Source organism: Convolutriloba macropyga, chromosome 2 (assembly GCF_964194025.1).
Source record: "Convolutriloba macropyga chromosome 2, txConMacr16.3, whole genome shotgun sequence".
NCBI lineage: Eukaryota > Metazoa > Xenacoelomorpha > Acoela > Convolutidae > Convolutriloba > Convolutriloba macropyga.
This window is the reverse complement of record NC_134469.1, coordinates 85,519,497-85,807,854: the sequence shown is the minus strand read 5'-3', so window position 1 is coordinate 85,807,854 and position 288,358 is coordinate 85,519,497. Positions and strand designations below refer to the sequence as shown.

Genomic DNA, 288,358 nt, shown 5'->3' with positions numbered 1-288,358 from the left:
TTTGTTTGCACATTGAACTACAGGTCTTATTCTTTTCTTTTTATTAATTATTAAGCAAAACGAAGAAGATTTTTAAAAATGTGCAGCACAAATAACGAGAATTAAGTTTTTCAATATATCACTTCTTTTGAACAAGTTTTGAACAATCGTTTTCTGAATTTAAAAGACAACCATCTGTTGATTTAATTAACTTTAAAAATAAACTAAAAGTGGGATAAAAGTTCTTTAAATTTTGTTTTCAATAATGGGCCTTGCAGTTTGTTTCTCAGGCAGTTTCATTTCATTCACTTTTTCTTCAATAAAAATCCATTCTTTTAATCAAAATCGATGCACTATACAGTACTCATAATTCTTTTTTGTTTTCAAATTTAAACAAGGAGGCTAGTTAAGTGGCGCTCACACATGATGTTCCGAGCTCAGCTACATTTTTGCCTTCATTGTTAAATATGTGCAGAAATAATCAAATATATATACTTGGGATTAAAACAACTGCTACAAAACAACATTATCTGAATTTTTTAATCGTAATTTATACTAATTCAGCTATACTTATACTGAAAGATTTAGTAAGATCACGTGGGCCTCATCTGAAGGTCATTGAGATCTCTTATTACGCGCAATTGCTGAAAGAAGAGAAAAAAACACAGATGTTGACCACTCACAAAACTTTTATGAAAACGCACAACAAACAAAACATCAAATACGACCCTATATCAATAAAAATGTTATTCATTGAACTGCATGGAATTGAAAAGGATTTCCCAAACTGAGAATTAGTTATAAATTGACGCAAAGAACAAAAAAACTGAACAGTTTAAAAAAATTTTTTGAAAACGAATAACATAATCTTTGAGACTGTTCGCTGAATAACATCAATCATTCAATTCTCAATTAGAAGCCTATGAAACATCCCATGATTTCAAAAAATCAATAAAAAAGTTGAGCAAATGTGTTAAAACCACCAAATTTTTGATAAAACCCGTAGTATCAGCGCCATTAAATTCAATATCCTCCAATAGAAGTCAATGAAAACGCCTTATGAAAATCCTTAACAAAAAACCCAATAAAAATCGATATGCTATGCCTCATAATGTGCCTTAATAAAAAAACCCCAATAAAAATCGATATGTTATGCCTCATAATATGCCTCCTGAAAACAATCATAATCTTTGAGACTATTCGCTATAAACTGACTGCAATTCACAGCAACCTAAATAATAACGAAAACAGTCAAATTCAGCAAAATAAAAAAAAATGGAGAAAAGTGTAGAGACCATTAAAAGATGAAATATTCGGTAAAAATTTTTCTATTTTCAGTTACTATTTTAACAACAAGGGGATTTTTCTTTTTTTAAACGATATGACTTCAAAAAATTAACAACAAATTTGAATTTGAACCATTGTGTTAAAACAACTAAAGTTTTGAGAAAAACCCATAGTATCAGCGCCATTAAACTCAGTAGCCGTCAACGGAAGTCATTAAAACACCTCAATAAGCTATGCCTCGATGGGCAGAAAATAATGTTTGGCATTCACAAGTCAAAAACAAGAAAAAACAAACAGTCTCATGACTGACAAATACAGTCAAAAACAAAAAATCCATTGGAAAAGTGCGAGAAGATAGTGTCAAAGTCATATAAACCATAAACTTCTATCTAAAATTTTTATCTCTGATCCCATGAAATTCTTTTCCAAGCGAGCGGAAATTATCAGTATTGGGAAGTGGCGTTAACTTTTCAAAGCGAACCAAAAATTCAAAACAAAAAAATTTAAATTCCAAAATGTCTGTTTTGTTGCGCTTTATAGTACAGGTCTTGTTTTTTCATTTTTTTAATTTTTAAGCAAGAAAAAAAATTACAAAAATGTCCAGCACAAATAACGAGAAATCAAATTTTCAATACTTTACTTCCGTTCAGCAAGTTTTGAGCATTTTTTTTTAAATAATAAGAGAAACCGTCTGTTGAATTCAAATAAAACTGAGATAAAAAGTTTTGTTTTCAACAAATAGCCAGCAGTTTGTTACTCAGGCAGATTCATTTTATTCACTTTTCTCTATATTACTTCATTTTTTATCAAAATTGATGCACGATACATAACTTAAATTTCTCTTCATTTTTTAAACCCAAACAAGAAGGCTAATTAAGTTGCGCTCGCATATGATGTTCCGAGCCACACTCAGCTACATTTTTGTCTTAATCGCCAACCAAGGGAGCAAAATAGTCAAACTTAGGCGTTTGGATTAAAAAAATTTTTACAAAATGCCACTGGAAAAGGAATTACATGGTGCCTTGCCTCATTACAGCGCTCACAATATCTGTCATTAAAAAGATTGTGGGAAAAAAACTAACAACAAAGTAGGCAAAAGAAAAAGGTTAAAGGCAAAAAGTCAGTATCTAAATTTAAAAGCATCAATGAGCAACGTTTGCTACACTACACAACAGATAGGACTTTTCTTTAGTGAGACTCTCATTCAATCCTCAATCAGAGAGGCCTATGAAACATCTCAGCATTTTACAACAACAAAAAGAATAAAAAACAGTGAAATTAAGCAAAAAAAAACAGAGTGAAAAAGGTGTCGAAGCCTTTAGGAAATGAACATTTCAATAAACATTTTTCAATTTTCATTGAATTTTTTAACAGCAATGGGAATACTCTTTGTTAAAACGATATGATTTCAAAAAATCAACAACAAAATTGAACAAATGTGTTAAATTCAACAAAATTTTTTTAAAAAAAACCGTAGTATCAGCGCCATTAAATTCAATAGCCTTCAACGTATGTCAATGAAAAACGCCTCACTACTTTATGCCTCGATCGGAAGACAATGATGTTTGGCACACATAAGCGAAAACTACAAAAAATTAGAGGCAAAAACCAAACTTCATTAGAAAAGTGCGAGAAGATAGTGTCAAAGTCATATAAAACATAAACTCTTATCTGAAATCTTTATCGATGATCCAATGAAAGTCTCTCCTAAGAAAATCGGAGTTATCGATATTAGGATGAGGTGCTAAGATTTCAAAGGGAACCGAATTTTTGAAAAAAAAATCCAAACCTTAAAAAAGTAAGTAGAAGCTCGTGTTATCGAAGTCATAAAATGGCTAACCAGATTCATTTTGCTTGCATTAGAAATGAAGTCTGTGCCAGGACTTACATACTGTTGTCAAAAAAGTTTAGGATCGGTTAATGATAAGAGAAAAATTATCGAAAAATTATTTTTTAATTGTTATCAGCCATTAGCTGGCCACCCAAAAAAGGTTCACTCAATGATCTTTAGGAAGCTTTTTACACTGCTAGTCAGCAATTTTATGCCACAGTAGTACACAAATTTAGTACATTCTCAAACAGAAAACAAAAATTTCATTAAAAAATTACGAAAACTCAAAGCCCAAAAACATAAAGAGCGATTCCTTTAAAAGGAATTGTTTGTTGATTGAGCATCATTAGACTGTAAATGGGGTTTGCAATTAACGGAACCTTGATATGAAAGATGACTACTCTCTATGTGATCAAAAAATTTGAAAAGTTTTCCAAATGAAACAGCTCAATTGGATTTCGAATGTTTTTGAGAGTAATCATCCCCATTAGAAAAGAATTAGCCTTTTTATTGCCTCGCGTCTATTAGGAACACAGAATTGATTCAATTTGTAGCGTGAAAAGTAATTTTGACTTAATATTTTTATAGAAAAAAAACTTTAGATTAAACAAAAATTACACTAATAGTGTACAAAATCATGCGGAAAACCCCGTGTTCACACAAAAATTTAATCCTCGATAACAATAAAGAACCTTTTAAACGCGAATTCTACGCTGGACGAGCTTTTCAGTGCTACAACAAAAATTTCTCTACAATCTAAAATAAAAATATCGATCGGCCAAAATTTACTGAACAAAAAAAGAAGAAAAAACATTAATTACTGAGAAGATACATAAAATACGTAATGCAGGTAGTGTATGTAATAAAAAAAGTTAAACAAACAAAAACAATTTTAAAATTTGAAAGACCTAATAAACACCTAATAAAAAAATCAGTAAAAAGATTAATATATTGATTGATAGGAACAGCATACATCAATAACTGAGTTCAAATTCACGCTAAATTGGATTTAAGTTAATTAGCCGAATTGAAATTGGCCTGCATTCTTCTTGAATTTTTTGCAAACAAAAAAATTTTAAACCATTTTTTGGCGGCAAAGAAGATTTTGACAAGGTTTAATTTGCCATCAAAATTTCATTAAGAAACACCGCTATTGATTGCCCAATCTTCAAGGTGTTTATATCTAGCAATGATTTTATTATTTAATTTTCTCGGCAGATTATGAAAACAAAAGTAGGCCGCTTGTAATTTAATGCCAGAATTATTTTTAGACGCTTGCATTTTGTACTTGTACCTAAAAATTTGTCTAGTGTATAGTACGAAAAGATATTGTATTAAAAATCGTACTGGTAATATGTTATTGATCAGTTTGAAATCGTGAGATGAATCAAACATTCTACGATTATGGCAAGCTTGGACTGACCAATTTAATTGTTTTTCGAGAGCTTTTAGATGATTCTGGGGTAATGAGCAAAAAAAACGGCTGGTTATTCTAGGTGATCAATTACAAGATAATTAATAAACGCGTTTTGAAATTTTCCAGAACGCAGTTCTGTAATGTATAGATTGCTTTTATGCCTTCGGAAAAAAATTTTTTTTACCTCGGATTGAAAAATGAGTTTTTTACCAATATTAAACCCAAGATAATTTAGTTCAGTTTTTCTTTAGTTTTTTATCCATCAATTTTAATTGACAGATCTTTTGATTCCATCGAACCAAACATAAGGAATTCCATTTTGTCAGCATTGAGCTAAAAAAGATTTGAAATCAATGTAATTAAACAATTTTTTGACATCCTGTTTAAGATTTTTAAGACTATTATGAACCTCTTGTTCCGGAGGAGAAAATGATGTCATACGCGTAATGAACTATTATGAAGATTATATTGAATTGTAGGTCGTTGACGTAAATATTGAATAACAGTGGCCCAGTAACCGTACCTAGCGGAATCCTTCTGATTTAATCCCGCTAGTCGGATTCTACATTGTTTACTTTATTATAGTCACTAAGGAGGTTTTTGATTGCGTTCCTGACTGAACCGTTAAAACCCAAGCTTTCAAGTTTATCGAATAATTCTTCGTGGTCTATCGAGTAAAACGTTTTTGACCAATCGAGGAACAAAGCTGCATTAAGGTTTTTACCTAAAGGCTCGCAACGTATTAATTCTAATAAATTAACAGTGAGTCCATCGTTGAACAAACTTTATTGTAAACCAAATTGCGTTTTCTTGTAGATGTTAATTTTTTGGGGATAACCTTCGAATTGCTCTTTGAATATTCTTTGAAAACTTGGACAAGGCAGGTGTTTAAGAGATTGGTCTATAGCTTAAAGCATTGTCAATATCAACTTTTTTAAAAACCGGGGAGATGTGAGCAAATTTTACTTCCGAAGCAATCTGTTCGGATTACAAATATTGAACAGAAAACACAACAGTTCGGCTAGTTCTGGTGCTCCGATTTCAAGTGTCCATGAATTCAAGCTAGACAGACCCAGTGGTTTATTTTTTTTTCGGTCAAGTAGCTTTCTTAGACATTCATGGCTCGTTACAAATCTGAAAGAAAAATTTTGAGGAAGCATTTGTTGGTTTTCAACTTGATGTTTTATCTTTTTTAAAAGATCCTAATTGATCAAAAATGTAGTTGAAAGTATTAGCAATTTTTTGTTTAATTGTCATGATTTCACTAAAGCTAAATTTTAAACATTCGAGTTTAGTTGCTGTTCTTTTGACTTTATTAATATCATTCCAGTTCCTTCAACTGAATGTGTTAGTCTCAATCAAATGTTTCAGAAACATCTCAAGATCTTTTGAGCAGGGTAATTCAATTGATTTCTTGCATTGAGGAGTTTGTAGTGGTCTGATTGTTGAGATAACAAATAAATTTTTGGGCTCAAGAGAAAAGGGGTCTATCGTTGCCTATGTATATTTTTTTTTCATAGGAGCATAAAATATATTTGCACTGAGAACGATTTTTTCAAAAAATTGTATAGTGTTTTTATATCTTCTTTTGAGTAAAAAAAAGTTTCAATCTAAATTTTTATTCAGTTTCCGAAATAAGTTTCTAACGAAGTATCAAAATCGTAGGTATGCTTTGTTTATCATTAATGGTCTCTCCGTACTAATATTAACAATTCAAATTCCTTTGTTGTTTCATCCTCTAGTGGCATGTGACACGTTATTGATATTCAATTGGAAGGGGAAAACAATTGTATCAGCTGTTGAAAAATTTGTGGGGTCCCAATAGTTCACATAATTTTCTGCCAAAAAAATTACCCTCATGTTTTGATATACCGCCCGATCTATTCCTCTGTCTAAGTTCTCAAGAAATGCCTCAGCAAACTTTTTATCTGGACAGTAAGAAAGATTGAACACAATTTTTTTTCTGGTTTTGGGTTTAATGTACTCGCATGCATTCACAATTTTCAAACACGTCTTCAAAGTCTGCAAACAACTTTGCAGTCAGGGTTCTTGGTATTGGCAACATTAAAATCCCTCAATTCTTCGCCTCTCCTCTGTACATTTGCGAGTAGGTCAATTTTTTTTTCTGTATTCCAAAGATTGTCGGTTTTGGAAACGTCTTCAACCATGTTTCAGTGAAGCCATACATGCAATTAAGTCCAATGTCATTGACTAGACGCTTTATTTCAGTGGATATTGTATTTAACTTCCCACAGTTCAATTAGTGTTTTTAGATTTTTGAGATAGTCCCTCAAACCTTTTTGAAAAATACTGCTGTGTTTTTCTAATGGTGTTTTTCTTTTGCGTTTTTTAAAGGCTCCACTAGAGTAAAGAGGTAAAAAAAAGTAACAGAGGTAAATGAAAACTGACCAAATAGCTGGAAAAAAATAATAAAAAATCGAAAATTTAAATTTGAGCGCTTCGTGCCTAACAAACTGATTCTCTGTTTAAAATCCGGTGGCGCGGAGGAAGATAAGCCCCGATCTTTTAAACAGAATCAACAAGATTATTAATACTTCAAAAATGTAGAGCATTTAATTTAGTTCAATTTTCGACCGACAGAACATAAACAATAATCAGTATGGTTTAAAATATGAACATTTCTGCGAGGAACTCGAATTGCTCTTTGAATATCCTTTGAAAACTTGGACAAGGCAGGTGTTTAAGAGATTGGTCTATAGCTTAATGCATTGTCAATATCAACTGTTTCAAAAAGCGGGGAGATGTGAGCAAATTTATTTGCGAAGTAATCTGTTCGGCTTACAAATATTGAACAGAAATCACAACAGTTTGGCTAGTTCTGGTGCTCCGATTTCAAGTGTCCATGAATTCAAGCTAGACAGACCCAGTGGTTTATTTATGTTTCAGTCAAGTAGCAGTATTAGACATTCATGGCTCGTTACAAATCTAAAGAAAAATTTTGAGCAAGCATGTGGTGGTTGTCAACTTGATGTTTTATCTTTGTTAAAAGATCCTAAATGATCAAAAATAAAGTTGAAAGTATTTGCAATTTTTTGTTTTTTTATCATGATTTCACTAAAGCTAATTTTTAAACATTCGAGTTAAGTTGCTGTTCTTTTGACTTTATTAATATCATTCCAGATCTTTTGACTGCATGTGTTAGTTTTAATCAAATGTTTCAGAAACATCTCAAAATCTTTCGAGCAAAATAATTCAATTGATTTCTTGCATTGGGTAGTTTTCGAAGAACTTCATGTTTAATTACTTCTTCATTATTTTGTAGCTGTCTAGTTGTTGAGATAAGAAATAAATTTTTGGGCTCAAGAGAAAAGGGGTTTATCTTTGCCTATGTACATAATTTTTTCATAGGAGCATTAAATATTTCTGCTCTGGGAATGATATTTTCAAAAAATTGTATAGTGTTTTTATATCTTCTTTTGAGTGAAAAAAAGTTTCAATCTAAATTTTTATTCAGTTTCCGAAATAAGTTTCTAACGAAGTATCAAAAACGTAGGTATGCTTTGTTTATCGTTAATGGTCTCTCCGTACTATTATTAACAATTCATATTCCTTTGTTGTTTCATCCTCTAGTGGCATGTGACACGTTATTGATATTCAATTGGAAGGGGAAAACAATTGTATCAGCTGTTGAAAAATTTGTGGGGTCCCAATAGTTCACATAATTGTCTACCAAAAAAAATACCCTCACGTTTTGATATACCGCCCGATCTATTCCTCTGTCTAAGTTCTCAAGAAATGCCTCAGCAAACTTTTTATTTGGACAGTAAGAAAGATTGAACACAATTTTTTTCTGGTTTTGGGTTTAATGTACTCGCATGCATTCACAATTTTCAAACAGGTCTTCAAAGTCTGCAAACAACTTTGCAGTCAGGGTTCTTGGTATTGGCAACATTAAAACCCCTCAATTCTTCGCCTCTCCTCTGTGCATTTGCGAGTAGGTCAATTTATTTTTCTGTATTCCAAAGATTGTCGGTTTTGGAAACGTCTTCAACCATGTTTCAGTGAAGCCATACATGCAATTAAGTCCAATGTCATTGACTAGACGCTTTATTTCAGTGGATATTGTATTTAACTTCCCACAGTTCAATTAGTGTTTTTAGATTTTTGAGATAGTCCCTCAAACCTTTTTGAAAAATACTGCTGTGTTTTTCTAATGGTGTTTTTCTTTTGCGTTTTTTAAAGGCTCCACTAGAGTAAAGAGGTAAAAAAAGTAACAGAGGTAAATGAAAACTGACCAAATAGCTGGAAAAAAATAATAAAAAATCGAAAATATAGATTTGAGCGCTTCGTGCCTAATAAACTAATTCTTTGTTTAAAATTTCTAACGAAGTATCAAAACCGTATGTATGCTTTGTTTATCGTTAACGGTCTCTCCGTAATATTATTATCAATGCATGTTACTTTTTGTTTCATCCTCTAGTGGCATGTAACACGTTATTGAGATTCAATTGGTAGGGGAAAACAATTGTATCAGCTGTTGAAAAATTTGTGGGGTCCCAATAGTTCACATAATTGTCTACCAAAAAAATACCCTCACGTTTTGATATACCGCCCAATCTATTCCTCTGTCTAAGTTCTCAAGAAATGCCTCAGCAAACTTTTTATTTGGACAGTAAGAAATATTGAACACAATTTTTTTTCTGGTTTTGGGTTTAATGTACTCGCATGCATTCACCATTTTCAAACACGTCTTCAAAGTCTGCAAACAACTTTGCAGTCATGGTTCTTGGTATTGGCAACATTAAAACCCCTCAATTCTTCGCCTCTCCTCTGTGCATTTGCGAGTAGGTCAATTTATTTTTCTGTATTCCAAAGATTGTCGGTTTTGGAAACGTCTTCAACCATGTTTCAGTGAAGCCATACATGCAATTAAGTCCAATGTCATTGACTAGACGCTTTATTTCAGTGGATATTGTATTTAACTTCCCACAGTTCAATTAGTGTTCAATTAGATTTTTGAGATAGTCCCTCAAACCTTTTTGAAAAATACTGCTGTGTTTTTCTAATGGTGTTTTTCTTTTGCGTTTTTTAAAGGCTCCACTAGAGTAAAGAGGTAAAAAAAATAACAGAGGTAAATGAAAACTGACCAAATAGCTGGAAAAAAATAATAAAAAATCGAAAATATAGATTTGAGCGTTTCGTGCCTAAAAAACTAATTCTTTGTTTAAAATCCGGTGGCGCGGGAAGAAGATAAGCCCCGATCTTTCAAACAGAATCAACAAGATTATTATTACTTCAAAAACATAGAGCATTTAATTTAGTTCAATTTTCGACCGACAGACCATAAACAATAATCAGTATGGTTCAAAATATGAACATTTCTGCGAGGAACTCGATTTTATAGAAACTCCTATTTTTGAACGGGTTTCAAAAAATGCAAATGGCTGGGGCCTGACTGTTTTTGGTTGGTCCACTGTTATAAACAATATTATTGTGCTTTTTCAAGACAGCGTTTACTAAACCAGTTGAGGTTCTGAGAAGACAACTAAGGAGAAATATTCTAAGCATTGGATCACCAGGAGAGTAATTCAGATGCACATTATCGTGGAAATTTTCATTGAATTCCTGTTTATTTCCGTTAGAATTAGCAGTACTGCGAATTCTTTGGTTGAGTTTAAGCACTTGAAAACCACTAGCAAGCCGATTTTGTAAGAGTGGCACCTCTTTTACACAGAACAAACACATCACGTCCAAATCTTTCTCTACAATTTATAACGAGCTCGTTGAATTCTGAAAAGATGTCATTAGCAGATTTATAAGAGTTCCACATGTTGTCAGTTCGGTCATTTAAGATAAAACTTTCAACTTTTTGTTCGGTTTGTCAATTAGTATTTTGAGCTTTTCTTTTGTTGTGGTTCACTACAATCATTGGGAAGGCTTTTGTCTTCCTCAAGTTGCGCTGCAGTACTGCTAACAAAAACTATGTTGTTTTCCTTGTTTTTGGGAGGGGTGGCAGTGACCTAGTTTTGCGATAAACTCACAGATAAATGCCTCTTTCGCAGTAAGTTTGTTTGAATAATTGGACATATAAGGTGAAGACAACTTCCTTTTTGATGGATAACCAATCGCTAAGAGTTGGCATTTCATCTTCATTAGAATCAGAAAATATGTGATTATCGTAGTCTGCATCCATTTTTTATCAATGCAATGTTTTCTATCGGTCAAAAAGAAACGTATTTAGAAGGTCATATGAAACGTTTTTTTAACAAAAAACGAGCAACTATTTCGAAGCTGTTCATTTCTCTGCCTGTTGCTTCAATTTGTCTGTTGTAAACCATTTGATTTTAGTGGGGTTGGAACAAAAGTAATAGTATGACTGCTAAAAAAACTCATTCATTTTTCTCGGTATTTTTTTACTAGCTTTTGAGACAAATGATGCAGTTGCTGTGGTAGTGAGATATTGTAACAATATAGCGAGAGTGATCATAATACTGTCCAGTCTCGAAACTTTAAACCCCACTCAGTTTGTTCATTTATGCGTAGTACGTTTTGTGGAGTTGAGTTTTTTTATAAATAAACACAGAAATTTAATATGTCATTATTGTCTTGAAAACAACTATTTTGACACCAAACAAGACTATTTTTTTCAGGAAACAATGAAGGAATAGCCGTATTCATTTTGGAAATAATACTTTTATATGAAATAGTATTTTATCCCAACCTGACAGCTTTTTTAAAATCGAACTTTCTCTTAAAAAAGATCTAGTTTTGTTCGCAATAGCAAGTGAACCACGGATATTTTGTTTGATCTGCATTTAATGGCAACTGTTTTCTGTTTGTTTATCTGGCTTATCTGGCTGTTTCTTCCGATAGCTTTCAAACTTTCAAACGTTGTCTTACGTGTTTTTTTGTTTGCAATTGGCAAATTAAATTAGTGTCCGCTGAAAAATAGGCAAATCAATGTCGCCTTTTTCTGTCTTAAACATAGGGTGGCTGAAACCTATTAATTTGAAAACAAAAAATTATCTTGTCTTTTCAAAAGTTATCAGTCTCTTAACGATTTGCAAATATCGTAGTATTACAAGTATTGGATCATAGCTGGTTAAAAACATCCGTCTTTTTTCCGTAAACAATAGTCTTATGTTCCAACTTAATAACCGTCCAGAAAACAATAACTTCAATATTGCGAAGAAAAGTGTGCCGAAGGCTTATTTTTCGGCCTTTCTATATCGCGCGTTATTGTGTTCGGGAGGGCAGCTTCATTTTTATCCAATTAGTCAACAGTTTTGGAAATGTCTCTCAGTTTTATAATCGAAAACTGATATGGTCAAGTTGCTGTTTGCGTGTTTCAAAGCTTAAAGGAACAATTAGACTCTCGAACACAGTTATGCCTACTATAAAAATTAGAAAGTATTGCAAATTGATTGTTTGTTTTTATTATTTTGTTCCGACCCACCTTAGTGAGGGGAGGAACCATATACTAAAATGGGTTTTCCATTGTTCAGTCAAATTGGCCGACGGATATAATCAATGCAAAGAAATGTGAGTTGTGAATTGTGAGTGGTATCTTAAGAAAGCCCGTCCCGCGTAGACTATGGACGTAAAAAAAGATTTTTTGAAATTCGTTTTTTACAGGGAGTTATGGAAAATTTAAAATTTGTGAATAGTAAACGGAATTCCGTTGTTTTAATTCGCATTTTTCGTATTTTTTGACTAAATTCTCACCAATTTTGTTATTAATAATTAAAATTGCCAACAGTAGTGTTATTGGTGTCATCAACACAGGCAAAAGAGAGTTACTGAATTGTTCGAAACTGTATGAAAATGAATTTTAGCCCACTTTCTCTAAACCTGCTTAACGTAGACGCCCAAAAACTGCGTACATATCCTTCGTAAGCTCAAGATGAGCGCTGGTTTTAACTCGCTGGCTTTATGAGCTTCTGGAATTATAATTTGCTAGTTTTTTGCGAATATAAACATAATAATTATAAAAAACGCATTATTTATTTTTGATATACTGGAAAAAATCTGTTTAAAAAAGCGGTATCTCGCAACTTTTTGAACTATTACATGTTTTCTTGGATATTCTGCATTATCAGAGCTGATCTTCATCTCACCATTGATCCTTAAAGAAAAAAAAATTTTAGGTTTTATTAGGACGCGGCCTTTTTTCAAAAAATTTCTGCATATCTAGATTTTTATTTTAGTTACTGACAAGAGTTTCACTTGAGGGATCAATTATTCACAAATAATATTTAAAAGAAAAATTAGACCCAGTGAACATGTTTTGCTTTCATGGTTGAGCTCACGGTTTTTAAGACTTTCGGAAAATATTTTCAAGAGAGCTATAAGTGAGCCTAGACAATGCTTTCAGTTGTTATCTTATGACTCTTATGACCTTGAATATATTTGTTTTAAGAAAACGACTATGAATTTTTGAACTTTGCAACATTTTTAACTTATTTCTCTGAACTTGTGGCGTTGTATCAGAGAAGACAGGCCAAAACCAAATTCTTGTCACATTTATATAAATGTTTAAATCGGTTTATTTTCAATCTAACGTTTCGAAACCATTCGTTTTCAATAAAAAATGATTCTCATTCATAACGGCACATTTTTTACTTTCATTTTATTTCTTCGTCGAATTGTCACCTTTTTAAAAAATTCAATTAAAAGAATGGAGTGCTCGAAAAATGCTCAGTGCTGAAATAAACTGCAATTGAATACGTTCATATTTTTTATGGAATGTTATTATGTTTTATAGGCTGACACACAGTTCTCTCAAAAAATTTAGTGTTTTTTTTCCTTTTGGACTGTGTTTGTCATTATTTCGATGTCGTTCAACATATACCTGATAATGAAAGGTCTCAATTGTAATTGATTCTACTTAACGATTTCACATTTTGCTCATTGCTTTAATGTTTTTCAAAAGAAATTTAGGAAAAGAGAAAAATTCAACCGTCCTCTTTTGCAATCTTTTTTGTCATGGTGTAACTGAACCTCATCAATACCAACAAATCTTGGCAACTTTTATAAACAAAAATTTTAAAATCTCTTTCGGTTTTTCGACTGATGGCTTTAAACTACTGCAGATTATTATCTTCGTTTACATGCGGAATTGGATTTTTGAGGTGTTCCAAGCTAATCCCTTTCTATTAGTTTGAAATCTTATGTCTGTTGTGACTATTGAAAATAATTTTCTCAATAACATATTTGGCTTTTTCAGCTTCTTCATTTCTTTAATTTAATTTGGGTCAATGTTTAGTTCATTTTGTGTAAAGACAGGTCACAAACCGTTTCCAATGAGCTATAAATTTTTCTATTTAAAGGTTTAATTTTCAACCATTTGTTTCTCGCTTTGTTATTACGAGACTTTGTAAAAAAAAATTGTGATTTTTACATATTTGTATTCTCATAGTACTGCTTTTTTAATTTTGACATTAAAGGAGGATCCCATAGGTTTTGAGAAAAAGCGCGACAGACCAATTTGAGTATTTTTTAGTGACAAAATTACGGTTTTAACGGCTTTACTGCTTTTTTCAACCAAAAATTTAAACTTTTCAGTTTTGCGGTCTTTGTCTTTCTTTTTGTTGTCTTATGACGAAAGCTGGATAATGATCGGACTCAATTGCTTCCATATGGAGAGCTAAATGAAGATTTCAGTTAATTCGACTAATATGATTTCAAGGTGATTTTAATCACTTTGAAATGAATTGTTTTCAAAAATAGAAACAAATTTTCAACTTTGCTCCTTTTTGCTCTTCATTTGTCGACCTGTTACCCAGTCGAATTGAGGACAGTTCTTTTTTTTTCTATTTAAGCGCAGGATGAATTGTTTTGTTTAAGTTTTATCTGATGCTAGTTTGATTTTACATTTTAAAAAATAGACTTTGGTGATGAGTAATGTTTTTCATTGGATTTTTATGTTTTTCTTTTCTATTAGTTCCATCAGTAAGTTTCATCTGCCCTCTAGGTGGCATTTTTTAGCTACAATAAAGTTTTGTTTAACGATATGTATGTTTTTGAAAGCTTTCTATCTCTTCTTCATTTGGTAGCCAATTAAGGCAAGAATGTGGATGAGCTGGATCGGAACATTATATGCAAACGCACATTACTGAGCCTCCTTGTAAACCATCCCCTCAAAGTGTTTTCAACCTCTTTCACTTTTACTTTTTTATTTCCAGAATAGAGTTACAACTATGTGAAACTTCATCTGTTCTTCTGAAAAAAATCAGACATTTCACGTTCTTTTTCTTATATTCCTATTTATTAGAGTTCTTTTTTTAAAGTTCTCTTTTTTATTTATCAGTTTGTACTTTTTGAACAAACTAATAGTTTCGGAAAAAAAATAATTTTGTTGATACTCATGATTTCTGATGAATTTCGTTTAAATTGGAGCCAACTTGATATCAAACCGTGTGTGAGTTCCCGGTTTAAAAATAAAGAGTAATTAAGATTTTTCGACAGCATAAAGTAATCATGTAATCAATTCGGAACGGTTTTCTTTTATACAATTCTTGCCAATTTGACATGGACAAGTCTCTGTTGAGTTTTCAACTTTGAAACGCCTGTCGTCTGTCGTTATGAAATTTTCTGTTCGTTTTTTCCAATACTGACAGATTGCTTTGAAAAAAAAACTCATATTTTTTTAATGAAAAATTTGTGGTTTTGTAGTTTTTCCAAATGATGGGTTGGCTTTCTTTTATAAAACAATGATCAGTTAACGAGTTAGAGTACTTTTGAAACTGAAATCTGAAAATGTTCAGATACGATATTTACATCAGCTATTATCATCTCTATATGCAAAATTTGACGGTAACTCTTAGAATGGATCAACGTTGAAGATAAATAGTACAAGGAGGCTGGGTTATGTGCGTTTGCACATGATGTTCCGACCCGCGCTCTCTACATTTTTGACTTAACTGTCTTTTGACTTACATTTTTGACATAATCAAAAATAGATATTTGAGTTTCAAAAAATTGTTACACAACCAAGATAATAATTGAATTAAATAATGCCATGCCTCATTACAACAGAATCTGCCACTAAAAAGTCTACGAGAAAAAAAAACAACAACAAAAAGCAAAAAAAAAACAAAATTTCACTTTAAGAACTCAATATCTGACTTATAGGCATCTAGTAACAACGTCAAATTACACTCAGACAAAATCCTAGCTACACAATCTTATATTTTCTAACTGCAAATCTGACGGGATTAATGAAATTAGGTGACAAGTCGACAAAAAGAAGAAAAAATGAGGCAAAACTCAAAAATCAACACTTTTTATTCCAAATAATTTCAAAAGTCTTGATAATAATTAGCTTTTGACGAAACAATTTTAGATAAGTTTACGAAAAAGTCATAATAAAACCAATAGAGCCTGTCTTTGGTTAGACTAAGCCACAGGAACGGGCTAAAGATGCAAATAAACTTAAAACTTTTGAACAAAAATTTACAAACATTGCGGAAACACAATTTAGTGAAGCCATTAAAATCATTAGCTATTATCAGAATATTATGTACTTTTATATCAATTGCTATTTATACTAATTCAGCTAACATTAATCTGAATGAATCAATTAATTCAATTGGGCTACATTTGAATATCATTGGGATCTGTTATTACGCGATTGTGCAAAAGGAGAAAGAGAAAGAGAAACAAAAACACAACACACACATAACTTCTATAAAAACGCACATTGGCCAACAAACAAAACATCAGCAACATCATAGCATCAGAGAACAAGTTAATTTTTAAAATACAGGGAATTCTACGGGACGTCTCAATGATGAGAATAAGTTACAAGTTGAAGAAAAGAACAACAAAAACTGAAGAACTTAAAAATCCTAAAATTCTTTAAAAAATGTTATCATAAGCTTTCAGACAATTCGCAGTAAAATGACTGCTTCGGGTAACGTCATTCATTCAGTCCTCATACACAACCTAATGGGACCGGTCAGCTTTATATTGCTACCTAAAGAATGGGAAATAATCAAAAAACAGCAAATTCAAAAAAAATGAGCGAGACAAGTGTCGAAGCAATTAAAAAATGTTTTTTTCGGTAGGAACTTTTCTACTTTCAAACAATTTTTTAACATCAACGGAATTCTTGTTTTTAACAACTTGACTCCAAAAGATCAACAAACACGAACAAAAACATTTAAAACATGAATTGCTTCAGAAAACCTGTAGTATCAACGCCATGAAAACCAATGGCTTTCAATGGAAGCTAATAAATACACTAAGTTACACCTCCATGAGACAAAAAGGATGTTTGTCATTAAAAATCATCAATAAGACATCATACTGAGCCATAGATAATGAAAACAACGAGAAAAGCAGGCAAAATCCAAAAATTAGGTAAAAAAGTGCGAGAAGAAAGTGTCAAAACCATTTAAACCAAGAATTTTTTGCTATTAGATTAATATATGATATGTTGAACGTCATCTCTAAGCCAATGCAACTATCAAAATTAGGATAATGTGTTAAGAGTTCAAAACGAAACAAAATTACGAAAAAATTACCCAAATTAAAAAAAAAGAGTGAAAACTTGTGCATCGAAGTCATAACACCAAAAATTAGAAGATAAAACCGTTCAATAGATTAATTTTGGCTGAATTAAAAAAAAAATCCGATCATTACTGAGACTGACTTGCAGTTCACGAAAAAAGTTTAAGATCGGTTATCATTCAAAAAAATTTTTGAAATTTTTTTCAAAAGTCTTAACAGCCGTTAAAATCAATAGCTTTCAACAGAAGTCACTGAATACACTCAATTGGAGCGTATGCATCAATTTGAAGTAAAGAGTTTTGTCATGCATAGGTAATTAACAAGACGTCACAATAAGTCTTATGACTATGGAAACAACGACAAATGAAGGCAAAAACGGAAAAATTCAGTAGAAAAGTGCGAGAAGAAAGTGTTGAAGCCATTTAAACCAAGAATTTTTTGCTATTAGATTAATATATGATATGTTGAACTTCATCTCTAAGCCAATGCAACTATCAATATTAGGATAATGTGTTAAGAGTCCAAAACGAAACAAAATTACGAAAAAATTACCCAAATTAAAAAAAAGAGTGAAATTTTGTGCATCGAAGTCATAACACCAAAAATTAGAAGATAAAACCGCTCAATAGATTAATTTTGGCTGAATTAGAAAAAAAATCCGATAATTACTGAGACTGACTTGCAGTTCACGAAAAAAGTTTAAGATCGGTTATCATTCAAAGAATTTTTGAAATTTTTTTCAAAAGTCTTAACAGCCGTTAAAATCAATACCTTTCAACAGAAGTCACTGAATACACTCAATTGGAGCGTATGCATCAATTTGAAGTAAAGAGTTTTGTCATGCATAGGTAATTAACAAGACGTCACAATAAGTCTTATGACTATGGAAACAACGACAAATGAAGGCAAAAACGGAAAAATTCAGTAGAAAAGTGCGAGAAGAAAGTGTTGAAGCCATATAAAACAAAAGTTTTTCTCTGAAAACCTTATTCATCATCCAGTGAAGCTATTTTTTTCGCCAATGGGAGATATCAATATCAGGGTAAGGTGATAAGATTTCAAGAGGAACCAATAATAATAAAATATCCAATTTTTTTTTTAAAATTTTCGAAAACTTGTCGCCTTGATGTCATAAAACTAACAGTTAGAAAATAAAGCTGCTAATCTGATTAATTTTTGCTGAAGTTGAAAGGAAGGGGGCCCTGTCTACTGAGACTGACTTACATCTAACGAAAATAAGTTAATGATCGGTTAATGTTAAAAAAGCTTCTCGAAAAATTATTTTTAAAGGCTTAACAGCCATTAGCTGTCCACTGAAAGCTCTAGATAGGTTCACCTAACGCTTATTACGAAATCCTCTGCACTTTTAACTAACATTGCAATGGTATAGGATTCTAGTAAACTTTAAAAAAACCTCAAAAAGCAAATCAAAATTTCATTTAAAATTACGAAAACTCAGAGTGGAAGCTGAAACAGGAGCAATTACTTGAAAACGAATTTTTGTTTATTGGGCTTCATTTGACTGTAAATAAGGTTTGTCATTAATAGATATGAAAATTGACTAGTAGCTAGGTGACCCAAAAAAACAAAGAAAATAAAAGTTTTCTAAAAAAAAGAGCTCTGTAATAGAATTCAAATTTTTTTGATAGTAAACCTCCCTATGAAACTAGAACTGTTCTTTTTATCGCCTTTCGTCTATTAGAAACTCCAAGTTGTTTCATTTTGTGGACTGAAATGTAATTTTGATTTAATATTTCAATAAAAAAATTATCTTAATTTGAAGAAAAATTACACTAAAAGAGAACAATCATGCCAAATATCCCGTGTTCACACAAAAATTCAATCCTTTATAACTCCTCGAAAAAAAAACGAAATTAAGAACATCTTTTTAATTTTGAATTTTACGCTGGACTAGCTTTTTAATGGTACCACTCACATTTCTCTACGATGAATATATCGATCGGCCAAAAATGTCTGAACAAAAAAACCCCATTTGAGTATATAGTTCCTACCCCCCACAAGTGGGGTCGGAACAAAAAGTTAAGTATATTTAGAGAGATTGCGTCAAAAACGAGGGTGTCTAAATCGTTTGAAAAAGGAGGGCTGGGACCAACTTTGTTCTGCGTATACCAATTCTGTGATGTTTTTGCGTGTTTTTTTTTGCGTGCGGAACTTCTTTCAACTTAGTTGCAGCTTTGTTTTCATCTTTTTTACTGTGTCCGATATGCGGTAACAATGTGTCCATTTCTGCTCTTTGAGAAAAGTAACAAAGTTCTTGACATCTTTCAATTTTGGTGAGGATTATGAGTGAATAACTGTTTGATGAGAAATACTATGTTTGTAACGGCTGCTCTCCTTGTGTTTCACAAAGAAAGTTTTACACCGCCCAGTTCGTTCTGAGTGGTTACAAAATCTGTCCGGATACTTCGTTTATGCAGTTCGCTTTTGTAACTGTATATCCGCTCTGCTGTACTTACCGTTGCATTAACTATTTTAGTTCGTAACTATTCGCTGATCTTAGTTTTTTCAACTATCAATTTAAACTGGATTGCTACAGATCACACAATACGGGATCTCTTTATGTATACCAGTTCCATCCGATAGAAAAAACAAATCGAAGACAAAGATATATGTCTAAGACCTGTTTGTGCAAAAATATTTAAATTTAAACCTAGGTTGGCTTTTGCTGTTTGTACTCACAAGTTGAGAATACCAGAAGTTGGGGTTGTAACAGTTGAATTTCAGCTCCAATAATTCGTTGATGCAAGACACAGTAACAGAATTTACTGCTCAAGAATAATATTTTGAATACAAGACACAGTAACAATTTACTGCTCAGGAATATTTCTAGTTCAAGACACAGTAACACGTTATTTACTGCTCAAGACAATTTGTTTCGCAATATTTTGCTGAGTTATACTTTCAGCCGTTTTCTGCGGCTACTACGTTGCGTTCTGTGTGTTGCTTTTTGTTATTTCCCCTTTTTCTCTTTTTTCTCACGTGACAAACTGTAACTAGAACTAGAACTATAACTATAACTATTAAATGACTAAGACAACAGAAAGTGTTTTGTTTCTATTTTCCCCGCCTATGCAAGCTTGTTATTCCTTAAGCTCAGCTCCAACAATGTTGATTCATGTTCCTGATCACAAGTCTCTCATCCAAACGGCCATCATTTTGGGGATATAACTGTGCTTAAGAAATTTTTGATTGTTTGAATAGATCTTGCTCTTGTTTGCCAAGTGACCTGTCAACTACAAAGTTTTTTTGAAAAAAAATCAATTTTTCGTGTTGATACAATTGTTTATGTTTGGAGAAAGACCTTTCGCTTCAAAATATCCATTTCTAAATACATTTTTTAAGGTAATGTCAACCAAAAATTTAATGATTCAACGAGTAAAAATTAAAATATCTTATTATTCAGATATGCCTTTAGTTCAAGTTGAACTACCTTTAGTTCATGTTGAACCTTTTTGGTGTCGATTTTTAAAAAAATGAAAGAATAACGCTTGATGACTGTGGAAGAGTTCCTCGAAGATTCCGTAAGAATTCAAAAAAGAAAAGAATAAACAGAAAAAAGAAAATGGTTTTTCCAAGAATTTCATTTAGCTGACATTTAAAAGCTGACTTTTTGTTAAAAATCTTAATTACAAATTTTTATGATTTGAAATTTTGCTACAAGTGACTTGCACGTCAGTACATTTAATACAAAATTGTGGGCGAATTTCACATTTGGAAACCGTGGACATATTTTCAATTCGATTTTTTTACTAAGTCACATCTCTGGAAAATTTGAGCGTGCGTCGCGTGTTTATTATTTGACGGGATAGAAAAAAAACCTAAGTTTTCCGTCGGAGCAGATTTATTTTGTGCTAGGATTTGAATTGAGAAATGTTTACACCTGTAACTGTCTCTATTGATAAGTTTAGACCTGAAATTTATAACAGGAACTATTGACAACCAAACAAAAACAAAGCAACCTAGGCAAACTCATTCTCTACTGTTTCGTAAACAACGGACGAAATAATAGATCAGAATGTAAATAGATAAATGATGTGTTGTACGTTTAAAATTCTATTCATCGAGTATGTTTTCAACTGTTCTACATTCTATTCACGCACGACAACGTCAATTGTTCATATCTCTTCTTAAGATGACAATAGAGTGACGGAAAAACTATAGAATTACAACAACTTTTTCCTGTTTTGAATTTATAACAAATTCAGATTCGACCAAAATTTGAGCTCTTTTATTTTGATGACAGTTCTAAAAAACTTGTTGTCATTGTTGTTTTTAAGCCTTGTATGTAGAGCAACAGAAACGTTTTCTGATAATTTTTTCAGTTTAAAGGGTTATCGAACAGACAGAGAATCAAATTGCTCCATGCTCTGCAAAAACAATTAACTTTCGAAGAGAACTTTTTTGTTACCCCCAGGGGTCATTATTATACTGCATTTCACCCGTATTAACTCAACCCGTATAGCTCATTCCGAACCCCCCGTACCAGAATTTACGAATTTTTTATTTGAGAAGTTCATTAAGACGTGTAAAAAAATGAACATCGATAAATTAAATTTTATAAATTTTGCTTTTTATGTTTTTTTGATTGCATTATTCGTTGCTTTCTTCTCGATAACGCTTTTTTTTCAACGAAATATTTCAGCTGAAACCGTCTTTTTTCTTTCGTTTATCTGCGCAGCATCATATTGTCATAAAAAACCCTTAAAAATATTTTAATGACGTTCGAAATTACAGCGCAGACAAATTTTTTTAGCGAAGAAAAATAATACAAGCTTTATATCGATAAGCACAAATCATCCACATTTAGAAGTATTTTTGAAGTTAGTTGAAAGATGATTTTTGAAAAAAGTAGTTTTTCACATTGTAGTAATGGAAGTAGTACTCAATTAGTTGCGTAATAAGTGAATAAGTAGCGGGGAATAAATCAGAGCTGAGAGGGAGGAGTAGGGGGAAGGGAAAGTTGAGGTGGGTGGGGAAAGCGACCTGCTTAAATTTGCAAAATAAGCGGAAAATAACTTGAAATGCAGACAAAATCCACATTAATATGTGGGGCGTGTACTGCTTACGATAACAAGCATGTATTTTTCTTAGTTATTTTTGCCACTGCTGAAAAAAACAGACGTGAAAACTTTTTTATGCATCAGAATAAAAATTGAAGAATAAATGCTATACTTGTTTGAAGCCAACAACGATCGCTTAATGTATGATTTTTGCGTACTTCTTGACACTTGTCAAGTCCCACGCCCCCCCCCCTTTCACCCCCTTCGCCAAGCCTGTTTTTCTGCTTTTCCTCAGGGGTCTTGGATTGAAATTACGGGACAAAAAAGTGTGAATAAAGCCACCCCCCCCCCCCCCGCTTAGTATTTCACACGAGCTAACTAGCTGTATAAATGCATAAATGCAAAATGCAACGCCGTAAGTTGCAGTGTTCGTGCACCCCCCCCCCCCCCCCCCCCCCCCAACTCAATGACAAGCTAAGTTGCCCTGAATTGATGCTAATTTGGCAGCATTTTGCGAATGCTAATTGGAGGCACTTTATGAATTATTGAAACACAAGTGAGACACGATTAGGCAAATTGATCAGATGTCGTATGTTCTAAATTGCGCATATTAAGTGGATAAAAGCTACATTAAACCCTTCTAGTAACCTCCAATCTACCCTCTAAATTTACCCCCCCCCCCCCCCCCCCTCACTTCTATATCACTTCCAAAGTCCCACCCACCCTCTCAACCCTTTGCTTTTTGCACTTTACCCTCTCTCTGTACAAAACAACAAGAGCATATTTGAGGCAAATAATGTGCAATTTTACGTGTAGTAATCAATTGAAAAAAGATGTTCTTAAGCACCGATGAGTCACAGAAATTTATCAGGAAAGTGGGTTCAAGCAGAAAAACAAAAATCGCAACAAAAATCAAATTTTGTTCAACTATTTTATCTACCTCTCTAAGTCTATAAAATTTTCTGTTTAGTTCAAATGAACAAAAGCAGTCCTTCATTTAGAAGAAATTCAACTATAGTCCTGCCGACAATTTTTTTAATCGTCTTTGAAGGTGAATGAGAAGAACAATGAAGTATTTTCATCAATTGCTACGCAAAATGATGTCAAAATAGTCATGATCAAATTTTGAGGGAGTCTTTTAGGATAATGCGTTTCACTATATTAATACATTTCGTTTTCTTAGGTTTTGTGTATTATTAGCCTAGATTGCTAATTGTGACGGTTAAAACAAAAACTTTATCCACAAATGTCAAAAAAACGCTGGTTTCACTAGATAAATTTTTTAAACAAAAATTGTATGAAAACGTCGATAAACTCATCCATTGTTGGAAAATGTCATCAGTGCTCAAGTCTATTAGAAAATATGAAATTGGAGAGGTATATGAAAGTATAATGTAACAAATATAGTGAGAAAAGGCGCTATATAATTTTCAAAGGAAGACAGACTTTTTTATTTGATAGGTTCTTAGAGAACGCTTCTGGCTGTTGGTATATCTTATAGCCGTTTCTTTAGGAAAACGGCCACTCATATGCTTCCGCATTTTTGACTTCGGATTTTTTGCCGAAAAAATGTTCTTCTTCTTAAATTTGAATTATGATTTCTGTCAAAAAAATTCTTAGGGAAAATTGCTGGTAAAAAAGACCAAAAGAAGCAAATAAACCGATTAGAACAAAAAGTAAATGCTGAACAATAAACTAGACATAAAATTTGTGAAGTTTTAGGCAAAAATATGGAACACAAAAAATGGGCAAATAATTAGTTTTTTCCTTTTACCACAAAAAATGGCAGGAAAAAATACATCCAAATTGATACTTTTTGCAGCCAATCACAATTTTGAGCAAAAACAAGTTTTCCTTTTATATTAAGTTTATCCCTCAATCAGACTTGAACCATGGATAAAAAAACCTTTTAAGTTATTTCGTGTGAGCTACGCCTATTTATTATCAACAAAATAATCTGGGAATCAATTCCTCGCCTATAAACAAAACTGATATGAAAAGATGGCTGTTCTCATCCTGAATCGTAGGAAAAGTTTTAAGATTAGCAAAAACGACAATGCAATATTCAATATTTGTGCATCTTATAGTGGGTGAACAGGCTACTTGCAGTTTTGCCCCGGCAATGGTTTGTTTAGCTTAGCAAGAGATGAGACTGTCCCATTTCAAATGAAATTGGCAGTTGGAAGCTGCAAAAAAATCAACTGAGGATGGTGATGTTCTAGCGGCGAAAAGAATTTCCAAAAAAGAGAAATGATGCACTAAAAGTTAATTCTAAAAGTCTCTTAACTTCGTTCTCAAAAGTATGTTCTCTATCTTCACATTATCGGAGGTACTTTCGGTAACTTTTTAGGCCACAGTCGCAAAGCAGTTCAAAATCTTTGGCGAATTTCCTCTCAAAATCTAAATATTAAAATAATAATTATGATCGGAATGGTTGGAACCGTAACAAAAGCTAAGCTAAAACCCAATTTTAACCTAAACAAGCTGAAAATGATCCAAAATTTTCAGAAAAAAATCAAGAAATCTGTGAAATTTGAAATTTGTCCGGAAATAAAGGAAAGTAAAATGTGAATTCTTACCAGTAAAGAAGGATCAATTGATCAATTATACTGTAATTCAATGACCTGTTATAGGGTCGAAGAGCTCTGGGTCAACGGTCGGCTTGACATGATTTTGGTTATGGGAAGAAAAGCGATTTGTTGAAATTATTGAAAACCGCTATTGAAGCAAAAGTGATAAATTTTGAACGTGAGAGAAGTAATGACAAATTTGTAATAAAACGTCGGGACAAAATGTCTGGAAAGAGGCGAAGATTCAACATGAAACAATTTGATTGACGTGAAAGGGGGAAGGGGACTTTTACAGTGCCAGAATATTTGTGGTGCATTTGTTAAAATTACGCACAACCACTTTCACTCAAGTCATAACATTGAGATATTAGCTTGGGGAAACACAAAAGACGACAAACAGGAACATTACTTGTTTATAATCTCTTCTCCAGCACAGAATATAAATTTCTATTTAGACTCCATTAAAGTGTTTTTGAGGACTACAAAAGCTTTAGTTTGCTCAAAGCTGGATTATTATCGTAACAAGGATACAATTCGATTGTTTGTTTTTTGCTCAGGCTCAGCAATGCTCAGCATTAGGAAAACATCAGATAAGAGAGTTTTCATTTGTGATGGAAAAGGTGAAAGTATTGAAATTATGGACCTTTTCCGTTTGTGCCCCACCCCCCCCCCCCCCCCCCCCAGCTTAGTGGGCGCATATTATTTCCACCCCCCCCCCCCCAGACGCACGTGCCATATTTTTACATAAAAATTTACTATGTAATGGCACTTGCTCTGTAACTGGGGGGGGGGGGGGGCGCATAACGTACTGGGGGGGGGGGGGGGGGGGGCACAAACGGAAAAGATCCCTATTTTAAGTGCAAGTACAATTTGAAATTATTTTTTTATAATTTAATTGTTCATCAATTATTTCATTTTTGGTCAATCAATTTTAGGTTAAAACCGAGGACTGTTTTGAAATTTATTGGTCATAGCGTTTAAGCCTCCAGATGCACGTGCTATAATTTACTACGTAATAATGTGCCAAATAAGAACACAATTGGGTGGGGGGGGGGGTCATAAAAAACGCTGGACCTTTCAGTTTCTTCCCCCAGCTTAGTGTTATTTTCACCCCACCTACACCCCCCCCCTTCAGACGCACGCACCATATTTTATATTTTACACATTGATTTACTATGTAATGACACGTGCTCTATAACGGGGGGGGGGGGGGGGGACAAACGGAAAAGATCCAAAACGCTGAAGAGCGAAACAGAAAAGATCCAAAACTGAAACTGATTCTAAAATTTTAATCTCATTATCTATTTTGCTTTATAAAATCTGGGATCTATTCTGTTTCGGTCCCCCCAGTATTTTTTATGACACCCAGTTAAAAATATATGTTGTTATATAGCACGTTACTATGTACGAAAATAGCACGTGCGCCTGGGGTCATAAAAGATTTAAGCTTACTAAGTTGGGGGGGGGGGACAGAATAGATTCAAAATCTGTATACTGCCCCTGTTTATGTTGCACACGTTAGCATTTAGACTAAATATAGTGTCATTGTTCTAACAGTTTTTCGAAAGGGGGGAAAATATAAGGCTGGCCTTTTTTCTTCAGTCAAATTTGAAGGTGGCAGATCGCGTCAAAATTTAACTTAAAAACAAATGTAGAAATTTAGTTAGCTTAAATGGAGATCTGATTGTCACGAATAATTCTTTGAGCTTCCTGCCCAAAAATAGCAATTTTATGTCCTCTACTTATAATAAAGATGCTCCCCCCGAAGAGTGAAAAGGCCAAATTGTAAGATTTACTGGTAACCAATGTTCCTCAGTAATGCCTAATAAGGGCTTTTAAGGACAGCTTTTAACGTGACCTTACTTGTTACACAAAAGTAGAGGCAGAGTGCAAAAATTATTAGAAATGATAAAAATCTACAAAAAATGTTTACTAATTGCTACAAATGGTCTTCTTTAATATATTTAAAACAAAAATTTTCTTCATTAAACCTAGCTGGTATTACAAACGAGATTCCAATTATACTGATGAAACAGCAGAATTGACAAATGTTTATTGAAAAAATTGTTTAAAAGTGTAATTTAAACTTTTGTGTCAACTTTACAATTGCCTTAAAAAGTTCACACTTAGTTTTTGAGACAGAACAAGCAAGATTTGCATGAGTGGTGAACAACCATGAAAAACGATCAATTGCCTAACACAAAAATTTTACAAAAAGAAAATTTTTTTGATCGCGGTTTGTATTTGTGTTTGCGTATGTTTGTGTGTGTGTGTTCGTATGCGCAAGTGTGAGTCTATGTATCTATGTGTCTGAGTGCATGTATGGGTAACGTGTGTATGTGTTTGTATTGAAACATTAAAAATAACAAAAGTTTTCGAAAAATTTTCCAAAAGTTTATATCAGTTTAGTGACAAAATTACAATTATCAATCAAATCAGCTGAAAACAGACATAATTAACAAATAAGGCCTACATGCAAGGCGACGAGTCTTGAGTAAATATCAGTTGTCAAAATATTTATTTGGCGGCTGAGGTTTGTTTTTGTGTGTAAAAACTTGTGTGTTTTTGTTTGCGTGTGTGTTTGCAACTTTTGTCGGTCTCAGTGTCTTTCAAATTGTACTGCATTTTTGTTTTTTTTGCAATATGCTAAAGAGTTTCTGTTTTTGTCTGCAGAAAAATAAGGCACGTTTATTTGTTCAAAATGTACAATTAATTTTTTTCTGATGCATATAAGTTGTTTTCTGATAATCTCAACTGTTTTTGTGACACAAATTATTGGTTGTTCTTGAAACATTGAAAAGTTTGTTGGATCAAGCTGTGCTACACACAAATTCGAACGAGCCATCTTGTATTAATATATAGTTGTTTTTTTTACAGAAGTCGTTTTTTTAAATCTTTTCCATTTGTGCGACCCGCAGTTTAGACGGTTGCATTTTATTTGCACTCCCGACACCAGTGCTATATTTTTACATAATAAATTTACAAAATAATTTCGCGCGCTCTGTGACGGGGGGTGCATAAAAAACGGGGGGGGGGGGGCACAAAATGATGAAATAGTTCTTCAGTTTGTAGCCCCTTAAACTTGTTGCCATATTTGTGTCTGGATTTATGGCTTGACGTCTGTATTAACCACCAACAAACTTTTTTTTTTTCAAATTTGTTTATTTCTTAGTGGCGAAAAAGGGACTGTCTTATCTTTAAGATAAACTAGACAAACGAAAACTGATAATGCAACATCAGAAAACTTTTAAAAAGAATTTTTATTAGTCATAATTCAGGTTACAATATAAATTTTGAAAATTAAATTCAAATTTTGGGATGCTGTCTCGTTTGATATAGAAAAAATTGTAAAGTTATTGTTAAATGGAAAATTTAAGATTGCTTAACTGAATTTTGTGTTTTAAAGTTATCAAAAGCAGCAAAATGGGTTTAAGTATTGTGATTACTCTTAGGTTGTTTATAATGATAGTAAATACATTTATTAGAATAATATTTTTAAAAAATAAACCAAGGTAGAACAAACCAAAGATGAAAACATACTAAAAAAACACATTTCAAAATCCCAGAGAAAAATATTAATGAATTTATCGACGAACAACAATGAGTACACTGGACAAATTCTTTACCTCTCAAATTAGACTCGATTAGATTGACTATAAACAACTTATTCGAAACAAAAATTAAAAGTTTTGAAAGCATGGTAATTTTGGAGAATAGTAATTTCATCTGATGAGTTGTCCAAACTCATCAGATGAAATTACTATTCTCCAAAATTACCATTGAAAATTACTATTCTCCAAAATTACCATTGAAAATTACTATTCTCCAAAATTACCAAATTGAAAAAAAAAATATATTACTGAATTACGCTAAAAATTTTTCGCGAAGAATTTTGAATGGTTGCTTAAATTCGAAGACTATGTCTACAGGTTAAACTTATGGAGCGGGGTTGCTGAATTGGGGCACATTTGTGATTTATTTTGATATAGATTTTTATTCAAATAAATTGTGAAATATTGAATCATTGGTTGCAATTGGACCGCTTGAAACCACATGCCCGACGGCAACCCAATCAAAACCATGCATTCAAATTAGCAAAAACAATTATCTTTCTTTTGGCACCAACTCTGAAGAATAAAAAAGTGTAAACTCTACAAGAGGTACTGCTGTTTTTACTGGGAGTATTGTGCCATATAGTATCGAAAGCAGATAAAGTATGTGAAAATGTGATTAAAAATTTAAAGTGCCGGAGACACATGTTGGGCTGAAGATATTAGCTGAAAAACGCAAAAAGGAAAAAAATAGTCAGATGCTTGCGTCTTTTTAAAGAACTTGATTTTTGAACCTAAAAGTCTTCTTTTTGTAGTTTCCATTTTCATTTTTTTTTTCATTTTATCGTACTCTCTAAAACTCTATCGTGTGAAATCACAATTTCTTTCTCGTGTGATCAAAAATCTGTCAATTCCTTGCGTGATTTCACATGAAAAACTTTCCTTGTAATATGAAAAATTACATGATGTTTCGTGTGATTGAGCGTATAAGGGAAATTAGCACTTTTTAAACGAATATTGTTTGGCAAGCTATTTTTTAGTTGTTGTATTAAAAGTCATGAAGTGGACATGAAAATGAGAATTTTCATGAACGCTAATTATTCTGGTTTTTTAGAGTAAGAAATATGCGTGAATAATGAGATGTTGAATTGGAAATACGTACTTAGTTACGGTCATCACTATCTATTATAGCGCATAATTGTATGTACTACTAATGTGAGGAAATAAGCTAAGCATTAGCTCTTACTGCTCAAGCTATATCGCTAAGCATTTAACCACCGCGCTCAGTTGAGCTTGTTGTTGTTTGCGGTGCAATAGCACAGTAGAATTGCATCAGATAGCACTAAAAATGATTGAGTTGTTTTGTTTTGTATGTGGCACTGCTACATCTCACCACAGTTTAAAGAAAATTGAAAAGTTTTTTCAGTTTGTGAATATGACTTCTTCTCTGGTTGATCCGAATCTCTTTCTCTTCTTGTATTGCTTCGTTGCATCCAGTTGTTGTGTTTTGTTGACACATCTGCTACGGCAATATTTCAATAAACTTCATGTACCAATGTGTGGGCAAAATCTGCCTCACAAAAAAGCCATTTTCGGCAAACAAATAAAAGCAACGCTCTTTTTGGCGTTTTCAATAATAAACGAATGTAACTGACAAATAAATTGAACATCGCAGTCCCAAATCAGAATAAAAACAATTGATAACAACAAAAACAAAGCAAGAAATTCATCCTTCCGGGGACATAAAGAAAAGGAAAATAGTGATAACAGTTAACGAAAGGAAGAAAGTCTCACATTCTTAAGGTGTGAATTTTTTGCTGCTCGGTCGCACCAGAATTTAGAGTATGAAATATGCGTGAATAATGAGATTTTGAATTGGAAATACGTACTTAGTTACAGACATCACTATCTATTATAGCGCATAATTGTATGTACTACTAATGTGAGGGAATAAGCTAAGCATTAGCTGCTACTGCTCGAGATATATCGCTAAGCATTTAGCCGCCGCGCTCAGTTGAGCAAGTTGTTTTTTGCGGCTATTCCTCTGCTGCTAGGCTTGAATTGCCAGCCAGTGGATTGTATCCTCGCAGAGTTGGAAAAAAAGCTTCTACTACAAATTCACTGCTTTTTATAGTGGTGGTTTATACTTTTTGCCAGCTGGCATAGTCTGATTGGTTGATTCAGTATGTCGACATAGACTACAGCAATAGCACAGTAGGATTGCATCAGATAGCACTAAAAATGATTGAGTTGTTTTGTTTTGTATATGGCACTGCTACATCTCACCCCAGTTTAAAGAAAATTGAAAAGTTTTTTTCAGTTTGTGAATATGACTTCTTCTCTAGTTGATCTGAATCTCTTTCTCTTCTTGTTTTGCTTCGTTGCATCCAGTTATTGTGTTTTGTTGACACAACTGCTACAGCAATAATTCAATAAACTTCAGGTACCAATGTGTGGGCAAAATCTGCCTCACAAAAAAGCCATTTTAGGCAAACAAATAAAAGCAACGCTCTTTTTGGCGTTTTCAATAATAAACGAATGTAACTGACAAATAAATTGAACATCGCAGTCCCAAATCAGAATAAAAACAATTGATAACAACAAAAACAAAGCAAGAAATTCATCCTTCCGGGGACATAAAGAAAAGGAAAATAGTGATAACAGTTAACGAAAGGAAGAAAGTCTCACATTCTTAAGGTGTGAATTTTTTGCTGCTCGGTGGAACCAGAATTTAGGGTAAGAAATATGCGTGAATAATGAGATGTTGAATTGGAAATACGTACTTAGTTACAGTCATCACTATCTATTATAGCGCATAATTGTATGTACTACTAATGTGAGGAAATAAGCTAAGCATTAGCTCTTACTGCTCGAGCTATATCGCTAAGCATTTAGCCGCAGCGCTCAGTTGAGCTTGTTGTTGTTTGCGGCTATTCCTCTGCTGCTAGGCTTGAATCGCCAGCCAGTGGATTGTATCCTCGCAGAGTTGGAAAAAGTGCTTCGACTACAAATTCACTGCATTTTATAGTGGTGGTTTATACTTTTCGCCAGCTGGTATAGTCTGATTGGTTGATTCAGTATGTCGACATAGACTACAGCAATGGCACAGTAGGATTGCATCAGATAGCACTAAAAATGATTGAGTTGTTTTGTTTTGTATGCGGCACTGCTACAGTTTAAGTGTTGAAACCCAGAAAAAATTAGATGATTAGACTTGACCTTTTTTCTGACCTTTGACTATTGTGTGTTAGGCATTGAAATTTTCCTGTCACTTTTTACCCGAAAAATTCTTAGTGGACACACGATTTTTCATGCGATCTCGCAGGAGTGAGTTTAAGAGTGTACTATTGATATTTTTTTATGTTTAATTAAAAAGTTATATTGAAAGTTTAATTTTTTTTCCAGCTCTATGCTCTGGAAAGATGGACAAGTTTTTCAGACAGGAGTAGATTAACCAGATGTTTATACTGCAAATTAATCAAAGACAAATGCTTATATTTGTTTTGAAAAATTCAAACGGATGTTTATCACGCAGGCTGGAATAAGATAGCCACTCTCAGTTGATGACTGTGCTAACTAAAGCATCATTGATCATTTCACCAAGTAATCCCTGCTTTATGGTGATAAAACCAGTATCCACTGAGCCGCAGTTTCCATCTCTTTTTTAAATTTTTATGTGACGCCCCGTTTCTACATCACGGCCGATAATTATGTTATTAAGGTAGGCATATCATATCTAGATACTTAGATAGTCGCAAGTTTGTTTCTGAACGACCGTCCAGTTATTGCTTGGGATTAAAAATACAAATTGCAATCCACGCATAGCTTATAAACTCAAAGAAGAGTACTTTCGTCAAAAGAGCAACCATTCGTTAACCAAAAAAAAAGAATAAACAAACAGTTTGTTTTGAATGCGTTTTGGTCTTGATTGAAAGTTTTGCTTACGTTTACTGCTTACTGTTGTATCGTTATAAAAACCGAATGGTACAGTTTGTACAGTTTTGTACAGTTTTTGTACATTTTTTGAACTTATTATCTTGGGTTAACTAGCTATTATGAGTGAGTTAAAATTAAACCCAGATAACAACGCAGATAATGAACAGGAACTATTAATCGAGGGTAAGTCATCATCTATGTTTTAAAATTCTCATCTATTTTCAGTTGTAGTTCCATCACTCACGTGGACAAAGTATGGTTTCTTTACGTTGCTGATTATCTCACGGGGGGGGGGGGGGGGGGGGAATTGTTGAACGTATTTTGATTAGTTTCTCTCGAGCTATGAAGGGCCATACCTTTTTGAGAAAAATAGCTTAAAAATACATCAATAAATTACAACAGAAGATAATGCAGTTTTAGCGAAAACTTTTTTCGCTAATTTATTGAGCAATCAAAAATTGCATTTTTCGATTCCTTCGAAAAATAGTTTTTGAAGTGTGTACTATTCAGAAGAAATGAGTGACGCTGGACGAAGCGAGGGTTAAGGGGAATGGGCGCATGAAAGAAAAGCAAAATGAACTAAAAAACACCTAAAAAATGAGCGAGGAAAATTATAGTTAGCAAGAAATTTCCTTAAAAATTCACTAACATCTTAATTCCCCACTTGGGTTCCAAGGTTCTGGCCTTGACTTATGAAAAGACTGTGCTCGAACAAAAATGGGCATGAAAAGAATATGATCGAGTCAAATTGAACACAAAAATAATCTAGCTCAACTTTATCGTAATCTCGACTTTAGTTCGAACCAAAGTTTTGCCACTGAACTTTGCCTCGACCCAAGCATTTGTAGCAGGACTTCCGTGACAGGACCATGATTTGCAACGGTTGGAAGGAACCGTTTTTAAAAAAAATAGTAATTATAAGCTTTGGAAGTCTTATAAACCACTATCATTACAGGCCGGTGTTATGTAGATCTTGACATTTTGAAAGATAATAGGATATCAGCTGTCCCTTAGCAAAACCACATATTTGCGCACAGAAATTTTTCATCACTTGATATTTTAATTTTTTTAAACACATTTAAACCCAGAAAAGGACCCTTCTTGCTTCAACATAAAAATGAATAATTTAATTACATAGAGGCTACGCAAAGCCTTCAATGAAAAATATATGCAATCTTTCCCGTCTGGAAAACTATAAAAACTACAAATTCAGCTTTTGTTCCATCGAGGGATTTCACTATCAAGTCAGACGAACAAGGAGAACCGGTAAGGTGCGTTCGCACATGATGTTCCGACCCAGCCCATCTACGTTTCAATTTAATAGTCTACCAAATGAGGATGAGAAAGAGAAGGTTCCAAAAACCACAAATCTTTCAACAAATAATTAAGTGAAAAAATGCTCGATTAGAGAGCCGACGAGACTTGTTTGCCATCAACGAGAGCACTGAACAAGAAACACACAAAAACAAATAATAGCAAATCATAATTTCGACCAAAACCAGATGACTATATTTAAAAAACAGAAACTATGAAAATGAAGAAAGAATCCGATAAAATCCGATCTGACAAAACAATCTATACTTCATTAGACGTTTATTGGTAAGATATAAGACCTCTCAAAAATGCGACTCGTTGTCAGGCTGACAAAGAAAAGGAAGAAGGACAAAGTTGAAAAAAAAACGTTCCTCCATTTGAAAACAACAAATTCCAAATTGATTGAAACAGCTTTGTATTAATTTAGCTGGCTCATTAGGAAGGCTGAATTATACGTCATAGGAAGCAACTGAGACTTGTCGTTATACGTCGTTATAAAAAACGAAACAAAAAACATTTGAGATTAACAAAAACGAGAAAAAAAAACGAATTTAAAACCACAGGCTATTCATGAAAAATATTCAACACCGTTAATTTTGCACTTCATTAACGTCAATTGGGCAACCCTATTAGTGTGATAATGTGGAAAGAAACAAAAAACTCAGAATGAGCAAATATCAAAAAGTCACATTTTTTCTTTGAAAATGCGTAGTATCAAAGCCAAGAAACCACTATCTTACAATAAACTTTAAAAAAAGATTGGATCACAGTTGACAGTAAAAAAGATGCCACCTGTCGTTACAAGAACCAAGCTCAAAAATTGAAAGATATGACATAAAGAAGGTGACAAAGCTCAAAAACCCAATTACTTTTTTAAAAGAAATACTTTCAAATTTCAAACAAACCTTAAGTTTTCAAATTAAATCAAAAATAGATCAATTTGCAACTGCACAGGAATCCAGATGTGCGTGTTATTATTGAGACCAAACACTAGAACGACAATTAACAGTAAACACGGTCAAAACTCAAACTTTCACCAACAATTTATCGAAGCCACAATGTTGAAAACATTATATCTACAATACATTAAAAACCATTGAAAATTATAAACTGACAAAAACGATTAAAATATTTTCCTTGGTTTCGTTTCATTTTAACATGGTCTTCTAGGTAAAGGCTATTTTGAAAAGACGACAAAAAGACCACAATATTTACATATATCGAAAACTCACGAAATCCACTGGAAAACACATTTCTAAGTTTTATAGACATCTATCAAAACATAACCAACAGCAATGTTATCGATTAGAGCAACGGAGATTTGATAATTCTGTCAATAATAAGACTTAGATACTTGTTGACGATAAAGAGAACAAAAAATCGGAATAACAAAGAAGTTTTCTTTGAAAAAAATATATTGAAAGTCCTTAAAACCGTGAAAAGGGATTCAGTTAGACAATTGCGGAAGCAATCAAGTCTTTTGATTGTCATAAATATGCCGACTAACAACAACAAGAAGGACAAATAGAGGTAAAATAAAAAAAACCATTTGGGAAAGCACGGATGCGCAGCCGTTAAATCTATAGGCTATTCACTGCAGTCTTTAAACAGGTTCTTTTTAGCATTCCTTCAATGCTTGTTGGAATTCACTTTAATGTGATAATGTGAGAAGAGAACAAATAACAAACCCAAATTCTGTGAAATATGCAAAAATTGGGAAGTACAAAATTATTATCTAAAAAAGTAATTGAAAGTCAATAAAAATTTTAGCTCTAATTCAAAATGTGCAAATAGAGCCTTTTAAGCCTTTTAAACAACTATAGAAGCCTTTGGAGCTTTAGATTGACAGAAAGATGCCGCACAAAAACCAAAATTAACCAAAATAAAAAACAAAGACAAAAACCGAATAATTTTTTTAAGAGAACAGCTTCTCAGTTGTTTAATCAATTAACTGTTCTTGGAAGTAATTAAAAATGTTCATTTGGCGAATTCTTTTAATGCCAGTTGGAGCTATAACTAAATTGAATAGTTGAAAAGGTAATGAATAACTACATAAAATATAGGAAAATTCGCAAATATGCACAAAACTTTTATGAAACTTCGTATTAAAAAAACCAAAAAATACTTGATTATAAAACCACTCAAAGGAGAATTTTTTGCCTTCATTTGGAAAAGTTTGTGCCCTGTATAAATAGAGACTATGCTATATGTGCACAGAAATTACATTGTAATAACCATAAAAATTCAGAATTTTTCTCTGAAGACAAACTATATTTTCATATGGCCCAATTTTGTTGTAAATGGGATCTGTCTTTAATTGGGCCAATTGGCCCGTGATTCAAAAAAATTTTTTGACAGAAACCAACATAAAAAAACCAAAATTGGGAAAAGTTTTGAAAAAAGACAGCGCCCTAATATAAAAGGAATAATTATTGATTGTAAGGATCGATGATGAGTTCTAGCGGCCAACAAAAGCAATTAGTTAGTCCAAATGTTTGCAAAATAGATCAGTTATCAAGTGAAATATATCAATAATTACAAAAAAATTATGTATTTAGTATAACTATTGGGTTTATTTTACGAAAAACCGGCAAAAGTTTAATTTCAGAAAACTTCTATAGGAAGCGAATGAACAGCTATCTTTTGTGGAGTTTCAAAGATTGTGGCAGCAGGCATAAGATCTGTAATTTCAGCAAATGTAAACTAAGTAGGAAACAAAAACTTTTTTAGAGCTCTCTTTCTTTTAAAAAAGCCCAAAATTCGAAAAACTTAGAAATTTGAAAATTGAAATATTAAACAAAAAAAACTGGGATAGAACAAATTGCCGAGACTTCTCTATCTTCAACCGTAAAACCAATAGCATTGTTTTTAAAAATATTATTAAACTTGAGCAAAAATGTCACAAATTGGTCAAAATTACGGAAAACGTGAAAAAACAACGGAATTCACTCTACTTTTCTCAAAAGTTTAAACCTAAACCTCGATAACTCCCTGTAAAAAAGAAAATCCAAAAAAATCTTTTTATTTCTACACTCTACGCTGGATGGGTTTTCTAATGATACCAGTCTCGACTCTGTACGATGAATATATTGATCTGTCAAAATTGTCTGAACAAAAAAAAACCCAATTGAGTGGGTCGAAACAAAAAAAGATTGAAAATGTGCAGAACGCTGTGTTCATCCGAACCAAGGGCACCCTTGATCGGAATATCAGTTGATATGGCGACAGATTTGACATCAATTGAAAAATAATTACTTCATTGTTTAGTTGAATTGTAGTTATTATTTCAAATCACAAGTATCCCTCAAGAATGAGGAAGTTCGTAAATTACATATTGATCCAATTGGAGTTTTTTGCTGAAAAATTCTCAAATCATTATTAGTATATTTTAATTTTCAATATGCTCTATAAGAGTATTAGTGCATAATCAAAAATTCAAAATCAGTTTTGAAAAATTAAACTTAGAATTACACGATCAAGAAGTTTATTAAATTTTGGTTTTCTGACAACACATAAGTATACATAAGTGGCAACACATAAGTATACTAAATGAAAAACACAGCGGGAGTTCGATCCCAACGCGCCGCAGCTGTCTCGAGCAAACAAACAAAGCTGATTAATTCTCAGCCCTTCTTCTAGTTTTAGTTTAATTCAATCTCTTTTTTTTTCTTTCCTCTTTTACCTACTTTTTCTTTCTCTCTTCCCTATCCCTGACAAAACTTACCTTTTTGCCCAACAATGTTCAATAACAACTGCAAACACGGCTAGCCAGAAGTAATCAACGACAAGTAATTGCAATCAGGAAAAGCCAGTAAAAACCCTCCACGGTGTTCATAATGGCTTCGTACCCCAGTAACAGTGTACAGTTTAGAACCAATGTCCCAAATTCAAACTCAAACTCAAAAACACTTCAAGCTGCTGCTGTAATAAACTTGATTGTTGATGGCTGTACATGAATTTCCTTTGTATATGTGAATTGGTTTTCTGATAACTTGATTCAATGTTGGCTATTCTAATTATTCTTTTTTGTTGAAAAATTAAATTATTCAGATTATAACCCTAAGGTTTTAGATATCTATATGCTTTAAAATAATATATAAATTAATCAGTATTGTTATTAATATAATAATCTTAAAATTGTGGTAAAATTCTCATAGGTAAAAATAGGATCTGAAGGCTCCTATTTGTCTATTAACGGGTACCTTTTTGTGCTGATCGAGCAAAAACTAGGTTAAGACGTTTTTCAAGCAAGTTTTAATGTTAAAAGTTCTGATTAAGAGCTTCCTGTGATTTTGAAACTACCCTTAAAAATAAGCGTGAGGGACATTAACGAAACGCTCTCGCCCTTGAAAAAAAAACATTTTTAGACGGGATTCGTATATAGCAAAATGAAAGTAAAATGACTCGACTCGGATTTAAGCCAATATCAACATAGCAACGGACAGTTTTGATTCTAAAAGCAAGTATAATCCTTTTGCGAAAACTGACTGACATCTATCGACATGAACAGAAGAATTTCAGGTGCTCCATCTCAATCATATGGTCTGACGAACAAGGGCGAATTGGACAATCGTGGTAATTATTTCACACCTGACGAAATAATCAATTACCTGGGATTTGGGAGGGCGCAAGTGATAGCATGTTTAATTATCGGATTCAGTTATTTGGGCACATTCACATTTTTTGAATCGCAGCCATTTTTAAACTCTCGTCTGTACGTTGACATGCAATTGAGCCCGAAACAAGAAGCGATGCTGGCTGCAGCAGTGATGGCCGGATCAGTTTTCGCCCATTTGCCCGTGGGGATAATTGCAGACCAGTTAGGACGGAAGAGTGCCCTCATTTTGTTTGGATGTTTCATGATAGGGTGGAATCTACTGACGTGTTTGTTAGATAATTATGTCTGGATCCTGTTCTGCCGGTTTATGCTATTTCTGGGAAGAGGTACGTATTTTTGCTCCCACTTCGTTTTCCGATAATGAAGCTTATTAAGGGATTAGGAAACAGTTTCAACTCTGTTTGACAGACTGTGATTCTGGAACATTTATCATTTTAGATCTAAAAACAACCGAGAAAGTTGTCTTGACAGCTTCCTAAGATGCCTTCTTAAGATAGCATGCTCGGACTAAGATATGGCAGGCCCTTGAGCGCTAAACTTTTTTTCGTCAGGTCTTTCACGTTTGAAATTTTTCTCAATAATCAAAATAATCTCCGCAGAATTAGGGTTGCTACAGGCACTAAAAGATGAGTTGAAAAAACGCTAAACGTCATATTTTTAGATAAATTTTCCAAATTTTGAAGTCCACTATTGTTGATATGTAAATAAAAAGTTAAACTATTTTTGAGAAACCGAAAAGAAGTATCCCTCTGCCTTTCCAAATAGCAATATATTAAAAACTTATCGTTGTTGAACTATCTTGTAAGGCAATGTACGTTTATCCGATCTTAAAGGGATATCAAGTTCTGGAAAGTTTTGTATCGTAGCCTATACGATAATAATAATAACTGAGACTTGAATTTTTAGCCTTTGAAAACTGATAAGAACTTGCAATAAAAGATTTTGAAAATTGGCTTAAGGACTAATTGTAAGATCCTAATATGAAATTTCAGGAAGCAGTGGCTTGGATCTTTGATGTTTTAAAATTACTAGATAGTAATATTGAACTAGTAAAAGCCACGCTGAAAATTTTTTTTTGGATGTAGCATTATTTACTTAACACTACGACTGTGATTTGGAAAAATAATTATCTAAACTCGGATTAAATCTTTTTCAATTATTTATTATGACCGTTAAACACAAACGCTAACAGACACCAAAAAATGAATGAACTTGAAAATGTTGCATGTTTCTAATCAATGATAATATGGATAAACCAGCTTCAGATAATACGAAATTGTAAGTCATATAGATAGACTTATTCTTCCAGTTAGCACCTTTAATTGCGATAAAACTTGGATTTCAAGGCCTTTTGGTGGGTTACAATGTGATACCGGGGAATCATCTAAGTGATGACTTATCAATAAAATTGAAAGCGGAAATGGAAAAGGAGAAAGAAGAATGATTCTTGGTACTCGTGCCAGGATCATATATGATTTGTTCGTAGTCATACAATGATCACATATGATTTTTTTGGTGTGATAGGATCGTACTCAGAAAAATAATTATGCACAGTAGGATATGAATTATCCTTGTGTCAAATCAAAGAAGCGTCAAACCGGAGATACATTTCTGATAATTTAACAGCCAAATTAATCTTACAATAGACAATGTTGTAAAAAAATTGAAATAATATTTGGATAGTTTCCATAACGACTGTGTTTAACACAGTGTCAACAAGTTTAACACTTTGTTACTGAGCGCAACCTATCCTGCATAATCTATCAGACATTTTAATTATGCTCTCGCAAAATAAACCTGTCAAGCTCAATATGCTGTTAAAATCTGTCATTTCTTGAGCGATATGCTTTGAATGTCGCATTTAGCATTTTAGCATTTTTTAAGTATTTTCGTATTTAGCATTTTTGTATTGGCAGTTTTTAGCTTAGAAAATTTGACAAGAAGATTTTAGAATCTATAAAGCTAAAACCAAAATCGCTTTATAAAACCAAACGTGTTCAAGTTTCAGTTTATTTTCGCTATATCAGATTGAAAAACGAGCCTTTAGGGTGTCGATTCTGAACACGAGATTTTATGGTTGAGATCAAAATTTTTTAAATTATCTCATAGATATCTCACTGGAAGTTTTTAGTCACCCCCCCCCCCCATAGAATTTGACTACTTATTGAACTGTGATAGCTATTATAAAAAGGCGTCCGCCACAGCCTTATAATTGCTGAAATTAGTTAACGAGAAAATTTTTCCAAAAAAATTCTGCGAGAAAGTTTGAAATTTCAAGTCAAAATTTAAAAAATTGAATCGGTGGAACAATTTGAAAAATTAAACCTAAAATATAAGACTAAAACTTTTAATTAATAAAGTTAAATCAAAATATGTAACTTTCGACAATTCTGGTGTTTGGTGTTTCCAGGAGCCAGCGCTATTTCAAACGTCTATATTCGAGAATTCCTCCCGTCTGAGAATGTGTGGATTGGCTCATTAATTGGGGAACAAATTGCTGCAATTTTTTTGGGCAACTCTTTTCCCATCTTTGCGGGTTATTTTGTACTAACGGACAAAAATACATCGTGGAAATACTATCTACTATTTGTTTCAATTCCGATGTTTGTTTCAATTTTGTTGACGACTTTTTTTCTGCACGAAACTCCAGAATTTTTACAATCACGCGGGAAAGAAGACGCTGCTCTCAATGTGATCAAAAATATCGCTGAACAGAACCAAAAAAATCTCCCGAACAACTTGAAACTTTCGCTTAAACAACATCGTTACAAAGAAATATCTCAAAAGTCATCAACAGTTCAAAATGAAGAACCGTATTTGGAAATGTTACTGTCTGTCTTGACAAACTGGAGCTTTTTGAGACACTCTATACTTCTGACACTTATTGGAGTGGCTGGAAAGATAGTAAACGACGTTTTTAACTACATTCTAAATGACATTTTATTTGTTCAAGGTCAAGCTTACGATTATTGCCACGGTACACAATTGAAATCATATTACCTCTCAAAACCCGACTATTTTAAACTTCTAATGGCCCAACTTTTAAGCCTGGTCCCAGTTATAGTCATGATACCCATTCAGAAATTTGAAATAAGTTTGAAAGTTCAATCTTTAGTTTGCTTATCAGTTTCGATTGTTCTAGTCTGTTTACTTTATTTATGTCCTCAAGTCGACTTAGCTCTAGCGATTTTATCAATCGTGAGGGTTTTGATGCAACTTGTGCGCATTTCCAGTCTTATAGCTCTGATACAGCTCGACGTTCCAGTGAGAGTTCGTGGGGTCTTTCTCGCTATTTGCATTTCGGTCCGAAATTTATTCGTACCTGTCTACGCGTTTTTGGAGCAGTTATTGTCGAAAGAATCGCAGCATTATGTTACATCCATTACGCTTGGCTTCATTGTTATGAGTTGGGTCGCGGCTGTGCTTCTTTCCAGAAATCACAATCCAATCAGGACGAATGAGCAATCAAATAAAAATTGAAAACAATTTTAATCTTTGCAGAGCTGTATTTAAAAAAATTGACGGACTTATTTTAAACTGATATCAGCAAATTTTTTTAAAAGGATCAGAAAATTGATTGTTTCAAAATTTCCAGCTTCGGAAACCAAGCCGAAATGATTGAATTCGGTAAGGTCTCTTAATTTAGATTGGTGCTTCGTTTTGCAAATGATGCAGAGTCCGTTATCAAGATAAACCCGCAGAGCAGTTGAATCGAACTAATGAATTTTCTGTTAATGATGCAACCCTGTTCAGCTGAGAAGACTGATAGTAAATTCAAAGAATTTGATTTGGGTAATTTCGATTAGCTGAAAATGATCTCATTGGACCTGATCTTGCGCAGGAGGCGATGAACTCATTTTTATTTGTTGTTCATTTTTGTCCACTTTCGGATGTTTTAAACCACTTTTCACAAATCGTACCTAATCTCAAAGATGAAACTTAGATACCCAAAAACGTTGAAATAAGTTAGTTATCTTGTGGAAAGGGCTTACATTTTGTGACGAGGGTTCACGGATAAATATCAACGATTTTGAGCATGTAATTATCCTAAAAGTTTATTTCTGAGTTTTATTATTAATTAATTGAGATCAAATTCAAAGGCTCCATTCTTCTTGTGAACAGTGCTAAAATCAAAAGTGACTATTGCTTTGAATGCTTTGATTTTTTAAGCAAATTGAAAACTTAACAAGGTTGTTGTACATAATCATTTATTCGGTGCAGTAAAATTATTATATGATGTACTAATTTATTGATCGTACTTAATCCTGAGGGGCATGTTTTAAAGTAAAGTTTAGTTCACTTATTATTTCATGTGTTTGTCTGTTACCCTAATTCCCGCACCGGGAAATTATTGTTCATGCTTGTTGCGATTTCTGAGGACCCACTTTATACTCAGTTTCATTCTCTTAGTTTTGCACCTTGAGTACAGTTGCTCAATTTACTTTATTTCTTGTCAATCGTGTTCACTAGCTGAGTAAAATAGACAATTAATTGACAAGCGATTCGCTAAGCGAAATCAATTATAAAACTGTGTTAAGTGCACTCGCCGCACAAGAAAGTGAAACAAAATTACTGACGTGATTCGCAGTCCAAGATCGAGTACACATTATTGATTGTATACGGCGTGGCGCAGTCAGCAACGCAAAAGCGAACCCCACTTGGCATTGAGCCCTTCTGGGAAAAACCAAGTGCAGATCCTCCATTGAAGTGGGAGAAATGGCAGATGCAGGCAAAATTGGCTCTTCTTGCGAAGGAAAACATTACATTAGACATTTTGCTTGAACAAAAACCCTAAAACGTTCAACTACCGTTAGAACCATATTACGAGAACAGAATAACAGGTTCCTCAGCTCAATAGGAACGAGAAAGGTTAGCAAGAAACGCGCAACTGAAAATGAATTGGGAAAATCGATGCCAGAAACAAATGGATATCGGAATAATGTGTGGAGACAATCCATGGACACAGGCAGACCGAAAAACTGCATCAATGCTATACATTAGTTTGGGCACCGAAGGAAGACAGATCATATGTAGCAGAAACCCGCATCTCAAAATGGACATAATGACAACAGTAGAGCTTTGGAATATCATGGAATATACATTGATCCGTCAGCGTAACATTAGCTTTGATAAGTACATGCTTCTGACGACCAAACAGTCGAAAGGAGAATCTATCGAACATTTTTTGGCAAATTGAAGGAATTGTCGGAGAATTGTGACCTTGGAGATCAACAGATACACTGATCAGAGATCTTTTTTTGCGAACATGCAAGATCCGGAAATACAGAGAGAAATACTTAGAGAAACTCTTGAACCGCCCCAAGCCTTACGCTTGGCCATAAACATGGAAATCGGACAACGAAATCAACTACAGATTTCTAATACACAACCCGCATCGCATTTCAATGCAATCATTCCACAACGACCTTTTCGCCAACCAAATCAACGGCCAACTACTTTAACCCCTAATCGACAGCCGAACCAATTATGCCTTAATTGTGGTCTGACTTGGTCAACAAATCACAAGGATAAGTGTATTGCGAAAGGCAAGACGTGCAATAAGTGTGGTTTACAAAATCATTTCTCACGAGTATGCCGAAAGCCGAAGTCTTCCTCTAATAAACCCGCTCTTGCTAATGTTAACTCAATTGAGGAAACTACAACTGACCAGTCCGTGAATGCGATTCAACTTACTGATTACAACCCTCAATGCGCATCTGACGATGATAGTTCAGATGATAATATGGTGGCTAGCATTGCTAGTAACACAATCCAAATCAAACACAAGAATACCACTTTACCGATCGGAAATACTCAAGTCGGACTCCTCATTGACTCCGGTAGTGTGTGTAGTATTTTGAACGAATCTCTCGCTACGGAAGTGGTCAACAACTGTACTCTTGCACGATGGCTGAAGACAGTACCCGCTCAAGAACTTAAGACATTTGCTAATGAACCAATACCTGTTATTGGAATGATGCAAGCACCGATAGAAAGTAATGGGTGGCGGATCGAAGATTCCGAATTTGTGGTGGTTAAAAACGGACTGAAACCACTGATTGGCAGAGACCTATTTGAAGCTCTTGGAATTTTAATCACCCAAACTCTCAGTTCAAATGAAGACGAAGAGACGGTCACACCTTATGAGTTATTACCGGAAGAACATTGGGGAAACTATCGTAGCGACGATGAGATTGAAAAGAATATGTGCAACGCTGTAAGAGATGCTTCCACTCGCGAGAGACTTCCAGATGATAGTGGATCACGTTTCCTGAGCACAAGAAAAGCACACCGTCCGATACCCCTCAAGGAGCACGCAGTTCAAAACAATATTGCTCGGAAGAAAAACCCCCATAGACGATCGAAAAAGAACCTCGACGGGCTTTATGAGGAATTAGCTCCAAGGTTAGTAGTGCAGAAAACTGATCAACACACATCTGTAATTCGTGAGCCTAGGAAGCTGGAAGTGATCATCAGGAACAGTGACATCGCAAAATTTGGCACACGCAATGAGCGAAAAACCAAATTAATGGACTATATCAATCGTAGAGGGCCACGTGTGTACGAGATAACAGAGGCTAAGATTATGTGCCATATAAAAGAGTATGGGTATTCAAACGGGCGATCGAAAAATGAAGCATCGCAAACGTGAGAAGCGTAGTCTCTTCCAATAGATCAAACATTGCTCGAGCAATGCGTGTTCCTATGCCCAAAGTACCGGAAAACCTTGCACTGCTAGTGACATCCTCTCAACCAGAAGTTAATCCTGAGCCACAAATTATTACTTCCGAGGTAATAATTGCACCACCCCCAACAGGTCAACGACCAGAGTTAACCATACCTTCTACTACAGCACCAGTCAAAGCTTTGCAGCAAGTTCCGTTACGGGCAACTAAAAGAACGCGCAAGAGTCCAAAATATTATGGGTATGACAAGAAAGATTCCTCTTGCGAGTCGACTAATTCCTGCCCACCAAATTTTCTCCAATCCCGCAGAAAGCAACGTGCAGGTCATGTAGCCTCTGTACAACAGTCAGTCGTTCAGACGATTGTGGTTACCGCGACTCGAGTTGAACCCATTCCCAATCCATTCCCCTCGTCAACCATAGGAGAGGTATCTCCAACTGATCCCCGCATTCGGCCAGCAGACCAGAGTCCTTCTCATGAGCGCATAATTGATGAGGAAGATATGTAGTCAAAACTCAGAATGTTTTAAAACTCGATATTTTATTATTTATGACTAGCTATGATAACCAGTAAATATATTGTTGATAACTATGTAACCGGTGAATAAGTATTAATTTCTTATCAATATTGTTATTAAAATTTCATGTTATCCAATTTTAATTTTCATCAAAAAGGGAAAATGTTGTACACAATCATTTATTTGGTGCAGTAAAATTATTATATGATGTCAAGTTTAGTTCACTTATTATTTCATGTGTTTGTCTGTTACCCTAATTCCCGCATCGGGAAATTATTGTTCATGCTTGTTGCGATTTCTGAGGACCCACTTTGTACTCAGTTTCATTCTCTTAGTTTTGCACCTTGAGTACAGTTGCTCAATTTACTTTATTTCTTGTCAATCGTATTCACTAGCTGAGTAAAATAGACAATTAATTGACAAGTGATTCGCTAAGCGAAATGAGTTATAAAACTGTGTTAAGTGCACTCGCCGCACAAGTAAGTGAAACAAAATTACTGACGTGATTCGCAGTCCAACATCAAGTACACAATATTGATTGTGTACGACAAAAGTGGAACGTCTGTTTTGATTCGGAAAGACAAATGCAAAAGTTGGACAGCTTCACTTTCAAAATTACCGTGTCTTCTTTTTCGAAGTCTTGCGCCCAGTTTCATGCTATGTTGTATGATGTATTTAACAGTGTTAATGTTTTTATGTCAACAATTTGTTATTGCAGAATATACGAAGATCAATAAAAAGCTTTTATTTTTAAAAAGGGACAACTATAAAGCAGCTATTACCCAAAAAACTCAACAAAATGTTAGTGAAGACTTAGCGAATGCCAATAAATGAAACTAAAAAGCACAGCTATACCCGCTTGATTTGAAAAATGTAGCCAAATGACCATAATAAATCTTAGTCATAACTTAACAAAACAATCAAAAGGGTTCGAATTTTGAGCAGTTTAATGATTTCACGTCACTTAAGTACCTATTATTGTTCCGACCCCTATTGAGGAGGAACTGAATACTCAACTGGGTTTTTTTTGTTCAGTCACTTTTCACCAATCGATATATTCATCGTAGAGAGTTGTGAGTGGTATCATTGAAAAGCCCGTCCAGCGTAGAGTATGGAATCAAAAAGATTTTTCTAAATTTCGTTTTCTACAGAGAGTTATCGAGACTTTAAATTTTGTGAATAGTAGACGGAAATCCGTTGTTTTTATTCACATTTTCCAGATTTTTTACCAAATTTTCATCAATTTTGCTAAAGTTTGTTAATTTTTATAACGACAATGTTGTTGGGTTTACTTTTCAGTATAGCGTAGGCTTGCCGATTTGTTTTATCCGAGTCTTTTTGTTATCGTGGTTTCAATTTTTGTCATTATTGGACCAATTGCGTTATTTTTACTCAATATTTCCGGAGTTTTTGCCTAAAATTTCGTCAATTCTGCTAAAATATGTAAAAATTGTTAACAATATCACTTTTGAATTTGTTTTTAGAGACAAAAAGTCTGGTTGATTATTTTGACTTTTGATTTTTTTGATTGATTTATTGGCTAATATTTTGGGTTAATATTTCAAAATTCAGCCTCTTTGATCAAAAATTGCCCGAAATAAGCTTCTTTAGTCCACTTAGACAAAATTTGCCGGAAGTTCACACCCAAAACAACTAACACAACCTTTTTACCTAAAAGGAAACTATTCCTTCTTTCACATCTGTTCAGAGTAGTCTGGAAATAGTTTTGCCCTTTTGCTAACTTTTTACTCTAGGATTATCAAAAAACAGCATCTATTTATGATCTTTTAACTAATAAATTATCTAGATCTAACACATTCGAAACAATTGAGTGTTCTCAATGAAAGAACAGAAAGAACAGCAAACAGCAAGGCAGTTTTTGGTCCAAACTTGGACTGTTACAGTCCAAATGAAAATCACATTGTAAAAGGTAGGGTTTTCTTTTAAATTCGATCTTTTTTATGTTAATTAAAGAACAGAATAATTCAAATCGAAGCTTACCTTTGATAGCTAAAGTTGATTCCTAATAAATTCTCAATTAATGTATTTAGTGTTTTTAATGGAAAGATTATGATCTTTTTGACTTTTAAAGATGTTTGATTTTTAAATAAACAATGGATTAATGAACAGTCCCACTCTTTTTCTTCGCATTTGGTCATTTTGTAGCTTACTGTAAGCAAAGAAAGAATGCTTTTTCAGCCTCTTCATTCTACTGAATTAAAAATTATGTTTTTCGGTTTTACGCGTTAAGTTATGTTTTTCTGGCGCCGATACTACGAGATTTCACAGTTTGTTTTCGATTTTAAGGCATTTGCCCTTTTTTCAAGTTTTTATTTCGTTTTGTCACATTATCAAATGATGACAGTTCTCTAATTACAATATCGGCGTCAAAAAAAGCACACAATTGAACATAGAAAAGTCATAAATTATGGTTTTAATGGCTTCAACACCCCCTTCTCAAAGAGTTTAATTGAAATTTTCAAATTTTTCTTGAACTGTAGACTTTACTTTGCCTTTTTAGTCGTATGAAAATTACCGGTAATTCCTGGATAATTACCGTATGAAAATTCCTGGATAATTACCGGTCTCCTTGACTGTGAACGTTGGTAAAGTTGAGCCGATACTCATAGTTTTAATGACTTTGAAAAGAATTGTTCTCAAAAAATGAAAAAAAATTTTTGACTTCGCATTTTGGCTCTCTTTTGTCAATTTATCACCTAGTCACGTTAAATACATGTCACATATGACATCAATATCCTCGGGGGAGGGTGCAATTGCACAAAATGTAATGTTTCTGAAGTAATTGTGATGAATTTACTCGCCTCAGCACGGGTTTTCGGAACAAAAGTAAACTAATATTTGATTTTTGTCTATAATTGACGTTTTTTGTAGTTGTAAGACATATGCTGAATAAATGCAGGTCTCAAGCGCTTTTTTGGACAAACAAAAAGACCTAGTTAAATCTTTCTTTTTCCTGATGGCTTTCATGACTTTCAAAATAATTCTTTTCGAAAAACACAAAAGTATTACATATTTTGTTGTTTCTGTTTTTTTTTTGTTTACTTGATTCAAATTTTCAAAAATGAGTTAATAAGAGGTTGCATACCACGTTATTGGCGTTCGAGGAAGGCTCAACCGAACAAATCTTGTGGCAAAAATCTGATTTTAAGGCTTCGACAGCATTTTCTCGCAAAGTTTTGTTTGAATTTTTGTTTGTTGTCTCCATTAGTTGTTCTTTTTGTAACCGAATAAAAAATTGGTTGATTATAATGGTTTTTATTACTCAGAAATTGACGTTTTTAAAAATATAAGCCAACTTTTTACTGCTGTTTTTTTTGGTTAATTGGTACCGAGTCTTATTATGGAGTGGTCCCATATCTTTTCTAGTGAGTACAAGTAATTTTGGTTAAGTTTCAGTTTTATCTGAAGGTATTTTTACTTCATTATTAAGTTTTTCTTTGAAAAAAACCGGACACAAAATTTTGAATGTAATTAATGTTATTATTGTTGTTTGATTTTGTGTTCGTCGTCACTAGCTTTCTTAATAATGGTTGATCTCATCAATCCTATGTGACATTTTTTACTACACTCAGTTATTTGCGCTGCAAGCGACTTTTTTTGTTGACAGATTTCTTCAAAAAAAATGTTCCTCATTTGGTAGACTTTTATGCCAAAAATGTGGATGAGCGGGGTCGGAATTTTATGTGCGAACGCAAATTACCGAGCCTCATTGATGATGTTATAAATCTTTTTTGAATAAATATAAAAAATTGAAGAGTGTCTAAAACTAAAATATATATCTAACTTTTGAATAAACGCGTTTTAAGATAATTCTAAATCCTCAAAAAGTTTTGCAATCCAAATTGTGGAACAGACGTAAAAAAAATTCACTCTGATATCATATCCAGAATATAAGATCTATTGAAACTACGGATCTTTTATGTTTCGCCCCACCAGTGTTTTTTATGACCGCCAATTACAAATTATATGTTGTTATATAGCACGTTACTATGTAAGAAAATAGCACGTGCGCCTGGAGGGTCATAAACGATTTGTGATCACTAAGCTGGGGGGCCAAAACAGAATAGATGTGAAATTCCTAAAGTATATAGCGATGCAGGTGCTTTTATCAAAAATTGGGATCTACTCTGATTCGCCCCCCCCCCCCCAGCTTAGTGAGCATAAATTTTTTAAGACCCCCAGATGCACGTGCTATATTCTTACATAGTAACGGGCTATATAACAACATAGAATTTGTAACTGGGGGTCATAAAAAAGACTGGGTGGCCGAAACAGACTATATCCTCCAATTTTTTGATAAGTGTTTAACAACCCAACTGTGGTATTAGCTAACTCCGTGAACAGCTAAAGAATTATGGGTCTTTCCCATTATGGTCACCCCCCCTAGTCACCTAGTCACGTTAATTACATGTCAAATTTAACATCAATATCCTCGGGGGAGGGTGCAATTGTACAAAATGTAGTGTTTCTGAAGGAATTGTTTAGAATTTACTCTCTTCGGCACGGGTTTTCGGAAAAAAAGTAAACTAATAATTGATTTTTGTCTATAATTAACGTATTTGTAGTTGTAAGACATATGCTGAACAAATTGAGGTCTCAAGCGCTTTTTGGACGAACAAAAAGACCTATTTAAATCTTTCTTTTCGTTCCTGATGGCTTTCATGACTTTAAAAATATATTTTTTTCGAAAAACACAAAAATATTACCTATTTTGGTGTTTCTGTATTTTTGTTTACTTGATTCAGATTTTTAAAAATGAGTTAATAAGAGGTTGAATACCGCGTTATTGGCGTTCGAGGAAGGCTCAACTGAACAAATCTTGTGGCAAAAATCTGACTTAACGGCTTCGACAGCATTTTCTCGCAAGGTTTATTTGAATTTTTGTTTGTTGTCTCCATTAGTTGTTCCTTTTGTAACCGCATAAAAAATTGGTTGGTTATAATGGTTTTTATTACTCAGAAATTGACGTTTTAAAGAAAAATATAAGCCAACTTTTTATTGCTGTTTTTTTTCTTTTTTGGTTAATTGGTACCGATTCTTATTATGGAGTGGTCCCATATCTTTTCTAGAGAGTTCAAGTAATTTTGGTTAATTTTCAGTTTTATCTGAAGGTATTTTTACTTTGTTATTAAGTTTTTCTTTGTAAAAAAAAGGACACAAAATTTTGGATATACTTAATGTTGTTATTTTTGTTTGATTTTGTGATCGTCGTCACTTGTTTTCTTTTACTACACTCAGTTAATTGCGTTGCAAGCGATATTTTTTGTTCAGACAGATTTCTTCAAAAAAAATGTTCCTCATTTGGTAGACATTTATGCCAAAAATGTGGATGAGCGGGGTCGGAATTTTATGTGCGAACGCAAATTACCGAGCCTCATTGATGATGTTATAAATCTTTTTTGAATAAATATAAAAAATTGAAGAGTGTCTAAAACTAAAATATATATCTAACTTTTGAATAAACGCGTTTTAAGATATTTCTAAATCCTCAAAAAATTTTGCAAACCAAATTGTGGAACAGACGTAAAAAAAAATTCACTCTGATATCATATCCAGAATATATGATCTATTGAAATTACGGATCTTTTATGTTTCGCTCCCCCCAGTGGATTTTATGACCGCCAATTACAAAATATATGTTGTTATATAGCACGTTAGTATGTAAGAAAATAGCACGTGCGCCTGGAGGGTCATAAAAGATTTGTGATCACTAAGCTGGGGTCCAAAACAGAATAGATGCGAAAATCTTAAAGTATATAACGAGGCAGGTGCTTTTATCAAAAAATGGAATCTACTCTGTTTCGCTCCCCCCCCCCCAGCTTAGTGAGCATAAATTTTTTATGACCCCCAGATTCACGTGCTATTTTCTTACATAGTAACGTGCTCTATAACAACATAGAATTTGTAACTGGGGGTCATAAAAAAGACTGGGTGGCCGAAACAGACTATATCCTCCAATTTTTTGATAAGTGTTTAACAACCCAACTGTGGTATAAGCTAACTCCGTGAACAGCTGAAGAATTATGGGTCTTTCCCATTTTGGCCACCCCCCCTATTCACCTAGTCACCTTAATTACATGTCACATATGACATCAATATCCTCGAGGGAGGGTGCAATTGTACAAAATGTAATGTTTCTGAAGGAATTGTTTAGAACTTACTCGCTTCGGCACAGGTTTTCGGAAAAAAGTAAACTAATAACTAATATTTGATTTGTGTCCATAATTGACGTATTTGTAGTTGTAAGACATATGCTGAACAAATGCAGGTCTCAAGCGCTTTTTTGGACGAACAAAAAGACCTATTTAAATCTTTCTTTTTGTTCCTGATGGCTTTAATGACTTTAAAAATAATTTCTTTCGAAAAACACAAAAGTATTACTTAATTTTGTTGTTTCTTGTTTCTTTGTTTACTTGATTCAGATTTTTAAAAATGAGTTAATAAGAGGTTGAATACCGCGTTATTGGCGTTCGAGGAAGGCTCAACTGAACAAATCTTGTGGCAAAAATCTGTTTTTACGGCGTCGACAGCATTTTCTCAAAAAATTTATTTGAATTTTTGTTTGTTGTCTCCATTAGTTGTTCTTTTTGTAACCGCATAAAAAATTGGTTGATTATAATGGTTTTCATTACTCAGAAATTGATGTTTTTAAAAATATAATCCAACTTTTTATTGCTGTTTTTTCTTTTTTGTTTAATTGGTACCGAATTTTATTATGGAGTGGTCCCATATATTTTCTAGTGAGTACAAGTTATTTTGGTTAGGTTTCAGTTTTATCTGAAGGTATTTTTTACTTTTATTAAGTTTTTCTTTGTAAAAAAATGGACACAAAATTTTGGATGTAATTAATGTTGTTAGTGTTGTTTGATTTTCTGTTCGTCGTCACTTGTCTTCTTAATAATGGTTGATCTCATCAATCCTATGTGACATCTTTTACTACACTCAGTTATTTGCGTGGTAAGCGATATTTTTTGTTCAGACAGACTTCTTCAAAAAAAAATGTTCCTCATTTGGTAGACATTTATGCCAAAAATGTGGATGAATGGGTTCTGAATTTTATGTGCAAACGCAAATTACCGAGCCTCATTGATGATGTTATAAATATTTTTTGAATAAATATAAAAAAATTGAAGAGTGTCTAAAACTAAAATATAAAACCTAACTTTTGAATAAACGCGTTTTAGGATTTTTCTAAATCCTCAAAAATTTTGCAAACAAAATTGTGGAACAGACGTAAAAAAAATTCACTCTGATATCATATCGAGAAGATATGATCTATTGAAATTACCGATCTTTTATGTTTCGCCCCCCCAGTGGTTTTTATGACCGCCAATTACAAATTATATGTTGTTATATAGCACGTTACTATGTAAGAAAATAGCACGTGCGCCTGGAGGGTCATAAAAGATTTGTGATCACTAAGCTGGGGGCCAAAACAGAATAAATGCGAAATTCTTATAGTATATAGCGAGGCAGGTGCTTTTATCAAAAATTGGGATCTACTCTGTTTCACCCCCCCCCCCCGCCCAGCTTAGTGAGCTTAAATTTTTTATGACCCCCAAATGCACGTGCTATTTTCTTACATAGTAACGTGCTATATAACAATATAGAATTTGTAACTGGGGGTCATAAAAAACACTGCGTGGCCAAAACAGACCAGATCCTCCAATTTTTTTGATAAGTGTTTAACAACCCAAATGTGGTATTAGCTAACTCCGTGAACAGCTAAAGAATAATGGGTCTTTCCCATTATGGTCACCCCCCCTCCTAGTCACCTAGTCACCTTAATTACATGTCAAATATAACGTTAATATCCTCGGGGGAGGGTGCAATTGTACAAAATGTAATGTTTCTGAATGAATTGTTTAGAACTTACTCGCTTCGGTACGGGTTTAGGGAAAAAAGTAAACTAATATTTGATTTTTGTCTATAATTGACCTATTTGTAGTTGTAAGACATATGCTGAACAAATGCAGGTCTCAAGCGCTTTTTTGGACGAACAAAAAGACCTGTTTAAATTTTCTTTTTGTTCCTGATGACTTTAATGACTTTAAAAATAATTCTTTTCGAAAAACACGAAAATATTAGTTAATTTTGTTGTTTCATTTTCTTTGTTTACTTGATTCAAATTTTCATTAATGAGTTAATACGAGGTTGCATACCACGTTATTGGCGTTCGAGGAAGGCTCAACTGAACAAATCTTGTGGCAAAAATCTGACTTAACGGCTTCGACAGCATTTTCTCGCAAGGTTTATTTGAATTTTTGTTTGTTGTCTCCATTAGTTGTTCCTTTTGTAACCGCATAAAAAATTGGTTGGTTATAATGGTTTTTATTACTCAGAAATTGACGTTTTAAAGAAAAATATAAGCCAACTTTTTATTGCTGTTTTTTTTTCTTTTTTGGTTAATTGGTACCGATTCTTATTATGGAGTGGTCCCATATCTTTTCTAGAGAGTTCAAGTAATTTTGGTTAATTTTCAGTTTTATCTGAAGGTATTTTTACTTTCTTATTAAGTTTTTCTTTGTAAAAAAATGGACACAAGATTTTGGATATAATTAATGTTGTTATTTTTGTTTGATTTTGTGTTCGTCGTCACTTGTTTTCTTTTACTACACTCAGTTATTTGCGTTGCAAGCGATATTTTTTGTTCAGACAGATTTCTTCAAAAAAATTGTTCCTCATTTGGTAGACATTTATGCCAAAAATGTGGATGAGCGGGGTGGGAATTTTATGTGCGAACACAAATTACCGAGCCTCATTGATGATGTTATAAATCTTTTTTGAAAAAATAGAAAAAAATGAAGAGTGTCTAAAACTAAAATATAAAACCTAATTTTTGAATAAACGCGTTTTAGGATATTTCTAAATCCTCAAAAAGTTTTGCGGAACAGACGTAAAATAAAATTCACTCTGATATCATATCCAGAATATATGATCTATTGAAATTACGGATCTTTTCTGTTTCGCCCCCCCCCCCCCAATGTTTTTTATGACAGCCAATTACAAATTATAAGTTGTTATATAGCACGTTACTATGTAAGAAAATAGCACGTGCGCCTGGAGGGTCATAAAAGATTTGTGATCACTAAGCTGGGGGGCCAAAACAGAATAGATGTGAAATTCCTAAAGTATATAGCGAGGCAGGTGCTTTTATCAAAAATTGGGATCTACTCTGTTTCGCCCCCCCCCCCCCGCTTAGTGAGCATAAATTTTTTATAACCCCCAGATGCAGGTGCTGTTTTCTTACATAGTAACGTGCTATATAACAACGTAAAATTTGTAACTGGGGGTCTTAAAAAACACTGGGGGGCCGAAACAGACTAGACCCTCCAAATTTTTTGATAAGTTTTTAACAACCCAACTGTGGTATTAGCTAACTCCGTGAACAGCTAAGTAATTATGGGTCTTTCCCATTATGGCCACTACCCTCCCCCCCCCCCCCCCCAGCTTTAGAGGTCAGATAACGTATGCCCCCCTCACCTATCAAGGTTATCATAATGGGGGAGCTATAATTCCGTAGGGGGCTATAATCGGAAAGACACAGATTTATAGCTTCTAAGACTCCAGCCTACATCTCCAGAACCAGGGCAGGCAAGCTACTATTCTACAAAAAGATCTGCTGAAGAAGCTGCTATTTGCTAAATTTGTTTGTCTGGTTTAACACAAGCTGGGTCATTAAAGTACTTTGCTCAAATTTTGAAAGTTTTTGGTTTGTGATTCAACGATTGCTTCATCAATTTTTTTTTCAAACAAAGATGTAAATAATATAACAGAAAGGTTAAAGTTTACGCCTTCAGAATAATCAGGAATACTTATTGAAATAATCAAAATTATACATTAATCTTCTGGTTACTAATTGATGTTACCCATTAAGCTGTTCGTTCCACTATATATAAAAATAAGACACGAATGATCCTAACTGGATGTCTTATTGACCTCATCCACAATCAAAGCAAAAGAGATTGAGTGGGAAGTAGTTATGCATATGGTGCTCAATCCTAGTCACCGGGTCCTTTATTAATGCCGCGCCTAACCCACACCCTCCGGACCCTGACATTGTGAGGAGTCTGGACGTTTGGTCCACCGAGTGTGAATGACCACCCCAACCCGTAAAGTCAAAGTAAAGTCCGGCCGGGAACATGAAGGGAGAGTTGACCAAATCTATTCTGGCTTCCCCCGGTTGACCCCATTCCTCGTCCAGAGAAGAGCGACAGTCACCCCCAGTGCCGAAGTCTACAAACAAAACAAATGTAAGAAATAAACAAAAACAATCTGTTTCGTAGTAAATGGATTAATTATTAGCCAATCACAATTGAGTATTTATATTCGAATTTAAATGCGTACAGAAATCGTTCTAAATTAATAAAACGTTCTAATATGCGTAAAAAGTTCCGAAAAAGTTCATTTAACCTAATTTTAAGTAAATATAACCACTATATGTATCGATTAAGCTGGTTTTCGGCTTAATATTTTTAGGTTTTCTAGACAATTGTCGATTGAATACGAACTGCATTTGACGTCAATGACATCAGACGAAAAAACCTGTTAAATGAACAACAAAAAATCTTGCCGTCTAAGTTTCACTTGTTGCTATGATCATCCTTAATGCTTGTACGTTGTCGTCTTGATCGCTGATAATACTAATACGTTGTTTTATTTATGAAAAAAGATTGAATTGAAGCTTTATCGGTAGACTGTTGTCTTATTGTATTACTTTACAGCTACATTTTGATGCCGCTCTCGGCCTGCGAAAATTACAGTGGACATGCATGTGGAAATGGTGGAGAAACAACGAGCAATGGTGTCATTACAATGGCCATGGGGGAAGGAGGAAACCAGTCTACTCCTCTTAATGCATTGAGCTTTAATGGAGGATTGGGAGGGAATCACTTGTACTGCTGTGGAATGTACCAGGAAACGGATGGATTCTACCACGACTACTCTTGTGTACAGTCCACTCTCAATTTGGAAACCAGAAACGCGTCATGTGGTAAGATTAGATGTTACCTCGATAACTACACGATGTCAAACAACCAACTGCAAAAGCTACACAAAGATGAAATCATTACAGTGCAAGAAAGAGAATTGAAGTGTGGCTTGGATGAAGAGTTCCAATTTTTCAATGGAAAAACTGTAGGACAGAAACTCTAAATTTTTTGTGTAATTTAATTAGATATATCTGTTTGAATTTTCGACGGCAAGAAAGTACATGATTCCTTCCCGATATCAAATGGGGTGGTAAAAATTACTAACCTTTGTAGAAAATTTAATAAGCGGTCTCCCTTAATTCCCAACCAAAGAACTTTTTTACTTGGCATGAGTAGTGAATGTCAAACAATTGTTTGAATAATATTTTTGGTAATCGGTCACCATTAGCTCCACGAACATAATTTTTGAGACAAAAAAATCGATTTTAAAAATTTTTGGTCGAAAGTTGGGAAAATCAGACAAATTGGTCCATTATGGTTATATAGCAAAAAGTTAACCTCAGATATGAGAAAAATGTGAGAACATAATGCTAAATTGTTCAATTTTGAAAATTTTTGGTCAATTTTGAGGCAAATCAAAAAATTTAGAAAATCAATACCGAATATCGATAAACTGTTTATCCTGGCTTAAAACCGTCCATTTACTGGAGTACCGCTCCGTATTCAAGAATTTGCAATAAAATTGACCAAAACTTGAAAAAAATTGGACAAATGCATAAATTTTTGACAAATTTGTCCAAAAATAATTTTCTCAACAAGAAGGTTCGTTAATTGAGTAAAACTCAATAAACACAAAAAGTTGTGAAAATTTTCACAACCTCCGAAAAAATGATCGGATCACTATAATTTTTCCTCTTCGCACGTTTATGTACCTATTCGCCCAGGTTCTTTTTTTGCCCTTCCTTCCTTCATTTTTCCGAGTTCCGTTTTTCCAATAACGTCGCTCTCCCAACACTCCACTTTTCGTTTTCTTCCGCTACTTTTCCGGATTTCGATGTAGTATGTCACATGTGATGAAGTATGTTGTTGTTTTGCTGTAGTATGTTGAGTATGCTAGTATGCTGGTTTGTTGTTTAGGTCTTATAGCTTCCCAGGGGTGTGACTTAAGTTTATTCTCGAGTTACGGCTGGATTGTCCTTTGACTTTTCCACTTTACTAATTTACTAGCCCTTCTGTTGTAGTATATTGATTTTGCTGCTGTATGTTTGTGTGTACCTGTACGATTGCTAGTTGGTTTGATCCTGTTGCCTTCTAGGGTGTGACTTAAGTTTATTCTCGAGTTACGGCTGGATTGTTTCTCGACTTTTCCAACTATCTTAGTCTACAAAACAATATTGCAGTTTATTCAATTTTGCTGAAGTTTGTTTAATAACGTTAGTATGCTGATTGTTTGCTACGGTTTGGGTTTTGCTAGGATGTGACTTAAGTTTATTCTGGAGTTGCGGCTAGTAAATTTCTTGACCTTTGCATCCTTTTAGTGTACTACTGCATTGCCGTAAATTAGTGTGTCGTTAACTTTATCGTTATAGACCCATTATCAACTATATTAGATTGTCTTGCAGTGGCTTCTCTCCTTCTTCCTAGGGTGTGACTTAAGTTTGTTCTGCAGTTACGGCTAGGTTGTTTGGTTGAGTTTTTGCTGCGGTCTGCTAACATAGTTCTTTCCGACCTCATTTCCCGCCTGTTCTTTCGCACCGTCCCGTTTCGTTGTTGCGCGTTTTTCGCTTGCTTTCCCGCAGTCCCATTTCCACTCCGTCGCGAACTGCTCGCTCGACTTCTTGTCTGTCCCGTGTCCGTTGCGTCGCGCGTTGCTCGCTTGACTTCCCGTCCGTAACGTCTCCGTTTCGTCGCGCGTTGCGCGCTCGACTTCCCGTGTGTCTTTTGTCTCCCTCCGCGTTGAGCGCATAGCGTTCAGCGCTCCACTTCTGTTTTTGTCGGGCACTGTGTTCTCGACGACCTTTTCTTCTCTTTGGGTGGTTTGTTTTACAGAATGTCGACAGTGTGCTGTGTTGGTGCCTTTTTTGCGTTGGGATTGTTTTTGTGGGTTTGGTTTGTTTGGAGTGTGCATATAATAGATAACCTTTTGCAGTGGTAGTTTTGCTGGTCTTCGGAAATAATAACATTGTGATGTCTAATAGTCTTGATCAAAAAGTCAAAAAGTTGTACGCTGACAGGTCAAAGCGTGAAGCTGAATTGCATGCTATACATGAAGACATCCTTCATTTTATAAATAGTCAAAGTAGGCGAGTGAAAGTTGAACGCCTAGTAACAAAGTGCAACGAAGAATTTATAACTATTGTAGACAAAAATGAGGACCTGATTGCATTTGCTGGAAAAACGATGGATCCAAGAGCACTTGTTCCTTCGTTAGAGTCTTACTTGGAGGCAATGACAACTAAGAACGACAAGATACTCTTTTCAGCACGAAACTACATCAATTCTGCTGATGATAAAGTGAGTGAGTTCCAGGAACCAAGAGCTTCCAATCGTTCTAGACCTCCCTCACTGATGACCTCGTCAAAAACATCTAGTCAGCGTAAACATGATTACGTAATTGCTAAAATGAAGCGCGAAGAAATTGAAAAACAGAATGAGGCAGCCATTCGCATTGCTAAACAGAAAAAGCAAATGGCATTAGATGAACTGGAGGAAAACAACAGGAAACGGTTGGCAGAGGCAACTCTGCAAGAATTTGAATTGCTGGACGCTGTTTCTAAAGGTAGCCAATCTGAAACAACTGCAAGTGCTAGGAGCTCAATGAGAAGTGAAAAAGTTGTCCAGGACTTGATCAACACCTCACTTGCTTTAAGTTTTAATAACAACGAGAAAACTGGTGAACCAGAGGTTACTAAAGACCCTCCAGAATGCCCTTGCCACAATAACGGCGATGCAGTGGAAGATCACAACACTGACATTTCAAGGCATTCGATTCCCAAAAATTGTCGAGGCAATTACTTTTTAAGCAATAAGACCTTGCTGCAACTCGAACCTTATTATACCCCCACCTGAAATTTTTTTGACTGCTGCTAACACACAGGCGTTGTACCAGGCGCTCCTACGGACGCAAATGAATCAAACAGGCCAACAAGGCACGGCGCTTCCAAACATGACTAACCAAGGAACCGCAGATAGTCACCCGCCTTCTGTACACGCCCCAGGGGCTTCGTCACCACCAATTCAAGAGACCGTTCGACCACAAATAAATCAAAATAATTCATCCAATTTTTTTCCACACGCACAACTTCAAATTTCAGAATCCAGGGGACCTAAAACATCAAGTCTACCCAAGAATAATTCGGCCAAGCGTATATGCTCCCGACAACAAATTAATTTTGTTCCCCGAGCACCAAACGCCACTCTTCCTCCTTTTCCGACAACAAATCATCCAGCCCCCGCAATAAACGTTCCCTTGCACCCAAGCGCCCCACCAAGCCCAAACACTCAACAGCACATCTCTAAACCCATCAAATTTCGCTTCCCATCCCGAACCCAGTATTTGCACCTAACCTCACTGCTCCCATTCCACACGCCCCTTTGATCAATCAGCCTCCCGTTCACAACAATTTTCAAATTAATACAAACCAAGTACACAAAGTCGTACGTTGCGTTGCTCCTCCTGTCCCAAATATTCCCAATATCCCTCTTGGCCAACACTTGGCGCCAAATATGAGTCATTGGCGTTTTCCGCAGCACAAACCGTCATTAGTCAACCAAGACATTACTACCGTAAATAATGTTGCTCCAAATGTACAAGCACACATCGCACCATCAGTTACGAATTTTCCAAAACAAATATATTCAAACTCACCCCTTTTGATTGATATGCAATCACCATCAGGCACACAACAGGTAAACCCGACCGCATTTACTAGTAATATTGTACTTGGTCTAGCCACTCCTGTTTTTCAGCCAACATACCCTTATGTTGGGCCCACACCGTTGAGTTGGAGTGGTCCGCAGGTGTCTGCACCTGCCCCTCCGATACCGGACAATGCGTCATTGATTAGGGAGTTGGCTGATGCAATAAACAGCAAGAAAAATGACCCCTTGCCAGAATGGAAACTTGCTCAGTATACTGGCGATCCATTACAATGGCACGAGTGGTATGGTCAATTCAAAAGCGCGATTGACTCGCAATCGCTCACTGATGACGTTAAATTGACATACCTGAAGACACTCGTAACCGGTAAAGCAAAGATTGCAATCGAAAAGTTAGCTTACTGTTGTTTAATGTACAAGGATGCACTAAGGACTTTAGAACGTAAATTTGGCCAGCCACAGGTAGTCGTAAGTGCACACTTGGATAAACTAAGCAATTTTCCGCCTCTCAAAATGCACAATAGTGATAACATCATTAACTATTCTGCAGCCATATCCAGCCTCGTGGTGGTTTTCAAGTCACTATCATTACGGTTAAGAAGCACTGGGTTAAGCCTACCCTCCTTGACTTTAACGATTGGCTCAAAAAAAAGGCTGAGGCCCATGATCTTATGAAACAAAGCGCAACCAAGGCAAGGCCTGAAGATAACAGCACTTCAGTAACCAAGACCAAAAGCCTCAAATGTGTTTGCATCAAATTCACAACAAAGGGAAACAAAGAAGCAAATGCCATCTTCTTCCACAAACACTTACTCTCGCTGTATTGTATGCAAAGGTAACCACCGGCTATGGGAGTGTCTAGTTTTCAAGGAAAAGACTCTAACCCAGAGAGCTAAGTTGGTGGGGGATAAAAAACTTTGCTTTTCGTGCTTACGCGAGAAGCACACGTTCCGCCAGTGCCCTCAACCAAGAAAGTGCCAAGCAGAGGGGTGCAATAGTTCGCATAACACACTATTGCATGGAGCAGATAGGGTTTTTCCAGCAAAACAGTCAACAAATACCAATACTTTCCAGTCTTCTGGCAACACGGGTCAAAGTAAAGAAACTACTAGTTAAGAGCCGTCTAATACGACCACAACGATGTCATCAGTTACTGACGTTAAGGGGCTTCTTCAGGTGACTGAATTGCAGTTGTTCAATTCGTCCGGGTTAGATACCAAGGCTTTAGTTTTGTGTGATACCGCCTGCAGTAACTCATGTGTGGCCGGTAGTCTCGCAGATAGACTCGGTTTGCACGGTAAAGCACTAAAGCTAACTGTCAAGGGTATTAATACCGAAGAAGTAGTTGATACTAGAGTTGTTGAAGTTACTGTGAAACCAAGAGAACATCAAGATTTCGAACCATTTACCGTCAACCCTTTCGTTAAAGAGAGTCTGAACGTCGGCTCTGATATAATTAATGTACAAGCCCTGCACGAGACATACCCACACTTAGCAGTGCTTGACCCGGTGACATATTCCTATAAAGACATTGAGATGATACTCGGACAAGATGTCTATCATGCCATCCGCCCGTTAGAATACTTCTCCGCCGATGAGAAGCGTTCACCCGTTGCCGTACGCTTACCCATAGGTTGGGTCTTAAGCGGTCCGTTACCATCAAGTTCGTGTTTAACTTCAACGTGCTTTAAAGTGAATATCGAACATGACAAGGAGTTAACAAGTCAAGTAAAGTCATGGTACGACATTGAATCTTTTGGGGCAAGCAAGCAGGTCGACCCACGATCAGCAGCAGACGCAAGGGCTCACAAAATCCTTGAGAATACCACCGTACACAATGGCCTGAGATACGATGTCGGAATGCTGTGGGCAGCAGACAATACCAAGCTCCCAAATAATTACTTCTCCTCCCTTGTGCAACTAAAGTCTCCCAAAAAACGATTTGCCAAGGATGAAGACCTTAGAGAGAAGTATACCATTACCATCTAGGAAGACATAAGTAAGGGGTAAGTAATTGAGGTTCCGGACGCTCACGAGGTTGAGAACCGGTCCGATAAAGAGTGCTACCTACTCCATCATCCGGTTGTAAAACCGAACAAACCGGGTAAGGTGCGTAGGGTGCTCAATGGGGCAGCAAAATTTTATGGTGCCTCGCTGAATAAATCTTTGCTCACTGGCCCCGATCTGCTCCAAAACCTTATTTACGTACTTCCTCGCTTCCGACAACATCCATATGCTGTCTCTGCCGACATCGAGGGAATGTTTCTACAGGTTGGTGTATTACCATCAGATCAACCATCACTTCGCTTTCTGTGACGGGAGGACCCCACAACTAACGTTGTCATGTATCAATGTACGCGTCATATATTCGGGGCTAAAGACTCGCCCACATGCGCCAATTATGCATTAAAACGCACTGCGAGAGACAATGCTAAGTTTTCCCCGAGCTGCAAAAGCCGTCCTTTTACATGGACGATTACCTTGACTCAGTGGAGTCTCCTGAGAAAGCCATCAATAGATCGAAGGAATTGGTACATCTTCTCCATCTCGGTAGGTTCAAGCTTACAAAGTTCGTGAGCAAAGTGCTAAATCTGGCTGATCGAATTGATGGTTCTCCTCAATCTACTGAGCCCAAGGTTATTGTTTCATGTCAAGAGGATTCATCGCACGTGCTTGGGCTAAAATGGGACCACACTAATGACACTTTAGTTGTGAGTCGGGGTACAAGCTGCGCTATTACCAAGTCCCTCACGCAACGCTTGGTCCTAAGTCTTGTCTCGAAAGTCTTTGACCCCATTGGTCTTGTCACACCGTTTACCGTCGGTGCGCGACTGCTCTTAAAAGACATCTGGCGTGTCACAGGACAACAATGGGACGACGAGCTCCCACAAGACATGGTTCAAAGATTTTTAGCTTGGAATGCGGACTTACCAAAGCTTGAAAACTTCAAAATTGCTCGAAGTTATTTTACTGGACCCTTTGATAATGTAAAATTGCACATGTTCGGTGACAGTTCCCAGGATATTTTTGGTGCCGTCGCATTACTTCAAGCCCGAGTAACAACTCCTATGGGCAAGGTAAAAACAGAGCTTGCGTTTGTTTTGGGGAAAGCGCGCGTGGAGCCAATGAAAGTAATGACTGTCCCAAAACTGGAGTTGCAAGCAGCTCTACTTGCCGCTCGATTGAAAAGAGAGATTATGCAAGCACTTACTGTATCTGTTAACCAAGTATTCATGTGGACAGACAGCACGACCGTTCTCCAATGGATTAACTCAAATGAAAAGCAACCAATCTTTGTTGCAAACCGTGTTTGCGAAATTTTGGAGTATACCAGCGTTGACCAATGGAACCACGTCGCAACTAAGGATAATCCAGCTGACGCTGGCACGCGTGGAATGTCCGCTGAGGTTTTGCAACTAAGCAGTTGGGTCAATTGTCCACATTTCTTAACTAACTCAAGTTTCCCTTTCGTACCGAACAAAGACGTCATTAATAACATCAAACTTGGCGTCAACCAAGCAGTCATCATAGAATACACTGTTTCTCTCGCTACATCTATTAAAAAACAGACAACTCCCGTTCCGTCGTTATTCCCATTTGATAAGTTTAGTTCTTATCAAAAGTACTTGCGCATTGGCGCATAAAATCTCCGGCTTTTGCCGAAACATGCCGGCTACCGTAACCCCGATGGTAGCATTACCGACCCTACTGAGCTTGACGAAGCCGAGCGTCACCTACAGTATTTGGTGCAAGGAGAGTCTTTTGAAGCCGAAATAAAAGATCTTCTTGACAACAAATTCGTTAAACAGAGTAGCCGAATTGCTCCACATTTACCGTTTATTAGTCCCAATGGGCTAATCCGTTCCTCGGGCCGCATCAAGCGGTTAATGGAAGTTGGGTTTAACGTTAAGTACCCAATCATATTAGATGCACGCCATCCGTTTGTAAAACTATTCCTTGAACACACGCACGTAAAGCATTATCATCAAGGCGTTGAATACCTAAGATCAATTGTGCTGGAACATTATACAGTACTGAAACTAAGATCATCTTTGCGTTCCATCAAAGCACAATGCCTGAGATGCCGAGAATTCCGAGCTGTAACTATGCACACAATCATGTCTGATTTACCTAAGGAGAGACTTGCTTACCAGTCTCCTCCCTTCACGAACACTGGCGTTGACTACTTTGGGCCATTCTATGTTACTTTCCGCCGTACTACTGAGAAAAGGTGGGGCTTCCTCTTCACCTGTCTCACTACTCGCGCTGTCCATGTCGAGATAGTTACATCCATGGACACCAGTTCTTGTGTTATGGGAGTTGATCGGTTTGTGTCACGCAGGGGTACACCTGCCATGATTTGGTCGGACAATGGCAATAACTTTATTGTAGCGGAGAAAGAACTCCGAGAAAGTATTGAAAAGTGGAACGTTGTCAACATTGCAGCTGAGCTCGCTCACAAAGGCATAAAGTGGAGATTCAATCCACCCAGCGCACCACATCAAGGTGGTATCTGGGAGAGGTTGGTACGCAGCTTCAAGCGCGTGTTGTATACTATTCTTGGCACGCGTCGCCTCACGGATGAGGTGCTGCATACTACCTTTTGTCTCGTGGAGAAGGCTCTCAATTCGCGTCCTTTAACACCCGTAAGCGCCGATCTGTGCAATTTGAACGCTTTAACGCCCAACCACATTCTTTTAGGAGAATACTCTACCGGTATTCCGTCTGTTGTCGGCAATAATGAGCTTGACCATCGTAAACATTACACCCGTGCGCAGTCGTACGCTAATGCGATCTGGTCCCGTTGGATCAAAGAGTTTGTACCGACGCTGAATCGACACTCTAAGTGGCAGACGCCTGCCGAGCAACACCTTAAGATCGGTGACTTGGTTTCGATAGTTGAAGAAACCAACCCTAGGGGTACTACCCAACCGCTCGGATTGTGGAACTCCGTTACGGCTCCGATAGCGACGCGCGCTCCGCCGTTTTACGTACGTTGACCGGTTCACTTGTCCGACCGCTTGTAAAACTTGTACCAGTTTTCCCAATATCTTCTTCCATGCCGGAGGATGTTACGTAGTAAATGGATTAATTATTAGCCAATCAGAATTGAGTATTTATATTTGAATATAAATGCGTACAGAAATGGTTCTAAATTAATAAAACGTTCTAATATACGTAGAAAGTTCCGAAGAAGTTCATTTAACCTAATTTTAAATAAATATAACCACTATATGTACCGATTAAACTGGTTTTCGGCTTGATATTTTTAGGTTTTCTAGACAATTGTCGATTGAATACGAACTGATTTTGACGTCAATGACATCAGACGAAAAAACCTGTTAAATGAACAACAAAAAATCTTGCCGTCTAAGTTTCACTTGTTGCTATGATCATCCTTAATGCTTGTACGTTGTCGTCTTGATCGCTGATAATACTAATAAGATGCTTTAAATACGAAAAAAGATTGAATTGAAGCTTTATCGGTAGACTGTTGTCTTATTGTATTACTTTACAGCTACACAATCACTTACTTCAAGTTTAGTTCCTATGTTCCTTTGTCATTTCCTAAGAATCGCCGGCCAAAAACGGTCAATGTGTTTTAAAAACTAAGCAAAACAATTATTTCTTAGGCTGAAAAAGGGCATAGAACGATCATCTTCTAACTATATAAAGTGTTTAAAAACAAACGATCATTTCCTTTGGCTCAAAAAGCGCCTACAAACAATCTCAGAAAAGTCCAAAACCGGTCAGGTCATACTGGTTGAAAAATATAAGGGCTTTCATTTTTTTTCCTTAAAATGCCTCTCAAAACCATTTCTTTCGTCTTTTTAAACAAAAAGCTGAGTCATAAAGCCTGCGACCCAATATTTATGAATTTCGACGTTTTTTAGTTCACATTTATTCCGCTCGAATACCCCGCTTGTTTCCACCGACAAAAGTCGGAGATAAAAGTGGACGAGTTGAAATTATGAAATTCCACTTGAAATCCACTTTTATTTATTCCGTAATTATTCCGTTTTCACTCCACTTCGACATCATCAGTAGTATATAATACCTACGTAAAGAAAGGCGGGGTTATCATTCGACTCATAACCATAGGATAATAGGAAGTGGCGGTTAAGTGGGAGTAGGCTAGGCGGGATAAAGTCTTTTCGCCTGCTGTTTATTGCCGTTTGGATTGTTCTATTCCGCCGTTCTCGCTAGTTCTTTCTGGTCGTTTGAATTTAACGCTACATGTAAAAAGTAGTCTTATTACCCTAATAGAGGGGAGGGGCTTTTTATGTGATATTTAGACGTGTGATTAAGTGGTTTTGGTCAGTTGTTAGCAAAAATTGATCATTATTGGGAGAATGTGTGCATAGATCAAATGGCAACTATAGCAACGCTTGATTTGAAAAGTATTCACGAAACTTACAAGGAAATCGAAAAAGAATATTCACAATACGGTAAACGATTTTTATACTTTTTAGCCACTTGTCTGCATTTGGATCCAGATCTTGATTTGGATATTGCGTTGAAGTTGCGGCCGTACGGAGGTTTGATTGGTATTGATGATTCTTCGTTAGACAAATATTTCAAAAAATTAAAAATTTTGAGATTACATGCCATACTCCACGACGCTTCCGGTTTTGTTTATGAATATAGTGAAAAGGGTCCAGGCTATTCTTACGTATTACCCTGTTCAGTGACAAATGAGTACCTTGGTCATGTGACTGGAATTGCTTTTTGTTTATACGTAAAATCTTTCAAAAATAGTTTGTTCAGTTTGCTGGAATGTTGAAATCCGGAGCGGTTGTTCTTGATTTTGAAGGCTTTCGAAGTAAAAAATCTGGATTTATAATAAAGGAACTTGCGGTATCTACCGAAAATTACAACGATATAATTTCGTTTTTACCTCCAAAATCATTTAACATACTTTGTTCGAGTGAGCAAAGATCTTTCCTGTGGGTTTCTAAATTCCTTCATGGTCTCTCGTGGGAGACAGGAGAGTACCCTTATCATTATTTGCAACAGATTTTCCAAAGTATAGCTCTTCGATTTCCCTTTTCTGATTTTTACGCAAAAGGATTAGAAAAAGCGGAAACTTTACGACAGCTGTTACAGAGGAACGTTATCAACTTGGAAACTTTGTTCTGCCCAAAAATTGAACACTTGAAGTTATATCGGGAGACACCTGTTTGTAAATTATATGCATTGAGTTGCCCAAAACGACAGAGAAGCAAGCATTGTGCCAATAAGAAGGCAAAACTCTTTTACCAGTGGCTGACGAATCGTCGGTTGGAGAAACCAGCTCCGTCTCTACTACAAGTGAATTTGTCTCCGAACTTGACAGTTTACAGTTGCATAACGACTGAAAATCAGTTAACGGTTACTCTTATCAAGGAAGAAAAAATTGACACAAGAGGCCAAACAGTTTTGAGAAAACAGCAGATTGTGTGTGCTGGTGATGAAATAGAAGCTTTCAAAAAGTATCTTTCTCTACTGGAGTACTTTCAATTGTACCATGTATTTGCAAGAGAAAATGAAAAGGTTGAAACTAACCCCTTTACCTACGCCAAAGCGTGCAGTACCAGTTCTGATGTCTCTGGACGATGAGACTCTTCCCGATGACATCAAGCAGCTGATTAAAAAGAACAATGTAGAGTCAATTGTTTTTAGAGATAAACAAGATTCGATGAATGCAAACTATACAATCACTTACAAACAAGGAGACGGAGACTCTGGATATGTTTCTTATGAATTTTTTATAGTTAAATAGTTATGTAAAAAATCTTGGAAAGCAATTCATTTTTTTGAACAATTTTATTTCACAATGAGTCAAGCCGAAGATCAATTAGATTCGGGTGGAGGCATAACTGACTTGGTTTTTGACGCCGAGCACCAAGAAAGACGATCTTGGAGGTTTTGCAATTCGAGATTGCCTCGATCAGAGGTTGTATACTTTACACAAATCATTATAATAATTTTTCTTATAACTGTATCTCTCACCAAGTTGGTTTTTTTCAGTCTTGACTGTGAAGAATTCACATTATAGTTTTCACTTCTCTCTTGTACAGTTGGATACGCTCTTCCAAATCCAAAGATATGAATAAAATTATTTCTACCACTGACCGGTTGTTCATGGCTGTTTGCGGGCCGTCTTGCTGCGGGAAAACTGAGCTCATTTTCAAAATGTTATTAGTTGGCACATTTTTCCCAGAGTTTCAAACAACTTATTATTTTTATCAGCATGATTAGCCAAAGTTCCAATCGTTAGAGAAGAAACTGAACATACATTTTAAAAAATTCTCCAGTTTTGAGCTCATTTCAGAGTTAGAGAACTGCCTTCTTGTGCGATGATTCATGTGAAGAAATTTTTAATGACAAAGAATTTTCCAAATTAACAACCGCAGGGCGACATAGAAACATCAGTGTAATTTATGTTAAACACAATTTGTTCCAGCAAAGCAGATGGCCCAGAACAATTGATCTAAACACAACGCATATCATGTTGTTCAAATCACCCCGTGACACACAACAGATTAGTTTTATTGGTCGACAGTTGAATAATGCACAATTTCTAAAAGAAAGCTATGAGCTCGCAAACAAAGAACCGTTTGGTCATTTATTGATTTGGATCCAAAAACATCAGACGTCTTGCGCTACTGTTCAAATATTGTTCCTCCAGGACCATCAATTTTTTATCTGCCATCAGCTAAAGCCGTTATCACAAATTTGAGCGATGAGAGAGAAAGAAGTTTGTATGCTGGGGGGGCTGCTAGACATATCGGATACAAAACTAAAAGAGAAGATCGAGAGAGTGCCAAATAATTTCATTAAATTCCTTTGCGAATGTTTGCTCAACATTGTCAATGGTAATGTTCCAATAAGAAAAAGTGTTGTAGAAGGTTATAAAAAATCATTCAAAAAGCTATTGTCTAGACAAACAAGTTTGAAAGAAAAGAGGCAACTTTTTGCTAGAGAAACAGATTTGGTCAAAATTGTTGGTTTCGCTTGTTATCGATATTTGATAAAATCATAATGCGCACCGAAGAACTCATTTTAATTCCAAAACGAATGTTTGCTTCACATCAACCGGTAAAAAAAGAAGTTTTTGACAATCCCCTCTATAAACAGAAAGCTGCACAGCTGTCTCTTTTGCAAAGAAACCAGTCCAACTCAATGGAAAAACCAGAGAAAGCACTTGAACCAGTTGAGACTCCAAACAAACTGATGATTGAAACAGCAGAAGAGGAGCAAACAGAACCCATGAGCGAAGACAGCGAGATTGAACCGGTAGTGAAAAAACAAAGAAAAAGCGACGATTTCACCTCCATAATGAAAGAGCTAGAAGTTATGAATAAAAACCAAATCAAAAGATCAAAAATCATACTTGACTTGATTAACCAATCTGAAACAGTCACCATAGAGTCGAACGGCGTTCTTGACGTTTATAAAGAAACACTGGGCATCAAAGCTTCAACATTTCTGTACAATCTACAGCAACCAACTAAAAAAATTGACATTAAAAAATACTCAAAAATTTTATTTGCTCTTAATATCTCACCTCATCTTGTTGCAAATACACATGCCAAGCAAATCTTGGAAGCCTCGTCTGAAAGTGAACAAGAATTTTTCCCAAGTAGAGAACAACCCAGTCAACAAGAGTTCTCCTCTACTGGAGAACAACTCAGTGGCTCAAAACCAACCCGAAAAAAACAAAAAGAAGAAACGGGCCAAACGCCAGACAAAGAAGAGATCAGTCAGAAGATGTGGTCTTTCTTTTCCTGAAGTAAAAAAAAATGGATCAGTTGTATTTAAAAGGACCAGCTTTGTATGGAAGCATAAAACGACTACTGACTCAAAGCAAGCTCCCCATAGGCAAAGTCCTGTCCTATTTGGAGACAAAGCCGTCTTTCACAAAGTACCGTTCAATTCGATTAAAATTTCCTAGGCTTAAAGTTTTTGTCAAAGACATTAACGAAATTTGGTCTCTAGATTTGGCACACGTTGATAAATTAGCAAAGTATAACCGCAATATAAAGTATCTCCTAGTAGCGGTTGATTGTTTGTCAAGATATTTACGAGTGGAACCATTAAAAACAAAGTACGCAACAGAAGCAGCTGAAGCATTCAAAAAGATGATCCAAAACAAACAGCCCGAAAAAGTATGGGTTGACGATGGCAGGGAATTTCTGGGAGAATTCAAACAATTGTGCAACAAACGAGGAATTCAGTTATATAGTACTTTCAGTGAAAAAAGTCAGCTTTTGCAGAGAGGAAAATTAGATCTCTCAAAAATATAATTTATCGGTATCTCGAAGAAAAGTGGACCTATAGCTACATTGACCAATTAGACCAATTTGTGAAAACAATCAATTCAAGAGTCAATCGAGTAACTAAAATTGCTCCCAACAAAGTTACAAAAAAGATGTGCCACGACTAGTTTCATTGACAGCCCAAACAAGCTCAAATCAGAAGCCAAGTTTTACATTGGAGACTTTGTGAGAATAGTTAAAAAAGATAAAGCATTCAGGAAAAGTTACAAGCAATCGTTCACAGACGAAGTCTTTGAAATAACGGGAATACCGACATTAAGCCCACCAACATACTCCTTAGTCGACACAGACAAAAAACCAATTCAAGGAAAATTTTATCAACCAGAATTACAACTTGTCAGGCTCCCTCTCGTTGAAAATATCCAACAACCGGTTTGAAGACGAGTTTACAGTTCACGTTGTTTCATCCGCTTCAATGGAAATATTTGATTCAAACACATTTGCATCATTTCGAAATTTTTTTTAATGACAAAATTCAACTTGCAGGTGATTGGAGAGTGGCGTTAAGTGAAATCATATTCCCAACAAAAATAGAAAACATAGTAAACGGAAATCTAATTGTGTACAACTTAAAAGACTATGAAGATTCCCAAAAGATGTCTTCGGGAGCTAATGTTATTTCTAGACCTTATAGTGGACAACAATTTAGTTTTATGCCAGGAACCTTTGATACAGTGGCACAACTTCTCGCTACAATTAAGCGAACAATTGGACTGCCCCATTTTTCTCTCAGAGAGGTGAAGAGCTCTGGAAAATATGAAAATTATTTTGGCAAGTATGAGGGAATTACATTTCCCAGCGAGGAAATTCCGAGCATTATTGGATTTAAGGGTATTTCTGACGGTAATGGAATACATATTGGGTACAAAATGATGCCCAATGCGAACAAGTTTATGAAAAGTGATGATACGAAAGCTTATTATGGTGATTTCCCAGCTGATTTTTGTGCTGGAAAGCATCTAATTTTCATCTACACTAACATAATTGAGTATCAATACTTTGGTGACACTAAGGCTCCTCTTTTGCGAGTCATTGATTCAAAACAACGTCTGAAAAACGGTAGTGTTTGTGAGCTTGAACCAACTCATCGGATAGTTTTTACAAATTTAGACTATAAGAAGCTCCTAACCAACACAATTCAATCAATTTCAATTGAACTGAGAACGGAAACAGGACAATTAGTTCACTTTTCGGGAACTGGAAAAGTTATTCTAACACTACAATTCAAAAAATTTTCCTCCTAAAATGGATTCTTAGTATGCGAATCAAGCAACGTCTTTGCCTCACTTCTCTGGACATTATCGTCAAAGAGGAAGTGGTTTTGGAGCCCTAGCTGCAGGCATTGGACGTGTTGCGCTGCCTTTAGCACGTCGTTTCATTTTGCCTACAGCTAAGCGTATCGGGAAAGAGCTTTTGAAACAAAGTGTTCCAGAGATTTTGGATGTAGTCGGAAGCAAAAAATCTCCTAAACAGGCGTTTAAAAATACAATCGCAAAAACTGTTAAAAAACAAACAGGGGGATCTCGACGAAATACTTCACGTCGGAGGAAGTCAAGTCGAGTTAAGCCACAGAAAGCGATCAACAAACGCAAAAAAACCATTTCAACGCACAGAGCTCCAAAAAGAAGTCGGTCAGATTTTTTTGCCAGAGTGAACGATGATCGCTAATTTGTTACCATCAGAAGAAACTCACAGTTCTTTGGATTTATTTGAAAAACCTTCTCTTTTAGTAACTTTCTATGGTAGTTTTTGTCAAAAGTTGGGCCCAGTCTACAGTCCAAATGGACGCATGTTAGAATTTGAAGTCGCCGGTGACCGAAATAATTTTATTGACATACAGAAAATTTTCTTGGAAGTAAAATGTAAAATTGTCCAGTCATCAGAAGCTGATTTGAGATATGACGCAGGAGCAGCAACAGATGTTACGAAGACAGATGCTCCCTATTTTTGCAATAATGTGTTCCATTCACTCTTCTCTGACTGTACAGTGTCTGCTAATGGACTAAAAATTTCAAACGCTAACGGAAACTATGCTCATAAAAGTTTTATTGAAACAGAATTTTCACATAACAAAGATGCAAAAAACACCTGGCTGGCATGTCAGGCCTTAGTGAGGCAATCAGCTGAGTTCACATTCTACGGTAAAGTTGCAGTCGACTTTTTCACCTGTGACAGACATTTGCTAAGTGGTGTGACACTTCGCATTGCATTTAGACGGTCAATAGATGATTTTTTTATAATGTCTGACGATGCTGCCAAGCACTACAAAGTAACAATTTTCGAAGCCAATTTGTATGTGCGCAAGATGATATTGAACGATGATGTTGTATCGGCTATTGAAAAAACTTTATTAACAAGTCCAGCTTCGTATCCCTACCTGGAGACTCTAACAAAAACGTTTCTGGCGTCAACGGGTCTCCACAGTTGGAAACAAGAAGATATTTTTGCCAGAGAACCGATTCGCAGACTAGCAATTTGTCTGAAAACTAACGAAGCGTTTCTTGGTAACAACAGACAAAATCCATTTAATTTCCGCAAATTCGACCTTGAGCAGATTTATATTTGTCGAAACGGTTTACTTGTGGCAGACAGTCCGACATCAACAAGTGATGACAAACGTCTTTACTTTAACACAATATCGGATTTAGCTTACATCGACAAGGGTCATGGAATAGATTACCCAAATCATTTCATAATGGTTTTTGATTTGACCAGCACCCAACAAGCATCCCACAATTTTATTCATCCTGAGCTTACAAATTCGTCAATTTCTATTGAGTCGAAATTTTCTGCGGCCTTACCGAACAACATAAAAATATTCATTATTGGCGAAAAAGCTAGCACAATATTTGTTGATAGTGCAAGAAGAGTATCAAAGAATCACATTCTGAAAAATTAATCATGGACGAAGATGATATTAATGGTTTAGTCCAAGGTTGCAAAACTCTTAAATATAAGTTCCATGGTGTGTTTGCGGTCAACAAATTTTCGGAAAAAATGAACAGAAACAGCATCCTTATTGTTAATGCAGCAACTGCTGAAAATATTGGCAGCCACTGGTTACTGTTATGCAGAAAAAACAATCAACTTTTGTTTGCCGATCCCCTTGGTCAGCCCATTTCATCGTACAAACACCTATATCAAAGAATCGTTTCCGTTGGCAGCAATCACAACATCTATCAAGTCTTGGAGAATCAACCAATTCAAAGAGCAAATTCTAAACTTTGTGGACTGTTTTGTATTTATATTGCTCATTTTGTTTTCAATGCTCAAAAACTTGTGAATATTAGCGATAATGAATTGATTCGTTTCGCTTTTCATATGATGTTCTAACCTTACTAACTTGAGAAATTTATTTTTTTTTCAAAACTTTACTTTTTCTTCATACACAAAGCGAACACTCAAGAAATCAGAATCAAAATTCAATTTCCCATATCCACTCATAAAAATATCCATAATTTGACAAAAAGCGCCAAAATGAGGACCATACAAAATTGCTTCAACTCTTCGTAAGGTTACAAAATCAGTTTGAACTTGTTTCGATGGAGGCCGGGCATTGTAGATAGTTTTTTGAGCAATTACTGGCATCTTGGCACTCGGTTTGAGATTGACATTTATTTGTTTTGCAGAGCTGCCTTTCGATAAATTGTTGTGGTTAGCAAAAGCTGGCAGTCGTTTGCGCACTGACTGTGAATCGGTTTTTTCTCCCGAACCGTTGAATTCGATTGCCAATTTGAGCTCTGTAAAAACGTCTCCATTAGTCTCCAAGTTTGGTGCAGTCCAAAACAAGAATTTGAAAGCTGTATAAACACAAGGCACAGGTAAGCTCTGATATCGTTTCACTGTTTCGTTTTCAAAAGTAGTTGTATCAATCAGAACGTGATAATGGTTGTTTACTAAATTGCAAAATTCGGAATCAAAATGTGCACACACTGCATAAAAATTTCCAATAGAAAAGCTAGGTTTTTCTTCAAGAATGAGAAATTTGAACTGTTTCTGAAATTGTTTAAAAAAATTTGGAGAACGCTCAAACATCGTCTCAACCATCGTTGTTGACAACTTCTTTTTGAATTTTTGGTTTCTTCGCTAGTGGTGGTTTTGTTGTTGGCAGCTGATCAGTCACTGAGTTCTGTATTTTGCTAGCTGAGCTGACCAAACTTTCGAACTCTCCAAGAGTTAGAGAAATTCTCTGTTCAAACTCGTAATCGTCTGTTGCTTTTTTGAACAATTTCAGAAATACATATGTCCCTGTCCTTTCATAGGTTTTCAGCGTTGCTCTGATTAAGCGCTTATCAGTTTGGAAATATCGTAATAACAATCTCCAAACTCTGTGTCTTTAGTGGACGTGAAAGGCATAGTGTGCAACTTGTTTTATTACTTTCAAGTGTTATAATGTGTAAAACTCCAACTCAATGGGGCGGCAAGTTGGGTTTAAACTAGTGTCGTCAAACTGCCTAATTAAATCCAAATGATTTGTGAATAAAGGCTCAAGTACGCCTATTGCGTACTTGAGTCTGTCTGTTGTTCAAATATTGCATAATTAATTTCAGCTGTGACCTTAGATAAGACAAAAAACCTAGGTGAGTACTTGGATCCAGCAGTGCACTGTACACCTTTTATTGGAATTATATGCGTACCATATGTTTTGAGAAGACAAATGTGACCCACCCTGCGTGGGTATTTGGACAAGCAGTGCAGTGTACACTGTTTAGTGGAATTATATGCGGACCACATGTTTATAACTTGGAACAGATGTGACCCTAGGTGTGTATTTGGACCAGCAGTGCAGTGTACACTGTTTATTGGAATTATATGCGGACCACATGTTTTGGTTCTATAGAGAAAACAGATGTGACCCTAGGTGTGTATTTGGACCAGCAGTGCAGTGTACACTGTTTATTGGAATTATATGCGGACCATATGTTTATAACTTGGAACAGATGTGACCCTGGGTGTGTGATATAATTAGAAGCACAAGTGAACCTACAGCAGTAAGGAAATTCTGATAAGAATAAACATGCACCAGCGTACAATGAAATGCTAATAATAAAATACGCTCTAGATAAGAACTGAGTTAGTACACACTATAAAGTGTATCGACCCATGTATAATAACAAAATTCAGAGCATATAACAGAGCACATACACTACCAAAATTAAAACCATATTTGACCCCAGATATAATTTGTTGAATTACACGTTGTGCAATATAACTTTAAAAATAGTTATTCATTTTCTTTAAACCTTGCGTTCAGTGCACTTTGCTTTCTTTCAACAGTTCGTCACCAGACGAAAACCTACCAACAGTCTTCTATCAAATTGGTTTTAATTTCTTTGTCAAAATTTGTACAAAAATTATGTCCGTTCAAATACTTTCTCAATCTGTAATTTCCTTGGAGCGAACATTGGTTTATCAGACAGCGTTCGAAAACTTTGTTGTGCTTATTCAACAGAAGAGACAAGGCGATGTTTGGCAAACTTACCAGCACTGTTTGATACCTAAGCTTTTTATTAACGCAATTGCTTCTTTACCAGAGAAGACAGAACCAGCAGAAAGCAGTCTTATTACATCAGGGGGACATTTACCTCCAAAAACTTTGCCAACATTTCAACATCTTGGCATGGAGTCATTACCTGACGAGGTTAAACGAATTTTGTTTCGTTACGATTGCGACTGTGTGCCTCTGTTTGAAAACCAGCTAGGGGCTTATCAGGCTTGCGAAAACTTAGCTGACATGTGGGGCATAAAGTCATCACCTTGCTCCCCAGAAAATCAATCGCATTTGGATTCAGCCAGCTTGCCAGTAACACCAGCAGTTGATCCGAGTCCCAGTTTGACACTGACATCTAGTCCAGCTCTCTTTGCGGGAATTCATAAGAACAATTCTACGGCTCTGTTCAATGACGACCAGTTTGATACAACGTTACTGTCAGCTACACAATTTCAAACACCAGAAACAGCACGTGTTTTTGGTGTTACAGACACGCCAAAGATTTGCAATGCACCAAAGAAACGGCTACCTGAGAATACTTAAATGAACTTATTTGATTAACTTGAAAATTAAACTTAATGGATCACCACAAAACTCTTTTATATAGTGAGATGCTAACTTGATTTTGTTTCAAGAATGTGTGATTTCAACTTTTTAACTGAATTTAACTTTTTATATCTGTTTTATAGCTTTAAATCTACTGAGTCAAAGAAATTAAAACTTTGCTACTGATCAAGTTCGAACATGTTCAGAAAAGATTTTTATTATGACGTAAACATTCGTTTCCTAACAAAACACTCAATTATTACAACTACAATGACGTGGTGAGATTTTTCAATATATCCAGAAATACTTTTCCCAATCTGAAAATTTTTGTTAATATTATATATATTAAACAAAGTTTAGAGATATAGCCATATGTGATAGTATGCTGTATTAACGCTAATGACATGCTAACTTCATGCAACAGCTGTAGAATGGATTGAATTCCAAATTCAATTCATAAGTCGAAGAAATGATCAAAAAATAAAAAAATAATCGAAGAAAATTTTTCGAAAAATGCATTTCAAACGTCAAATTTTGACACTTAAATCAGTAGATGCCCTCTTCAGTTTACACTAGAATCCACTCTCATTTGTTACTTGGGGATCAATTGAAAAAAAAGAGCATGTTAGTTAAAAAAACGAAAAAAACTCAAAAAAAAGAGTTTTTTTAACACATGACCTCTGACCTTTGACCCCAAAAAAGAGGGTTCCAAAAAATACTTGGGATGACACTGATTGTTCAGTCAGACTCAGCATACTCTAAAGTACAAAACATCTCATCACACTCGTCAAATTTTACCCATCCATTATGGAGATAATTAGCCCCTAATTAGCGACTAATTAATGGTTAATTAACCTAATTACTAATTACTGAAAACAAATCAATTTTTTGCAACGGTTTCGTACTCACTGCTTGATGCCCGACATTTTTGCTCAAAAGCATCATCATCAAAAAACGACTCCTTCACCGATTTTCGAAACATCTGGCAATTATTGTCACATTAACATCTGGCATTAATTAGCATATGAAGTACCCTAAGGAAAGATGTTAGATTTGTTTTCTTTACATTTTTGGACTTATTGGGCCCTCAGTGTAAATTTATCTCATAACAGCTGTCATCAAAAAAGGCCTCAGAAAAAAGACACATGTTTATGTCATGTAATTGTCATGTAATTGTTAATTAATGACTTGATTGACAGAAAAACAAACTTTTTTTCTGTTTATTTTTGAGCAATTTTTTTATTTGGGTCCTATGTTTTTCGGCACGGGGAGCAATTTTGCTCATCACACTTAAGAACGTAGGACAACTCGAACCATCCGTAATTGAAAATGCATAAAATAGCGCATTTTATTACAATTTTGAAAATTAGCATGTTTTTCCAGGTTCTCAAAAAAAGTTTTTTGAAGCAAACGATGATCAGCAATACTCGGTAGGGTTCCTTGTGGTGGTACATTTTGGCATACGATTGCAATGGAGAGTTGAGAACACATCTTTTTTCTCTCAAAAGTAACAAAATTTCGAAATAAAGGTATGCGCCAAAACCGACCAATCAGAAAACAGCATTTCAAAACTTCGAATTTGGCGCCTATGCAGTACTGTAGTCTCTAATACTGTAAACCCGAGAAACAATTTCTTGTTCATTCGTTTCTACTGTTCGTACTCGAGTTTAACAATTCGTTCTTACTAAAGTTAGACAATTCAAAAATGGGTTTCCAGTGTCGTTATTGTGATTCTATTCTGAGTACAAAAGGAAATCGCTCCAGGCATGAGCATAAATTCCATCCTGATGAGATTGGTTTACCCGTATATCAATGCTCATTATGTGAGTTTACTTGTCGGAAGATTTCTTTACTCGAAGAACACATGAAAACTGCACACCAACGATTCACCAATTGCTGTCAAAGCTGCCTACTCGGATTCAACGATTGCCATCTTTACGTACAGCATATGACTTCCGTTCGTCACTTACCAGTCCTAGGTGAACAATTTCAGCCTCAAGACACTCCGTTGGAAAGTGCATTCAATGGAGTGCTGAGATCATTCGAGTCAACAGAGACCGAAAAATCCAATGATCTCGAAAACTTCATGCGGATACAAAAATTCAAAATAGACACTCTAATAAGTGAGCAGTTAACCCAGGGTCCTCAAAAAGTTCAACTATGTGCAAAATTGCGGCTTATCAAAGTTCTGTATGATGAGCTAGATATACCAGAAGATGATCGTATTGAAATATACTCAAACTCTCTGATGACTCCTGTCTACGCAAACGGACTGTCGGATGAAGCGTATTGGCAAATGGTGGAGAAGATGATGAGTGTATTGGCAACATTCAACTCATTGAGGAGTGGTTGGACACTTGAAAAAGTTCTCAAAGTAGACGTCAAATTCGCACGTTACAGACCGATTCATGGTTCATCATACATCGCGTTGCCATCAAAAATTGCCAATTGTAGAAGATTGCTCAAAGTTAGGAACCACGAAGATCGAGATTGCTTCAGGTATTGCTTTGTGGCGGCTTATCACATGTATCATCAAATAAATCTAGATAGAATTGATCGAAACTATCAAACCGACAAAACTTCACCAACTACATACAATCAACCAGGACTTCTTCAACCTCTGGGCGGTTTTACTATGCCCATGGGCTTTGCAGACATTCCTCAAATTGAAACACTTAACAACGTTCAGGTAAACGTGTTTGGATACGATAACGGCCAGTTTTTCCCTCTGAAAATTTCGTCATATAGTTCACATTTTGTAGTGGATTTACTTTTGCTGTACGACTGTGACCGTCATCACTACGTCCTCATTACAAACCTTGTGAAGGTTGTTTGCTACGTGCGAGAACTTGATTATAGATTCTCTTACAACAATTGTCAAAACTGCTTTTGGATTTGTCGAGAAGGACTTGAAAGTTACAACCTACATCTCATTAACTGTTGCAAAAATGCACCTGCTGTCATTCACATGCCTTAAAGTGAGAACAACTCATACAAGTTCACGAACTTGGCTGCTACGTGGTTTTTCCCTCTTGTTATCTATTTTGACTTCGAGTCTTTCCTACGACCCGTGTTTACTTGCAGGGCACCAAGTGATAAAGCCTTTACACAAGACAAGGAGATACATGAACCGTGTGGCTTTGCGCTAACAGTGATAGATCACCACTCATCAAAGCCAATCTTTCATCATGTAGACAGTTCTCCTGCTTGCATGACAAATTTTGTCAAAATGCTTCACAAACTAGCCAGAGATATTTATCAGCAGAAAAGGAAGCACTCTTTCTTCAAAGGCGATAGACGAAACTTGGGAAAATCTAACGCTACGCACTGCTGGATTTGTGAAAAATCGTTTTCAGAAACGGAAGATCCAGAGAACACAATTGACTTGGACCATTGCCACTACAGTGGTAAATTCTTGGGATGGGCACATGAGAAATGCAATCGTTTGAGACGAATTATCAATTTCACCCCTGTTGTGGGTCATAATATTCAGAATTTTGACTTACATCACATTTGCTTGGCACTGAACAACTGCGAGCCAACCACAACCATCAGCGTCATACCAACCACCGACGAAACATACATATCAATGACATTTGGTGTGCTTATTGACACTTTCGTAACGGAAAAGGGAAAAACAGTGAAAGTTTACGAGTATCTTCGGTTCATAGATTCCTTCATGATGATGAACAGTTCTTTAGAGAAACTTGTTGAAATTTTACCCGATGACCGCTTCGAAATAATGAGGGCAATGTTTTCTACATTATCTGATGCTAACCTTCAGCTACTTAAACAGAAAGGCTACTACCCTTACTCTTATGTGACTGGTCGGTCCAAGTTCAGTGACACCAGTCTCCCACCACTGAGCAAGTGGGGTAAAGTAGGGTACTCTTATGTGCGTCATACCAACCACCGACGAAAAATACATATCAATGACATTTGGTGTGCTTATTGACACTTTCGTAACGGAAAAGGGAAAAACAGTGAAAGTTTACGAATATCTTCGGTTCATAGACTCCTTCATGATGATGAACAGTTCTTTAGAGAAACTTGTTGAAATTTTACCCGATGACCGCTTCGAAATAATAAGGGCAATGTTTTCTACATTATCTGATGCTAACCTTCAGCTACTTGAACAGAAAGGCTACTACCATTACTCTTATGTGACTGGTCGGCCCAAGTTCAATGACACCAGTCTCCCACCACTGAGCAAGTGGGGTAACACTCTGGACGGAGGGGCAGTGAAGTTAACGGAGACTAATTTACAACATGCACGCAGGATGTGGGAAATTCTGGAATGTGGAACACTGCAGGATTATCATGACTCATACTTGAAGCTCGACTGTGCACTACTCGCATGTGTTTGCGAATTCCATCGACAGTTGAGGTTCGATACGTAGAAACTGGACTGTATGCACTTCTTCACCCTACCCAATATGGCTAAGGAAGCATCACTTAGAATCTGCAAAGCCAATGTCGAGTTACTGACTGAGCGTGAACACTTGGACATGATTGAACCCGCAATTCGCGGTGGAGTCACATCTGTCTTTGAAAGTCGGCGCTTCACTGCAAATAACTCCTATATTCCCAACCACGACAGCACAGAGGAATCCTGTTTTGGTTTCTGTGTCGACGCTAATAACCTTTATGGCGGCGTAATGCAATTAGAGAAACTACCGCTTGCCCACTTTACTTTCAACACAGAGATTCAAATTTAAGAGATTTTGGACACCGCCGATGACGCTAGCACTGGATACTTTGTAGAGGTCGATCTCTCTTACCCGCCGAGTCTTCATTATGAGCACCGCGATTTTCCGTTGGCGCCCACAAAAAACGTGGTTGAAGACGAGTGGTTGAGCGATTACCAGATCGAATTGAAAGAACAGTACAATCTCCCATCTTCCAAAGTAAAGAAACTCCTGCAAACGTTCTTTGATAAAGAGAGATATGTGGTCCACTACAAACTGCTGAAACTCTATGTCCAACTCGGCTTTGTAATCAGAAAGGTTCACAGAGTGCTTCAATTTCGACAAGAAAACTGGCTATCGCCATACATTACACTAAATAGTGAAAAGCGGCAAGTTGCGTCAAACAAGTTTGAAGAGAACTTTTATAAACTGATGAATAATGCAGTTTTGGTAAAAACTGTGAATCCAAAAGACGCAGAAATAAAATAACAATTGCACGAGATGCAGAGCATGCGCTAAGGATAATATACAGATTTGAGTTTGATCGCTTTATGATATTTGGGGAGAATTTAGCAGCCTTGACCACACGACCGAAGTCCATTTATTGGAACACTCCCACTATTGTGGGAGCGACTATCTTAGATCTCGCAAAATTCCACATGTACTCATTCCATTACAATGTCATGCGCCCCAACTTTAACTGTCGCCTTCTTTACAGCGATACAGATAGTCTCCTTTATGCGATAAAAAGTGACGATTTTTATACAGAGTTATCGCAGAAGCCTCAGTCAGTATTAAGACATTTTGATTTCTCAAATTACCCACCCAATCACTTTCTTTACGATACCACTAACAAAAGAGTCGTCGGCGACTATATTACTGACTTTATCTGTTTGAAGCCGAAGCTGTACTCCATCCTGTCAAAAAGTAAAAAGTAAGTTTATTCTCTCATAAAACAAAATTGTTAGTTGTTGTATAAAAATTCGCATTGGTTAATAGACATCTGGAAGGTGTTAAATCGTTTTATATTGACATAGGGTGTTAGTAATCATAATAGCACCTAATATTTCTCATTTCTTTCTTTCTTTCTTTTAGGTTGTCGAAAACTTTCAGCAAAAGGGGTTACGAGGGCCGCACAACAACATCTTCGCCACGTCGACTTCTTAAACACTCTCAGCACTGGAAACCACCTGCGCTCAGAGAACACCAGGATTGTCTCCGACCACCACAGGCTGCAGACAGTCACTACAAACAATATTTGTCTGTCAGCTTTTGACAACAAGCGCTATATACTACCCGATGGCATAAAAACCCTCCCGTTTGGCCATTATGAAATTGGCGATTATGCTATCGATGAAATTGATTGGAATAACGACGATGTGGAATGGGATTATGACGATTTTAGCGACTTACTTTTGAGCTCGAGCCCAGAGTGAGATAACAGTTTTGTTGTACCACACCCCTCTCCAGATACCACCACCACCCAAAGCTCCAACACATGGCAACCACCAAACCCCGGTTTTGTCGCCGCTCAGAATATAAATGATTCCGATATTGAAAGTAGCGATATCGTTGATTTCGATGCCAGTTTCGAAGAAAACTTTACGCCCGATAATCCGTTCATTAATTTTGAGGCAGAAGAAGCAAGTGAAAGCGAGTCAGAGGGCCCTGTGTGTAAAACTGCAAGGCGATATTAGACTGCATAATTAAATTTAATGGCCCAGAGAGAGACACGCAAAACTGAACCAGTATTGATTTTGCATGCAGTGTGAAATTTGGTTTTAATTTAATTTGTTTGAGTGTTTTGAAATCAAAAGCAAGCGGCGAGACAGAAAGCAAAGTTAAAGGGAAACTAGGGCGGCAGAATAAGGAAGGGAGGGGAAATAAAAGAGTCGAAATGGAAAGATTCAGTAGGAAAGGGAAATATAGAGCGGCGGAAAGATTTTATCCCACCTATCCTATTCCCACTTAACCGCCACTACCTATTATCCTATGGTTAAGAGTCGAATGATAACCCCCCTTTCTTTACGTAGGTATTATATACTACTATCACCATCAGTTTCAAATAATGTTAAGGATACAAGTGGAATAAATGGTACACCGATTGATGCTACTTTTATTACAAAGTAATTTTACTCTTAAACTGAATTAAATACCATTTCATTGACAGTAATCGTAAAGAACCGACTATTAACTAAAAATTAGGGTCGTAGACAAAACTACAAAACTGGGTTGTGGCCGTCATGACTCAGTTTTTTTTCAAAAAGACAAAATAAATCATCGTTGACGTGAAATTTTAGTCGAGAAATTTGAAGGCTCGTAAATTTTTGAGAACTTTCAAGTTTGAGAACTGAGGACTATAAAACATTTCAGGTCAAAACCTTCCTCGAGAAAATTTTCGAAATCGAATATTAAACTTTGGCTCAACTATTGGTTCAACCGTTAAATCAAAATTTCCACTCATAATCTGTTTTTAGATTTATTCGACGTAATTCAGCTGTTTCAACATTTAAACATCGGTGAGCTGACAGTGAAAACTTTTTTCCCACTTTTCACATTTTTTGTTCACTTTTGGCGAAGGAAGACTGGACCAGAGATAGGCATATGATCTGAACTCTTAGTTTGATCAAAATGAAAAGCAACAACGTAACAAATAACAAGTTAAATGGCCGTACAATTTACAGCTTGTTCATTGCCCAGCTTTAGATCCCAAACAGAAAGTGTCTGTGTCCAGACTGTCCAAAACGGAAAGTGACTATGTCCAGACATTCGTGCGTTCATCAGTCTTTCATGCGTTTATGTCCAGACGTTCGTACGTTCATCAGACATTTCGTTCGTTCAAAAGCAGTCTTTAATGTTTTCTTCCGTGTTTTCAGACTATGTAAGTTTGGACGCACTTTACCCCCGTCGTGTGTTCTTTTGGCCCGGACAAACTGACTTACCGCCTGGAACCTCAACCTGTGTGACCAATTGCATCTAGCAACATTTGGGCTGAACTTGTTCAAACGATGGTGAATTGTTTCTTTATCTTAAGAACTGCTTGTGAATATACTAATAACTCTGTCTGCGCCGTAACTTTGATTATTGTGTCAAAAATTTTAAGACAATTAGGCAGCATTTCACCAATATGCTGTGGCTGGTTAATTTTTATTTAATTTCGTCCTCTCATAATTTTCAAATATTATTTAATTTGTTGAAAATGAAGAAGTAAACGGAGTTTTTAATTGTTATGATTTCTTCATGAAAGAGTTCAGAATGAAAAAAAAACAAGTCCTTACGTGTAATAAAGAATTGAATTGGGTCATTTGTGGGTCAAATTTAATTTGTGTTTGAATTGTTGTTGTCATTATGTTGTTTCTCTTGCGCAAAATAAGAGTTAATAAGGCTAGGGCTACTCCACTCGCTAAATACGATCAGGATTTCTGAAAAAAATCAAAATGAAAATCTTCCAAAATCAAATATATTAGACAGCTTGCATTAAAAAACCAAAATTTGCTGAGCATATCAGTGGTATAAAAAACTTACAATACCAGCAATAAAAAATCCACAAAATTTGGTTCGTGGGCATTATGACTCTTTTTATCCATAAAAACAGAAGAATTCGTTTTGGCGGCAATTTTCAGGAAAAAAAAGCTGAATGCTTTTAATTTTGTTGAGAACCTTCAGTGGAAATTTGAGAACAAATAGCACTATGAAACCTTTCGGTTTAAAACATTCCTCGAGAAAATTTTTGAAACCGAAGAGAAAACTATGTTGTTTCTACTATTGCTTCAACTATAGCAAACGTTAAATCAAAGCTGTATTTGTTTTCAGAAATATTCAACGATATTCATCTGTTTCAACGATTAAACATCAGTGAGCTGACGATAAAAACTCTTTCTTTCACGCTTTTAACTCTTCCCGCCATTTTCTGGTGGTGTAATCCTCGACCCGGGATAGACAACTGACCTGATCTCAAAGCTAAAGCAAAATGAACAAAAAAAAACATAACAAATGAAAAGTGATATGGCCGCACATTTTGCAGCTTGTTCATTGCCTAGCTTGAGATCCCAAACGGAAAGTGTCTGTGACCAGACCGTTCAAGACGGCGAGTGCCTATGTCCAGACTTTCGAGCGTTCACCAGATTTTCGTGCGTTCATGTCCGGACTTTCATGCAATGATGAGCCCTTTCGGCGCTCATAACCAGTCTTGTATGCTCTTTTCCGTGTTTCCAGATCATATAAGTTTGCACGCACTTTACCCCGTCGTGTGTTCTTTTGGCCTGGACATACCTTATTACCGCCTGGAACCTCAACCTGTGTGACCAATTGCATCTAGCAACAATGGGGCTGAATTTGCTCAAGCGATGGTTATTTGTTTCTTTATCTTGAAAACTGCTTGTTAATATACTAAACACTCCTGTCTGCGCCGAAATTTTGATCATTGAGTCAAAAATATAAAGACAATTAGGCGGCAAGCCACCCCTATGCTGTGGCCGGTTAATTTTTATTTAATTTTGTCCTCTCACAATTTTCCTAATCATTTTTTCATTTGTTAAGAATGGAGAAGAACAGTTTTTAACTGTTATGAGTATTTCAAGAAAAAGTATTAATAATTTAAGTATTACTAAAGCTAGGGTTTTTCCCCTTGCTAAATAAGATAAAAAAATTTTCTAAAGGCCAAAATAGAAATCTTCATAATTCAAATATATTAGACAGCTTGCCTTAAAACATTTTCTGAGCATATCACCAGAGCTTAAAACCTTTTCTGAGCATGTCATCGTCAATTTTTAGCAAGTAAAACCCACGTACTGTTCTTCGTTAGATAAATGGAGCCTTCTGACTGCAAGCATTCTGTCATGCAATAACAAATAAAAGCTCTGAAAAGTCAGAGAAAAAACTCTGACTACTGTCCAATTTCGAACACAAAGCTGTTGCTTGCTTCCCGCATATAATTATTGAAAAATGGCTTGGAACATACATTTTCCTATCGTCACTTAGGCATGGAAGGTTGAACAGCTCTTTTCGCAAAAGATCATCACTTTAAAATCGCCAACGTGACAAAGTGTTTGATCTGGTTAGGCTGGTTTGAATTGCATGGCATTAAACGTAAACATCAATTTTTGGCTCAGCGAGGACAGTTTTGATTTACAAAAACTACAAATTCTTTTATAGGTTCAAAAAACGTAGCGCTTTTAAAAACTGAAAGGCAATGAAAACCCCTGAAATGTTTCATTTTCTAGTGAAACCTTTGTCGAACAAAGAACCATGACGTTTGATCGATGTGTTCTAACCCGCAAGAAAGCGAAGGGCGATCCAGTTTAATAATTCTATGACAGACTCTGGCATTCATCATTAACTCAATTGCTCTCATGAAAAGAGGAAGACACAAATTATAAAAGTTTTCCTTGCAATTGTTCATGTTGGAGATGAGCTCGCTAAGCTTGCGTAGGACGAAAACTATTACTGTATCCTATTTTTATCCGGATTATCCATCCCCCTAGCGAGGAAATTGTGTATAGCAAGTCAAAAACAGCCGCGTATGCCCCGTCAGCAGAAAAATTGTTAACAAATTGAACAAAAATAAGAACTCATAACAACTCCAATTGTCTTGTCAGCCTAGCAACTCGAGCTAGCAAATAAACTCAGCAATAAAACTGCTGAAATAATATAGTATTGAGCAGTATATTTGTTACTGCGTCTTGCTAAAACCAAACCCTTGAGCAGTATATTTGTTAAAATTAAACTGTCTTGATAACGAAAATTTGTCTTGAGCAATACTATATCAAATATTGTGTCTTGTATCGAAAACGTCTCGAGCAGTGAATTCAATTTTCTGTGTCCTGATTTCCAGTCTTCAATTCGTGAGTACTCTGCGAAAATCGCAACACACACACACACACATACCTAGGATTAAGTTAGAAACCAATTTTCATAACACTTCTTAGGCATATATTTTTGCCTTAGATTTGTTTCATCAAAACGATTGGACTGGTAAACATAAAGAGATCCTGTATTGTGATCTGTGGACTCAGTTCAATTGAGTGAAAATCCTAAACTAAGTTAGTCAAATTAGTTAATGCAACGGTAAGTACAGCAGAGCGGATATACAGTTACAAAAGCAAACTGCATCAACGAAGTATCCGGACAGATTTTGTAACCACTCAGAACGAACTGGGCGGTGTAAAACTTTCTTTGTGAAACACAAGGAGAGCAGCCGTTACAGTTCACGACGGAGAAATCTAACGCAATCTGCTGAATGAGATATTTATACCCAACAAGCTTTGGAAATTGCAATCAATAAAGGGAGGTAGATAACCGAATTAAATGACAAGTTCGACGAACTCGCTGTTTCACCTTTCAGGCCCCACTCAATTCTTAACCAACTTCAACCCAATCGCCCTGCGAATGCACCGTTTTGTCAACAATCTCCAAAAACAAAACAAACTAACAATGGCCTACAGATTGCTCTAATTCTAATTGTGGATTGAAAAAGATCTCTAAACATTTTAGTACGTTCCAAGTTTTAGGAAAACCAAGCAGTAAATAAGGCGTTAAGAATCCTTTCGCCAATGTCGACCGTAAAGCAAACAAAATCATCTAGTAAGTCCACTAAAACCTAAAATAAATAAAGTCGAAAATAATTATAATTTCGAAATCAGGAATAGAACTAAAGTAAATCAGTTTGAAATTCATATGATGCACATACGCCAAATACCTACAATCACAGCTTAAAAAAACTACGCACAACAATTGTGTTAAGTTGTAGCTGAAAATCAAAATTCTCAGTTTGCAAAGCTTTTGAATTTGAAACGTCGTTTTGAAAAGTCATCAGTTTTAGCGGACATGACCAGCCTTTGCACCATTTTTAACAAAACTCTACCATGCAAAATAACCGAAAACTCTACCATGCAAAATAACCAAATAACCAAAATAACCAAAAATGACTTACCAACGGACGTATTCGAGTGGTTCGAAAAGTCAAAACGAAGATCGAATGTAGAGATTGGAAAGTTGAAAGTATAGAAATTTTGATTGTCGACAACTATTAGGAACTGATGTTTTCAGTTCTACTACTACAATTTTTCTTTCGAACTCGCACTTCAAAATGTATGTATGCTCAATCTGTCAATTAACTGTTGCAAAAATTTTACTGTGTGGGAACTAAAAATGCGAGGCTAAAATTTTTCTTTAGTCAACACTTTTTGTTGAAATTTTTTTAAACTCATCGTGCAGAAAAAGGGCAATCAGAACTTTGTATCTCTTAGATAAAATTGATTTACTCTTAATTAACAACAAATTTTATTATAGGTTCGAAAAAACCTAGTTTTTTTTTAAAAAAATGAAAAAAAAGAGAAAAAAAGAAGAAAAATTTGGGTTGTTGATGTGCATATTAAAACATGTTGAAGTATTTGCACAAACATCTGATTAAAGTGTATAGTTATAACACTATTGGTTCAAGCTTATTTGTTTAAAATCCTTTTTTTACGCAAAAGAGAAGTTTTCAAACATCAAAAATACTGAGCAAAAAACGAAAAGCGTCGTTGCACGGGTTTTTCCCAAGATGGCGGCTAATTTACACTTCTACCTTTTTTAGTTGAATAGATTTAACAGAAAAAAATTATGAGAATTTAATCGAAAAATTGAACAGACGCCGAGGTTATAACGAGAAAAGAGAACAGAAATATTTTACTAGATACTTTTTCTTCAAAATCTTAAAAACCTCAAGTGCTTTGTAGCATCGTATTACCATTTTTAAAATCTGCAAATAAACGCATCTAGATTAACGGTTGTGATACACAATGTACAATAAAGAACTAGAAAACAGGGACAAGAAACTTTATTCATTTTTTCTAGAGAAAGATGAAACAATCATACAGTTTAAAATGTGTTTGTCAAGTTTCGTGGTGTTTCTCCGGCTTCTTGAAAAAAAATTGAAAGTTTTTTGTAGACATCTGTATAACAGGCAAGATTATACTTTAAAAAATAATGAATGAAAAGTTTTTTGAATTAAGGGAAAAATCAAAAACATTGTGACTAAAAAAATAATCTGTGAAATACTGTGCCAATCATGCATGCCGGGCACCAAAAAATTAAGAAAAAGCAAAAACATATTTTCTTTAAGCAAAAGATCTAAAAAATAAAATTCTTGATAGTTCTTGATGGTTCCAATAATTTTTCGAATTTAGCTTTCTACCAGCCTCATGTCCACGTAATTAATTTGAGTCAAAACAAAACTTCAGAAAACTTAGGAAGTGGAGATGTTGCTTAAGTTTTCAGAAAAGATTTTTAGAAAAGTTTTTAATTTTTTGTTCATATTTACAAAATACATTGTTAAATTTCCACGACATTTTGGATGTTTAATATGACACCAAAAACAAAGGAAATATTTATTTTAGGGATGCTCAATCCCATAACCAGAGAATGGGTAACAGCTTGAGGAAAGAACAAAAATAACTGTTTTTCTTTTTCAAGTCAAGGTAAATGTATTCAGTAACTAGTGAAAAAACAACTATTCAGGTTAGTTGAGTTTTCTATAGATCTAATACTAGCCCAATTGATTACATATTCAAAATTTAACCAAAAGAAGACAGTTATCAGCAAAAGAAAACTAAAAAAAAAGAGTGGTCATTTTCGACATAGTAACGATCCTCTAAATTTCATATTGCTTGACGTAAAGCATACTTTGTCCAGTTGATTGCATAATCAATTTAGAGAATCCAGCAGCTGGGGTTAAATTTTATACGAAAAAGTTCAGTATTACGGCCAGAAAAACGTCAAAAACCTCAACTTCGTACTTTTTTGTGTTTTTTTTTCTTTCACGTAAACTTAAGAGTGTGGGCAATAACATAAAGAGTGTGGACAATAAAAATAATTGGAAAGATACCCCATCCCGAAACAAAAAAATGCGTTTTGTGAGATAAATTTTCTACTGGAGTAAGCTTGATTGGTACACATATAATCAGTCGGCCATAATTTAACTGAATAAATATTTTTATGAGAAAAAAAAGCGTTTTTTTAATCTCTTTGCTATTTCTTGAGTAGAAACTGGTGGCTGCACTTTGTTAATGTAAATTAATGTGTTTGCTTCAGATAAGCAATTTTCGTGACTAATTTCTCCTGCTAACTGTCTAAAAATCTGCTTAGTAATGGAAATTGATTGACAATGAATGTGGTTTTATACCTGTTAAAACTAATTCAAAAGCAAAATCGCGGGTTCTGAGTTTTTCAGTTTTCATATCAAGGCAAAAAAAAGTTGTAATCAAGGTTGCTCCTGAATAATTGCTTCAACTTTAGCTTCGCAATACTGATATTCCAAAGAAATTTTCCTCTCGAAAACAAGAGAACTTGTTGAAACTTGGGACGTGCGTTGGAACATTGCGCTATTCAAACTCTCCCACGAGCCGTCTTGTTGGTTTTCTTGTACCAAAAAGCATCTCAATAATTAAGTTCTCTTCAGCGCCGTTTTTGCATATTGCTTTTGCCCTTGAAGAGCTTAGAACCTTATTCTCTTGTGTCTGAAACAACACTAATTCTTCCACCATGCCACCAGTTCAAAAACTAAACATCTAATTTAATTATGAACAGCTGGAACTTTTTGTCAAAAAAGCGCAAAGAGCTGCTGAAAAATGGTTAGGCTTGCACTGAAAAAGGCTCAAAATTACGCAAGAAATAAGCTGAAAAGCGCTCATGCATAATTATATCAACTCATTCAGTGCTTTTGTTGCAAACTTTCAGCACTTTTAGCTCATTTCTTACACAATTATGCGCAGATATGCGCTAATCCCCTGACACGGTCCTCCATATACTCAGACGAGGCCTGATTATTTGAAACCTGGAGCAAATTTGGTTTAAGGTATATTAAGAATCTTTTCTGCTACGGCCACTTAATTGTGGTTATTAGAGTTAACCAGTTAACTAGAAAAAAGGCAAACCCTTCAATTGCTCATTTTTAGCACATTTTTCCGAGTTGTAAATTAAAGATTTTACCCCCCCCCCCCACCTTGGCGAAGGCTTGCAAGTCTGAAAACGTCCAAAATAGGTCCGGAAAGCACGTTACTTTATCAAAATAGCACATGTGTGCATCTCGAGGGGGGGGGGGGGGAGGAGGGGGTGGGGGTAAAAGTTATATCGTCAGCTCGGAATGGGGGCGAGGGAGGGTCCGAATAAATCCAAATTCAAGAGGAGACATAGTCCAACGTACACATGTACTCAAAGTTATCAGGATATGAGGAGCCAGAGGTGATTGTGGAGTGAGAGATGTCTTTGATGTCCAGAGCCACAAAACACCTGTTCACTTCAATCCTCGCCTGCTGCCATTCCCTACGAGAGGTAGAGTACTTCGGCTCAGTGCTATAGATGCTCCCTCCCCACAACACGTAGCTAGGGTCACCCCCCTGCTGTTCAAAGTAGGTTAGAGTGGGTGCCCCGTTTTGTCCCCACTCACAGTACACTGTAATTTCGTAGCCCCTGATTTTGATCGGATATCGCTTACTTGCCGCTGAAATATGGTTCAAATTCTGGATCTCTTCCGTCAACACTCTAAATTTATGTGGTGTAATTTTGCTATGTAATGGCAACTGTCGGGAAACGCTTGGTGGGTGGGAAGGTGGGGGGGGGGGGGAGGGTTGGTTGTTTGTCTTCAGTTTCATTACCTTAGTGGAGAAAACAGAAAAAAGATAGAAAATTCATGGATTCAAATAAATTCAAAAGAATGCTTTGGTATCGTCGGGTTCAAAAACGTAAGAGAGATTTGGAATGTTAGTTTTCTTTTGCTCCGTTATTGTCGTTTCGCAAAACAAGAAAAAATCAGCTTTTTATCTCTGCAGTTGTTTCTTCAAGTTTGGTCTAAAATTTTCAACTCGGCGGCATTTATATTGACTTGATGAAAATGCACTCAACTGACGTGTGAATGATAATCTGTCGTGTTCAATTTGACAGTCAGTGGTCTCTCCGTTGAGAGTCTCTTTAACCCAGTACCACCGGAGACTAGAGCTGTCTGGCTCAGAGGGGTAGTTGTCACAGTCTAACTCCTTGATAGCCTCCGGGTAATAACCTACTCCATATTTGTTGTAACCCTTGCAGTCACGTGCATTCTCCTGCAACCCAATCAACAAACAACATTGGGATCTTTTCCGTTTGTGCACGATATTAAAGTTAACGATATTAACAGTTAACAGTTGGTGAAAATTGGCTTATTCACTTTGAAAAGAAATTAAAATTCTGATCAATTAAGATTACTATATTGGCAATTATTCACTGAAGAACTAACGCAGAAGCTGAAAGCGACACAGTCCGTGAATCCCATGCAAATAGCGAAACAGGAATCTAAATCAATTGCAAAATAGCTGAACAGGGGAGCAATCCCAAACGCCTTCAGACAAGGACACTCTTCCGTAAACCCAGATAAGTCCACTGCACTTGCAATACCCACAAAATAAAATAAACTCAACAAAAGCCAGCCTTTCAATGATAAACTTTGCTTTGTGGTTTGACTGTGCATCATAGCGTGAATCGCAAAACTTTTTTTACATGAACTATTCGATTTAAGTTAAACTTAACTCAAATAATTTTTGAAAATCAAATCCGCATACTTTTCTTTTTTTTATTTAGATAGTTTAATTAAGATACTGAGATACTAGTTAGTTAGAAACTTGTTCAATTAAGAAACTAAGTTACGAATAACAGCCAAATGTCATTCTATACAAAATACGCAGCAAAGGTTTAAAAAATCATAAAACGATGTATCACTAGAAGAATGCTACCAAAATTAGGTGCAATTTTGGTCCGTTACATGATAACATTTCTAGTACCAAAATGAACATTGTGACAAAAAAAAACATATGTATTTGCATTTAAATATGAATTTCCTTCCGGAAAAAGTCATATCCGCAAGCACGATTTTCCATTCCACGTGTACCAGGTGTTTCATCCAATCAAAACATTCATGGCCTCCTCTGCCTTTCCCGGATCGAGCTGAGAGGAACTAACTTGACAGTTTTGTAAGAAATGCTCTGAAAGTGAGCAAATTATGTACGAAATGTGCTGAAATGTTCTGAAAGTTTAGTCGAAAGTGCTGTGCTTAAAGTCTTAGTAGTTTGAAGTTTCGTAAGGAAAAAAAAGGTAAACGGTTTTCTAAAAATGCATAAAAAAAGCAAAACCAAACGAAATAGAGGCCAACCCAAAACACACAAACGAGAACTTGAACGAAAAAATATGGATCAGCTTTTGCCTGAAACTTCTTTTTTGGAACTAATAAATAGTCAATTTTGTTTTAGTTCTTATCTATTTAATGCTTGGTGGGTAATCAATTACAAATTTCGGGTAGCTAACGATTTTAAAAAATCTTTATAGGTGCTTGAAAGAAATAGTACTGATCCTGGAAGCCCATAGGATTCACATACTTAACTTAATTCTTTTCATAAATCACGGTCAATTGTTAAGATTACAATGAGTGAACTCGGGTCGGAAAAAAGCACGGCAAAAACATCCACTCCGGGAAGCTTTATAGCAAAATCGCTAATTTTTGAATTTCGAGTGACGGCAGCAGAGGATTAGATAATGACATTTAAAACATCTCGAGCAACTAAATCAAAAACGAGGTAAGTTGTTAACGAGCAGGTTTTCAAGGAAAACTACCAAATCGTTGAGAATGAAACAATTACTCATCTCTTAATTATTAAGGTGGTTGAAAGAACCCAGTCTTAAGTTAAAATTTCAGGAGAAGGTTCTGTTTTTAGCTTTAATTTTTTAATCAAAGAGAAGTAATTCAATTTCCATATATTGTTCTTCAAAACAACAGTTTCAACAGAACTGTTATGAGAAATTGAAATCGATTACTTGCTGGGAAAAACGAAGAACAGTCGAACTGTTGTTTTGAAATTACTGCAGAACAAACAGAAGTTTGGATATCCAAACTGATAATTTGCTCAAACTTACTCAGCACGTAACAGAAGGATTTCAATGGTCCGAAATGGTTTGATTTGTCTGCCTAGATATTGAAAAAGCGTTTGATGCAGTGTGGAGACTAGGACTTTAAAACAAACTGCTACAAATTGGTGTGCATAAACCTCTGGTAAAATGGGTAAACTCTTTTCTCTCTGAGAAGCATCCTCAAGAAAATTAATAACTCAAAAAGTAGCACATTTTCAACACTAGCTGGAGTACCTCAGGGCAGCGTCATTGCACTAATACTCTTCCTGGTTTATGTCAGCGGCATTCCTGAAATACATGCACAAATTTCTCAATTTGCTGATGATTTTGCCCTTTACTACAGGTCGCGCTCCTGTAGAATAGTTCAGGAGAAGATTCAGTATTCACAAGACAAATTGATCAAATGGTGCGAAAAACTTAAAATAAGAATAAATCCAGGCAAAACAAATTTCATGCCTTCTAAGAATTGGTCAAAGAAAGTTTCCAGTTTAGACCTTTTTTATCAATGGTACACGAATTGAAGGCGCTAATTCAATCAAATTTCTTGGCGTAAACCTTACCTAACATCTAAAAAGGAACGAACAGTGCAAAAAATTTGGTGGCAAGAGCAAACAAAAGAATCCACCAACTATGGCGGCTCAGTCAGATCAACATTGATGAAGAGTGCTTGCTGACCTTGTATAAATCATGGGTTCGACCTCTATTTCTCTATGCGAAAGCCTGCTGGATTGACCAATCTAATTCAATTATCAACAACATACAATTGACCCAAAAGAGAGCATTAAGAATTTGTATGAGGAAACCCCGCTGTTACAGTGTCAAAAACTCCATGAAGAGGCCAATATATCTGCAGTAAGAGATTTTCAGATTAGATTAGCAAGTGAGTACCTGAAACGGGCAAAAGAAAACAAGGTCGAATCAAAAAGAGACAACGTCCGAAAAACAGTTATCAAAGGACACTGGACCATCTGTCCTGCTAATGTTCTTTACCAGTTACTATATCGTAGAAAAACCAGAGCAGCCATCATCCAATGACTTATTGCCAGCCGCTTGCTTAGTTAATTCGGGGCAAAAGTCGAAGAAACAACGTCCTAACCGAACAGCTGAGCCAGCCGCTCACCTAGTAAATTCGGGGCTTAGCTGTGAGAAACACAAGGAAACCAACAGCAATTTACACAGCTTTTATCTACTGAGCAATCTTAATCGACTAACATCCTTTTAAACCAGGAAAACGTTCCTATTTTTCACATTCACTCCACTGATATCGCCAAAAAAATTATTGATATCTTACCACGCATAGAAAAACGACGAACTAATCAACATCTACGAGGCTAGCCAAGAACACCAAGAGTAAAAGCAGGCAGAGCCAGCAGAAGCCCTTCCCGGCGCTTGAAATGGCTCCCAGCAACAAGAGCAATCAATTGGCTTTAAAGGAAAAAACTCTGTAAAAACAGGAGCCTAAACTCATCTTTCCAAAATTTCGAACTTTTTATTTTACTTATTGATGCCTTTTAAATTGATTAACTTGATTGTACATACATTAATAATAATAGGTTGAAGTTTGGATATCCAAATTTCAAGTGGACTTTAAAGAAAAATGATCTTAGCCGGAAATTTTTAGAGGGCACATATTGTTTTTATGTCTAGAACTTTGGATCGATTGCTGAAAGACAGGGTTATCTTTTGCCATTAACTTCAAAGTTTCCGCAGTTTCAAACTTTTTGTACTGTTGTAATCGAAAGTTCTGATTTAAAGTTTACCCGAGAGATTGTCACGTTCATGTGCTCTGAGCTTCCACACGGTATAATTTAGTCCTCTGTTCTTCACCGTTTACAAAGAACATGATCACTGAACACACTGGACAGCTTCCAGGCCCGGACCGTAATTAAGATAGAACAAGGATTAACTGCCGAGTCGACTCGCGGTCGGATTAGGTTCCGATTTGCAGAAAAGATGCCGAGAACGATGAATATCTAGCAACATTCGGATCTTTTCCGTTTGTGCCCCCCCCCCCCCCAGTACGTTATGCACCCCCAGTTAGAGCACGCGTCATTACATAGTAAATCACCGTGTAAAAATATGGCAAGTGCCTCCGAGGGTGCAAATAATGTATCCACTAAGCTGGAGGGGGGCGGGGTTGGCACAAACGGAAAAGATCCGAATTTTGCTAGATAGTCATCGATTCTGGGCATCTTTTCCGTTTGCGCTACAACAGGTAAGTGGGTTAATATTATTTGCAACACCTAAGTTCACGTGTCATAGTTTATTATAATGAATCATAATGTAATGGCACGTGCTTTGTTACTGCGGTTGCATAACGTATTTTGTGTGTGGGTGTGTATGAGGGGTGGGGGGTGGGGGTGATCATTACAAGGCAAGTTCCGAACTACTTCATTTCATGTGTAATAGGCAAAAGTTTTCTCCTCAGCAATGAAGATTTTTCAGGATGTGAAAGATGTCCATTCGATTCTAATCTGAACAGTGAATCATGAAGATTTCAATTAACGAAGCAAACATGACTTATTTGAAGCTTGCTCTCTTTCTCTCTTGAGATACAAATCACGACTAAATAACGTCATCAATTAAATCGGATGCCGGGTAAACAAAGTTTGCGAAGCAAAAACAACAATGATACCTGGTCATGACATTTCTAAACCTGTTTTGCAAACTTATCACAATACTAAACAGTGGTTATATAGTTATTTATTTCGTTTAGATTCCATTCATTAATTTGAGGCCAATTTAGCAAAGCGAATACAATTTGCAACAAGGTCTCGTAAAAGCAAACTTCAACATTGTAACTTGAAACTTGCAAATTTGTTCGTACGGAAATATTTCACCCACAATATACTTACAATATTTGAATTTTTTAACAAAGAATTCTGATAATGATTGAACGAGTTCTACTTAAACTTTGGGCTTGCATTATTTTTGTCGCTTTTGGAATTTGTTTCCACGCTACAATCCACTGTGACTGGCTAGAAGGCATAGCCGCAGATCCAACTTCGGACCAGCAAAATGGGGGTTCAACTAACGATGACGCGACCACCGAACCCTCTACCTTAAGCCAGGGTGCTCTAAGACAGTGCAAGTTTGTAGGAGGCGAAGAGCAAGAAGATATTAGCACCCTTGACATCATGCTCGAAACTCCACCCTCCGCATTTTGGAAAGCATCAGCTATTACTCTGGGAATAGCCAACGCCATTGGATTTCTAAGCTGTTTCTTCGCGCTCGTAATTCTCATTTCATGCGCAAAGTGTACGGACGAAATCGTATCCCGTCTTCAGCAGTTTATTTGTATAGCAAATGTCATTCTACAAATAGTGGCTTTGGTCACGTTTTTAGCCGGCCTGAATAATGACACGACTGAGGGACGGTGTGGGGAGGGTCTGGGAATGTTTGACCCTGGCGATTGCTCAATCGGCAATTCTCTTTATCTCCTGATTGCTTCAATCGTTCTTCAGATAGCCGGGATCGCTGTATCGTTTGTAGTGTGTGTCATCATGCGGGTACGTGCAGGTGTTTCCACCGTTGGAAAAGGACTCAAAATTGCCAAAAAGTTGGGCCACGATTCCTCTGATGGGAAAAGTGGGAAAAAGGACAAGAAGAAAAAGAAAAGTGAGGACGAGCACTCCGAGGACAGGCGGACTATGAATCAGTGGTCGGAGGAGGAGAAAGAGGAACTTTGGCAGCAAATGACAGAGAACCCTGAAGTCGCCCTAATTTTTCAACAGTTGCTTAGCGGGTCTGGACCCAGCTCTAGTGAACACCAAAGCCACTCAAATTCAAAAGTGTGAAATATTTACCACTTTTGAAAACTGACACTTTAATGGAATCTAAATAAACATTAAAACTTGAAAAATATCATTTAGCAAAATTTTAGATAAATTACATATAGACTTGGTATTTTACATTAAAAAATTTGATCAATATTCAATTAGTTTTAATAAAACAATGGCAAAATTCGTTATTCAAAGTTCATTACCTATAACATATGATTGTGTACAAACAAAATTCAACAAGCAACAAATATCAGGAGTCAATGTGTGCAAGAGCACAACTGTCAGATATCATAGCAATCAATAAATTTCAACTCTCAATCCATAAAACATTTGATTGTACATAAAACAAAACAAATCAAGTTCAATAGTTACTATAATCAATACAACTCCACAATTGTTACTGTTTAGCATCTAAGATAGCCAAGCATTTAGCAGTCAATGTTTTGATCTGAATCAGATGCGATCTCAGATCTTTGACCGTTTCGTGATCCAATTCAATGCTCCCACTTGACGCACATGCGCTTTCGAGATGTCCAGTTGCAATTTGAGAAGTGTCGGCTGCCTTATTTTCTATTTGAGAAGCTGAGGCAAAACTTGTTGAATTCTGTTTCAACAATAGAGCATTGTACTTGACCCTTAGCATATCCTCTTCATTAGCAAGTTCTCTGTCTCTCTCTAGCATTTCATTCAGCTACAGCAAAAAAAAACAGACTAAGTCAACAAAAAATGCATTAAGGAATGCTCTTTACTTTTTTATCTCATTGCTTTCTTTTGTTATCGAATGCCAAATTAATAACTTAATACATGTTTTTCTTCCCACCTAACAGCCACCCATACAATCTCAAAAATTCTACTATAGATGATTATAATCTACAATTGCACACTTCTAAAATCCCGTAAGATAACTCATATAAAACTGTGAAAGAACCCAGGGTAAAATCAGGCGCTAAAAGCAAAAGGCAAGACCAACTTAGCAATTAATCCTGTAATATTTGGTAAAAAGACACATGAAGCAGAACGTGCTATATAAAACAAGTTAAGTTTACGGGGACAAATATGCTAAGAATTCTGCCTAAATTAGCGGTCCTATCTAGAATTGTAGTTTTCTAAATTGGAAATTGGTGGTAATAAGCATATGACCTCAAAAATTGAGATATAGAAAAAGTACACATACGTAAGTAGATCGGGACTGCATTAGAGAAGAGGCCATTTCTGTAAGACCAGAAGGCCACAAAAAGGGGGCATGAAATTATCATCCAATTTTCAAACCCTATAGTGGAACGATACATTAATATCCTTTGGTTCTCTAAATAGGTTAGGACAAATTTTAGCACCCTCGGGACTTACACCCAGTACTAGAACGAACGCATCCTCGTGTCAGGGCACTAAGCCCCCCGGGGTGCTAAGATTCATACTGTAGCCTACTGTGAAACTAAATCGTGCCTCTCTGGCGAGGGCCTTGTTGGCAGCAAGTTCCTGGGCGAGTAGCGCACTGTTCGTTGAGGCGGCATTGCATTGAACATCATTTCGCCTCGAATGTTTCAGCCAATTAATCGTTCGCCATCCCATAGCTCTTCGGCCTCTCTTCACACGTTGCTTAGAGACAACCATTCATCAAAAACCTGAAGAATTTACTTCAACTAGTCGAGAAGTACCAATTAATTAATGCAGCAAAAATGAGTAACTGATCAAAAAAAGTGTGAAAGAAATGGCGCATCACAAAACACATTTTAAACCGGTATAGAATTCTGAATTAAGTTTTTTTATTAACGAAAAAATTCAAAAACGAGCAAAACCACGATACCATAAAATAGCTGTACTGTGCTATTTTTTGACAGCTATTAAATTGATTTAATTCTGAACATCGGCAAAACCGTTTTGATTATGACCCAAAAGGCTTATTATAAAAAACATAACCTGCAGATTGCCGGAAATTAACCGCAAATTGGCCCACGTATATCCCTGGTTTAAAAAAAATGGTTACCAAAAGACGCGAGCAGATGAAATTCTGCTCACCAATTCCATACAAAATTTTAAACCCAAATTTCAAACACTATTGTAATTCAAGTAACTTTGTTTGAGAGCAATTAAATGTTTAACAACTAAGGCCGCCAAATGTTGAACGGCGGCCAGCATACACTACCTTTAAATAAACAAATTAGGGAACCGAGACAAAGGAATGAGAAAATTCAAAACTTATTGACGTTTTGAAAAGTGGCGTCAAGGCCATTGGAATGAGTGAATACGGATTCAACTCGTAACACCATCAATTTTTTTACACTTTGAAAATATACACGATCAACAATAATAGCCTCCAATAAAGGGAAAAAGTAACAAGGAGAAAAAAAGCAGATGAAACTCGAAAATTGACTTTAAAAAAAACGGCATCAGAGTCATTAACAAAAAAGGCTATGTACTCCGAACTATCGATATATTAGAGAATATTATTATAAATATCTCAATACTTTGTTCCTTTAGCCGAGTAAAAAAAAGGCCGATCAAAAATTAACAAAAATCGTTTGCAAACAAATAGACTCCAATTTATGAAAATTGTCGACTAAAAAATAGACTCCAATTTATGAAAATCGTCGATTAACTTAACCTTTGAAAAAATTGAACTATTCCACATTGAGAAACACACCTGGCCTTTCATTAATTAGATTCAGCGAAAGGTAACAAAAAGAAAACCCAAATTTTAACCGCGCAAAATTCTCAAAGCATTCTTAATTCTGAAAGGAAATGGTAAAACGTCATAAAAACCATCGACTACATACTAATACCTTCAACAAAAATAAACTAATCTAACAGAATAGGCAAATAATCTAACAGAATAACAGAGTGGCGAAACAAAAGCTAATTCTCGTTTTCTGAAAAAAAGATGCGTCAAAATAAACCATTCGCTACATACTGAAAAAACTAGAAAGGTGAAACTAGTATTAACGAAAACCCCATGAGACCAGTCATCAAAAAGACTTAAAAACAAGGCAACTAAAAGAATGACAAGCAAAATTTTTGAAATTTTTGGCTACATACTGATATAAAAAAGTTAGCCTAGCCCTCTTCGGAAACTCCTTAGAAATCTGCCATCAGTGTGCTTGGATATCAATGCGACAATATGAATAAATTAGGGCAAAGTTAAGAAATGCACTAACAATTTTGAAAACAAATATCAAATTTATCACATCCATTGGGAACATATTTAAAAAATCACCTATAGCAATTAGGAAGACGAAGAGACCTGTTATCAATGAGATTCGGTGACAAGACCACAAAATGAACAAACATAACCGACTAACGTCGGGCGAATTGCTCTCAAACGACCGGCGAGCGGTTGGCTTGGTCAGTAGCTAGCCACGGGGGGGGGGGTGCACCGGGGGCTGATGGGGGCAGCACTGGGTGGGTGGGGGGGGGGCAAAAGCGCGGTGGGGGGGGGGTGGAGCCAATAGTGGGGGTGGGGTGTCAACAAAGGGGGGGGGGGTGTCAACCTCTAAGAACCGCCCCTCACACCATAAGTATAAGTATAAGTCTCCAAGACAGTTTGAGCTGAAACAGACCTGAAAGGCTCTAAGAGCACATAATGCCCGCTGGGCGCTACCTGTTTATCCCGTTTTTGAGGACGAAAAGTCAAAAGCGTCAGACGAAAAATTGGTCAAGCGAAAAATCGCATAAAAAAAAGACCGACAGGACTAATATAATTGCTACAAACTTCGTTTGAGAGCAATTAACAACGCATTCAAATTCCGAAAACAATATTGATCTTTTTATAACAAATAGTGTAAAAGCCGTAATAACTGTTAGCTGCCTACCAACGGACTCACACAACTGCATTCATGAACGACTAGAAAACATGTTTCGCCACTGAATAGCCTATGCTGAATCAAGAGAAAATAGTAAAAACAAATCAATGGTGCTATACGTACAAAAAGATTCTCTCAATAACGATACCTTATTCAACCAATTTTCTCACTCCACTTCAAAAGCAGTTTGAAAAAAGTTTGACTTCCCATTGAAATCAAGAAGCCGAAAAAAGTGTGCGCGGATCATTAACATAGCTGGTAGATTGCCAGAAAATAGCTGCGATAGCTTTGTAGATCTGCAGTCTCAAAAAACAGACCGAAGAACTTCTGTTCATATTCTTTACTGCTGAGATGTTATACTTTGATTATATATCTGTATAATTTATTGCTGCTTCTATTAGCTCCTCTGACATAACTTTTAATTAAAGCGACAGACATGTTGCCCTTATCCTTGATTCCATGTGAAAGTAGTGGTTGATTATTGACCATAAGGTATTTCAACTGAGATGATAACTAAATTTAAGACTAATTAGAACTCCATTCGTTTGAAAAAAACTGCCGCTAATTAACGCGCTCAGTTTCATAAATTCTGAAGAGAACTTCTCGAAGCTTGTGAAGGGCCCAAAACTCAAAGAAATGCCCTTTTCACTGCGAACTTGTCTCCCCAGCAGAGAATAGTAAGGCTATTAACAAACTCTTCCGCAACTAAAAGCCCTCGGACTTGACAGATTATTCCATTTCTAATGACAAGAAGTCGCGAAAACTTGTCGGTTACATAAAAACGGTCATACAGAAATTCGCATAAACAGACTAATCGTACTAAAATAATTGCAAAAAACTCAGTTTTGAGAGAAATTAACAACCAACTAAAATCGGATGAATTTTTCTCGAAGTACTATCGATGTTTCTCGTTGATTCTCGTACCCTTTCCAGCCAAAGGAGGGTCAATTGCAATGTCCGATAACAAGTGAGGGGGTTAATAACTTCACCAAGGCGCTTGATTCGATGTTGAGGAAGAAACCACCTTTGGAACATTTCTCATTATACTTTTATTTGAAAACTGCGGCCGATCGAGTTAAACTGTTTAAAAATTATGAACAAGAGAGTAATTTCGATCACAGAAAATAACTCGAAAAGTCAAATTTCGCAGCAATAACCGCTTCAAATTTCACTCCAAGGCAATTAATAAAGAGCAAATACCCGAAACCCGCTTTTTAAAACAATTAAACAATTAGCATATCAACGAATAAAAAAGGCGAGATTTTCAAAATACTGAAATACAAATTAGTAAATTCTACTCACAAGCATATTTTATATATATAATTTAGGAAATTTAAATAACCAGTTAATCGGAAAATTAGCGGTTAAATTAGCAAAACTTCTAAACAATTTTGGCGATTGCGAACCAACCAGATCCCGACCAAAGCCAGCCCCTTTCAGCACGACAGACAATGATGAATAAGATATGCAGAATAAATGAATTTCACCAAAGCGATGATATCTTAGTTTCATTGGTTTATGTCCACTTCTCTGTCTTCAACTGATCACTTTAATTCTTCTAGACTAAGTGATAGTTTCTTGAGTAGACTCGGTCGTCACTTTTCTCGTCTCCATTGCCACTACTATGAGATCCTCCTCCGCTTTCATATTCATTTGAATTACCAACATACACCTGTCCACCATCAGAAGTAGACTTAGGCGACTCATTGGAACCGTAGGAATGCCAGTATCTAAAATAAAGCCATTATCAATAGTATTCACAAAAACGTCGATCAGATTGTGAGATACAAGTCGCTAGACTTCTAAGACCTCTAGCTAAATCAGACATCTGGCAAAATAGAAAATCCGTATAAGGCAGACTCCGTAAATGAAGTTCGAAATCTCAATTCTGTTCTTCCAATTGAGAATTTAGTCCGCGAGCACTAGAAGCCCAAAATGAGCGAAACTTTGGAGCTTAAGTCAGGTGACCGCTATCCACATTCTGAGAGCTTGAGTTGAAAATTAAACTTCAGCCAGTGACAGGATGTGATTTGTTGAGTGATGCAAGCTAGACAATTAAGAAAAAAAAATCAAAACATACCCGGCAGATTGCCGGAAAATAGCCGCCGTTGATTCCAATAAGCATGATTGGGATTGAAATAACAGAAGATATTGAAAAAGAAAGATTTTTGTACAAAAACATTTTTTTAAGTCCGATTTATTTTGAAGGCATTTCGTAGTTGAACATACTTCTGTTTCTTAGAGAGAGGCTACAGGGGCTCCTATCAATAACAATAAGCATTAGAGATGGTAAATAAGACTTATAGGAACGACGTTCAAATAGCGGGCATCTAAAATTGGGCTTTATGGGTTTATCCCGTTTCTACTTCTGACTTCAATTTTTTATACTGACCCTGTTCATTTTGAATTGCTTTGCTGCGCAACTGATGTTCAAAATCACTTTTAGCAGAATGAGAGAAGAGAGAAACTAGCCTAGAGAAGTCAAAAAGATTTCACGCAAAATGTTGAAAAGGCGGCAAAATGAGGTAAAGCGAAACATTTTTTTAATCGACGAAGTAAAAAAAAAATAGGAGCGCTATAATAGCCGGCTGAATAGATGAGGGCGCCTATTAACCATTTCAAATATTTCAAAGCTTAATCAGTACTATAGTAAAAAAAAAAACGGGACACTGTTATCTTGCCGCCGTACAAAAAAGATAGAAACTTCAAACTTGGTTCCTCAGCTCAAGTATACTACGATATTGGATCTAATTGCACTTTCGGGATAATGCAGGGCTTCAAAGTCAAATTGGTCACACGAAAAAACCAAGAGTAATTGCAAGAAATAATTGGCCCAAATACTTGAAAGAATTTTCAACCAATTGCTGAGGTTCAGCTACGTTTTCAATTTATGGCGCTCTTAAATTGATGACGGAGAATCGGTAATGTGCGTTTGCACATAGCATTCCAATGATGAAACATTGAAGTTAAAATACACAGGAAAAAAATTTCATCAAAGAAAAAAATTTTTCATCAAAGAAGCATATCCTAATATATTCTTTCAACATAGTTATTCAAGCACCTAATGAAAACGCTTATCATCATAGGCAAAATAATTTCAATATTTTTCGAATCAAACAGATTTTTTTTTGCTTATAATTTATACAATACATCGTTCAGGCCTTCAAATTTGAAAACTGATACCTCTAAGGAAGACTGCAAAAAACAATCAGTTTATCCACAAAAAGTTGGTGAAAGTCGGAATTTATACCTCGAAACATTTCTCTATCTCTAACTCCGTTAAATTGTGTGATAATTTCCATCGACCTGCCACATGCATTCGAGCTCCAACAGAAGCAGAAGACGGATATAATATTTAAAAACTAAAGATAGAAAACGAAAGTATGACACCTAGAAAAACTCAAGCTTCAATCGGATAAAAACTATTGACATTCTTGCAATAAATCCAGTTTTTAACCTTTCGTTAAAAACGTAACTGATGGTAACAATAGAAATCGTTTCTACTTTAATGTATAAATCAGTGATTGATAAATGAAACATAAACCGACTAATGTCGGAAGAATTGATCTCGAACGACAGGCGGGTGGAAAATATTTGAACCCACCGGGATTTGAACCATTGACCTCCAACTTCATTACCATATGCACTGCTAACTGCTCTAGTTAGCCCTTAATTTTCCTATGCTGCGACCGACTTTATATTACAACAAGCTTTACTTCGGAGTGAGAGCAATAGAGATCACCCAAAAATGAAGAGCGAAAGCGTGAAAAGGTCACTTGAGAAGTCAAAGAATGTTATAGAAGAAAAGCGCAACATGGTCAAGCAAAAAAAAATTGCATAAAAAAGACACATTTACAATTAGACACGTTTACTTCGTTCAAGAGCAATTAAACATCGTTCAAAAAATATTGCACGGCTAAGTTATGGGGGAAGGAACGAATTAAAAATTGATAGTCAAAGTTTCTATGAAACACCAGTTGCATAAACTTTTCGAGGGGTCAAATATCTAGAATTTTTTCTTCAGAACTATATCAAAGATTTTTGCATTTTTTATGTTGTATCTCTACATCCCTTGAAGCTCGGTAGTCGGAAGAAATTGAAAAAAAAAACACATTGCTCACAACATTTGGAGATTTTGTGAAGGTTAATCTTTTGAAAGAAAACAATTATTAGTCTAAATGAACTGCCGATAAAAAGATCTTTAGAATATTCTTAAAATTAAAAAATGGAAGAACAAAACTTTTTACGAAGCGGAAACTGTCACTTATTTCATGTCAAGAACTATGCTCAAATTAATAATCGCAACCATTTGCATTACAAGACAAATTCGCTCGCGGGATACTTCTTTTGGGGGGAAATTATTCGGATGGAAAGAATGATAAAGACAGGCCAATTGTCGCCAGCGTGAAAATATCACAAAATCATTTATATTTCATGGAGCTTTGAATCATTTATAATTTAAGATATGCAAATTCTTAGAATTACAGCCTAACAATTACAGCCTAAGGCAGCAGGATATCCACCATCTGTGTTGAGCAGAAGCAATAGTAAGCAAAAACATAGCCGGCAGATTGCCGGAAAATAGCCGCGATAGACGCTCGTGGCCTTCCATGAATTGAAACACCTAGAGAAATAAGATAGAGATCGACCACCAGTCCTTTAATAGACCACTAGACTTTTTGGGTTAGCTTCGGACTGTCAATTTTTTGACACATACGTTCTATAAGGAAAAAGCCCTTAAATAGCTATTTCAAAATTGATATTCGAAATCAAAAACTCAAGACTAATAATCACGAATTAGGGCATACAAGATTGGCACTACTTAGATGCACACTATTAACTAGTAAATCTTCATAAAAAATTAAAGTTCCATAAGTGAGTTCCGAAGTCATTTTTTTGAGTGAGGTAAGTCACGCAATTGACCTAAAAGCAGAAACGACATCACGTACATAAATTTTAACTGCAAAGCAATAGAAGTCACTGAAGTCAATTCCAAGAAGTCAATTCCAAGAAGTCAGGTCGTAAGAATCATCGATGGAGACGACGAATTAAAAAAAACCACGATGACCCCAATAATAGCCGCTATCGCTTCGCGGCTATTAAAAAAAAAAACAAATTTTTTTTCAATTAAAATCGGAAATTTTGTATTGTTTTCGCTCAATTTTTGCATTTTTTCATTGATATTTTAAAAAGCCAAAAATGATCCATTCAATCTCAGCCTCCTTTCTTCGATGATGGGTTAATCTAGATTACTTTATCTCATAGAAATCTTGTCAAATGAACCGATTAGTTGAAAACTTATATGATTTCCCAATAAGAAATTAATTTGTTGTCAAATTCCTGTTGAGCTTTGATACCTAAGTTTCAAGAAATCAATTTCCTTGAATAACGCAACATGGAACAGTTGCTACAGAATTTACTACTTTTGTTGTCTGCAATTATTTTGCCGAGAATAAAATCCGATCAACAGAACACCTTTTTTTCAAACAATTTCTTTATATCTGAGGTACCCATTTATGTTCTTATTTTGATTGAAAGGTGAAAAGGCGAGAAGTGAGAAGTTTGGGATTTTCAAACCGCATTATCTCCTCAATAGTTCGGAAAAATATAAATGTCTCTAAAGATCGAATCAATTTTTTGACTGCTTTCCAATGATGCCTAATTAAATCTTTCAGCAAGACATCGATCAGCCAAAATTAGCATAACAAAACATAACTGACTAGACGTCGGAAGAATTGCTCTCGAAAGACTTATCACGGAGCTCTAATCAATTGCAGCCTGCTTCAGTCGGGGGGGGGGGGAGGGAGGGAGGGAGGAGAGCCTAAATGGGACTAAGAAGACCACAGAGGTTAACATATAGCACTATTAAGATTTAAAGTTAAAAAATGGCACCAGTTTCGGCGCACTTTCCATTTGACGTTGAGCATTAAATTGCCGCCAATTGAGTTCAGCTGCTTGAAATTGTGATTGAGAGAGAATTTTAGATCACGCGAAACGCAAAAAGTCAAGGGCGTAAAAGTCACTCGAAAAGTCAAAATCCGTCAAGCGAAAATTTTGCTGTGCTCTTCGTTCAAGAGCAATTAAAAATAGGGATCGTATAAAGGTTCTAACCCCACCCCACCCCCCCCCCCCACCCCCCAAAAAAAATGGAGAGTCTGAAGAACCAGGTCGATGTACGGCAATCATCACAAATTTAACCTGTCAGTGAGGTGTGAGTGTTCGAGTTGAACTTTGACAGCTGAAAGGGAAGAACGAGAGTCACCCTCGACCATTAGAGACTGGCCATTCTTCAGGGCTGTCTTGATCACTGCGGCCAATTGCTCGGGACTCTTTAACAGTTTCTCGTACTCCTCATTTGACCCAACTGCCAGAAAGTGCACCTGCACAGCAAACATCATCGTCTTCAAATCATAAAAAAATGACACTCGAGTTCCACGCCAACAATTGATAAAAACAAGTGGAATGGTTGTGCATAATAAATAATAATAGTTAATAGTATTATATTCAAATAAGAAACATAGCAGCGCGATGGAGTGAGAGACATGAGCGCAATGGGAGGAGTAAAAGGTTCGATCGGGAGGAAGGGGAGCCAAAAAATTGTCCTTCATATCATTATTTGATGTCTTCTCGGCAGAATGGGGTGAGGCTGGAATGGGGGTGAGGCTGGAGTGGGGATGAGGCTGGAGTGGGGCTGAGGCTGGAGTGTGGATGAGGCTGGAAAGGGGATGAGGCTGGAGCGGGGGTGAGGCTGGAGCGGGGGTGAGGCTGGAGTGGGGATGAGGCTGGAGTGGGGGTGAGGCTGGAGTGGGGATGAGGCTGGAGTGGGGATGAGGCTGGAGCGGGGGGTGAGGCTGGAGTGGGGACGAGGCTGCACTGGGGATGAACCTGGAGCGGGGGTGAAGCTGGAGTGGGGATGAGGCTGGAGCGGGGATGAGGCTGGAGTACGGCTGAGACTGGATTGTGGATGAGGCTGGAGTGTGGATGAGGCTGGAGTGTGGATGAGGCTTGAGCGGGGGTGAAGCTGGAGTGGGGATGAGGCTGGAGTAGGGATGAGGCTGGAGTGGGGATGAGGCTGGAGTGGGGATGAGGCTGGAGCGGGGGTGAGGCTGGAGTGGGGATGAGGCTGGAGCGGGGGTGAGGCTGGAGCAGGGGTGAGGCTGGAGTGGGGTTGAGGCTGGAGTGGGGATGAGGCTGGAGTGGGGATGAGGCTGTAGTGGGGCTGAGGTTGGAGCGGGGGTGAGGTTGGAGTGGGGATGAGGCTGGAGCGGGGGTGAGGCTGGAGCTGGGGTGAGGCTGCAGCGGCGGTGAGGCTGCAGTGGGGATGAGGCTGGAGTGGGGGTGAGGCTGGAGTGGGGATGAGGCTGGAGTGGGGATGAGGCTGGAGCGGGGGTGAGGCTGGAGTGGGGGTGAGGCTGGAGTGGGGGTGAGGCTGGAGTGGGGATGAGGCTGGAGTGGGGCTGAGGTTGGAGCGGGGGTGAGGCTGGAGTGGGGATGAGGCTTGAGCAGGGGTGAGGCTGGAGTGGGGGTGAGGCTGGAGCGGGGATGAGGCTGGAGTAGGGATGAGGCTGGATTGTGGATGAGGCTGGAGTGTGGATGAGGCTTGAGCGGGGGTGAGGCTGGAGTGGGGATGAGGCTGGAGCGGGGGTGAGGCTGGAGTGAGGATGAGCCTGAAGCGAGGGTGAGGCTGGAGTGGGGATGAGGCTGGAGCGGGGGTGAGGCTGGAGTGGGGGTGAGGCTGGAGTGGGGATGAGGCTGGAGCGGGGGTGAGGCTGGAGCGGGGGTGAGGCTGGAGTGGGGATGAGGCTGGAGCGGGGGTGAGGCTGGAGTGGCGATGAGGCTGGAGCGGGGGTGAAGCTGGAGCGGGGGTGAAGCTGGAGCGGGGGTGAGGCTGGAGCGGGGGTGAGGCTGGAGTGGGGATGAGGCTGGAGCGGGGTGAGGCTGGAGTGGGGATGAGGCTGGAGTGGGGATGAGGCTGGAGCGGGGGTGAGGCTGGAGCGGGGGTGAGGCTGGAGTGGGGATGAGGCTGGAGTGGGGATGAGGCTGGAGTGGGGGGTGACGCTGGAGTGGGGATGAGGCTTGAGCAGGGGTGAGGCTGGAGTGGGGGTGAGGCTGGAGTGGGGATGAGGCTGGAGTGGGGATGAGGCTGGAGCGGGGGTGAGGCTGGAGTGGGGGTGAGGCTGGAGTGGGGGTGAGGCTGGAGTGGGGGTGAGGCTGGAGTGGGGATGAGGCTGGAGTGGGGCTGAAGTTGGAGCGGGGGTGAGGCTGGAGTGGGGATGAGGCTTGAGCAGGGGTGAGGCTGGAGTGGGGGTGAGGCTGGAGTGGGGATGAGGCTGGAGCGGGGGTGAGGCTGGAGTGGGGATGAGGCTGGAGCGGGGGTGAGGCTGGAGCGGGGGTGAGGCTGGAGCGGGGGTGAGGCTGCAGTGGGGATGAGGCTGGAGTGGGGGTGAGGCTGGAGTGGGGATGAGGCTGGAGTGGGGATGAGGCTGGAGTGGGGATGAGGCTGGAGCGGGGGTGAGGCTGGAGTGGGGGGTGACGCTTGAGAAGGGGTGAGGCTGGAGTGGGGATGAGGCTGTAGTGGGGCTGAGGTTGGAGCGGGGGTGAGGCTAGAGTGGGGATGAGGCTTGAGCAGGGGTGAGGCTGGAGTGGGGTGAGGCTGGAGCGGGGGTGAGGCTGGAGCTGGGGTGAGGCTGCAGTGGGGATGAGGCTGGAGTGGGGGTGAGGCTGGAGTGGGGGTGAGGCTGGAGTGGGGATGAGGCTGGAGTGGGGATGAGGCTGGAGTGGGGATGAGGCTGGAGCGGGGGTGAGGCTGGAGTGGGGGTGAGGCTGGAGTGGGGGTGAGGCTGGAGTGGGGATGAGGCTGGAGTTGGGCTGAGGTTGGAGCGGGGGTGAGGCTGGAGTGGGGATGAAGCTTGAGCAGGGGTGAGGCTGGAGCGGGGATGAGGCTGGAGTAGGGATGAGGCTGGAGTGCGGCTGAGGCTGGATTGTGGATGAGGCTGGAGTGTGGATGAGGCTTGAGCGGGGGTGAGGCTGGAGTGGGGATGAGGCTGGAGTGGGGATGAGGCTGGAGTGGTGATGAGGCTGGAGCGGGGGTGAGGCTGGAGTGGGGACGAGGCTGGACTGGGGATGAGCCTGGAGCGGTGGTGAGGCTGGAGTGGGGATGAGGCTGGAGTGGGGATGAGGCTGGAGCGGGGGTGAGGCTGGTGTGGGGATGAGGCTGGAAAGGGGATGAGGCTTGAGCGGGGGTGAGGCTGGAGCGGAATGAGGCTGGAGTGGGGACGAGGCTGGACTGGGGATGAGCCTGGAGCGGGGGTGAGGCTGGAGTGGGGATGAGGCTGGAGCGGGGGTGAGGCTGGAGTGGGGATGAGGCTGGAGCGGGGGTGAGGCTGGAGCGGGGTGAGGCTGGAGTGGGGATGAGGCTTGAGCAGGGGTGAGGCTGGAGTGGGGGTGAGGCTGGAATGGGGATGAGGCTGGAGTGGGGCTGAGGCTGGAGTGGGGCTGAGGCTGGAGTGGGGATGAGGCTGGAGCGGGGGTGAGGCTGGAGTGGGGACGAGGCTGGACTGGGGATGAGGCTGGAGTGGGGATGAGGCTGGAGCGGGGGTGAGGCTGGAGTGGGGGTGAGGCTGGAGTGGGGATGAGGCTGGAGTGGGGCTGAGGTTGGAGCGGGGGTGAGGCTGGAGTGGGGATGAGGCTTGAGCAGGGGTGAGGCTGGAGTGGGGGTGAGGCTGGAGCGGGGATGAGGCTTGAGCAGGGGTGAGGCTGGAGTGGGGGTGAGGCTGGAATGGGGATGAGGCTGGAGTGGGGCTGAGGCTGGAGTGGGGCTGAGGCTGGAGTGGGGATGAGGCTGGAGCGGGGGTGAGGCTGGAGTGGGGACGAGGCTGGACTGGGGATGAGGCTGGAGTGGGGATGAGGCTGGAGCGGGGGTGAGGCTGGAGTGGGGGTGAGGCTGGAGTGGGGGTGAGGCTGGAGCGGGGATGAGGCTGGAGTAGGGATGAGGCTGGAGTGCGGCTGAGGCTGGATTGTGGATGAGGCTGGAGCGGGGGTGAGGCTGGAGCGGGGTGAGGCTGGAGTGGGGATGAGGCTTGAGCAGGGGTGAGGCTGGAGTGGGGGTGAGGCTGGAATGGGGATGAGGCTGGAGTGGGGCTGAGGCTGGAGTGGGGCTGAGGCTGGAGTGGGGATGAGGCTGGAGCGGGGGTGAGGCTGGAGTGGGGATGAGGCTGGAGTGGGGATGAGGCTGGAGTGGGGATGAGGCTGGAGCGGGGGTGAGGCTGGAGTGGGGACGAGGCTGGACTGGGGATGAGCCTGGAGCGGGGGTGAGGCTGGAGTGGGGATGAGGCTGGAGCGGGGGTGAGGCTGGAGTGGGGATGAGGCTGGAGCGGGGGTGAGGCTGGAGCGGGGGTGAGGCTGGAGTGGGGATGAGGCTGGAGCGGGGGTGAGGCTGGAGCGGGGGTGAGGCTGGAGTGGGGATGAGGCTGGAGCAGGGGTGAGGCTGGAGTGGGGATGAGGCTGGAAAGGGGATGAGGCTTGAGCGGGGGTGAGGCTGGAGCGGGGGTGAGGCTGGAATGGGGACGAGGCTGGACTGGGGATGAGCCTGGAGCGGGGGTGAGGCTGGAGTGGGGATGAGGCTGGAGCGGGGGTGAGGCTGGAGTGGGGATGAGGCTGGAGCGGGGGTGAGGCTGGAGCGGGGGTGAGGCTGCAGTGGGGATGGGGCTGGAGTGGGGGTGAGGCTGGAGTGGGGATGAGGCTGGAGTGGGGATGAGGCTGGAGTGGGGATGAGGCTGGAGTGGGGATGAGGCTGGAGCGGGGGTGAGGCTGGAGTGGGGGTGAGGCTGGAGTGGGGATGAGGCTGGAGTGGGGCTGAGGTTGGAGCGGGGGTGAGGCTGGAGTGGGGATGAGTCTTGAGCAGGGGTGAGGCTGGAGTGGGGGTGAGGCTGGAGTGGTGATGAGGCTGGAGTGGGGCTGAGGCTGGAGTGGGGATGAGGCTGGAGCAGGGGTGAGGCTGGAGTGGGGATGAGGCTGGAGTGGGGCTGAGGTTGGAGCGGGGGTGAGGCTGGAGTGGGGATGAGGCTGAAGCGGGGGCAGTTTGACTTTCTGTTTTCAAAACAGGATAAACTGGTAACGCTCCAGGGCATAAATCTGATCAGCTCTCAAAGTAAAAACAGAGAAGCGAAAATCTTCAATAAATAAAAATGACCGTTGAAGGGTAGGTAAGTCAGGTCGGGGGCGTCAGTACTTTGAATAGGAAGGATGGAGTGCTATGCTTTTGTAAGGAAACCTCTCAACATCACTTTTGGACCTTGAACAATGCCAGAAGTTCGTAATTACTATACATTAGATACTATGTTACGTTAAAGTCACGTTAGAAAACAGAAGGTAGAGTTCGATAACAGGGAAGTCAAAATAAAAGTCACGAAGAATTTCACTTCAGGTTTTAAAAAAACCTGTCAATACACCTCCTCACGGCTTTTAAAAGTTTGTATACAATAATTGCTTCCAACTTCCTTCGAGAGCAAATAAACAACCGCCTAACGTCGGGCGAAGTGTTCTCAAACGACTGTCGATGAGTTGGCTTCGTCAGCAGCTAGCTGCAGTTTAGGGAAGCTAGATTAAGCATAATTGCAAGGGCATGGGGTGACCGCGGAGGGGTACAATACGAGAGCGCATGGAGGAGGTGGGGTGGGGACAGGACAAGAGCACGCGGGTGGGTAGAGGGACGGGGTTGAATGGGGAGCTTAAGTGAGGGGTTAGGGGGTTGAATGGGGGCTCATGTGAGAGGGGGAGGGGTGAAACTCACAGAGCCCTTTACATCATGAATTCATGTCACCCGATTTTCAGTGAATCGCATTTACCTGTTTATCCCGTTTTTCAGGACGAAAAGTCAAATGGGTCAGACAAAAAATCCGTCAACTGAAAAATCGCATAAAAAGACTACTGAACTAATATAATTGTTAAAAACTTGGTTTGAGAACAATTAAAAAGATGCCACCTGGGGTACATACTTCTAACTCTTGAACATTGTCAGCTAATGCATCCATTGGGAGATCCTTTTCGTCTACTTGAATTGTAATCTCATCTTTCAATGCATTCGAACTTCCCAAAATCCCACCGTCGATACCATCTTCCGCTCCCGGGAGCTGAGACAGCTTCACTTTCACCACCATCTTGGCTGGATTCTCCATTCCATCCGCCAATATGTTCAGCAACTTTGCCCATCTGTCACCATTAAGCATTACTGCTTTGTACTCTTCCAGCTCTGAGGGTTTTGGAGTAAAGCCCAGCGGGGGATCTTTACTGGCCTTCTGTGCTCGTCTACGCTTTAACTCCTCTATTACAGAACTCTTTGGTTTCTTTCTGGGAATGGTGTCTGGATCAACAATGCTAGTGGTCTTTGTCTCTTCCAACGGTTCTCTGGCATTTAGAAACTTGTGAGCTTCGACAGTGAAAAAGTATTGCCTCGTATGTTTCATACTGTCTCGCAAAGATTGCAAAACTTGTTCCAGTGTTAATTGCGCTTTATCTAAACAAAAAATTGAACTTTTTTAAATTCAGAGAATCCTAGTTTGGCGTAGTCGTGGTTGATTAGCAGTGCCAAACAGTGCAAAACCAATCAGATGTCAAGATTAACATTTCTTCTTTTGGTTCTTTAATAGAAAGTGAAATTTGATGTTTTTTATTTTTATCATCATACAAAACAGCAACTCTTTTCTAATTTAATTTGAATTCATTGGTTGATACGAGAAATGTTTAAAACAGAAACAGGTCTATTCACCGACGAAACCTATTTTTGTTAAAAAAACGGAAGCTCTGGTATCCAATTTAACACATTTTAGGTAACTTAACAAACATAGCCGGCAGATTGCCGGAAAATAGCCACGATAGACGCTTGTGGCCTTCCATGAACTGAAACAACTAAAGAAATAAGATAGACAGATCGACCACCAGTCCTTTAATAGACCACTAGACTTTTTGGGTTAGATTCGGACTGTCATTTTTATGAGACATATACGCTCTATAAGGAAAAACCCCAAAAGAGCCTATTCAAATTTGCTATTCGAAATCAAAAACTCAAGACTAATACTCAAGAACTAGGGCATATAAGTTTGGCACTACCTAGATGCACACTATTGATCTTCACAGTAACTGTTCCTGAAATTTAAAGTTCCATAAGTGAGTTCAGAAGTCATTTTTTAGTAAGTTAAGTCACGCAATTGACCTAAAAGCATAAACGACGTCACACGCACAAATTTTAACTGCAAAGCAGTAGAAGTCACTGAAGTCATTGAAAAAGTCAATTCAAGAAGTCAGGTCGTAAGAATCATCGATGGAGACAAATTAAAAAAAACCACGATGTCCCCAAACATAACCGACTAACGTCGGGCGAATTGCTCTCAAACGACCGTCGAGCGGTTGGCTTCGTCAATACCTAGCCACTGTTTAGTGAGGTTAGCTTTACCTTGATTGAAGGGGCGTGAGGTTAGGGTAATAGACGATGACCTCACGCCACATAACAGCCGCTGAAAAGCGGCATCAACAAAAGAGTTAAGGAGAGAGAGAGTGCGAGATAAAACGTGTAGGAAAAAAAGAAGCAAAAAAACGCCAAACAACAGAGAGAGAGAGAACTAGGAATTTTCTCCATAATGAGATTTGATCCTACAACTTCAAGTTTTCTAGCCTTGATAGTAACTAAATCAAATAAAAAACTGAAAAAGCAAAATGCAGAAAAAAAAGTTTCCACATATCGCAGTGAAATTTTCAAAAAAAGTTCGCGTCTAGATTTTTGTCATATAACCCATCTGCAAGAATTAAAAAGCTTCGTTAGCCAGTAATGATCGTTAAACTCAGAAAAGGACAAAAACAGCAAATTAAAACAAAATCTTGCTAAATTCGGTGAAATTATTATCATCAAAACACCATTCCATTGTCTCAAGAGACTATCCAGTATCCCTATTTCAAGCCTTAAACAGTTTTGCTGGCCAATAAAGATCCATACGCTTGGAACATAATAATTATTCAAAAAATTTTTCAAAATTTTATCAAAAAATTGCTGAAATTCGAGTCATTAACATAGTGATAACCATTCCATTAACTCTGGAAACTATACAGCAGCTTACTGTCAATTACTATCAAATATTGAAGGAGTTCCCTTGTGCACGATCAAATAAAAAAATCAAAACAATTAAAAAAAACTTGAAAAAATTGCATAAGAGTTTTAAAAAATTGCTTAATTCGTGATTTTAATATCTTGAAAAACAAAACATTGCATACGAAAACAACGCAGTAACCTATTACCAAAGCCTAGAGGTTTTTTGCCTCTTGCGGCTGGAAAAAGCTTGAAAAAAACAATTTCAATAAACATGAAGACTGCCAAAAAATTTTCTAAAAAATGCTAAAACTAGTGGTGTTACAATCTTTGAAAAAATCTTCATTGCATCTAGAAACCATACAGTTACCTATTATCAAACACTAGAGGAGGTTCCTTGGCTCTTGAGGCCAGTTAAACCTAATAAAATGACAAAAATGACAAAATTGCAAATTTTGTTTAAAAAAATCGATAAAATTTGTGATATTAAAAAGTTGAAAACTATTCTATGGCCAAAAAAACTTTTTTCAGTAACGTATCATCAAAGCCTATAGGAGGTTTGCTGCTTCCTGGGGCTGGAAAAACTACGATAATGACAATAAATTTTGTGAAAAATTTAATAAAAAATCAACTTTTATCAAACAACTGCCAAAACTCGTGATGTTAAAACGTTGAAAACCATTCTATTATCATTAGATACTATGCAGCAACCTATTATCAAACCCTTAAGGTTTTCTGAATCCTGAGGCTGAAAAACCTTGAATAAAGACAACAAATGTCCAAAAAACTCTAAAAATGCTATTTTTGTAAAAAAAAATGCTAAAAATCCTAATAAAATTTTGAAAAAAATTTCAGTACATCTAGAAACTATAAAGTAACCTATTAACAAACCCTAGATGAGGCTCCTCGGCTCTTGAGGCTGGATAAACCTAAGAAACGACAAACATTTTCAAAAACCTTTAAAAATTTTCAAGTTTTGTCAAAAAATGCAAAAATTCGCGATGTTGAAACCATTCTTTTAACACTAGAAACTATGCAGTAACCTATTATCAAACCCTATTATCAAACCAACGGGGTGCTGATGGGGGCGGCAACAGTCGGGGTGGGGGGGGGTCTTCAACCTCTAAGAAGATCGGTGGATCGTCAGTATCCACGTGGGGGTATGGGGTGCACCTGGGGCTGATGGGGAGGGAGGGGTGGTTGGGCAGCAGAGGGGTGGGGGGGGGGGGGGCAGCAGAGGGGTGGGGGGGGGGGTGGCAGTAGTGGGGGTGTCAACTGTGGGGGTGTCTTCAACCTCTAAGAACCGCCCTTCACACCATAAGTATAAGTCTCCAAAGCAGTTTGAGCTGAAACAGAGCTGAAAGACTCTAAGAGCACTTAATTCCCGCTGGGCGCTACCTGTTTATCTTGTTTTTGAGGACGAAAAGTCAAAAGCGTCAGACGAAAAATTGGTCAAGCGAAAAATCGCATAAAAAAAAGACCGACAGGACTAATATAATTGCCGCATGTGAAAAAAATCCACTAGCGAGAAAGCAAATTTTTGTTCAAACACCGTTCTCTCACTCTACTTTAAAATTAGAGTGAAAAAAATTCAAGCCGCAAAACCACTCGCTTTTTCGCTCCACTTCCTGTTTCGGCGTGACCAAAATCACTACTCCAATTTGACTTCAAAAATCATGAAAATGTGCGAACAGATCTTTAAAAACATAGCCGGGAGAATTCCGGAAGCGACTCGAAGCGTCAAAACTTCACAAAAAACCGTAATTGCAGCTGAAGCAATTGCAGCTGAAGCCTCACCATGTCTGATCTAAAAATTGATGAAACAAACCACTGTCACCAAGAGAAAAAAAGCAGCAAAATTTTATATTATTGAAACGTTTGGTAATAACGTTAAAAAGATCCGATAATTAAGATGGTCAAAATACTGATAGGATGAGAAAATTCACGAGGCTATCAATTGCCCTCAAATAATTCAGGATTCTAATCTTAAAAAGATCGCGAAAGCAAAGGGCAGAGAGTAACAATAAGTTGAAAACTAAGATAAATCATTTAAAGAATGCTCAAATTTAAGAATCAGAAAACCACTAAAACTACACTTCTAATCACTGCAAATAAGACAGAAAACAACAAACACTTCTTCTTTGTTGTACATATTCTAGACAACATGATTCCATACTAATTCAAAAATTAAATTGATCATAGAAAAGACATAAGCAGCAGAATATTCAAATTCAAAAAATCGTTTAAATTAATGCCAAGGCCGGCAGAAAGTTGCAGTAAAAAGCAATAAGTGGATATTTTGCAAAAGGCTTGCTATCAAACTCTCATAACCGCCTTAATGTTGAATAAAATCAATTGAAACCAAAGAAATGAGGAAAATCCAACAAAAAGCTGAAATTCAATTTTTTAACAACTGAATAAATCAATATACCGAAAAAAATATAGGTGCCAGGACAAAACTAGAATGATTAACTAGAACGTGAAGAAAATAGGCACAATGTAAGAACACCGTAAGAAAGACATTCTTGATCTTTGAAAGTTAAAAATCGAACTAAAAATTCGAAGAAAAACGAACGCATTTCATTGTTCAGCATTTAAGACATGGAAAAGATAACTAGTCATCCGATACAAAGATCTATCCTCCAGAAGAGAACACAAAAATAGGAAAAAGCAGAATTCAAACATACGAAAACTGAAACATTTTGCAAAAAATGGTCAAAAAACTTTTGAGACTGCATTTATGAAAAAGTTTTAACTGCTTTTCAAAAACTTAACGACAAAAAATGATTGAATTTTCATTGAAGCATGCTTAGAATTACGTTATGTGGTTTAATTGATAGAAATTATTGATTAATTGTCATTTCTACCTTTTTGGTCGTTTGTAGCGTGGTCATCTGACTGTTCTTTTTCTTCATCAAGCTTCTCGTTTAGATTCTCGTAATCACTTACGAGTCTCTCGATCACCTTTTTGAAGTAAGTGTCAATCTCGTATCTATCACTAAGCAGCGCAAACAGAGCTTTCAATTGTTCAAAATTCATCTTCTCAATTTCAGAGTCACTGGGTAGAACAGTAGTGTGGAAGTCAATGAGAGACAACAGTTGTTCCAAGTTATATGCCGACTCTGTAAGCCCCGCAATGTAGTCTTTCACTGTTTTCACCGCCTGCCTCCCCATATACCCAGCCGTATTTTTTCCACTCAGTTCTAAAACCCATTCAAACTCATTTCTATCAAATCTGCTGTTTCAATTTATTCCACCCCAAAATCACACCTGCATTCAGTGAACTAATCACTGACCTGATGATGATGATTCGAACACAAAATCAACTCGACAAGGCTGTGTCCGATTTTTCATTCGGAAATTTTAATTTTTGACAAGAAATCCTCATTTAAGGTTCACCGATATTAAAATGTTGGACAATTTCCTCCTATATACACGTAAACAAAGTGATGCATGTGTTTGCACTGATAATATTTTGTATAACCTAAAAGAAGATGGCACTTGTAATTATAATTTGTAAAATAGCAGGCAGATTGCCGGAATAGCTGCGAAAGAGACTTGCGTGCCGTAGAATACGTATAGAAACCGATACAGAAATGAGTTGAAACAGAGAGTTATTGCCGCCTTTAAAATTTTAAATTTAATTCAAGGGGGATGTATCGCTGCCGCTTAAAACATAGCCGGCAGATTGCCGGAAAATAGCCGCGATAGACGCTTGGGGCCTTCCATGAATTGAAACAACTAAAGAGATTAGACAGACAGATCGACCACCAGTCCTTTAATAGACCACTAGACTTTTTGGGTTAGCTTTGGACTGTCTTTTTTATGAGACACATCAGCTCTATAAGGAGAAAGCCCTAAAAGGGCTTTACAAAATTAGGATATTTTCCGTTTGTGCTCCCTCAGCTTAGTGGGCGCATATTATTTGCAACCCTCAGATGCACATGCAATATTTTTTACATAATGACTTACTATGTAATGGCACGTGCTCTGTAACTGGGGGGGGGGGGCATAACGTACTGGGGGCACAAACGGAGAAGATCCCAAAATTAATATTCGAAATCAAAAACTCAAGACTCTAATAATCAAGAATTAGGGCATATGTTTGGCACTACTTAGATGCAAACAATTGGCCTTGAATAAGTAAATGCTCATAAAATTTAAAGTTCCATAAGCGAGTTCAGAAGTAATTTTTTTGAGTGAGGTAAGTCATTGAAAAAGTCAATTCCAAGAAGTCAGGGCAAGACGAAAACAAATCTGTTAGACGAAGTAAAAAAAATTCAGGACCGCTATAATAGCCGCCTGGAATTGAGGACGCGGCTATTAAACATACAAATCTAACTTAGAGGGGGTGCATCACAGAAACCCCTTTTGGGTGAAACCGATTTGACAATGAAGAGTTTCCAACCCCCATCTCTGACGTAATTACCGCAAGCTATCAAGCCCTCGTTCTCGAGAATCGTACTATCGATTTTGCTCTAGCTACATACATAATTTCTGAATAAGCGCAATTTATATTGTGCAAAAAACAAGAAAAAAAGCGTGAAAATATCACTGAAAAAGTCTAGCGAAAGAAAATTCTAGAACAAAATTAAATCAAAAGAGCGTCAGACGACGAAACAACCGGAAGAACTCCAGAAGCGACTCGAAGCGTCGGAGCATTGAAAACCAAACTGTAATTACAGCCAAAACCATTAACTTTTGTCTTGAAAGAATTACTCATTACATCAATAGATTCAATTAGAAAATTAAACCCCTGTCATATTGAGAAAGAATTGACCATTGAATCAAGCTGGAACAAAAATAATCATGACATCAAAATTCATACAAACAAAAATGTACAAATTTAAAACTTAGTCATAATTGCGACAGAAAAACACACTGTTTTGATACAAAATTTTGTTTTTAAAACATCTGATAACGTTGAAAAATGGCCAAACTCTGAGGATGGACAAAAACTATAGGCAAAAAAGTGTCTTGGCTAAAAATGTCATTATAACTCACGATAACTGTCCTAAAACTTGGAACTTCGCAACTAACTCTACGAAACAAAAGAACAGTAGGTGAAAGCAGGAGTCAGCTAATTTTTGTAGAAACTGAACCGAATTTTTTTAAAAAAAACTATCTTAGGTCCCAAAAAAAATTTTTTGTTTCGCAGTTACAAATTGCAGACACAAAAAAAGCTACGCTCCTCTCTTGTTGAAAATATAGAACAAAATGTACTCAAACTATTTCAAAAAATAAATTATGAAAAAGGCCAAATAATCAAGACGTAATTACCACAAGCTATCAAGCCCTCGTTCTCGATAATCGTACTATCGATTTTGCTCTAGCTACAGACATAATTTCTGAATAAGCGCAATTTATATTACGCAAAAAACAAGAAATCAAGCGTGAAAATATCACTGAAAAACAAGCGAAAGAAAATTCTAGAAAAAATTCAAATCAAAAGAGCGTCAGACGACGAAACAACCGGAAAAACTCCAGAAGCGACTCGAAGTGTCGGAGCATTGAAAACCAAACTGTAATTACAGCCAAAACCATCAACTTTTGTCTTGAAAGAATTACTCATTACATCATCAGATTCAATTAGAAAATTAAACCCCTGTCATATTGAGAAAGAATTGAGCATTGAATCAAGCTGGAACAAAAATAATCATGACATCAAAATTCATACAAACAAATATGTACAAATTTAAAACTAAGTCATAATTGCGACAGAAAAACACACTGTTTTGATACAAAATTTTGTTTTTAAAACATCTGATAACGTTGAAAAATGGCCAAACTCTGAGGATGGACAAAAACTATAGGCAAAAAAGTGTCTTGGCTAAAAATGTCATTATAACTCACGATAACTGTCCTAAAAACTTGGAACTTCGCATCTAACTCTACGAAACAAAAAAACAGTAGTTGAAAGCAGGGGTCAGCTAATTTTTGTAGAAACTGAACCGAATTTTTAAAAAACTATCTTAGGTCCCAAAAAAAATTTTTGTTTCGCAGTTACACATTGCTACGCTCCTATCTTGTTGAAAATATAGAACAAAATGTACTCAAACTATTTCAAAAAATAAATTATGAAAAAGGCCAAATAATCATGACAAAAATGCTAAAAAGCGAAAAAAAACGTTTATTACCAAAACATAGCCCCGATAAAAATAGCAATCAATTATAGACAAAATTGTCAAAAATAGAAATTCAAAACATTCTTAGTGCTGAATTTTTTTAAATGAAATCCATTGCAAACCAAAAGATTGAGAAAAATCTAAGAAAAAGGCAAAAATCGCATCTTTTTCGTTTGTCCCCCCCCCCCCACCCACGTACGTTATGCTCCCCCAGTTACAGAGCACGGGTCATTATATAGTAAACCATTTTGTAAAAATATGGCACGTGCGTCTAGGGGTTGTAAAAAATGCACCCACAACTAATAACAGTAGAGCTATCTAACTATAGATATTTAGTAGAGTGACAAAATGCTGCATGCTTGAATGTGAAAAATACGAAAAAACGTAAAAAAAAAACTATTTGAACATTTTAAAAAAGGTGTTCAATGCACGATTTATCACCAGGAATTTGTCATGTAAATTGATTTTTTCAAACAAAAGTCCGCCTAAAGACCCAAAAACAACGAAATTAAAAAGCCATAAATTAGCTAAACAATTAAGAAATGTGCCCATTTTTGACTTCAAACTCATTATAATGCTCTCAAAACCACTCAAGTGTCAATTTCAGAGGGTTACAACACAGCATCGATTTAAAATTAATTCCCGAAAAAAAAACAAATTATACCAAAACAAACGGGGGCCAATGGGACAAAAAAACGGCTAAAAATGGTAATCTATACGCGCTATTCTCTCAAAAGCAATTTTCAAAGTCAAAGTCATTCATTGAAAGCAGCGGAAGATCAGAAAAAACTTCTTTCGCTCAGAAAAAATAGTTCACATGGCATTTTACTCACTGAAGCTTTAAGGTTAAAACGTGATTTGAACAAATAATACTTCCAGTTGAAGAAAAACCTCAAAAAACCAATACTCCGCTTCGAGTCGTAAAAAGTCAAGAGCACCACAACATAGCTCCACTACGCTTACAGCTTCGCAGCTATAATAAACACAATGAAGATGAAAAATGATCAACTATAAATGCCAATTCTACAGAGACGTTCTAAACATTTTTTAGAAATAGCAAATGAAGATTGCGGTGTCGCTCTTCACCCCTATTATTTAACCCCGATTATTTCACCCTATTTTAATCCTTCATATAATTGGCAGCATTAAAGATCGAGAATAAGAATAGCTTGGCTAAAGAACTCCCAAAATTAGGGATACATAGGGTTTTAGGACAAGACTTCGGGTGACAAGTTTGCGGGGTGAAATGATATGGTATTAAGATAGGCGGGGTTAAAGGAATTGGGATGAAAAGGAATAGAACTAAAGATTTCATTGATTAACACAGTAATGGTAGATCAAAAGTTACCTTCCCCATTGACTCTTTGATTCCCTGAAACCAACACTTAAAAAATAAACCATAAACCGACCACCGTCGGGCCAATTGCTCTCAAACTTGTGGCGAAACTAGAAACTTCTAAAAATTTATGCCCAGAGAAGGGTTCGTTCGAACTCGCCACCTCTGGGTTTACAGTCTGTGACATTAACAACTACGCTACACAGGCTATTTACTGCCTGCGCTCACCATCGATTTTATTTTAGCAACCGACTTGATTTCTGAATTCAAATCACTAAAAAAATCAAAAATTCGAGCGTAAAAAAGTCACTCGAGACTTGAAACCGAAAGTGTTTTTAGAAGAAGACGGTTAAGCAAGACACGTTTACAATAACTGCTTCAAACTTCGACCGAGAGCAATTCAAAATATTCAAGCTTGGCCATATTCAACCCCGAGCAATACATGCTTCGGGAACATTTATCTGCAGACTTCAATCAGCTACAAAACTGACTCACATTCAGCTGATAAAATCCCACCTCTCTTTTTCATAATCATAATTCAAATAACTCCCAATAAAAAGTAGCATCTTACATTTTAACAAAATGGGACAAAAGAATTTGATACGTTGTTGCGGGATAGATAGAACTAGGCAGTTATGATAAATCATATTTTGACATAGTTTAATAAATTCTAAAGTAACCAATAACCTAAAGCTCGAAATGAATAATAGAGAACTCACGTTCAAAGAGGAGCGCACTTTCGAACAGGACTTGGACGTTTCTCTTTGCAAATGTCTCTATCATATGATCAATTGTGGTCATGATGAGACGAATGGATGTGAGCAGGACAACAGGCACCTGATCAGCTTTCATCAATTCGTCCAACTGCTGCACAGCTTTCTTCACTCTAATCTCAGAATCAACTGCATCTTTCAACAACTTAGAGAACTCAGGATATATTTCTTCACCTTCACTTTTCTGCAGCTTCGCTAAAATCTCTTGTTCAGCATTTCGCTTCTGTTTCATTTGTTCTAGCAATTTTGATTTTTCTTCAGGCAGGGTTTTCTCTAAATCTTTGAGGTCAGTTCCATCCTCACTGCTAGCACGCAACTGATTTTCGGTTATTATGCTTTCGCCCTGTTCCTCTATTTGCAGATCGGAAATGTCTACTTTTTCTGGTATCTCGTTGAAAGGCTTTGGAGCCGATTGGGTGTCTTCGGAGAGTGTGGATCCCTCAACTTGACTGGCATCATTCTGGAGACCAGTCAGCTGATTTTGTTCTGCTGAAATAATGCAATGATTCTCAACAGCACTAATCTCTCGGCTATAACAGACTTACAATCGCTTTTATTTTAGCATTAATAACTCTTAATATTTGAATAAACGCAATTTAGGATACGGAAAATTCAAGAGGTCAAGCGTGAAAAAGTCACTCGAGAAGTAAAATCAAAAGAATGTTCTAGAACAAAAGCTCAATTGCAATTGATAATGTCAATACAGGCTAACCTGTGTCAGCCAGTCCCGCTTCCATTTGCACTCTATCCAATATCAGTTCTGATAATTCATCTATATCTCCTGCAATCTCTTCAACAATGTCTCTGGAATGTATCGGTTCCTCCGTAATCTGATGCTCAAAAATTTCATCAGATGTCTGCTCTTTGACATCTGTCGCAGCCTCTTCTGGTCTCGGAATGGGTACATTTGGCACACAAGCAATCCTCTCAAAGTGCTGCTCCTTGTCCTCCATCTTTTTAAACACGGGTAAGTCACACAGGACAGGAGTGTTGACTACTACTACGTAGTTACACGTACTTGGCTCATTTATGCTGATTTTCAGTTGTGGTGCACAGTAGAATTTCACTTGCGTCTCACGGGCAGCTCCTGAAAATAATTATTTTACAGATTTAGAAGCCCAAAACTCGCCCCAAGCTACTTACCTTGAAAACAAATGTTGACTTCTGCATATGAAGAGCTCATTATTTAATAGTTTAAAACAATTTTGTTACTTTTCCATTAATCAGATAACCAATCATCTGCGGTCTCGACAGTGCTTTCTATGTCCTAAATGAACAACAAACAAATTATACAATAGGGTGACAGCATAGCAGTTTTAAATATTTTCTATATACTGTTGGCGAGTGACCTCAATCGTCCAAAATCTTGACAGCGCAAAAATATATTCAGACAAAAACAGGTGAATCCACAACGGTGAAAACTGCAATTCAAAGAGATTTTGTTGAACGTTTAACTAGATTTTGGGCATGTCTTATTTTCGGTAAAAGAAGATTTAAAAAAATTACAAATTCGTTTTTTGGTCGATAATGCTACACTCAAAAATACTGTGATAATTGTAACAAGCATTTCTGTAACTCATTGGAGGAAATGGTTATTAATTTTTCTGAAAACTCAAATATTTTCTTAAAAAGTTTTAAAGACCTCAGTTCTTGCGATTTTTAACCTCAAAAAGCCATGATAGAGCAGAGAGCAGCGTTGGAAGTTAATTAATATCGTGTTTGTCAAGTGATCCTATGAAGGAGAAAAAATTGACAAAAATCGACTTTAGAATTTTGAAGTAATTTTTGACGACAGAAATTGAATCACGGTGCCTTCTACGAAGGCTTTGCACAAACCATCTTATAGAAACAAAACCTGGAGTTTCATGATGTGAAAAATCATCACAAAAAAAACACTTCGAAAGATCGCCGTTCACCTGTATATCAGTCCATCACGTTATGAGCAAACAGGAAACTTGCTTAAAGGTTGCAATTCAAACATAATCAGGTATGAGGAGTTGTATTTTCAACATAAACCATTTGGAAGCTCGATGACACAATTGAATTTCACTATGCATAATGGAAAATTCTTTGCATGATGGAATATGCTTTGCATTATGAAATATTCAGCAGCAAGAAAACCTGCCCGTCTAAATAAATGGCTGCTACTTTCGAACTTAAAAATAACATCAAGTTATTCCTCATAATGTATATAATTTACACTTCAGAAAAAAAATTTAGTAGCTTATAGATATGCAATTCAAACACTATTAGGATCTCAATATCTGTAAACAAATCTTCACTATCATTATTAGTTTTTCTAAAGTATATTAATTTGATCATATTCTTTTGAGAGTTCATAGATCGGATAAAGGGATGAGAAGCTACAACACCCGTAAAAAATAACACCCGCATTACACATTTCTGTACTCAGTCATTTGGTAATGCGGAACAGTGTCGTCATTTAGAAATTATATTGATTGTGCTTCAACACGTAAAGTAAAAAAACTTATATGAGAGCAGTAGGAGAGCTGTGAATCAAATTTCCAAACCAAATAATCAGGCGCATGTTCCATATTAACAAGATTAGATGAAATATTAACCTGCGATCAGAAGCAAATGCTTTTCTACTAATTTGAAACATTTTACCGTATAAATCTTTATCGTCAGCAAAAAATTACACCATAACAATCATTTCTGCTACTCAATGGAGAAAATGGTTAAAATTTTGAGTTTCTCAAAGATCAAAATAATCTCTTAAAAAGTTTTAAAGACCTCAGTTCTTGCTATTTTCAACCTCAAAAAGCCCTGCTAGAGCAGAGAGCAGCTTTGGCAGTAAACTAAAGTCCTGTTTGCCAACTGGTCCTATGAAGGAGGAAAAAATTGACAAAGATCAAATTTAGAAATGGGAAGCAATTTTTGCCAGCAGAAATCAAATCACAGCACAAGCTTTGCGCAGAGTTTTTCCAACTCTTTCAGAATAAAAACCTGGAGTTGGATGGATGTGCCAAATTATCAATAAAAAGACTTCGAAAGATTGTCATTCACCCGTATATGAGCCCTTCAATTATAGGCAAACTATAAAATTGCTAAAAGGTTGCATTTCCAACATAATCAGGTATGAAGAAATGTATTTTCAACAAACAATTTAGAAAATTGATGACACAATTGAATTTCACTTCAATTGAGCTTTGCATAATGGAATATTTAGGAGCACATAGCCTGTGCCTCTTATTAAGTTGCTGCTACTTTCGAATTGAAAAATAACAAGTCTTTTCCTCCTATTGCATATAATTTACAGACCTCAGAAAACATCAGCAGCTTATATATATGCAATGCAAACACTGGTAGGATCTCATTATCCGTAAACAAATCTTCAATATCATTATTAGTTTTTCTAAAGTAAATAAATTTGATTAAATTCCTTTGAGAGTTGACAAATCGGATAAAAGGATGACAAGCTACAACACCCGTACACAATAACACCCTCATCACAAATTTCTGCAATATCCAATCAATTGGTAATGCCGAAAATTGTCGTAATTTGGAAAATATATTGCAATGTCCTTCAACACGTTAAGTAACAGAACTTATATGAGCGCAGTAGGAAAGCTTTGAATCAAATTTCATTACTAACTATTTACGCGTATGTTCCATATTTACAAGATTAGATCAAATATTAACCTGCTTATACAAATGCTTTTCTACTAATTTGAAACTTTTTACCGTTTAAATCTTTATCGTCAGCAAAAAGATACACCCTAACAATCATTTCTGTAACTCACTGGAGGAAATGGTTAACATTTTTTTCTCAAAGATCAAAATATTATTTTAAAAAGTTTTAAAGACCTCAGTTCATGCAATTTTTAAACTCAAAAAGCCCTGTTAGAGCAGAGCGCAGCTTTGGCAGTAAATTAGAGTCCTGTTTGCCAACTGGTCCTATGAAAGAGGAAAAAAATTGACGAAAATGGACTTTAGAAATTGGAAGTAATTTTCGACTGCAGAAATCGAATCACGGTGGCTTCTACGAAGGCACTGCACACACTTTTGCGTACTTTTTCCATTTCTTTTAGAATTATCACAAAAACACTTCGAAATATCGTCATTCACCTTGACAAAAATCGACTTTAGAAATTGGAAGTAATTTTTGATAGCAGAAATCAAATCAAGGTGCCTTCTACGAAGAAAAAGGCACAGCACAAATTTTTTGCGTAGACTTTCCAATTCTTTTAGAATAAAAACCTGTTGGATGGATGTGACAAATTATCAAAAAAAACACTTCGAAAGATCGTCATTCACCTTTATGAGTCCTTCAATTATAAGCAAACTATAAACTTGCTAAAAGGTTGCATTTCCAACATAATCAGTTATGAGGAATTGTATTCGCAACAAAAACAGTTTCGACGTTCCATGACAAATCAATTTTTTTTTTCATTTTCAACTTTAAATGGCTGCTACCTCCGAACTGGAAAGTAACATCAAGTTATTCCTCATAATGCATATAATTTACACACCTCAGAAAAAAATTTGATATCTTAACGATATGCAATTCAAACACTCTGAGGATCTCAATATACGAAAACAAATCTTTGCCAACATTATTAGTTTTTCTAAAGTATATTAACTAGATTAAATTCCCTTGAGAGTTGACAAATCGTATAAAGGGATGAGAAGCTACAACACCCGTACACAAAAACACCCGAATCACACATTTCTGTAAAATTCAATCATTTGGTAATGCAGAACAGTGTCGCCATTTGGAAATTATATTGCATTGTCCTTCAACACGTAAAGTAACAGAACTAATAAGAGCGCAATAGGAGAGCTTTGAATCAAATTTCAATAATAAATACTTACGCGCACGTTCCATATTTGAAAGATTAGATGAATTATTAACCTGCGACCGGAAGCAAATGCTTTTCTACTAATTTGAAACATATTACGTCATTAACTTGTATGGTCTGCAAACATACATAGTAATACGATTAGATTCTTGAGGTAAATCAATGATATAGATCAGGAACAACACAGCTCCAAGAGTGGAAACCCGAGGAACAACACAACTAATAGTTAAACAATTGGATGATATTCCAGAGATGTACAGAATTGGCAGCTATTAAACAAGTTCCAGCAATTATGACGGATGACGTTCCGTAATAATTGAACATGTTGAGCAAAAATTTCTTGACTTAGTTTAACGAAACCCTTTTAAGAACATGAAAAATTGACTGTCTCAGATTTACTTGAGTTTATCATTTCTGTGAGTTCATTTCAGACCTCACTAGTTGAATGATTTTTAATGGAAAAGGAAACTGTTTTAAAAACATGAGATTAAAACCTTCCAGATATTCGTATATTCTTGTGAACATTGCCTATTTGTGAACATTGTCAATTATTTGGCTCAAGACGTTCATTACAAAATGGCCTAGATTTAGGCTTTTCTACTCTTGATCCAAATTTAAAAGCGAAAGGACTCAGCTTTTTTTGAGTTCAGAATAATGAAATCTTTCAAAAAACAATACATTTATCAATGTGAGGTATTTGGTAGTCACCGACCTTTCCGTCTTCGCCAATTTAGTAGTTATTTCATCGTCACAGGAGACAATCCATTGGGAAGAGAGTCAGTTGTAGCATTCACTTCTGTTTCTGACACTGACATAATGTTAATTTTTATTGATATGATGACGTCGTTAGGAAGCGCTATTGGCCCTGAAGGAATACTGCGCTTGGCGTTTTTCCTAATGTAAACGAAAACTGATTCAAGCTCTCAGCTTTTCCAAAATTTTAGGGATCAGGTTGGGTGTCTGATATTAAAAATCCCATTTATAAAGCTATTTATTGAGAGGCATTTTTTGTGCTAGTTGATTTTAAAAGAGTAAACCTCTATAGAAAAAAAACATTTTCATAGTAGTAAATCCGTCCATGAAGGTGCTTTGAAAATTTCTCAATCGGTTTCGAATATCTTTGAATTAATTAGAATTTCATAGATGGCGATGACGGAGAAATAGGACTAGTTGCGATCATTTTTAAAGTTCGATTAGGTTCCTGACCCATAACAAACATGCATTTTTCAACGATACTTGGACAAAAGAGAAAAGATGTTTCGCTTTCAACTTCCATATTTTTATAACCCATCGGAGCAAAACGGCATCATTTCGAGAAACTCTGATGATCTAGAATCTGACATTCTGCAGTTAAATTTTGATTAATCAAATGGCCCGTGCAAGTTGCCGAACTATTTGCGACACGGGTTGGTTCAATAGGGGTTATGCTTAAGACATCTGAACAAATGGAACTTGAGTATTTTCTGGTTAAGTAACAGAACTTATAAGAGCGCAATAGGAGAGCTTTGAATCACATTTCAATACTAAATCCTTACGCGCACGTTGAATATTTACAAGATTAGATGAATTATTAACCTGCGACCAGAAGCAAATGCTTTTCTACTAATTTGAAACATATTACGTCATTAACTTCTATGGTAAGAAAACATACATAGTAATACGATTAGATTCTTGAGGTAAATCAATGATATAGATCAGGAACAACACAGCTACAAGAGTGGAACCCCGAGGAACAACACAACTAATAGTTAAACAATTGGATGATATTCCAGAGATGTTAACTCTTTCTGATATACAGAATTGGTAGATATTAAACAAGCTCCAGCAATTATGACGGATGACGTTCCGTAATAATTTAACATGTTGAGCAAAAATTTCTTGACTTAGTGTAACGAAACCCTTTTAAGAACATGAAAAATTAACTGTCTCAGATTTACTTGAGTTTATCATTTCTGTGAGTTCATTTCAGACCTCACTAGTTGAATGATTTTTAATGGAAAATGAAACTGTTTTAAAAACATGAGATTAAAACCTTCCAGATATTCGTATATTCTTGTGAACATTGCCTATTTGTGAACATTGTCAATTATTTGGCTCAAGACGTTTATTAGAAAATGGCCTAGATTTAGGCTTTTCTACTCTTGATCCGACTTTAAAAGCGAAAGGACTCAGCTTTTTTTGAGTTCAGAAGAATGAAATCTTTCAAAAAACAATACAATTATCAATGTGAGGTATTTGGTAGTCACCGACCTTTCCGTCTTTGCCAATTTAGTAATTATTTCACCGTCACAGGAGACAATCCATTGGAAAGAGAGTCAGTTGTAGCATTCATTTCTGTTTCTGACACTAACATAATGTTAATTTTTATTGATATGTTGACCTCGTTAGGAAGCGCTATTGGCCCTGAAGGAATACTGCGCTTGGCGTTTTTCCTAATGTTAACGAAAACTGATTCAAGCTCTCAGCTTTTTCAAAATTTTAGGGATCAGGTTGGGTGTCTGATAATAAAAATCCCATTTATAAAGCTATTTATTGAGAGGCTTTTTTTGTGCTAGTTGATTTTAAAAGAGTAAACCTCTATAGAAAAAAAAACATTTTCATAGTAGTAAATCCGTCCATGAAGGTGCTTTGAAAATTTCTCCATCGGTTTCGAATATCTTTGAACTTAATTAGAATTTCATAGAAGGCGATGACGGAGAAATACGACTAGTTGCGATCATTTTTAAAGTTCGATTAGGTTCCTGACCCATAACAAACAAGCATTTTTCAACGATACTTGGACAAAAGAGAAAAGATGTTTCGCTTTCAACTTCCATATTTTTATAACCCATCGGAGCAAAACGGCATCATTTCAAAACTCTGATGATCTAGAATCTGACATTCTGTAGTTAAATTTTGATTAATCAAATGGCCAATGCAAGTTGCCGAACTATTTGCGACACGGGTTGGTTCAATAGGGGTTATGCTTAAGACATCTGAACAAATGGAACTTGAGTATTTTCTGGTTAAGTAACAGAACTTATAAGAGCGCAATAGGAGAGCTTTGAATCAAATTTCAATACTAAATACTTACCCGCACGTTGAATACTTACAAGATTAGATGAATTATTAACCTGCGACCGGAAGCAAATGCTTTTCTACTAATTTGAAACATATTACGTCAATAACTTCTATGGTCAGAAAACATACATAGTAATACGATTAGATTCTTGAGGTAAACCAATGATATAGGTCACGAACAACACAGCTCCAGGAGTGGAACCCCGAGGAACAACACAACTAATATTTAAACAATTGGATGATATTTCAGAGATGTTAACTCTTTCTGATATACAGAATTGGTAGCTATTAAACAAGTTCCAGCAATTATGACGGATGACGTTCCGTAATAATTTAACATGTTGAGCAAAAATTTCTTGACTTAGTGTAACGAAACCCTTTTAAGATCATGAAAAATTAACTGTCTCAGATTTACTTGAGTTTATCATTTATGTGAGTTCATTTCAGACCTCACTAGTTGATTGATTTTTAATGGAAAATGAAACTGTTTTAAAAACATGAGATTAAAACCTTCCAGATATTCGTATATTCTTGTGAACATTGCCTATTTGTGAACATTGTCAATTATTTGGCTCAAGACGTTCATTACAAAATGGCCTAGATTTAGGCTTTTCTACTCTTGATCCGAATTTAAAAGCGAAACGACTCAGCTTTTTTTTGAGTTCAGAAGAATGAAATCTTTCAAAAAACAATACAATTATCAATGTGAGGTATTTGGTAGTCACCGACCTTTCCGTCTTTGCCAATTTAGTAATTATTTCATCGTCACAGGAGACAATATATTGGAAAGAGAGCCAGTTGTAGCATTCATTTCTGTTTCTGACAGTGACATAATGTTAATTTTTATTGATATGTTGACCTCGTTAGGAAGCGCTATTGGCCCTGAAGGAATACTGCGCTTGGCGTTTTTCCTAATGTTAACGAAAACTGATTCAAGCTCTCAGCTTTTTCAAAATTTTAGGGATCAGGTTGGGTGTCTGATATTAAAAATCCCATTTATAAAGCTATTTATTGAGAGGCTTTTTTTGTGCTAGTTGATTTTAAAAGAGTAAACCTCTATAGAAAAAAAAACATTTTCATAGTAGTAAATCCGTCCATGAAGGTGCTTTGAAAATTTCTCCATCGGTTCGAATATCTTTGAACTTAATTAGAATTTCATAGAAGGCGATGACGGAGAAATACGACTAGTTGCGATTATTTTTAAAGTTCGATTAGGTTCCTGACCCATAACAAACAAGCATTTTTCAACGATACTTGGACAAAAGAGAAAAGATGTTTCGCTTTCAACTTCCATATTTTTATAACCCATCGGAGCAAAACGGCATCATTTCAAAACTCTGATGATCTAGAATCTGACATTCTGAAGTTAAATTTTGATTAATCAAATGGCCAATGCAAGTTGCCGAACTCTTTGCGACACGGGTTGGTTCAATAGGGGTTATGGTTAAGACATCTGAACAAATGGAACTTGAGTATTTTCTGGTTAAGTAACAGAACTTATAAGAGCGCAACAGGAGAGCTTTGAATCAAATTTCAATACTAAATACTTACCCGCACGTTGAATACTTACAAGATTAGATGAATTATTAACCTGCGACCGGAAGCAAATGCTTTTCTACTAATTTGAAACATATTACGTCAATAACTTCTATGGTCAGAAAACATACATAGTAATACGATTAGATTCTTGAGGTAAACCAATGATATAGATCACGAACAACACAGCTCCAGGAGTGGAACCCCGAGGAACAACACAACTAATATTTAAACAATTGGATGATATTCCAGAGATGTTAACTCTTTCTGATATACAGAATTGGTAGCTATTAAACAAGTTCCAGCAATTATGACGGATGACGTTCCGTAATAATTTAACATGTTGAGCAAAAATTTCTTGACTTAGTGTAACGAAACCCTTTTAAGATCATGAAAAATTAACTGTCTCAGATTTACTTGAGATTATCATTTATGTGAGTTCATTTCAGACCTCACTAGTTGATTGATTTTTAATGGAAAATGAAACTGTTTTTAAAACATGAGATTAAAACCTTCCAGATATTCGTATATTCTTGTGAACATTGCCTATTTGTGAACATTGTCAATTATTTGGCTCAAGACGTTCATTAGAAAATGGCCTAGATTTAGGCTTTTCTACTCTTGATCCGAATTTAAAAGCGAAACGACTCAGCTTTTTTTTGAGTTCAGAAGAACGAAATCTTTCAAAAAACAATACAATTATCAGTGTGAGGTATTTGGTAGTCACCGACCTTTCCGTCTTTGCCAATTTAGTAATTATTTCATCGTCACAGGAGACAATATATTGGATAGAGAGCCAGTTGTAGCATTCATTTCTGTTTCTGACAGTGACAATGTTAATTTTTATTGATATGTTGACCTCGTTAGGAAGCGCTATTGGCCCTGAAGGAATACTGCGCTTGGCGTTTTTCCTAATGTTAACGAAAACTGATTCAAGCTCTCAGCTTTTTCAAAATTTTAGGGATCAGGTTGGGTGTCTGATATTAAAAATCCCATTTATAAAGCTACTTATTGAGAGGCTTTTTTTTGTGCTAGTTGATTTTAAAAGAGTAAACCTCTATAGAAAAAAAAACATTTTCATAGTAGTAAATCCGCCCATGAAGGTGCTTTGAAAATTTCTCAATCGGTTTCGAATATCTTTGAGCTTCATTAGAATTTCATAGAAGGCGATGACGGAGAGATACGACTAGTTGCGATCATTTTTAAAGTTCGATTAGGTTCCTGACCCATAACAAACAAGCATTTTTCAACGATACTTGGACAAAAGAGAAAAGATGTTTCGCTTTCAACTTCCATATTTTTATAACCCATCGGAGCAAAACGGCATCATTTCGAGAAACTCTGATGATCTAGAATCTGACAATCTGCAGTTAAATTTTGATTAATCAAATGGCCCGTGCAAGTTGCCGAACTATTTGCGACACGGGTTGGTTCAATAGGGGTTATGCTTAAGAAATCTGAACAAATGGAACTTGAGTATTTTCTGGTTAAGTAACAGAACTTATAAGAGCGCAATAGGAGAGCTTTGAATCAAATTTCAATACTAAATACTTACGCGCACGTTGAATACTTACAAGATTAGATGAAATATTAACCTGCGACCGGAAGCAAGTGCTTTTCTACTAATTTGAAACATATTACGTCAATAACTTCTATGGTCAGAAAACATACATAGTAATACGATTAGATTCTTGAGGTAAACCAATGATATAGATCACGAACAACACAGCTCCAGGAGTGGAACCCCGAGGAACAACACAACTAATATTTAAACAATTGGATGACATTCCAGAGATGTTAACTCTTTCTGATATACAGAATTGGTAGCTATTAAACAAGTTCCAGCCATTATGACGGATGACGTTCCGTAATAATTTAACATGTTGAGCAAAAATTTCTTGACTTAGTGTAACGAAACCCTTTTAAGATCATGAAAAATTAACTGTCTCAGATTTACTTGATGTTATCATTTATGTGAGTTCATTTCAGACCTCACTAGTTGATTGATTTTTAATGGAAAATGAAACTGTTTTAAAAACATGAGATTAAAACCTTCCAGATATTCGTAAATTCTTGTGAACATTGCCTATTTGTGAACATTGTCAATTATTTGGCTCAAGACGTTCATTAGAAAATGGCCTAAATTTAGGCTTTTCTACTCTTGATCCGACTTTAAAAGCGAAAAGACTCAGCTTTTTTGAGTTCAGAAGAATGAAATCTTTCAAAAAACAATACATTTATCAATGTGAGGTATTTGGTAGTCACCGACCTTTCCGTCTTTGCCAATTTAGTAATTATTTCACCGTCACAGGAGACAATCCATTGGAAAGAGAGTCAGTTGTAGCATTCATTTCTGTTTCTGACACTGACATAATGTTAATTTTTATTGATATGTTGACCTCGTTAGGAAGCGCTATTGGCACTGAAGGAATACTGCGCTTGGCGTTTTTCCTAATGTTAACGAAAACTGATTCAAGCTCTCAGCTTTTTCAAAATTTTAGGGATCAGGTTGGGTGTCTGATATTAAAAATCCCATTTATAAAGCTATTTATTGAGAGGCTTTTTTTGTGCTAGTTGATTTTAAAAGAGTAAACCTCTATAGAAAAAAAAACATTTTCATAGTAGTAAATCCGTCCATGAAGGTGCTTTGAAAATTTCTCCATCGGTTTCGAATATCTTTGAACTTAATTAGAATTTCATAGAAGGCGATGACGGAGAAATACGACTAGTTGCGATCATTTTTAAAGTTCGATTAGGTTCCTGACCCATAACAAACAAGCATTTTTCAACGATACTTGGACAAAAGAGAAAAGATGTTTCGCTTTCAACTTCCATATTTTTATAACCCATCGGAGCAAAACGGCATCATTTCGAGAAACTCTGATGATCTAGAATCTGACAATCTGCAGTTAAATTTTGATTAATCAAATGGCCCGTGCAAGTTGCCGAACTATTTGCGACACGGGTTGGTTCAATAGGGGTTATGCTTAAGAAATCTGAACAAATGGAACTTGAGTATTTTCTGGTTAAGTAACAGAACTTATAAGAGCGCAATAGGAGAGCTTTGAATCAAATTTCAATACTAAATACTTACGCGCACGTTGAATACTTACAAGATTAGATGAAATATTAACCTGCGACCGGAAGCAAGTGCTTTTCTACTAATTTGAAACATATTACGTCAATAACTTCTATGGTCAGAAAACATACATAGTAATACGATTAGATTCTTGAGGTAAACCAATGATATAGATCACGAACAACACAGCTCCAGGAGTGGAACCCCGAGGAACAACACAACTAATATTTAAACAATTGGATGACATTCCAGAGATGTTAACTCTTTCTGATATACAGAATTGGTAGCTATTAAACAAGTTCCAGCCATTATGACGGATGACGTTCCGTAATAATTTAACATGTTGAGCAAAAATTTCTTGACTTAGTGTAACGAAACCCTTTTAAGATCATGAAAAATTAACTGTCTCAGATTTACTTGAGTTTATCATTTATGTGAGTTCATTTCAGACCTCACTAGTTGATTGATTTTTAATGGAAAATGAAACTGTTTTAAAAACATGAGATTAAAACCTTCCAGATATTCGTAAATTCTTGTGAACATTGCCTATTTGTGAACATTGTCAATTATTTGGCTCAAGACGTTCATTAGAAAATGGCCTAAATTTAGGCTTTTCTACTCTTGATCCGACTTTAAAAGCGAAAGGACTCAGCTTTTTTGAGTTCAGAAGAATGAAATCTTTCAAAAAACAATACATTTATCAATGTGAGGTATTTGGTAGTCACCGACCTTTCCGTCTTTGCCAATTTAGTAATTATTTCACCGTCACAGGAGACAATCCATTGGAAAGAGAGTCAGTTGTAGCATTCATTTCTGTTTCTGACACTGACATAATGTTAATTTTTATTGATATGTTGACCTCGTTAGGAAGCGCTATTGGCACTGAAGGAATACTGCGCTTGGCGTTTTTCCTAATGTTAACGAAAACTGATTCAAGCTCTCAGCTTTTTCAAAATTTTAGGGATCAGGTTGGGTGTCTGATATTAAAAATCCCATTTATAAAGCTATTTATTGAGAGGCTTTTTTTGTGCTAGTTGATTTTAAAAGAGTAAACCTCTATAGAAAAAAAAAACATTTTCATAGTAGTAAATCCGTCCATGAAGGTGCTTTGAAAATTTCTCCATCGGTTTCGAATATCTTTGAACTTAATTAGAATTTCATAGAAGGCGATGACGGAGAAATACGACTAGTTGCGATCATTTTTAAAGTTCGATTAGGTTCCTGACCCATAACAAACAAGCATTTTTCAACGATACTTGGACAAAAGAGAAAAGATGTTTCGCTTTCAACTTCCATATTTTTATAACCCATCGGAGCAAAACGGCATCATTTCAAAACTCTGATGATCTAGAATCTGACATTCTGCAGTTAAATTTTGATTAATCAAATGGCCAATGCAAGTTGCCGAACTATTTGCGACACGAGTTGGTTCAATAGGGGTTATGCTTAAGACATCTGAACAAATGGAACTTGAGTATTTTCTGGTTAAGTAACAGAACTTATAAGAGCGCAACAGGAGAGCTTTGAATCAAATTTCAATACTAAATACTTACGCGCACGTTGAATACTTACAAGATTAGATGAATTATTAACCTGCGACCGGAAGCAAATGCTTTTCTACTAATTTGAAACATATTACGTAAATAACTTCTATGGTCAGAAAACATACATAGTGATACGATTAGATTCTTGAGGTAAACCAGTGATATAGATCACGAACAACACAGCTCCAGGAGTGGAACCCCGAGGAACAACACAACTAATATTTAAAAAATTGGATGATATTCCAGAGATGTTAACTCTTTCTGATATACAGAATTGGTAGCTATTAAACAAGTTCCAGCAATTATGACGGATGACGTTCCGTAATAATTTACCATGTTGAGCAAAAATTTCTTGACTTAGTGTAACGAAACCCTTTTAAGATCATGAAAAATTAACTGTCTCAGATTTACTTGAGTTTATCATTTATGTGAGTTCATTTCAGACCTCACTAGTTGATTGATTTTTAATGGAAAATGAAACTGTTTTAAAAACATGAGATTAAAACCTTCCAGATATTCGTATATTCTTGTGAACATTGCCTATTTGTGAACATTGTCAATTATTTGGCTCAAGACGTTCATTAGAAAATGGCCTAGATTTAGGCTTTTCTACTCTTGATCCGAATTTAAAAGCGAAACGACTCAGCTTTTTTTTGAGTTCAGAAGAATGAAATCTTTCAAAAAACAATACAATTAACAATGTGAGGTATTTGGTAGTCACCGACCTTTCCGTCTTTGCCAATTTAGTAATTATTTCATCGTCACAGGAGACAATATATTGGAAAGAGAGCCAGTTGTAGCATTCATTTCTGTTTCTGACAGTGACATAATGTTAATTTTTATTGATATGTTGACCTCGTTAGGAAGCGCTATTGGCCCTGAAGGAATACTGCACTTGGCGTTTTTCCTAATGTTAACGAAAACTGATTCAAGCTCTCAGCTTTTTCAAAATTTTAGGGATCAGGTTGGGTGTCTGATATTAAAAATCCCATTTATAAAGCTATTTATTGAGAGGCTTTTTTTGTGCTAGTTGATTTTAAAAGAGTAAACCTCTATAGAAAAAAAAACATTTTCATAGTAGTAAATCCGCCCATGAAGGTGCTTTGAAAATTTCTCAATCGGTTTCGAATATCTTTGAGCTTAATTAGAATTTCATAGAAGGCGATGACGGAGAAATACGACTAGTTGCGATCATTTTTAAAGTTCGATTAGGTTCCTGACCCATAACAAACAAGCATTTTTCAACGATACTTGGACAAAAGAGAAAAGATGTTTCGCTTTCAACTTCCATATTTTTATAACCCATCGGAGCAAAACGGCATCATTTCAAAACTCTGATGATCTAGAATCTGACATTCTGCAGTTAAATTTTGATTAATCAAATGGCCAATGCAAGTTGCCGAACTATTTGCGACACGGGTTGGTTCAATAGGGGTTATGCTTAAGACATCTGAACAAATGGAACTTGAGTATTTTCTGGTTAAGTAACAGAACTTATAAGAGCGCAATAGGAGAGCTTTGAATCAAATTTCAATACTAAATACTACGCGCACGTTGAATATTTACAAGATTAGATGAATTATTAACCTGCGACCGGAAGCAAATGCGTTTCTACTAATTTGAAACATATTACGTCATTTACTTCTATGGTCAGAAAACATACATGTAATACGATTAGATTCTTGAGGTAAATCAATGATATAGATCAGGAACAACAAAGCTCCAAGAGTGGAACCCCGAGGAACAACACAACTAATAGTTAAACAATTGGATGATATTCCAGAGATGTTAACTCTTTCTGATATACAGAATTGGTCGCTATTAAACAAATTCCAGCAATTATGACGGATGACGTTCCGTAATAATTTAACATGTTGAGCAAAAATTTCTTGACTTAGTGTAACGAAACCCTTTTAAGAACATGAAAAATTAACTGTCTCAGATTTACTTGAGTTTATCATTTCTGTCAGTTCAATTCAGACCTCACTAGTTGAATGATTTTTAATGGAAAATGAAACTGTTTTAAAAACATGAGATTAAAACCTTCCAGATATTCGTATATTCTTGTGAACATTGCCTATTTGTGAACATTGTCAATTATTTGGCTCAAGACGTTCATTAGAAAATGGCCTAAATTTAGGCTTTTCTACTCTTGATCCGACTTTAAAAGCGAAAGGACTCAGCTTTTTTGAGTTCAGAAGAATGAAATCTTTCAAAAAACAATACATTTATCAATGTGGGGTATTTGGTAGTCACCAACCTTTCCGTCTTCGCCAATTTAGTAGTTATTTCATCGTCACAGGAGACAATCCATTGGGAAGAGAGTCAGTTGTAGCATTCATTTCTGTTTCTGACACTGACATAATGTTAATTTTTATTGATATGTTGACGTCTTTAGGAAGAGCTATTGGCCCTGAAGGAATACTGCGCTTGGCGTTTTTCCTAATGTTAACGAAGACTGATTCAAGCTCTCAGCTTTTTCAAAATTTTAGGGATCAGGTTGGGTGTCTGATATTAAAAATCCAATTTATAAAACTATTTATTGAGAGTCTTTTTGTGTGCTAGTTCATTTTAAAAGAGTAAAACTCTATAGAAAAAAAAACATTTTCTTAGTAGTAAATCCGTCCATGAAGGCGCTTTGAAAATTTCTCAATCGGTTTCGAATATCTTTGAACTTAATTAGAATTTCATAGAAGGCAATGACGGAGAAATACGACTAGTTGCGATTATTTTTAAAGTTCGATTAGGTTCCTGACTCATAACAAACAAGCATTTTTCAACGATACTTGGACAAAAGAGAAAAGATGTTTCGCTTTCATATTTTTATAACCCATCGGAGCAAAACGGCATCATGTCGAGAAACTCTGATGATCCAGAATCTGACAGTCTGCAATCAAATGGCCAATGCAAGTTGCCGAACTATTTGCGACACGGGTTGGTTCAATAGGGGTTATGCTTAAGACATCTGAACAAATGGAACTTGAGTATTTTCTGGTTAAGTAACAGAACTTATAAGAGCGCAATAGGAGAGCTTTGAATCAAATTTCAATACTAAATACTACGCGCACGTTGAATATTTACAAGATTAGATGAATTATTAACCTGCGACCGGAAGCAAATGCGTTTCTACTAATTTGAAACATATTACGTCATTTACTTCTATGGTCAGAAAACATACATGTAATACGATTAGATTCTTGAGGTAAATCAATGATATAGATCAGGAACAACAAAGCTCCAAGAGTGGAACCCCGAGGAACAACACAACTAATAGTTAAACAATTGGATGATATTCCAGAGATGTTAACTCTTTCTGATATACAGAATTGGTCGCTATTAAACAAATTCCAGCAATTATGACGGATGACGTTCCGTAATAATTTAACATGTTGAGCAAAAATTTCTTGACTTAGTGTAACGAAACCCTTTTAAGAACATGAAAAATTAACTGTCTCAGATTTACTTGAGTTTATCATTTCTGTCAGTTCAATTCAGACCTCACTAGTTGAATGATTTTTAATGGAAAATGAAACTGTTTTAAAAACATGAGATTAAAACCTTCCAGATATTCGTATATTCTTGTGAACATTGCCTATTTGTGAACATTGTCAATTATTTGGCTCAAGACGTTTATTAGAAAATGGCCTAGATTTAGGCTTTTCTACTCTTGATCCGACTTTAAAAGCGAAAGGACTCAGCTTTTTTTGAGTTCAGAATAATGAAATCTTTCAAAAAACAAAACATTTATCAATGTGAGGTATTTGGTAGTCACCGACCTTTCCGTCTTCGCCAATTTAGTAGTTATTTCATCGTCACAGGAGACAATCCATTGGGAAGAGAGTCAGTTGTAGCATTCACTTCTGTTTCTGACACTGACATAATGTTAATTTTTATTGATATGATGACGTCGTTAGGAAGCGCTATTGGCCCTGAAGGAATACTGCGCTTGGCGTTTTTCATAATGTTAACGAAAACTGATTCAAGCTCTCAGCTTTTTCAAAATTTTAGGGATCAGGTTGGGTGTCTGATATTAAAAATCCAATTTATAAAGCTATTTATTGAGAGACTTTTTGTGTGCTAGTTCATTTTAAAAGAGTAGAACTCTAAGGAAAAAAAACAATTTCTTAGTAGTAAATCCGTCCATGAAGGTGCTTTGAAAATTTCTCAATCGGTTTCGAATATCTTTGAACTTAATTAGAATTTCATAGAAGGCAATGACGGAGAAATACGACTAGTTGCGATTATTTTTAAAGTTCGATTAGGTTCCTGACTCATAACAAACAAGCATTTTTCAACGATACTTGGACAAAAGAGAAAAGATGTTTCGCTTTCATATTTTTATAACCAATCGGAGCAAAACGGCATCATGTCGAGAAACTCTGATGATCTAGAATCTGACAGTCTGCAGTTAAATTTTGATGAATCAAATGGCCAATGCAAGTTGCCGAACTATTTGCGACACGGGTTGGTTCAATAGGGGTTATGCTTAAGACATCTGAACAAATGGAACTTAAGTATTTTCTGGTTAGAGGACGTATTTTTCGTCAAGACACTTATATTAAAACCTCCGCATATTACTGTCAACGTTCTCTTTAATTAATGTTTCCCATAACTTTGTCTAAGTGTTCAGCAAACTCAAATTCAATTCCCCTGGTTTTATTGTATTTTATCATTAAACAGAATACGATGTCTTGTTTATCTAAGTTAAAAAACAAAAGACTCTTCAATTTAAAAATCAAGCACTTTTTGGAAGGAACAATTATTTCCAGCTTGAACTACAATGCCACCTCCTTTAGACTCAGGTACTTTGAAGAAAAACAATTTGAATAGTCAACCACTAAAACAACTTTGGATGGCCTATTTCAGAAAGCCATCCTTCTGTTAAACAAGGCCTGTCAGAAGACTCAAAAAAACAAAAGAAATTCCTTCCCCTCATAATGATTTTTCAATGAGCGCACATTTGGATTTCAAGACATGAAGTGAACAACAGATTACGAAGCGTTTGCTTTAGAAGTAGTCAATGGGCGATGAGGCGGGAAAAAATGATGCGGAATGCCGCAAATATGTATACGTTCTTGCTCTCCTTTCTCATACAGAACGGCTCACTCTCATGTCCATATTGACTCCACACGTCATGGCAAGAAACTTCGCAGGTAAAATATCTTGCAATATTTTCACGATGTTACTATTCGCTGATATCTTTCTCTTCTTTCCTGAAATAGCAGACATTACAACTCGACGGGTGACCGGCCTTGCCTCCTGGCAGTCAAAATACCCTTATCGTTATTTGCCACTCCCAACGATGACCCGACTTTAATTTTCTCGATCGCAACAGTCTTTCCAGGTACAAAATTCCCCTTGCCATTCTGTTCGGAATCTTCGTTCAAAACTAAGATTTGTATATTTTCTACCATATTGTAGTTTTCTAAAATTTCAGCTTGAGCCATCGCTGCAACATTGCAACCTTTTTCTTGGTGTGTGAGTCGCCATAATTATTGAAGAATTTCAATTTTTAGTTCATCTTTGATTTGCTGAGCACCTTGATTGACAGCGCCTGGGATAGCCCGCTGAATTTCATTTTATTATTAAGAGATCAGTCAATGTCGCATTTGGCTGATACATGTTGAAATGCGGATGTTGATCAGACTTTCAGACATTTTCTCTAATTTTTAGCAAAATTTTCTGCATAAAAGCCTTCTGCTATTGGACAGCAGTCTGGATGGGATCGCTTAGCGTCTGGCCTGATGGATATGGTGTTCGCTGTCATCTCTCAGTCTCGCCTGCCATCTCTATTTAATAAGTTTGCAACAATTACAACAGTTTTCAACAATTACGCTAGAGAGAGATGAAAAATTCTAATTTGGTTTGAGAAAGGAAACAAAGAGGCCACTTTTACAGTTTCCACCTCGTAAACGGTGATAATCCACTTCTGAAAAATGTGTACAGCAGATCACATATTAATGCAGAATCACCAAAATACTGATTTTTACTAGTTGTCAGAAAATAGCTTTTCTTAAAAAACTTTAAAAATGAACAACAACGACCACAGTCTTCGTGTACTATTTGAGAAAGATATCAGTCATTTGGCAGATAAACCTTCAAAATTTTTCAGTTTTTTAACTACAACTCCGATGCCAAAACAAAAAATGAAATAAATTGCACATTGAATTAATTAGAATTTCATAGAAGGCGATGACGGAGAAATACGACTAGTTGCGATCATTTTTAAAGTTCGATTAGGTTCCTGACTCATAACAAACAAGCATTTTTCAACGATACTTGGACAAAAGAGAAAAGATGTTTCGCTTTCATATTTTTATAACCAATCGGAGCAAAACGGCATCATGTCGAGAAACTCTGATGATCTAGAATCTGACAGTCTGCAGTTAAATTTTGATGAAACAAATGGCCAATGCAAGTTGCTGAACTATTTGCGACACGGGTTGGTTCAATAGGGGTTATGCTTAAGACATCTGAACAAATGGAACTTAAGTATTTTCTGGTTAGAGGACGTATTTTTCGTCAAGACACTTATATTAAAACCTCCGCATATTACTGTCAACGTTCTCTTTAATTAATGTTTCCCATAACTTTGTCTAAGTGTTCAGCGAACTCAAATTCAATTCCCCTGGTTTTATTGTATTTTATCATTGAACAGAATACGATGTCTTGTTTATCTAAGTTAAAAAACAAAAGACTCTTCAATTTAGTAATCAAGCACTTTTTGGAAGGAACAATTATTTCCAGCTTGAACTACAATGCCACCTCCTTTTGAGTCAGGTACTTTGAATAAAATTAATTTGAATAGTCAACCACTAAAACAACTTCGGATGGCCTATTTCAGAAAGCCATCCTTCTGTTAAACAAGGCCTGTCAGAAGACTCAAAAAAACAAGAAATTCCTTCCCCTCATAATGATTTTTCAATGAGCGCACATTTGGATTTCAAGACATGAAGTGAACAACAGATTACGAAGCGTTTGCTTTAGAAGTAGTCAATGGGCGATGAGGCGGGAAAAAATGATGCGGAATGCCGCAAATATGTATACGTTCTTGCTCTCCTTTCTCAGATACAGAACGGCTCACTCTCATGTCCATATTGACTCCACAAGTCATGGCAAGAAACTTCGCAGGTAAAATATCTTGCAATATTTTCACGATGTTACTATTCGCTGATATCTTTCTCTTCTTTCCTAAAATAGCAGACGTTACAACTCGACGGGTGACCGGCCTTGCCTCCTGGCAGTCAAAATACCCTTATCGTTATTTGCCACTCCCAACGATGACCCGACTTTAATTTTCTTGATCGCAACAGTCTTTCCAGGTACAAAATTCCCCTTGCCATTCTGTTCGAAATCTTTGTTCAAAACTAAGATTTGTATAATTTCTACCATATTGTAGTTTTCCAAAATTTCAGCTTGAGCCATCGCTGCAACATTGCAACCTTTTTCTTGGTGTGTGAGTCGCCATAATTATTGAAGAATTTCAATTTTTAGTTCATCTTTGATTTGCTGAGCACCTTGATTGACAGCGCCTGGGATAGCCCGCTGAATTTCATTTTAAATTTAAGAGATCAGTCAATGTCGCATTTGGCTGATACATGTTGAAATGCGGATGTTAAGACTTTCAGACATTTTCTCTAATTTTTAGCAAAAATTTTCTGCATAAAAGCCTTCTGCTATTGGACAGCAGTCTGGTTGGGGTCGCTTAGCGTCTGGCCTGATTGATATGGTGTTTGATCCAAAAATCTTAACTTAGGCAATTCGCTGTCATCTCTCAGTCTCGCCTGCCATCTCTATTTAATAAGTTTGCAACAATTACAACAGTTTTCAACAATTACGCTAGAGAGATGAAAAATTCTAATTTGGTTTGAGAAAGGAAACAAAGAGGCCACTTTTACAGTTTCCACCTCGTAAACGGTGATAATCCATTTCTGAAAAATGTGTACAGCAGATCACATATTAATGCAGAATCACCAAAATACTGATTTTTACTAGTTGTCTGAAAATAGCTTTTCTTAAAAAACTTTAAAAATGAACAACAACGACCACAGTCTTCGTGTACTATTTGAGAAAGATATCAGTCATTTGGCAGATAAACCTTCAAAATTTTTCAGTTTTTTAACTACAACTCCGACGCCAAAACAATAAATGAAACAAATTGCACATTGACCTTTATCTTTTGAGATACTTGAAGAAAGTTGACATGTACAAATTTGTCCAGACATTGAAAATGAGGGGAAAATTGAGTAACCGTTACTACCACTGTTTTGTATCTAATGCGCTCGTCTATGGAAAGACCAGAGAAAATATACCGCAACTTTCCAGGATTCTGTTAATTACAAATTCTCGTTTAATTTTTGTTATCATAAATTAAAAACAAATTCAAAAATGATTAGCACCAATTTGTTCAGAACTGGTTTTCATCCCACTTTTACACCAGACCTTGTAAATTGCCCAATATACACAAGAGATCCTATAGAGATTAGAAGAGAAAAAGAATATACGAATTGACCACCTTTCTTTTCAACGGGTTCTAATTTGGTGTGCAGTTTGTTTAGATCACATAGACAGAATTCAAAGCTTCACCATATTGCCTAAATTTGTTTTACAGTAATCGGAAGTACATTCATCGAAAACAATACGTGTTGTAAGTCAAAGGTCAAGCGAGAAAATCCTGGCTTGAGTAATACGAAAAATGTGCAAGAATGGTAAGCGTATCAAAATAGCACTAGGGCATCTATAAAACCATTTGAGTAGCTTTTAAAACCGTTCTAACTTTGAAAATTTAATGCTAGGGTTAAAAACTTCAATTAAAACACGAGTACGTTGGCCTCAAAATTTACTGCTCCAAAAAGGAGTGGTCCGCCAAGCTTTGAAAATGAGGAAAATTGGAAGTATAATTTCAACAGTCAAAAGAACGTCATCGCCAATAAGGGTTTCGCTCCTCTTGCTTACGCCTAAGGGACTGAAGATTACAATTTCTTTGAAAAAAAAACAAAAAACAAACCCGGCAGATTGCCGGAAAATAGCCGCCGTTGATTCCAATAAGCATGATTGGGATTGAAAGAATAAAAGATATTGAAAAAAAAATTTTTGTACAAAAACATTTTTTAAGTCCGATATATTTTGAAGGCATTTTGTAGTTGAACATAACGTACTTCTGTTTCATAGAGAGAGGCTACAGGGGCTACTATCAACACCAATAAACATTAGAGATGGTAACTAAGACTTATAGGAACGACGTTCAAATAGCAGGCATCTAAAATTGGGCTTTATGGGTTTATCCCGTTTCTATTTCTGACTTCAATTTTTTATACTGACTCTGTTCATTTTGAATTGCTTTGCTGAGCAACTGATGTTCAAAATCACTTTTAGCAGAATGAGAGAAGAGAGAAACTAGCCTAGAGAATTGAAAAAGATATCACGCAAAATGTTGAAAAAGCGGCAAAATGAGGTACAGCGAAACATTTTTTTATTCGACGAAGCATTTTGTAGTTGAACATAACGTACTTCTGTTTCATAGAGAGAGGCTACAGGGGCTACTATCAACACCAATAAACATTAGAGATGGTAACTAAGACTTATAGGAACGACGTTCAAATAGCAGGCATCTAAAATTGGGCTTTATGGGTTTATCCCGTTTCTATTTCTGACTTCAATTTTTTATACTGACTCTGTTCATTTTGAATTGCTTTGCTGAGCAACTGATGTTCAAAATCACTTTTAGCAGAATGAGAGAAGAGAGAAACTAGCCTAGAGAATTGAAAAAGATATCACGCAAAATGTTGAAAAAGCGGCAAAATGAGGTACAGCGAAACATTTTTTTATTCGACGAAGCATTTTGTAGTTGAACATAACGTACTTTTGTTTCACAGAGAGAGGCTACAGGGGCTACTATCAACACCAATAAGCATTAGAGATGGTAACTAAGACTTATAGGAACGACGTTCAAATAGCGGGCATCTAAAATTGGGCTTTATGGGTTTATCCCGTTTCTATTTGACTTCAATTTTTTATACTGACTCTGTTCATTTTGAATTGCTTTGCTGAGCAACTGATGTTCAAAATCACTTTTAGCAGAATGAGAGAAGAGAGAAACTAGCCTAGAGAAGTCAAAAAGATATCACGCAAAATGTTGAAAAAGCGGCAAAATGAGTTAAAGCGAAACATTTTTTTATTCGACGAAGTAAAAAAACATAGCAGAACAAGTCCTGACGTACAATTCAAAGACTTTTCATTGACTAAACAGAAAAACTAGACCTAAAATGGACTATGAGTGAATTGAAAAAACCATTTTAAAAAAAAATCAGATAAAAAAAAGAAAAAAAAAACAAAAAATCAATGTTAAAATACCGCATGTGAACAAAAAAACCACTAGCGAGAAATGAAAATTTAATTCAAACAAAAAACTAGGCTTAGAATGAGCTGTGAGTTGATTGGGAAAACCATTTAGAATAAAATCCGATCCAAAAAATCGAACAAACAGTAAAAATCAGAGTGAAATTGCCGCATGTGAACAAAAAACCACTATCGAGAAACCGAATTTTTGTTCAAATACCATTTTCGCACTCTACTTTAAAAATAGAGCGAAAAAATTTCACGACGCAAAAACACTCGCTTTTTCGCTCCATTTCCTGTTTCGGCGTGACCAAAATCACTACTCCAATTTGACTTCAAAAATCATGAAAATTTGTGAACAGATCTTAAAAAAAAAACATAGCAGGACAAGTCCTGACGTACAATTCAAAAAATTTTCATTGACTAAACAGAAAACTAGACTTAGAACGGACTATGAATGGATTGGTAAGACCATTTAGAAAAAAATCCAATCCAAAAAAACGAAAAAACAGTAAAAATCAAAGTCAAATTGCCGCATGTGAACAAAAAACCACTAGCGAGAAAGCCAAATTTTGTTCAAACACCGTTTTCTCACTCTACTTTAAGTTTGGAGCGAAAAAAATTCACGCAGCAAAACCACTCGCTTTTTCGCTCCACTTCCTGTTTCGGCGTGACCAAAATCACTAATCCAATTTGACTTCAAAAATCATGAAAATGTGTGAACAGATCTTAAAAACATAGCCGGAAGAATTCCGGAAGCGACTCGAAGCGTCAAAACTTCACTAACAAAACCGTAATTGCAACGGAAGCCACTACCTTTTGTATTAAACCATTAACTCACTACCTCCCCAGGTCTGCTCCAAAAATTGGTGAAACTTAAACCACTGTCAACAAGAGAAACAAAATGCAGCAAAATTTTATATTATTGAAAACGTTTTACAGTATTCGGAAGTACATTCATCGAAAAAAATACGTGTTGTAAGTCAAAGGTCAAGCGAGAAAATCCTGGCTTGAGTAATACGAAAAATGTGCAAGAATGGTAAGCGTATCAAAATAGCACTAGGGCATCTATAAAACCGTTTGAGTAGCTTTTAAAACCGTTCTAACTTTGAAAATTTAATGCTGGGGTTAAATACTTCAATTAAAACACGAGTACGTTGGCCTCAAAATTTACTGCTCCAAAAAGGAGTGGTCCGCCAAGCTTTGAAAATGAGGAAAATTGGAAGTATAATTTCAACAGTCAAAAGAACGTCATCGCCAATAAGGGTTTCGCTCCTCTTGCTTACGCCTAAGGGACTGAAGATTACAATTTCTTTGAAAAACAAAAAACATACCCGGCAGATTGCCGGAAAATAGCCGCCGTTGATTCCAATAAGCATGATTGGGATTGAAAGAATAGAAGATATTGAAAAAAAAATTTTTGTACAAAAACATTTTTTAAGTCCGATATATTTTGAAGGCATTTTGTAGTTGAACATAACGTACTTCTGTTTCAAAATTTAGCAGAATGAGAGAAGAGAGAAACTAGCCTAGAGAATTGAAAAAGATATCACGCAAAATGTTGAAAAAGCGGCAAAATGAGGTAAAGCGAAACATTTTTTTATTCGACGAAGCATTTTGTAGTTGAACATAACGTACTTCTGTTTCACAGAGAGAGGCTACAGGGGCTACTATCAACACCAATAAGCATTAGAGATGGTAACTAAGACTTATAGGAACGACGTTCAAATAGCGGGCATCTAAAATTGGGCTTTATGGGTTTATCCCGTTTCTATTTGACTTCAATTTTTTATACTGACTCTGTTCATTTTGAATTGCTTTGCTGAGCAACTGATGTTCAAAATCACTTTTAGCAGAATGAGAGAAGAGAGAAACTAGCCTAGAGAAGTCAAAAAAATATCACGCAAAATGTTGAAAAAGCGGCAAAATGAGTTAAAGCGAAACATTTTTTTATTCGACGAAGTAAAAAAACATAGCAGAACAAGTCCTGACGTACAATTCAAAGACTTTTCATTGACTAAACAGAAAAACTAGACCTAAAATGGACTATGAGTGAATTCAAAAAACCATTTTAAAAAAAAATCAGATAAAAAAAAGAAAAAAAAACAAAAAATCAATGTTAAAATACCGCATGTGAACAAAAAAACCACTAGCGAGAAATGAAAATTTAATTCAAACAAAAAACTAGGCTTAGAATGAGCTGTGAGTTGATTGGGAAAACCATTTAGAAAAAAATCCGATCCAAAAAATCGAAAAAACAGTAAAAATCAGAGTGAAATTGCCGCATGTGAACAAAAAACCACTATCGAGAAACCGAATTTTTGTTCAAATACCATTTTCGCACTCTACTTTAAAAATAGAGCGAAAAAATTTCACGACGCAAAAACACTCGCTTTTTCGCTCCATTTCCTGTTTCGGCGTGACCAAAATCACTACTCCAATTTGACTTCAAAAATCATGAAAATTTGTGAACAGATCTTAAAAAAAAAACATAGCAGGACAAGTCCTGACGTACAATTCAAAAAATTTTCGTTGACTAAACAGAAAACTAGACCTAGAACGGACTATGAATGGATTGATAAGACCATTTAGAAAAAAATCCAATCCAAAAAAAACGAAAAAACAGTAAAAATCAAAGTCAAATTGCCGCATGTGAACAAAAAACCACTAGCGAGAAAGCCAATTTTTGTTCAAACACCGTTTTCTCACTCTACTTTAAGTTTGGAGCGAAAACAATTCACGCAGCAAAACCACTCGCTTTTTCGCTCCACTTCCTGTTTCGGCGTGACCAAAATCACTACTCCAATTTGACTTCAAAAATCATGAAAATGTGTGAACAGATCTTAAAAACATAGCCGGAAGAATTCCGGAAGCGACTCGAAGCGTCAAAACTTCACTAACAAAACCGTAATTGCAACGGAAGCCACTACCTTTTGTATTAAACCATTAACTCACTAACTCCCCAGGTCTGCTCTAAAAATTGGTGAAACTTAAACCACTGTCAACAAGAGAAACAAAATGCAGCAAAATTTTATATTATTGAAAACGTTTGGTAACGTTAAAAAATCCAAAATAATTAAGGTGGTCGAAAACCTGATAGTCTGAAAAAGCTGACAATGTTATCAATAGCCCTCAAATAATTCAATATTTTAATCTGAGAAAGATCGTGAAAGCAAACGGCAGATAATAATCTTAGAAACTAATTTTAATATTTTCAAAAAAGAAAGCTCAAATTTAAGAATCAGAAAACACCTATAATTACACTTCTAATCACTGCAATTAAGACAAAAAACAACACACACCTGTTCCTTCTTGTACATAAGCTAGACAACATGATTTCATACTAAGTCAAAAATAAAATTGATCATAGAAAAGACATAAGCAGCAGAATATTCGAAGGCAAAAAAACGTTTTCATTAATACCAAGGCCGGAAGAAAGCTGTAGTAATTAGTCAGAAAAGGAAATTTTGGAAAAAGCGTGCTATCTAACTCTCAGTACTGCCTTATGTTGAATGAAATCAATTGCAAACCAAAGAAATGGCGAAAATCTAAGAAAAAGCTGAAATCATTGATTTTTTACAACTGAAAAAATCAATATACCGAAAATAAAAGTAGGTGCCAGGACAAAGCTAGAATGATACTAACTAGAATAATAATATGGGCACAATGTAATGAACACCGCAACGAAAAGTCATTCTTGATTTTTGAAAGTTGAAAGTCAATTTAAAAAACTCAAGAAAAACGAATACATTTCATTGTTCAGCATTCAAGACATAGAAAAGATAACTAGTCATCCGATACAAAGATCTATCCTCCTGAATAGAACAAAAAGCAGGAAAAAGCCGAATTCATGAATCCGAAACATTGAAACATTTTGCAAAAAAATGGTCAAAGAACTTTTAAGTTAAGACTGCATTTATGAAAAAGTTTTAACTGTTTTTTCAAAACTTAACGCCAAAAATGAATGAATTTTTATTGAAACGAAATTAAATTCCCTCATGTTGCACAAAAAACTATTTCTAGCAATTACAACCAAAATACAAACGAAAAACTGACGAAAATCGGAAAAAAACTACCAAAATCGGATTAGCATATGTACAATTTTATGAAACAAAATTACATCGAGGTAGAAAGAGGCGTTGAGTATAGGAATTATCAAAGAGAAGTTGCAATATTAACTGATTTTTGACAAAAAGACGGTTAAAAGATCCAAAAATGAAGAAATTAATATTAAAAAGCTAAAAATTAACTAAAAAATCAAGAATTATGTGTCAATTTTCAACTTGAAACGCATTTTCAGGCTCTGCAAAACACTGTGGTATCAATTTCCGAGGTTGACATTTTAATATAGTATCGAATAAAATTTATTTCTACAAGAAACCAAATTAAAAGCAAAAAAAATTGGGCCACTTAGACGAAAAAACGGCTAAAAACGGTTATCTATATGTGCAATTCAGTCAAAAACTACTTTTCAAAGTCAAAAAGTCATTCACTAAACGCAGCGCATGATCAAAAAACTTCTCTCGCATAGCGAAAATCTGTTCACCAAGACAGCTTTTCTCACTTTCGCTTTTAGGTCAAAATGCCGCGTGAACAAATCTACTTCCTGTAAAAAACCGAGAGAAAACCAATACTCCTCTTCGAGTCGTAAAAAAAAAGACAGCGCCCCAATACAATTCAAATTCTTTGAATTGTAAAAAAGACAGCGCCCCAATACAATTCAAATTCTTTGAATTGTAAAAAATAGGAGCGCTATAATAGCCGGCTGAGAAGATGAGGGCGGCTATTAAAAATAGGAGCGCTATAATAGCCGGCTGAGAAGATGAGGGCGGCTTTTAAAAATATTTAATTGACGTTTGATCTGTTAACTGTTTTAAGTTTTGAGATTATACAATGTGCATTGATTGAAAAATCTCTCCAAAAATCTGTCAACTGATATTTTAAGAAAGAGCAAAAATATTCTAGAAACCTCTTTAACAAAAATCCTTGCTTTGAAAAGATGGTTGGTAATTTGGGAGTAGCGATTGCTACATTTCTATCTTCGCTATAGTTCAAAGATGAAACAGCGCATCAAGTAATCTCTAATTTCTTCAAACAATAGGCGATGGGGGCTTCAGATGAGCATCCGGTGCTCTTTTCGACGAGATTTCTCACCTGTTAGTTCGCATTTGGATCCATTCCTGTAATACTGAGAGTGATAGCGGATAGTCTGTCTACTGCGCAGTTCCTCTACACTAAATGTCTCATTGTCCCACACAGTCTCGTGTGAGAAGTGTCCCAAAGACAGAGTCATCGAAGACCCGCTAGCTGTCGATCTCGACCCGGAAGCACTTTTGCCCTCGGCATGAAATTGGGTTATCTGGGTCCCAAAACAGAACTCGTAAGTCCACCACCCTTGGTTAACTTGCGGACATGTAGGTATGCTTCCGTCCCAGTTAGTTGATGTTAAAGATTTCAGTCTTTGAGTAATTTGTTCATTGGTAATTTTGACTGTACTTTCATTTTTGGTATTGTTTGAATCAGTTGGAAAATCTTCGATTGAAGGTAAATAGCACACGAATGACTGCCCTGAACGTGAACGAGTCGTGACTGTTTCGAGTCGTTTGGAAATAGCATCATCTACAAATTTAGCTGTTTGGAAATCGTTGATGTCTAATATCGATAGGCTGTATCTTTCAAGTGATAACGTTGACAAGGTGTCCGGTAAAATTTCATACGTTCTGTCTATTTGACACAAAAAGGAAACAAACAAAAAAATACTTCGACAAACGACAACACTGTCAGGTGGCATTTTTATCTGAAAAGAGACTCAAAACCTCATTTCCATTTTTCAGCTGTGATAGTGAAGACATTTCAGCACTTTCTATGCAAACAATTCAAAAGTAAAGTGAAATGATCTCCTGTGCCGAGACAAATTTTCACGAAAGAATGATAACCGAAAAGCACATTTTTAAACTTCATTTAGAATGAAGTAAATGACTTTCCACTTTTCTTGTACACTTGCTGACTACCCAAAATTTGATCTGAAAATGAAAAGGCGTTTATGTTCAATGCTGATCTTGAAACCAAATTAGAAGCCAACCAAAAAAAAACGAAAATAACTCAAAATGCTCTGAATAGGAGGTCATCTATTTTTAAAAAAGTATCTTTGACGAGAAAGTTTTATGACGGTTAGTTCCAAAAAAATAACTTCGGTTAATCAAATGAATTCTAATAAGTCAAGTGAAGAATAGGTTGATTGATCGAGAAAGGACTGCCAAAAAATCGGAAACCTTTAATGACAAATTTTATTGGCGACAAGTTTTCATTTTATATTATTGGTACGAACGACTAAAGTTCTGCTAGCCATATCAGTTGACAAAAAAACGACGAGAAAACAATCAAAAGATCGGGCACTAATTTGTATTACAATTAAAACAAAAAATATTTTGAAATCGTCGGAATGACAGAAAAAATATAAATCGTCATTTTAATATATTGAATAAAAATGCAACTGCAAGTGGAATTACCTTGCCAAAGGAATGTCTTTTCAAAATTACTTTGAAAAACAAATGCTTTGGTCCACCTGGGTTACAGCTTTCTAATGAAAATGTTTTTTTTACAATAGCTTCAAATATGGCAAAAAAAATAACGACCCACCGTTGGATAATTAAATAATTGTAGTTAAAAACTACGGGTAACCAATTCAGCCGGCACTCAAATCGATGCCAAGAAAACTTAGCCTTTGAAAAAATTCGTTTTTTTCTCCACTCTTCTAAAGCTTGAGAAACCAAACGTGGCTTTAGGAGCTTCTGGAAAGACAAAAATAAGAACCCAGAGAAAATCGTGACAATTGTACAATAAAATAATAAGAGCAACAATATTAATAAGCAGCAATTGTTTGTCATTTTCCAGATTCTTTAACGAAATTTTTAAAATTACCGACTAACAACGTGCGAAATGCTCTCAAAGAATCGGCGAGTGGTTGGCTTTGGGAGTAGGCAGCTGGGGGCTTAGGTATGTTAGCATTAGGTGGGTGAGAGGTGCGGGGTCAAGCGAAGGGGGGATACGTTTGGGAGGTCTGGCGAGAGACTAATACTTAGAGACTATTATGGCGTAAGGCTCAAAGAGAACTCCTTGGCCACTCAATTCCCCTCCTAGCTTTACTTGTTTATTCCGTTTTTGAGGACGAAAAGTTAAAACGATCCGGCAAAAAAATTGGTCAAGTGAAAAAACGCATGAAAAAGACAACATCACTAACAGATTGACTACAAACCTCGTTTGAGAGCAATAATTGAAAAAAAACTCATTGCCTCGAACAAATTCAAGAGTTCCGGCACCAAAAATTACAAATTTTTGGTTTGCCTAGAAGACATCACCAAAAAAAATTTGAACGATCTGAGAAACTCCGTAAAAAGAGTATAGAGAAAACTTTTAAACAAAAACCGGGAGGATACTATGTTCAGTAACATTCGATAATTGCCCAATATTTGATACACACAGGTTTGGTCGCAAAGAACCATAATTTCTCATATCACAAAAAAACTCGCTATTTAAGTTCATTTTTCAATGTTAGAACATCGTGTAGAGCTAGTTAGACCAAAAAATGACTAGAGTTATATACGATATCAAGTAAAAATCTTTTTTTTCAGCAACGCAACTAATCATATACGCGAATGCAAAAACCATGATCAGGAGCTGTGTTGCATTGCGCTTTGCAAATGATAAGAAACTTGAGATTTAAAGTTGTCAATTATTTTGTAAATTAGAAGTTCTCGAAGACATACTCGATCAATTTTGCTCAAAACGTAGCTTTTAAAGAAGGAAGCTCGAAGCAGTCTTTTGTGAAAATAACAAAGAATCCGTGATATTAATTTCCATACTTAGTTTTGAAGACATCGAGTCTGAGATGACAACACTTGGAATTATTATTAGGACAAAGCTAGCAACAGACCTTTCAGAGGTTCTACCTACCATATTGTTCGAACCATCTTTTTTGAAATTCGAAAATTTTGCTTCTTCGAAACCTCGTTTTTTACTGAAACCCAGTAATAACTTTGAGACTAGCAGCTGCATATTTATTGTAGCTCCTATATCTCTGTTTAAAAAATATCAATAAACAAGTCAGCAGGAAAAGCAATTGAGCATACGTTGATAGAGTAATTTTTCAAATACTTCACAGAGAAGATGGACACCACAAAATTGTCCGGTTTGTTTTGAGAAATTAAATGGAAAAAAAAATTGACTGCTGACATGACCCTGTTGTTTTTCCTTGTAATTCAATTTAAAGAACTCTATTTCCCCAAAACAAATGCTGATGATTTCCTGTTTAATTTTGATCAAAACCAACTCTGCATATAATAGGCATTTTTAAACTCAACATTAATTTCGAACTCAGTTATAAATATATGTAATCAGCAGATATTTTTTCCTAAAGATTAGCTTAGCAGATATCCACTGTTGATCAGTTGAACAGGTGACTGGCATAGATACTGGAAAAATTATCCTAAAAAATTATCACTAACGATCAAAAATCCCAAGTCAGAAAGGGCTGATCAATACTATTCTATTTTCGTTTGACGAAAAGCTGAATTTGCTCGTTTTTTTAGTAGAGATCCAAGAAAATGACAAATGAAACAAGTAAACATACCCGGCAGATTGCCGGAAAATAGCCGCCGTTGATTCCAATAAGCATGATTGGGATTGAAATAACAGAAGATATTGAAAAAAAAAGATTTTTGTACAAAAACATTTTTTTAAGTCCAATTTATTTTGATGGCATTTCGTGGTTGAACATACTTCTGTTTTAGAGAGAGGCTACAGGGGCTACCATCAATAACAATAAGCATTAGAGATGCTAAATAAGACTTATAGGAACGACGTTCAAATAGCGGGCATCTAAAATTGGGCTTTATGGGTTTATCCCGTTTCTATTTCTGACATCCATTTTTGTACTAACTCTGTTCATTTTGAATTGCTTTGCTGAGCAACTGATTTTCAAAATCACTTTTAGCAGAATGAGAGAAGAGAGAAACTAGCCTAGAGAAGTCAAAAAGATTTCACGCAAAATGTTGAAAAGGCGGCAAAATGAGGTAAAGCGAAACATTTTTTTATTCGACGAAGTAAAAAAAATAGGAGCGCTATAATAGCCGGCTGAGAAGATGAGGGCGGCTATTAATTACAACAAACAGATTAACGGCGGACGAATTGATCTCGCACGACTGGCGAGGCAAACAATTTAGAAGGGGACATATGTTTGAGAAAATTTCATGCTGGAAAAACTTCTGACTGGTGAGGGGTTCAAACCCGCAACCTCTTAGACCTCAACTTTGCTGTTAAAAAAATCAACAATAAAGTTAGGCTCGATCACTAATTTTGAAAGTTGATCACGCAGGAAGTCATTATTTCATACTTTTTCAAGCGTCCCACTTTTTTCAAGATTTCACATTTCATATCACACTAGAATTTGAACTTAATCAGTTTTCCGCTCACTTTTCACACTTGTCTCGAAGAGTTCAACCTTACATAATGGTATAAAATGAGCAATCAGTTGAATAAACTTCCTTGAAAAAACTCATGGAAGCATTAAGGCATCTTTCTTGGAAAATTTTTTTGGAATTTTTTTCTCATGAGACAAAGCATAAACTTTTCAAAGATAATTAAAGGGGATAATTGAAAACAAGAAACAGTCATAAAATAAAACAACTTCGGCAAAGAAGACTTTTTTTAAGGTCTATAATTGAGTCAATATAAAGAAACATTTTTATAAATTGCTCATTTTTCTAAAAACCAAGACTGACAATCAGAGTGACACAACAGCGACGGCTGACGTCCTCTGCGAATCATTCGCTCCTTTAATAATATCAAGGAATTCAGAAAAAAAATATTATTTGGGTTGAACGGTTATTCAACTGTTCGATTGATTCGCTGCACGAGAATGGCAACGATACTACAAATTTTAATTGAATTCTCTCTGAGTTTTGAACAGCGAGATTGGAGTCTAAATAAGTTAGAAAATAGTTCTGGGAAGCCTTTGTCAGTTCGAGCTCTGCCTCGGGCGCAAGCGCCCTCGGCTTTGAGCTCTAATTGCCTTAGGCTTCCCAGAACTATACTCTAACATGTACTTGGATAAGAGTCAAGGACAACAACCTCTACGCTACACGGACTATAAACCATCATCACTCATAATCGTTTTTATTTTACCAACAAACATAATTTCTAAAGGCGCACAGTTCAAATTAACAAATAGTCCAGACAGTCCAAAGTGAAAAGCTCAATAAAGAAGTGAAATAGAAAAAATGTTCCAGAAGAAAATAGTCAAATTGTAACTTTACATTTTAAAAAACACGTTTACAATAACCGCATCAAACTTCGTTCGAGGGCAGTTAAACATTAATAAGGTTGTGCAGTTTATAAGAGCTCAGTCAAACTCAATTATCTGCAAATCTAAAGCTGTTCCTCGTTTTACAGCTCTCTAATGGTAAGCCAAAACCTGAGACTGGAAAAAATGATACATTTTTAACTCCTTTTACATAGATTTCCTTTTAGCATTTCCCACCAATATTTGATTAAAAAACTATTTCTTTTTTTTGAGATAAGAGAACTATTGTAAAATACATTTACAATCATACCAAAAAAAATATTGACCACTTTTTGTCATTGCAAATTTAAGCCAAAAACTTCCCAGAGAGCTAAAGAGAACCAAATAAGGTTTATGGCAGAATTGGCTTTGAAGTGAAAACTTTTGAGCTTCATTTTTCTCAAATTGAATTTGTCTCTTCATTAATCTACCCAGTTTTCCAAGACTTTTTATTGGTACTACCTTTGTATCTCCCCAAAAAAACAAGCAAATAAAATCTGGAAGACAAGTAGTAGGAGCAAAGCTGGTAGACAGCCGGAAAAAAGCCGCAAAAGCGTCGTAGATCTTAAGTCTCAAAAGATAACAAAAGAAACAAAACGAAAAGAAAAATCTCTATTAAATGCTGAGATGTTATATTTTGATTAAGAATCTGTTCGAGTTATTGCTGCTTCAGTCAACTGCTATCAAATAACCTTCAATTAGAGTGACACGCACTCAAATGACCTTACACTTTTGATTTATAGTACAGAAAAGTCAGTTTCAGAGTGAAGAAGTCAATTTTGAGAGATATGTCACGCGTGACCAAAAACTTAATCACGCGAAGAAACAAAAACCTCACTCCAGAAAGAAAAATAACGTCACGCACGCAATTCAGTTGGAATTGCATGAACGAATTAACAAAAAGCAGATTTTAGTTCATTGTGATGTCATATGGTCGTAACAAAATTTTTGACGAAAACATTAAAATATAACCGACTAACGTCGGGCGAACTGCTCTCAATCGACCGGCGAGCAGTTGGCTTTTTCAGTAGCTAGCCACGGTTTACTGAGACTAGATTTAACTTGATCGAAGAGGCGTGAGGTGAGCGCAGCACGGGGCGCAACAGTGAGAGGGTGTCTCTGGCTGCACGGGGCCCTTACTGCCTGAACAAGGTGCAGGGGTGGGGATGGGGGGGTGATATGAGGGGGGAGGGGGCTGATGTGGGGGCCTTTTAACATTAAATTACAGCCTTCCCAGTAGCTTCACCACACTAAGTGCATGAAGGACTACTAAAAGCGGCTACGGAGCCCGTAATGAAACCTGATGCCCGCTGGGCGCTAACTTTATGTTGGTCAAGCAAAAAAATTGGTCAAGCAAAGAGCAAAAAAATTGACAGGACTAAAATAATTGCTACAAACTTCGTTTAAGAGCAATTAATTGCAATTGCAATTGTATTCCATTAGTAGCAACACATCAGGAAAACAAAAAAATAAAAACACTAACCTTTTCACTCTCAAACTCTTGACAAATCTTAGTCCATATCAATGGAAAAATAACGTCAAATTTTAGTCAATGGAAATATTTAAAAAAACCTTGTAGTTGACAACTAATGCTTGTTGTGTTCTAATGTGACTCCCTAATGTTGAGATATTAATGATATACAAGTGTTGAGAAGCAATGATATACAAGTTTTAACGGCAAACTGCGTTTGAAAAAATCAGTGGTTTGTAGTAACGATTGTGTACAAGGCTCCACAAACGGATATATAAACATTCCAAAATTTTCCAGAGTGAAAAACAACATCACGCACGCAATTCAGTTGGAACTGCATGAACGAGTTAACAAAAAGAAGATTTGAATTGATTGTGTCGTTATATAGTCGTAATAAAATTCTTGACGACGCAATTCAGTTGGAATTTCATGAACGAATTAACAAAAAGCAGATTTGAATTGATTGTGATTTCATATGGTCGTAACAAAATTCTTGACAAAAATATTAAAATATATCCGACTAACGTCGGGCGAACTGCTCTGAATCGACCGGCGAGCAGTTGGCTTTCTCAGTAGCTAGCCAAGGTTTATTGAGACTAGCTTTAAGTTGATTGAAGTGGCGTGAGGTGAGCTCAGCACAGGGCGCAACAGTGAGAGGGTGTCTTTGGCTGCACGGGGCCCTTACTGCATGAACAAGGTGCAGGGGCGGGGAGTGAGGGGGGGGGGTGAAAATGAGGGGGGAGGGGCTGACGTGGGGGCCTTTTTAACATTAAATTACGGCCTTCCCAGTAGCTTCACCACACTAAGCGCATGAAGGACATAATTTTGTTAAAACTTTTTTCTGTTAAAAAAAGTTTATAAGTGGGCAATCTGCAACTTTACGCCAAGAAAGCCCAACTTTATTAGAAAAAAAAATTAGGTAATCAAAACAATAATAAAAACTTTTAATAAGGAAGAACTCAAAAAACAAATCAAGCCATCAGAGCGCTTAATAGATAGAGGAGCTGTAGCCATGTTGCTTTTCTTGCAGAACATAAGATCATTTGGTGGAAACTATGATGAACTTAAAGCAACTTTTGAGGCCAACCAAATAATGCCACTTTTGCTGGCACTAAAGAGACCTGGTTGAAAGATTACTCGAACCACCAGTTGTTCTGCAATGAAAACTTACAAAATAATATGTGCAACGACCAAAAAAGGGGCGAAGGAGTAGCTCTGCTTGAGAGCAAAGAATGGCAATTAACAACAATAAAGACCTCTGCAAGCAATGATATACAATTAAGAATTGCAATTGTATTCCATTAGTAGCAACACATCAGGAAAACAAAAAAAAATAAAAACACTAACCTTTTCACTCTCAAACTCTTGACAAATCTTAGTCCATATCAATGGAAAAATAACGTCAAATTTTAGTCAATGGAAATATTTTAAAAAAACCTTGTAGTTGACAACTAATGCTTGTTGTGTTCTAATGTGACTCCCTAATGTTGAGATATTAATGATATACAAGTGTTGAGAAGCAATGATATACAAGTTTTAACGGCAAACTGCGTTTGAAAAAATCAGTGGTTTGTAGTAACGATTGTGTACAAGGCTCCACAAACGGATATATAAACATTCCAAAATTTTCCAGAGTGAAAAACAACATCACGCACGCAATTCAGTTGGAACTGCATGAACGAGTTAACAAAAAGGAGATTTGAATTGATTGTGTCGTTATATAGTCGTAATAAAATTCTTGACGCAATTATTAAAATAAAACCGACTAACGTCGGGCGAACTGCTCTCAATCGACCGGCGAGCAGTTGGCTTTCTCAGTAGCTAGCCACGGTTTGCTGAGACTAGCTTTAACTTGATTGAAGTGGCGTGAGGTGAGCGCAGCACGGGGCGCAACAGCGGGAGGGTGTCTTTGGCTGCACGGGGCCCTTACTGCTTGAAAAAGGTGCAGGGGCCGGAATTGGGGGGGTTGAAATGAGGGGGGAGGGGGCTTATGTGGGGGCCCTTTGACATTAAATTAGGGCCTTCCCAGTAGCTTCACCACACTAAGCGCATGAAGGACTACTTAAAGCGGCTAGGGGGCCCCTAATGAAACTTGATGCTCGCTGGGCGCTACCTGTATGTTGGTCAAGCGAAAAAAATTGGTCGAGCGAAGAGCAAAAAAATTGACAGGACTAAAATAATTGCTACAAACTTCGTTTGAGAGCTATTAATTACAATTGCAATTGTATTCCATTATAAGCAAAACAAAAATTTAAAAACACTAACCCTTTCACTCTCAAACGAATTTTAGTCCATATATTTATATCAAAGAAAATATTTAAAAAAAACCTTGTAGTTGACAACTAATGCTTGCAATGGTCTAATGTGACTCCCTAGTGTTGAGATATTAATGCTCACAAAGTTGTAAAAAGCAACCTATTATTTTGAAAACTATAAAATTACAACAAAACATTATTTACAACAGAACTAAAATTTGAAAATCAATGAAACTATGGGGAAAAATCAAAAACAAAACAACACTCCTTAAAATTATTTAAAATTCATTATTGATCAAAAATAACCAAATAGATTCCAGGCAACTCCGCCAACATTAAGGAATCATTAGATACCAATCATAAACTGCAATGGTTTTTTCTCTAGTGGAAGCGACTGTCCGCTGACACTAGTAGAGAAAAAACTGTTGAGAACTTGAAGATTTTATTTTTTAGTTCGGTAGTTAGCTAAATTACACGTTTTCGGCGACTAAAACGCTGAATAAACAAAAACAAGTTTTTGTCATGAAAAATTTTTCCTTGTTTAAACCATAATTTGTTAAAACTTTCTTCTGTTAAAAAATTTTATAAGTGGGCAATCTGCAACTTTACGCCAAGAAAGCCCAACTTTAGTAGAAAAAAGTAATTAGGTAATCAAAACAATAATAAAAACTTATAAGGAAGAACTCAAAAAACAAACCATGCCATCAGAGCGCTTAATAGATAGAGGAGCTGTAGCCATGCTGCTTTTCTTGCAGAACAGAAGATCATTTGGTGGAAACTATGATGAACTTATAGCAACTTCTGAGGCCAACCAAATAATGCCACCTTTGCTGGCACTAAGAGAGACCTGGTTGAAAGTTTACTCGAACTACCAATTGTTCTGCAACAAAAATTTCCAGAATAATGTTATGTGCAACCGACCAAATAAAAGGGGCGGAGGAGTAGCTCTGCTTGAGAGCAAAGAATATCAATTAACAACAATAAACACCTCTGCAAGCAATGATATAAAAGTTTTAACGGCAAATTACGTTTCAAAAAATCAGTGTTTTGAAGTAACGATTGTGTACAAGGCACCACAAACAGATATATTAACATTCTAAAATTTTCTTTTGGAACATCTTTTTATCATGGGACTAAAAACCAATTACATTTTATGCTGCGACTTAAATATAGATTTCTCGAAAAATCACAAGAAAAAAAATTTTTCTGAGGGAAATCGGCTCCCTGAACCTATTCCTAAAATTAAAGGAAAACGAGCACACAAAGAGAAAAACAATCAGAAGCATCTCAACTCTAGATGTTTTCTTCTCAAATTTTGAATGTGAAACAGGGGTACTGAAAACAAAGGTGTCAGACCATTATGGAGTTTATTTTAAAGTAAGTGACCTTAACGATAACCAAAACAACACCATAGGAGAAGATGAAAAAGAAAAACAGAGAGACTGGAATGCTCTCAACAGGTTTACTAACGTTCTGGAGTTAATGTTGAACTGTAAATCGAACTTAGGTCAAAAGCGACTTTTTTAAGTTATGCACAGCGGAGGAAGGAATTCGCAATCTCGAGAAAATTATCAATGAAACTCTGGATCTCATAACTCCAAAAAAAATTATCGAAATCAAAAATGACAAAACTGGATTAACAACGAAGTTGAAAATGCTTGTTCCAAGAAACAACGTCTTTGGAATATTTTTTTTGCAGTCCATGTCACAAAAAGTAAAAAAAAACCAATACAACTTACAGAACAACAAAAAAACATTAGTCAGAAACGCCAAAAAGAACTACAAAGAATATTTTGATAAACAAAATGATTCCAACGGCAAAAGTTTTTATACGTATCAATCAAATTTGCCATCCGAATACAAAAAGAAAATCAGAAATCACAAACATAATTGACTCCAAAACACGCAAAAATTTTTTTGTAAATATTGGACCCTCAGTTGCAAGGAAAATTGAGAAACCATATATTGGGAATATGATTAATCGGGTTGTTGATTCTTTTGTTTTGAAGCCGGTCCAAAACGACGAAGCGAAGTTCGAAATAAAGCAACTTGTTGGGAAAAAGTTCCGATTATATGGGTTTAACAAACCATTTTCTAAGAGTCATTATTGTACCAGTCATAATACCTCACAGATATTTTCAACAAAATCATAGATGAATCACATTATCCCGAAAGTCTAAAAGTTTCAAAATTTGTGCCAATTTTCATCGACGGAGATCCAAATGAGCCTAACAATTACAGACCAATTTCTTTAGTACCACTTTGGCAAAAATATTGAAAAAATTATTAAACGAAGACTGATGTCATTTCTTCTGAAGAAAAAAATTCTCTTCAGAAAACAATTTGGTTTCTGAGTAAGAGATCAACGGTCGCTGCTATAACAGAAATGCCGGATGACATTCGGAGATTACGGGAGAAAAACGTTCTGGCTCATTGTACCTTGCTTGACCTCTCAAAAGCATTTGATACTGTTGACCACAGCATTTTGCTAGACAAATGTCCAAATATGGTTTGAGTGGCAAAATCGAGGAGTTAATTAAGTCTTATCTTAAAGATCGCAAACAATTCGTTCGAATAAAGGAGAATCTTCCTCAACTAAAAGAATTGAGTGCGGAGCCCCTCAAGGATCAGTATTAGGACCACTTCTGTTTCTAATATATATATATAAACGATATCGTAGACATACCAAAGCACAATAATATTTTGTTATACGCAGATGACACAGACATATTTGGCAAATATGAGCAAACTGAACATACAAATTATCTGAAATTGATTTCCAGCTGGCTAGAAAGTAACAAACTGACACCAAATATTAAAAAAACTTCTGTTAGGACCCAACAATTTATGAGAGTTCTAATATATGGCAAGGCAAACAAAAGCGTTCTTGAAATAATACAATATCAACAAAATTTCCTAATCAGGATAGTTTTTGGGTTCCCAAAACATAAAAAGTTCGTGTTGTAGATCAAAGAACAAAATTCCATCAATATCTCAGCTACACGTGTACGAATTTCTGAAACTTTTATCAAAAGTAATCAGAGAACATCCTACTGAATCTATTAGCTCGTTTATAACTGACAAGGAAATCGACATATCTTTCGAGAGTCAAAACAATGCCTCTCATAGAAAAATTAACTCGCAAGAAACGAAAACTAATCTCAGTTCAATTGAGAATACTCTACAATAGCCTATGCACTCTTGACTTTGATCTAATAAAAAGTTTGAGAATCTGCAAAGAAAAGGATTTGAAAAAAACTGCTACACTACTTTCTGGACAATTACCTAATCGATTCCGGTTTTTTGGAAACTTGTATTGGTAGTATGCTCGATAGAAAAGTGTTTTTCTTTAAAAAGAAAAAATCCATTTTTAAGTTTAAAACATTTAGACGGTTGGAGCCTAAAATTGGCTTATTAAACCCCCTTTTTTCCAGTTCCTATTGAATGGTCTCAGTATGAGAAACTAAATGAACTTCGGACATACAATCTAATTTTGAATAGCTCTGTAACGGTGTTGAAACAGACAAGTTGCCTCCTAGCATTCATTCAGTACGACGCTTTATACTCAAAATTGGTTTAAGTATTCGTAGCTTGAATTTTTGGTTCTGAAAACAAATTTATTATTTCTATCAAAAAGGGCCAGAAGTAACCTGCGAACTGCAGCTCTTTGCGACAGCTAGAAGAACAACAACTTACAATCTAACGTTGGATTATAATTTAAAAATTTAACAAAGCACAGGCAAATCAAGCCAGATTTGACAACCTCGACTTCTCACTCTACACAAATCAAGAAAATCACTGCCTATTCAAATTATAGAAGAAAAAACGTATTTAAAATCGAATTCTAGCAGTAGCGACATAGTAACGACAAAAAACCGACAATGAATCGTTAAGGCAAAATACCGAACCTTTTTCTCTATCAAATTAAAAGAAATCCTAGACCAGATCTTTTATATGAACGGAAAACTTTGAAAATTGTTCACTCTCAACACTAGTAGTCAAGTTAAAGAAAATCTCAAAACTAGAGAAGTAAAAAAAACAAATGAGCCTACTGGCTGTGAACACTGATACTTAAGCATAAGCAATCTAATTATAGTAACCACTTTTGCTCAAGCAAAAAAGAAAACCGAAAACTTTGCTCTAGTTTTTCTCACAAAACTGTTTATCTTCTGAATTTAGAGATGCGCCAAAAAGAACAATTTTCTCACGTTTCCCTTAAAAATCTGAAGTTAAAGATTCGACAAAACCAACAAAAATAAATCTCGTGGCAACACAAAACATTAGAAACATGCAAGCCATTCGGTCACAGCAAGTCTTTGGCCAGATAACCACTAATACAGGTCGGAAGCTCACAAAGGTATCAAACTCTTCCAATAAGTTTCAAAAAAGTATGCAATTACCACAAAACGCCCATTTTAAATCACAAATGGTCAGAAGTTGGACTCAATAATTCGGAAGTTGATATTGCAGCTTACAGAAAGTAATTTGATAGAGCAAACAATTTAGAAACCAGTATTAAGGGGGGGGGGGGGGGGGGACAAAAAAGTGTTACTGGGAGTTTCACGGGGTGCCGTGAAAAAAAACTTCTAATGAAATGGTGCCGTGAAAAAAAACTTCTCTCCCTTAGCGAAAATTTTTTACACCTTTCTCGCTCTCCCTCAAAACACTCATACCATTTCTCTCAAAAGCTGTTCAACAATTTGACCTAAACAACTATTTCACGTGCCGCATTTCCTATTCAAACACACGTCATAAAAATTATCGATTAAAACGACCCACCACCAACACTCCTATTCTAGTCGTAATACAAAATCAAAAGAAGGCCAACAATAGCTGCACTCAGCTATTATTGAAAAAATTAAAACAACTTAGCTTAAAATGTTTGGTCACATACCTATCGAACTTTTTATGCGAAAGCACCAGGAACATAGCTGACCTGCATATTAGCAGAGCTCGAATTATAGACCTTATTGACAAATTCATTTCACACTCTCATTTCTTCTCTCAAATCAGCATCTTATATCAAGGATAAAAAAGTTGAAATTTTATTTTGACTTAGTTCAAGACTAATTTCCAGAAGCTAAGAATACGTAAAAGGTACTTAGAATACAGGCTTACAAATAAAATACAAAAGGGCACACAGATAAAACAAGAACATCGTTATATCTCTCAGATAACAGCTGACGGTCACTATTGAACAAGGCCATTAGAACGAACATATACAACATAAACATCATTATTCTCACGTGAATATTGAGCGACTTCTTGGGCAACTTTAGAAAAGAGGTACTCGCAAAATTAAATCGATTTTGATTAATTCCAATCAAAATTTAAATCTTTAGCAAAGGACAAGTAGTCGCTCATAAGATATTGATGGGACCAAAGTCTTCAATTGCTATTGCTACTGAAAAAGTCCAAGTTCTCCATGAAAGAGCCAAAAGCATTGCGTCTAATCCGAGCTATGAGTCCATTAGCCACCGCTTCCCCGAAAGAGCGGCTAGTTTCGCCCTGCTGTTCTCTATCCTCAAAGTTTATTCTCTCTGATTGATGATCGGTAGGATAGGATTGATGACAGCTGGTGCTATTGGTCGAGTTTTTCCTTCCTCCGTCAGCTTCTTGGCTGATTTGGTTGAAGGTCGCGATAGATTTCTTTGATATGTTTAAGTCTGTAAGAAGTCTGAAACGCTTCTCTTCCACTTGTGACAGTTGGCCGCTCTGCTCATTGCACGTAAAATGGTCGACTTCTGAACAAAATCAACCACATTCGCTACAATGAGTAACATAAAAAACATAACCGACTAACGTCGGAAAAATTGATCTCGAACAACGTCTACTGGGAGCGCGAATCTATTGCAGCCTGCTTCAGTCGGTGGTGGGGGGGATAACTAAATTCACCAAGGCGGGCTTCAAATGACGTCATTAGAGGTTATTATATACCACAAGAAGCAATAAAAAATTGAAGTGAATCAGGCGGGGGGAGGGGCTGGAGAAGAGTTAAGGTTAGCAGTAGATAGGTGGGAGTGTAGGTAGGTGGCGGGTTCTTTAATTGGGATATAAAATAAACATGTTATGGGAAGAAAATTTCTCACAATGACCTTACGACCTAGAACATTACGAGAAGTAACTAATCAATATGTATTAGTAACTAAGCGGTAGTGATAGTTTAAAAACAGAGATCAAGGTTTTAAAACAGAAGTCAACGTTCGAAAACAAACGTCAAAACTAAAGGCCATGAACAAACTCGCTTCAGCTAAAAAGCTATTGAACCGCAAAATTCCTCTTCGAGTCCTAAGAAGACCAGCACGTTTACAATAATTACTTCAAACTTCGTTCGAGAGCAATTAATTACGTTTATCTGACTCATTTACGTTCAACTACACATTTAATAAGACCAGATTTGTAGATCTGCAGCTTTCCGTACAGAAAAAGAACTCCTCTTCTTTTTATTAATCTCTGAGATGTTATATTATGACTAGGAATCTAGATGTTCTAAAAGCTGCTCTTAAAAAAACCTTCCATTAAACTACAAACGCACTGCATTTTATCTCCTTGAATCAAAGAAAAAAAGTCGTTTTGAAAGTTAACAAAGTGATTTTTGAGAGCGAGGTAAGTCATGTGTGACCAAAAACTTAATCACGCAAATGAAAAAAAACTCGCGTTACTAAGTAAAAAAACATAGCAGGACAAGTCCTGACGTACAATTCGAAGAATTTTCATTGACTAAACAGAAAACTAGACCTAGAACGGACTATGAATGGATTGGAAAAACCATTTAGAAAAATATCCGATCCAAAAAATCGAAAAAACAGTAAAAATCAAAGTGAAATTGCCGCATGTGAACAAAAAACCACTAGCGAGAAAACGAATTTTTGTTCAAACCCCGTTTTCTCACTCTACTTTAAATTTAGAGCGAAAAAATTTCGAGCCGCAAAACCACTCGCTTTTTCGCTCCACTTCCTGTTTCGGCGTGACCAAAATCACTACTCCAATATGACTTCAAAAATCATGAAAATGTGTGAACAGATCTTAAAAAAAAGACAGCGCCCCAATACAATTCAAATTCTTTGAATTGTAAAAAACAACGTCACGCACGCAACTTAGCGAAAAATGCATGAACGAAGGAATAAAGAAATTTAAAAAATATAATTAAAAACAAAAAAAACGAATTAAAAAAAACATAGCAGGACAAGTCTTGACGTACAATTCAAGGAATTTTCATTGACTAAACAAAAAACTAGACCTAGAACGGACTATGAATGGATTGGAAAAACCATTTAGAAAAAAATCCGATTAAAAAAATCGAAAAAACAGTAAAAATCAAAGTGAAATTGCCGCATGTGAACAAAAAACCACTACCGATAAAACGAATTTTTGCTCAAACACCGTTTTCTCACTCTTTAAAATTAGAGCGAAAAAAAATTCACGCCACAAAACCACTCGCTTTTTCGCTCCATTTCCTGTTTCGGCGTGACCAAAATCACTACTCCAATTTGACTTCAAAAAACGAACATGTGTGAACAGATCTTAAAAAAAAGACAGCGCCCCAATACAATTCAAATTCTTTGAATTGTAAAAAACAACGTCACGCACGCAACTTAGCGAAAATTGCATGAACGAAGGAATAAAGAAATTAAAAAATTATAATTAAAAACAAAGAAAACGAATTAAAAAAAACATAGCAGGACAAGTCTTGACGTACAATTCAAGGAATTTTCTTGATTAAACAAAAAACTAGACCTAGACTGGACTATGAGTGAATTGGGGAAACCATTCCTAAAAAACAGATTTAAAAAAAACAGAAAAATGCCGCATGTGAACAAAAAACCACTAGCGAGAAATGGAAATTGGGTTCAAACAAAAACTAGGCCTGGAATGAACTACGAATGGATTGCAAAAACCATTTAGAAAAAAATCCGATCCAAAAAATTGAAAAAACAGTAAAAATCAAAGTGAAATTGCCGCACATGAACAAAAAACCACTAGCCAGAAAGCGAAATTTTGTTCAAACATCGTCATCTCACTCTACTTTAAAACTCGCGTTACTAAGTAAAAAAACATAGCAGGACAAGTCCTGACGTACAATTCGAAGAATTTTCATTGACTAAACAGAAAACTAGACCTAGAACGGACTATGAATGGATTGGAAAAACCATTTAGAAAAATATCCGATCCAAAAAATCGAAAAAACAGTAAAAATCAAAGTGAAATTGCCGCATGTGAACAAAAAACCACTAGCGAGAAAACGAATTTTTGTTCAAACCCCGTTTTCTCACTCTACTTTAAATTTAGAGCGAAAAAATTTCGAGCCGCAAAACCACTCGCTTTTTCGCTCCACTTCCTGTTTCGGCGTGACCAAAATCACTACTCCAATATGACTTCAAAAATCATGAAAATGTGTGAACAGATCTTAAAAAAAAGACAGCGCCCCAATACAATTCAAATTCTTTGAATTGTAAAAAACAACGTCACGCACGCAACTTAGCGAAAAATGCATGAACGAAGGAATAAAGAAATTTAAAAAATATAATTAAAAACAAAAAAAACGAATTAAAAAAAACATAGCAGGACAAGTCTTGACGTACAATTCAAGGAATTTTCATTGACTAAACAAAAAACTAGACCTAGAACGGACTATGAATGGATTGGAAAAACCATTTAGAAAAAAATCCGATTAAAAAAATCGAAAAAACAGTAAAAATCAAAGTGAAATTGCCGCATGTGAACAAAAAACCACTACCGATAAAACGAATTTTTGTTCAAACACAGTTTTCTCACTCTACTTTAAATTTAGAGCGAAAAAATTTCGAGCCGCAAAACCACTCGCTTTTTCGCTCCACTTCCTGTTTCGGCGTGACCAAAATCACTACTCCAATATGACTTCAAAAATCATGAAAATGTGTGAACAGATCTTAAAAAAAAAATACAGCGCCCCAATACAATTCAAATTCTTTGAATTGTAAAACATAGCAGGACAAGTCCTGACGTACAATTTAAAGAATTTTCATTGACTAAACAGAAAAACTAGACCTAGAATGGACTATGAGTGAATTGAGAAAACCATTTTAGAAAAAAATAAGATAAAAAATAAAAAAAAAATCAATGTCAAAATGCCGCATGTGAACCAAAAAAAACCACTAGCGAGAAATGATAAATAAATTCAAACAAAAAACTAGGTCTAGAATGAGCTGTGATTGGCTTGGCAAAACCATTTAGAAAAAAATTCTATCCAAAAAATCGAAAAAACAGTAAAAATCAGAGTGAAATTGCCGCATGTGAACAAAAAACCACTACCGAGAAACCGAAATTTTGTTCAAACACCGCTTTCTCACTCTACTTTAAAATTAGAGCGAAAAAAATTCACGCCACAAAACCACTCGCTTTTTCGCTCCATTTCCTGTTTCGGCGTGACCAAAATCACTACTCCAATTTGACTTCAAAAATCATGAAAATGTGTGAACAGATCTTAAAAAAAAGACAGCGCCCCAATACAATTCAAATTCTTTGAATTGTAAAAAACAACGTCACGCACGCAACTTAGCGAAAAATGCATGAACGAAGGAATAAAGAAATTTAAAAAATATAATTAAAAACAAAAAAAAACGAATTAAAAAAAACATAGCAGGACAAGTCTTGACGTACAATTCAAGGAATTTTCATTGACTAAACAAAAAACTAGACCTAGAACGGACTATGAATGGATTGGAAAAACCATTTAGAAAAAAATCCGATTAAAAAAATCGAAAAAACAGTAAAAATCAAAGTGAAATTGCCGCATGTGAACAAAAAACCACTACCGATAAAACGAATTTTTGTTCAAACACAGTTTTCTCACTCTTTAAAATTAGAGCGAAAAAAAATTCACGCCACAAAACCACTCGCTTTTTCGCTCCATTTCCTGTTTCGGCGTGACCAAAATCACTACTCCAATTTGACTTCAAAAAACGAACATGTGTGAACAGATCTTAAAAAAAAGACAGCGCCCCAATACAATTCAAATTCTTTGAATTGTAAAAAACAACGTCACGCACGCAACTTAGCGAAAATTGCATGAACGAAGGAATAAAGAAATTAAAAAAATATAATTAAAAACAAAGAAAACGAATTAAAAAAAACATAGCAGGACAAGTCTTGACGTACAATTCAAGGAATTTTCTTGACTAAACAAAAAACTAGACCTAGACTGGACTATGAGTGAATTGGGGAAACCATTCCTAAAAAACAGATTTAAAAAAAACAGAAAAATGCCGCATGTGAACAAAAAACCACTAGCGAGAAATGGAAATTGAGTTCAAACAAAAACTAGGCCTGGAATGAACTATGAATGGATTGCAAAAACCATTTAGAAAAAAATCCGATCCAAAAAATTGAAAAAACAGTAAAAATCAAAGTGAAATTGCCGCACATGAACAAAAAACCACTAGCCAGAAAACGAAATTTTGTTCAAACATCGTCATCTCACTCTACTTTAAAATTAGAGTGAAAAAGTTTCACGCCGCAAAACTACTCGCTTTTTTGCTCCACTTCCTATTTCGGCGTGACCAATATTCTTAGTCTTCAAAAATCATGAAAATGTGTGAACAGATCTTAAAAAAAGACAGCGCCCCAAAACAAATTCTATGAATTGTAAAAACAACAAACAACATGTCCTGATTTACAATTCAAAGAATTTTCACTAACTAAACAGAAAAATTAGACCCAAAATGGACCATGAATAGCTTAGGAAACCATGTAGAAAAACTCCGAGAATGTCATTTTTACCCTTTCCCCCTCTACTTTAAAATTTGAATGACCAAATTTTCCACGTCAAAACCATTCGCTTGTTCGCTTCATTTTCTGCTGCGATGGCCAAAATCATCTTTTCAATTTGACTTCGAAAAAGACAGCGCCCCAATAAAATTCATTCTTTTGAAATCTAAAAAAAACAGTCAAAAGAGTTCCGGAAGCGACTCGAAGAGTCGGATATTCCCAAACAAAACCCAATTTGCACCCCAAAACTACCATTATTTGTATGAGGCCAATTAATTTTAAAAAGGTAACTAAAAACATTTTGTAAAAACTTAAACAACTTTCAGTGAGGAAAATAACTAAGGAAACAGCTTAAAACAAAGGTCAAAAAATTGTTCATTACAAACCTAGCTAGAAACATTTTTACAGAAAATAAATCAGCCATTTCAGTCATAAACATCAGTCAAAAATATTATGATAGAAACTCAATAAATTCCCAAACTTGCATTAAGTTAAGTCAACTGAAAACAAAATAAAATCTAACCGAAAAAGCTATTAAAAACCGAAAAAGCAAATGAAAATACAATTTAAAGCCACAACCCAGCATTGATATTCACGATCAACAAAAATTGAAAAAAGGTAGATTGTGGAGGTTAAGGACACATTGTAAAAAAAATAGTTACCTAAAGGCAACTTTGACGTTAAAAGAAAATTAGAAAAAAAAACAGAAAACAGAACACAAATTGAAAAATTGAATACTGAAAATTGAGTTGAAGAACATTTACATTTTCTCATTTAGCTTTGGAGATTCATCAAAATTAAGTGACATCCTCTTTTTAAAATAAAACATAAAAAAACATTTCTAGGACTCGAAACTTTAAATATTTTGCCAAAAAAAATGTTAAAACTGCTATCATGGTATATATTTTATTGAACTTTATCGACAAGAAATGAATAATTTATAAAGGAAACGAAACTGAAATCCCTCACGATGCAAATATAACCTTACTTTAATAAATAAAATCAAAACAAACATGAAAAGATTTCCAAAATCATTTTACTAGGTGCAAATTTTATAGAAACAAATCTACCTTACGACAAAAACAGAAGCAATCAATGCATGAAAGGTTTTATTGCTATGGAGACTGATAACCAAAAAGTCCGCTCATAGGCCCCAAATCAATGAAGTTATTGAAAGCTAAAAAAAGATTAACAAGAAAAACGAAACGATTTTGCCCTTGAAACGCATTATAAGCCTCTTAGAATCACTATTATCCAATGCAGAGGGCTACATATAGATGGCCGTCAATGAAAAAGTATGCTTCCAACAAACAAAAAATTGAGCTCAATCGACAAAAAATCAGGTTAAATACGGTTATCTGTATAGGCCATTCAGACAAAAAACTTTTTATAGTCAAAAATACGTGGCATGAACAAAAAACTCGCTAAGAAAAAAAAGCCCACTTTTAGACGAAAAATGCAATAAAAATAGTGCAACTTTTCTCTCAAACGCATTTACGCCAAAAGGACGCTTGAACAAACGGTACTTCTTTTGAAAAACAAAACATGCCTGGAAGATTGGCGAAAAATAGCCGCTGTTGACGCGCTAGACGCACATCGGGATTGAAACAGAAAGATTGAAATTGACAAAATTTTTTTCTAAGTTCCAAAAATTGTAATTTAGTGTGCAGTTTCAGTTAGATTTTAAACCTTACCTTACTTCAGCTTCTAAACTGAAGGTTATTCAGCATAATACTAATATCAGCTAGCAATCGCTCTCATGAACTTTGATAACCTAATGCACTATGACTTATGACTATACCGCCATTTTTAGCATTCCTTAGAGTTTCTGACAGTTCAACCAAGAGATCATTCGATTCATCATCGGTGGCATCTGATGCCTGTGCGCATGCTTGAATGACGAAGAGATTGACTGGCCAACATTGAAATCAAGCAGCAACTATACGATCTGAATACTGAGTAGTAACCCATAAGTGATGTAGCCTTCTCTTCGTAGATGATGAACGCTATTCCTCACTCAGATTTCGATTCGCTTCCTGAGATGATGGTGTAGTCCCTACTTTTAATTTTGCCCGAGTTTTTCCATCTCATTTCTTTTACTCCGAGGACTCCTATTTTCGTTCTTTTGGCCTCGTGTATCACGTTTGCATGCTTCCCGCATGGCATCAGGGTTCTCACGTTCCAAACTTGTATCCTGTTTGTTTCAATTTGGTTTCCTTTGCTGATAATGATGCTGTGTCAGTAGCTGGACGACAATCGAGTCTGCCATGTCTCGCAGAAACTCTACCCAACGCGTTTCCGGTTTCGGCTCCGTTGAAGCTGCTGTTTTCTGAGTTTTTAGATGTACTCATGATTTTTCTTGACAGCATACTGAAGTAGTTTGCCATTTTTCTTCAAGAAAATGCCTTCATTTGCTCAGGTCCTCCCGAATTAACAGGAGTCCGCAATCCCCATTTCTTAATTCCTCTGAAGTTGATGTTTTAATTTATTCTGTATATGATACTCTTTGGCTTTTTGAACAAAAAAAGGTAGGAGTTCAATTCTATATCTCAAATAATCCCTTCAGCCTTTAAATCTCTAGCAAAATTGAAACTATGACAGAGCAGTTAATGTTTTCATTATGACAAAAAAGGGGGGAAAATGTACATTTTTAACTAAGCACTGAGCAATTTTCCATCGATGATTTTCCTGAGTCCAGCTTACCTATAATTTTTTAAGAGCTGAATTTGACGAAAAACGATAGATCCAATCGTACGCACCAAAGTTTAACTCCGAGTCTCAACTATACACGTGGAGGATACAATGAAAGTTTTGCAGCTGCGATGCTATTTAAATACGACATCTGTGGGTGACGAACAACGGGACCCATCCCGAAGCCTACTACTACTAGATAGCTTTTTGTTTTGCGGTTTCGCCTAAATGCCAGCTCAAAAAAAGTATCAGCTGTTGAAATTGCCAATGTAATGTGGTTGGTCGAATTTGACTCAAGATTGACTGTTTTCAACAACATTAGCCAATCGTGTAATAAATAATTTATGAAGAAACCCTTGATAACACCTCTCCCTTTGCAGTCGCAACTTAACAAGATCTCGGGGATAGTTAAAAATCGAAATGATATAACCGACACTTACTTTGCTCCATGAACTCGTCCAAAATTCTAATAATGGCTTTGTTAATCCAAAGACGAGTGATTTTTCTCGTACAATTTTTCTTTTGGCAGATAATAGAAGAGGATGCCAAACTCGCTTCGAAAGCCACCTGCATCATTGACTTGATGCATCGATAACACACTAGGTGATTGCAAGGCTTCAATTGCACAGGTGAGTGAGAAGATAAATTTCCCTTAAATGTGTTGCAGCACCAATTGCAGGAGAGGGTCGAAAGAAAAATCTGCGCTTTTAACACTTTTTCAGCTGCATCAGTGTTTGCATTTGAAGATGATTCGTGCAAACTATCCAGTATGTCGCAATTAACGCTATTTTCTAAACCACATGAATCTGAATGTGCTTTTTTCAATATACGCTTCCGTTTTGGCCTCTTCTTCTTTTGGTGGCAATCAAAAGTGTTCGCAACCTGCCCTCTGCTTGTTGTATTTTCAACTTGAGCTTGTTGTGCCCCGGGACGCTGCCTCAAACTATAGTTCCTTGATGCTCGTTCCGATTTTCTGGACGGTGGCATCTAATCTGAAAAGTGCCTAAATTAACTCTTTGAACAATGCGGTATTGGCATTAAACCAGAAGCTATCAAATGTTCAACTTCAGACTAGACAAATTTCAAATTTACGTTTACCTATATCGAAAATAATGAAGAGAAAGGAAATTATAATGTCCGCATATAAGCAAATAACGAACTTTTAATGGGCAAAACAACCCATGAACGTATTTGCATACCATGAAGAACCATATAAAAGAAGAAATTAAATTTATTCTGGTGATATACATTGTACATAACTTTGTGCATTCTCAAAGAAATACCAAAGCACCAGAAAGGGACCTCCTCTGGTCAATAGTCCCACAGAAGCTAGAAGCCCCACAATAGTTACAGATAAGGCTAGTATAAAAAAATAAAGAAAGAAATCTGAACATACTAGAACAAGGTATCGAATAAATACATTTTTATTAACAAAACCTTGCGATGATCTATGGAATGTTTTAATGATATTACGTATCCGCAAACAGGATCAACAATAAAGCCATTACTTATCAAGTAATTCCACAGAACGCATCCTCTCCAGGCCAATGAATTCTCATCTGAGGCTTTATTCAGGCGTGGTTTCTCGAAGAGGCCAGATGAGACGCTCCTCGTAGTAAGGCAATCTCTCACGTCACGCTGATAAAGGCTACCGCGCAGGCAATTTAGAGTTTTCAAACCAGACCAATTTCAAACCAGATTCCAATAATTCCAGAATGTATAAATCGTAAACACTTAGGATAGTTAGATTTGTTTGCTCTCTACCCGGTTACCGGTTAATTCGTTTATGTAACTGAAGATATTGCCTTTGTTGAAATTGTACGCAGGACTTATTGGTATAATACTGGCGTTTCTTATCGGCGACTAGCCTGTTGACCGCATTCCCGGCCATTTTGATTTCCGGAAGGAATTTTGAATGTTTCCTTGACTTTTCGAATTTACTTCTTCTTTTTACTTTTACTCGCTGAACTTCTTTATAAAACAAAGGTACTTTTTCCTACCAGAAACTATTGTCTTTATTGTTTTGTAACTCTTGATGACAGACAAAAAAACAATATTGAAAGATTCCATGTCAAAAATAGGCTACATTAGACACCTGTTTTCGAGATCAAGCAACCTTTTGCTATGATCAGCTTCATTGTGGAGAAAGCTAATGAATTGCTTTCACAAGCTCGGTCGATTGCTGGAAACTTCTTATGAAATGGTGACGGATGTGGCGTAGTAATCGGTTATAGTAACTGGAATACCTTCGCTACTCAAAAACATATTTTTTTACATATTATATGATCAATCAGAGCAGATGATCTCTCGCCGATCAGGGATGCTTCAGGAATGATTTGTTCCACAACGTGATTTATGAGAAAATTTGTGTACTTTTCAGTTAGGCTGTCTTGTATAAGTAGTTCGATGTTCATCTTGCCAACTTTGTATAAGCAGTAAATTGTACATAACTTTGTGCATTCTGAAAGAAATACCAAAGCACCAGAAAGGGACCTCCTCTGGGCAATAGTCCCACAGAAGCTAGAAGCCCCACAATAAATACAGATAAGGCTAGTATAAAAAAATAAAGAAAGAAATCTGAACATACTAGAACAAGGTATCGAATAAATACATTTTTATTAACAAAACCTTGCGATGATCTATGGAATGTTTTAATGATATTACGTATCCGCAAACAGGATCAACAATAAAGCCATTACTTATCAAGTAATTCCACAGAACGCATCCTCTCCAGGCCAATGAATTCTTATCTGAGGCTTTATTCAGGCGTGGTTTCTCGAAGAGGCCAGATGAGACGCTCCTCGTAGTAAGGCAATCTCTCACGTCACGCTGATAAAAGCTACCGCGTAGGCAATTTAGAGTTGACCAATTTCAAACCAGATTCCAATAATTCCAGAATGTATAAATCGTAAACACTTAGGATAAATAGATTTGAAGTTAGATTTGTTTGCTCTCTACCCGGTTAACGGTTAATTCGTTTATGTAACTGAAGAGATTGCCTTTGTTGAAATTGTACGCAGGACTTATTGGTATAATACTGGCGTTTCTTATTGGCGACTAGCCTGTTGACCGCTTTCCCGGCCATTTTGATTTCCGGAAGGAATTTTGAATGTTTCCTTGACTTTTCGAATTTACTTTTTCTTTTTACTTTTACACGCTGAACTTCTTTATAAAACAAAGGTACTTTTTCCTACCAGAAACTAATGTCTTTATTGTTTTGTAACTCTTAATGACAGACACAAAAACATTATTGAAAGATTCCATGTCAAAAATAGGCTACATTAGACACCTGTTTTCGAGATCAGGCAATCTTCTGCTATGATCATCTTCATTGTGGAGAAAGCTAATGAATTGCTTTCACAAGCTCGGTTGATTGCTGCAAACTTCTTAAGAAATGGTGACGGATGTGGCGTAGTAATCGGTTATAGTAACTGGAATAGCTTCGCTACTCAAAAACATATTTTTTTTACATATTATATGATCAATCAGAGCAGATGTTCTCTCGCCGATAAGGGTTGCTTCAGGAGTGATTTGTTCCACACCGTGATTTATGAGAAATTTTGTGTACTTTTCAGTTAGGCTGTCTTGTATAAGCAGTTCGATGTTCATCTCGCCAACTTTGTATAAGCAGTAAATTGTACATAATTTTGTGCATTCTGAAAGAAATACCAAAGCACCAGAAAGGGACCTCCTCTGGGCAATAGTCCCACAGAAGCTAGAAGCCCCACAATAGTTACAGATAAGGCTAGTTTAAAAAAAATAAAGAAAGAAATCTGAACATACTGGAACAAGGTATCGAATAAATACATTTTTATTAACAAAACCTTGCGGTCATATATGGAATGTTTTAATGATATTTCGTATCCGCAAACAGGATCAACAATAAGGCCCTTACTTATCAAGTAATTCCACAGAACGCCTCCTCTCCAGGTCAACGAATTCTTTTTCTGAGGCTTTATTCAGGCGTGGTTTCTTGAAGAGGCCAGATGAGACGCTCCTCGTAGTAAGGCAATCTCTCACGTCACGCTGATAAAGGCTACCGCGTAGGCAATTTTGGTTTGACCAATTTCAAACCAAATTCCAATAATTCCAGAATGTATAAATCGTAAACACTTAGGATAGTTAGATTTGAAATTAGATTTGTTTGCTCTCTACCCAGTTACAGGTTAATTCGTTTAAGTAACTGAAGATATTGCCTTTGTTGATAATGTACGCAGGACTTATTGGTATAATACTGGCGTTTCTTATCGGCGACTAGCCTGTTGACCACATTCCCGGCCATTTTGATTTCCGGAAGGAATTTTGAATGTTTCCTTGACTTTTCGAATTTACTTCTTCTTTTTACTTTTACTCGCTGAACTTCTTTATAAAACAAAGGTACTTTTTCCTACCAGAAACTTTTGTCTTTATTGTTTTGTAACTCTTGATGACAGACACAAAAACATTTTTGAAAGATTCCATGTCAAAAATAGGCTACATTAGAAACATGTTTTCGAGATCAAGCAACCTTCTGCTATGATCAGCTTCATTGTGGAGAAAGCTAATGAATTGCTTTCACAAGCTCGGTCGATTGCTGCAAACTTCTTATGAAATGGTGACGGATGTGGCGTAGTAATCGGTTATAGTAACTGGAATAGCTTCGCTACTCAAAAACATATTTTTTTACATATTATATGATCAATCAGAACAGATGATCTCTCGACGATCAGGGATGCTTCAGGAATGATTTGTTCCACAACGTGATTTATGAGAAAATTTGTGTACTTTTCAGTTAGGCTGTCTTGTATAAGTAGTTCGATGTTCATCTCGCCAACTTTGTATAAGCAGTAAATTGTACATAACTTTGTGCATTCTGAAAGAAATACCAAAGCACCAGAAAGGGACCTCCTCTGGGCAATAGTCCCACAGAAGCTAGAAGCCCCACAGTAGTTACAGATAAGGCTAGTATAAAAAATTAAAGAAAGAAATCTGAACATACTAGAACAAGGTATCAAATAAATACAGTTTTATTAACAAAACCTTGCGATGATCTATGGAATGTTTTAATGATATTACGTATCCACAAACAGGATCAACAATAAAGCCATTACTTATCAAGTAATTCCACAGAACGCATCCTCTCCAGGCCAATGAATTCTTATCTGAGGCTTTATTCAGGCGTGGTCTCTCGAAGAGGCCAGATGAGACGCTCCTCGTAGTAAGGCAATCTCTCACGTCACGCTGATAAAGGCTACCGCGTAGGCAATTTAGAGTTGACAAATTTCAAACCAGATTCCAATAATTCCAGAATGTATAAATCGTAAACACTTAGGATAGTTAGATTTGAAGTTAGATTTGTTTGCTCTCTACCCGGTTACCGTTTAATTCGTTTATGTAACTGAAGAGATTGCCTTTGTTGAAATTGTACGGGACTTATTGGTATAATACTGGCGTTTCTTATTGGCGACTAGCCTGTTGACCGCATTCCCGGCCATTTTGATTTCCGGAAGGAATTTTGAATGTTTCCTTGACTTTTCGAATTTACTTTTTCTTTTTACTTTTACACGCTGAACTTCTTTATAAAACAAAGGTACTTTTTTCCTACCAGAAACTATTGTCTTTATTGTTTTGTAAATCCTAATGACAGACACAAAAACATTATTGAAAGATTCCATGTCAAAAATAGGCTACAGTAGACACCTGTTTTCGAGATCAAGCAACCTTCTGCTATGATCATCTTCACTGTGGAGAAAGCTAATGAATTGCTTTCACAAGCTCGGTTGATTGCTGCAAACTTCTTATGAAATGGTGACGGATGTGGCGTAGTAATCGGTTATAGTAACTGGAATAGCTCCGCTACTCAAAAACATATTTTTTTTACATATTATATGATCAATCAGAGCAGATGATCTCTCGCCGATAAGGGTTGCTTCAGGAATGATTTGTTCCACACCGTGATTTATGAGAAAATTTGTGTACTTTTCAGTTAGGCTGTCTTGTATAAGTAGTTCGATGTTCATCTCGCCAACTTTGTATAAGCAGTAAATTGTACATAATTTTGTGCATTCTGAAAGAAATACCAAAGCACCAGAAAGGGACCTCCTCTGGGCAATAGTCCCACAGAAGCCAGAAGCCTCACAATAGTTACAGATAAAGCTAGTTTAAAAAAATAAAGAAAGAAATCTGAACATACTGGAACAAGGTATCGAATAAATACATTTTTATTAACAAAACCTTGCGGTCATCTATGGACTGTTTTAATGATATTTCGTATCCGCAAACAAGATCAACAATAAGGCCCTTACTTATCAAGTAATTCCACAGAACGCCTCCTCTCCAGGTCAACGAATTCTTTTTCTGAGACTTTATTCAGGCGTGGTTTCTTGAAGAAGCCAGATGAGACGCTCCTCGTAGTAAGGCAATCTCTCACGTGACGCTGATAAAGGCTACCGCGTAGGCAATTTTGGTTTGACCAATTTCAAACCAAATTCCAATAATTCCAGAATGTATAAATCGTAAACACTTAGGATAGTTAGATTTGAAGTTAGATTTGTTTGCTCTCTACCCGGTTACCGTTTAATTCGTTTATGTAACTGAAGAGATTGCCTTTGTTGAAATTGTACGGGACTTATTGGTATAATACTGGCGTTTCTTATTGGCGACTAGCCTGTTGACCGCATTCCCGGCCATTTTGATTTCCGGAAGGAATTTTGAATGTTTCCTTGACTTTTCGAATTTACTTTTTCTTTTTACTTTTACACGCTGAACTTCTTTATAAAACAAAGGTACTTTTTTCCTACCAGAAACTATTGTCTTTATTGTTTTGTAACTCCTAATGACAGACACAAAAACATTATTGAAAGATTCCATGTCAAAAATAGGCTACAGTAGACACCTGTTTTCGAGATCAAGCAACCTTCTGCTATGATCATCTTCACTGTGGAGAAAGCTAATGAATTGCTTTCACAAGCTCGGTTGATTGCTGCAAACTTCTTATGAAATGGTGACGGATGTGGCGTAGTAATCGGTTATAGTAACTGGAATAGCTCCGCTACTCAAAAACATATTTTTTTTACATATTATATGATCAATCAGAGCAGATGATCTCTCGCCGATAAGGGTTGCTTCAGGAATGATTTGTTCCACACCGTGATTTATGAGAAAATTTGTGTACTTTTCAGTTAGGCTGTCTTGTATAAGTAGTTCGATGTTCATCTCGCCAACTTTGTATAAGCAGTAAATTGTACATAATTTTGTGCATTCTGAAAGAAATACCAAAGCACCAGAAAGGGACCTCCTCTGGGCAATAGTCCCACAGAAGCCAGAAGCCTCACAATAGTTACAGATAAAGCTAGTTTAAAAAAATAAAGAAAGAAATCTGAACATACTGGAACAAGGTATCGAATAAATACATTTTTATTAACAAAACCTTGCGGTCATCTATGGACTGTTTTAATGATATTTCGTATCCGCAAACAAGATCAACAATAAGGCCCTTACTTATCAAGTAATTCCACAGAACGCCTCCGCTCCAGGTCAACGAATTCTTTTTCTGAGACTTTATTCAGGCGTGGTTTCTTGAAGAAGCCAGATGAGACGCTCCTCGTAGTAAGGCAATCTCTCACGTGACGCTGATAAAGGCTACCGCGTAGGCAATTTTGGTTTGACCAATTTCAAACCAAATTCCAATAATTCCAGAACGTATAAATCGTAAACACTTAGGATAATTAGATTTGAAATTAGATTTGTTTGCTCTCTACCCAGTTACAGGTTAATTCGTTTATGTAACTGAAGATATTGCCTTTGTTGAAAATGTACGCAGGACTTATTGGTATAATACTGGCGTTTCGTATCGGAGAATAGCCTGTTGACCACATTCCTGGTCATTTTGATTTCTGGAAAGAATTTTGAATGTTTTAAGTGTTGTATCATCTGCAAACATATACATGTCAAAACTTTTGCTACTTTTAAAAAATCGTTCGTATATATAATGAAAAGGAGAGGGCCGAGTATGGACCCTTGTGGCGCACCGCTACTGATTACATTGAAATGTGCGCAAGCTCCCTTGATGAAAACAGTCTGTTGGCAGTTCAAGAAATAAATGAGAAACCAACTCAAAATGACTCATCTCACACCATAACTTTCCAGTTTCTAATTCATCAAATAAGGGTTAACGGTATCAAATGCTTCACTAAAGTCAAGGAAAATACTAAGCTCTTTGATTGACATGATGAATTGTGTTTTCTCAACTATCTCTGCAATTGCCAGTACTGTACTGCATCTAGTTCGAAATCCGAATTGTTTTTCATTGAGTCATTTGTTCATAAAGCCATACAATATGGTATATATAGCTCGTTCGAAAACTTTGCAAACAACAGGCAAGATTGATACTGGTTGATAATTGCTCACCTTTACATTGAGTCTTTTTTGAAAAGCGGAGTTACGCGTGCCTTTTGAGATAATCTGGAAAAATTCCTCGGGAAAAAGAATTATTTATAAGTCCAGTTAGAGGTGGCAAATAACTGGAATCGTAGATTTCAGTATTAGGGCAGGTATACCATCGAGTCCAGTTGATTTATTGGGATTAAGTGCGGTAACTAATTTTTCTACCTCTTCGTCACCCACTAGAAACAGAAACATTGATTTCACGGCTTGTGAAAAACTAGATTTTCTTCAAGTCAATTCAGATTGTTCTAGATTATTGCCAGCAATGGTCGTGAAAAACCCATTGAACAAATCAGCTACGTTCTCATAATCATCAATAGTAGTGCCACCTTCGATTCGAAGTTAGATTTGTTTGCTCTCTACCCGGTTACCGGTTACTTCGTTTTTGTAACTGAAGATATTGCCTTTGTTGAAATTGTACGCGGGATTTATTGTTATAATACTGGCCTTTCTTATCGGCGACTAGCCTGTTGACCGCATTCCTGGCCATTTTTGATTTCCGGAAGGAATTTTAAATGTTTCCTTGACTTTTCGAATTTACTTTTTCTTTTTACTTTTACTCGCTGAGTTTCTTTATAAAACAAAGGTACTTTTTTCCTACCAGAAACTTTTGTCTTTATTGTTTTGTAACTCTTGATGACAGACACAAAAACATTTTTGAAAGATTCCATGTCAAAAATAGGCTACAATAGAAACCTGTTTTCGAGATCAAGCAACCTTCTGCTATGATCAGCTTCATTGTGGAGAAAGCTAATGAATTGCTTTCACAAGCTCGGTCGATTGCTGCAAACTTCTTATGAAATGGTGACCGATGTGGCGTAGTAATCGGTTATAGTAACTGGAATAGCTTCGCTACTCAAAAACATATTTTTTTACATATTATATGATCAATCAGAGCAGATGATCTCTCGACGATCAGGGATGCTTCAGGAATGATTTGTTCCACAACGTGATTTATGAGAAAATTTGTGTACTTTTCAGTTAGGCTGTCTTGTATAAGTAGTTCGATGTTCATCTCGCCAACTTTGTATAAGCAGTAAATTGTACATAACTTTGTGCATTCTGAAGGAAATACCAAAGCACCAGAAAAGGACCTCCTCTGGGCAATAGTCCCACAGAAGCTAGAAGCCCCACAATAGTTACAGATAAGGCTAGTATAAAAAAATAAAGAAAGAAATCTGAACATACTAGAACAAGGTATCGAATAAATACATTTTTATTAACAAAACCTTGCGATGATCTATGGAATGTTTTAATGATATTACGTATCCGCAAACAGGATCAACAATAAAGCCATTACTATCAAGTAATTCCACAGAACGCATCCTCTCCAGGCCAATGAATTCTTATCTGAGGCTTTATTCAGGCGTGGTTTCTCGAAGAGGCCAGATGAGACGCTCCTCGTAGTAAGGCAATCTCTCACGTCACGCTGATAAGGGCTACCACGTAGTCAATTTAGAGTTGACCAACTTCAAACCAAATTCCAATAATTCCAGAATGTATAATTCGTAAACACTTAGGATAGTAGATTCTGAGATATGTTAGGATACATTTTCTCCATTTTCTGAACAATATCAACTTAAGCAGCTTTCTCTGCACCATGTAGATAAAACGTAACTTAGAAGATGTTGTACATCCATAGAATAAAAGACAATATCGAACTATCGGTTCGATATACGAATGGCAATGAAGAATGTGAACGTTTCTACTCACGAACCTGCGACCGCAAGCACATGCACAATCTTTGACAAGCGTTTTGCAACCTTATAAACATGAGGTTGTTCAACCTTTGATTTTGGTGACTAATATCTGTCAGCACATCTTTTGCCGGCAACCAAGGTCAGAACAAATGCATCTGTCATCCAGATTTTCTGCAGAGTACATAAGTGTTGTATCATCAGCAAACATATACATGTCAAAACATTTGCTACTTTTAAAAATATCGTTCGTATATAGAATGAAAAGGAGAGGGCCGAGTATGGACCCTTGTGGCGCACCGCTACTGATTACATTGAAATGTGCGCAAGCTCCCTTGATGAAAACAGTGATTTCCTTCCACACCGTGATTTATGAGAAAATTTGTGTACTTTTCAGTTAGGCTGTCTTGTATGAGTAGTTCGATGTTCATCTCACCAACTTTGTATAAACAGTAAATTTTTTCAGAGAATTTTTCCAGAAACTTATAAAGGTCCAAAACGAATTTGGCTTTTTTTGGTTTGGATGGCGAATTATAAACACAGCCCACAAAAAAAAACAATTTTTTTCAAAAGAGATTTACATTTGAGCAGTAAAATATTTTCAAACTCTGTGTCAAATACTTCAGCTTTATTAGACTCATGCACAAATATACAAGTGCTCGGATTTATGCTAAAGTGACAACGGTTGACAATTATGAGATTATCGATTTTGAAATGAGTTGCATTTGATTCGTCCTCCAACTAAATATTTTTTGAAAGACCAAATGCTGACATGGAAAATATTATGATTTGTCGAATAGAACTACTATGGCGATCAATACGATGAGTTTTCTGAAAAAAAGAAGGATTCCAAGCTGAGAAAGCTTTTTTGCTTGGTTGAAAGCACTTTCGACTAATTTGGGAAACACTCTTTGAACATCATACAATGTTTTTAGCACTGTTTTCCAATCTCTTTATAAGCAATAATCATTTCATTTATAGATTGGGCAGATTTGATGGTTGGATCTCTGCGGAAAGAACGGTATTCTCAAAAGCAAGGATGTAACATCATCATTTAGATAAAGTTGAGCTGATTGAGACTGCAGGTTTTTCTGGTTCCGCATCAATTTTATTTTCTTCTCTCTTCCAACAAAACCAGCAATCAAAGGTCGCTTATCGCCATTTCTGAGAGGAAGCCGATAACATACTTCGATATCTTCCCTTTCAAAGCTTTCGCCAGATAACCCTGCGACATTGATCACTTCATCGCATAGATCCTCGTTGCTACCGCCATCATCCAGCCCAACAATCCTCACATTGTCTCGCCTCCCATATTGATGAATTGTGTCTGCCTTGAAACTTGCTTGCCCCTTAAGTACTGGGGCAACCGCTTGACTACTCCTCTCTGAGATCTTGGCATGAGCAAAAGACCCGCAAAGGAATGTTCGGTCCAGGAAGTTCTTGGGGATGCTATCTAGGAGCCAGACAATCGACCAGACAATGCACCCATTCCCTTCACATCCATCAGCAGTGCACTCCATCATATGATAACTCTCATTCCCGTCCGCATCTGGGTTGACTTTTTTGTATCCCGAGCCATCGTTCAACCTTCTCTATTTAATATGTTTATCACAACAATTAGACTATTGTTTTGAAAAAAAATTTTAAAAAGAGAAAAGCAGATCGGAAGTTTTTCCTTCATGTTGTTAGGAATCACTCAACTCTTCACTGCCAACATTGGATTCCAAGACAAGTCAACCGTTTAGAACACCGGCTTCCTCTGAAAATATCACAGGCCTTGGATTTCGAACTTCCTAATACAATCAATAAGCAATTTGCGCTGATCGAGAAGGCATACTGCACTGACGCCGTCCGCTTACCATTCTTGCGTTCCGTTCACGTTTTGCTGAGATCAAGCAATGATATTATCGCTACACAATTCATCGTATTCTCAACACAATTTCGAGTGTGCTGCTTCATAGAAAGTGTTCGAAAAAGCCTCAAACTGGAAAAACCATTAGACTTTCAAGTGGCATTCGTAACGCAAAATTATGATCATGCCTCCCCACCCTAAATTGATCTTTCAATAGAAACCTGAAATTGCACGTGGTATGTGAGAAAATGTAATGAATGCGGATCTATCTGATTGCTTGGTCAGACAAGCCGTCATGTTACCACTAGGACATCAAAACATCAAAAGAATGATTCACAGGTGGGTCAACATCTTGTTGAATGTAGTGGCTCCACTACTTACATTGAATGAAAAATTCTGGATGCCTGTCACACAGCAGAAAAACTCAGGAACATCGAAGTTATATACATCAGCAAGATAGAGCCGGGACTAAACACAGACTATCTTGACTACTTGAAAACCCTAAAAAAGGTCGCTAAGTGTAAATATCGAATTCAATTTTTAAAAAAATGCACTATCAATGAAATCATTCTCAATTTTCTGAGATTTCGCTGTCGTAGAGATGAGGTTTTTTTCTGAACAAGCGGTGCAGAGTTTTTGATTAAAACTACTGAACCAAGAAATACACCGTGTTGAGAAAAAACCAAAAAATTTTCAAGGAAAAAATTGAAACAGATAGAAGAAAAGTTAGGGAAAAAGTGAGTCCAGAACTAATGCCATCCGTTGTTAGCAGCATTAGGCGAGAAATGCTGAATCACTCCGGCATGTAACCACTAGCCGGCATCTTACCACTAGCCGGCATCTTACCACTAGCCGGCATCTTACCACTAGGACATCAGAACATCAAAAGAAGGATTCATAGATAGGTCAACATCTTGTTTATTGTAGTGGCTCCACAAATGACATTGAATGAAAAAATCTAAATTCCTGTCGCACAGCAGAAAAACTCAGGACAATCGAAGCTACATACATCGGCAAGTTGAAGCTGGGACCAAAAAACAGACTATCTTGATTACTTGAAAACCTAAATAAGGTCACTAGCTGTAATTATTGAATTCAATTTTTAAAACAATGCATTATCAATGAAACCATTCACTTTTTTTCTGAGATTTCGCTATCGTAGAAAAGAGTTTTAAGGAAAAAATTGACACATATAGAAGAAAAGTTAGGGAGCAGGTGGGACCAGAACTAATGCCATCCGTTGTTAGCAGCGTTACGCGAGAAAAGCTGAATCACTCCGCAGTGGTTCAAAAAAGACATTATGGAAAACTGTCAGAGAGACAAGATAGACGGCTGCGGATTGGCTCCCATAGCACTTTTGCGGTAATGTATGGCGGTGATCTTCAAATGTTTGTACTCGACGTCTTTTAGTTGGTACTCATACACCGTGTGACAGAAAAGTTCACAGGAGCGCTTTTTCAGGCAGACGTTGAGAAACTTGTACGTGAATTACACGAGAACAAAATTGAGGGTGAGATTCTATTTGAAACTTCGGCGTCCGCGAAATAATATGCGAAAATGTACACGAAACCCCATTGATAGATGAATCAAAAGAGATAGATGAATCATTGCGAAACCCCATTGATAGATGAATCATTGCGAGATTACCTAATTTCCAAGAATTTGCTATCGGTACTGTTTGACAAAGTTTCCGGTTTCACTTCGCAGGTCAAACAACTAACAACCCTGCAAAGTGCCGGTGTTGATAGAGTTTCTGAGAACGAACAAAGATCGCTTCAGTGCTATTGTTTACTGTCGACAGATAAGCACAGAAGATATTTTTCAGGAGTTGCTGACGTCTGAGGTATTCGTGCTAGGCGTAACGAATCATCTAAATTCAGAAAAAAAATAAGACGCAGCCAAGAAAATATTGCCTGCTGCATCAAACAGCTGGGTTGGAAATTAGGACTCTTGAGACAGTAATACGCCATCAATACAATTTAAGAGGGCTGCTCAAGAAAAAGAAAAAGTCAAGAAAATGCGAGAGCCAAGGCAAGGAATGTGCAGCAGACACAGAATGAAGAAGAGCTCCTGAACAATTGAGTATCATTGCCCCTGTCCTTGAGTTTCTTTGAGGTATCTGATTGCTGCTACCAAAGACGTGGCTCAGGTATATTTTGAAAAAAAAACAAACTGTAAGAAAATTTATCTTGATTACTTGAAAGGCCTAAATAAGGTCACTAACTGCAATTACCGAATTGAATTTTTAAACCAATGCATTAACAATGATATATTTCTGGATTTTTTGAGGTTTCGCACTCCTAAAAATAGTTTTTTTCTGAACAATTGGTGCACAATTTTTAATTAAAACTCCTAAAACAAAAAAATAACCGTGATGAAAAAGAACGTAAAGTGTTCAAGGACGAAAGTGAAACAGAGAGGAGTAAATTTAGGTACTATCCGTTTTCGGTTCCATCCTTCTGTGGTACAATAATCTACATAATAATTTAACTTCTAACTTTTCATTTTAAACAATTACCATGCTCAATTAGCCAGTGACAAAGAGTATCCTAACTCTGTTGCCACTATAGTAAGTAGCCGTCCGTGCGCAAAATTCTATGTCTTTGGCTTATTGACCGTGGTACTTGTTTAATGAAATATTCTGGATGCCTGTTGCACAGTGGAGAAACTCATGGCCATCGAAGCGCTATACAGCAGCAAGTTGAAACCGGGACTAAACACAAACTATCTTTCTTAATTGAAAACCCTATAAAAGGTCACTAGCTGCAATTATCGAATTAAATTTTTAAAATTAAGCATTGACAATGGAATTATTCCGAACTTTCAGAGATTTCGTGCTCCCAAGAATGACGTTTTTTCTGTAAAAGCGGTGCAGGTTAAAACACCTGAATCAAGAATCAAACGTTGCCGCAAAAGCCGAAAAGAGTTCAGGGAAAAACTTGAAACAGTTAGGAGCAAGTTTACGGAAAAGGTGAGACCAGAGCTAATGCCATCCGTTGTAAGCAAAAATAAGCGAGAAATGAAGAATTACTCCGCAGTGGATCAAAATAGACTTAATGGAAAACTTGATGAATTGTCAAAGAGACCGGATAGACCGCTCGCTGAGGAACGACTCCCATAGTAATGTTGTGATATTAGATAGCGATGAACTTCCAAAGTTTTTACTTGACGTCCTAGTAGTTAAGATGACTTAAACAGATTTCTAGACCCCTTTCGTCAAAAATTAATGTGCGCAAACATTGAAACTAGCGCGCAAGATGCTGGAAAGTCCTTAGAGTCTCTCTTTCTCTCTCTTTCTCTCTCTATCCCTCTCTTCAAGACAACGAGCAGATAATATCTCTTGAAGTGAAAAGTTTGTACACCAACGTGCCGGTTGGAGATGCTATAGAAATTGCTCTAAGAGAACTCTATTCAAACAACCTAACTCCAGGAATTCAAAGGTCCGCATTGAGAAGTTTGTTGAAGCTATCGGTGACAAATATTCTTTTTAAATATAATGAGATCTGGATGTACAATCAGATGGTCTGGCTATGGGTCCATCACTGGCTGCAAAACTAGCAAACGTATGGTTGAAATCGTTTGAGGCATCACAGCAAAAAACAGGGCTGAGTGAATATATCTTTAAATCTGATCAAAAAGGAAGCGCAAAGACTGCAACAGGAGAGCGATTTTCCGAGGAAGGGGAGTAGAACGTGAGTTACTCTAAAAGTGGACTTGTGCAAAATAACAAAAGATAACAAATGACAAAAACGCCAACATGGGATGTTGTTTGAGATTGTTTTTATTGCAGCAATCAAACAAGAGAGAGAGAGAGAGAGAGAGAGAGAGAGAGCGGTGTTTTGAGGAGATGAAATGATTCAAAATGTGTGTGATTGATATTATCTTCATGGTTCGTGTGACCCGGACGAGTACTTAAATTTTGCAATTTCATTACACAATAAGCTGCAATTTACCTTAGAAAAAAATAATATTGAAGTGGATTTGGTTTTTCTTTATGTAAATGTGAGAAGCAAAAGCAATTTGACTTATTGGTATCAAAATCCAACTGACACTGGACTAATACCGTGTTTTCTTAGCTCTGCACTGCTTCAGCATTAAAAAATGTGATTCAAGGAACGGTTCACAGGGTTTTTAATGCAACATCTATCTGGCTAGCCTTCGATCAGTTTCTTTAAAAGAACAAAACCTGCTTTAGCAAAAGTCAGTATCCAGAGGAATGGTCTTCAAATGTAGTAAACCAGACTTCAGAAAAGATAATAAGTAGCAAAAAAAAGATCATTTGAAAACAACACCAAAAGAGCATCAAAAAACAAAACTAGATAAATAAGGTATTTTTCTATAATATAGAGGCAAGCTTACCCAGAATTTGAACCAAATTGAAGAGATTACGCGATTTGCAAGTGGTTTTTATAACCAAGAAAATTAGGATAATGCTTCCCCACCATGAAGTCTTTTTTCGATAGAGACCTGAAAATTCACGCTGTATATGAGATAAAAGGTATTGGATGAATATCCGTCTATGTCGGGCAAACAAGCCGGCACGTTACCACTAGGACATCCCAACATCAGAAGAAGGATTAACAGGTGGGTCTGCATCTTGTTGAATGTAGTGGCTCCACAAATGACATAGAATGAAAAAATCTGGATGCCATTCGCACACTAGAGAAACCCATAACCATCGAAGCTATATGCATCAGCAAGCTGAAGAAGGGACCTAAATAAAGTCACTAGCTCTAATTATCAAATTCAATTTTTGAAACAATGCATTATCAATGAAATCATTCCGGATTTTCTGAGGTTCCACGATCGTAAAAATAAATTTTTTTAAAACAAGCTGTGCAGAGTTTTCAATTAAAACTACTGAACCAAGAAAAACCGTGCTGAAAAAAACCGTGCCGGAAAAAATTGAAACAGATAGGAGAAAGTTTAGACTGAAGTTGAGACTAGAACTAATGCCATCCGTTGTTAGCAGCATTAGGCGAGAAATGTTTAATCGCTCCGCAGTAATTCACACATGCGAAGAATAAAGAGTATAGAACTGATCCTAAAGTATTTGTTTAAATCAAAAATTTGACTTGAGAAAGATACATAGAGCATTTTGTGCATGATAAAATGAAATTTGCAAAACCTCCACAAGAAGGATAATTAAGGTTAGAGCAAATTCGAAATTGCCTTTGAAATACAAAGAGATGGCCAAATTAAAAAAAAACCGGATTGTAAATAGGCTAAGTATTGTATATAGGAAAAAATTTTCGATTTCATTTTTCAACATAGTTCCTAGAATTGTTTAAATTTTGGTCTCAAAAAAATGTATTTGCATATTCATTCTATCTTTTAACAATTTGTGAAACAATTTTAACGTGACGATGAACGTAAAATTCAAAAACGTTTGATTTAAATATCAACAGTATTAATTTTATTTTGACAAAGTGGTTTCTTTTACAGTAAATAATTGACATTTTGAATACCAATCGTAAATTTGTCAGTGAGAACTGACGTTCAATTCAATATTCTTCTCTTTTAATGCTCTGTGGTAACATTTGATACTGGAAAAGATTTTCATAAATGTACGTCAGTTGTCAAAACAGGTTTTCAAAGAGAATATCAATTGCTACAGCTTAGAATTAAAATAGATTCAGACAGCTCTTACCAACCTGCTAGATCACTTCAATTCTTCATCAATTAAAACATGATGATAAGCGCTTAACTCGAAGAAGGTCGCTTAATTAAAAAGAAAGTTCATTTAATTGACAAATCTTTCCACGTCAGATTTTATACTACTGACATATGCAGATTCTCCTGTATGATGAAAGACTGAAAGCATTAGACTTGTCTACACCCGAGAATAGAAAACGAGGAACATTAATAGAGGTTTATAAAAATGGAGAGTATATCCTTCCACAGAAGAGTTAACAATGATATTTCAAATCCAAGGAAAAATTGAAGCCAGCCAGAGAAAAATCGCAGTTCAGATGTCAAGGTCAAAACGAGAAGAAACTGCTACAGGCTACAATAGACTGTTAACTTGTAGTTATCTGACGAAGCCACCTAGACCTGTTTAAAGCAGACCTATGTAAACATTCGAAAGAATTTAATTTGAAGGATTAAAGCATCAACGAGAATTAGAAAACTGAATATAGATTAAACCTACGCCCGAGGTCATATACAAACTCTTAACCCAGATTTGATATGAATAATGTACTTATGTATTTTTCTATTGGGTAAAAATTATATACTTAGAAATGGATGGTGATTGGTTTATTAGGTTGACTTACTAAAATAATTGAGGAAAAATTTGCATGATAGAGTTGAAAGAGATAGAGGAATAGAATAAAGTTGCAAAGAGTTGTTTTGAAATTGAAAGAATTAGAAGGAGTCTGCTCAAAAACTGCATCTGAAATAGTTGGAAATGAGTGAATTAATTTTAATAGAAGATGGTGACAGGAAAAGAGCAAAAAGATAATATACATTAAAGAATTCAAAAGTTGATTATTTGTTTCGAAAGAAAACATAGCTTTAATAAATGTTTTTTAAAAAAGATTGTTTAAAACTGTGAGCTTGAGGCGGAAAAAGCTTAGAATTCGAAATTGCGACAGAGAAGGTCTATTAAACAGTTACATAATCAATTCTACCTCAAAAAATTTCCTTTTAATTTATACAATTGACAATCGTAAATGCTTCTATTTTACAGATAATACCTGACCGGATTTTAATACAATTTTATCGGGGCTGGATTTAGCGAACATAACAATTCATTTAAACACCCACCTCATTTAAATTGATTTCCTATTTACTCTATACATTTTTTGATATCAATATCTTGCATCTTAAATTATCCTTACATTGACCCATTCCAGAACTTTTCAAAAAAAAATTGTCTTTTTGAGATTTAAGCTACAATCTTGACAAAATGGCAGATGTTGTAGCTGCTGTAAATGCTATTGCAACAGCGGTTAGAGGAATTGCTTTACCTCCACCAGCAGCAGCGCCACAAAGCGGCAGCTTGACCCCATTCACGGGAGCTTTTACAGAAGACTTTAGAATATTCCGCGAGCAACTGGAATATTCCATCGCCCTTGCGCAAGTACCAAACGCCCAACAGGTTGGATTTTAAAAACTTCATTTGCAAGGCGGGGCTCTAAACTATATTCTCGAATTACCAAATGCCAGCAAAAACACACTTAATAATGCGTTATTGTCACTACAAAACCGATATTTGAACGCAAATAGAGTGGATCTATACAAATTAAAGTTTCAAGAACAAAAATTTAATCAATCAAAAGAGACCCCATAAGACTTTCTGACAGACATCACAAGAATTGCTAATATAGCATTTGCCGATTCTGTAAGAAACGACTATTCAGCAGAACGAACAAGGCGAACAAGTGACGCATTCAATTCAGGAATGCCTACGCATATAAAATATGATGCAACCGGAACAACAACTGTAATTGACCTATGTGCATCAGTCCCAAAAAAACTAACATTAAAAAGCATCTTGCCTGATGAAGACGCTCAAGCGACAGGATTCAATTCTGTTACTGACAATAGCTCAAGTAGCCTTACCACAGCATTGAACATCATCGCGGCTGCTAATGAAAATTTAGCGTCTAGTCAAAGAGAACCCGGCAGACAAATGAATAGAATGCAAATTTCGGTCGACCGGTCAAACAGTAGAGGGTTTCATAGAGGTAACTTTCGAGGCCGACGACAAATAAAGTTCAATTCAAACCGCAATAACAGACCCTAGAACCACCAAGGTTACCAACGACAACATTTCGGTCATACTGGCAGTGGTTTCTATAACCAACGCGGCCCTGATCACAGATATAGCCCAATTATTTGTAGAAACTGTGGTGAACCAGGCCACATACAGAGTCAGTTTTGGTTCAAACCAGTACCACAGCGAGGAGCGCATGTGCCATTCGCTACAATCCCAAAAAACTAATTACGCAGCAGCAGCCTTTTCTTACAGCACTAGCTAAGAGTAGTTGTAATTCTGTGCCGATAACGGGTAAAAATCTTTTCTGTTTACCATTACACTTTCAAGGATATTGCTTCAAAATTTTAATTGACACTGGGGCATTCTCAAGTGCACTTTCAAAAACTATTACACAAAATAAGCCAGCTTGTGTTAGTAAGTTACCGAACAATTTTCCTGAAAGAGTTTATGTGGCTGAAGGCAAAAAAGTCAGAGTACTAGGAAAAGTACCTATCGAACTAAATGTTTGTTTGAATACCTATAGCAAAGAATCTCTCGTTCTTGATCAAATGAATGCTGCAATCCTCCGTAACCAATTCATTATCAAAAATCAAATTGTTGTTGATCCGTCAAAGAAACTTTTATATTTTCCAGATGTTACCTTGAGTCTCAACTCCATAGGTCCCAGAAAACTCAAAACAGTAAGTGCTTATTACAGTAAATAAAACAATACTGAAGCCCAACTATCAAGATATTGTCGAAGTCTCGATTCTCAGACCAGAAATTGCATTTAAAAATGCCATTGGAATAATTGAGTTGTCTTCATTATTCCAAAAAAAAGCGAGCCTATGTGTCACTTCTTCGGTAAACAAACTTGATTCACAACGAAGAATGAAAATTGGAGCTTTGAACTTGAACCCTTTCACTTTTACTATTTCCCCACGAACTCGAATAGCAAAGTTCATTTTCTTGACGCCAAATCAAGCAAACTATATACATCTTATTGAACCATCAATAATATCGTCAATTATAGAAAACAAAATTTTCAAAGAAAATAACACAACAGGTTGTAGAACATGGATAGCTACAGAGAACTTTTGGTTCCCAACACCTAGGAGCTGTCATGACAAATCAAAACTTAAAGGGGTTTGGAAAATAATTTACGACACTATTGTGAAATTACGACAGGATGAAAAATTGGATCCGACAGTGGATAAAGAAAGTAGAACTAAGTTTTGTTCCAAATCTGATTGGACTGACTCAATTTTTTCACATGAACAAAAGAAACTTGTGGAAAATTTGTTAGTCAAATACCATAAAATATTTGCTAGACATAGATTGGACCTTGGAAAAAACACGGACTGTCCAGTTAAACCGAAACCGGGGCACACTAATCTAATCTACTAACCAAACCCTGCAACAACAATACACCTCAGAGACGATCTGATTGTAGAGTTAGCTCTTATGCAGTACTACGATATTATTGCTGCTCTTACTTTCTCACTTTACTCGTCTCCAGTATTTGCACAAAGAAAATCTTCAGGAAAACTCAGAATTTTAATTGACCTTAGACGTATAAACCATTTGCTACGCCATGATTATAACAACAGTAATTATCCTATACCAACAATGGCCGACGCGACATCGCATCCAGCAGGAAAAACGATCTTCGCAAAAATGGAATGCAGCCAAGCCTATTTTTTTATGCAAATGGCGGATAATTTGGGTGTGCAACTACTGGCAATTAATTTTGGAGGTAAAATTTTTGGTTCAAAAGATTAGCACAAGGACTCAGCCGATCACCAACAGAATTTAGTTCAGGTGTGAGTATGCATTTATAGTCATTTCGTGCTAGTGATAAGGGTTTTGATTATTTCGATGACCTGGGAAGTAGTGCAAAAGATGGAAACACGTTGATCGACATTTTAAAAAAACTTTTCCGAGGCATTCAAAGTTTAGGTTTTAATCTCTCAATCGAAAAATGCCAATTTGGCATTCCACAAATACGATTTCTTGGACATGAAATATCAGCCGCTGTCATTAGTCCAAATAGAGCGAAAGTTGAAAAAATTCCTTGCAAATGTTAGAATGACAAAAACCATAAAACAAGTTCGACGATTGATTGGATTCATGCAATATTTTTAAAAATTTATACCAAATCATGCACTTAAACTGCACCCTTTCTTCAAATTATTACGAAAAGAAACTGAATTTAACTTTACGAACCAACATCAAGAATCTCTGGCTACTCTCAAAAATGACCTAATTAAATTTTTTTCAATCTCGTTGAAATTAGATCAACCAGGTTGCCAAATCGTAATTGTTAGTGATGCCAGCTTTTAAGCAGCAGGTTTTATCCTATTAATCAAAGACATTTTAGAATATGAAGAACCAAACAAGGATAAAACTTACGCATCTGTTGTTTTCGCCAGCGCAACTTAAACACTCAATTTATGCCAAAAAACCATTGGAATATAGTTAGCTTTTGAGTCTTTCGAGAACAACATATGGGAGTGCCAACAAAACCAGTAATAGTCCTAACTGATAAAAAAAGTATCACACGTTTCTTTCAGACAAAGAAATAACCGGTAAACTTATGGAACGCCGTTGACTATGTATTATCTTTTAACTTTGTACTAGGACATCTTTCTGGAAAAGCTGACGCAGCCGCAGACTATCTATCACGCATTCATGATCACCCTAACACCAAGTTAAAGCTGAAACTAAGCGATTGAACTCTATAAGAGACATTGAAGCTGAATTACTAGCGCAAACCCCAGATAATAGTCTGACAACATTAACAATAGCAGTTCACGTTCCTCTTATAACTATTGACAGTGAGGAAACTTGTAGTACAATTGAGCTAAATACCCTCATTGAGCCAAAATATTGGAGTATCGACAAACTATCGGAAGAAAATCCCTTTGATAAATTTGAATTCAGATTTAGCAGTGTTTCAACACAACACTAGTTACCATTCTACAATAGCTTGCCCTCCAACTCTTATCTTATACGGTAGAATACCGCAAACTCTATTAGATTTAAGCTTCAGTAACAAAAATATACACCAACAATGCCAATATGACTATATTTCCGATATCCAAAAGAAAATGGCGACATTATTCAGTCAAACCAAAAACAACAGTTAATTCTTTCAGCGAAAATCGGGAAGATTATGACAGAAAAGCCAAAGCTGTACAATTAAAATTACATGACTATTGCAAATTGCTCAGCCCAAAATTCAGAATACAAGAAGATTAGTAACTTAGAATGCGAATGAACAGGTTTATTTAGAATCGAAAAAATGTCTTACTGGAAGTAACTATTTAATAGTAAAAATAAATACAAATAACACGCAAATCGTTCATAGAGTTAGACTCAAACCCATTAAACCACAATTTAAAATTCAAAATCTGCAAGATATTGGTGAAAAATTGTTTTCAGCAGACGCTATGATACCTGAGGCACTGCGCGAACCAAATCTCTTTGACCACACGCTGGAGGAATTAACTTTTTCTTATAACAAAAATTGATAAGTGAAAGTCCATTCAACAATAACAGCAAAAGCTGAGTCAAACCGTGAAGCGGAAATTGTAAGGAATAGGACTGCAGAAGATTCGACAAAAACACCTAATACAGAATGTACAGCTGATACTTCACCATTTTTTACACCGGACTCGGAAAAACAACCAAGTACATCACATACACGGAAGTCCAGACCTGAATCTGTTCTAAATGAACACAATATTACAGAACTTCCAACAACATCTAATATACCAGTTTAAAATCTCGCTTAATTGTGGAAAAGTGATATGAACGTGAGTTGGCAAAACAACAAACAGCAAACACAGCACCTACAGTCCAAACACGCTTACCACAACCACAAAAACCAACAACATCAAGTTCCCCCAAGTAGCAAAAGCAGTCTCGAGATACGGTCGCGTAATTAAGCAAACGCAGCATTTCAACTCCTCATAAATGTTTGCTTTTTCTTTATCTTAATTATTAATTAAGTGCCATTCATTATTTCTTCAACTTTCATTCTCCGCTTATAAATTACTCCATTTACGAGTCAAAAGCCAGTTCAAACAGAGCCAAACTGCTTGAATGAGCAAATCATTTCAAATTTGCCTTAGGGTAGTTTGGAATAAATATATTCCAGAACAAACCACAACCCAAGTTCATGAATGTTTAGGCATGAACGACAAGTTCCCTTATGTTAATACATTAATTAATCAAAATCTGCTAATTATTCAAAACCAAAGTCAAAAATCAAAAACGTACAACCTGAGGGCTTTTTATTTCAATCTGACCTTTCTATTGATATAATTTTCGACTATGTAATTTTACGCAGGGACAAGGGGATTTAGAATTACTTACTGTAACCACTATTCGCAAGCTGAACTTCCCGTCCAACACTGTTGATTCCTGCCATTTTGGAGGGGCCACATGCATGCATCTTTTATTAGCATGCGCAATACAGTACTCAGTACACCTCAATTAAGCAGTTTCTAGCAACCCAACGCTTTGTGTTGACTCACAATTACGCCAACTGAATTTTTTTACGTGCTTCTTCCCTTCTAAATATAAAATCCTATTTTAGAAAGAAGTTAGTCACCTAAACACAAAGTTATGAACCTTCTCTCTTTAAGGAGTCCTCCAGATACTTGCGCTTATTGTTGGGAAACCCTGACGTTACGTTTCATACGTTTATTGGCTCCAGAGATAGCAGCTTTGAGACCACACTTTCTTGTACTATTTTCTGAATACTGTTGCCCAGACTACCTAAACGCGTACAAATGTTCCGATAAACCAATGTAACCAGCGTGACGTGTTTTTTTCATTTTTTTACTAATCGGAAGAGCGCCTTCTAACCCAGCATAATTAAACAGACTTTTATAACCACCGTGTTTGATATCAAAACCATAATGATAAAGTGTGCGATTAAATCTTTCCGAATCGCGTAAATTACAAGCTTTCCATACCCATACAAACGATACGCCTAAAGTTGACGTTAATACAGCGTTAGAAGCCAAACTGGGCTGACAAACGATTAAGTTTGATTGTGAAATGTAAAAATTGATATTAGATTTAACAAATAATCTCGTCACCACTTTCGACAAACGATATAAAATTTTCAAATTTTACGGAATGTGTTCCAGGAGCGCAGATAAAATAAAATTTTTCACCGAAAAGTTCTACTGAGATTGAGTCATTGCCACCGGTTTCAATATGAACATCTGTAATCCAACTATTAAAATGGATAATTCCAAAAAATTTTGTCTCTTTAAGAGAATTTGGAATAGAATAGTTTGCTAAACCATTTACTGACAAACCGCATCACCATGACAATTCATTAATGTCAGAATTGGGACAATATAATTTCTCGTAAATTCGAAATTCTCAACTCTCTGAAATAATACTCGAAGGAGCGTGAAAATATTTATCAATTTGTTCAGTAAACTCAATTTTATCATTAGCTTCACTTAATGTATTTACGAAATTATAGTCAAACTGAAAAGGCCGATGATTTGCTAACGGAATTTGTTAATTAACACAGTCATTAATTATGTAATGGGAAAATCCACCAGACGCAATTTCATTTGTAGCTTCAATCCACGATGAAGAACCTTTTTCATCAAAAATTGGGAATCCTCCCAGCCGAGCTGTTTCAATGCTTATGGATTTCGAAATTTATTATTGAAAGCTGTCATTCTTTCATGGACGCTTGATAAATTTGATCTAGCCCTTATTTGTGCCCTTATCTGAAGGCAAATAATGCTATGTTAAATTTTGCAAAATCAGAAAGCACTGTTACTCGAGAACTTAAACTAAAAAATGAAGAGTTTTACCAACATCTTTCGATAGTTTCTGATTATTACAAACGCTATTAAGCTATTACAAATGCTATTATAAATGCCATTAAACATGGCCAGCAGCACACACCAGAGTGACCGGACTACAGCACAACGACCCATAGTGTACTATCATTGTCAAATGTCTCTGACTCAGAGCAAGGATATTCCACAGAAGTCGCTTCCAATACGATTCCTCCATCTTCCAAGTAAATCATTTGATCGAAACAAAACACTTCTTAAGTCAGTTGAAACTTGCTTTTGAATACAACAGTAACTCAAATCACACAAGTGATGAATAAACACACCTTAATGATAATACTTCTCGAACTAAAAGCATTCTTACCGTGTTAATCCACAATTGGATTTTGAAAATACATTAGCACTATGCAGAACTACATAGTGCACAATTCAAGCGCACAACATTACAGCTCCTAAACAATCAAAACTAATTGCAATATTTTGTCAGTGAGTAAAACTCAACTATTTGCCTTAAAAAATGCGCCTCTATTAGAAAAAAAACAGAAATTTAATTCAAGTTTTGCAAAATACTTCCAAATTCGTTTCAAAGTTGAGATATTACCAGTTCATGAAGTTTAAAATTAGAGATCTTCAAGATAAAAAGGGGTGGCTTGAGATCTTGTGATGTCTACATGTAGCGATGTCTTAGACTAAGTTATAGAGTCGATTAAATAACGACAAAACATTCTTAAGGAAAGTAAACTTGGCTTGACAATAAAGACTGCCAGAACAACATCTTCAGAGTTTTTGTCTTTCAAAAGCGCCTGTTTCGACGCGGGATTATTTTTGCAACCAGCAGCAGCCATGAAAAACTTCGACACTTTCGCCTAGTTATTTTTTAATTATGTCTGTTTGTGCAGGCATAAAGTATTTCTAGAATGGCCACCTGAAAAAAAATAGTACATACTGAAGTATTCAATCATTCGAGAAGAAACCTCCAATATGATTTCTTGGAAATACCTAATTTCTCACACTTATAATTCACATCTGCTATAATGACAACAAAATCGATTCACAGAAAGGAATTGGTTTCATATATCAAGAAAAACTACTGGCTGAAAAAATTGTTAACATCCAATTTCTCGTTCCCTTTCCAAGATTGAATGTCTCGTACGAAAATCAATTCAGAAATGTTTGAAAAATTCTTGGAATGACTATTCATTTGGTTGTCAACTTGATCACATGATAACAAATGAAACCAGTTTTAACTTTGATTATCTTCTTCATCACACAGAAAACGAATTCAAATCAGTTCAACCGAACACATTGAACATGAAAACCGAAATTCGGAGAACATTTGGAACAGGAGATCAAACAACTCAGCAGACTGATAACGATCGAACAAGAAGAGGAGCGGGCTTAATTGCTTTAGGAGCTGTGGTAACCTTTACAGTGGTTACTGCAGGAGTAGGAATAGCGTGATCTCTCGGCAGCATTTTCGGAGCCTGCGGAGGATCTAGTAAAGATCGTGAAGACATCGACTTTTTTTTTATCGCAGATTGAATTAAACCACCACCGTTGGGCGGAAGTAAAAGATAAAGTCAACTCAAAAAAGTATCTCATCGCTGACCGACTTGAAGATGTAAATTAAGTGCAAAAGCGAATTACTCAGACGCAGAAAAATCACTCAATGGTGTTGATGCAAGCAGTGGACATTATCCATAATAATTCAAGATCGTTGACGGCATGCTCTCATTTATTCTATTCAATGGACCAAATGCTTCAAGTACAGGCGAGTATTTTGGGATCGTTTTCAGTTTTGCTAAATGAAATAAAACTGTACCCTGTCGCAATCTACAGTTATAAGCTAACAATTTTGAACTCAGTGATGATTATGGTAAATAAATGGATTCTCATGGCACTCCTGCCAAGATCAGACTTAGAAGAGATTCTTCGAGATGTAAACCATTCGCAATCAGACACGAACGAACGTCTTTCATTGGCTATACCAATAACACAAATTTTAGCCTACTACGAAACAAAAATAATGGGAAGTGTTGACATAGTTGACGATGCGATGTACTTCACATTAGCCATTTCATTTGTCACTGCACCGACTGTTTTCATTTTGTATAAAGCAGTACCTATTGCGATGCCTAATAACGGAACAGACGGTCATGCATCACAATATTTCATTGAATCCGATTTTAGAGCAGTTTCTTCTACTCAAAGAATAGCGTTTCGTTCACAAGATGAAATTAATTGATGTGTCGGATCGAGCAGCTTTTCCTTGTGTATAAACGTTTTCTCTCTAGAAACAGCTCAAGATACATGTCTCGGATCACTATTGATTAACAACCAGCTAACTGTTCTACAAAAGTCCAAAATAAAAACCGTAAAGCTGCCATTAAAAGAGAAAGCGAGAAACTTGGGAAATGGGAAGTGGTTGATAACATCAGCATCATCAAATTTCAAAATGTACATAAGCAAGCCAAATAATAAACCATGATCCATTGAAAAGAACACTTTTACCATGAAGCCAAGTCTACATCATTGAACTTCAATGCGGAACCGATTTGAAACCACATTTTTAGAAATTAGAGCAGACATGTTTTCATGCCAAAAAACAACCCTTCAAAAACTGGATAATAAATTAACTGACCTTTTGAAACATCTTCTATCAAAAGTTCCGGAAATTGACAACCTGCCACATTTTGCAACCATTGCTCAAGCAAGACAACAGTTCATTGAGGAAATACAAATACAAATTTCAAAAATTCCTGATCATCAGAGACCAACGTTGAATAAATTGGATGGAATCGCCCAACCAATTTAAATGAATATGCAGATTATTCGACCTAGTTTAAAGAATCGTTTCACGCAAAGTGACACTTGGAAAATGTCTGTCATAATTGGCACAATCTCTTTTAAAATCTCAATGATATTACACGCTCTCATAAATTACTTTTGTCAAAAGTATATACGACGATATTCAAAAATGCGAAAATTTGTTGTGGGCTCATTTGGAATTCATCCACGACAAACACTAGTGGTAACAGAAGATGACACGCAGAAACTTATGCCACAGCCTGGAAACCGACTAACAGCAGAAAACATTGTCATCATGGACAAACAATTGTTAAAGCTTCTTGGACCTACAGCTCCACAACGAGAGAAACTCCAAGTAATGCAACCATGTTACGACGTCATTCTATTTTGCCAGCACCTGGCCAATAATCTTAAATCAGCTTAAGAAAAACAAAAACATGAATATAATTTTTATAGCTTTCACGAAGTAAAGGTTGCTGCAAGGCGCTTTCTAATTATTACCTAAAGCTCGCATAAAAATTTTAAAGAGGCACATGCTTCATTTTGAAAGGCACATTGTTCTTTCAAAGAAACATTTTGTTTTATTGTTCTACTGAAAGAGTCGCATTGTTTTTTCTATAGTGGCGCAGTGTCATATACAAACTCTTAATCCATATTTGATATGGATAATATACTTTTCTATTGGCTGAAATTTATATTTTCAGAAACGGATTGGGATTTGTTTATTAGATTGACTTTTTAAAATAATTGAGGAAAAAGTTGCATGAAAGAATTGAAAGAGATAGAGGAATAGAATAAAGTTGCAGAGAGTTGTTTTTAAATTGAGAAAATTAGAAGGATTCTGCTCAGAGCCTGCGTCTGAAATAGTTAGAAAAGATAGAATAAATAGTGATAGAAGAGATTAAAAGACGTTTTCCTGGGCTTTTTAAATTTCATTTTAGAATTAAGAAGAAATTTTTTATTTCAGGGCTTTTTAATGACAGGGAGATTGAATCTGCAATGTCGCAGGAATTTAATACTACAAAGTCGATAAGAAAACATAACTCGTTAAAGAAGCCCAAAGATCGGAGTACATCGAAACATTCTTCTAGCAAATTATCTGATAAGGTGAGATATTATCTCAGCTTTAAAAAGTTTAATGTTTACTGCATTACAAATACGCTATTTAAATTTAGGTGACATTAGAGAAGGTTCTGGGTCTTACTGTGAAGTGCAACAGCCATATTGTAGTTCATGAGTCCTCACATCAATGTGCCTATCTAGCTGGGTTAGTATGAACAAAAACTTATAGTGTATCGTATCAGCGTAACTTACCAGCGTATCGAGCAAAAAAGTATCAGCGTTGCTAAAGAAGCATTTTAGGTTAAGTACGTTTTTTGTCATTAATCTTTTTTGGTTCGAATCTTTTCGTTTATTGACCCAGTACGTTATCGGTATTTAACAACAAAAAGGATTGAACATCAGCATCATTTTCTTTCATTTGGAGATTTTAACATAGTTTTTTGATCTATCCCGTTCCCCAAAACTTAGTGGTCATATAAATCTTAAACCCACAGGCGCACGTGTTTTTTTAACATAAAGACGTGCTAGATTCACCTTTAAAACCTGTCGAATTGCAAACCGCCTAGAAAATTTAATAAACTTAAGGGAACCATCTGGACTGAAAAACGGAATATTACGTACAATGTGGAATTTTTTCGAGAAGAAATTTTCTGAGCGAAATATTTGCACTCGGCAATTGTTCTGCGATTGTCAAAACTGTAGAAACTATTGGACAATATTTTAATTTGATGACTGGGACTTTAGACCCTTCAGTACAGCTGTAAATCCCCAACAACAACAACAATATATACCAACACATAATTTAAAAGAGGGGGATGGGCGTGTTTGGAACAAAATAGATCTCAATTCTTTTCATTTCACCCTATCTTAACATTAATTTATAAAGTTTAAGTTCGTATCTTTTCCCTTTGTCCCCCTCCCCCGTTATGCACCCCTCAATTAAAGAGCACTTGCCATTAGCCTAATTGTTGTGGTAAACTTATTAAATCGCTCTTGATTTTAATTTTTTACTGCGGTATCAGAGGCCTGACTCTATTTGAGTAGCCCGTTACCGGGCATTTCAGATTCCGGCGGAAAAATTTATACGAGAATTATCTACGATTGCAAATTTGGCATCAAGCATTTGGGTAGAGTTCTCCTTATCTGCTTGATTGTTTCCCTACATTTTTTACCATACTAAATATTTTTTTCTTTGTCAAACATTTGCTGTGTGTTCTCCACATTTGATTGACCAATTGGTTTGGGCCCCTAGCGGCCAATTCCCTTAGTCCCCATTTTATCCCAAGTTTCAGTGGTAAAACCGCCCGAACCTCTGCAATATTTGTAACGAGCCTTGTGAGTGCCTTTGGTGTCAAATGTAAGAAAATATTTGTTCACTTTGGTTGTTTGAGAATTTCAGGTACCGCATCAAAGGAGTAATCTATTGGTCATGTGCTGGTTGTTCTCCCTCCTTTTCTGAAGAGCGGTGGTTTGAGGAGATGAAATGGTTCAAAATGTGTGTGATTGATATTATCTTCATGGTTCGTGTGACCCGGACGAGTACTTAAATTTTGCAATTTCATTACACAATAAGCTGCAATTTACCTTAGAAAAAAATAATATTGAAGTGGATTTGGTTTTTCTTTATGTAAATGTGCGAAGCAAAACCAATTTGACTTATTGGTATCAAAATCCAACTGACACTGGACTAATACCGTGTTTTCTTAGCTCTGCACTGCTTCAGCATTAAAAAATGTGATTCAAGGAACGGTTCACAGGGTTTTTAATGCAACATCTATCTGGCTAGCCTTCGATCAGTTTCTTTAAAAGAACAAAACCTGCTTTAGCAAAAGTCAGTATCCAGAGGAATGGTCTTCAAATGTAGTAAACCACACTTCAGAAAAGATAATAAGTAGCAAAAAAAAAGATCATTTGAAAACAACACCAAAAGAGCATCAAAAAGCAAAACTAGATAAATAATATATTTTTCTATAATATAGAGGCAACCTTACCCAGAAATTTTCAAGCAAATTGAAGAAACTACGCGACTTGCAAGTGGTTTTTATAACCACGAAAATTAAGATAATGCATCCCACCATGAAATTATATTTCGATAGACACCTGAAATTTCACTCTGTATATGAGATAAAATGTATTCGATGAATATTCGTCTATGTCGGGCAAGCAAGCCGGCATGTTACCACTAGGACATCAGAACATCAGAAGAAGGATTCACAGGTGGGTAAACATTTTGTTGAATGCAATGGCTCCACGAATGACAATGAATGAAAAATTCTGGATGCCTGTCAAACAGTAGAGAAACCAATAACCATCGAAGCTATATACATCAGCAAGCTGAAGACGGGACTAAACACACACTATCTTGATTACTCGAAAAACACTAAATAAGTCACTAGCTGTAATTATCAAATTCAATTTTCGAAACAATGCATTATCAATGAAATCATTCCGGATTTTCTGAGGTTCGTCGTTCATATAACAGAAGTTTTTTCTGAACAAGCGGTGCAGAGTTTTCTACTAAAACAACTGAACCAAGAAAAAACCGTGCTGCAAAATGCCGTAAAGTTCTCAAGGTAGAACTTGAAACAGATAGGAGAAAGTTTAGGGTGAAGTTGAGACTATAACAAATGTTGTTGTTGTTGTGGTTTTTTGGCATCAATCTGAGGGGATTGCTCCCATAGAAGTTTTGGTCTTGATTCCACTATTGTCTGCAACCGGAGCAATTACAGAAAATGGTCCATGTACACATTACTCTTTCGTTGAAGTTCAACATCAGACGATCCCACATGAATGAATGACAGAATAAGTATTTTGAGACCCAACGGCTGGGAAAAGTCTATCTCTTCAGGCAGACTTTTGGCAACTTTGGCAGTTCGAAAGTAAAAGATCTCTCCGAATTTCTCGGTTCCCAGTTTTGCAATTTTGAATAATCTTTTTAACTCTACCATATTGGTGTTCATAGGTTTTTATCAATGGAAGTGCGTTATCATGGTACAGTTTAGACAATAGAAGTCAATCTTAGACAATAGAAGAGTTTAGACAATAGAAGAGTTGCAAAAACAGAGGAAGCGGAAGTAATCTTTGGGATACCATGTTTTAGAAGTACGACTCATTCCTATAACCCGTCATCCAATTCAACGCACGTTTTTGAAAGCATTCCATTAGTCTTCAAGTGATGGGTGCCATGTGCTTAAAGCAAAAGTAATCAATAGTCGAATTAGGGATTTGTAAGCACAAATTTTCACTCTCGCTTCCATATTCTTCGATAAGTTTCTCTTCAGAAAACCAAAAGATTGATTAGCTAGATTCGAGGTGTTTTGCCGCTTTCAGGGTACCTGTAAGCTGCACTCCCAAATCAGTCACTTTTGTGGGTTGCTCTAATGTAGTGTTATTCATCGTAAGTCTGAGGGAGTGTCCCTTAAATGCTATATAACAACATTTTTCAGTAGCAAGTGACATTCGGATCCTGAATACCCAAAGTGAGATTCTGTCAACTTCTTTTTGAATTTCTTGGTTACTTTTGTCATTAAACAAGAACTTTGCGTCATCCGCATACAGATAAGGGTTGCTGGATATCAAGGAAGTTGCCAAATCATTTCTGAAGATGCAGAAGTGTAAGGGTCCCAAAATGGACCCCTGCGGAACACCAATTGATACTTGTAGAAGGTCAGACCTGACACCATCACATCTTACGAACTGTTTGCGGCTACATAAATAGTCCTTGAGAAGACCAAGTACACACCCACGCACTCGAATTCTCCTAACTTTGATCAACAATTCATTTGGGACCTTATCGAATGCTTTTGAGAAATCGGTGTATAAGGAATACACCGAGTTTGGGTTTCCATCCAACGCAATTTGAACGTCGTTCAAGAAACAGAGCATGTTCGACACAATGGATCGTTTTTTCACAAATCCATGTTGACTGGTTGTTAAATGATCCGAGAACTGCTTTTCGATCGGATCATACATACATCGTTCGATTACTTTTGAAACTATAGACAGCAATGTCACTGGTCTGTAATTTTTCACACTTGCTCTGCAGCTTTTTTTATGGATGGGCGACACAGCACCAATTTTCCAACAGTTCGTGATTTTTCCTAATCTTTTGATGTTCCTAAAGACTGCGCTCAGTATAAGAATGAGCGGTAATGCCATCCGTTGTTAGCAGCATTAGGCAAGAAATGCTTAATCGCTCCGCAGTAATTCACACACGCGAAGAACATAAGGGCCCGAACTCGTGCTAAAATATTAATTCAAATCATAAATTTGGCTTGAGAAAGATACATAGGGCAAGAAACATTTTGTGCAAGATAAAACGAAATTTGCAAAACTTCAACAATAAGGATACTTAAGGTTAGAGCAAATTCGAAATTGCCCAAGAAATACAAAAACATGGCAAAAACCGAAAAAAGCGGATTGTAAACAGGTTAAGTTTTGTATATAGGGAAAAAATTTTCGATTTAATTTTTCAACATAGTTCCTAGAATTGTTTTAATTGTGGTCTCAGAAAAATGTAATTACATTCATTTTTTTTACTAATTTGAAAAACTTTTAACCTGACCCTAGTGAACCATAATGTATGACATGCTCATAAATTACATTTTAAACGCATAATTCGAAATTTTCACAAACAAATAGGAGAACAAAAAGAGATGGTTACTAAAAGTAAACCGGATTTTAACAATATAGAGAAAGCATCATAAATAATGATGGAAATCATCATGGAATTTCATCTTGATGGGACACGTCAAGGAATGTTTGTTCATGACGGGATTCGTCAAGCAGGTAAACCTGTTATCTGTTAGTTTAACTAACAGGGACCCGTGCTGTAGAAAATAACTATGAGAAGATCCCAAAGGGATTAACGAAAATGGGTAAAAATAACCTAAGATTAATTAACCATTGATAGGACTGAAACCAAAAAAAAGAACATATTCAAAATTAAACCTTACACAATCGAGCTGCCTCTCTTTAAAAGCTTTACATCTCTCATCTTCACAAAACTTCTAATATTTACAAGCAATAGATCTAACTTTGTATTAAACTGATTGTACATTTACATCTGCTTAATTAAATTCAAGTCTGAAACTTGAAAAATTTTCCTCAGTAACTCCGAGGTTTAAAGTGCTTAATAATAACATCCAACCCAAACCGTAACCGTAGACAGTGCACGGATATTACACTGGCGACAGAGATGGGATTTGAAACAAACCACAGAAATTTGTTTTACACAACGGAGAAGTTGACGGCAACGGAACAAAATTTTTCAACAACAGATATATCTGAGACAGATCTCAGGGACATAAAACTCGACCAACTTTTTGTTTGTGATTTTCGAGGCATGTTTGAAAACCTGAAACAAATAGAGTTATTAAATTGTAACATAGAAAAACTGCACAGAGCTATGATTCTAACGACATCAATTAACGGGAATTCACGCCAAATTTTCTTAAGTCAACAAAACGCTCTGGGTACACACGCAGAAAGAGCGGGAGGAATACTATATGTCCATAGGTACGCTAAAGTAATCGTACATGTTGTCGAAAATCAGTTTTGTACGGAGGAAGTACCAGTTAGGGTGTTTTCTGACAATACTTCAGAAGTAATTAGATAAATGAACCCCATTTCTAGAGAATTTTATAGAAATTTCACCTTGATTAATTGCAACCCCATGTACCCGAACGCTCTTGAATTGCAGAATGGGTCATGCATAACATATGGGCGAAAGATACAATTAATTGAAAAACCCAATGATATGCCTAATTATAGAGTTAACGTCAATTGGTCATTTTCGGCGCCAATGGACGGATTTTTCAATGACAAGGACCTGGAACTTAGCAAAAGGGCCTTAAGATTAAGGCATTTGAGAAAGACGATAACAGGACGAGAAGTTTTCCTGGGACAAGGAGGTTTATATGAGCATGAGACTCTAGAGTATTTCAACACGGACTTAAAGTACAATAATCAGTGGCATGAATTGCTGATTTTTCAATACTTGGGTAATGAAGTGAAACAAATCTGGCATGTGACCAGGGAAATAACCATCAGTTTGAAGACTATTTTTATTCGATCTAAAATCATATTTTGTTTGGTACGCGTGTTTCTTTCAATCGATATGCTACGCAGTGGCACCAATCCTGTAATTGCAATGCAACCCATTAACCCAATGGGAGAACTAGGTTATTTTCATCATCTAAAACAACGTACAAAGGAAAAAAAATGACAAGAAAAAGGACAGTTGAACGGTGTGATGGTGAAACAAACATCGTAGTTATAAAAGCAAAAAATGCAAAATCTATACCAGATATGGCAGAAATTGAGATTGATACATAAGACTAATTTACGTGTATGATATGTAGGAATGACAGAACGAAAGATCGGTGATTATTGCTACTATCTACCCGAGTTGTTCGAGGTCAGGTCGATAGTCAGGCACCAAGTGTATCGGATTGTTGGAGTAACCTCAAACAAAAGGTACGTGGTGCAACTGACGCGGCTGCAACCACCCAATATAGTGGATAGAGCCGCAATTAGCGTTGGGGAGTTAAGTGAGATGCAACACAGAATCGAGGAACAACAAAAGAAGATTGACAACCGCGAAATGCTGGGAACAGCCGGGGCTCGGCTCGAAGAGGACCTCCGGCAGCTAAAACTTGAATGTCAAAGATTAGGTGATCAATTGCTGGAGACCAAACGGCAACTTGAATACGCTGGTAATCAGCGGGAGTCCTGCAGGAGGCAGGTGGAAACATTGAAGAAGGAGTTGGAGGAGGTTACAAATGTAGCCGAAACAAAAACAAGGGTATGTATTGCTCTGGTGGACGAGTGGGAGTGCTTAGCTCGGGAGTTGGAGAATGCCGAGATAGACAACAGAAAGCTAAGGGGGTAGAGTAAAAACAGAGCAAACCTCAAAGAAGGTCATACAGAAGAGGCTGGAGGCGATCAACGCGCAGAGCCCGTTCAGTCGACCTCCAAACTTTTACGAACTTCTATTCCTGCCACAGGGGGCCACAACCAGTACTATCCAGAAACAGTTCAAAACGTTGGAAATGCTCTGTCATCCCGACAACAGTGGTCGTGAGGACGTGTTCAAAATCATTCTTCAAGCAAAGAAAATTATGGAAGACGAGGAGGCCCGTAATATTTATGACAAGTACGGCATTGAAAAAGCACAAGAGTATATGAACTCGAAAATGGATATCTGAAACTCTTGCTGTGTGAGTGAGTGGATCACTCAAATTTACTAAGAGGGAGGCAGTATGGTGAATCATAATGTATGACATGATCATAAATTTCATTTTAAACGCATAATTCGAAATTTTCACAAACAAATAGGAGAACAAAAAGAGATGGTTACTAAAAGTAAACCGGATTTTAACAATATAGAGAAAGCATCATAAATAATGATGGGAATCATCATGGAATTTCATCTTGATGGGACACGTCAAGGAATGTTTGTTCATGACGGGATTCGTCAAGCAGGTAAACCTGTTATCTGTTAGTTTAACTAACAGGGACCCGTGCGGTAGAAAATAACTATGAGAAAATCCCAAGGAGATTAACGAAAATGGATAAAAATAACCTAAGATTAATTAACCATTGATAGGACTGAAACCAAAGAACATTCAAAACTAAACCTTACACAATCGATCTGACTCTCTTTAATTGCTTTACATCTCTCATCTTCACAAAACTTCTAATATTTACAAGCAATAGATCTAACTTTGTATTAAACTGATTGTACATTTACATCTGCTTAATTAAATTCAAGTCTGAAACTTGGAAAATTTTCCTCAGTAACTCCGAGGTTTAAAGTGCTTAACAATAACATCCAACCCAAACCGTAACCGTAGACAGTGCAGGGATATTACATGACGATGAACGTAAAGTTCGAACATGTTTGTTTTAAATATCAACAGTAGTAATTTTTATTTGACAAATTGGTTTCTTTTACAGTAAATAATTGACATTTTAAATACCAATCGTAAATTTGTCAGTGGGAACTGACGTTCAAGTCAATATTCTTCTTCTTTAATGCTCTTTGATAACATGTGATACTGGGAATGATTTTCATAAATGAACGTCAGTTGTCAAAACAGGTTTTCAAAGAGAATATCACTTGCTACAGCTTACAGTTAAAGTAGATTCAGATAGCTCTTACCGACCTGCTAGTTCATTTCAATTCTTCGTCAATTAAAACATGATGATAAGCGCTTAACTCGAAGAAGGTCGCTTAATTAAAAAGAAAGTTCATTTAATTGACAAATCTTTCCACGTCAGATTTTATACTACGGACATATGCAGATTCTCCTGTATGATGAAAGACTGAAAGCATTAGACTTGTCTACACCCGAGAATAGAAAACGAGGAACATTAATAGAGGTTTATAAAAATGGAGAGTATATCCTTCCACAGAAGAGTTAACAATGATATTTCAAATCCAAGGAAAAATTGAAGCCAGCCAGAGAAAAATCGCAGTTCAGATGTCAAGGTCAAAACGAGAAGAAACTGCTACAGGCTACAATAGACTGTTAACTTGTAGTTATCTGACGAAGCCACCTAGACCTGTTTAAAGCAGACCTATGTAAACATTCGAAAGATTTTAACTTGAAGGAGAAAAGCATCAACGAGAATTAGAAACCTGAATATAGATTAAACCTACCCCCCGAGGATTGTAAGACTTTTTCCGGGGCTTTTCAAATTTCATTTTAGAATTAAGAAGAAATTTATTATTTCAGGGCTTTTTAATGACAGGGAGATTGAATCTGCAATGTCGCAGGAATTTAATACTACAAAGTCGATAAGAAAACATAACTCGTTAAAGAAGCCCAAAGATCGGAGTACATCGAAACATACTTCTAGCAAATTATCTGATAAGGTGAGATATTATCTCAGCTTTAAAAAGTTTAGTGTTTACTGCATTACAAATACGCTATTTAAATTTAGGTGACATTAGAGAAGGTTCTGGGTCTTACTGTGAAGTGCAACAGCCATATTGTAGTTCATGAGTCCTCACATCAATGTGCCTATCTAGCTGGGTTAGTATGAACAAAAACTTATAGTGTATTGTATCAGCGTAACTTACCAGCGTATCGAGCAAAAAAGTATCAGCGTTGCTAAAGAAGCATTTTAGGTTAAGGGTGTTTTTTGTCATTAATCTTTTTCAGTTCGAATCTTTTCTTTTATTGACCCAGTACGTTATCGGTATTCTTTTATTGACCCAGTACGTTATCGGTATTTAACAACCCAGTACGTTATCGGTATTCTTTTATTGACCCAGTACGTTATCGGTATTTAACAACAGAAAGGATTGAACATCAGCATCATTTTCGTTCATTTGGAGATTTTAACATAGTTTTTTGATCTATCCCGTTCCCCCAATCTTAGTGGTCATATAACTCTTAAGCGCACAGGTGCACGTGTTATTTTTTTACATAATGACGTGCTGTTGAAACTACTTCAGGAAAACCTAAAGGAGTTAAAACTGATGAAAACTCGAAAAGTCACAATATCAATAAATGTATAAGAATACAAGGGATACCTGAGGATCCTAATAAAACGAAAGGGGAAAATCTTGTCCCAACAAACGATGAAGTTAACGATCTGCTCAATTCGATTGGTGCAAATGCACATGTAACGGAAATACAAAGACTTGGAAAATTTCGAAATGATAGAAAAAAGCCAAGGGCGGTATTAGTAACCTTGGCAAATGAACACGAAACAAGAATCACTCTTGCAAAAAGTCGAGAATTCAGAAATAGTTTGGTCGAAAGAAAGATTTACATGCTGCCAGCGTTGTCGAGGGATGACGCACTGAAAGAAAATCAAATGTTAAAAAAGCGAAGGGAGCTGCTTGACGGAGATGTACCTAAGGAGAAATTGGAAATTCGAAATCTTGAACTTTACAATGATGGGGTCAAAGTGCAGTTGGATGTACAGAATGCCCACTGACTAGGAGGCTTTCTCCATATCCTCCAACTAAATACAAGAAGCTTAGTAAATATCGAAAGAAGATCAAAATTCGTAAATGCAGTAATTAACTCAGATTATAATGTTCTATGTCTATGCGAAACCTGGTTGAACGATAACATTCATGACTACGAACTCTTTCTTAACGATTACAATATTTATAGAAGTGATCCGGCCACGAAATGCGCATGGAGATACCCTCATTGCTGTGAAAAATACTCTGTTATCGGAAAAAATAAATTCCACTCTACCCAACTCATGTGTAGCGTGTAAAATTACTCTGAATGACACTCAAGTATTTCTATATGCGTTCTACAATCCACCCATATCATGCTCATATCGATACACGATAGAGGACTTCCAACTGCTCCTGAGAAACATTCCTAAAAACAAACCAATTGTCATCTGTGGAGACCTTAATTTTCTAGAAGCAAACTGGAAGACACTGTATAGTCCCAACGAGACTGAAGACAAAGTCATCGAAATGTTTGAAGAGAAATTGTTTCGGCAAATTATCGACTTCCCGACATGTGGAAACAACATCTTGGATACTGCCTTCTATCAAAATTATCATCTATCCGCTGAATTAGACAAATCTTTTCCACCTATCTATAATCTAACTGACCATGAAGCTATTCGTCTTTCTTTAGGAAATCTAGTTACTGAAACAAAACCATTAATACAGTTCCAGTCAATTTGTTACACCAACATCAACAAAATGAGCGAAGAATTCACAAGGTATCTTGACGGAATTTTTGATTTGTATGTCCCGAAAAGAACAAGGCATAGACAATCACTGCCACCTTGGATATCCTTGGATGTGGTACTTCAAATTTGATTAATAAGCTGAAGACACAGAAACGTTTATTGGAGAATAAACCAACATCTTACAGAAAACAGTTGGTTCTAAAACTGGAAATCCAAGTCACTGATTCAGCTGAAGAAGACAGAGATGTGTACCAAGAACATTTACTGGGATCGAGAAATACAGACAGAATTTTTAAACATCTGAAAAGCCCAAACAAATCTGCCTGCCTGCCCAAAGTTTTGATGAATGATACCAAGCAAAGTTCACTTCGATGCGAACAAGTAAATTTGTTAAATCAATTTTTTCACTCCATGTTCTCCCCAAGGACTAATTTCAGTTTGAAAGATTTCAAAGTACAGAAACCCTCTCTTACAAATTTTGACATCTCGAAGAATACCATCAGAAATATAATGGATGATATTGATGCCACAAAATCCAGAGGACCGAACGGTATACCTCCGGTTTTTTACGTAAAGACGAGCAAGAATCTCTGCAACATCATGCATTCTGTCCTTCGGAATATAAAAAGGCTGCGGAAAATACCCGATAGCTGGAAAGTTGCTGCCATAACGCCTATTATCGAAAAAGGTGACCGAAGAAAAGTTGAAAACTACCGGCCTGTCTCACTATTGAACATTGATAGCAAGATTCTGGAAAAATGTATACACATTGCCTTGTATAATCATTTTCAAAATTTCCTAACTAAGAGTCAACATGGTTTTGTAAGGAGAAGGTCTGTGCAAACAAATATGCTGCTGTTTCTCAAAAGAATATATGAAGCTCTTGATCACGACCCTCAATCAGAGATTATTGCTTTCTACACTGACTTTTCAAAAGCTTTTGACAAAGTACCACATTATGAGTTAATTCAAAAATTGATTGACATTGGAGTTGGAGGATGTTTGCTCGAAATTTTAATCGACTACTTGAATGATCGACCACAATATGTGCGTGTGGACAATACCAGTTCGAAGATACTCGATATAACAAGCGGGGTACCACAGGGGGTCACTCCTAGGCCCTATACTCTTCTGTATGTTTATTAACGATCTTCCAGATGTCCTGATGTTTTCTGAGCCCTTTATCTTTGCTGATGATCTTAAAATTTTGGCTGTACAAAGAAGCTACTGGGAAGTCCAAGGTGATCTACATGGGATTGAGAACTGGATAATCCAAAATAAAATGGAGCTGGCAATAGACAAGTGTGCGTATCTGAATTTCAGAGGTAGAGACCAACAGTACAAAGTGATGGGAAAAGATTTGGCGAAATCCACGGCTGTCAAAGATCTTGGTATTCACTTGGCGGCTGATGTATCGTGGAAACAACATATTGAAGAAAGAATGAAGAAAGCAAATAAAGTTCTGTACATGCTTAAGCGAAATGTTGCAACTAAAGTAAACACGTTTGTGAAATTGGGATTGTATAAGTCCTAAATTCTGCCGGTATTGCTGTATGGTTTCACGTGCTTGACTGCAGGAAGAACTGAAATTCAAATTCTGGAAAAGTTTTAAAAAAGGTAGTCAAATTAATAACGGGAAATAAAGATACAGAATACAGAAGCCAGCTACGACTATTAAACATATTGCCATTACCAATGTTTATCCAACTTAACGATCTATTGCTTTTTTCAAAAGCTTTGAATGAAGAGAATAGCGGCATCGAGCTACCTGAAGAACATACGAAAGAAACAAGGAACAACGAAATTTTCAAAATGACGAAAACTCGAACAGAGAAAGCGCGCAGCGAATTCACCTTTAAAACCTGTCGAATTGCAAACCGCCTAGAAAATTTAATAAACTTAAGGGAACCATCTGGACTGAAAAACGGAATATTACGTACAATGTGGAATTTTTTCGAGAAGAAATTTTCTGAGCGAAATATTTGCACTCGGCAATTGTTCTGCGATTGTCAAAACTGTAGAAACTATTGGACAATATTTTAATTTGATGACTGGGACTTTAGACCCTTCAGTACAGCTGTAAATCCCCAACAACAACAACAATATATAACAACACATAATTTAAAAGATGGGGGATGAGTGTGTGCGAAACAAAATAGATCTCAATTCTTTTCATTTCACCCTATCTTAACATTAATTTATAAAGTAAAGTACGGATCTTTTCCCTTTGTCCCCCCTCCCCCCGTTATGCACCCCTCAATTACATATCACTCCAGTAGCCTAATTTTTGTGGTAAACTTATTAAATCGCTCTTGATTTTAATTTTTTACTGCGGTATCAGAGGCCTGACTCTATTTGAGTAGCCCGTTACCGGGCATTTCAGATTCCGGCGGAAAAATTTATACGAGAATTATCTACGATTGCAAATTTGGCATCAAGCATTTGGGTAGAGTTCTCCTTATCTGCTTGATTGTTTCCCTACATTTTTTACCATACTAAATATTTTTTTCTTTGTCAAACATTTGCTGTGTGTTCTCCACATTTGATTGACCAATTGGTTTGGGCCCCTAGCGGCCAATTCCCTTAGTTCCCATTTTATCCCAAGTTTCATTGGTAAAACCGCCCGAACCTCTGCAATATCTGTAACGAGCCTTGCAACGTACAAGTGAGTGCCTTTGGTGTCAAATGTAAGAAAATATTTGTTCACTTTGGTTGTTTGGGAATTTCAAGTACCGCATCAAAGGAATAATCTACTGGTCATCTGATTGTTGTATCTTTTCTGCAGAACTATCTGTGCTGGACAGAATTACGGGCATTTGGGAAAAAGGTCGATTGCGTTGATTCTCTGGTCTGCGAGGTGACAATGCTACTCATGAGATAGCGTTGATGAAGAAACCGGAATTCCCTTTTCTAAAAGCTGAAAACGTGGACACGTTAAGAATCAAAACGAGAGCTCATCCATTTATCACATTTTGACAGTAAACGAAAAGAGAAGGGGGTTGAATTTGAATTTTAATCTGAACAGAGAAAAGTAAGATCAACCAAGGAGTTGAAAACAGGAACGAACACCAATCCAGCAGTCATCAAGGATGTCGAAAAACCCCGAATCGTCGTCATTTACATGTAGGTCGGTTGAGTCAGAACATAACAGCATCAGAAATGGAGGAGTACTGTGCAGAAAATAACGTTGGACTGCTTCATATTCGCCAAATTTGGAAGTAAGAAGCTCACCTGAAAGCTTTCCGTTGTGTATTTAAGTTTGACGAGAAGAAAGTTGAGTTAATCATTTTGGCCTGAAAACGTTACGATGTGAAGGCTTTACCTAAATGCAGCTGCCGGTGATTGGCTGAGTGGAGCAAAATTGACTGCTAGCCAGTCCTCAATTCAAATAAAAGATGAAACGAAGATCTACAGAAATAAATGTTTGTCTACATTGTGCGCTCTGTCAGGAACAAAACGGAAGATGTAAATGCCTTCTTGGAAGTAAATGAATTTAGTTTTAGAGTGTTTATAGAATCGTGGATTACAAACCACTCAGGTCATGATTTTATTCTAAAGCAGTGTTGTTCCCAGGGTTTCTTCTCTATAGTGCACCTGATGTTTATAAAAGAGGTGGATTTTGCCTCTTGTACAGATATGACCTCCATTAAGAAAATTTTGGAAAATCTGCCTCTGTTATGCCTCTTTAACTGTTTTGGCTACCACTTATTTTAGTAATCGCTGTTTATCGACCACCTGTATTAAATGTTAAATCTTTCGTTGAGCACTTCACTATTCTTTTGAAGAAAAAAGGCTACAATTCGACAAGATTGCTCTCCTGGGTGATTTTAACGTTTCAATAAATGCATATAGCAATGCATGGAAAATGAGAAACTCAGTTTTAAAAAATTTCGGCCTGATACAGTACGTTTGAGAGAAAACGCATAGAAGTGGTCGGAATTCTTGACCATGTTATAGCGTCAAACAATTTTTCATTAATTTTTAAATCGAAAAGCTTCTTTACTTCTTCGGACCATTCTTTTATCTGCTTCTCGCTCAATGTGAAACAACGCAAATATCAAAACCAGTTGATATAAATAAATTAGAAGAAGTTTGACTGATGATTTTCTTGAGTTATTGAGGCAATGCTTAAAGTATATTTTGAATATATTTTGGATCCGTTCTACAACCTAAAATAAAAACATTTATTAAACAAATATGCCCCTTTTTGACAAGTTTTTCAGTTTGAAACGAAAAAGAAGAGCAGGGGTGAATATAGAAAGTGGAAAACACCTCTGCTAAAATCTGAATATGAAAATTTTACCCATTTGTATTGTTGAAAAACTCTGAGAAGCGTAGACTACCTTGAGAATGCGTTGATGGGAAATTGTAGCCATAAATTTTAACCTTAAAATTCTAACCTTAAAATTGGTTCCTGTTCAATATGTAGAACAGCTCCCGAAATATGAAAACAAAAAATAGCTTGCAAACGACTTCAACAAGGTCTTTATATATAAAGTGGAAACTATTATTGCATCGACCTGTCTCAAACTTAAGTTAATTTTGAAACTATTAGAACGAGCGGGTTCTATGCAAATGAGCGAAGACCTTGAAAAGAATAGTCTTTCTAGTTGATACCAAAGCACCTACAGGAATTTTTTCTAAGAAAACAGCCCTCGTTAAGGCGATGAATGATTTGGTTCTCAATGTAGACAAGAGAAAAAGCAGTTTCTGTATTGGTCTTGATCTATCAGCTGCCTTTGACACTCTTGATCATCAGTTACTTCTTTCGATTCTTGAAACAAAGTTGAGGTTCGAAGATAGAGTGCTTAGCTTTTTAAATAGTTATCTCACTAGCCAGTCCTCAATTCAAACAAAAGATGAAACGAAGATCTAAAGAAATAAATATTTGTCTGCATTGTACGCCCTGTCAGGAACAAAAAGAAAGATGTAAATGTCTCCTTGGAAGTTAATGAAATTAGTTTTAGAGTGTTTATAGAATCGTGGATTATAAACAACTCAGGTGAAGATTTTATTCTAAAGCAGTGTTGTCCCCAGAGTTTCTTCTCTATAGTGCACCTGATGTTTATAAAAGAGGTGGAGTATGCCTCTTGTACAGATATGACCTCCATCAAGAAAATTTTGGAAGATCTGCCTCTGATTTTTGTGAACTGATGCCTCTTTATTTGTTGGGGCTACCACTTGTTTAGTAATCGCTGTTTATCGACCACCTTTATTAAATATTAAATCTTTCGTTGAGCGGTTCACTATTCTTTTTGAAGAAAAAAGGCTACAATATGACAAGATTGCTCTCCCGGGTGATTTTAACGTTTCAATAAATGTATATAGCAATGCATGGAAATTGCGGAACTTAATTTTTTAAAGATTTCGGCCTGACACAGTACGTTTGCGAGAAAACGCATAGAAGTGGTCGGAATTCTTGACCATGTTATAGCGTCAAACAATATTTCAATAATTTTTAAATCGAATAGCTTCATTACTTCTTCAGACCATTGGTTTATCTGCTTCTCGCTCAATGTGAAACAAAGCAAATATCAAAACCAGTTGATATAAATAAATTGGAAGAAGTTTGACTCTAAAGTTTTTAAGTTATTGAAGCCATGCTTAAAGTATGGTTTTGTCTCAAGTAATGATGAAGCATGGGATATGGATCTCAGGTTTGAGGTACCAAAATATTTTGGATCCGTTCTACCACTTATTTTTAAAACTTTTAATAAACATATATGCCCATTTTTTGACAAGTTTTTCAGTTTGAAACGAAAAAGAAAAGCAGGGGGGTGAATATAGAAAGTGGAAAACACCTCTACTGAAATCTGAATATGAAAATTTTACCCATTTGTATTGTTGAATAACTCTTAGAGAAGCGTAGACTACATTGAGAATGCGTTGATGGAAAATTGTTGCCATAAATTGTAACCTTAAATTTCTAACCTTAAAATTGCTTCCTGTTCAATATGTAGAACAGCTCCCGAAATATGAAAACAAAAAAATAGCTTGCAAACGAATTCAACAAGTTCTTTACATCAAAATTGGAAACTATTATTGCATCGATTCTCTTTGGGATAGGTCTTGAAATTCTGAAAGCCGAAGGTAACCCAATGAATTCTCAGAGCTGTCGATAAGTTGGTATAGAGATTTGACTTCTGCATCGTCAAAGTGGACCTCTCCACTGGACATCATTCCGACACATCTTAAGTCATTTCCAGTTGATTGTTTTCTCGACCTTCTGAAACTTCTTAATCTATCGCTGAAGGCTGGATGTTTCCCAAGTACTTTAAAATGGCTTTTGTTCAGCCCCACTTGAAGAAAGCAAATTCTGATAGCAAAGATTTTTCAATTTATCGACCTGTCTCAAACTTAAGTTAATTTTGAAACTATTAGAACCAGCGGGTTCTATGCAAATGAGCGAAGACCTTGAAAAGAATAGTCTTTCTAGTTGATACCAAAGCACCTACAGGAATTTTTTCTAAAGAAACAGCCCTCGTTAAGGCGATGAATGATTTGGTTCTCAATGTAGACAAGAGAAAAAGCAGTTTCTGTATTGGTCTTGATCTATCAGCTGCCTTTGACACTCTTGATCATCAGTTACTTCTTTCGATTCTTGAAACAAGGTTGAGGTTCGAATATAGAGTGCTTAGCTTTTTAAATAGTTATCTCACTAGCCAGTCCTCAATTCAAACAAAAGATGAAACGAAGATCTAAAGAAATAAATATTTGTCTGCATTGTACGCCCTGTCAGGAACAAAAAGAAAGATGTAAATGTCTCCTTGGAAGTTAATGAAATTAGTTTTAGTGTTTATAGAATCGTGGATTATAAACAACTCAGGTGAAGATTTTATTCTAAAGCAGTGTTGTCCCCAGAGTTTCTTCTCTATAGTGCACCTGATGTTTATAAAAGAGGTGGAGTATGCCTCTTGTACAGATATGACCTCCATCAAGAAAATTTTGGAAGATCTGCCTCTGATTTTTGTGAACTGATGCCTCTTTATTTGTTGGAGCTACCACTTGTTTAGTAATCGCTGTTTATCGACCACCTGTGTTAAATATTAAATCTTTCGTTGAGCGCTTCACTATTCTTTTTGAAGAAAAAAGTCTACAATATGACAAGATTGCTCTCCCGAGTGATTTTAACGTTTCAATAAATGTATATAGCAATGCATGGAAATTGCGGAACTTAATTTTTTAAAGATTTCGGCCTGACACAGTACGTTTGCGAGAAAACGCATAGAAGTGGTCGGAATTCTTGACCATGTTATAGCGTCAAACAATATTTCAATAATTTTTAAATCGAATAGCTTCATTACTTCTTCAGACCATTGGTTTATCTGCTTCTCGCTCAATGTGAAACAAAGCAAATATCAAAACCAGTTGATATAAATAAATTGGAAGAAGTTTGACTCTAAAGTTTTTAAGTTATTGAAGCCATGCTTAAAGTACGGTTTTGTCTCAAGTAATGATGAAGCATGGGATATGGATCTCAGGTTTGAGGTACCAAAATATTTTGGATCCGTTCTACCACTTAATTTTAAAACTTTTAATAAACATATATGCCCATTTTTTGACAAGTTTTTCAGTTTGAAACGAAAAAGAAAAGCAGGGGGGTGAATATAGAAAGTGGAAAACACCTCTACTGAAATATGAATATGAAAATTTTACCCATTTGTATTGTTGAATAACTCTTAGAGAAGCGTAGACTACATTGAGAATGCGTTGATGGAAAATTGTTGCCATAAATTGTAACCTTAAATTTCTAACCTTAAAATTGCTTCCTGTTCAATATGTAGAACAGCTCCCGAAATATGAAAACAAAAAAATAGCTTGCAAACGAATTCAACAAGTTCTTTACATCAAAATTGGAAACTATTATTGCATCGATTCTCTTTGGGATAGGTCTTGAAATTCTGAAAGCCGAAGGTAACCCAATGAATTCCTTCTCAGAGCTGTCGATAAGTTGGTATAGAGATTTGACTTCTGCATCGTCAAAGTGGATCTCTCCACTGGACATCATTCCGACACATCTTAAGTCATTTCCAGTTGATTGTTTTCTCGACCTTCTGAAACTTCTTAATCTATCGCTGAAGGCTGGATGTTTCCCAAGTCCTTTAAAATGGCTTTTGTTCAGCCCCACTTGAAGAAAGCAAATTCTGATAGCGAAGATTTTTCAATTTATCGACCTGTCTCAAACTTAAGTTAATTTTGAAACTATTAGAACCAGCGGGTTCTATGCAAATGAGCGAAGACCTTGAAAAGAATAGTCTTTCTAGTTGATACCAAAGCACCTACAGGAATTTTTTCTAAAGAAACAGCCCTCGTTAAGGCGATGAATGATTTGGTTCTCAATGTAGACAAGAGAAAAGCAGTTTCTGTATTGGTCTTGATCTATCAGCTGCCTTTGACACTCTTGATCATCAGTTACTTCTTTCGATTCTTGAAACAAGGTTGAGGTTCGAAGATAGAGTGCTTAGCTTTTTAAATAGTTCTCTCATTAGTAGATTTCAAAAAGTGTTGATTGACGGTTAATATTCAATGACGAGAACTATAAAAACGAGTTTTCCTCAGGGTTCTGTTCGAGGTCCAGTTCTTTTTCATGCTGTCTTGTTACTCTGGAAGTTCTGTTGATGTCAATGGTCATTTTATACCGATCACACTTATCTATTTTGTTTACCACGCTGTGATAAATCAGGGGTTTTGATTTGATATTTACGACTCTGTGAAAGTGGTTCAGTTTTGCTGAGCTCCGATTGACCGAATAAAACTGAGTGCATATATATTAGTAGAAAAGTTCAAATTACGATTTCGAACTTCCAGTAGACGCCAATTTTTCTAATATGGTTACTTTGCTGGGCTGCAACATAGATTCCAGACTTTCATATATACAACAATTTAGTTCTGTGTGTTGCAGATGTTTTTCCTGCGAAAAATTTATTCGTTTATTCCATCAGAGATACAGTCGGGAGAAAGTCGCTGATCGACTTAGTTCGGGTAATGATTCTCACGCGACTAGATTACTGCAACTTGCTGTACTATGGACTACCTGTGGATAAAATAAACAAGTTACAACGCATAGTGAACTCAGCTGTCTCATTTTTAGACTATCAACTGGTTCACCAACAGCAAATTATATCGAACAGCTTTGTTGGCTATCCCTCTGATTTTTGGAAATCAGTTCTTCGTTCTTTGGAATGTTTTTCAGGACTTGCTATACTATGTGTTTGATGAACTGTCTTACGCAATTTTTCAATGACTTTGCGCTTTCGAGACGGGATAAAAGGTTTTAACAGCGACGGTTGATCTTGAAGGTTCGTTTTACTTCTCCTTTATTCTTAAATATACTAAAGACAATGGGATGGCATGATTTGAATGTTATAAGACAAATTTTGGAGCACAAAGTTTTGCGGTTTTGTTTTCTTTTTTGAGTTTTTCGACAAATTTGTTTACTTATGACGTCGGTAATACCTCTTAAAGACTTTCTAGGTTTAAAATTATTTTTTTTTTATTTCTTTCGGACTCTGTTTATTTATGGCAACTAGAACGATGACAGCAAGGATATTGCTGATTTCTTAAGGGTTTTGAAAAATTTGTTTTTCGTTGTTCTTAATCTTCAGTGTTGATTAAATCTTGCAGAATGATTATTTACAACTTTTAAGCTGAATCGGCGATGTCAATTAGAAGAGTTATGATTTGGTCTTAATTTTCTGGGGATTGCGATACGAAAATTGGTTCAAAGAAATCGATCCACCAGCTCTATATGTGCTTTGTGATTTGGTCTTCAACATGAACTGTGATTAAGTAATGGCAAACATTTTCTGCTTGACCTCATAAAGTCAAATGCTTGAAAAGAATCACAATTTTTTACTCAAAAATGGAAGCACATTTTTTTCTTACAAAATTACCAAATTTCCCAAATTTTGCGTAATTTGTCAAATACTCGGCCATATTGTGTGGCTATTAATGTAGAAAACATTTTTAAAATTGTCAAAGATACAACTGACATATTGAAAAAATTATGCACTTGTTTGTTTATTTTTTTTTCCTCGAAAATACATGGCAAATGAAAGAAAGTCAATTTTATGAAACCATTCATGGATCTAAAAAGAGGTTTTTTTCATAGAATACAAATCTAAACAACGTAGACTTTTTCTAAATTTCTTTTGTTCAATTCTTCATTTTTTATATAAAATACATGACTTCGAGTAAAATTTTAGCTAAGAATAATGAAAAATTTGTTGAGTTTGTAAACAATACTGTAGATTGATATTTTTTGACTACTTTGATTGAAATCCTGGTTTTTTAACCGTTTTTTTTTTGGAGAGGTGTTCTGTATAATGGCATTGAGTATAATGGCATTTCCAATTAACGAATTTTTCAAACGAAGTTTGGTCTGAAGTCAGAATTAGACAAATTTAATGCTGCACAAATGGTTTGGTGATAGCTTAAAGGCTATGCTGTTGAAGCAAAAAACATGCCTAGATGTTAGGTGAAATATTTGCGAACTAGTGGGATTTTTGACTGTTTTAATTGGATGTGTATGTCGTGATGCTGAGGTGGAAAGTGTTTAGGAGTGTGGTGGTGATTCTTCATAGCAAAACTAACAGACAGACTCACGTGGTGAATGCGTGTAGGAAGACATTGTCAGCTGTAGACTTTCTCAACGATGGCTCCCACATTGCAACAGGAGAGGTGAGCATGTCTGAATCTATATTAGGAAAATCTGGCAAAGCAGAGATCTGGCATTTTAAAACTTTCACGAGCATAAATTACCCCATTTTTGTAGATTAGACTATGAATTTATGACAATTTATGTCTCCGCTGTTGCTATATAAACAATGGCATAAACTCGCAGTTTAATCACGAAAAAGTGTCATGTCTCTGTAAGATGGTTTTCAGTGTTAGTGGAAAGTTAAAATTTATTTCAGTAGTAAGTTATGTGAATATTGTTATCACAGCGAGAGATTGTTGAAACAAACTATTAATTGCTCTGCTCTTTCTACCTATAAAACTATTATTATTATATTATTACACTACCATTGATGATGTTACCTCTTGACATTGTTTTTTTTTGGATAAATAAAGTTGCTTTTTTTGATTTCTGCACAAATTTGCAAGTGGATTAATTCGCGAGAGGAGTTGATTAACGGGCAAGGAGGCGAGAATGACGAGATCCTCTGAGACTAGGTTGGGGGATTCGATCTACTCAAAAAAACTTCATTTTCAACCTTATTCAAATAAAGCTTCTTTTAACATGTGTCTCATGTATTGTTTCTGTGGATTTTGTTTAGAATTACGAATCATTGTTTATTATTTACAACAAATACAATTTTGCAGCAAAAGCGTATCAAATGATTATGGATGTGGATAACAGGAGGTGAGTCTGTTTCAGGCTGGCCATCAACCGGCAGTACGGGTGTGGAATATTGAGGCGTCGGTTGTGAGTGAAAATGGGGGCTATGGAGTGCAAGTTGCAGAGTTGCTCGGACACCATTTTGGAATCCCTATTGTGGCGTTTGCACCCCACACCTCCCTCCTAGTCTCAGTGGGCAGTCAGCATGACCAGGAAATCAACGTGTGGAATTGGCGGGTAAGATCGAGATAGCGGTAATTTTTAAGAATTATATCGACAATGTAATAACGCGCCTCATTTAATGTATGGTTTTAATTTCATCTAGGGTTATAATTTCATTGTAAATAAGATGAACCGACTAAAGAGTCAAAGCTTTGTACGGAAGGATTTCTATCGATGCGAAGCTGTAAGCTGACTGGAGGTTATTGCGTCGCTCTTGTTTTTTAAATGATTTGAATCGCATTGAAGTGCTGTCATTTTAGAGTATTGGTGAAGCGTGTTTTATATAGATAGATTTTTTGGGGAGAATTTGATACACGAAATGCCAGACGTATTGGTCAAAGTATTTAGGCCAAACTGCTGAATAAAATTAAGCTGCATAGCGAAGAGAGCGGGATATATTGTCACTTTCAGATAAATTTAGTGATGTTTCTTAGTTTTGGGCCTCACTTTTTACCTAATCAATTTTTCGTCCGACGCTTTTCGATTCATGTCCTCAAAAACGAGATAAAAAAGAAACGCCCGGAGGGAAAAAGTTGCTGAACATTCAGCTACTCTTAGAGCATTGATAGTCTACAGGCTTACAATTCTAAGTGTAGAGTTCACCGTAGTAGCTGAGAAGACAAATTAATGTATTGTGAAGTGAACTTTTTGGCGATTAGACCCCATCGTGCGGCATTCTAGCCCCAAATCTACCTACTACCGAAGCCAACTACTCGCTAGTCTAGAGCAGTTCGTCCGACGTTAGTTGGCTATGTTTTTCACTTTTTTCTTAAGTTCAAATTATTTGCGGGCCAAATTAGTTCTATAGTTTTTAAGGTTATAGGTAGGACAGATTTACATTTTCGTGTTAGTAAAAATGTTTTTTACTGTTAAATGAAGATCCTAGTAACCCAAGTTCATTGCCCTGCTATGTTTTGCTTATTGCTCTCAAACGAAGTTAATAGAAATTATATTATTTCGTACTGCCGACTTTTGTCCAATGGACAATTGACCATTGGACGTTTTTGTCCTCAAAACGGGATGAATGGATGAAGCCTGGAGGTCATTAAGTTGTTCAGGAGTTCCCTTAGAGTCTTACGCCTTACTAGTCTCTAAGTAGCGATTCACCAAAAATGTTGCGGAGTGAGACGCAATTTCATGGTGAGAAGGGTGGTTCTTAGAGTTTCCAGCACCTCCCCTTCACACACACTCCGCTCACCCCAGCACAATTCAAATGATCTCTAGCTAGCTTCTCTGAGCTATGCAGCTGGCAACTCGCCAATCGCTTAGGAGTGATGTCATCGATGTTCACCGCTTAAAAGTTTTATTTTGTTGTCTGACGCTTCTACTACCCTATTTTCATTGAGACCTCATATATATCTGCTTATAGCAGCCAATCTATAAAGCAAACACCAAAAATACTTAGAAGAAAAAACAAGCTGTTGAAATTCTTTTTGCTTTTTCAATGCCAATGGGGAATAGAGATGAATCCTGGCTATTGTAATAGCAACCTTACGTTGCAAATTGTACTTTTGAGCTTTTGGGCCCTTTTGTGGAAAACAGGGCCAATGCTTCGTCACGTTTTCGCTCGTGGGTTAAACGGTTAGTCGTGTTTTTAATCCTCGGTTATTCTTGCGAGAGACTTGTCTGCAATTAACCAGCAATTATTGTTTTTTTTCGTTGTAATTAACGTCGATAACTACCCTCGAAGTTTATTCTGTAGCCTTGTTCAACATTGGCGTTGACAACAATGGCGGTGAGTGTGGACGATAGTGACAAAATCCTGTCATTGTTGTCCACGCTTGTTCAAAATAGGCATCGTGGACAAATGTTACAGATATTTCCCCTTTTGAAACAAATTTGAACTATTTGTTGCCACTAGTCCAAACATGATTTCAACTCTAATGTTTAAACCTGATTTTGGATAACACGATAAAAAGTAATTTGTACCTTATTGAATGCTCAAAAATTGCTCAGTGAAGAAACTTGCAGCTTGCGTTAGTTTGTTCCAAGAGGCTACCAAAAACAATAAAATTCTTGCAAACATGGGGACGGAAACATCTTTTTGCGTTCAATGTTTTTAAAGGCTCGCGAACAAAGTTTGTTGCAATTATGTGCGAACCTTTTAATGCCGATTTTGTTTTGAGAGTTTTCCCGTCAAACTGATTTGATTTTTCGGTTCTCCCAATTAGTATAATGTTTAAGGCTGCATAATTCTTTTAAAGCTTTACTAGTGTCTCTAGACAATCTCGCATTCCACCACTTGCGTAACTGAGCTAATTTTATGGCAAAAAATGAACAGAATGTGGAGCTATTTTTGATGATTGATGCCATACATTGTTAACATTTTCAGTCTAGATGGTTTTAAATGAATTCCGCTAATCAGTCGTGTTGATTGACCTTTAGGATTTTGCTATTAGAATCTCAAATGATATGCAACAATAATCCTCCTGAAATGATTGAAGACATTTCCTGACATCAAAATTCAGTGTCAGCTATTTATACTTTGAGGATGTTTGGTTAGCTTACAATTGACAGTTCGAACAGGTCAAACATAAGACGACCTTTTGAACAAGAGAATTGCTTAGATGACCGCATTGGTTTTGGTTTGTACAATATGGCGGTGGCTTTCAACATGCTTTTGTATTTGGTTAACTGTCTTAAAATGGCCAAGATGAAATTAAATCTAATGTTACCATTCTTCATTCGTCGCCGTTCTATTTATGAGGCCGTTCGATTTTATGAGAAAATAGATGTTGATATTAAAAGCACATGTATATGTCTGTCTGCTTGCCTGTGGGCATGAATGAACTTTATTGCATGTGCTTAGACTGTGGAAATTATCGGCAAAATAGACTTTAAATAGATGTTAGAGTTTTGGCGGTGGGTGTTTTGTGACTCTTAACATTTTGAGACCCCTCCACACCATCCTCTCGGTAAAATGACCCTCAAAAAATGATTTACTTATTTCTTCATAATGGTGTATGTGTATTAAAATTGTAATGCATAGTCCCTCCTCTTATTACGCTCTCGTTTTAAAAATAATTATCAGTTCAAAACCAAGTATTAGTAGTTTGTTCAGCAGGTTAAAATGAAAAAATTTTGTTCAAGGGGGGTGGTTGGGAGGAAATAGTTCCAAAAAGTGACTGCATGTATTGAGGGCTATGCCAGAGGATGTCTGCACGGTTGGTTAGCTCTGTTTTTAAATCCAAGGATGCTTTTATTTTTCCATAGGGACACTATTGAAGTTTCCAATTCATTTCTCCCAGGCGCTTCTTTTGTCCTCATTGTGAAAGTGGTAAAGCTGGTGCTCTGTTTTCCTTGTACATATAGATACATGCGTGCATTGAATGAATTTGACCGAATTTTGAAGCTGTCCTTATGAATTATGAAGATGAGCTAGTTTTCTGTGAACAGTGATTTGTAATTAGTTCACCGCAAAGATGAAAAAACGGAAATATGGTGTACAACATAAACACTTATCTATACAATGGGATTTAAACTTGAAAAAAGTTTCATTTATGAATGCAAATTGAGAAAACCATCATTTACTGGTTAACGTTTATAATGGACAAAAGGAAACACATCAGATCTTGTAAAGTTCCTCCTGAGTAAATCATTTCGTTTTAGAAACGAAACAAATTTTATTTCAAAAAAGTTGAAGATGTTCTGGTGTGAATATTTTATCCACTCTTTGAAAATTCATTGATGAAGTTTTCACCAACATACTGAAGCTCATCTTGTTTAACATGTGTTTTAACGTTTGAAAAATTTTGCCAGAATTTTTCAGATACAATTTTAGTAGAATTCAATCGTGCTCTGGCTGTCAACAATTTCTCAAAAGGGCAATTTGTAGGTTCAAAAATAAGTTTTGCGTGATCTAAAATTCCCTCTCAATCACAATTTGAAGCAGCTGAACTCAATTGGCGGCAATTTAATACTCAAAGCCGAATGGAATGTGCGCCGAAACTGGTGTTATTATTCAGTTTAAATCTTAATAGTTGTATATATTCCCCTCTGTGGTTATTTGAAGCCCACTATTGAACTCCTTAGTCCCATTAGGCTCCCCACACCCCCCCCCCCCCCCGACTGGAGCAGGCTGCAATTGATTAGAGCTCCCATTAGTCATTCAAGAGCAATTCTTCCGACGTTTAGTCGGTTATGTTTTTTATTTTGAAAGGTGCAGTCTGTCTTGTCTATTCTTTAATCGGCATCACTTCGAAAAAGATATTTCCGCAAATTTTTGTAATCGCGTGTTTCTTCTGTATGGAGATTTTTTGGACCGTTTTCGGCTTCTCCATTGACTTTTAAGTCCTTCAGTTCTTGGGTTTTGTGTGGTATAAGCTGCTTTTTTTTCGTAATTTTAAGCAACTGAACTCAATTGACGGCTTTTAACTACTGAAAGTCAAATTAATCGTTCATTATTGTTATAAATAAATGGCGTGCCGTGTTTAACGGTTTGTAAATATTTTAAATTTTTTTTATGAAAACAACTCTCGAGAAGCTTTTGTGCCAAAAAGACAATGTTTTTGATTTGAAACGGTTTGTTGACAGTGTGCTATCATCACTTTTGGAATCAAATGTTGTATGATGTTTGTTTGTGTTTCAGAATGGACTGAAAGTGGCTTCTAACAAGGTGTCAGCCAAAGTACAGACCGTCTCCTTCTCTGAGGATGGAAAATGGTTCGTCACCTGTGGCGTCAGACATGTTCGCTTCTGGTACATCGAGAAGTCATCAAAGGTTAGCCTAGAATCTCACTCAACTGGCCTCTGCTATTCATTATTGATAATAGTTTTAATCAACACTGAAAAAGTTAGAACTTAAGCAAAATATTTGTTTCTTTCTTGTTTTGAAGCGAAGTTCGCTATATAGCCTCGAAAATAGTCCCCTTCTCTCAAAAAAACGTTGGGTGTCAGAGTGAGTATTAGAAACCAGACGCAGCTTTAACACGGTTCACACTTGAATTGTGCATATAGTAATGTTTTGGTGCCATTTAGTACGGGTTCCTTCAATCACGAATGCGAGTAAGTAAGATTAATTGCGTGATGGGATGGGTATTTTATAAAGTGATTCGGGTGTTGGGTAGCGATTGTGACAATCTTTCCAAACCTTAGCCTATTTCGGATTTTGGGATTTTGGATAAACCAGCATAGTGTTTTTTCTGGGAAAATTGGAAAAAAATCTACAGATAAAAAATCTACTGATAAGGGCGTGTGAATATTAATCCAAAATAAGTCGCTTTCACCTAATTAGCATTTGTTTTGTAAGGGAAACCTTCTACATAATTAGACGAGAGATGTATTACATAATTAGACACTAAGATAACGAACCCATATCCCCCAGATAATCCTTGTTGATCAAGGATTTTGCGTCAAACTCTGGCAAGTTGCGACTACTTTTGAGTTAGCTTGATTTTTGCAGAGCGGATAACTTGATTTTTAATGCATGTTTCCTTTTGTTGACGAGTGCTTATAACAGCACGTTGAAACTCAATTAGATATACCTCACGAAGTTTAGGTATCGATACAATTTTTTTCGGAACATTGAATTTTTCGGTGTTCCACACGGTTCCATATTGGACCCCCTTTTTTATTCTTTTTTATTAGTGACCTTCCAACAGCTCTTTTGGTTTCACAAACGACTTTAAAATTCTGGCCACAAATCAAACTATGATGGATGAGAACGTTCGAACTATTAAAAACTGGTGCTGCGAGAACAACATGATTGAATGCCGAATATTGTACAGTAGTTAACTTTAAGAAACCTCTAAGCACCAGCATAAACAAAATGAGCTAGAAAATGTAAAATCTTGAGATGATCTCACTGTTTTTAAGTCAAAAACTGTGCTCGAGTTACAACACTGACACAATATGAAAAAAGGGCTCTTTTCTAAGAATAAACGTCTCGAAGTTTTCCCCGATTACAACAAACTGAATGCCAACAAGTGATATGTTCCTATTGTATGATGGCAACCAAACAATATCGGCGACGAAAACAAATCTCCGATGGTACAAAGAATTGCACCACGAGGTGTACCTTAAGTGCTACCATAACATACAAAAGCAGACTACAGAAACTTCATCTATTACCACTATCTTTATATCTAGAAATTCACGATCTACTCTTGTTTCTGTAAATGCTCAATAACAACTTTGAGATATCTATCCACAAGTTTGTAAAAACAGTAGAAAGTCACACGAGACAGGGAAAACGTCGAGAATGATTTTTTGATAAGGACAAAATTCTGCAACATAATTTGCTCTTGAACTAAGTCCATAGCAATTATTTTAAACGTGTGCGTCTTTTTTTATGCAAAATTTTTGCTTGACAATTTTGACTTCTCGAGTGACTTTTACGCCCTTGACTTTTTGCGTTTTGCGTGATCTAAAATTCTCTCTCAATCACAATTTCAAGCAGCTGAACTCAATTGGCGGCAATTTAATAACAAAAGTCAAATAAAAAGTGCGCCAAAACTGGTGCCATTTTTCACTTTAAATCCTAATAGTGTATCTTGTATATCTTAACCTCTGATGTTGTTATTTGAAGCCCACTATTGAACTTCTTAGTCCCATTTAGGCTCCCCCCCCCCCCCCCCCCGACTGAAGCAGGTTGCAATTGATTAGAGGTCCCACTAGTCGATCGAGAGCAATTCTTCCGACGTTTAGTCGGTTATGTTCAGTCGTGCCGTCAACAGATTTCTCCGAGTTCACAAAAAATACCTTACTACTATTTAGTGCAAATATCTCAGAAATGCTCAAAATGACACACATTCATAGAGACTCGTGCGTCAACTGTAATAATAATGGAAAACTCCATGATAAACCCGTCAATAAACTTTGGATGCAAAACCATGGGCTACAATCCCTAGCGCCTGTATTACTTATCCCGTCTGTCTGGCTGCTCTAACTTTATAAACAATATAAATACTGGGTGTACCGTTAAGATGATAGCAATTTTTTCAGTCGTTTTCGTTTGCTCTAAATTAATTGACAACCCCAGAGCTTTTTTTGATTTTGAGCCTTCGAAATGGGATGAAGCCTGAGGCCGATTTCCAATTTCTTCATTGTGTTGATTTTTTTGTGTGGTTTTTGTGGCAAAATGCAATTTATTCTTTCATTTCAATTTTTCAGAAAAATTTTGTGCAAAATATTTTCCAAAAGTTTTCAAGGCTTTTTAAGAGTAGGCAAGTTTTTTCTTAATGAGCTCTTCCGTTTTTCACAATTTCTGACGGTTAGTTTTTGATTCCTAAAAATATTTACACCAAAAAGTTATTCATGATAGCATACTTTCAACACCAAAAGCTGCTACTTCCATTCCTAAAGGCATTGTTTTTATTTTACCTGGAGTGGCCTAAGAAGCTTTCTATTGTATTGTTTTGCAGCTTTTTAAAGTTTCTAATTGGCAGGATTTTGTTTTTAATTGAACTCAAGCTAAGTTCGTAGCAAATATATTAGTCCTTTCGGTCTTTTTTATGCGATTTTTCGCTTGACCAATTTTTCGTCTGATGTTTTTGACTTTTAGTTCTGAAGAATGGGATAAACAGGTAGCACCCAGTGGGCATTAAGTGCTCTTAGAGCCTTTCGGCTCTTTTTCAGCTCAAACTGTTTTGGAGACTTATACTTATGTTGTGAAGGGCGGTTCTTAGAGGTTGAAGACCGGTCCACTGTCTACCTCAACCCCCACTATTGCCCTCCGCGCGCTGTTAATCTCACCTCACTGTTGCCCCACCCCACCCCTAATTGGCGGCAATTTAATACCAAAAGTCAAATGAAAAGTGCGCCAAAACTGGTGCCATTTTTCACTTTAAATCCTAATAGTGTATCTTGTATATCTTAACCTCTGATGTTGTTATTTGAAGCCCACTATTGAACTTCTTAGTCCCATTTAGGCTCCCCCCCCGACTGAAGCAGGTTGCAATTGATTAGAGGTCCCACTAGTCGACCGAGAGCAATTCTTCGGACGTTTAGTCGGTTATGTTCAGTCGTGCCGTCAACAGATTTCTCCGAGTTCACAAAAAATACCTTACTACTATTTAGTGCAAATATCTCAGAAATGCTCAAAATGACACACATTCATAGAGACTCGTGCGTCAACGGTAATAATAATGGAAAACTCCATGATAAACCCGTCAATAAACTTTGGATGCAAAACCATGGGCTACAATCCCTAGCGCCTGTATTACTTATCCCGTCTGTCTGGCTGCTCTAACTTTATGAACAATATAAATACTGGGTGTACCGTTAAGGTGATAGCAATTTTTTCAGTCGTTTTCGTTTGCTCTATAAAATTAATTGACAACCCCAGAGATTTTTTTGATTTTGAGCCTTCGAAATGGGATGAAGCCTGAGGCCGATTTCCAATTTCTTCATTGTGTTGATTTTTTTTGTGTGGTTTTTGTGGCAAAATGCAATTTATTCTTTCATTTCAATTTTTCAGAAAAATTTTGTGCAAAATATTTTCCAAAAGTTTTCAAGGCTTTTTGAGAGTAGGCAAGTTTTTTCTTAATGAGCTCTTCCGTTTTTCACAATTTCTGACGGTTAGTTTTTGATTCCTAAAAATATTTACACCAAAAAGTTATTCATGATAGCATACTTTCAACACCAAAAGCTGCTACTTCCATTCCTAAAGGCATTGTTTTTATTTTACCTGGAGTGGCTTAAGAAGCTTTCTATTGTATTGTTTTGCAGCTTTTTAAAGTTTCTAATTGGCAGGATTTTGTTTTTAATTGAACTCAAGCTAAGTTTGTAGCAATTATATTAGTCCTTTCGGTCTTTTTTATGCGATTTTTCGCTTGACCAATTTTTCGTCTGATGTTTTTGACTTTTAGTTCTGAAGAACGGGATAAACAGGTAGCGCCCAGTGGGCATTAAGTGCTCTTAGAGCCTTTCGGCTCTTTTTCAGCTCAAACTGTTTTGGAGACTTATACTTATGTTGTGAAGGGCGGTTCTTAGAGGTTGAAGACCGGTCCACTGTCTACCTCAACCCCCAGTATTGCCCTCCGCGCGCTGTTAATCTCACCTCACTGTTGCCCCACCCCACCCCTAACCAGCCCTGTGTCTAGCTACTTGCGAACAACTGATCGCTAAAAACACGCAAATTTATACTATTTTGCACAATTTTTTCAAGCTTTTTGAATGTTTTTGACATTTTTTGATTTTTATCAGCCCTAGTTATCATGGAACTTCCCCTAGGTTTTAATAATAGGCTACTGCATAGTTTCTAGTTGTAATGGAATGGTTCCAACATTTTAACATCACGAATTTTTTCATTTTTTGACAAAACGTGCGATTTTCTTTTTTTACTTTTATTTTTCCTTGTTTAGGTCTTTCCAGACCCAGGAGCTAGAAATTTTCCTAAGAGGTGTTATAATTTGTTAATAATTTGTTACGGAAAAATTTTTATTGGCAATTGAACAGTTTTTCAATTTTTTAATGTCACAAATTTTGGCAATTTTTTGATAAAACTTGCTGTTTTCAAGTTTTTAAAAAAAAATTATTGTCAATTTTTAGGTAGCCTCAAAGGCCACGGAACTTCCTCAAAGGTTTGATTTGATAATAATTTGCTGCATAGTTTATTGATGTATTGGAATGTTCTTCAAGATTTTAATATCACGAATTTAAGCAATTTTTTGAAATACTTGCAATTTTTGCATTTTTTTAAAATTTTGTCGGGCACCAGGGGCTCTGGGACCTCCTACAAGGTTTTATAATAAGCTATTGTTTATTTTCTAATGGAGACTTAATGGAGTGCTGATCAATATTTTTTATGACTCCAGTTTTAGTAATTTTTGTAAAATTTTTTCCATATTCCAAGAGTTTGGATCTTTATGAGCCAGTGAAACTATTTCAGGGTTGAAACAGGGTTACTAGATAGTCTCTTTAGACAATGAAATGGTTCTTAAGATATTATTATCTTCAATTTTACAAAGAGTTTGTTAAAATTTGCAAGTGTTTCTAAAATTTTTCAATATTTTTTGTCCTTTTTTGAGTTAAACGACCATTACTAGCCAAGGAAACTTGGAGAAGTCTTGTAGATGGGTTACTTGACAGAACTTTCGAGACAGACAATAATTCTGACTTTTTTACTGCGAAGCTGAAAACTTTTTTTTGCCTTTAGTTTTTTACTACTATTTAGTGCAAATATCTCAGAAATGCTCAAAATGACACACATTCATAGAGACTCGTGCGTCAAATGTAATAATAATGGAAGACTCCATGATTAACTCGTCAATAAACTTTGGATGCAAAACCATGGGCTACAATCCCTAGCGCCTGTATTACTTATCTCGTCTGTCTGGCTGATCTAACTTTATGAACAATATGAATACTGGGTGTACCGTTAAGGTGATAGCAATTTTTTCAGTCATTTTCGTTTGCTCTATAAAACTATTGACAACCCCAGAGATTTTTTGATTTTGAGCCTTCGAAATGGGATGACGCCTGAGGTCGATTTCCACTTTCTTCATTCTGTTGATTTTTTTGTGTGGTTTTTGTTTTTCAGCAATGTTAGCACCAAAGTTTCGAGTAAAAAGGTGAAGACATTCGCCATTTTTCTGCTTTAGCGGCCGTACTCTTCATCTCTCGAGACTTTGATGGTTATTTTATAAGAAATTTTGTTTGCTTTTTTTCCTTATTATTTTGTTGTTTGCTATTGATTTTTGATTTTAAGGATAAGATCATTTAGAAACTTTGTCAAAATGCAATTTATTCTTTCATTTCAATTTTTCAGAAAAATTGTGTCCAAAATATTTTCCAAAAGTTTTCAAGGCTATTTGAGAGTAGGCAAGTTCTTTCTTAATGAGGTCTTCCGTTTTTCACAATTTCTGACGGTTAGTTTTTGATGCCTTAAAATAATTACACCAAAAAGTTATTCATGATAGCATACTTTCAACACCAAAAGCTGCTACTTCCATTCTTAAAGGCATTGTTTTCATTTAACCTGGAGTGGCTTAAGAAGCTTTCTACTGTATTGTTTTGCAGCTCTTTAAAGTTTCTAATTGGCAGGATTTTGTTTTTAATTGAACTCAAGCTAAGTTTGTAGCAATTATATTAGTCCTTTCGGTCTTTTTTATGCGATTTTTCGCTTGACCAATTTTTCGTCTGACGCTTTTGACTTTTAGTCCTGAAAAACGGGATAAACAGGTAGCGCCCAGTGGGCATTAAGTGCTCTTAGAGCCTTTCGGCTCTTTTTCAGCTCAAACTGTTTTAGAGACTTATACTTATGTTGTGAAGGGCGGTTCTTAGAGGTTGAAGACCGGTCCACTGTCTACCTCAACCCCCAGTATTGCCCTCCGCGCGCTGTTAATCTCACCTCACTGTTGCCCCACCCCACCCCTAATCAGCCCTGTGTCTAGCTACCTACTTAACTGATCGCTAAAAACACGCAAATTTATACTATTTTGCACAATTTTTTCAAGCTTTGATTTTTATCAGCCCTAGTTATCATGGAACCTCCCCTAGGTTTTAATAATAGGCTACTGCATAGTTTCTAGTTGTAATGGAATGGTTTCAACATTTTTACATCACGAATTTTTTCTTTTTTTGACAAAACGTGCGATTTTCTTTTTTTACTTTTATTTTTCCTTGTTTAGGTCTTTCCAGACCCAGGGGCTAGAAATTTTCCTAAGAGGTGTTTTAATTTGCTAATTATTTTTATTACGGAAAATTTTTTATTGGCCATTGAACAGTTTTTCAATTTTTTAATGTCACAAATTTTGGCAATTTTTTGATAAAACTTGCTTTTCAAGTTTTTAAAAAAATTTATTGTCATTTTTTAGGTAGCCACAAGAGCCACGGAACTTCCTCAAGGGTTTGGTTTGATAATAATTTGCTGCATAGTTTATAGATGTAATGGAATGTTCTTCAAGATTTTAATATCAAGAATTTAAGCAATTTTTTGAAATACTTGCAATTTTTGCGTTTTTTCAAAATTTTGTCGGGCACCAGGGGCTCTGGGACCTCCTACAAGGTTTTATAATAAGCTATTGTTTGTTCCCTAATGGAGACTTAATGGAGTATGGATCAATATTTTTATGACTCCAGTTTTAGTAATTTTTGTAAAAATTTTTCCATGTTCCAAGTGTATGGATCTTTGAGCCAGTGAAACTATTTCAAAGTTGAAACAGGGTTACTAGATAGTCTCTTTAGACAATGAAATGGTTCTTAAGATATTATTATCTTCAATTTTACCAAGAGTTTGTTAAAATTTGCAATTGTTTCTAAAATTTTTCAATATTTTTTGTCCTTTATTGAGTTAACCGACCATTACTAGCCAAGGAAACTTGGAGAAGTCTTGTAGATGGGTTACTTGACAGAACCTTCGAGACTGAAAATAATTCTGACCTTTTTTACTGCGAAGCTGGAAACTTTTTTGCCTTTGGTTTTTTTTCGTTATGATTTCTTTACTAACAAGGATATAAAACTAGAAGTTGCACAGTCGAATCCCGTCTTGTAAAACATTCCTATCTCCCTTCTCTCTCTCTCTCTTCCGATTAGGGTTGCGTACCTTTTGTTTCTGATTAACGTTTTATCTCTCTCTATCTCTCTTTTTGTTGATGCCGCACTTCAGCTGCCGTTATGTGGCGTAATCATCTGATCCTCATTAACATTGAGTTATAGAAATATTTTTATCATAAAGAGGCACTTCTTGAGGAAATCATTGTTATTTGCTCTCAAAAGCAATTTTTAGCAAATATTTTAATCCTGTTTGTATCTTTTTTGCAATTTTTTGCTTCGCCCATTTTTCGTCTGACCAATCTGATTTTCTTTTTCAGAAACGGGAATAAGAGGTAGCGCCCAGATTGCATTAAGTTCTCTTAGAGCCGTTCAGCCAATTATTCTTCAAGCATGCGATTAACAGAAATTGTTTTAGAGACTTATGCTTATGGTGTAAAGGGTGGTTCTTAGAAATTGATCTCACCCCCCACTCACCTACTGCCCCACATCAGTCCCCCTATCCACTTTTGCACCCCCGCTGTGCTCACCTTGCGCCCCTTTAATTAAGCTAAAGCTCGTCTCACTAAACCGTTTGATTTGGTTTTTATTACTAAAAAGTTCTTATCGCACCTTCAAGGGTTTTAATTTTAAATCATGATTGAGCTGTTTCTTTGGCGTTGTTTTTTGGAGTCCAGTAGATTTTTCATTATTGCAATAGTAAAAATGTTTTGACGTTTTCAAAGTTTTATAGTATTTCGAATCTTTGGGCTCCGAATTTACTCTTTATTTAAGCTATACAGATGGATGCTCTTTTAGTTTTTTTAAGAATCGAATTCCAAATAATAAATTTCTTCTACTTCAGTTTATTCTAATTTAGTTTTTTTTAAAAAAAATGATCATGAAGTACTCTTGTTTCTGTTTTTGTTATTTCTCCAGATTCTTCACATTCTGGTATGTATCATTCTTGCATTCACGCGAATAGTTTTATTCGCTTTACTTTATCGGTTTGCTAAAAATTTAATGAGTTAAGACGTTTTCTTTTAATTTTTCTTGGTTTGTAATTTCTTTCTATAAAATGCAGCACTGAGAATTTGCTGAAATTTTCTTTAAAGTTTTTGAGTGATTTTTATTTTCGGTAAATATCCTTGGGGCCTCGGTTTTGGTATGAATTGATTTTTGGCCTTTGAGTATTTTTCTGTTTGATTTTCTAATCAATTTAATTTTTGCAATATTCTTTTTGCTTTGGTTTTCAATACTAAAAAGTCCTTATCGCACCTTCAAGGGTTTTAATTTTAAATCATGATTGAGTTGTTTCTTTGGTGTTGTTTTTTGTAGTCCAGTAGATTTTTCATTTTTGCAATAGTAAAAATGTTTTTGACGTTTTCAAAATATTATAGTATTTCGAATCTTTGAGCTCAGAATTTACTCTTTATTTAAGCTATACAGAAGGATGTTCTTTTTTTAAGAATCGAATTCCGAATAATAATTTTCTACTTCAGTTTATTCTAATTTAGTTTTTTTTTAAAAAAAAATCGAAGTAGTCTTTTTGTTTCTGTTTTTGGTATTTGTCCAGATTCTCCGCATTCTGGTACGTATCATTCTAGCATTCACCCGAATAGTTTTATTCGTTTTACTTTATCCGTTTTGCTAAAAATTTAATGAGTACAGACGTTTTCTTTTATTTTTTCTTGGTTTGCAATTTCTTTCTATAAAATGCAGCACTGAGAATTTGCTGAAATTCTCTTTAAAATTTTTGACGGATTGTTTTTTTCGGTAAATATTCTTGGGGGCCTCGGTTTTGGTTTTAATTGATTTTTGGCCTTTGAGTATTTTGTTTTTTGATTTTCTAATCAATTTATTTTTTGCAATAGTTTGAACTCATTTTGTATGAGATCTCCAACAAAATGGAAGCGTAACTGATCTTTTGATGACTCATGCATGCAATGCCTTTTTCTAACATGAGGTTTTTCGTTTTTTAAAAAAAATATTCTTGCTTTGGTTTTCAATACTAAAAAGTCCTTGTCGCACCTTCAAGGGTTTTAATTTTAAATCATGATTGAGTTGTTTCTTTGGCGTTGTTTTTTGTAGTCCAGTAGATTTTTCATTATTGCAATAGTAAAAATGTTTTTGACGTTTTCAAAATATTATAGTTTTTCGAATCTTTGAGCTCAGAATTTACTCTTTATTTAAGCTATACAGAAGGATGTTCTTTTTTTTAAGAATCGAATTCCGAACAATAATTTTTGTCTACTTCAGTTTATTCTAATTTAGTTTTTTTTTTAAAAAAATCATAAAGTAGTCTTTTTGTTTCTGTTTTTGTTATTTGTCCAGATTCGCCACATTCTGGTACGTATCATTCTAGCATTCACCCGAATAGTTTTATTCGTTTTACTTTATCCGTTTTGCTAAAAATTTAATGAGTACACGTTTTCTTTTAATTTTTCTTGGTTTGCAATTTCTTTCTATAAAATGCAGCACTGAGAATTTGCTGAAATTCTCTTTAAAATTTTTAACTGATTGTTATTCTCGGTAAATATTCTTGGGGGCCTCGGTTTTGGTTTTAATTGATTTTTGGCCTAGAGTATTTTGTTTTTTGATTTTCTAATCAATTTAATTTTTGCAATAGTTTGAACTCATTTTGTATGAGATCTCCAACAAAAGGGAAGCGTAACTGATCTTTTGATGACTCATGCATGCAATGCCTTTTACTGGGACTCAAACTTCTTCGCAGTGTTGTTGAAATTTGCAGTATCAATATTTGAGTGAGTTTTTTTTAGTAAAGTTGTTTCTTATGTTTTTAATCTGTTTGGCTTTTTAGCTACGCCAGTGAATGATATTCTAATTCTATATGTTCTAACAGCTTCCAATGATGTCAATGCTCATATCTTTCTTTATATGACAGCGTTGTTATTTTCAAATTTGTTGATTGAATCTTGTGATGTAGACTTAAGATAATTGTAAGGCAGAGGTAAGACAAAAAGGTAATTGTTTTAGCTGCAAATTCGTTTTTTATGATGTTCTGCTGCTTCGAGTAGCATCCGGAGTTCAGCGGTTTTCTATCTTCGCAGCGACTTTGTTTGTTCGAGTTTTTTTTACTTCTGTTTGTTCGAGTTTTTCTATCGCGTTTTATTTTTAAATGATTATCCGAATCAATTGCTAGTTATTTCTAGTTGTAGTTTTTGTTTAGTCAATAAACTTAAGTTTTATCGTAAGCGGAATCGTTAACTTCAAACATTTAATTCTGTCCTGCACGCTGGTCTAGTTCGCAGCTATTTTCGTCAGTCTGCCAGTTAAGCTTCTCTGCATCTGAATCAGAGTTTTCACATTCAAGAACTGTAAATGAGAAGGGTGTCTTTCGTAGCCTTTGGGATATTGCCCTTTCTGTTGTCAATATTTTATCTTCTAAATTTGTAGCCAAGCAATTCATTTTAGAACCTGAATGTGGAACCGTTGAAAGGAAAAGGAGCTCTGCTTGGGGAGAAGAAAACGCTGTCTTTTTGTGACGTGGCCACTGGAAAGGGACTGAAAGCGGGCAGTTGTTTCGCAGTATCCAAAGAGGGAATATTGTGCGAGTTCAATGGCAAGAGGAACTTAACGAAATGGGTCGATTTGACTGTAAGTCCCCTAATGCAAAAACTCGATTATGATAATCATGAATATGTTTATAAACTGACGTAAAATAGAGACGAAAACTAAAATTGATTAAGAAGGCCGACAAGTATTTTTTCTTCTAGAATTTTGTTTCTCGAAGAGTTTTAAGCTTTTGTGAGAGGTGACCGCAAATGGTACTTTTGCCAGATTATTTGCAGAAAATGTTTATCATCTTGACAGATTTTGGGCGAAAGTGTTTCAAAACGAGTCTAGTTTCGCAAGATCACCATTCTCTTACGACTGGGTTAGAATGACTTTCTGAGTAGAAAAAAAAGATTTGCTAGTTTGGAGACAGTGTTTGTTTTTCAGACCTCAGCTGCTCATTGTCTGTCAGTTGGGAAGAAGTATATCTATTGTGGCTGTGCCAATGGGAGTATCCGGGTGTTCGAAGTACTATCTCTGGACTACCTGTGCACATTCCCCAAACCCCACTTCCTGGGAGCACAGGTGGCTGCATGTACTGAGAGCGCCCACCTCACTAGTCACCCAGATGATGCCAAGTACCCAGATTGTGTGGCTGTGCAGCTGGATGAGACGAACCAGAAGGTACAACCAAGTTCACAGTTCCAATTTTAAAGTCTTTAAAACGAACGAGAAAATTTGAAGTCTTTAATACGAACGAGAAAATTTGAAGTCTTTAATACGAACGAAGCACTAAAGATAAATGAAACAACCTATCTGTGTTGTGTATTGAATTCGAAACGTCATGTGACGAGGTGCAAGAGGGCATAACGATTTAAGCTATGAACCGGATTCGATTTCGATTTTGTTGAACGTAGCGAGATAGATGCCTTATCTCAAGTAATTAAAACCTCTAACTTTCTATCAATTGACGAACGTAAAATGTTTAGCTTTTCACTGTATAAAATTAGGATTATTAATAGCCGCCTTCATCTTCTCAGCCGGCTATTATAGCGCTCCTATTTTTTTTTACAATTCAAAGAATTTGAATTGTATTGGGGCGCTGTCTTTTTTTTATAGCTGCGAAGCTGTAAGCTGAGCGAAGCTATATTACGGTGCTCTTGGTTTTTACAATTCAAAGAATTTGAATTGTATTGGGGCGCTGTCTTTTTTTTAAGATCTGTTCACACATTTTCATGATTTTTGAAGTCAAATTGGAGTAGTGATTTTGGTCACGCCGAAACAGGAAGTGGAGCGAAAAAGCGAGTGCTTTTGCGGCGTGAAATTTTTGCGCTCTGATTTTAAAGTAGAGTGAGAAAACAGTGTTTGAACAAAAATTCGCTTTCTCGCTAGTGGTTTTTTGTTCACATGCGGCAATTTCGCTTTGATTTTTTCTGTTTTTTCGATTTTTTTTAATCGGATTTTTTTCTAATTGGTTTTTCCTATCCATTCATAGTCCGTTCTAGGTCTAGTTTTTTGTTTAGTCAATGAAAATTCTTTGAATTGTACGTCAGGACTTGTCCTGCTATGTTTTTTTACTTCGTCGAATGAAAAAATGTTTCGCTTTACCTCATTTTGCCGCTTTTTCAACATTTTGCTTGAAATCTTTTTGACTTCTCTAGGCTATTTTCTCTCTTCTCTCATTCTGCTAAAAGTGATTTTGAACATCAGTTGCTCAGCAAAGCAATTCAAAATGAACAGAGTCAGTATAAAAAATTGAAGTCAGAAGTAGAAACGGGATAAACCCATAAAGCCCAATTTTAGATGCCCGCTATTTGAACGTCGTTCCTATAAGTCTTAGTTTCCATCTCTAATGCTTATTGGTATTGATAGTAGCCCCTGTAGCCTCTCTAAGAAACAGAAGTACGTTATGTTCAACTACGAAATGCCATCAAAATAAATCGGACTTAAAAACTGTTTTTGTACAAAAATCTTTTTTTTTTCAATATATTCTATTCTTTCAATCCCAATCATGCTTATTGGAATCAGCGGCGGCTATTTTCCGGCAATCTGCCGGGTATGTTTATACTTAGTGCTGCATTTTTGATGCATTAAAAAGCCGAGTAAAGAATTTTAAGAGCTGTATTAAATCTCGTTTATATGGGCGAGTTTGTATTAGTTGTTGTGTGTAGTAAGTGTTGCGTGTTTTAAGCTGTACGCGTGCTATAACGACCACAGTCTCTACATCTGGGATGTGTTCAATCTCTTCAGAATTGGGAAGTACTCATCCTTCCTCTTCCATTCTGGACCAGTCAGAGACGTCAAGGTACTCATCATATTCCGTATTCAATTGCTCTGGAATGAAGTTTTTAGCAATTATTGTAGCCGTGCGTCTTTTCTATACAAAATTTGTCAACTTACCCCCTCCCCGCCTTCTCTCGAGTTGAAGCAGGCTACAATAGAATCGTGCACCGCCGGTCGTAGGAGAGCAATTCCTTCTACATAGTCGGCTATAATTTCTAGATTATTACGACCTATCACCCTTAGCTTGAATTTAAGACAAGTTTAGAATTTAGCTCAATGTTTAAAAAACTTCCGTTTGGCATCTTTTCCGTTACTTAAATTTCACATCGCATTAGAGTAATTAAACGCATAATTACAACCTGAGAGAATAAATATTCAAAACTAAGGCTATTTAATCGAATGAAGTTTATTGGACCGTACAAACCTTAAGTTAGTTTGGTAAGGATCTTTTCCGTTTGTGCTCCCCAAGCTTAGTGGGTGCATATTATTTGCATCCCTCAGAAGCGCGTGCCACATTTTTACATAATGGTTGACTGTGTATTGACACGTGGTCTCTAACTGGAGGTGCACACGAACTGGGGGGACACAAACGGAAAAGATCCTTTGGTTATTTCAGATGTATCCAGCGCTTGAACTTTCTGGACCACTTCCGTCTGGAAGTTTTCTCACGTGCAGCAATGACAACACGATGCGTGTCTGGAATCTCTACCCTCACGCAACTCTCTCTGGAACCACATACGAGCCCAACGTGTACAGCAATGAGCTCCTTGACATCGTGTACATTGACACAGAGCACTTAGTGGATAAAGAGAGTGCCAAACAGCAGCAACAGCAACAAGGGAGTGGTTTTGCGTTGAATAGCATTCACAGTGGTTCCTACGCGGTCTTGCCCACCGAAAGTGGACAGCAGGATGAATACAAAGCTGGCTTGAGGTGTCTAGCGCTGACTGACACTGGCACTCATATCGCGGCTGGTGATCTGATGGGCAATGTGAGGATTTATGATGCTGCAATGCTGCACAAAGGTAGACATAACTATCCAATAAAAAAGAAAAACTTGACAGTGAAGGGAGTAATTAGGCAATTTTTTGTGATTAATTAGCCTCGAACGAAGTTTGAAGCCATTGTTGTAAACTGATGTATCTTTTTATGCAAATTTTTGCTTGACCGTTTTCTTCCAGAACACTCTCTTGATTCCACTTATCAAGTGACTTTGGCTTTACGTCATCTGAATTGCGCTTATTCGGAAAATAAGTCTGCTGCTTAACCAAAAACGATTGTAAGATAGGATATTACAAGGCCCAAATAGCCGAGTGGTTGATACTTTATCTAGCACGCATGAGTTTGTGGATGGGAACCCATCCCTACTATGAATTTTTTGCACCCATCAAAATTATCGGAGCTTTTCCGTTTGTGCCCCCAGTACGTTATACATCCCCGGTTGCAAAGCACGTGTCATTACATTATGTAAAAAATATAAAATATGGCACGTGTTTTTGGACGTGCAAATAATATGCACCCACTAAGCTGAAGGGGACTCAAACGAAAAAGATCCAAACTATCTTGCTAATAAAATTCTGAATTAAATTGCCCCGCCAGCCGTCCGAGATCAATTTGTGCGACGTTTGTCTGTTTATGTTTAATTGCTCTCAAACGAATTTTGTAGTAATTATATTAGTCCTGTTGGTCTTTTTTATGCGATTTTTTGCTTGACCGATTGTTCGTCTGACGCTTTTGACTTTTCGTCCTCGAAAGCGGGATAAACAGGTAGCGCCCAGCGGGCATTAAGTGCTCTTATAGCCGTTCAGCTCTGTTTCAGCTCAAACTGTTTTGAGACTTATACTTATTGTGTGAAGGGCGGTTCTTAGAGGTTGAAGACACGTCATCTGTTGTTGACCCCACCGCGTTGTTGCCCCCACCCTGCCTCCCCATCTTGTTTCTAGTGGTAGTGGAATGGTTTCAATATATTAACAACACGAATTTTAGCATTTTTTTGACAAAACGTGCAACTATTTTTTCATTTTTTTAGGTTTATTTTTCTTTACTCACGTCTTCTCCGACGCAGGGGCGAGAAGACGTCCTTAAGGGTTTAGAAATAAGTTCCTGAAAATCTTTTATTCGCCATGGAATAGCGTTCATTTATCGCGATTTTATTTTGATAAAACTTGCTTTTTTCAAGATTTTTTTTAAAATTTTGTCGGTTTTTAGGTTTATTCAGCCCCAAGAGCCAAGTAACCTCCTCTAGGGTTTGACAATAGGTTACTGTAAAGCTTCTAATTGTAATGATATGTTTTTCAAGATTTAAAACTACGAATTTTAGCATTTTTTTACAAAACTTTTTAATTTTGTTTTTTTTTTGTTTTTGATATTGTCATTGTTCAGGTTTTTCAATCTAACAGAAAATTTCCGTTAGGGTTTGATAATAAGTTACTGTAAAACGTTTTTCGGCCATGGATTAGTTTTAAGCTTTTATTATCACATTTTAACAGTTTTTTATGCAACTTTTTCAAGTTTTTTGAAATTTTTTTGTCCTTTTTTTGGTTTCTCCAGCCTCAAGAGCCACGTAACCTCCTTTGGGCTTTGATTATAGATTACTGCATAGTTTCTAGATGTAATACGATGTTTTTCAAGATTTTAATATCAGCGATTTTTAAAAATTATTGCACTTTTTAGAAGATTTTTTAATTCTTTTTGAATTTTTTATCAATTTTTCCGCTCTAGGGACCTCCTCCAAAGTTTAATGGTTAGCTGTCGAATAGTTCCAAGAGTTAATGGAATGGTTATCAACATTTTAATGACCTCAGCTTCAGCAATTTATTGATAAAATTTAATTTTTTCAAATTTTTGGAAAATTATTAACATGTTCCAAAAACGATTGTTAACCAAAAACGATTGTAAGATAGGATATTACAAGGCCCAAATAGCCGAGTGGTTGATACTTTGTCCAAAAACGATTGTAAGATAGGATATTACAAGGCCCAAATAGCCGAGTGGTTGATACTTTGTCTAGCACGCATGAGTTTGTGGTTGGGAACCCCTCCCTACTATGAATTTTTTGCAACCATCAAAATTATCGGAGCTTTTCCGTTTGTGCCCCCAGTACGTTATACATCCCCGGTTGCAAAGCACGTGTCATTACATTATGTAAAAATATGGCACGTGTTTTTGGACGTGCAAATAATATGCACCCACTAAGCTGAAGGGGGCACAAACGAAAAAGATCCAAACTATCTAGCTAATAAAATTCTGAATTAAATTGCCCCGCCAGCCGTCCGAGATCAATTTGTGCGACGTTTGTCGGTTTATGTTTAATTGCTCTCAAACGAAGTTTGTAGTAATTATATTAGTCCTATCGTTTTTTATGCGATTTTTTGCTTGACTGATTGTTCGTCTGATGCTTTTGACTTTTCGTCCTCGAAAGCGGGATAAACAGGTAGCGCCCAGCGGGCATTAAGTGCTCTTAGAGCCTTTCAGCTGTTTCAGCTCAAACTGTTTTGAGACTTATACTTATTGTGTGAAGGGCGGTTCTTAGAGGTTGAAGACACCTCATCTGTTGACCCCACCGCGTTGTTGCCCCCACCCTGCCTCCCCATCTAGTTTCTAGTGGTAGTGGAATGGTTTCAATATATTAACAACACGAATTTTATCATTTTTTTTGACAAAACGTGCAAATTTTTTTCATTTTTTTAGATTTATTTTTCTTTACTCACGTCTTCTCCGACGCAGGGGCGAGAAGACGTCCTTAAGGGTTTAAAATAAGTTCCTGAAAATCTTTTATTCGCCATGGAATAGCTTTCATTTATCGCGATTTTATTTTGATAAAACTTGCTATTTTCAAGATTTTTTAAAATTTTGTCGGTTTTTAGGTTTCTTCAGCCTCAAGAGCCGAGTAACTTCCTCTAGGGTTTGACAATAGGTTACTGTAAAGCTTCTAAATGTAATGATATGTTTTTCAAGATTTAAAACTACGAATTTTAGCATTTTTTTTACAAAACTTTTTAATTTTGTTTTTTTTTGTTTTTGATATTGTCATTGTTCAGGTTTTTCAATCTAACAGAAAATTTCCGTTAGGGTTTGATAATAAGTTACTGTAAAACGTTTTTCGGCCATGGATTAGTTTTCAACTTTTATCACATTTTAACAGTTTTTTATGCAACTTTTTCAAGTTTTTTGAAATTTTTGTCCTTTTTTGGGTTCTGCAGCCTCAAGAGCCACGTAACCTCCTCTGGGCTTTGATTGTAGATTACTGCATAGTTTCTAGATGTAATACGATGTTTTTCAAGATTTTAATATCAGCGATTTTTAAAAATTATTGCAATTTTTAGATTTTTTTATTCTTTTTTGAATTATCAATTTTTCCGCTCTAGGGACCTCCTCCAAAGTTTAATGGTAAGCTGTCGAATAGTTCCAAGAGTTAATGGAATGTTTATCATTATTTTAATGACTCCAGCGTCAGCAATTTATTGATAAAATTTAATTTTTTCAAATTTTTGGAAAATTATTAACATGTTCCAAGTTTATGGATCTTTGAGCCAGTGAAACTATTTAAAACTCTTTAAATAGGGATACGGGATAATCTCTTGAGTCATTAAAATGGTTTTGAAGATTCTAATATCTTGATTTTTAGCAAGATTTTGTTAAAGTTTGCGATTGTTTTCAAAATTTTTAATTATTGTCCTTTTCTGAGTTGAACGACCATTACTAGCCGACGAAACTTTTTAAGTCTTGCAGATGGGTTACTTGACATAAGTCCAGAGACAAAAAATAGTTTTGAACTTTTTCCTTGCGAAATCTCGAAGCTTTTCTTTGAAGTTTTGCAAATTTTTAAAATATCAGTTATTTGATTTATTTACAAGGTTAGAAAACTAAAAGTTGCAGAGTGGAATCAAGCTAAAGCCTGCTTCAAGAAACCGTGGCTAGCTACTGACGAATCCAACCGCTCGCCGGTCGTTTGAGAGCAATTCGCCCGACGTTAGTGGGTTATGTTATTTGTTAGTTGGTTTAACGGCGGCAATTTTCCCGCAATCTGTCGACTACGTTTTTAATTGTGATTAATTAGGTAGTCTAAATTGCTAAAGTTCTCTAGTGCCGTCGGTCTAAATTGCTAGTGGTCTAGTGCCATCGTTTGACGTCCATTAGTGATGCTAGACAATGTTATTTTCTTAAAGCAGGATTGCAATTGAACCCCTTCTCTGAAAAATTGCAACATTTTTAATGCTCAATTTTTTTAAATGTGCGGAGGCTTTGCTAATTTAAATTAAAGTTGCTCTCAAGCAAAGTTTTTAGCCCTTATTTAGGCCCTGTTAGTAATTTAAGCAATTTTCCTCTGCATTGTGCTTGTCAGACAGATTTGACTTTTTGTCCTGTAAGTGGGATAAATTTAAGCCCATGGGCGTTAAGTTACTGTGCCTTTCTGACTGGAAAATCAGTTACTGATTAAAGCAATAAAAAGTTAACGCACATCAGTCGATCACCAAAATCGAAGAGGGTACAAAGAGGGTCGGTAATGCTTGTTTGCACATTAAGTTTCGACGCCACCTATCCACAAGTTTGGTTTAATTGTCAACCAAATGAGGAAGAGATAGAAACTGTCAAAAAATCCCACATTGTGATCAAAATAATTGGTGTATGATTGAAAAAAAAATGCTGTCAACTCCAATCACTTAGTAAAGTAAATAATGTCACATAAGGGGGCTGATGAGACCTGCCATTATTAAGACTAAGAGACAAGACAAGCAAAAAATCAAGTAACAAACACTTACATCCAAAACTCAATGTCTATTTCTATTTATTTGAAGAAAACTACAGAATGACAAAAATAGTGTCAAATAAATCATAAACTAAACAAACTAGTTTTTTCTTCACTAGAATAATCTAAGGACCAATTCTTGTTGAGACTCGGTAACGAGTAGATAACGAACAACAAAAACGACACAGTTAAACGTTTTTCTTGAAAAAAAAAATTAAAACCATTAAATATCAATTGAAAGCTTTAAATAGGTTTCTGTTCTTTCGTACCGCGATATGAAAGCTGAGAATTGTCATTATGCAGAATATGGCGTTCGTGTACGTGAAGAACGATAAATAGACAAATCTAAACTTCATTAAAAAAAATTTTGCGAAAAACCAGCATTGATGTCGTAAATACAATAAGCAATGCACTGACAACCTCAGATATGATCAATTGTGCAATTCTTTGACACCAATAATTTGTTATGCAACCTTGAGTTAATGGGACTAGGTAACAAGTAGACCAAAAAAATTAATTGCAAATTTATTGAAGACATTTATACATTTTGAAAATATTTCATTTCAAAGTCATTAAAAATTTTAGTTATCTACTGAAATCAGTACTTAAGTACCTTTATTCATTCATCCATTGCAAGCCGTTATGAACTACAATGATCCATATTTTGTCAAATGGCTACAAGAATGACAAACAACAACAGTTTGGTGACTTTAAGCTACAAGTTGGTCAAAAAGGGAGAAAAATCGCAAATCTCAATAATCCTTTTTATTTTAAAAATGTGTTTTAAAAATTGAAAATGATAATAGGCTTTGACTAAGAAACTTGATAAGTTCCTTTGACACTCTCTATCGAGCCAATTGGACCTGTCAATATTATGGAGTGATTTGAATTGACCTTTTCAAGCAAATTTAAAAGCAAAAAAAATGCGAAAACGATTTTAAAAAAAATCAACTGATTTCAATCCGATTTTTTTGGACTTAAAGAAACAACGATAAGACCAAAACTAGCCTTGTTATTGTCATTCTTCTATTGGGAATATGTAATTGTTCCGAATATTATTGATTTGGATAATTTGACAAAAAGTCAATATATCAAAAATAAATGATGGATTTTGCATTATTTTGCAGTATAAGTAGCGTTATTTGGGTTTAACAAAGATTGTGTCGGCTTTTTTAGGAGCTTTAATCTGGTAAATTTAACAAACTGACTAAGGAAGCTTATTTCGTTGTATTTTTGATGCAAAACGCTGAAAAATTGAGCAAAAATGTTTACCAAAAATTTAATCAATCAGTTAAACAACACTTGTTTTTAGAGGTAAGCCCAACAAGTTTATCGTTACCAATTCTAACAATTATTTCAGCTAAATTGGCCAAAATTGCGTAAGACTACGGAAAATGTGAAAAAATAAGAACGAAATCAGTCCAAATACTCACGAAACATTAAACCTCGATAAAAATTCTTTTTAGTTGTACATTCTGCTCTGACCGGGCTTTCTGATGATACCACTCACAACCCTCTAAGATGAACATTTAGCCGGTATAGCACCCTCCACTGTCAGTTTTTTGCAGTCATGAAAATAGCCGGGCTTCATATTTAATCCCCCCCATTTAATTTGCCCCGACTGTCGTTCTAGAGCAATTCGTCCAATGTTAGTCGGTTTATGTTTGTCAATTGCTCGCTGTGATTCAGGTGAATGGGTTACCCTTGAGGCGCACAATTCCGAGGTGCTTAGTCTCGAGTACTCTCCCAGCTACATTCAACCTCCAATGCTGGCTACGGCATCCCGGGATCGCCTGCTGCATGTTTTATCATTAGAAAATAATTACGACTTGTTGAAAACGTTGCCTGACCACTCAAGTTCCATTACGGGTGTAATGTTTAATGAACTGAGAAATGGCACAATTCAACTTGTGAGCTGTGCATTTGATAAATCTTTAGTGTTCCGTAACGTGGCAGTTGGACAGAACAGTGTACACTTCAGTCGGGAACACATTGTTGCTGAGAAGACGACATTCTACGATTTGACATTAGACTTAGAGCAGAACCTGTATGCAACAGCATGCCAGGACAGAAACATTCGGTAATTATTACACCATTTCAAATGATTTTTCTATTGACCATCTATAATTAATGTACTTATAATACTTACATACACCTTGTGATAGTATGTTTGTCCCAACTGTAATATGTAATAGATAGTCCCCACTCTCATTAGGCTGCGGAGGCCATTGCAATCAAAATCACACATTATTCCGTTCACAGGCTTATGATCGAAGCAATGGTTTTGATCAAAGGAATGATTGTTAAAAATTGAAAATTGGAGGATATATATATAATGCCATAGGTTTTGGTAGTACTGAGCCGTAGCCGTGTTTGTGGCGATGATTTTGGTTTGTTTTCTCAGTCTGCTGATCGATAGTATAGCAATTGCATAAACCCGACTCACCTTTTTGGTCTTGATTGTTGAGGGGATGTGGACTAAATTACTGAACTTTGAATTCAGGTTTATAGTTGCTATCATGATAAATTCTTTTCGGTGTGTTCAAGTTGTATAGAACTTATATCAACTCCAGCTGAAACTTTTCAAAACAAAATTCAGGGATCATGATAATTTATGAAAAATGAAAACTATTTCTTTGTTTTCATTTTTAAATTTTGAAATCCTCCTGCAACAACACAACTCCGCCTGCATCCTAGGAACTTTAAATGACGACTCCAATCTGGAAGAGTTTTTCTTAATTTAGCTGACTTAACACTGACAAGCCCTTTCTTGGTGCATTTTAAAACTTGACTGTTTTTCTCTCTTTTCTCTCATTACAAATACCATTTACAGCATGTAATAATCATAGGGGATATGAATTCAATCTTTTCCCAGCTTTAAAAAAATAAATTTTCATGGTTTGCTTCAGGTTTTATGACTGTGAGACTTCAAAGTTGGTGAAAACGATCAAGGGTTCCGAGGCAGAAGATGGAAACATTAACAGAGTGAGAGCCATTTCCATAATTATATCCAAAGTATTTCGATAGTTTGGTTTCTTGTTGCTAACATGCTTTCTTGTTTAGCTTTGTTTTGACCCCACATACTCGTACATTGCAACCTGTTGCTCGGACAAGACGATCTCCTTGATTGACAAACATTCTGGCGAGATTGTTACAACTGTGTTTGGGCATTCAGGTTATATCACTGTCCACAATCGTTGCAAAACGCTTAAAATATTTGTTAGTCGAGTGGAAATGTTTCGTTTTAGAGTCCATCACTGGATTGGCGTTCACCAATGACTCAAAACGACTTATTTCCACATGTGGCGACAGGCAAGTTCAAAGTTTGATATCTGTTTAATAGCCGCACAGCGATAGCTGGGGCTATCATTGGCCTTCTCTTGGTTTTTTACGACTTGAAGAGGAGTATTGGTTTTCTCTCCGTCTTTTTATAGCTGCGAAGCTGTAAGCTGAGCGTAGCTATATTGCGGTGCTCTTGGTTTTTTTTTTGTTTCGTCGTCTGACGCTCTTTTTTCGTTTTACATTTCACACAGCAAAGCTGAAAAAGTCAAATTTTCTGAATGACTTCTTCCTCTCACTAGCGGCATTTGCGCGCGTGACGTCATTTCTCACTCTCTTTAGCAAAAGTTTTTTGCGTGATTAGATTTTGATCACAAGTGACTTACCTCACTCAATAAAATGACTTTTGCACTTTAAAACTTAAGTTTAATTTGAATTTGTTTAAGGTCAAAGGAACTCATATGTGTAATAACGGGCCCTAATAAGAGGCTTCTGCGGACTGAATTTTAACAAACTTTATTAATTTATCGCTGAATGTTTTTTTACCTAGTTTTTTGAGCGGCGTCGATTTTTTTTCAATTTAGATCTGTATCTGTTTCTATCTCTATTATATGGCACGCAGGTCTATTCTTTCGCAGCTATTCCGGCAATCTGCCGGCTATGTTTTTACAGGAAGTAGATTTGTTCACGCGGCATTTTGACCTAAAAGCAAAAGTGAGAAAAGCTGTCTCGGTGAACAGATTTTCGCTAAGCGAGAGAAGTTTTTTGATCATGCGCTTCGTTTAGTGAATGACTTTTTGACTTTGAAAAGTAGTTTTTGACTGAATGGCACATATAGATAACAGTTTTTAGCGATAACAGTTTTTAGCCGTTTTTTGGACTAAGTGGCCCGATTTTTTTGCTTTTAATTTGGTTTCTTAAAGAAATAAAGTTTATTCGATACTATATTGAAATGTCAACCTCGGAAATTGATTCCACAGTGTTTTGCAGAGCCTGAAAATGCGTTTCAAGTTGAAAATTGGCACATATTTCTTGATTTTTTTGTTAATTCTTGGCTTTATTTCTATTAATTTCTTTGTTTTTGACCGTCTTTGTCAAAAATCAGTTAATATGACATTATCTCTTTGATAATTCATATACTCAACGCCTCTTTCTACCTCGATGTAATTTTGTTTTATAAAATTTACATATGCTAATCCGATTTTGGAAGTTTTTTTTCCGATTCTCGTCAGTTTCTTGTTTGTATTTTGGTTGTAATTGCTAGAAATAGTCTTTTTGTGCAACATGAGGGACTTTAATTTCGTTTCAATAAAAATTCAATCATTTTTTGGCGTTAGGTTTTTGAAAAACAGTTAAAACTTTTTCATGAATGCAGTCTTAAAAGTTTTTTTGACCATTTTTTGCAAAATGTTTCAATTTTTCGTATTTATGAATTCTGCTTTTTCCTATTTTTTGTTCTCTTCAGGAGAATAGATCTTTGTATCGGATGATTAGTTATCCTTTATATGTTTTGAATGCTGAACAATGAAATGTATTCGTTTTTCTTGAATTTTTTTTATTGATTTTTAACTTTCAAAAATCAAGAATGTTTTTGTTACGGTGTTCCTTACTTTGTGCCCATATTCTTTACATTCTAGTTAGTATCATTCTATCTTTGTCCTGGCACCTACATTTATTTTCGTTATATTGATTTTTTCAGTTGTTAAAAATGAATGGTTTCAGCTTTTTTTTAAGAGTTTCGTCATTTCTTTATTGTGCATTTGATTTCATTCAACATAAGGCAGTACTGAGAGTTTGATAGCAAGCCTTTTCCACAATTTACACTTAGACTATTTACTGCAACTTTCTTCCGGCCTTGGTATTAATTTAAACGATTTTTTGCCTTTGATTATTCTGCTGTTTCAATTGTCTAGCATATGTACAACAAGGAACAAGTGTGTGTTGTTTTTTGTCCTAATTGCAGTGATTAGAAGTTTAATTATAGGTGTTCTCTGATTCTTAAATTTGAGCTTTCTGTTTTGAAAAGATTGAACTTAGTTTCTAAAATTATTATCTGCCGTTTGCTTTCGCGATCCTTCTCAGATTAGAATCTTGAATTATTTGAGGGCAATTGCTAACCTTGTCAGCTTTTTCAGTTTATCACTTTTTTGACCTCTTTATTTATTTCGGTTTATTAACGTTACCAAACATTTTCAACGATATAAAATTTTGCTGCATTTTGTTTCTCTTGACTGTGGTTTGTTTCACCAATTTTTAGAGCAGACCTGGAGAGTTAATGGTTTAATACGAAAGGTAGTGGCTGCCGCTGCAATTACGGTTTTGTTAGTGAAGTTTTGACGTTTCGAGTCGCTTCCGGAATTCTTCCGGCTGTTTTATTTCGTCGTCGCGATGTTTGTTACGACCATATGACGTCACAACCACTTCAAATCTGCTTTTTGATCATTCGTTCATACAATTTCAACTGAAGTGCGTGCGTGACGTCATTTTTCGCTCTTTGTGGAGCGAGTTTTTTTGTTTATTTGCGTGAATAAATTTTTGGTCATACTTGACTTAGCTCACTCACAAAAATGACTTCCTCACTTGGAAATTGACTTTGAATTATTTACTTTAATTCAAAGAGATAAGGTCAAATGGGTGTGTGTCATTCTTAATGAAGGTTTTTAGAGCAGCTAATAGAGGCAGCAAAAACTTGTACAGATTTTTAATAAAAATATAGCATATCAGCCTTCACTGAAAAAACGATTTTTTTGTCCGTCTTTTTTACTGTTTTTTTTAGTCTGCAGATCTACGAAGCTATTGCGGCTATTTTCTGGCAATCTGCCAGCTATTTTTTAGGTGTTTGGTGTTTTAATCTTAAAATTTGCTCGAATCTCAAAATTTCAATTTTAGCAAATAAGAAGTTACGAAAAATTTTTACATTACGAAGCTGTGGACAATTTTTCAAATACAGGTTTGTGCATTTTTATTTGTAATTGATTATATCACCTCATATCCTAGATCTGTTTTATAGAGTTACTTGAAGCTTTGGATAGGAACGCGTCTGTGACACACTTAGATACCAGTATGTGCATAATGGAAAAAGATGAATACTTTTCATTTCAGTTGTATATTTGTTTGGAAATTGAGCAGCCAGCTGACTCACAATCTAAACCACCCCAGCCATGTGTTTGGAAGGGCTTCTGAGGTATCGCAGTACAGCATCACTTCATCACAATCTGGAGGCCTTAGCTCTAGTTTCCGTGGACGCACCATGAGTGAAAGTGTGAAACCTGCAATCAGTCAAGGTTAGCGGTCTAAATAGGCGCAAACGATGTAAAAATGGAACAGTAATCCTTGGAATTGAACCAGCATCTTTTACATGCTACCCTAATGTGCTAACCATTACACCAACTGTCGTAAACTCTCGAACTTGGACATCTCTTGTTCTTTCTCATTCCTCCATCTTTCTAGCCAATTATACGTTGAACAAGAAGGCCTTCTTGTCTAATTAGTCTTGTGCACTATGCATATTAGGTTGGTCTCTCTCAGCCTTTTAATCTAACATTGTACATATTTTCATGTTTAGCATTTGGTTAGAAAGAGCGTGTCTTCTTTGAGAGGAAGGAAGAAAGACATTGCTGAGATTGTTGATGTGAGTCATTTTCTTTTGAAAGTGTGCTCTCTGATGCATTTTGATGCACATAGCTGAACACCAGAAGATCTGTCTGTTTATGTGAACTTATTTTTTCTATTCATGTGACAATGTGATCGAGTATATTGCGTAAAGGATGTTCACCATCCTACGGAGCTCTATTCGTTGCAATTTTGAGCAAGTTTTGCTATTACGGTTGAAACTTACGAAAGAGTTGCATTTTACAGTTTGTCCCAAAAATGATTTTGGTATTATACCCAAAGAAACTTCCTAATCAAGTTTCCAAACTATAAAACATGACTACACATTGATGCAAGTACAAATTAATTTTCGCCGATCGATATATTCATCGCACAGAATTGCGAGTGGTATCATTAAAAAGATTGTCAAGAGCAGAATATCAAATTAAAAATTTTGCTAAATTTTGATTTTCAGACGAGTAACGGAGGTTTAAAATTTTGTGAGCGTTAGCCTCACTTTCGTTGTGTTGTTCATATTTTTCATAATTTTTGTTGAATTTTTATCAAGTTGGCTTAAAATGTGATAAAATTATTAACGATATTCTTATTAATAGCCGCCCTCATCTTCTCAGCCGGCTATTATAGCGCTCCTATTTTTTTCTTTTTTTACTTCGTCGAACTTTTTTTCGCTTTACCATTTTGCCGCTTTTTCGACATTTTGCGTGAAATCTTTTTCACTTCTCTAGGCTAGTTTCTCTCTTCTCTCATTCTGCTTAAAGTGAATTTGAACATCAGTTGCTCAGCAAAGCAATTCAAAATGAACAGAGTGAGTATAAAAAATTGAAGTCAGAAATAGAAACGGGCTAAACCCATAAAGCCGAATTTTAGATGCCCGCTCTTTGAACGTCGTTCCTATAAGTCTTAGTTACCATCTCTTATACTAATTGGTATTGATAGTAGCCCATGTAGCCTCTCTCTAAGAAACAGAAGTATGTTCAACTAAGAAATGTCATCAAAATAAATTGGACTTTAAAAATGTTTTTACAAAAATCTTTCTTTTGTTTCAATATCTTCTATTCTTTCAATCCCAATCATGCTTATTGGAATCAACGGCGGCTATTTTCTGGCAATCAGCCGTGTATGTTTGGTTGTACTTTCAAAGATGAGGGAGTTGCTGAATTGGTTGCACCAACTCTTTTCGCAATAATTTTTGCCAAATTTTTGAGAATTTGTTTTTTAGTTTTTTTATGAAAAAAAAATGGCGCCGAATATGCTTCTTTAGCCCAATTAGTCCAAATTGACCGGTAGTGCAGACATGAAAACTGCCAGCACAATAATCATTTACTTATATGTGGGCTATTTTTAATAGCCGCCCTCATCTTCTCAGCCGGCTATTATAGCGCTCCTATTTTTTTTTCGTCGAATTTTTTTTCGCTTTACCCATTTTGCCGCTTTTTCGACATTTTGCGTGAAATCTTTTTGACTTCTCTAGGCTGGTTTTACTCTTCTGTCATTCTGCTCAAAGTCCTTTTAAACAGCAGCTGCTCAGCAAAGCAGTTCAAAATGAAGAGAGTCAATATAAAAAAATCAAAGTCAAGAAATAGAAACGGGATAGACCCATGAAGCCCATTTTTTGATGCCCGGTACTTGAACTTTGTTCTCATATGTTACTGTCTATAATGCTTATTGGTATTATTACTAGACCCTATAGCCTCTCACTTAGAGACGGGAGTATGTTCAATTACGAAATGACATAAAAATAAATTGCACTTAAAAATTGTTTTTGTACAAAAATCAATTTTTGTTGATATTTTCTTTTCTGTCAATCCCAATAGAGTTATGGGATTCAACGGCAGCTATTTTCCGGCAATCTGCCGGGTATGTTTATAATTCCGGTGCCTAAGAAAGTGTTCTGGAACTAAAATTTTGGCGGCCTTTCGGTGATTCAAATTGATATTTTTTTATATTTAGATTTTCGGTAGCGAGAATATCCATTACAAATTTATTTGGGACAATTACGTTTTTCGACAGTCGCGCAGCGATAGCAATGCCAGTTTTAATCTCGTCGTTGGTTTTTGCGATGAAAGCACTCAGATTGTATTTTGGCTCTCCTTTTCAAAATATGACCGGCATCTTTTTTCACCTAGTTACTGCGACGTTTATTTTCATTTAGAGTTTAAATGAGAGGTCCTATTAAGTTCAAATGAAGGTTAATGAATAAATATTGTGTTTTATGAGTCAATCTCAATGTTCTGGATCTTGAGTTTTGCCTGATTTTCTTGTTCGTTTACCGTCTTAAGTAACAGATCTAATTCGCCATCTAAGAAGCTATTTTATCTATCTAATGGTTTCAGGTGACACCTAATAGATTGTGGCTAATTTAAATCCAGAATTGTCAGAAGTTTATTATTTGCTTTTGGTATAATGACTTTTTTGTCAAATTAGCTATCTCGCTCAGATAGCAAGATTAGTTGTTGTCAAAAAGTGAAATTTTTCCGTTCAGATTATTCATATTGGAATTGGGCGCTGTCCTAAGTCCTTTATTATTTGTGTTTTAAGTTCATTAGAGACCAGAATGATTCCAAACCAATGGACAATTACTGCCTGTGATCAAAAAACATAGAAATGAAGGCCAATGAACATACATCATCATTTCAACACAAATCTTGTTTTTCTGGTTTCAACAATTTGTTTAAAATTGTTAATAGCCGCCCTCATCTTCTCAGCCGGCTATTATAGCGCTCCATTTTTTTTACTTCGTCGAACGAAAAAAATGTTTCGTTTTACCTCATTTTGCCGCTTTTTCAACATTTTGCGTGAAATCTTTTTGACTTCTCTAGGCTAATTTCTCTCTTCTCTCATTCTGCTTTCATTCATCATGAGTTGCTCAGCAAAGCAATTCAAAATGAACAGAGTCAGTATAAAAAATGAAGTCAGAAATAGAAACGGGATAAACCCATGAAGCCCAATTTTAGATGCCCGCTATTTGAACTTCGTTCCTATAAGTCTCAAATGCTTATTGGTATTGATAGTAGCCCCTGTAGCCTCTCTCTAAGAAACAGAAGTATGTTCAACGACGAAATGTCACCAAAATAAATCGGACTTAAAAAATGTTTTTGTACAAAATTTGTTTCAATATCTTCTATTCTTTCATTCCCAATCATGCTTATTGGATTCAACGGCGGCTATTTTCCGGCAATCTACCGGGTATGTTAAAAAATTTTGATTTTTGCTGTATTCGTTTGTTTGTACTTTTTTCAGGTGTAGTCTTTTTTTTGTAATCTCTCAAGTGAATGAGGATGTAGACTTGCTGTTCTATGTGTTAAAGATTGGTTTCTGCCTTTTATGCTTGGAGTTCTTGATATTTTTTTTGGACTTTTCACATTTTTGAGATTATTTTTTGCCGTCTTTTCCAATAATCACAACTCTTTAAAACCGTTCTTCTCGCAATTTATAGGGACTGATTTTTGCTTGTATTTGTTCTGTTTGTAGTCGTATGTCATTCTGGATAATGACAGGTCTCATTGGCTTCCTATGGTGGTATAGATGAAGCTGTCTAATGATAGCAAGGGGTTTCATGACTTCGAAATTAATTGTTTTCAGACATTTAAATTTGTTAATTATTCTCAATAGGGACATGTCCCATATCTTTTCTGGTGAAATGCAAGTTTACGTTTTAAGTTGGAGATTTTATCTGATGCTATTTTAACTTTGTTATTAATTTTTGTTAAGTTATTGTTTGAATTTTGATTGTATTTAATGCTTTTGTGTTTTATTTGATGTGGTTTTTTATTTTGTTTCTTAGTCTCATGGTTTAAGTTTCAAGCGTTTTTTGTGGGCTCACGAATTATTTTGGAATAGTATATGAATTTTGAAAGTTTTCTATCTCTTCCTCAGTTGGTAGACAATCAGGTCAAACAATGTGGTTGATTGGGGTCGGCACATTGTGCCAACGCATATTACAGATTTTTGCGCACTTTTTTTGATTGATGCAATGGCTGTTACTCAGAATTTTAAGCAGCGAAGCAAAATGTGGTCCACAATTGACGATAGTTTCCCAAGAAAGGAAGCGGAAATTTAATTACAGTTTAAAATATTTGTAAAACAGATGCAACAATTTTTCTGCAAATTATTTGACATTAATTGTTGGGCATTATTGGGTTATGCTGTATTGATAGCCCCAAAAGTCATTTTCGTATGTTGTCTCGTTATTGCTTAAATGGATAGATCAATGAAAGTTTAAATAGGGAAAAGATTTAATGACCCAATAGACATATTTGTTCATTTTAGCTATATTGCTGGACGACGATGATTCTGAGCTTCCGGCGTGGTTCAGAACGAAGAACAATTCTTGTCAGAATCAGAAAGAGGGCGGAAGTGGATGGAATGCGATGAGTAGCTCACTTGGTGGTCTTAACACTGCACCTGTTGAAGAGGTTCTAACCAAGACGGGAAGTAGATGGGCTGATAGGGCTACTGAGAATCTGACCTCAATGGCCACGTCTATTCACGTGCCTTCCGCTGGCGAGGAATTTGATGCTCATAAATTTTTCAGTGCGTTTTCCACATAACCACGACAGATTGTTTTTTGCTAGTTACTCAAAATACCTTGATTTGAATGCGGGAAAATGGAACTCAGATTTCTTAAATGGCAATTTAGTAGAAATATTTGCTCTTTCGGAAATAAAAAACTTCTATTTTTGAGCTTCGGGTTGGGTCAGAAAAATTTGAGCCAAGCTGGGGTTTGAATAATATTTTGCGACGACTATAATGTATGGAGGACGTCACTTAAATAACTGATATTATTTGAAAATAAAACTGTCCTGATATTTAAATTACAATTTGAGACTTGAAAATTGGTTTCACTTTTGACAATTGGAGTTTGAGTTCTGTTTCAGCTGAAAATTTGGATGTGAAGCGGTGTCATTCCGGATCTGAAAGTAACGTAAGTTGTTATAGTTGATCTGCAATTTTGTGATCAGAAATATCTGTTTTCATGCTAGAAAAGGCTTGAGCCATGTTTCAAGTTAAGTCTGATAAGTCTTCACCTAACCACGAACTTGTTTCCATTCTTGTGCTGTTTTCCTCTATCTATCTCAACCACCTTTCTGTCTGTCTACCAGGCTTCTGTCTGTTCATCAACTAATCTGGCGGATGATAAAGTTGCCAATAGTGCCGGAAGTGGCCTCAACTTGGATCTCACTCTCGCCTCACCTCAAAGTAATTGTGATCAGTTCCAAATTGAGGACATCGAGATATCATCGCCTGATCCCGAAGATGAGGTTTGAACCACCCATCCACTTCACTCCCTCCCCCCCCCCCCCAGCTTAGTGGGTCGATATCTTTGCCCCCAGGCGCACGTGCTATAGCAATAGATCTCTGCAACTAACAATTTTGTTACTTCCTATTTCACTTTTTAAGTTTATCTCTTCACCGTGGGAAAAAAATTGATCCGTAATATTATGCTCAATTTTTTGTAACTGCAAGTAGGCAATTAAACATAAATTTGTAAAGGGTACTAAAATCCACGAGACATGGTTTTAAGCCATGTGTCATTTAGGATAATGGGGGAAATTTGCTTCTGGGAATGTTAACTCACACTTATTTTTCTCGTAATATTACCATAAATGAATTGATGAAAGTTTTAAGAAATATTCAACATTTGATTGGACAAGGGCTGACTGGTTATCGCAGAATCATTCACTTAGATCATAATTTGACTCTTGTCAGTTTACTTCACTGCTGAGATAAATTTATGATAGAATTTTTGGGTCTTTCACATTATAGCCGCCATTATGGTATAATTACCATGATGGGAGGGTGTACTTTATATTTGACTACTAATCCATTTGACCCCATCCATTTGACTACTAAGATGGGGGCTATAAAGGAAAAGACCCGAATTTTTATGAATTACACAATTTACTCTATTTACATATGAATTCCGCGCTATAATAAGTAAAACATGCGCGTACACGTTCAAAAAATGCCGATAGTGCAGTGTCAGATATTGAAATGCAAGAAGTTCCTTTTTACAAAGCCACAAGTTGACGTTCACTGACTTTCGTCTTTTGAAAACGTGCAAGTGGCGTGTTTGAAGCAAGGTTGTTACTTGACTTCACATAAGTCACTTCAAAATTATGGCTAAATAGCTGGAAGCTCTTAAGCGATGATAACAAACGCCGGTTCTCAGTTAGTTTAAGTGCAGGTATGTAATTTATACTCAAAGTTTTTCAGCAATCTGGTCCGGGAAATAAACGAATGAGTCAAAGTGAGAATACATTGGCAGCATCGATCAGGCCCTCCGACTTGTCAATTGGCAGTAAGCCAGTCAAGGGAGCTGAACGCCAGACTCCAAGTGTGGAAACCCAACCTATCCCCATATTCGTGCCTCCCAAAGGCCCTAAGGTGCAAACGGGGCTAAACCCAGCCGAGTACGGCGACGACCAGGAGGGAGTCCCATCCAAAGTAAACATCACAAACATCTCTCAATTGTCCCCAGATTCGGTGGATAAGGACGACAATACTACTTCTGAAGATCAAGGTAATTATTAATAGCCGCGTCATTATCCGTTATTATTAACATTATTAATAGCCGCGTCCTCAATTCCAGGTGGCTATTTTAGCGCTCCTATTTTTTTATAGCTGCGAAGCTGTAAGCTGAGCGAAGCTATATTGCGGTGCTCTTGGTTTTTTACAATTCAAAGAGTTTGAATTGTATTGGGGCTCTGTCTTTTTTTTAAAGATCTGTTCACACATTTTCATGATTTTTGAAGTCAAATTGGAGTGGTGATTTTGGTCACGCCGAAACAGGAAATGGAGCGAAAAAGCGAGTGGTTTGCGGCGTGAATTTTTTTCGCTCTAATTTTAAAGTAGAGTGAGAAAATGGTGTTTGAACAAAATTTCGGTTTCTCGGTAGTGGTTTTTTGTTCACATGTGGCAATTTCACTTTGATTTTAACTGTTTTTTTTCGATTTTTTGGATTGAATTTTTTTCAAACTAGTTTTCGCAATCCCTTCACAGCTCATTCTGGACCTATTTTTTTGTTAGAATCAAAATTACATATCTCACTATTGGTTTTTTGTTCTCCCTAGCAGCATTTTGACATTGATTTTCTGTTTTTTTTTGTTTTTTTATCTGATTTTTTTTTTAAAAATGGTTTTCCCAATTCACTCATTGTCCGTTCTAGGTCTAGTTGTTTGTTAAGTCAATGAAAATTCTTTGAATTGTACGTCAGGACTTGTCCTGCTAAGTTTTTTGTTTCGTCGTCTGACGCTCTTCTTTCGTTTTACATTTGTTCACGCAGCAAAGCTGAAAAGCTCAAATTTTCTGAATAAGTTCTTCCTCTCACTAACGGCATTTGTGCGCGTGACGTCATTTCTCACTCGCTTTATCAAAAGGGTTTAGGTTAATTGCGTGATTAGATTTTGATCATACGTGACTTACCTCACCCAATAAAATGACTTTTGCACTTTAAAACTTAAGTTTAATTAATAGCCGCCCTCATCTTCTCAGCCGGCTATTATAGCGCTCCTATTTTTTTTTTTTACTTCGTCGAATAAAAAAATGTTTCGCTTTACCTCATTTTGGCGCCTTTTCAACATTTTGCGTGAAATCTTTTTGACTTCTCTAGGCTAGTTTCTCTCTTCTCTCATTCTGCTGAAAGTGATTTTGAACATCAGTTGCTCAGCAAAGCAATTCAAAATGAACAGTCAGTATAAAAAATTGAAGTCAGAAATAGAAACGGGATAAACCCATAAAGCCCAATTTTAGATGCCCGCTATTTGAACGTCGGTCCTATAAGTATTAGTTACCTCTCTCTAATGCTGATTGTTATTGATAGTAGCCCCTGTAGCCTCTCTCTAAGAAACAGAAGTACGTTATGTTCATCAGAATAAATCGGACTTAAAAAAATGTTTTTGTACGAAAATCTTTTTTTTCAATATCTTCTGTTATTTCAATCCCAGTCATGCTTATTGGAATCAACGGCGGCTATTTTCCGGCAATCTGCCGGGTATGTTTTGAATTTGTTTAAGGTCAAATGAACTCATTTGTGCAGTAGAGGGCCCTATTAAGAGGCTTCTGAGGAATGAATTTTAATACGCTTTATTAATTTTTCGCTGAATGTTTTTTACCTAGTTCTTTTGAGCGGCGTTTTTTTTTTCAATTTAGATCTGTATCTGTTTCTATCTCTATTATATGGCACGTAGGTCTATTCTTTCACAGCTATTCCGGCAATCTGCCGGCTATGTTTACAATTCAAAGAATATGAATTGTATTGGGGCGCTGTCTTTTTTTAAGATCTGTTCACACATTTTCATGGTTTTTGAAGTCAAATTGGAGTAGTGATTTTGGTCACGCCGAAACAGGAAGTGGAGCGAAAAAGCGAGTGGTTTTGCGGCGTGAAATTTTTTTTTTGCTCTAAATTTAAAGTAGAGTGATAAAACGGTGTTTAAACGAAATTCGCTTTCTCGCTAGTGGTTTTTTGTTCACATGCGGCCATTTCATATCGCTTTTTACAGTTTTTTTCGATTTTTTGTATCGGATTTTTTTCTAAAAGGTTTTCCCAATTCATTCATATTCCGTTCTTGGTCTAGTTTTCTGTTTAGTCAATGAAAATTCTTTGAATTGTACGCCAGGACTTGTCTTGCTATGTTTTTTTTACTTCGTCTAACAGATTTTTGTTTCGTCTTACCCTGACTTCTTGGAAATGACTTTTTCAATGACCTACCTCACTCAAAAAGTGACTTCTGAACTCACTTACGGAACTCTAATTTTAATGAACTTTTACTTGTGAAATGTCAATAGTGTGCATCTAAGTAGTGCCAAACATATATGCCCTAATTCTTGATTATTAGAGTCTTGAGTTTTTGATTTCGAATATTAATTTTGGGATCTTCTCCGTTTGTGCCCCCAGTACGTTATGCGCCCCCCAGTTGCAGAGCACGTGCCATTACATAGTAAGTCATTATGTAATAAATATTGCACTTGCATCTGAGGGGTGCAAATAATATGCGCCCACTAAGCTGAGGGGGCACAAACGGAAAAGATCCTAACTTTGAAAAGCCCTATTAGGGCTTTCTCCTCATAGAGCTTGTGTCTGATAAAAATGACAGTCCAGAGCTAACCCAAAAAGTCTAGTGGTCTATTAAAGGACTGGTGGTCGATCTTTCTATCTAATCTCTTTAGTTGTTTCAATTCATGGAAGGCCCCAAGCGTCTATCGCGGCTATGTTTAATCCGCCTTCATCTTCTAAGCCTTCTGCTATAGCGGACCTAGTTTGTTTTGTTTGACCTTAGTTACAGCTTGTTCAGTATTTCAACTTTCTCGTCTAGTTTTAACGAGTTTTCAAGTTTTAAGAGTTTTCGAAGAGAAGCAATTATTGTAAACATTTTTTAGGCAAATTTTTTGCTTGAGTATTTTTTGACTTTTGAGTGACTTTTACTCCCATGACTTTCTGCGTTTTGGGTGATCTAAAGTTCTCTCTCATTTTAAGCTGCTGAACTCAATTGGTGGCAATTTAATGCTAAAACATCAAATGATAAATGCGCCAAAATTGCTGAATTTTTTTTCACTTTAAATGTTTTTAGTGGTATATATTAACCTCTAATGAGGTTTTTTGAAGCCCCCTAGCAATTTTCTTAGTCCCATTCATTAGGCAACCCCTCCCCCTTTTGACTGAAACAGGTTGCAATTGATTAGAGCTCCCACTGGTCGTTCGAGTGCATAAAGCCCAGTTTTAGATGCCTACTACTTGAACTTTGTTCTTGTAACTCTTAGTTAGCATCTCTTATTAATAGCCGCACAGCGATAGCTGAGACTATTATTGGCCCTCTTGGTTTTTTATTTCGTCGTCAAAATTTTTGTTAAAACCATATGACGTCACAACCACTTCGTTTCTGCTTTTTGTTCATTAATTGCTCTTGAACGAAGTTCATAGCAATTATTGTAAACGTGTTGGCCTTTTTAATTCAAATTTTTCGCTTGACCATTTTGCGCTTTTCAACATTCTTCGACTTCTCAAGTGACTTTTTCACGCTTTTGCTCTTCATTTTTGTGTGATATCTATTAGTCTCACTCCGAAGTAAAGCTTGTTGCTAATATAAAGTCGGTTACAGCATAGCAAAAACACAGGCCTGATAGCCGAGCGTTTAGTGCATCTGGTTATGGATCGGGAGGTCAGTGGTTTGAATCCGGTGGGGTCAATTGTTTTTCTACCCGCCTGTCGTTCGAGAGCAATTCTTCCGACACTAGTCGGTTTATATTTCGTTCATGCAATCCTATATAATAAACGCATGAGCTCTAAAACGGTACAAAATTTTCATGTTTAAGGGGCCTCTCGACTCGCATGTTTAAGATCCGCATTGCGCAGCATGGTAAAGCGAACATATCGAGAAAGGTCATTGACCTAAAAGGCTCAAAGTAGATGGGCGAGCACCGAACTTGGGACAAAATACTGATTCAGTTGCAGTTACTGCAAGGCTATGAGGTCTTGAAAGTATGCTCGCCCAGAGGGAAGACTTACTGTCCTGGGTACTACATATTTTATAATTGCTCCCGAAGGAAGTTTAAAGTATTTAGTGTAAACGTGTGTTTTTCTGCAAAGTTTTATATTTACAGATTCTGCGCTATTCTAGAAAAATCTTAGCTTTCAACTAATTTTTTCATGTTTACTGTTTGATTTTTACATGATCTCAAACGCTCTCAATCTGAAATAAGTCTATTGATAAAATGAAGAAGATTGCGAGAAAGGGTTGTTTGTAGTTGTTTTAGCCCAGTTGGTAAGATAGAGGACCGCTGTTCTAACGGTTGAGGGTTCGAAGCCGTGTCGGGTACGTTCCCTTTTGTAGACATGAAAGATTTTTTTCAACACCAAGCCACCTGTTGTTCGACAGCAATTGTTGCAACAGGAGTCGGGTTATGTTCCTGTGTGTGTTTATGTCATCTATCTTACCAACTGGGCTATAACATCTCCAAACAACCCTTTCTCGCAATCTTTCATTTTATCAATTGACTTATTTCAGATTGAGAGCGTTTGAGATCACGTAAAAATCAAACAGTAAAAATCAATTGTTGCAACAGGAGCCGGTTTATGTTCCTGTGTGTGTTTGGCTGATGAAAAATTTTATTCCTATAATAAACGCGTGAGCTCTGAAATTGGACAAAATTTTTGCATGTTTAAGGGGCCTTTCGAAGCGCGTGGTTGAGCCGCATTGAGCAGCATGGTTAAGCGAACATATCGAGAGGCCAATGACCTAAAAGGAACGAAGTAGATGGGTGAGAAGCGAACCTGGGACAAAAGACTGTTAGTCAGGTGCAAGTACCACGAGGCTGTTAGGGCTTGAAGGTATGCTCGCCCAGAGGGAGGATTTAGTGACCCGAGTTCTACGTGTTCTTGAATTGCTACCGAACGAATTTTGAAGTAATTATTGTAAACGTGTTTTTGGCAAAGTTTTAGCTTTACAGATTCTGCGCTTTTCTAGAACACTCTTAGCTTACATTTATGTTTTTCACGTTTTACTTTTTGATGTTTGCGTGATCTCATATGCTCTCAGTCTGAAATATGTTTATTGATTCAATAAAAGCGATTGTGAAAAAAGGTGGTTGAGTGGTTGTAGCGAAGTTGGTAATATGGAGGACTGCCAATACTGTGCTTTTCTAGAACACATAGCTTTCAACTAAGTTTTTCACGCTTTTCGTTCTGATTTTTTTGTGATATCAGATGCGCTCAATTTGAAATATGTTTATTGATAAGATGAAAACGATTGTAAGAAACAGTGGTTTTTAGTAGTTATAGCGCAGTTGGTTAGATGGAGGACTGCTAATCTGAATTTTTATGTATTCTTCTATTATCACTATCCATAAAATTGCTATAAAACTAAATTTTTAGCAGTTTTAGTCGTATTGTCTATTCTTACTCTTTTATAGTAAATGTCATTCGCGATTGAGTTCAATGGTCAACGGCGCTCCTAGCGTAATATGTTTTGGTTGTCCTTAACCGTGAAACCTAGCATAATAAATGTATTTCGAGACGCGCTTTACCATGTTTAAGCTCCTAATATGCACATTTTTTGCGCTCATTAAGCATGTGGTATAGCAAAAACAAGCAAGTCACAAACGCCATTGTACAGAAATTTGCTGTAGAAAGAGCAGAAGACAAGTGAAGTGGCTGTGAAACGAGGGGCATAGGTTCGAGCCCGAGTCCCTTAACAGAAACTTTAACTTCTTTTTAACCTTTTATTCGTGTAAAGGAATTTCTTGTTATGGTTTTGTGGGCCTGCTAGTTGCAACTGAATTGCATGCGTGACGTCATTTTCACTCTTATTGGAGCGAGTTTTTTTGTTCATTCATGTGATTAAGTTTTTGGTCACACGTGGCTAACCTTTTGGTCACACGTGACTAACATCACAAAATGACTTTTCTTCATTGTAATTCAAAGAGAAGGTCATGTGAATGAGTATCATTCTAAATGAAGGTTATTTGAAAGCAGCTAAAAGAGGCAGAAATAACTTAACCAGATTCTTAATCAAAATATAACATCTCATTCTTCAATCTTGTATCCCCTCATCAAGAAAATGGAGTATGTATAACTACGTAATGATATCAAATTAGTTTGCATTTTTAAAATATTTTTGAACAAAAATCTATTCTTATTTTTGTTCTATCAGTCCCAATGATACGGGGGTCAATGGTGGCTATTTTGGGTACGTTACTACTTGATCGGCGCGGCTGCAGCAACTCATGCAACTTAGAATGTTTCGAAGTATGCGGTCGCATTTAGATCTCTGCTATATTTAGCTGGTTGTTAACAGATCTTCGGAGCCGGCTATTATTTATAGCGACCCTTTTTAGTTTTGGGACGATGCCTTTTTGGAGAGCAGCTATGGGTTTATGTTTTTTACGACTCTAAGAGACGGTATGGATTTCTGTTTTTTTCCTGTCTTTAGATGTCTGTGAGGTCGTGTGACCATTTTTATAGTCTGGATTGAATTGAACGAAGTTTTGTTTCTTTTTTATGCTTGCGTTTTTATGAAAATTAATAAATTTTTCTTAATTAATTGCTCTCAAAAGAACTCAGTCTTTTTTATGCGATTTTTCGCTTGACCAATTTTTTGTCTGACGCTTTTAACTTTTCGTCCTCTAAAACGGGATTAACAGGTAGAGCCAAGCGCGCATTAAGTGCTCCTAGAGCCTTGCATTTCTGTTGCAGCTCATAACTGTTTCGAAGACTGATACTTATAGTGTGAAGGGCGGTTCTTAGAGGTTGAAGACCCCCCACTGTTGAACCCCCCACTATTGCCCCACTCCTCCCACTGTTACCCCATTCAGCCCACTGTTACCCCCATCCCCATCAGCCCTCGGTGCAACCCATCCCCATTTCTAGCTAAAAACGCGCAAATTTATTCTATATTGCACAAATTTTCTTAGTTTTTGAAAATTTTTGACGTTTTTTGATTTTATTAGCCCTAGGTGTCAACGAACCTCCTCTAGGTTTTAAAGAAAGGTTCCTGTATAGTTTCTAGTGGTAAAAGAATGGTTTCAATATTTTAACATCGCGAATTTTACCATTTTTTTAGGACAAAACGTGCAATCTTTTCATTTCTGAAATTTTCTGATATTTATCCTTATTCAGGTGTTTTCACACGCAGGGGCCAGAAAACCTCCTAATGGGTTTGATAATAAGTTACTGACAAATTTATATTTGGCCATGGAATAATTTTTGAACTTTTCAATGTCACAAATTTTAGCAGTTTTTTGATAAAATTTGCTTTTTTTGTTGTTTTAGAGTTTTTCGGTCTCAAGAGCCAAGGAACCTCTTGTAGAGTTTGAAATTAGGTTTTAATAACTTAACAAGATTCTTAATCAGAATATAACATCTCATTCTTCAATCTTGTATCCCCTCATCAAGAAAATGGAGTATGTATTACTACGTAATGATATCAAATTAGTTTGCATTTTTAAAATATTTTTGAACAAAAATCTATTCTTGTTTTTGTTCTATCAGTCCCAATGATACGGGGGTTCAATGGTGGCTATTTTGGGTACGTTACTACTTGATCGGCGCAATTGCAGCAACTCATGCAACTTAGAATGTTTCGAAGTATGCGGTCGCATTTAGATCTCTGCTATATTTAGCTGGTTATTAACAGATCTTCGGAGCCGGCTATTATTTATAGCGACCCTTTTTAGTTTTGGGGCGATGCCTTTTTAGAGAGCAGCTACGGGTTTTCGTTTTTTACGACTCTAAGAGACGGTATGGATTTCTGTTTTTTTCCCTGTCTTTAGATGTCTGTGAGGTCGTGTGAACATTTTTTTTGTCTGGATTGAATTGAACAAAGTTTTGTTTCTTTTTTTATGTTTGCGTTATGAAAATTAATAAATTTTTCTTAATTAATTGCTCTCAAAAGAACTCAGTCTTTTTTATGCGATTTTTCGCTTGACCGATTTTTTGTCTGACGCTTTTAACTTTTCGTCCTCGAAAACGGGATAAACAGGTAGCGCCCAGCGGGCATTAAGTGCTCCTAGAGCCTTGCAGCTCTGTTGCAGCTCATAACTGTTTTGGAGACTGATACTTATAGTGTGAAGGGCGGTTCTTAGAGGTTGAAGACCCCCCACTGTTGAACCCCCCACTATTGCCCCACTCCCCCCCCCCCCACTGTTACCCCATCCACCCCACTGTTACCCCCACCCCCATCAGCCCTCGGTGCAACCCATCCCCATTTCTAGCTAAAAATGCGCAAATTTATTCTATATTGCACAAATTTTACTAGTTTTTGAAAATTTTTGACGTTTTTTGATTTTATTAGCCCTAGGTGTCAACGAACCTCCTCTAGGTTTTAAAGAAAGGTTCCTGTATAGTTTCTAGTGGTAAAAGAATGGTTTCAATATTTTAACATCGCGAATTTTACCATTTTTTTAGGACAAAACGTGCAATTTTTTCATTTCTGAAATTTTCTGATATTTATCCTTATTCAGGTGTTTTCACACGCAGGGGCCAGAAAACCTCCTAATGGGTTTGATAATAAGTTACTGACAAATTTATATTTGGCCATGGAATAATTTTTCAACTTTTCAATGTCACAAATTTTAGCAAGTTTTTGATAAAATTTGCTTTTTTTAGGGTTTTTCGGTCTCAAGAGCCAAGGAACCTCTTCTAGAGTTTGAAATTAGGTTTTTGTATTATTTCTAGATATAATGGAATGTCTTGCAAGATTTTAACATCACGAATTTTACCATTTTTTGACAGTTTTTGCCGCCATTTTTTTCCAATTTTTTGACATTTATAGTCGGTACTCATGCTCTTTGTGCCTCAAAGGTCAGAAAACCTTCAGTAGGGTTGACTAATAAGTTAATGCAAAATTTCTGTCGGTCATGGATTAATTTTCAACTTTTTAATATCACAAGTTTTAGAATTTTCAAATAAAACTTTCAAGTTTTTTTGTCATTTTTAGGTTTTTCTAACCTCAAGAGTCACGAAATTTCCTCTAGGGTTTGATAATTTGTTACTGCATAGTTTCTATGGGCAATGGAATGATAGAGATGAGTTACTTGACAAAAGTTCAGAGATAAGAGATTGTTTTGAACTTTTTTAAAAGTTTTTGTCTTGAAAACTTGTTTTCAATTTTTCCTTTTTCAGTTTACTATATGATTTATTTACTAACAAGGCTAGAAAACTAGAAGTTGCATTGTCGAATCCCATCATAGAAAAGATTCCTGTCTCTCTTTCTCTCTCTCTCTCTCTGTTGGTTCGGGTTTCTTTGCTTCTTTTTCTCATTTCTGTTTTATCTCTCTCTCCCTGACTCTATCTCTCTCGCTTTGTTGATGCCCCACTTCAGCTGCTTTTATGTGGCTAATGTCGTCTTCTCTGATCGTCATTAACAATGAGTTATAGTACAAATGTTTTAATTATAGCTGCGAAGCTGTAAGCTGAGCTGAGCTATATTGCGGTGCTCTTGTTTTTTTCTTCGTCTGACCCTTTTTTCGTTTTACATTTGTTCACTCAGCAAAGCTGAAAAAGTCAAATTTTCTGAATGATTTCTTCCTCTCACTAGCGGCGTTTGCTTGCGTGATGTCGTTTCTTACTCTCGTTAGCAAAAGTATTTTGCGTGATTAGATTTTGATCACAAGTGACTTACCTCACTCAATAAATGACTTTTGTACTTTAAAACTTAAGTTTATTTTGAATTTGTTTAAGGTCAAAGGAACTCATCTGTGCCGTAAAGGTCCCTAATAGGAGTCTTCTGCGGGATGAATTTTAACAAGGTTTATTAATTTATCGCTGAATATTTTTACTTAGCTTTTTGAGCAGCGTTGATTTTTTTTTCAATTTAGATCTGTCTCTGTTTCTATCTTTATTATATGGCGCGCAGGTCTATTCTTTCGCAGCTATTCCGGCAATCTGCCGGCTTTTTTCGTTTATGATCTAACTTGCACTTTTTATGAAATCATTGTTAATTGATCTCTAGAGGAATTTGTAGCAAATATATTAATCCTGTTTGTCTCTTTTAATGCAATTTTTCCGCTTGACAGATTTTTCGTCTGACCCATTTGTCTTCAAAAACGGGATAAAGAGGTAGCGCCCAGTCTGCATATAGTTCTCTGGGAGCTGTTCAGCCCACCACTAGTCTTCAAGTATGCGATTAACAGAAACTGTTTTGGAGACTTATACTTATGGTGTGAAGAGCGCTTCTTAGAAATTGATCTCACATCCCCGCTGCGCTCACTTTACGCCCCTTCAATTAATCTAATGGTAGCCTCACTAAATAGTGGCCAGCTACTAACGAAGCCAGCCGGTCGTTTGAGAGCCATTCGCCCGACTTTAGTCGGTTATGTTTTTGTAGTTAACTATTTGACCAATTTTTCTCATTGTGTTAGGACTTTTTCTCTCCTTTCTTTTTTAGCAGAATTTAATTGAATTGCTCGTATTTCGGCGATGACCTTTGAGTTGTTTTTGGAATTCTGCGGTTTTCTCTGTGGGCGAGCAAAAAAGTTTGAAACAGCAAAAATTGTAGGTATGGAGAATTTTTCTGTAAGCTAGCAATTGTTTTGATCTTGTGCGTCTATTTCAAGCTGTTTTTTATGCCTTAAATTTAATGTTTCAAATACTTTTGTTGTTTAAATAAGGTTTGTGGTAATTAAAATGAGTTTTACGCTTATTTTCAGATTATGGTTTTATAGGCTATTTCAGCATTATTTCATTTTAACTATTCATTGTATTAATGCATTTATAATTGATTGCTCTGAATCGAAGTTTGTAGCTTTTGTCTGTCGTGTTGTCTTTTTATGCAATTTTGGTGTGAACAATTTTTTCTTTTCGAAAACGATGTAAACAATAGCACTGAGGGCATTCTTCTATTTAAAGTCTTACGGCTCACTCTTCTCTGAGTGTGCGAAGTTTTTAAGACAGGAATGCATTTAGTTAGGAACGGTTATTAAAGTTTGACCCCCTCCCACACTTAACCCTGCCGCACTCTGCAATAGGTTTTTGCATAGTTTTTGGTGTCAATGAAGTTGTTTTCAACAATTTAATATCACGAATTGTAGCAATTTTTTGATAAAATTTGCAATTTCAAGATTTTTGAAATTATTTGTGTTTTGTTTACTTTATCTTGTTTCAGTGGTCATCTAATATCCTCTAGGGTTTGCTAGTATGTTACTGCACAGTTTCTATGGGCAATGGAATGATATTCAACTTAATCACAAATTGATAAATTTTGAAAATTTTACCGATGTTTCGTATAACTCTTGTCATGTTCCTAGTTTATAGATCTTTATGAGCAAATGCAACTTGAGGCTTGAAATTGGGTTAATGGATAGCCTCTAGAGACAGTGAAATGTTTCTGAGGAAACTATCACAATTTTTGGCCACATTTCCTTAAAGTTTGCAATTGTTTTCAATTTTTCTGTAATTTTGGTCGTTTTTTAAGTTGATCAATCTTTACGGGCCAATGAATCTTTTCTAGTCTTCCAGCTGGGTTATTGGACACAATTCAGAAAAAAAGTTTTGAATTTTTCAGTATTGCAAAATTAGAAACTTTTTGTTTTTTGTATTTTAATTTTTAAGTTTTTTCATATTTCGATTTTTGCTGTTTTTATTGGCCTATAAAGCCCTTTGGAGGCTCGTGCTTGGGTTAGTCGGTTTATTTGATTGGCTCAAATTTGGCTTTCAGGGTAAAAGCCTCAAAAGTTTTTGCTATGATATTTTTTTGTTGAGTTTGTTTCATTTTTGTTTCTCAACATTTGTGTTTCTTTTTGGCTGGCGTTGTTCAAATGATCTGCTAGTCAGGTACATTAGTTCTACTTTTTCTTCTGTAGATTGTATTTCAGGACTAGTCCTGCTATGTTTTTTAATATTCGCTTGGACTTTTGATCACATTTTTTTTACATAAGTCACGATTTTCACGCCTGACTTCTGACTTATCTCTCACTGTTTCAACTGAATGGATTTTAGTTTCTTTCACGCATTGAATTACGCTGTTTAGTGAGTCCGGTCAAAGTCAAAAGAGTAAATTCAGAAACGGGATAAGCGATAATGCCCTATCATTAAGTCATAGTGCTTAAGGTTATCAAAGTTCATTTCAGCTTAATAGCTATCAATTTAATAGCTGAATTAAGTACCGTTTGAGAAATTGACTGAAACTGCACGCCAAACTGGATACCTCTTGACACTAAAAAAAACAAAATAATTGGTCATTTCATCTTTTTTTTCTGTTTCAATACTGATGTGCGGAAGCGCGTCAAGGGCGGCTATTATCCGGCAATCTACCGGCTTTGCTATTTAACTTAAATGAAGTTTGTAGCTCCTAACCAATTTTTATTGCAAATGGAATGGAGATCTTGCTACAAAGCGGTTTTTTCCCGAAACTCTGACTAGAGATCTCTGTGTGCTTACTGATACGTGAGCAATTTTATAGTCTTGATTTCTGGAAAGAAAGTATTTTGTTGGTATGTGTATTTTTACTCTATCATACTTTAACTGAAAGTTTCCTTTTCTGTGTTATTTTTGGCTGGTTTTTATTGCTTTGATGAATTGTGCTATTAGAAACTAGTTATTCAAAAAACTGGTTTTTTTGGCAAAGAAAAATTTGATTTGTTTTTACGACTATCTATATATTATTTCAACGTCGACAGAGAGCCACTGAACACCATATTTAAGAGCCTATCTTCACATGTTTTAACGGCCCTTGAACATGGTTTTCTGAGAAAGCGACTGACAACAGTCGGGTTTGAACCTGGGTCTAGGGGTTGAGAAGCGGAAGCGCAATGAGTTGAGCTAAGGAGCAGGTGAGGCGCGTATTTTATCGGGACTTTTGTCCATTAACGTCGCATGCGTTTCTCCTTTTTTCCATTTCGCTCCTTTTTGCACACATTTTTTTTGCTCCATGTCTTTCCTCCTGTGACTATATATCTATTTCTATATATTAAACGTAATTCGAAAACCTATGCCACTGTTTAAGCTCTTAATCTTCAAATGTTTTAAGGCCTCTTAAAGATGCAGCAAAGCGTCTTGTATGCATTCTGATAAAGGTCAATGGCCGAAAAGCTGCTGTTGCCATAATAGTCAATGACCAGAAAGCTATCTATGCCATAAAGGTCGATGACTGAATAGGCGTGGATGCAAAAATAGGTCATTGACCGAATAGCTGCCAATGACCGAAAAGCTGCGTGTGCCAAAAGGGTCAACGACCAAATAACTTCGGATGCAAAAATAGGTCATTGACCGAAAAACTGCCAATGACCGGAAAGCCGCGTGTGCCAAAAGGGTCAACGACCAAATAACTTCGGATGCAAAAGTAGGTCAATGACCGAAAAACTTCTAATACAAACTGAATCCATTTATTACACGAAAATAGTCCTTGAATGATATGTGCTGATGCATCGCTGGTGTTGACAAAATAAAGATTCTCTAAGTAAAGGTCAATTACTGAAATGAAATCGAAGATAGAAAATTTTCCGTATAAGATGATTTTAGATAGCGAGGTAGTAAGGCCGCAGTGACAAGCTTTTGTGTAACGTTTTAAAATTCTCCGTAACATAGATTGATGCGATTCTTCGAAGCGGAACTTATTACGCAAAATGTTTGCGTGACGGATTTGGTTTTTTAAATCATATATTGCTTCACTTTTGTCAATTTTGTTTAATGCTTTTATGAAACTGAGTTCAAACAAAATTGAAAAAAATGAAGCAACAGATCATTTTAAAAAACCCAATCAGTCGCACGAACATCTTGCGTATTAACTTCTGATGAGAAGAATCGCATCAATCTATGTTATGGAGATTTTTAAAACGTTACACAAAAAGTTGTCACTGCGGCATTAAAATAACTTTATATGGACAATTTTCTATCTTCGATTTCATTTCGGTAATTAAATTTTTCTTGAAGAAAACCTGAAAAAAACCTTGAAGAAAACTTGAAAAAAGAAAAGAAGAGACAAGACAGAGCAAAGAGGAGAAAATAGGCACAAAGGGAGCAAAAAAGACGAAAGAGAGAAGGAAAGAAACAAAATAGAAAAGAAACAAAGAAATACAGAAGGGAAAAAAGAGAAACGAAGGAGAAAAAGAAAAAAGGCAGAAGAAAAAGAACAGTAAAGAAACAAAAGAAAGAGAAACAGACAGAAAAGAAAGAAACGAAAGAGAGAGTTCTTCCGAGAGTCAAAAGCAAAACCCGAACAAATGCTTCGCAGCCTAACTTCATTTGCTCTAATAAAACTGGCAACAAGTGATTAGGTTAATTAAACTTCAGTTGTTTAAACTTCTTATGAGACTGAGATCTAACAACTGAAGTTTAATTAACCTAAATTTTGTTGTCAGTTTTATTAGAGCTAATGAAGTTAGACTGCGAAGATTTTGTTCGGGTTTTGGTTTGACTCTAGGAAAATCTTTGCTCTTTTTTTCTCGTTCTTTTCTGTCTTATTTCTTTCTTTTGTTTCTTTACTGTTCTTTTTCTTCTGCCTTTCTTTTTCTCTTTCGTATCGCCTGCTTTCTTTCTTTCTGTATTTCTTTGTTCCTTTTTTACTCTCCGTTTCTCTCTTTCTTCTTTTTTGCTCCCTTTCGTTTCTTTTCTCTTCTTTCTTTTGTCTTTTTTTCTTTTTTGCTTTTCTCTTTCTTTTACGTCTCTTTTCCTTTTTGGTTTCTCGGTTTCTTTTTAATAGCTGCACAGCGATAGCTGGGGCTATTATTGACCTTCTCTTGGTTTTTTGTTTTGTCGCGATTTTTGTTGCGACCATATGACGTCACAACCACTTCAAATTTGCTTTTTGATCATTCGTTCATGCAGTTTCATCTGAAGTGCGTGCGTGACGTCATTTTGCGCTCTTAGTGGAGCGATTTTTTTGTTCATTCGCGTGATTAAAATTTTGGTCACACTTGACTTACCTCACTCTCAAATATGACTTCCTCACTTTGAAATTGGCTTTTTAATTTAATTCAGAGATAAGGTGAAATGGGTGTGTGTCACTCAAAATGAAGGTTATTTGAGAGCAGCTAATACAGGCAGCGAAAACTTGTTCAGATTTTTAATCAGAATATAACATATCAGCCTTCAATGAAAAGACGTTTTTTTGGTCTGTTTTTTTGCTGATTTTTTGAGACTGCAGAGCTACGAAGCTATTGTGGCTATTTTCTGGTAATCTGCCAGCTATTTTTCTCTTTTGGTGGTCTTTTGTGTTTTCACTCTTTCATTTCTGTTGTTTGCCCCTTCCCCCCTCTCTCTCACTCTGTCTTTTTTCTCTTTTCTCTATTGTTTTTCTTTTTTGCTTTGCGGTTCTGTCTTTCTCTTCTTTCTTTTCTCTATTTTTTTCTCTTTTTTGTTAATCTTTTTCGCCTTTATCTTCTATTTTTCAGTTCTTCTTCTGCCTTCATTTTCTCTTAATTTTTTGCACCCTTTCGTCTCTTCTTTCTCTCCTTTCTCTTTCTCTTTTCTCTTCCTTGGTTTTGCTTTTCTCTTTTTCTGTTTGGCTTTTATTTTTTCCGCTGTCATTGGTCCTTTTACGTGTTTCCATTTCTCCGTTTTCTCATCTCTCTCTCTCTCTCTCTCTCTCTCTCTCCTGTTTTTTTTACATCTCTTGCTTTTTCTTTTCGGTCTTTCGTTTTTGCTTTTCTCTTCTCTTTCTTTTCTTCTCTTTTTTTTCTGTTCTTCTTTTCTGCCTGTTCTTTGTTCTTTTACTCTTTCTCTTTCGTTTTTCTCGCTTTCTTTTCTCTGTTCTCTTTCTCCTCTATTCGTTTTCTTCTGCCTTCCTTTTGTCTCTTCCTTTTTGCTCTCTCTCTCCCTCCCTCTTCTTTTTTGCTTCTCTTTCTTCTCGGTCTTACTTTTTGTTTCTCGGTTTCTTTTTTCTCGGTTTCATTGGTCCTTTTTGTGTTTTCGCTTTCACTTTTTACTGTCTCTTTCTCTATCTCTCTCTCTCTCTCTCTCTGTCCTGTCTTTTTTGCCTCTCCTTTTCTTTCTATTCTGTCTTTGCTTTTCTTTTTTTCTCTTGCTTTTCTGTTTCCTGTCTCTCGTTTCTGCTTTTCTCTTCTCTTTTTTCTGTTTTTTTTTCTGTTTTTCTTTTCTGCCTTTTCTATTTTTTCGTTCTTTTTCTTTTACGTCGTTTTTTTCTCTTTCTTTTCTTCACTATTCTTTTTTCTGTTCTTTTTCTTATTTTCTTTTCTTTTGCACTCTTTCGTCTCTTCTTTCTCTCTTTTCTCTTCCTTGGTTTTGCTTTTCTCTCTTTTTTTCTGTTTTACTGTTTTAGTTTCTTTTTTCTCTTTCATTAGTCCTTTTTGTGTTTTCTTTCATTTCTCTGTTTTTCTCATCTCTCTCCTGTTTTTTACATCTCTTGCTTTTTCTCTTCCGTCTTTCGTTTCTGCCTTTCATTTCGTTTTTCTTTCTTTTCTTTTTTTTCTGTTCCTCTTTTCTGCTTTTTCTATTTTAATTCTTTTTCCCTCTTTTCCGTCTTTCTTTTTTCCTTCTTTTCTATTCTCTTTTCTGTTCTTTTTCTTCTGCCTACTTTTCTCTTTATTTTTTGCTCTTTTCTCTTTATCTTTTCTTTCCTTTTTTGCTTTTCTCTCTTTGATTAGTCTTTTTTGTGTTCTCTTTCAGTTATCTGTTTTTTCATTCGCTCTCCTCCCTTTTTATCTCTCCCTTTCTCTCTTGCTTTTCAATTTGTTCGACCGCTCTTTTCTGTCTTTTCTCTATCCTCTTCTCTCTCTTACTTTTCTTTCTTTTCTCTTTATGCTGTTCTGTTTTCTCTTGTTTTTTTTTCGTCTTTCGGTTCTGCTTTTCTACTCTCTTTCTGTTCTTTTTTTTTCGTTTCGTCTTTTCTGCCTCTTTTTTCTGTTTCTTTACTCTTTCTTTTTTGTGTTTCTTTTCGCTTTCTTTTACCTGTTCTCTTTTCTGTTCGCTTTCTTCTGCCTTTCTTTTCTCTCTTCCTTTTTGCTCTCTCTGTCTCTTTTCTTTTTTTGCATATCTTTCTTCTGTCTTACTTTTTCTTTTTGGTTTCTCGGATTTTCTCTTTCATTGGTCTTGTTTGTTTTTTCTCTTATATTTTTTGTCTCTTTCTCCTGTCTTTTTTACCTCTCCTTTTCTTTCTATTCTCTTTTTGCTTTTCTTTTTTCTCTTGCTTTTCTCTTCCTTTTCTGTCTCTCATTTCTGCCTTTCTCTTCTCATTGTTTTCTCCCTTTTTTCTGTTCTTCTTTTCTGCCTTTTCTGTTTTTTTCTTTCTTTTTTTTCTTCACTAGTATTTCTTTTCTGTTCTTTTTCCTCCTTTTTTTGCTCTTTGTCGTATCTCTCTTTCTCTTCTTTTTCTTCTTTGTCTTCTTTTCCTTCTGTATGCTTTTCTCTCTTTTTCTGCCTTTCTTTTCTCGTTGGTTTCGCAGTTTTTTTCTTTCAATGGTGGTTTCGGTTTTTTGGTTTCTTTTTTAGTTTCTCGGTTTTTTTCTCTTTCTTTGGTCTTTTTGTGTTTTCCCTTTCATTTCTTGGTTTCTCTCTCTATCTCTCTTCTGTCTTTTTTCTCTCCTCTCTCTTTTTTTCTGTCTCTTTTCTCTTCTTTTTCTTTTCTGTTTTTTTCTGCCTTTTCTAATTTCTGTCTTTTCTTTTCCGTTTCTCTTTGGTTTCTGAAACGTTTTTGTTTTTCTGTCATCTCTTGCTTTTATCTACTTTCTGTCTTTCTTTTCTCTCGCTTTTCTGTTCTTTTTTATTTTTTTTCTTTTGTTTCTTCCTTTTTTCTTCATTTCTTTTCTTTTGTTCTTTATTTTCTCGCTGTATTTCCTGTTCTTTCTCTTCTCTATTTCTTCCGCCTTCTCTCTTCCGTTTCTTTCTTTTTCTAACTCTTTTCTGTCTTTTTCCTCGCTTACATTTCTCTCCTTTCTTTCTGATTTTTCTCATGCATTTCTCTCATACCTCTCTGTCTTTCTTTCCTCTTTTGCGTTTCTTTTTCTTTTTCTTTATCTCTTTTCTAGCTTTCTGTTCAGTGTTTTCTCTCCCTCTGTCATATGCTGTTTTTCTCTCTTGCTCTTCTATTTTTGTGTTCCCCCTTCCTTTGCTCTCTTTTTCCCTCTTTCTTCCTCTTTTTCTTTTTTTCTGCCTTTCTGTTCTCTATTTCTTCTGTCTTTTCTCTTCCATTTATGCTTCTTTCTGGCTCTCTTTTCTGGTTTTTCCCGCCTTTTCTCTTTCTTTTCTGTCTTTTCTCGTTCTTTTTTCCTCTCTCCTTTCTGTTCTTTTTCTCTCTTTTATCTTTTGTTTCTCTCTTTCGGTTTCCTTTCTTTTCTCTTACCGTTCTGTCGTCTCTTGCATTTCTTTTTTTCTGTCTTTTCTCTCTTGCTTTTCTGTTCTTTTTTCCCTTAATCTTTCTTTTGTCATTGTTTTCTCTGCTTCTTTCATGTCATGTTTTTTTTATCTATATATATTTCTGCTCTCCCTTTCTTCTCTTTCTTTTTCTCAGTGTTTTCTGTTTTTTCCCTGCCTTTCTTATATATCTTGAATGTTTAAGCTCCTCATCTTTGCTCATTAGACATGCAGCTTACCGTTTTACCTGCGTTTAGCTAAGCCATCATGTAGAAGTTCAATATCTGTGTACGGGGTGTACAAAAAACTGCTGGTGCTTGGGGTTATATGCTAAACCAAACACATCGGTAGCGTGACGCGGTTGCGGAAGGAAATCCCACGGAAAAAAATCCCACTTCATTTCAGATAGGAAATAAACCCCCATGGAAATAAACCCCCACTTTACTATTAAAGAACTGCGCATTTAGCGCGTTTGGCCATGCCTCGCAGGCCATGGCCATGCGTCAGCGGACCTTGGGTGTTTTTGTTATGAAACTATCACAACCAAACAAATTATCACAACCGAAGTTCAATTTTGAAATGGGGGTTTATTTCCGTGGGGGTTTATTTGCTATCTAACGTTAAGTGGGTTTTATCCGTGGGGGTTTATTTCCTAAACCCAGCGTAATATAATACATATAGTTTGTGAATGAGAGGCAGGGGTTCCATCACAAGGTGGTGCGAAAGAAATCTGATTTTTTAAAAACCTATTCTTTTAAATGATGTTTTTGTGGTGCTTTTGCGGGCCTGCTAGTGTTTTTAAAGATCTGTTCACACTTTTTCATTATTTATGAAGTCAAATTGAAGTCATGATTTTGGTCACGCCGAAACAGGAAGTAGAAGCGAAAAAGCGAGTAGTTTTGCAGCGTGAAGTTTTAGTCTAATTTCAGAGTAGAGAGAAAACGGCGTTTGAACAAAAATTCTCTTTCTCACTAATGGTTATTTGTTGACAGGCGTCTATTTTCCTGTGATTCTAATGTTTAAAAATTTTAAGATCGGATTTTTGCAATCGATTGATAGCATATTCTAGGTCATGTTTGTCTCAGTTTGGGTTTGCTTTCAGCTATCCGCAATTGATTGTTAGTTAAGCAATTTTGCTCTTTTATAGGTTTGTGTTAATATTGGAGATAATATGTGAAACGGATTTGTGCTTCAGTGGCAAGTTATCTGATTGTTTGTTTTTGTTTAAGACTCAATAAGCGATAAACAGCAACAAGACAGACGCTCTAAACGGAGAGGAGGAGGCTTCAACTCCAAGGGAGCCAGCAGCAGTAAGACCAGTCTGGACCGTTCTGGTGGTAGCTGTCGCACTCTTGTGCCCCCTACTGCTACTGGGGAGGACGAGGAGGAGGAGGAAGAAGAGGGAGCAACAGAAGATGACGATCTGGACGAGGATGAGAACTTCGGAGATGCGGAAGAGAGTAACAATGACGGAGATGCGGAGGAAGATGACAATATTAGTGAACCCAAAGAAGCAGATTTGTAAGTTGCTCGTTTTTTTTGCGTATAGAAACAGCACCATAGCTAATGTGTAGAATGAAACTAGTCGGTACTAAAACTGACTTTACATAAATTTGTTGTTCTTTTCCTGCCGCTATTTCACTGGTCTTTTGCTACGTTAAGGTGTGACGTCATTTCTTAAACTGATTGGCGTTGAGTTTTAATTTGTTTATCATAACTGACTTACCTCACTTTCTAAATGATTTATACCTTTGTAAAGGTCGCTCTAACCCCTAGGTCAATAAAGTCAATATTGGACTCCTATATAATGATCAATACTAATAGTAAAGCATGGCGATCAAAATAAAATAACAAATTTGATGTTTTTTTTTTAGTTTGAAAAAGTTTTTAAAAAGGTTGACAAATGCATCAACTCAATTGTGTATCTGTTGGTATTAATATTCTACATCTTGACAGTATGTTTTGCAGCTATTTCGGCAACCTGCTGGCTATGTTTGACAGCTGTCTGTGTTTTCAATATTACTGTGGGCGATTCATTGGCACAGCGCGACTTCTTTACCGTTGAGAGGTTTACGCTAATAAACTGAAAAATCTGATCTTTGTTTTATTTTAATCAGCAGAATTAACGCTGGCGAGAATCTTATGTTGCGATGGGTTTTGTGGATCTACGTTGTGTTATTGTCTATCTTCAAAAAGTTATTGTTCTTCACTATAGTTCATCACAAGTGTCTATTGGTACCCAACTAAACATACATAGAATTTTGCAGCGAAAAAAAGGCCTCTTTTACAGATAATATAGAAAGCGCTTAATTTACAAAAGTGAAAATATTGACTAAAGCCGATTAAGAGGATTAATCAAAATTTAGTGCGTGCAACATTTTTAATATATTAAGATACGAATTGTAGAAACCAGCATCAAAAGTGAGCAAATGTTCTAAAATAAAAAATTGGTACTAGTTGATGCAAGTAATGAACACTTGATTTTTATTCTGTTTTCAGTTATTGTTGTCTTTCAAGGCAGAACTCTTAAGGCCTTTACAACTCCTGCTTTATGAATTAGATCTAAAAGGTCATAACCAATTGTGCTTGAAGCGATATAATAAATTAAACGGAGCGTGAATAAGAAAGCAAGTTATTGGTAACACAATGGTCGTTATAAACTTAAATCTGAAAATATTAGGTCATATTTTTCATGCTGTCTTACAGTTTCTGTGTCTGCGTGTGTAAAAACAACATGCATATATAAATGTACATACAATGGTGAATCAATGTACAGTCACCATGTTCCCATTGTTTACTTCTCACAATATTGTTTGTCTTATGAATCTTTGTTGCATAGAGGCTTTATGAAGGTTCCATGTAAAAAGTTGTTGTCGGCTGCTATTGTTGATATAATGAAATAGCAGAAAAGTATTAATATTGCGAGTTTTTGTGTAGAAAATTGTTTTTGTTTACTGGAACATTTGCTAACTGGTTCCTTTAATGAATAGCAAAACTGTAGCTTGGTAGATATCGAAACTTCAGATTACAATTTTTCAGTGTTCTCGACAGAGTTCAAAAAGAGGTCTTCCAATTTTTCCAATAAAACACTTCATTAAAGTCAATAAAGTTTATTTTCAGACAAAAAGGAGAAAAAAAATGAAGGCACTGAAGATATTCCAAAAAGTCATTAAAAGTTAATCGTCAGCCCGTCCTGTTGTCGATCAAGCTCCACGTTTCTCTTAGTTCTCTCAGCCGTCAGATATTGTTGCAGCTCCGTGCATTCTAATCTTTTTAATGCAATTGTTTGCTTGTTCGGTTTTTCATCTAACCCCTTTGACTTTTCATCACCAGAAGCAGGATAAATTTGTAAACGCTTTAGGAAAGAGCTCTACTAGTCTCTAAGTAAAAGCTTTACCGAAACTGTTGAGGAGGTATAATTACACAAATTGTAAGTCTATTTTGTGATGTTTGTACCCTCCAATTTTGTTTCTTGTCCCCCTTTAAGCAACCTTTATACCAAAGCCAGTCGCTCACCCGTCGTTGGAGAGCAATTCGCCCGAAAGCTTTTTAAGTTGAAAGGGAAACTTCATCAATTTAGATGTGTAATTTCTATTACTTATCTTCTACGGCCAGCGAGTTTAATTGGCAGCTATGTTCGGTTTCCGTCGGGTATTTTTGATATTAACTTTGAGTAGAGAGTTACAATAGCAGTGCAACAGTACAAGTTCGAGAGCCTCGTTTGTATAAATAGTAGGTTTCCTTGTACTCAGATTAGATATTGAATATAATACAGCATCTTCATCTGATCCAACAAAAAGTGAAAACCAAATAAAAAAGATTGAAAATTTGAAAAAGTCTCACTAGCAGTGCCAGAGTTCTTTCGGTTCCTAATCGCACGCGCTTTTAAATTGTCAATCATGATTCTTTCCTACAGGTTGTTTTTAATAGCTGTCGAACAAAATGCGAAGAATTTTTTATATTTGTAAGTGTTGCTGCCACTTTGACTTTGCGTTTGAATTTTATCACGATCTTTAATCACATTTTTAAGCAGTATTCTTCAGTTAACGGGTGGTAGGTTTCTGTTAAAAGTCCAGGCAAAATATTGGCCTTATTTTTTCGCTTTTAATCTGATTACTGGTCTCTATTGGGTCTAATTACATCATTTGAAGCTCTTTTCTAAACCTATTGATCAGCTTGTAATGCCCATCACGGCTGAAGCAAGCTGCAATGGAATCGTGCACCCAGAAGAGAGTTGTCAGAGAAAAATTGGCTTGTTTCTGTATCTAAGTTTTCGTTTACAAAATTATTTGTCTTGTCATTTTTTTTCTGTACATGCATTGCCCTTTCTTACCCCTATGAGCTTGGTAATGTTAAGTCCGTGAGTTCTTCTATAGTTTTTTCAACAAAATTGCTGACCTAAAAGCAAAATTGCGAAATTACCAAAAAATTCTCTAAATCGCACACTCAGAGACTAGTGAGCCGTAAGACTTAAATAGAACTCAACGCCCTCAGTGCTATACCTTATCGCTATTGAAGAGAAAAAATTCGTTCACGCAAAAAATTGCGTAAAAAGACAACACGGCAGACAAAAGCTGCAAACTTCGATTCAGAGCAATCAATTATAAGTGCATTAAAACAATGAAATAGGTAAAATAAATTATTGCTGAAATAGCCTAAAAACCAAAATCTGCAAATAAGCTCAAAACTCACTTTAATTACCACAAACCTTATTTAACAAAAATATTAAAAATTTAATACATAAAAAACGGCTTGAAGTAGGCGCACATGATCAAAACAATTGCGCCTATCAAAACAATGCCTTTAACCGAAAATGCCGAGGACGCATAATTCATGGCATCGTTTATCGTCCTCCATCAGCTTGTTCTGCTAAAATAACCCACCCAGTTATTTCTGATATAAACGAAAACCTTGCAAACCGATACAATTTGGCAACATAAAAACTAAGGTAAGGGGTGTCTTCTATTTTGAAATATTTCGGCCAATATTTAAAAATTTACAGCACTCAATCAGATGAGGCAAGCTACTATGGGTACCCCTTTAGCCTGTCGTTTGGTAGCAAGTCGTTTAAATTGCCAACTTTGATTATTGATAGCCGCCGTCAGACTCTCAACGGCTATTATTTAGGCGCTCCCCTTTTTAAAACTTGATTTAATTCTCCATCTCATCTTGAACAAGTCACGGTTGACTTCTGAATTAGCGAACTCAATGTTAAGTAATTCAGAAGCCCGGGCTCTAAGACTTGTTGTTTAAAGACTTAGTGTCAGTTCACAAAGTGTGTACTGCTAGCTGGTATTAGTATTAAGCTGAGCTTACTGTTCAATTGCTCTCAACCGAAGTTTCTGGCAACTATATTAGTCCTGTGGTCGTTTTAGGCGATT

General features: G+C 36.2%; 8 protein-coding genes across 20 annotated transcripts in view; 3 read left to right on the top strand and 5 right to left on the bottom strand.

Annotated features, from left to right (window-relative positions):
- Positions 1 to 31,975: 31,975 nt before the first annotated feature.
- LOC142335531 (uncharacterized) lies at positions 31,976 to 41,589 on the top strand. The gene is made up of 3 exons (XM_075384070.1): positions 31,976 to 32,249; positions 37,902 to 38,324; positions 40,409 to 41,589. Exons 1-3 carry the CDS (start codon positions 32,186 to 32,188, stop codon positions 41,476 to 41,478), a joined length of 1,557 nt encoding a protein of 518 aa, XP_075240185.1. The 5' UTR covers positions 31,976 to 32,185; the 3' UTR covers positions 41,479 to 41,589.
- Positions 41,590 to 54,883: 13,294 nt separating this feature from the next.
- On the bottom strand, positions 54,884 to 92,746 carry LOC142335529 (uncharacterized). Its single transcript, XM_075384069.1, has 4 exons — positions 92,331 to 92,746; positions 91,965 to 92,157; positions 91,263 to 91,559; positions 54,884 to 55,458 (listed from the first exon to the last, which is right to left on the bottom strand). Exons 1-4 carry the CDS (start codon positions 92,562 to 92,564, stop codon positions 55,163 to 55,165), a joined length of 1,020 nt encoding a protein of 339 aa, XP_075240184.1. The 5' UTR covers positions 92,565 to 92,746; the 3' UTR covers positions 54,884 to 55,162.
- Positions 92,747 to 97,838: 5,092 nt separating this feature from the next.
- On the bottom strand, positions 97,839 to 143,727 carry LOC142334809 (uncharacterized). 2 transcript variants are annotated; one of them, XM_075383133.1, is made up of 3 exons: positions 143,715 to 143,727; positions 99,199 to 99,397; positions 97,839 to 98,464 (listed from the first exon to the last, which is right to left on the bottom strand). In XM_075383133.1, the coding sequence occupies exons 2-3, from the start codon at positions 99,382 to 99,384 to the stop codon at positions 98,171 to 98,173; spliced, it is 480 nt and encodes a 159-aa protein (XP_075239248.1). In that variant the 5' UTR covers positions 99,385 to 99,397; positions 143,715 to 143,727; the 3' UTR covers positions 97,839 to 98,170. The 2 variants fall into 2 exon arrangements, with proteins under 2 accessions (XP_075239248.1, XP_075239249.1); XM_075383134.1 differs by having other exon boundaries at positions 99,217 to 99,397.
- LOC142334808 (uncharacterized) lies at positions 102,844 to 154,055 on the bottom strand. Of its 3 annotated transcripts, none has more exons than XM_075383130.1 (8): positions 153,416 to 154,055; positions 124,594 to 124,968; positions 123,828 to 124,370; positions 123,121 to 123,144; positions 118,515 to 118,850; positions 113,567 to 114,084; positions 107,769 to 107,950; positions 102,844 to 103,300 (listed from the first exon to the last, which is right to left on the bottom strand). In XM_075383130.1, exons 1-8 carry the CDS (start codon positions 154,050 to 154,052, stop codon positions 103,129 to 103,131), a joined length of 2,787 nt encoding a protein of 928 aa, XP_075239245.1. In that variant the 5' UTR covers positions 154,053 to 154,055; the 3' UTR covers positions 102,844 to 103,128. The 3 variants fall into 3 exon arrangements, with proteins under 3 accessions (XP_075239245.1, XP_075239246.1, XP_075239247.1); XM_075383131.1 differs by having other exon boundaries at positions 123,828 to 124,367; XM_075383132.1 differs by lacking the exon at positions 123,121 to 123,144.
- A 13,303-nt stretch (positions 154,056 to 167,358) lies between these two features.
- Positions 167,359 to 176,790, bottom strand: LOC142335528 (uncharacterized). Its single transcript, XM_075384068.1, has 2 exons — positions 176,204 to 176,790; positions 167,359 to 168,070 (listed from the first exon to the last, which is right to left on the bottom strand). The coding sequence occupies exons 1-2, from the start codon at positions 176,748 to 176,750 to the stop codon at positions 167,715 to 167,717; spliced, it is 903 nt and encodes a 300-aa protein (XP_075240183.1). The 5' UTR covers positions 176,751 to 176,790; the 3' UTR covers positions 167,359 to 167,714.
- Positions 176,791 to 206,118: 29,328 nt separating this feature from the next.
- LOC142334804 (uncharacterized) overlaps positions 206,119 to 288,358 on the top strand; it is a 134,672-nt gene continuing 52,432 nt past the window's right edge. For 8 of the 10 annotated variants that reach the window (XM_075383123.1, XM_075383122.1, XM_075383120.1 and 5 more), the window contains exons 1-20: positions 206,119 to 206,133; positions 213,885 to 214,026; positions 214,095 to 214,186; positions 226,385 to 226,505; positions 227,206 to 227,403; positions 231,977 to 232,108; positions 243,235 to 243,417; positions 243,763 to 243,999; positions 245,507 to 245,620; positions 246,215 to 246,623; positions 253,037 to 253,427; positions 254,257 to 254,332; positions 254,411 to 254,522; positions 254,596 to 254,659; positions 257,729 to 257,910; positions 262,508 to 262,771; positions 263,116 to 263,162; positions 263,341 to 263,499; positions 264,455 to 264,761; positions 284,207 to 284,498. In XM_075383123.1, coding sequence (XP_075239238.1) covers positions 213,919 to 214,026; positions 214,095 to 214,186; positions 226,385 to 226,505; positions 227,206 to 227,403; positions 231,977 to 232,108; positions 243,235 to 243,417; positions 243,763 to 243,999; positions 245,507 to 245,620; positions 246,215 to 246,623; positions 253,037 to 253,427; positions 254,257 to 254,332; positions 254,411 to 254,522; positions 254,596 to 254,659; positions 257,729 to 257,910; positions 262,508 to 262,771; positions 263,116 to 263,162; positions 263,341 to 263,499; positions 264,455 to 264,761; positions 284,207 to 284,498 — 3,488 coding nt within the window. In that variant the 5' untranslated portion in view covers positions 206,119 to 206,133; positions 213,885 to 213,918. Of the gene's footprint in view, positions 206,134 to 213,884; positions 214,027 to 214,094; positions 214,187 to 226,384; positions 226,506 to 227,205; positions 227,404 to 231,976; positions 232,109 to 232,371; positions 232,393 to 243,234; positions 243,418 to 243,762; positions 244,000 to 245,506; positions 245,621 to 246,214; positions 246,624 to 253,036; positions 253,428 to 254,256; positions 254,333 to 254,410; positions 254,523 to 254,595; positions 254,660 to 257,728; positions 257,911 to 262,507; positions 262,772 to 263,115; positions 263,163 to 263,340; positions 263,500 to 264,454; positions 264,762 to 284,206; positions 284,499 to 288,358 lie in introns of those variants that run through there. The other 2 variants (XM_075383124.1, XM_075383125.1) reach the window with 2 other exon arrangements.
- LOC142334806 (flap endonuclease 1-like) overlaps positions 218,119 to 288,358 on the top strand; it is a 247,310-nt gene continuing 177,070 nt past the window's right edge. Inside the window, exon 1 of the mRNA XM_075383126.1 lies at positions 218,119 to 218,132. The gene's annotated coding sequence lies outside the window, so the exon portion shown is untranslated. The remainder of the gene's footprint in view (positions 218,133 to 288,358) is intronic.
- On the bottom strand, positions 280,273 to 282,333 carry LOC142335546 (uncharacterized). Its single transcript, XM_075384085.1, has 2 exons — positions 282,205 to 282,333; positions 280,273 to 280,389 (listed from the first exon to the last, which is right to left on the bottom strand). The coding sequence occupies exons 1-2, from the start codon at positions 282,331 to 282,333 to the stop codon at positions 280,273 to 280,275; spliced, it is 246 nt and encodes an 81-aa protein (XP_075240200.1).

Bases quoted from the DNA above. Each gene is read 5' to 3' on its own strand.
- LOC142334808 (XM_075383130.1), bottom strand. From the start codon at position 154,052: ATGCCACCTGACAGTGTTGTCGTTTGTCGAAGTATTTTTTTGTTTGTT. The intron at 123,145-123,827 runs GTGAGTTCTCTA...TGTTGGTTTCAG, and splicing joins AAGTGCGCTCCTCTTTGAAC to GGAATCAAAGAGTCAATGGG. The intron at 107,951-113,566 runs GTATGTACCCCA...TTTGCTGTGCAG, and splicing joins ACAATGTTCAAGAGTTAGAA to GTGCACTTTCTGGCAGTTGG.
- LOC142335546 (XM_075384085.1), bottom strand. From the start codon at position 282,333: ATGACAGAAAAACAAAAACGTTTCAGAAACCAAAGAGAAACGGAAAAG. The intron at 280,390-282,204 runs AAAAAAGACAGA...GAAAAACGAAAG, and splicing joins GAAAAAAAGAGAGAGGAGAG to AGAAAGAGTAAAAGAACAAA.
- LOC142335529 (XM_075384069.1), bottom strand. From the start codon at position 92,564: ATGATGCACAGTCAAACCACAAAGCAAAGTTTATCATTGAAAGGCTGG. The intron at 92,158-92,330 runs GTTAGTTCTTCA...ATTGGGTTGCAG, and splicing joins GTGTCGCTTTCAGCTTCTGC to GAGAATGCACGTGACTGCAA. The intron at 55,459-91,262 runs GTACGTTGGACT...TTTTGTTTGTAG, and splicing joins TGATAACTTTGAGTACATGT to ACTTCGGCACTGGGGGTGAC.
- LOC142335528 (XM_075384068.1), bottom strand. From the start codon at position 176,750: ATGCCACCGTCCAGAAAATCGGAACGAGCATCAAGGAACTATAGTTTG. The intron at 168,071-176,203 runs GTAAGTGTCGGT...GATTTTGTTCAG, and splicing joins GGACGAGTTCATGGAGCAAA to AAGTCGACCATTTTACGTGC.
- LOC142335531 (XM_075384070.1), top strand. From the start codon at position 32,186: ATGAGTGAGTTAAAATTAAACCCAGATAACAACGCAGATAATGAACAG. The intron at 32,250-37,901 runs GTAAGTCATCAT...GAAGAATTTCAG, and splicing joins ACAGGAACTATTAATCGAGG to GTGCTCCATCTCAATCATAT. The intron at 38,325-40,408 runs GTACGTATTTTT...TGGTGTTTCCAG, and splicing joins TATGCTATTTCTGGGAAGAG to GAGCCAGCGCTATTTCAAAC.
- LOC142334809 (XM_075383133.1), bottom strand. From the start codon at position 99,384: ATGGTTGTCTCTAAGCAACGTGTGAAGAGAGGCCGAAGAGCTATGGGA. The intron at 98,465-99,198 runs GTAGGCTACAGT...TTTTTGCTGTAG, and splicing joins AGGCACGATTTAGTTTCACA to CTGAATGAAATGCTAGAGAG.